The sequence below is a fragment of the Canis aureus genome, chromosome 32 (genome assembly GCF_053574225.1).
Source record: "Canis aureus isolate CA01 chromosome 32, VMU_Caureus_v.1.0, whole genome shotgun sequence".
Taxonomy (NCBI): Eukaryota; Metazoa; Chordata; class Mammalia; order Carnivora; family Canidae; genus Canis; species Canis aureus.
Window position 1 is genome coordinate 13008752 of NC_135642.1, and position 286096 is coordinate 13294847.

General features: G+C 42.4%; 7 protein-coding genes, 1 long non-coding RNA gene, 2 other non-coding genes and 1 pseudogene across 49 annotated transcripts; 6 read left to right on the forward strand and 5 right to left on the reverse strand.

Moving 5' to 3' along the window:
* Window positions 1-4388: 4388 nt before the first annotated feature.
* Window positions 4389-41073, reverse strand: EXD1 (exonuclease 3'-5' domain containing 1). 19 transcript variants are annotated; one of them, XM_077880675.1, is made up of 15 exons: window positions 40691-40852; window positions 40173-40333; window positions 39572-39668; window positions 32449-32517; window positions 31389-31554; window positions 31164-31293; window positions 29592-29649; window positions 29163-29284; window positions 25042-25100; window positions 19766-19852; window positions 16401-16505; window positions 16240-16320; window positions 12124-12267; window positions 11090-11281; window positions 4389-6093 (listed from the first exon to the last, which is right to left on the reverse strand). In XM_077880675.1, the coding sequence occupies exons 6-15, from the start codon at window positions 31222-31224 to the stop codon at window positions 5434-5436; spliced, it is 1569 nt and encodes a 522-aa protein (XP_077736801.1). In that variant the 5' UTR covers window positions 31225-31293; window positions 31389-31554; window positions 32449-32517; window positions 39572-39668; window positions 40173-40333; window positions 40691-40852; the 3' UTR covers window positions 4389-5433. The 19 variants fall into 19 exon arrangements, with proteins under 19 accessions (XP_077736801.1, XP_077736802.1, XP_077736797.1 ...); XM_077880676.1 differs by lacking the exon at window positions 40173-40333; XM_077880671.1 differs by lacking the exons at window positions 31164-31293; window positions 31389-31554 and having other exon boundaries at window positions 39572-39757; window positions 40251-40333.
* LOC144303675 (U4 spliceosomal RNA) lies at window positions 30080-30148 on the forward strand (annotated as a pseudogene).
* Window positions 41023-88998, forward strand: CHP1 (calcineurin like EF-hand protein 1). Of its 2 annotated transcripts, XM_077880704.1 has the most exons (8): window positions 41023-41207; window positions 41576-41677; window positions 51074-51146; window positions 65156-65236; window positions 69693-69820; window positions 81202-81263; window positions 86683-86805; window positions 86972-88998. In XM_077880704.1, the coding sequence occupies exons 2-8, from the start codon at window positions 41611-41613 to the stop codon at window positions 87023-87025; spliced, it is 588 nt and encodes a 195-aa protein (XP_077736830.1). In that variant the 5' UTR covers window positions 41023-41207; window positions 41576-41610; the 3' UTR covers window positions 87026-88998. The 2 variants fall into 2 exon arrangements, with proteins under 2 accessions (XP_077736830.1, XP_077736829.1); XM_077880703.1 differs by lacking the exon at window positions 41023-41207 and having other exon boundaries at window positions 41286-41677.
* On the forward strand, window positions 83964-84070 carry LOC144303700 (U6 spliceosomal RNA). Its single transcript, XR_013370678.1, has one exon. It is a non-coding gene; the product is annotated as a U6 spliceosomal RNA (small nuclear RNA).
* Window positions 88038-92671, reverse strand: LOC144303042 (uncharacterized). The gene is made up of 3 exons (XR_013370083.1): window positions 92111-92671; window positions 90980-91128; window positions 88038-89499 (listed from the first exon to the last, which is right to left on the reverse strand). It is a non-coding gene; the product is annotated as an uncharacterized LOC144303042 (long non-coding RNA).
* Window positions 92672-95084: 2413 nt separating this feature from the next.
* On the forward strand, window positions 95085-172508 carry NUSAP1 (nucleolar and spindle associated protein 1). Of its 12 annotated transcripts, XM_077880688.1 has the most exons (14): window positions 95085-95244; window positions 97723-97803; window positions 132213-132265; window positions 139532-139600; window positions 147715-147846; window positions 148937-149096; window positions 150728-150859; window positions 153519-153620; window positions 157118-157227; window positions 161775-161962; window positions 164012-164169; window positions 166529-166645; window positions 169974-170082; window positions 171256-172508. In XM_077880688.1, exons 3-14 carry the CDS (start codon window positions 132245-132247, stop codon window positions 171347-171349), a joined length of 1392 nt encoding a protein of 463 aa, XP_077736814.1. In that variant the 5' UTR covers window positions 95085-95244; window positions 97723-97803; window positions 132213-132244; the 3' UTR covers window positions 171350-172508. The 12 variants fall into 12 exon arrangements, 8 of the variants coding, with proteins under 8 accessions (XP_077736814.1, XP_077736811.1, XP_077736812.1 ...); XM_077880691.1 differs by lacking the exons at window positions 95085-95244; window positions 97723-97803; window positions 132213-132265 and adding exons at window positions 133517-133747; window positions 137886-138029; XM_077880685.1 differs by lacking the exons at window positions 95085-95244; window positions 97723-97803; window positions 132213-132265 and adding an exon at window positions 133497-133747 and having other exon boundaries at window positions 148940-149096.
* OIP5 (Opa interacting protein 5) lies at window positions 111885-133380 on the reverse strand. Of its 8 annotated transcripts, none has more exons than XM_077880700.1 (6): window positions 132960-133380; window positions 132643-132709; window positions 129240-129272; window positions 127976-128093; window positions 123562-123643; window positions 111885-117266 (listed from the first exon to the last, which is right to left on the reverse strand). In XM_077880700.1, the coding sequence occupies exons 1-5, from the start codon at window positions 133279-133281 to the stop codon at window positions 123605-123607; spliced, it is 579 nt and encodes a 192-aa protein (XP_077736826.1). In that variant the 5' UTR covers window positions 133282-133380; the 3' UTR covers window positions 111885-117266; window positions 123562-123604. The 8 variants fall into 8 exon arrangements, with proteins under 8 accessions (XP_077736826.1, XP_077736821.1, XP_077736823.1 ...); XM_077880695.1 differs by having other exon boundaries at window positions 127971-128093; window positions 132960-133356; XM_077880699.1 differs by lacking the exon at window positions 111885-117266 and adding an exon at window positions 117302-117664 and having other exon boundaries at window positions 132960-133358.
* LOC144303687 (U6 spliceosomal RNA) lies at window positions 162533-162639 on the reverse strand. The gene has a single exon (XR_013370667.1). It is a non-coding gene; the product is annotated as a U6 spliceosomal RNA (small nuclear RNA).
* Window positions 172509-173507: 999 nt separating the features above from the next.
* NDUFAF1 (NADH:ubiquinone oxidoreductase complex assembly factor 1) lies at window positions 173508-189452 on the reverse strand. Of its 3 annotated transcripts, none has more exons than XM_077880692.1 (5): window positions 189297-189452; window positions 185679-186327; window positions 181475-181660; window positions 174257-174331; window positions 173508-173734 (listed from the first exon to the last, which is right to left on the reverse strand). In XM_077880692.1, exons 2-5 carry the CDS (start codon window positions 186252-186254, stop codon window positions 173585-173587), a joined length of 987 nt encoding a protein of 328 aa, XP_077736818.1. In that variant the 5' UTR covers window positions 186255-186327; window positions 189297-189452; the 3' UTR covers window positions 173508-173584. The 3 variants fall into 3 exon arrangements, with proteins under 3 accessions (XP_077736818.1, XP_077736819.1, XP_077736820.1); XM_077880693.1 differs by having other exon boundaries at window positions 189177-189333; XM_077880694.1 differs by lacking the exon at window positions 189297-189452 and adding an exon at window positions 188971-189124.
* A 15572-nt stretch (window positions 189453-205024) lies between these two features.
* RTF1 (RTF1 homolog, Paf1/RNA polymerase II complex component) lies at window positions 205025-261675 on the forward strand. Its single transcript, XM_077880705.1, has 18 exons — window positions 205025-205238; window positions 220573-220683; window positions 235202-235349; window positions 236354-236558; window positions 244504-244618; window positions 245339-245450; window positions 251742-251877; window positions 252589-252766; window positions 253716-253798; window positions 255167-255254; window positions 255348-255455; window positions 256042-256119; window positions 256727-256848; window positions 257028-257085; window positions 257695-257772; window positions 258242-258337; window positions 259144-259255; window positions 259540-261675. Exons 1-18 carry the CDS (start codon window positions 205032-205034, stop codon window positions 259644-259646), a joined length of 2142 nt encoding a protein of 713 aa, XP_077736831.1. The 5' UTR covers window positions 205025-205031; the 3' UTR covers window positions 259647-261675.
* A 7503-nt stretch (window positions 261676-269178) lies between these two features.
* On the forward strand, window positions 269179-278134 carry ITPKA (inositol-trisphosphate 3-kinase A). Its single transcript, XM_077880706.1, has 7 exons — window positions 269179-269739; window positions 276065-276161; window positions 276233-276449; window positions 276584-276788; window positions 277020-277121; window positions 277364-277435; window positions 277546-278134. Exons 1-7 carry the CDS (start codon window positions 269251-269253, stop codon window positions 277747-277749), a joined length of 1386 nt encoding a protein of 461 aa, XP_077736832.1. The 5' UTR covers window positions 269179-269250; the 3' UTR covers window positions 277750-278134.
* The last annotated feature ends 7962 nt before the right edge of the window (window positions 278135-286096 follow it).

The following is a 286096-nucleotide window of genomic DNA, read 5'->3' on the forward strand; positions in this document are numbered from 1 at the left end:
GTACTATTATTCACAATAGCCTAAACATGGAAACAACCCCAATGTCCATTGACAGATGAATTGATAAGCAAAATGATACTCACCTATAGTGGAATAAGATTTAGCTTCAAAAAAAAAAAGAAAAGAAAAGAAAATTTTAACATATGCTACAACATAGATGAAACTTGAGGACATTATGTTAAGTGAAATAAGCCAGTCACAAAAAACAAATATGTGCTATCTAAAACAGTAAAAATCACAGAGTCAGAAAGTAGATGGTGGGTGCTGGGGACTGAGAGGAAGGGATAGTTATTGTTTAATGGCTACAGAGTTTCAGTTTTGCAAGATGAAAAGAATTCTAGAAATTGATGGTAGTCATAGTTCTACAATATGAATGTACTTAACATCAATCCTCTGAACGTGTAAAATGAACAAGATGGAAAATTGTATATGTATTTTGCCACATTTTTTAAAATTAGGGGGGAAATGCCCTATTACTAACATCACACTTACAAAGTTGAAAGCCTGAATGTTGTTCTCATATGATGTAGAACAAAGAAAGAATATCCGATTTCACTACTTCAGCATATACTATAGTTATTAACTAGGTGAAATAAGGAAAGAAAAATAAAAGCTATAACCTAGATTAGAAATTTAAAAAGCAAGGGATGCCTGGATGGCTCAGCAGTTGAGCATCTGCCTTTGGCTCAGGGCATGATTCCAGGTCCCGGGATTGAGTCCTGCTTTGCACTTCCTGCAGGGAGCCTGCTTCTCTCTCTGTGTCTCTGCCTCTCTCTCTCTCTCTGTCTTTCATGAATAAATCAGTACAATCTTAAAAAAAAAAAGAAATTTAAAAAGCAAAATTATATTTTTTAAAGACTTTTTTATTCAGGAGCACCTGGGTGGCTCAGTTGGTTTAAGCATCTGCTTGCGGCTTCAGGCTCTCCTTCTGCTCCTTCCCATCCCCTGCTCATGCTCTCACTGCTCTCTTTCTCTCAAAAAAATAAATAAAATCTTTTAAAAACACAAAGATACATTTAATCATGAATCTATAGACTTTGGTTTTATTTTAGGGTTCCTATGGTTTAAATACTTTACCTACAATAATTGTCCTTACTTAGAGATCAGGGACACTTACTGGGTTTCAAACATCCCCAATATTTATGTTCTTATTAATCATCTTAAATGTTCAATGCAGGTACGTTATAAAATATGACAAGAAATCTTTCACATGTATAAATGAAGAAGTTAGAATTTTGAAAGTCAAAAGTATACCATGCCTCTCAAGAAAAAAATCTAATGCTTTCAATGGTACATCATTACTACAAAAATTGGAGGTGGCAATGTAATTGGTTAACACTTTTGGAAAGTAACAAGAGCTTTAAAAAATTTTTTGTAATAATGAAAACAAGAAAATCTCTATGACCTGCTGTTTCTATTTCTGCCAATTTCACTCTTAACAATGATTTAAAATATGGAAAAAGCTTTGAGATAGCTTTGAAAAAGCATGAAATAGGAAATGGAAACAAGCTGAATGTACCACAATATAGTTAAATAAACCATTAGCATTCTCTTAAAAGTATTATGCAATCATTGGTGGCACAGTCAGTCAAGCAGCCAGCTTTTGGTTTCAGCCTCATGTTGGGGCTCTGCACTCAGCAGGGAGTCTGCTGGAGATTTTCTCTATCTCTCTCTCTCTCAAGCAATAAATAAATTTTTAAAAATACTATGCAATCATTAAAATTCTTTACAAAGGTTGTGCAACAGCATAGGAAGACATAAGGTATAATATATTCATATATGTATGATTACAATGATGGGGGGGGAACCTATGCATAAACACTGGAATTCACAAAAATGTTATCTGCTTTTTCTGTTAGAGAAATAAGAGTAAATTTTTTCTTATTTTCCTGTATTTTCTAAATTCTATTTAATAGTATATACAAACTTAAAAATTAAACACCTGGGCATCCTGGGTGGCTCAGTGGTTTAAGGCCGCCTTCGGCCCGGGGCGTGATCCTAGAGACACAGGATCGAGTCTCATGTCAGATTCCCTGCATGGAGCCTGCTTCTCCCTCTGCCTGTGTTTCTGCCTTTCTCTCTCTGTGTCTGTCATAAATAAATAAATAAAATCTTAAAAAAAAAAAATTAAACACCTACTAAAAACGTGCTAGGATAATGAAATAGAAAAATATGTGGTATAAAAAGCACAGCAAGTGTATTTACATTACAATATGACTGTCAAGTGTGTGTGTGGATGGGGAGAGGTAGAGAGGAGAGAAGTGAAAAGGAGGGAGAGAGAGATGGAGAGAGAGAGAGAAAAGCCAAATACTAGGAAGGGTCATATAATGTGAAATGATAGTTATTTTTTTCTCTTTATTCTCTAAACATCCTGTATTTATTTGTTACTATTATAATAAATGCCTTTTTGAGAAGTATACCTTGCTAATCACCCCAAGGCCCTCTACTTTGCCCTAGGCCTCATCTTATCTCAGCTTGCTACTGGGACGTGCCTTGTGTCAAAACAATGAGAGGTCTATAGGGCTTTAAAACTCTATTGTGTCAAAAAATTAAAAATAACACTAATAAAATAAAATTCTATTGTGTCTTATTAGGATTTATCAAGCCCACAGCTAGAATGGAGGCAAAGCTGCTGCAGTGACTTTTCATCATATAGTTGAAAGAATATTGAATGGAAACAAAAAACAACACTGGTTGTATTCTCTGCATTTTTGTCCAAGGAAATCATTTAACTCTATTTCCTAATTCCCAAAGTAAAAGGGTCAGATTACTTGTAATAAGCTCTAATTATAGGTCATGTACATAAAGGTGATATCAGAAAAGTCAGACCCGGGATCCCTGGGTGGCGCAGCGGTTTGGCGCCTGCCTTTGGCCCGGGGCATGATCCTGGAGACCCGGGATCGAATCCCACGTCGGGCTCCTGGTGCATGGAGCCTGCTTCTCCCTCTGCCTGTGTCTCTGCCTCTCTGTCTCCCTCTGTGTGACTATCATGAATAAATAAATAAAATTTAAAAAAAAAAAAAAAAAAAGAAAAGTCAGACCTGAGTAGAAGAAATGCATGAAATTAGTGTAGGCTGAAACAAAACCCCAAGAGTTTGGGAAACCACGTAATGTGGCTTATCAACACTCAAGAAAAATACAAAGAACTCGGTGGTGGGTTGGGACAAGAACCTCGCATTTCCCAAAATTCTGGGCAAAATTTATTATTTATTTATTTATTTATTTATTTATTTATTTATTTATTTATTTTTATTGTATTTGCTTATTCATGAGAGACACAGAGAGAGGCAGAGACACAGGCAGAGGGAGAAGCAGGCTCCATGCAGGGAGCCCAATGTGGGACTCCATCCTGGGACTCCAGGATCATGCCCTGGGCCAAAGGCAGGCCCTGAACTGCTGAGCCACCCAGGATCCCCTGGGCAAAATTTAAACAAGAAGTCTGAGTAATGGCACATAGCATTAGCAGCAAGGCTTGACCAATTTTTTTACTCTACTTAAAACAGAACTTCATGGTAGGAGCTAGGTGTACACATGAAGTTTAAGTTGGCTCTCCAGGCTAGAATGAAAATATGGAGAACAGTGCTGCCCCAGGTACATGAATGTTTCACTGAGAAAATACTGTGATGAAACCCAAAAGGTTCATTTAGTTCTGGGAGTCAAAGTACCTCTCAACTAACACTGTCCAATAGAACTTTCTCAAACGATGGAATTGTTCTTGAACTCACAACTGCAAGATCAAGACCTGAGCTGAGATCAGGAGTTAGTCATTTAAGCAATTGAGCCACCCAGGCACCCCGGTTCTTCTTAAATTTAGCCAAACATACCTAATGAAGCAAGAATTCTTCTTTTGAATATGAAGTATATTTTGTTTTTCTTTATAGCCTTTATGGATATATGTTGCGTGTGGTAATTTAATGATTCCATAAGAAGTTAAATCAATTCTAGGAATTTTACAAGAATTCATGCCCTTTCCAGAGTAAACCTGGATTAACCACATTCTGGGCTCAACCTGAAGATGTATTCACCCAAGATGAACCAGAAACAAACAACCTTGGCCTCAAGCAACCTTCTAGACTAAGGACAAAGTGAAACACTGCAAGTGCAGGGATGAGCTGACGGCTCTTAGACCTGCCTATATCTTTAGTTTAGACTAGATCTGGGTTCTGGAGTTTGGAAGCGCACAGCCATTCGTTCAGTGGCACTCCGATTCGGCACATGCAGACAAGGATGTTCCTAATTGTAGATTGTCCCAAAGTTTCCTATAAGCACAATAGAGTTCTATATAAGAGTCAACTTACAGATTTTTAAAACCAAACTCTAGACCTAGAAATCCAGACATATGCCAATTTATTCCTACTGTGACCCAATGAAAAAAAGAGATAACCCAATGACACAACAGGTTTATTGGTTATTGTACACAAATGAATGTAAGCAACTTGCAAGTATTCACTATAAAAAGGGCTCAGTGCCTTCTTTCACTTAAGAAAGTATACCAAACTGGGGCACCTGGCTGGCTTAGTCAGTAGAGAATGCAACTCTTGAGGGTTTTAAGTTCAATCCCCACACTGGGTGTGGAACCTAGATAAAATTAAAAAAAAAAAAAAAAAGTATACCAACTCCAGGAAAATAAAGGGGAATCAAACTTCAAGTTTACATAACAGACATACTCAAAAAAAGCCCCTGCTTTGTTACAAAAATGGACAAAATCTTCTAGAAGTAAATGGAATCAAAAGAAATTAAAACTGGGATATTGATTCCTATAATAACATTGACTAGTGTTTGTCTATGACATAAGACAGACATTAAAAATTCAAAAAAAGGATTTTTCTCAGCTTTTTTGAGGCATAATTGATAAATTAAAGTTAGTATTTTAAGAAAGAAAAAAGTACTGGTAAAGTTATCAGGTACCAATTTTTTTAAACTTATTGATACAAGTTTTACCAACCCCCTTCAAATAAAAAAATACAACAGAAGTTTAAAAGTCAGGGTCTCCTGGCTGTCTCAGTCAGGAGAGCATGTAACTCTTGAACTTGGGGTTGTGAATTCGAGCCCCACTTTGGGCATAGAGCTTACATTTAAAAAAAAAAAAAAGTTTAAAAGTATAGATTCTTCCAGAGACTAAACCCAAGATTTTTCCCCTTCTCAAATCCTCTAAACCGAAATTATGATAAATTATTCGCTGTGACCACTGAGAACATTTCTGCACAGTGACATAATCAAAAATTTTTCTTCTCCCATTATTTAACTTATTCATTCCCTCCTAATAAAATTCTAGGCATATAAGCAAGAAGATATAATTTTCCCTGAAGCCTTCATTCCTTTGAGACTGAGGCAAAAATAAATTTACAACATGAAAAACTGAAGCACTGAGGAAGGCCCTATTGGCAGAGGAAATGAGCCATGTTCACGGTCTCAAGAATAAATTGCACATCTCTAAGATAAATGTGGAGACAGATTTATCCAAGAATCGGTTTTCTCCAAGGCTGGACAGGGAGGAAGTGTGGGAAGCACAGCTTTTCTAAAAGGATGAAAGGTGTCACTTGGAGATACTTCGGTTTCCTGAGGAAGGGAAGGAGACACTGAAACATCTTGTTTTGTGCAATTTAGATTTTCCTGGTTTTCCACCATCAGTAACTGTGCTATCTCCTCTTTCAAAGATAAACTTGTCCGAAACTCCTGTTTGAGGATCTTACTGTGTTCTTTTTGCGTTATTATTCCCTCTTCCTCTGGCACCTCTGACTCAGGGCAAATGAGTTTGTTGATACAATCCTCACTGGCTTCTTCCTTCATGGGAGGTAGATGCTGAGGTTCTGTCAAAGCTTGTTTATTTTTAGATTCTTCTTTCAGCAAATTTACATCCTGATGAGATGTAAAACCTGGCGTTTCATCTAGCATAGAGTTTTTACAAAGTAAGGAAATCCTTTCATTCCCCCCTTTCCCTCCTGTCTCTGTCACCAATTTCTTTGGATGTAGCACTGTCCTTATTAGGAGTCCCTGTGCATTCATACTGTATTCTTTTGCAGCTCTCTCTCTGCGCTGCTTCTGGAAGTCCTTGAGTTGAAGCAGTTCTTCAGGAAGCTCCATACATGTAGGCTAAGAAAAAAAAAAAGAAAGAAAATAAGTGTATTATAAGTAAACTTCTGAATATGGTCCTTAAAATCACTTCTACTATACTTAACCAGAATTTGGTGAGGATCAATTCAAATGTGCTCTTATGGCTCCCTCTAGCGTATTCAATTATAGTAGTACTATTTTTTGATCAAGTTAAATATTTTGAATCTACAGTTTGTGTGTGTGTTGTGCATTATGTGTTATGCATGTGTGTGTGTATGTATAAAGATTATACAATGAAAAGTGTCCCTTCCAACCTGTTCCCAGTTGCCTTAGTGAGTACATCTTCTAAAAAGCAGTTTCTTACATAGCCTCCCAAAGATAGTCTGTGCATCTGTGATCATGTTTGTGTACATCTGTTACTAAATGTTTATATTTTCATTGCATTGCATTTTTCAATTTTAGTTTTCTTCCAACCTTTTATTTTTATGACTCTTTCTAAAAATTATTTTACACAAATGGTAACACAGTCTTATATATTCTTCTGCATCTTGATTTTTTAAACTAAAAATTAGTCTTGGAGATTTTTCCACATTAGTATTTTTAAGAGCTATATGGATATGCCATAATTTATTTAACCAAATCCATCTGGATATTTTGTTATTTCCAGTAGCCTGTCATTACATAATATTATAGTAAAGAATATGTTAAGAAAATGTCCTGTTACATGAGGCAAATAATTTTTCCCAGGTTGCTTTGACTTTCATCATAGTATTTTCACCAAAGGAAAACTTCAAAGTCAAATTTGTTAATCTTTTATGAGTTAGAGTATTCCTGCATTGCAAAGGCATTCCCTCATAAAATTCAATAGCAAAAAAAGCAAATAGTAATCCAATTTAAAAATGAACATAGGATTTGAATAGACATTTTTCTAAAGAAGACATTCAAATGGCTAATAGGTATATTTTTTTTAATTTTTATTTATTTATGATAGTCACAGAGAGAGAGAGAGAGGCAGAGACACAGGCAGAGGGAGAAGCAGGCTCCATGCACCGGGAGCCTGACGTGGGATTCAATCCCGGGTCTCCAGGATTGCGCCCTGGGCCAAAGGCAGCCGCTAAACCGCTGCGCCACCCAGGGATCCCTAATACGTATATTAAAAAGTGCTTGACATCACTAATCATCAGGGAAATGCAAATCTAAAACACAATGAGGAGATGGTATCATATACCTATATGTGAAATTATTTTTTTAAAAAAAGCTTATTTCATAGAAGAAGAATAGAGGTTGCCAGCAGCTGGAAGGAGGGGAGAAAGGGGGAGATGTAGGTAGAAGAGTACAAGCTTTCAATTACAAGAAAAACAAATTATTAAAAAAAAATAAATTCTAAGTACTGCATGTTTACCACAATAATTCAGTATTATATACTTGAAAATTGCTAAGAGAAGATCTTCAGCATTTTCAGCACACACACCAAGTTAATTATGTGAAGTGATGGATATGTTAATTAGCTTAGTCTTGATAATCATTCCACGATGTATATATATATCAAATTATCACAATGTATACTTTATATAAAATTAATTTTATCAATTATTCTTCAGTGAATTGGAAGGGGGAGAAAAGCATTTTTTTTTTTAGAAAAGCATTTCTTTTCTTTAAATATTTTTTAAGGGATCCCTGGGTGGCGCAGCGGTTTGGCGCCTGTCTTTGGCCCAGGGCGCGATCCTGGAGACCCAGGATCGAATCCCACATCAGGCTCCCGGTGCATGGAGCCTGCTTCTCCCTTATTTATTTATTTATGATAGTCACAGAGATAGAGGCAGAGACACAGGCAGAGGGAGAAGCAGGCTCCATGCACCAGGAGCCCGACGTGGGATTCGATCCCGGGCTTCCAGGATCGCGCCCTGGGCCAAAGGCAGATGCCAAACCGCTGCGCCACCCAGGGATCCCTAGAAAAGCATTTCTACTGTGAAATAATTTTCTCTTTTTTTTTAAGATTTTATTTATTTATTCATGAGAAACACAGAGAGAGAGAGAAAGGCAGAGACACAGGCAGAGGGAGAAGCAGGCTCCTTGCAGGGAGCCCGACGTGGGACTCAATCCTGGGACTCCAGGATCACGCCCCTGGCCGAAGGCGGCGCTAAACTGCTGAGCCATCCGGGCTGCCCGAAATAATTTTCTTTTGTTTTTTGTTTTTTTTTAAAGAATTTTATAATCCTATTGTTTACATAAATACTTGATCCGAGGGGTATTTTTTGGTAATCCAACTCTGACTCTCCTCCCCTACAATGGTTAGTCAATTACTTTTTTTTTTTTTTAATTTTTATTTATTTATGAGAGTCACACAGAGAGAGAGAGGGAGGCAGAGACATAGGCAGAGGGAGAAGCAGGCTCCATGCACCAGGAGCCCGACGTGGGATTCGATCCCCGGTCTCCAGAATCGCGCCCGGGCCAAAAGCAGGCGCTAAACCACTGCGCCACCCAGGGATCCCGTTAGTCAATTACTTAAAGCCATTTATTGATTATCTTTTTCTCATTAGTTGGAAATTCCACTTTTATCCCAACCATACTGGTAGATATCTTTTTTTTTTAAGATTTTTATTCATTTATTTGAGAGAAGGCACATGTGAGAAAGAGCATGAGCAGGGGAGAGGGGCAGAGAGACAGAGAGAGAGGAAAAAGCAGGCTCCCTTGCTCAGCAGGAAACCCAATGAAGGCTAGATCCCAGGACCCTGGAATCATGACCTGAGCCTAAGTCAGACGCTTAACTGACTGAACCACCCAGGCGCCCCTATATTGGCAGATATATATTCTATCTATTGCTGGGTTCTCTACTATGATCAATTGATCTGCCTATACATGTACCAGTCACAAACCACTGTTTTGTTTTTAACTAATCTCTGCACCCAACATGGGCTTCAAACTTACATCCCTGAGATCAAAAGTTGCAGGCTCTACCATGCTCTATCTGAGCCATGCAGGTGCCCCCACAAATGATTTTTATTTAATGTAGAGTTATAGGACTTAATATCTAACAGGACTATTCTTATTTATATGTATTTACCTTTATAAACACTATAATCACAATTTGCCAAAATAATGCTGGTGTTAATATTTTTTTGGAATAGAGGTAAATTCAGGAGTCAGTTTGGGAGTAATGGATAGCTAAAAATGCTTAGTGTTCTCATTCATTTAAGTCTGCTTTTGTTCCATTCAGTAATATTTTATTTATTTTATTATTTTTTAAAGATTTTATTTATTTATGAGAGACATTGAGAGAGGCAGAGACACAGGCAGGCAGAGGGAGAAGCAGGCTCCATGCAGGGAGCCTGATGTGGGACTCGATCCCCGGTCTCCAGGATCACACCCTGGGCTGAAGGCAGGCTCTAAACCATTGAGCCACCCAGGGATCCCCATTCAGTAATATTTTAATGTTTTCTTTATATTTCACATTTCTTGTAAAATTTATTTCTAGGTAATCTATCTTTTTGTTACAATTATAAATAGATGTTTTCTCCCATTATATTATCTTGCTGTGTATATGGATGCAGGAAAACTATCAATTTTGATGTTATATTTGTACTCATTTTACTAAATTGTTATTTTGTAGTAATCTTTTTCCTTTGCTTTTCTACAGTTTTCAGCTGTATCATAGGCAAGTCATAATTCTGATTCCTCCTATTCATTTTTTTATAGTTTGTCTTTTCTTTCTCTTCAAATTTCATTGGCTAATTGCTTCAAAAAAGGTTTAAGTGGTAGTAGTCACAATTTTTATATTTTCTTGACACTAATGGGAATGCTTTTAGTGTTCCCAAACATTATGTAGACTTCTTATTTGAGATATGTTTTACATGTATTCCAACTTTAATCAGTAATGTATATAAAATATTATCTAATTTTTTCAGCATTAAACAGTAAAAGCAAAATATAAAAAGTTACAAAATTCCTTAGTTTTACAACAATAAATGAAAGACATTTAAATTCTCCAGTCGAACAAGATATGCAAGGATTTTTATATTGCTCTTTTCTTGTTAAAACAGTGAGAGCAAAATACAGAAAGGTTACATTTTTCTTTCAGCATATATGAGATTATCATAAGACTTTCTTTGTTCTAGGAAAATGGAGAATTTCCTAACACTTTATCATAATTGCAAGTAGAAACCAATAACACATTAGAAGTATAATATACTTAAGTAGGGATCACATAAAAACTGCTATTATTTTATTTAGGATTTTGCTTCAGTATTCCTAAGTAAGAATGGCTAGTAACAGCAGACTACAAACTTTTTTGTTTGTTTTTAAAAGATTTTATCTTTAAGCAATCTCTATGCCCAACTCAGGGCTCAAACTCAAAACCCTAAGACCAAGATTCACACGCTCCACCGACTGGGTCAGCCAGGTGTCCCCAGATTGCAACCCTTTTATGTAAGGGGCCAAATAGTAAATATTTATAGCCAAATGGTCTCTGTTGCATACACTGTTTTTTTTTTTTAAGATTTTATTTATTTATTCATGACAGAGAGAGAGAGAGGCAGAGGGAAAAGTAGGCTCCATGCAGGGAGCCGGACATGGAACTCGTCTCAGGTCTCCAGGATCACACCCTGGGCTGAAGGCGGCGCTAAACTGCTGGGCCACAGGGGCTGCCCCACTTTCGTTTTTTTTTAAACAATCCTTTAAAACCATGAAGACCATTCTTGCCTTATAAGCTGTACAAAAGCAGACTATGGGCCAGATGTGGCCTTAGGGCAATAGTTTGCCAACTCCAGGTCTATAGTTCTGCTACTTTGTGCTGGCTTCTTAGAAATTAGTAATGAAATCTTCAATTTACCTATTCTTTGACAGAATGTAACTTAATATTGTGAAAAAGTACTCAAGGAGATTAAGTAAGCCCAAGCTATAGTCCTTTCAAATATTTATTACCAAGTCTGCCTCATGATTTGCTGTAGCTACAAAGAGGGAGTATCCACTGTGCCACCATGAGGAATGGGACGGGAATAGAAGTTCTAAAAACATAGTCACAGAGAGCCACACCTACCTCTGTGCTTCCCAGGAGATCTGCAGACCCTTCTCGGTAGGTGTTTAGGTACCCGTCCACAAGGGCGGTTAGATCAGACATCATATCATCCAGGAGTACCAAACGAAGGGGTAGTAGGTAGGTAGCTTCTAGAGCCAAAATTTTCAGCAAAGAGGGTGAAAGAGGTCGTGTGAACCACACTTCTGGATTTTCCTAGAGACACCAAAACAATTTTATTTGAATAATAAGCAAACTTTAAATAACTGTTAAAGGGTTAACTTAAAACATTACTGTCATTTTCTTCAATGACAGTATATTTTTGAAAATACACACACACACTCCTAATGTATGTATACAGTGAATATGTATGTGTGAGAGGGAAAAGATGGGGTGGCAGGGGAGGGATGGAGAGAGAGATCAATCCATCGATCGATCAATCAAGGCTTCTCATTCAAAAATGAAGACAGAAGACTTGATTATAGGACCAAAACTGTAGTCAATATGGTCATGATCTAAGTGTGCAGGTGAGGCTATTAGAGCTAAGGAAAATTTATCTTACTTTGGGAGAAATAATTGGGATGAAAAGGTGTTGTTTTTTTTTTTTAAGATTTTGTTTATTTATTCATTAGACACACAGAGAGGGGGCAGAGACACAGGTCGAGGGAGAAGCAGGCTCCCTGCAAGAAGCCTGATGTGGGACTCAATCCTGGATCCTGGGATCACCCTCTGGGTCAGAGGCAGACATTCAAGCATTGAGCCACCTGGGCATCCCAGGATGAAAACTTTTTGTTCCATCACCTTAATCCACATTTCCAACAAAATCCTCCCCTGAAGGATTGCAAATTTATTTCAGAGTATTTTCTCATAACCAACAAATCTGAATCCTTGCTTTTATTCACTTGAGATCACAAACTTCCCATTTGAAATAGCTAAGATTTTGGCAATGCCCATAAGCTTACATAGCAGCTGTCATTTGTCTATATAATACACTGATGATCCTGCTCACAAAACACTTAGAAAAATCAGTGTCATGTGGGACACATTTTAATACTCACCTGAATCAATTTCTGTCTCTCTTCCAGAAAGGAGAGATATTTAGGGGCCATCTTAAGGTGTCTGATTAAACTCTCCTTTAAAGAACTGATGCAGTTTGGAAGAAAGCCACCTGTTTCCATGGAAAATTGAAGGACATCTGCTACCTGTGACATAAAAAACAAAACAAAATCCTGTCTCTAGAATATATAGAAAGCTACGTCATGGCAGAAATATTTAGATTTATATATATTTAGAAAATGTCTTTAGACATTCCTAAATATTTAGAAATTTAGATACTTTAAATTTTTAAATTTTATTTATTTTTAATATTTTATTGATTTATTCATGAGGAACACAGAGAGAGAGATAGAGACACAGACAGAGGGAGAAGGCGGCTCCCTGTAGGGAGCCTGATGCAGGACTCCATCCCAGGACCCTGGGATCACAACCTGAGCAAAAGGCAGAGATGCTCAACCACTGAACTGCCCAGGTGTGCCTAGATATATTTTTAGAAAAATGTCTTAAATACCATTTTCCCCAAAGCCCCATATGATAGAAAATGCCGTCAAAAAAACTGTTCAGTCAACTTATTCTGAAAAATAAGGGAAGAAGTAAAAAAGAAAAGGCTCACTCAATTTTAATGTATCCTAGTCTCTTTTCTTTTTCACTTCTTTTGTTTGCCTGCCTTATGGTTATCTATTACTCTTTGGTGCCTTTAGGCAATGGGGAAAGGAAGATAAATTTCAAGAATTATTTGTATTACTTATCAGCAACTTTGGCAAAATGTTGCTAAGGAAAGCTAATAAAATTAAGAATTGGAGGGGCATCAGGCTGGCTTAGTTGGTAGAACATGTAACTCTTGATCTCACGGTTATGAGTCTGAGCCCCATGTTAGGTGAAGAGATGACTTAAAAATAGTAAAATCTTGGGGCGTTTGGGTGGCTCAGCTGGTTAAGCATCTGCCTTCAGCTCAGGTCATGACCCCAGGACCCTGGAATGGAGCCCCACATCTGGCTACCTACTCAGTGAGGAGTCTGCCTCTCCCTCTCCGTCTGCCCCTCCCCCCTGCTTATCAGTGTACACTGTCTCTCAAACAAATCTTTTTTAAAAAATCTTTTAGGGATCCTTGGGTGGCTCAGTGGTTTAGCACCTGCCTTCAGCCTGGGGTGTGATCCTGGAGTCCCGGGATCGAGTCCCACATCAGGCTCTCTGCATGGTGCCTGCTTCTCTGCCTGTGTCTCTGTCTCTCTCTCTCTGTGTGTGTGTCTCTTATGAATAAATAAATAAAAAATCTTTTAAAAAATTAAGAATTGAACTAATTATTTATCTATGTGTTGTAGGCTAAATAATGGCCCCCAGAGACATCCACATCCTAATCCCTGGAACTTGTCAATGTTATTTTATATGGTAAAACAGACTTTGCAGGAGTGATTTTTTTAAAAACTTTTTTAAAATATTTTTTATTTATTTATGGTAGTCACAGAGAGAGAGAGAGAGGCAGAGACATAGGCAGAGGGAGAAGCAGGCTCCATGCACCAGGAGCCCGACGTGGGATTCGATCCCGGGTCTCCAGGATCGCGCCCTGGGCCAAAGGCAGGCGCTAAACCGCTGCGCCACCCAGGGATCCCAGGAGTGATTTTTTTTTTAAGATTTTATTTATTCATGAGAGACACAGAGAGAGAGAGGCAGAGACACAAGCAGGCTCCATGCAGGGAGCCTGACGTGGGACTCGATCCCAGATCTCCAGGATCACACCCCGGGCTGAAGGCACACTAAACCACTGAGCCACCCAGGCTGCCCATGCAGGAGTGATTAAGCTAAGACTCCTGAGATAGGAATATTATCTTGAATTATCTAGGTGGGTCCTAAATGTATAAGAGGGAGGCACAGGGAGATTTGACTACAGTCACTGGAGGTGATGAGGTGATAGAAGCACAGACTGCAGTGGTGTATTTTGAAGATGGCAGAAACCACAAGCCAAAGAACACAGGTGTCAGCTGAAAAGGCAGAGAAACAGACTCCTCTTAGAGCCTTCAAAAGTTATCATCCCTAATGATAACCTGACGTTAGCTTAGTGAAAATGATTTCAGACTACTGACCTCCAGAACTGTTAAAAGTATATTTCTGTTATTTTAAGCTACTAAATTTGTGGTAATTTGTACAATATCAACAGGAAGCTAATGCACTGTGTTAAAGGGAAAAAAACTGGAAAAATTCTGAATTACTGCTTCTTGTACTATGGAAATCTGAAAAGTAAGTATGGAAAGATTTGTCAATATCTTCATATGGGGTCTCATCAAGAAGCCTAATGGCCTCAGGGGAACAATAAGCAATTCTCTTACATTTTGGTATAAGCTAGAAATAATCTCTATATAGTGAAAGATCCTGAAAGAAGGCCCAAGGAAAATGTAAAGAAGAGAAGTGGCGTAAAGTTCATTGTGGGCAGATACATAAAGAGCAAACTGGATGGGGCAGCCTGGGTGGCTCAATGGTTTAGCACCGCCTTCAGCCCAGGGCCTGATCCTGGAAACCTGGGATCCAGTCCCATGTCGGGCTCCCTGCATGGAGCCTGCTTCTCCCTCTGCCTGTGTCTCTGCCCCCCACCCCCTGTCTCTCATGAATAAATAAATAAAATCTTAAAAAACAAAAAAGAGCAAACTGGAACCATATTTAACAACATAAAATTGAGCCTTTAGGAATTTCCAGGGAACACCAGCTCAGTGGTTGAGCGTCTGCCTTTGGCTCAGGGCCTGATCCCAGGGTCCGAGGATCGAGTCCCACATCAGGCTCCCTCAGAGGGAGCCTGCTTCTCCCTCTTCCTGTGTCTCTGCCTCTCTCTCTGTGACTCTCATGAATAAATTATACAAAAAAAATTTTTTTAAAGGAATTTCTGCTAAAAAATAATTGGCTATAGATGTAGAGATTACTTAAAAAAATAAATAACTGGCTAACTCATTATTTTAACCCCTCTCCAAGGGATCTAGACTTAGATATTCAACATGTCCCTTTGACAAGCATTAAACCTAGAAGACTAGAAGAACATAACAGATATAATGAGATATAAAGATATAATGAGAACTAGTGGTTTTACTATTCTCACAGCCAAACTAGAAACTCACATCAAGTCTAAGAGCTAGCTAGTATTGAATAAGGATTTCTCATTACCCTAGAATTCTTTAGGGCAGAGAAAATCATACATAATCAGACTATTTTGACCAAAATAGGCTTTTGGGGCATATCTAATTCAATCTGCCACTAGCAGCTAGCAAACTAGTCATTAGCCCTAAGTGATACATATGAGCTAAAGGCACAGATGGGACTGTTCACCTCACAGTGTCTCATCTAGGACTTCTGAATGACCCCCCCAAATGTTTTGAGTTTCTGAATGCTAGAGAGTATGGAGCATGCGTCTTCTTCTTCTTCTTTTTTAATTTTTGAAATATTTATTTATTTAGTAATCTCTACACCCGGCATGGGATTTGAACTCATGACCTTGAGATCAAGAGTTTCAAGCACACAAACACACACACACACACACACACACACACACACAAAAGAGTGGCAAGCTCTACTGACTGAGCCAGCCAGGTACCTGAGAGCTTGTTTCTTATTTGACAAATTCTAGAGCAAAATGAGGGGGAAAATCCTAAATATTTTTTATTCTTTAATGATTTATTTATCTTAAAGAGAGAGAGAGAGAGAGCACACAAGCAGGAGGAGGGGCAGAGGGAGAGGTAAATAAGCAGATTCCTCTCAGAGTGGGGAGCTTGACATAGGGCTCCATCCCATGACTCCAAGACCATGACCCAAGCCGAAATTTTTTTAAATTTTTTTTCCAAGCCAAAATTAAGAGTCAGATGCTCAACTGACTAAACTAACTTTTCTGTAGTGCTTTTATTAAAAAGCTTTTATTTAAAAAGCTTTTTAATTGTAGAGCTTTATTTAAAAAGCTTTTTAATTGTAGATCTTTTATTAAAAAGCTCATCAAATGTTCTTACCTATTGAACAGACATCTTACATGAAGAAAAAAGCAAGAATGAGGGACACACAAAAAGATTCAATCACTTATCAGATAAGGCCTATTTTCTATAAGAGCTATAAATGCTGGACTAAATCAATGGTTTCCATGCATGTACCTGTGTGTCAAAGACATTATTCAGCAAAATTCCATACTGATGAGAGAGGCAATCAGAAAGCCAACGACAATCATGGATAACCTAAGGAATCAGAAGAAAGAAAGAGTAATTAGAACCTGGTTGCTAATCTTACTAGCAGGGGAATCAGTTTACACACTCACCTTCAAAATTCTCTTGTCTTCTAATACCATCTGAAGTCCATTGTTGAAAGCACGACTTCCCAGAAGGAAAATGTCAAATAAGTAAACTCGGCTATTTGTGGCCACCTATAATAGACCATCCAGACATACATATTATAGGAAGAAAAGAACTAAGGAAGAAGATATGAGGATCAAGAAAGATATATGATAAAATATTTAACATCCTCACTTTTATTTTTTTTTTTTTAAATTTTTATTTATTTATGATAGTCACAGAGAGAGAGAGAGAGGCGCAGAGACACAGGCAGAGGGAGAAGCAGGCTCAATGCACCGGGAGCCCGATGTGGGACTCGATCCCGGGTCTCCAGGATCACGCCCTGGGCCAAAGGCAGGCGCCAAACCTCTGCGCCACCCAGGGATCCCACATCCTCACTTTTAAAGAAAACAATAGTCATTCAGTGATTCTTAGGGAAAACAAGTTTAAATCTTAAGAAACTATCATTTGTGATCTTTAGACAGAGAGCGAGCATGAGCCGGGAGAGGGAAAAAGACAATCTCAAACAGACTCTGCACTGCCAAGAGTGGAGCCCACCATGGGGCTCAATTCCACGACCCCAAGATCATGACCTGAGCTGAAATCAAGAGTCAGACCCTTGGGATGCCTGGGTGGCTCAGCAGTTGAGTGTCTGCCTTCACCTCAGGGCGTGATCCCCGGGCTCCAGGATTGAGTTCTGCATCAGGCTTCCGCAAGGAGCCTGATTTTCCCTCTGCTTATGTCTCTACCCCGCCCCTCCCTGTGTCTCTCACGAATAAATAAATAAAATCTTCAAAAAAAAAAAAAAAAAAAAAAAGAGTCAGGCACTTAATCAACTGAGCCACCTGGGCAGCCCTCATTGTGACTTTTCAAGAGTACAGAAATAGACAAGCTGGTGGATTTAGCCTTTGCTTTTTTACAGTCCCAAATTTAATGTTTGACATTTCACCCTCAGCATTTTAATACACCAAGGATCTACGGGGAATTAATAGCATTTCATTGTTATTAACACAAAATGCTATTTCTCAGAGTCTCATAGTATGCATGGTTGTGTTAGGTGTTACATAAAATCACTCAAAAGAGAAGATTCCTGCTCTCTAGCAATTTTAAATAGACAACAAATAAGTTGGCACAAGTGGTAGGATGTGAAACACTGTTTTTAAGACGATTTTATACAATTTTACGAGTTTTAGATTGTTTCTGATCATGAAGTTCACAAAGACGATACTATACCTGGATAATCTACTGAGTCAGAGAACGAAGGCAAAGAGACATCCAAATTGGTCTAGAGAACCAGAGACATGGCAGTCTAATGCCATATTTGTCATTTTAGGAGCTAAGTGTTGGTATAGCTAAAATTGGCAGTCCTACCTGATATCCATTTTCAGAACTTTCATATTGTTTGCTAGAATAGAACACCTAAAATAGTCACTTCTTTCTTTTTCTTTACCTCCTTAATTATAAAAACTGAATAGACACATTATAAAAGTTTGAAAAATAATTATCTGCTAGACTGAAAACTCTGTGAGAAGAGAGATTACACTGGATTCACCACTGTACATGCATCAACTAGAACAGAACTGGGGCGATGAATGGCTTAGACATTTCTTCAGCAAGCCAATACACGCCATACAACACTCCCTTCCATTTTTCATATGCAAATAATGTATATGGCTCTGATAATGTGCATTTCAATCTATATCCTGCTTTTTTCTACTCATAACTCTGCAAACATTTTTCTGCATTGCACTTGTCATTAATTTTTGGCAGCTGTATAAAGTCTATCAAATCTACAGTAATTTCCATTTGTTAACTACCTCAGTGGTTTCTGATTCTTCACCATAAAATGATGCCAAGATGACTAGGTTCTCACATAATTTTTTCATATATTTTTAAAGATTTTATTTATTTATTCATGAGATACACACAGAGAGAGAGAGAGAGAGGCAGAGACACAGGCAGAGGGAGAATCAGGGTCCATGTAGGGAACCTGACGCGGGACCTGATTCTGGGTCTCCAGGATCATGCTCTGGACCGAAGGCGGCGCTAAACCACTGATCCACCTGGGCTGCCCAATTTTTTTCATATTTTGAATGATTTAGTGTAGATACCTTGATCGATGTAACCCTGAGAAGTGGGCAAATTGCCAATCCTAATAAACTTTATTCTCTCAGTAGGTGGAGGTAGGTCCTGACTCAAATAATGGAAAACACTGGTGGAGGATTCAGCCTGCTTTTTTGGCCCACCTTAAAACTGATACTGCTGAGTTTGATCCAAAGGTGGCTGTCTATCCTACAGCTAGTCAAGGCTCACCACAAACTTCTTTCGACACAATGGGGACCCTCACCTGACATCTCCCAGGTCCAGGAAAATGAAAATGTGACAGAACCCTGCTATGGAATGCTACCAACCAGAAGGAAAGATAAAAATTCTTCATTAAAAAAACCTCAAAACTTCACACATCTTTTCTTAAAAACGATTTTATTTTGAGGATGCCCAGTAGTTGGTAGAGCGTGCAACTCTTGTTCTCAGGGTTGTGAGTTCAAGCTCCACGTTGGTGTAGAGATTACTTTAAAACATTAAATTAGGGGATCCCTGGGTGGCTCAGTGGTTTAGCACCTGCCTTTGGCTCAGGGCATGGTCCTGGAGTCCCGGGATCAAGTCCCACATCAGGCTGCCTACATGTAGCCTGCTTCTTCCTCTGCCTGTGTCTTTACCTGTCTCTCTGTGTCTCTCATGAATAAATAAAATATTTTTTAAATTTTTAATTAAATCAAATTAAAGGTTTTATTTTTAAGTAATCTCTATACCCAACATGGGACTTGAACTCACAAACCCAAGATCAAGAATTGCACACTCCACTGATTGAGCCAACCAGCCACCCCTGAAATTTTCCATATATCTAAGGAGAGAGAAAAGAGCCGGGGAAGAAGACCTCAAGCAGAGCCTGTGAGACAGCAATGATGATTATTTTTTTTAAGATTTATTTATTCATGATAGACATAGAGAGAGAGAGAGAGACAGGCAGAGACACAGGAGGAGGGAGAAGCAGGCTCCATGCCAGGAGCCTGACGTGCGACTCAATCCCAGGACTCCAGGCTCGCACCCTGGGCCAAAGGCAGGCACCAAACCACTGAGCCACCCAGGGATCCCAGCAATGATGATTATAAAAGTGAAATTATGAAGAGACAGAAGCTCTTTGCTTTTGAAAAGGATAAACTCAGAAGAGTGAAAGACATTCCAAATAAATTATAGGATAGCGACACTGAGGTGACATAAAGAAGACCATTAAGATCAATTTGTCAGTGAAGCCACAATTATTTCAAAATAAAAAGTTGAAAATATCTTTTACCTGAAGCCAACATAGTTTCCCATGACGACACACATTAGCACCTTCTGCTGCCACACTCAGGACACTCTGCTTCTTGATGTGGAGCATCTGGTGAGAAAGAAGAAAATCTCCAGAGAATAAATATTGCTACCATGATATCATGAATGGCACAAGTAAAATGGCTAGTGATTAACAAAGTGGATAATATTTTTTAAACTTGCAAAATTTGACTAATCCAAAACACAAGTCACCTTCTTTTACACATGCACACACAGCACATTGTTTCTAATCCTTTTAGTTTTTACAAAATTATAGCACAACTGGAACATAAATAATTCATATCCTAAATGCTAATACGAGTTGAAAAACTCACTTTTTAAATTTTTTTAAAATTTTATCTATTTATTAATAAGACACACAGGGAGAAAGAAAGGCAGAGACACAGGCAGAGGGAGAAGCAGGCTCCAGGCAGGGAGCCCAACATGGGACTGGATCCTGGGTCTCCAGAATCAGGCCCTGGACTGAAGGCGGTGCTAAACCGCTGAGCCACCCAGGCTGCCCTCAGAAACCTTTTGTTACCACTAATGCTACAGCAAAAGATTTCTATGTCTATGACCAGATTCCTCAAGCAAAAAACAATGCCCTAACACAGGGAAATTTACTATAACTGAAGGGAACTCACACAGTGGCTGAGTCTCACAGTGTACAGTGTTCAAAATGAGAGGAACAAGAACTCAAGAGGTCCCTTAAAGTCTTAGATTCATCAAGTTACTCAAAATTGATATAGCAATATTCCAGGAACACATGCTGATCTTTTGATTATCTATAATTGTATCCTATTTCAAAACATTATACAATTCTAAAATCCTTAACCCATAAACTATGAAAATATCTACATGATACAAGATTCTCCCCACTTTACAGGTAGGTAAATTACTCAAGAACAGAAGGGCATGGTGACTTTCACTAGCATGCTATCTTCCTTTAGTCAGCACAGAGTGCTTCTACATTGAGTATTTTCTATCAATTATGAAAAAGGGGGGCTGAATTTCAGTTCTACCCCCAAAGAACAGCAAGAAGTCTGCAAAACTAGGAACAAAAGCTGTATTTCTCTATTGACAAGAATTTCCAACTACCTCTTCAAATTTCCAGTCTTTTTCTAAAGATTTATTTATTCATGAGAGAGAAAGAAAGAGAGAGAGGCAGAGACATAGGCAGAGGTAGAAGCAAGGTTCCCGCAGGGAGCCCAATGTGGGACTTGATCCTGTAAGCCAAAGGCAGACGCTCCACCGCTGAGCCACCCAGGCATCCCTCAAATTTCCAGTCTTTTATTTTTTAAGATTTTATTTATTTATTCATAGAGATGCAGTGAGAGAGAGAGCGAGAGGCAGAGACACAGGCAGAGGGAAAAGCAGGCTCCATGCAGAGAGCCTGGCGTGGGACTCGATCCAGGGTATCCAGATCACGCCCTGGGCTGCAGGCGGCGCTAAACCGCTGCGCCACCGGGGCTGCCCCAAATTTCCAGTCTTATCTCATTTTTTGTTGTTGTCATCGGACCCCCTTTTTTTTAAGATTTTATTTATTTATTCATGAGAGAGGCAGAGGGAGAAGCAGGCTCCCCCTGAGGATCCCCATGCAGTACTCCATCCCAGGACCCTGGGATCATGACCTGAGCCATAGGCAGATGCTCAACCATTGAGCCACTCAGGTGTCCCATCATTGGACCTTTTATTTTTTTTAATTTAATTTTATTATTTTTAAAAATATTTTCTTTATTTATTCACGAGACACACAAAGAGAGAGAGGCAGAGGGAGAAGCAGGCTCCATGCAGGGAGCCCGATGTGGGACTCAATCCTGGGTCTCCAGGATCACACCCTGGGCTGCAGGTGGCGCTAAACCGCTGAGCCACCGGGGCTGCCCCTCATTGGACCCTTTAAAGAATGTGTTGATATATAAAAAATTCTTACAACTCAATTTAGAAATGGGCAAAGGTAGCACTTGGGTGGCTCAGTTAGTCAAGCGTCCAACTCTTGATCTCAGCTCAGGTCTTAATCACAGTATCATGAATTCAAGCCCCATGTTGGGCTCCAATGCTGGGTGTGGAGCCTTCTTAAAAGGGGGGAGGGGCGGCAAAGAAGGGGAACTTGGCTGGTTCATTTGGTAAAGCATGGGACTCTTGATATCAGGGTTGTGAGTTTAAGGCCCGCATTGTGAATGGAGCTTACTTTTAAAAATAGGCAAAGGGGCAGCACCGGTGGCTCAGCGGTTTAGCGCCGTCTTCAGCCCAGGGTGTGATCCCGGAGACCCAGGATTGAGTCCCACATCGGGCTCCCTGCATGGAGCCTGCTTCTCCCTCTGCCTGTGTCTGTGCCTCTCTCTCAATTTCTGTGTCTCTGAATAAATAAGTAAAATCTTTTAAAAATGAAAATAAAAATGGGTAAAGGAATAGACATTTCTCCAAAGAAGATAAACACCCAACAAACACATGAAAAATTCTCAACATTATTAGGCATCAGGGAAATGTAAATCAAAATCACAATGAGATAGCATTTCGCACCACTAAGATGGCTATAATCAGAATGACAGATAACAACAAATGTTAATAATAATGTGGAGAAATCAGAATCTTCATATTCTGCTGGTGGGAATATGAAATAATGTAGCAGCTTTGGAAAACAATGGCCAATTCTCAAAATGTTAAACATAGAGTTATTATACTTGTACATGAATGTTCATAGCAGCATTATTCATAATGGCCAAAACTAGAAAGAACCCAAATGGTGAAAGGATAAATGAAATATGATATATACATATAAAGGAATGTTATTTGGCAACAAAATTGAGTGAAATACTAATACATGCTGTAACACAGATCAACATGCTAAGCAAAAGCAGCCAGTCACAAATGACCATATATTGTATAATCCTATTTATATGAGATGTTCTAGGGGTGCTAGTCAGTCGTCAGTTAAGCGTCTGATTCTTGGTTTCAGCTCAGGTCAAGATCTCAGGGTAGTGAGGTAGAGCTCCTATTGGGCTTTGCAGTCTGCATGGAGTCCTCTTAAGATTCTCTCTCCCTTGCCTTCTGCTCTTTTCCCCCCAACCCCCTGCCCTACTTGCATGTTTGTGCTCTGTAAATAAAAATAATATATGTAATGTTCTAAACAGACAAATCAATAGAGGCAAAAAATAGATTTTTGGCTGCCAAGGGCTGGGGGGACTAGGGAGGCATGGAGGTAACAGCTTCGAAGCATAGAGTTTGTCAGTATGAAAAATATTCTAGGGACATCTGGCTGGCTAGTCAGTAGAGCGTGTGATTCTTGATCTCAGGGTTGTGAGATCAAGCTCCACATTAGGTGTAGAGATTACTTAAATCTTTTTTAAAATGTTCTAAAATTCATTATGATGTACAACTCGTGAATATGCTAAAATCCAGTGAACTATATACATTTTAAATCAGTCAATTTAATGGTATATGAACTATATCTCAATTAAGTGGTTAAAAGAAAAAAGAATCTGTGGAAAGCTAATTCTTCCTTTAAAAAAAATGCATCTGGGATCCCTGGGTGGCGCAGCGGTTTGGCGCCTGCCTTTGGCCCAGGGCGCGATCCTGGAGACCCGGGATCGAATCCCACGTCAGGCTCCCGGTGCATGGAGCCTGCTTCTCCCTCTGTCTGTGTCTCTGCCTCTCTCTCTCTCTGTGACTATCATAAATAAAAATTAAAAAAAAAAAATGCATCTGTTTACACAAGCATAAGCTGGCAACAAAACAGGAAGCTTTTAAAAAAAAACAAAAAAAAAACAAAAAAAAGAAACAGGAAGCTTAATGACTCCCCTGAAGTCTGTCTGTGAACTGTATGCTAGGCTCAATAGTTACTGTCATCTCTGAAATTAATAAATGATTATAGAGAAATTGCCTAAGCAGAACATGTAGAATGGATTTTTAAAAACATAAGTAAAAAAGTTTCTCTAAAAATTGCCAATGGCTCTCCATCCTACTCAATCAAACTAAAAATCCTTACCATGTCTAGTAAACCCTGCTTGATTTGCCTCCTGACTCTTTCCATTTCCTACCACTCTTCTTCACTGTGGTGCTGCCTCCCTGCTATTCCTCCACATAGATTAAGTGTGTTTCAGTCTCAGGGCCTTTGCACTTGCTAATCATGCTTTTTAAAGGTCTTTACCTAAATATCCACAGAGCTAGCTTCCTTACTTCTTTCAGATGTCTGTTCCAATATCACCTCTTCACAGAGGTTTTCTCTGTCCACCTTATATAAAATAGGAACTCCGTATTACTCTACTCTTCAAACCACACTTTATTTTTCTTCACAGTGCTTATCAGGAGCTGATAATTGTTTATTTTCTTGCATTGAAATGTAAACTCCTAGGACACCTGGGTGGTTCAGCTGTTGAGCATCTGCCTTTGGCTCAGGGCATGATCCTGGGGTCCTGGGAAGGAGTACCACATAGGGCTCCTCACAGGGAGCCTGCTTCTCCCTCTGCCTGTGTCTGCCTCTCTTTCTTTCTCTCATGAATAAATTAAAAAATAAGATTAGGTGCAATGTATAATAGGACACAACTTTTAAAAAAGATTTTATTTATTAATTTTATTTATTTATTTATTTTTTATTGGGAAGCCCGATATGGGACTCGATCCTGGGACTGAGCCAAAGGCAGACACTTAACTGCTGAGCCACCCAGGTGTCTCAATAGGACACAAGTTTTAAAAATTGGGAATAAATACTTCATAAGAGAGTACATCATATTATCAACAAAAGTATGAAAAGACATTCAGTGTCATTAGTCATGTCTGCCTCTCTCTGTATGTCTCTCATGAACAAATAAAATCTTTTTAAAAATTAAAAATACAAAACAAAAAAAAAACAAAAAAACAAAAAAAAAACAAACAAAAAAATAAAAATAAAAATTAAAAATAAAAGTAAACTCTTTAGGGTGCCTAGCTGGCTCAATCAGAAAAGCATGCAACTCTTGATCTCGGGGTTGTGGGCTCAATCCCCACCCTGGGTGTAGTGATTACTTAAATAAATCAATCAATCAATCAATCAATCAATCTTGAAAAAGAAATGAATGTAAACTCCTTGATAGTTAACTTTGTCTTTACTATTACTTTATTCCAGACCTCAAAATAATGCCTGACCTTTAGCAGGCACTCAGATATTTTGTTGAATTTATTAGGGAAAACATCAATGATCTCATAATAAGAGAAAAATTCATGAGACAGAAACATGATACCCATATGCAGACAACACTCAGAATGATTAAGGGCAATACTTACTGCAGCACCAAACTTCTGCTGGAACTGATCAATGACTGTGTATGTCACCTCCTCTTCCTCTGCAGAAGAATGATGGTAATAGATATATTTGTCTTCTTTGGCCTCTCATTCACTTTAGCCATCCTCATAAACACCTCCTGTATTGTAACTCAAAGGTCTAATGTTATTCATTATCACCTGCATTATCTCAACGCACAGTGAACACTCTAGCATCCTGTTTCCCAAATGAGAATAAACAAAAGCCTCACCAGTGAAAATCTTATGAATACAACTATTTAATCATTTCCTGTGAACATCCAGTAATGTTTCCCTCCTCGTAGATTTACATCTTAAATATTTTAAGACATGTACTTTTTAAAAACATGTTCGTAATAAAAAATAATGGTTTAAAATAAAATTAGGCCTGGAGATGGGCCATAATCCACACGTCTGGAATTCTCTGGGTCCTTAATTATGTTTTAAAATCGTTTATTTAGGGATGCCTCAGTGGCGCAGAGATTGGGCGTCTACGCCTTTGGCTTGGGTCATGATCCTGGGGTCCTGGGATCAAGTCACGAATCGGGCTCCCCTCAAGGAGCCTGCTTCTCCCTCTGCCATGAATAAATAAATGTGTCTCTCATGAATAAATAAATAAAATCTTTTTGAAAATAAGTAAAAATAAAATCATTTATTTAAAAGGTTAGAGGTATAGCATAACATTTTTTCTTCATCTCCAACCTCTAAAACGTTGGAGTGGCAAAAGACAGTCTGCACACCTCTTTCTCTATCCACACTCACTCTCTTGGTGATTTCATCTAGTCTCAAGGCTGTAAATATCATTTATCAGCTAACTTTTGCATTTCTATCTCCATCTCAGACCTTTCTCCTACTCTCTAGTCTGACATTCAAACTTAGGTGGACCTAAACTCTTAATCATCTTCCCAAAACCTATTCTGTCCAGAACTGTTCCCATGTCAGCTGAATAGCAATCCATACTTCAGGCTACTCAGACTGAAGCCCCTGAAGTCACCCTTGATTCTCCTCTTTCACTCAAAACCACATTAATATACCAGTACACTGTGTTGGCTACACCTCAACATACATCCAGAATCCCACCACTTTTTACCAACATATGGCTACCACGAGAGTCCAAGCCACCATATCAACTTGCCTTAAAATTATTTCAATAGTCTAACAAGCATTCATGCTTTTACCTTCGTCCTCCTCTCAATATCCATATAATATCTAGAGTAACTTTGTTAAAACAGAAGTCAGATCATGTTGTTCTTCTGCTCAAAACTATCCAATAGGAAGTAGAAGTATTGTTTTTTAAGATTTTATTTATTTATTCATGAGAGACAGAGAGAGAGAGAGAGAGAGAGAGAGAGAGAGAGGCAGAGACATAGGCAGAGGGAGAAGCAGGCTCCATGCAGGGAGCCTGATGTGGGACTCAATCCCGGGTCTCCAGGATCACACCCTGGGGCGAAGGCAGCACTAAACAGCTGAGCCACCTGGGCTGCCTGGAAGTAGAAGTATTTTTAAAAATGCTATTTATAATAGCATAAAATATGAAATAGGGATAAACACAGCAAAAGATTTATAAGACTTATATGCCAAGAACTACAAAATGCTGTTGAGAAATTTAAGATCTCATGGAGGGATATATTGGGTTGGGATATTCAATATAGTTAAGAGACCAATATTCCCTAAATTGATCTATCAATTCATTGTGATTCCAGTAAAAACTCCAGTGGGTTTTTTTTTTTTTTATAGACATTGGCATTCTGATTCTAAAATTCATAGGGGAATGCAAAGAGCACAGAATAGCCAAAAAACTCTGAAAAAGAACAAAGTTGGAGAACTAACATTACCAGATTTAAGCTCTATCATCAAACAACAGTAAACAAAACAGTCTAAAAAAACGAACAAAACCCAGTAAACAGTCTAGGGTTGGTGTAAAAAGATCACTATAACAGAGTATAGTGTCCAGAAATGAACCTACACATACATAGACAACTAATTTTTGACAAAGGTGCAAAAGTAATTGAATGGAGAAAATACAGTCAACAAAGGATGCTGGAACAATTGGCTATCCATATGCAAAAAGAAAGAAGGACAGACAGAGACACATACTTGGGGGCACCTGGGTGGCCCAGTCAGTTAAGTGGTTAAGCGTCTGCCTTTGGCTCAGGTCATGATCTCAGGGTCCTGGGATGGAGCCACAAGTTGGGTTCACTGCTCAGTGGGGAGTCTGCTTCTCTCTCTACTTCTCCCCACTGCTTGTGCTCTCTTTCTCTCAAATAAAAAAAGAAAATCTTAAAAATATATATATGTAAAGAAATTTGTTGATCTATATTTCACATCATGTATAAAAATGAACTAAAAATGGATTCCAGGCCTGAAGGTAGGCTAAAACCATGAAGCCTCTAGAAGAAAACATAGGAGAAAATCTTTGTGACTGAGTCAGGAAAAAATTTTGTAGATAGGATATCAAAAGCACAATTCATAAAAGAAAAAAAGTGGATAAACTGCACTTTTTCAAAATTAAAAATGTCTGCTCTTTGAGAGATAATTTAGAATAAAAAGACAAACCAAAAAAAAATTTAAAAAAGACAAATTGCAGACTTGAAGAAATATTTGTAAAGCATGTATGTGAGAAAAGATTTATGTCCAGGATATATAAAGAACTCTCAACACTGAATAATAACAGTCCAACAAGAAGATGCACAAAAGATATAAACAGACAATTCACCAAAGATATTCAGCTAGTAAATAAGAAAAGATCTTTAATATACTTAGTCATTAGAGAAATGATAAAACCAAAAATCTTCCAATGGTTTCTCTTCTGACTTCAGAGTAGAAGCTTGAGTCCCTACAATGATCTACAATGTTCTCCATGAAATGCCTGTCCCACTTCATCTCCAATTGCTTCTCTCCTTGCTCCAGCTACACCAATCACTCTGATCTCGCTGTTCCTTCAAGATCCTAACATGTTCCTATCTCAGGGCCTTTATATTCCTTCTTTTTTCTGCCTAAAAAACATTTCCGGGATCCCTGGGTGGCTCGGCGGTTTAGCACCTGCCTTTGGCCCAGGGCGTGATCCTGGAGTCCCCGGATAGAGTCCCACATTGGGCTCACTCTGTGGAGCCTGCTTCTCCCTCTGCCTGTGTCTCTGCCTCTCTCTCTCTTTCTCCCTCTGCCTGTGTCTCTGCCTCTCTCTCTCTCTCCATCTCTCATGAATAAATAAATAAATAAAATCTTTAAAAAAAATTTCCTGGGGCATCTGGGTGCCTTAGTTGGTTAAGCATTTGCCTTCGGCTTGGGTCATGATCCAAAGGTCCTGGGATTGAGTCCTGCATGAGGAACCTTGCTCAGTGGGAAGCCTGCTTCTCCTTCTCCCTCTGCCTGCTGTGCTCCTCTCTGTCAAATAAATAAATCTTGAAAAAAAAAAAAAAAAAGCAACCACAAACATTTCTCAGATATCCATACAACTCAATCCCTTATTTCCTTCAGGCCTTTGCTCAAATGTTCTCATTTTTGTGAGGTCTATCCTTAACACCCTAAAATTATAAAACCACTCTTTTCACACGCTTCTTTTTTCTCCTTAGCATTTGGCAGTAACATACTGTATGTTATGCTCCTTTTCTTATTTAGTGTCTGTTTCTTGCACCAGAGCTCAATGAAGGCAGGGCAGAGATACCACACTTTGGTATCCTCAATGTCTGGCATGTAGTTTACCCTTGTAACCTCAATTATTAAATAAATAAATGGGGGATCCTCGGGTGGCTCAGCGGTTTAGCGCCTGCCTTTGGCCCAGGGTGTGATCCTGGAGACCTGGGATCGAGTCCCACGTCAGGCTCCCAGCATGGAGCTTGCTTCTCCCTCTGCCTGTGTCTCTGCCTCTCTCTCTCTCTGTCTATCATAAATAAATAAATCTTTAAAAAAATAAAATAAAATAAAATAAAATAAAATAAAATAAAATAAAAATAAATAAATCACAATATTTTGTCTTAATTCAGAGCCTAGAAACAATGGCCTAGCTGAGGATTCCATATAGAACCTTAAGTTGGAGTTATGCCAACTCTCAAGGGTTCTGTACCACAATAAAAAGAACTCAGACAATTCAGAGCCCCAGTACTTACCTGATGGGCTGTATTTGAGGTCATTCCGCAGGGTGGTGGCTGGTGCCTCAGAGCCAAGAGAAAGAGGCTCACATATGTTTAGGTCTTCATCTTTATCCATCCTGGTTCTTTCTGTATTTACACTATGCTTACAAAAAAACAACACTCTGATGAACTTGTTCTTTGTTGTTGATGTGTACACAGATTTTGCCACATATCAATGGTAAGGAATCTGGACCTCCATTTCATAGAGGACTCACTCATCCACTGTTTTTACATTGATTTGAAGATACCATCTAAAGATGGAAGAAAACATCCACCTATTTCTTCTCATTTCTATTACCTCAGGCCATTTGAGGAATTACATAGCTAATGAATTAGTGTTAAGTCTTTCTACCCTAATGTGTACATTTGGGTAAAATCATAATTAAGAAAATTATTTCACTATACCTGACAGAAGATGTCTTTTCTCTCATTGCACCTTGTTCCACTTCATCCAGTAGTTCCACTGTAAAACAACCAAATGGCTTCCAACAGAGTTTCCAATCTGAAAGCAATTAACCACTTCCCTGTCTCCTTATACTCACAGTCTGATGACTAGGTACCACAAGTAATAATTGGAAATGAAATGTTAGCCCACAGAGGCCTTCATTGGCCAGGAATAAATAGAGCAGAGGAGCCTATCCAAAGTCCTGAAGACATCTAATACTATATTCCTACCTAGCTTCTTTGGTCATTCAGCAGGATAAGAAAGCTCTTAACAGGGCACCTTTGTCATCATGCAGATTTGTTCAAGAGATATATTTTCTTTCCTATTCGTTCCCACTATAATGCATCTTCCCTCCCACTGTGTAGTGTTTGGGGATTTTCTCTCAGACCATTCACAAATCTGTCCCTTTCACTCTCACAGGCTGGTGTACTAACAATTCAGTGACATGAATTTTGTACAGTGGCAGTGTCGTAGCCAATGAGATTTATCTGAGGCGTGATTATTGCTAATTGAAACAGTTCAGTGACATGAAAGGCAATTAAAGCTAGACTAGAAATCACAAAAGAAATATGAAATATTCCACAGATTCTGAAAAATTTTATTTTTAACCTAACAGTGCAGGGAATGTAGGATAATATTGTATACCATTGATTCTAAGGTGCACATTTTAAACAGCTCCAAAATCAGATATGATTTACAGTTAAGTACATGACAATTTAATTGGCAGCTACGTTTTCTTTCTTGAGATGCGAAAATAATGAACTTTATAATTAATGGCATTTTAAAGTCAGTTAAGTATACTTAGGTACTATTCAGAGAGGATCCACTCAGGGCCCACTATGTTTCAAATGTTTCTTTCCCCTGTGCTATCTGGGTGTTGTTGAGTCTGGGGCAGAGAAAGTGAAAGTCACTAAAAATACTGACTAGTCAATTATTTTTCATTTTATTTTTTAAATTTATTTTTATTTCAAGGTTTTATTTAAATTTCAGTTAGTATTATTCATTTTAATAATTTTTATTCAAAGTGCTTTTCAGGAAGAGGGGGAAAAAGTATCAATCTAGGGCTGACTGAACCACAGGGAAAAGAAGGAGAAGCCTGTTCTTTGAACTTAAAAATTATGAACAAAAGCCAAGTCTTGAGAAAGAATTTAGGAAGAGATGAAATCCATGTGTACAGTTCACAAAGCTGGTCAACAGGCTCTGCTTAAGTTAGGGAGATGGTAGTAGTGATGTGATTCCTTTTTTTTTAAAAGTAGTGATTCCTTTGCTTCTCTTTACAAACCCATTCACAGCCTACCTTTGTTCAGTCCAGAGCTCTGATGCAGTGCAGAGGCTAACAGTTAAAATACAGTAAGAATTCAACTATGGGGCACCTGGCTAGCTTAGCTGGTAGAGCATGCAACTCTTGATCTTGGGGTTTCAAGTTCAAGCCCTATGTTATGTATAGAGATCACTTAAAAATAAATTCTTAAAAAAAAAAAAAAAGAATCCTACTACTGGGCAGCCCGGGTGGCTCAACGGTTTAGCGCCACCTTCAGCCCACGGCGTGATCCTGGAGACCCGGAATCGAGTCCCACATCGGGCTCCCTGCATGGAGCCTGCTTCTCCCTCTGCCAGTGTCTCTGCCTTTCTCTCTCTGTGTCTCTCATGAATAAATAAAACCTTAAAAAAAAAAAAAAGAATCCTACTACTACTACCACCCTCAGAGCCATTATAAAAAGGTGTTCAAGGGATAGAGAGTGTTTATAGTAGCATACTCAGTCAGAAAGGAACGGTAGGTGGCTAAAACTGTGTGTCTTGAAGTAGGTCTGGAGGGACAGTCATTATTTTGGTGAATTTTCATTTCTCTCTTAATTCTACTTATCTCATAAAACAAAGTAATCTTTCAAGCAGCAGTAGTCTCTGGTCTACAGGAGTCCTTTCCTGTAGGTAAGAAATGAATAGGTCTTTAAGGTCCCAGATCTCTTGTTCTCCTCACTCCTCCATCCCAGACTGATCTTTACTCCTTCTTGGAGGGCTTTCTGCTTTTGAATTCTTGAAAATAAGAACAGTTCTTGCTTCCCTTTTCTTTTATCCTAATTGGCTTATCTGCAGCAACTGACCAGAAGAGCTTCCATATTTACTCCTTTTGGCAAACAGTTAGACCTACTCTTGCTAAATGGCTTTTGCTGGCAGAAATAAAGAACAGAGCTATGTCTTGCAATTCCAAAATCCAAAACTCTCTGAAAACTAAAAATTGTCTGTAACTCTTTTGGCAGCAAAACCTAACTGACATACTATTTATGGTCCTAGTTTATTCCATTTAGAATGATTATCTGCACATTTCCCTGTAGAAATGTTTTATTACAGAGTGCTTCCCAAACCTGCTTGAGATGTTACATAATATAAAGAGTATATAGTGTTGTTTTCCAAAAATCCAGGTTTCTGAATTCTGAAACATTTGGACTCCAGGGTTTTATATAAGGGGCTGTGAATATACTTTGACTCTGTAGTGTTAAATTCAATTGCTGAGCAAGACAATTCCTTTCTGTTCAGATTCTTAACTGCCCACTGGTTGAGTGTCTAGTAACGGGCACCCGCAGTTCTCACATTGTAAACCCTAGATGATTAAAACTCTTTATGACATTCTGTTCATATTACACACCAAAAAAATTAAGATAAAGGTCAATTCGCCAATACCCACTGTAAGAGTTCATCAATGCAATATTAAAGGCAATACAGCATCTCAGTTTTTCAAAAACTGGAATGAAGCAGAGCAGTGGGTTTACTACTACTACAAATCCCAATATCCACAGTCAGGAAACACGCAGCTCTCACCGTTCACAATCTCGTACCCAAAAAACATCTTTACTCCTGGAACGCTCCGACCAGTCTCTACATTCTTCACTGTTATAGAAAATGATTCATTTAGTTAGTAAAAATCATAAGAAAATAATGCCTCTCAAAAATGCCATATCTAGGGGCACCACGGTGGCACAGTTGGCTTAGTGTCTGACTCTTGATTTTGGCTCAGGTCAGGTTATCGGGGTCCTGGGACTGAGCCCTGCATTTGTCTCTGCACTCAGTGCACAGTCTGTTTGAGGATTCTCTCCCTTCCCCTCTTCCTTTGTCCCTCCATCCACTCATTCTCTCTAAAATAAATAAATACATCTTTTTAAAAAAGTGTCATACCTGAGTTTTACAAAAATCTCCAAATTATTTTCCCCAAGAAATGAAGAGTTAATAATAGGCTACAAAGCTATAGCCTTGAAACAAGTAGGACAGAGAATAGAGGGAACCTTAGAATGGTCCAAGAACGTAAAGGGCAGCAGCAGGATGGTGAACTTAAATTCTTCCGAGAACATCTTAGGGACACTTTGGTGGCTCAGTTGATTAAGCGTCTGACTTCAGCTCAGGTCAGGATCTCAGGACCCGACCGAGTTGGGTTCCCTGCTCAGCAGAGAGCCTACTTCTCGCTCTGCCCCTCTCCACTGCCATGTTCTCACTCGCTTGCTCTCTCTTAAAAGAATAAGTAAAAAATATTAAAAAAAAAGAATATTCTAAGGCCTTGATGCTAAGAACTATTTATTATATTTTTTAAAGATTTTTAATTTATTTATTAGAGTGAGAGACAGACAGACAGACACAGGCAGAAGGAGAAGCAGGCTCCATGCTGGGAGCCTGACAAGGGACTCCCGGGTCTCCAGGATCACACCCTGCGCTGAAGGCGGTGCTAAACGGCTAAGCCACCGGAGCTGCCCTATTTATTATATTTCTATTGATTTTTACCACACCTAATTTCAGATAAAATTTTAAGGCAGCTGACTACTTCTAGAGTCCATACCCTGTTTCATGCCATGCTACTTGCTAGAAAATATGGTCAAGGACAATAATCTAACTCCTGGCCCAAATATAGGGCTACTACTGTGAGCATGTAAGAGTTACAAGAAGTTTAAATGTCATAACTACAGTATGGTATCATTTCTCTAGATTTAAGTGCTCCCAGTGGCTGTATATTTCTATATTGTGCAGCAATCCAAAATAATAGTTTCACCCTCACTATTCCACTGAAAGTCTTTTTACTGAGGTTAAAAATCACAACTATTTTTCAAATCAAAAAAAAAAAAAGTTTCTAAGTCTTATCACCCTTGGCTCCCATGTATCTTTTGGCAAATACTGTTCTCTCCCTTTCTTTTTTGGCATATCGGACACACTTCAAATTTAGTTCTTTTCCTACTAATTTCCTAGAGCTACCATACTGAGCACCAACTCAGAGCTGGCACCATGCTAATTATTTGCCCACATTTAATTCTCCAGTAGTATAACGAGAGAGGCATTTCATTATCTCTGATAGGGAGGAATCTGAGACTCAGAAAGGTTGAATAAGTTGCTCAAGTTCACATTGCTAATAAAAGACAGAGTTAGGATTCAAACCCAGGCCTCACGTGTTTTAATACACAACTCTGAACCAATGTCATATTGTCTCTCTTATTTGCTCTTTCCTGTCTCTTCAACTGCCTCCACCACCTCTGACATCCTGATTTCCTATATGTGTATATACATATATTTAAATATAAATAATCCCTACTTATATTAAAGAAATCTCTACCTAACATGGAGCTCAAACTCACAATCCTGAAATCAAGAGTCACATGCTCTTTGGACTGAGCCAGCCAGGTGCCCTGAACATCCAGTTTCTACAGCACAGATTATTTCTCAGAGCTCCACTCACATTTCCAACTAACAGCCGACTTGCTGTAAGATCTCAAACTGAAATCATTATCTTCTCCCAGTAACCAACAAATTTCTTTACATTTCTTTTTTTTTTTAATTTTTTTTTTTAATTTTCATTTATTTATGATAGTCACAGAGAGAGAGAGAGAGAGGCAGAGACACAGGCAGAGGGAGAAGCAGGCTCCATGCACCGGGAGCCTGATGTGGGATTCGATCCCGGGTCTCCAGGATCGCGCCCTGGGCCAAAGGCAGGTGCCAAACCACTGCGCCACCCAGGGATCCCTCCTCTTTACATTTCTATCAATTAATAACCGTACTATATACCTAATCTTCTGAGTCAGAAATGTAGTAGTCATTTTCCATTGATATTTATTTATTTATTTGAGAGAGACAGTGCACATACGGGGCTAGGGAGGTGCAGAGGGAGAGAGAGAATCTTAAGCAGGCTCTACCCTCAGTGCAGAACACACATGGGGCTCCATCTCATGACCCGAGTCAAAGTCAAGTCAGATGCTTACCTGACTGAGCCACCCAGGAACCCTTCCATTGCTCTTTAATTATCTAATTTTTTAAATAAATTTATTTTTTATTGGTGTTCAATTTGCCAAGATATAGAATAACACCCAGTGCTCATCCCAAGTGCCCCCCTCAGTGCCTGTCACCCAGTCATCCCCACCCCCGCCCATCTCCCCTTCCACCACCCCTACCTAATTCGTTTCCCAGAGGTAGGAGTCTCTCATGTTCTGTCTCCCTTTCTGATATTTCCCACTCATTTTTTCTTTCCCCTTTATTCCCTTTCACTATTTTTATATTCCCCAAATGAATGAGACCATATGTTTGTCCTTCTCTGATTGACTTATTTCTCTCAGCATATTGATTACCAGTTACTTATCCCATCTCTTATGTATTTCTAAAATTTGAAAAAATAATAAAATCTGTCTTCTCTTTTCCATTCCTTGCTGAGCCTTAGCTCTGACCCCCATCATGTTTCCTTTTTTTAAGATTTTATTTATTCATAGAGACAGAGAGACAGAGAGAGAGAGAGAGAGAGAGGCAGAGAGAGAAGCAGGCTCCATGCAGGGAGCCCAACGCGAGACTCAATCCCGGTTCTCCAGGATCATGTCCTGGGCTGCAGGCGGCACTAAACCACTGCACCACCGGGGCTGCCCTCATATTTCCTTTATTGGATCTGTTGATTGTCAAGATCTGTCTATGTTCTTTCCCTCTAGTTTCTCTCTACTAGAGTCCTTCCTTCACATAGCTGTCATAGTGAAAATACTCCCTGCTTTGTTCAAATAGTACATAAAATTAGTAAACAAGTGTAAAGAAATATGTTCAACTTCCTTAGGAATATTTTCTTAACATGCCAAGATGAAACACCACTTTCTACCTATAAAACTAGCAAAAACTTAGGAAATATAAACATCACCATTTTTTAAAAAATCCAATCTTAGATTTACTGTATTTCACTCATACATTACTAGTAGTAAAGTAAAAAGACACAATCCTTTTGAAAAACTATTTGGAAATATGCGTCAAAATATTTAAAGTAGGGGCACCTGGGTGGCTCAGTCGGTTGGGAGTCTTCCTCTGGCTTGGGTCGTAATCCCAGGGTCCTGGGATCATGTCCTGTGTCAGGCTCCTCTCTCAGGAGGGAGTCTGCTTGTCCCTCTCCTCTGCCCTTCTGCCTGCTTGCTATCTCTTTCTTACTCTCTTTTTTTTTTTTTAATTTTTTTTTTTAAACTTTTATTTATGATAGGCACACAGTGAGAGAGAGAGAGGCAGAGACACAGGCAGAGGGAGAAGCAGGCTCCATGCACTGGGAGCCTGACGTGGGATTCGATCCCAGATATCCAGGACCGCGCCCTGGGCCAAAGGCAGGCGCCAAACCGTTGCGCCACCCAGGGATCCCTCTTACTCTCTTTCAAAAAAATTAAATAAAATCTTGAAAAAATATATTTCAAGTATCTGTAATTTTTACCTAATAATTTCAGTTATAGGAACTACTATGAAAATAATTACAAATTATAAGTATTATATTGTATTTTATATTTTGTAAAAATGTATAATTACATAATAGACAAAAATTTTATTTTATAATTATAAAATATAATAAATATTTTTATTTTAAGATTTTATTCATTCATTTGAGAGAGAGAGCATGAGCATAGGAAGGGGCAGAGGGAGAGGGAGAGGCAGACTCCTCACTGAGCAGGGAGCCCAATGTAGGACTCCATCCCAGGACTCTGGGATCATGACCTGAGCTGAAGGCAGACATTTAACTGACTGAGCCCCAAGAGACCCCTATAATAAATATTTTTATTTACTTATTATTATTATTTTTAATATTTTTAAGTCTTTAAAGCTTTTTGCTTTAAAATGTTTAGCTAATAGGGGTCCCTGGGTGGCTCAGTCAGTTAAATGTCCTTCTCTTGACGTCAGCTCAGGTCATGATTTTAGGGTCCTGAGATAGAGCCCCATCTCAGCTGTGCACTGAGTATGGAACCTGCTTAAGATACTCTCTCTCCCTTTTCCCTCCTGCTCGCATGCACACTCTCTCTAAAAAAAGAAAAAAAAGGGATGCCTGGGTGGCTCAGAGGTTGAGCATCTGCCTTCAGCCCAGGGCATGATCTTGGAGTCCTGGGATCGAGTCCCACATCAGGCTCCCTGCATGGAGCCTGCTTCTCCCTCTGCCTGTGTCTCTGCCTCTCTCTCTCTCTGTCTTTCATGAATAAATAAAATCTTTAAAAAAAGAAAAAAAGAAAAAAGAAAAAAATTTAAATAAAAGTTTAGCCATTAGGGACACCTGCGTGGCTCAGTGGTTGAAGTGTCTGCCTTCGGCTCAGGGCATGATCCTGGAGTCCCAGGATCTAGTACCACATCGGGCTCCCTGCATGGAGCCTGCTTCTCCCTCTGCCTGTCTTTGCCTCCCTCTGTGCGTCTCTCATGAATGGATAAATATTTTTTAAAAATATTTCATTTAGACTGAATGCTTTGTTGAACAAGCATGTAGCATATCTTAATTGTTGTCAACTCAATGCCATTCTTTCAGGCTGGCAACGAGCGTAATCTCTCCACAGACAGTGGTGGCTTCCTGGATCTCCAGGGCATCTCTTGAAGAGGACGGTCTCATCTGGGAGAACACCTCCCTACCCCTTTTCCTCCCATATGTAACTTCTACCAGCCATCACATGATCTTGAGGTTTGCATGTAGACAGTAGAGCAGAAAGATGAAGAATCTTGGATCTCTGCCAACTCTGGGAAGACCCACAGAAGCCTTGGGAGGGCTGCCTTCCTTTATATAAGAGAATAAACTCCTGCTTTGTTTAAGCTGTTTGACATAGGTTTCCAGCAGCTGAACAGGGTTCCTAACAAACATAGCATTAAAAATTTCAGGTAACAAGCTCAAAAACTTAGATGCCTCCCACTTAAAAATCCTTCAAATTGTGGGGCGTCTTGCTGGCTTGGTCAGTAGAGCAAGCAACTCGATCACACAGTCATGAGTTCAGGCTAGAGCCTATTAAAAAATAAAAATCCTTCAAACTGTTCCTCATGGCTTTCAGAAGCATCCAAATACTATATGTTAAGGCCTTCCGATCAGTCCCATACCTCCTTCTCCAGCCTTAAGTCTCACTATATCCCCATACAGAAATTTACTTACATTTTCTGAATGAACCAAGTTTTCATATCTCTACATATTTTGTACATGTTGCTACGTCTGTGAAAAACTATGGTTCTCCAGCTGAGCATCAGCAGCACCAGGAAACTTGTTAGAAATGTAGATTCTTGGGCCCCACCCCAGACCTTAAGAATCAGAAACTCGGGCAGCCCCGGTGGCGCAGCAGTTTAGCGCTGCCTGCAGCCCAGGGTGTGATCCTGGAGACCCGGGGTGGAGTCCCACGTCAGGCTCTCTGCATGGAGCCTGCTTCTCCCTCTGCCTGTGTCTCTGCCTCTCTCTGTGTCTCTATGAATAAATAAAATCTTAAAAAAAAAAAAAAAAGAATCAGAAACTCCTGGAGGGTGGCCCAGTATTCTGTGATTTTAACAAGTCCCCCAGGTGATTCTCATATACAGATAAAGTTTAAGAACCACTGGCTTCCTTCCCTCTTTTTCCCACCCAGTTAAATCTTACCCGTTTGGGATACATTCCCCACTAGCCTAACCGTACCACTCCCAGAACTAAATTAACTGAATCGTTGTGTTTCCATAGCATCTTGTGCATCTCTATATTAGAAAGGATATTACACTGCATTATACATCTCTACTTCCTCATCTGTTTCCTTACTAGACTAAGTTTTTTAAGGACAAGGACTATGTTATTCTTATCTATATCCCTGGTATCTATCACAGTGCCTGTGATACAAAACTACCAATAAATGATTACCGAATGAATTAATATTGTAAAAATTTGGTATAGTCCCACACTGGTTCACAAAGGTCTATTTTAACTTATAACAGTAACACCAATCTCTCAAATGCCATTTATACATGTTTCAATTGTGAACTTAAAACTTAATGCCAGGAAAAAAAAAAAAAATTTAATGCCAGGTAAACAACTACCCTAGCCGGGTCAATATTCTAGCTGAATAAAAATTGTATATTGGAGCTTAAAAGTGAGTACATGTAGGAAGTAGGAGAGTGGTACACCCAGGGGTGCATGGAAACTCTGAGCCCCCACAGACTTTGCCCTATGCATCTCTTCCACTTGGCTGTTCCTGTGTAGCATCCCTTACCATGAACAGAACTGAAGCTGGTAGGTGTAACTATGAGGATAATACATGATTAGAGGTGGTAAAACCTACAAGACACCTGGTTCCTCCTGGCATCTATGAGCCACTGCACTATTCCTCAGCAGCCAATCTCTGGACTTCCTTTTGCATGACAAAAATTAATCCCTTACTGTCTGAATTTGTCTGTTGAAGCCAAAATTCTCTCTAGTAGAGTGGTTATTTTTAACTTCAAGATGCATACGGTAAGAAAAGTACCCAATGAAAAAGAATCCATACATTGAAAATTTCCACTGTCATGATAATAAAAGTATGTGAGGACAAGCCCACAGATGCAACCATTTTTTCTGTTAGGGGAAAATAAACATTCTATTCTTCCTCCTACCTTTTCCCTGAAATAGGAATGCCTCCCTACCACTTGCTAATGAAGCCCCAGAGCCATCATCCAAATTTAACTACTAATTTCTTAAAAGGGAGAAGATAATAACAAGTAAAGAGACCTTTCTTCAGGACAACAATCTTGTTAGGGTCCACATGCTGGAGTACTCCCTCAAAGATGCCACAAACCAACGTGAGTTTCACCCTTCTCCACAAAATCTGATTGAGGAAATGGTAGTCACTGCTGGGATCCATGCTATTTGATTCCAAAAGCAGTCTTCAAATAATCTTCTTTAAGTAACCAAACACTTGAAAATAAAAGAGGTCTATGATTTAAACAATATTTTTGGGAAACGAGGCTATTTTCCCTTTCCCCATGCCTGGAAGGGACAAGAAAAAGAAAAATATGAGAATAATTCAGTTTTGCTCATCTTTTTAGAACGATAAAGAGAAAAGGACCATTGCAAGCACCAATTCTGATTTACACATGGGAAACTGAAAGCCCATAAGACTTCAGGCACCCTATGTTTGGGTTGTCTTTAAAATGGGGTAATACTACCTTTCATTTAGAACAAGCAGGACATTTCAGAGGTTCTTAAATGGTCATACGTATATCCTAACACGAACCCAAATAAATAAAGGAAGGAAGGAAAGAAACTAAAATAATTTAAAAACTATCGTTGGCAAAATATCTGCCAATACATGCGGCCACAAGCTGCTCACCCAGAAATATCTGGGATCTAAGTTCTTCTGGCCTCTTGTACGTTAACAACATTTCCAGAGTTTGACACTGTTACCAACCAAAGCATAGGTGACTTAGAATTATCACAACGTGTGCATGAGCAATCTGGCTGCCAATTGAGCGCATCTGAAGGGAGAGGACACTAGATAGACAAGAAGAGCAGGTCAGTCATGAAAACAACTCAGTGAGACTAGAACCTTGGCCTTAGGCAAAGCTTAAGAGTAGTTGAGGGACTAAATTACAGTGGTCAGAATTTGGTTCTTCCGTATCTCAAATCGGTTATGCACAAAGCAACCCACGAAGGGTGGGGGATGGGGAGGGGGAGGGGGAGGGGTGGAAAGGCACTATGAAGCCACAGGAAAACAACTTCACCGGAGAGGGTTAAATTAGTTAACGAATGGCTTAAACATTTTCAAGAAAACAAAAATATAAAAATAAAATGCAAAAGTCCTCATTTTTAGGGCAAAATAAGAAACTTCAAATAGACGGCGGGCCATACGCTAGGAATTGAATCTCGTCCACCGTTATTTTTTTTCCCCCGAAGGAAGTTGGGAAATCTTGTCTCAATTTCAGCCAAATGGTGCCTTCCTCGAGCTTCAGTACTGCTGTTAAGGAAGAACTCTCGGGAGTTCGAAGCCGGCGTTGACGGTTATCAAACGACACAGCTGGGAAAAAACGAAGAAGTACACCCCCCCCCCCCCCGAAAGCCCCCACGCAGACGCGGACGCCAGCAGGGCGGAACCCGAGGTCCCGGCTGTTCCCGGACGAGCCAATCGGCGCGCGGCCAGGACGCCGGCTCCCGAGCGCCCCCAGCGGCAGGAGGCGGGAGGACCTCCAGAGAAAAGGAGGAGGTGGAACTCCCAGCATGCAGTTCCCAAGAGACACACCCTAGAGTCGCCCCAAGAGACGTTTGGTCTATTTTTATAGTTTCTCTCTGCAATCCCTGCCACCTGGGGGTGGCGCTTCCAGGTTTAGAGTTCTGTGAGAAACGGGTTGGCTACTTTGTCGGCAAGCCGGTTAGTTCATTGTAAAACTGTGGGTCGAAGGCGTTGCCCTTTTAATTGCGGTCGCTAGAGCCAGAGTGGCATTGCCTTTTTAAGGCCGGTGACATCACGCTTCCGGGGGCGTGGCCCGTCCTTAGGAATACCCGGCCCTGCGCTGGGCTGATTCATTCGGGGGCTGGTGCTGGAAGCGTCGACGTCGGCTCCTGGGCCGGGCGCAGCCTCACTCCTTATTGGCTGGTTCTCGGGGACCGCCCTCTCCCCCTCTTGCCACCCCTGGGTTCCCTCCCGGGTCCGCAGTAGAAATACTGCCCTCTCGCTTCTTGACCCCTGGGCCTTTCTCCCTCCCTCTTCCCTCCCTCCCGCTGCCGTCGTTGCTTCAGGAGCCCCTGCTCCCTCAGGAGCTCCCGCTTCGGTGATGGGTTCTCGGGCTTCCACGTTACTGCGGGACGAAGAGCTCGAGGAGATCAAGAAGGAGACTGGCTGTGAGTTCGGGTAGGGGGTGGGAAAGCGGCCGGGCGCTTCTGGCTGGCCTCAGAACCGAGGGTGGCTGTCGTTGAGGTCCGGAGCTGAGGTGCCTGGAGGTTACCGGGTACTGATCAGCCTCCAGCCCAGGAGCTTCGTGGCCGAGGGCTGGAGGACCTCTTCTTACGGCTGTTCGGAGCGGGGGGCTCAAAGGCTTCCCCTCTAAGGCAGGGGTCGCGATCACCCTTAGAGCACAGGCACCGCTCTTTTCTCTTCCCCCTGTTCATGAAAGTCCCCTAACTCCTTTCTTTTATCTTTCCTCGCACCAACCTCGAATTCAAGAGCTCCGGATGGATCCTATAGAAAACATAATATGTTCCTGTGACGTTTTGGGGCAAGCACTTAAAATCACTGTCAACTGTGGGAAATCACAAATAAATTCTTAATGCAACTGGAAAAATAAGTCTAGAAAGCAAGATCGTATAGTAAGGCTTTGGAAGACGTGACCTGGTGACAGGAGACTTTAAAGAATGAGGAGTCTGAGACTGTGAGATTTCTTTCATTCTGAACCTGTGGAGGAAAAAAAAAAAAAAAGCAGATACTGTGACTACCAGATTTTTGTTTGTTTCTTTTACTTACACTGAGGATGCTTGCTGTCCTAATTTCAGATATATTGATTTCTACTATGCTGGTGTACTTTATGCAGTCGCTATGGAAATTGGATGTGTTCCAAAATCTCAGTGCGAATTTGTACTAGGAACTGATTTTTTTATAGTCCAGTCTCTTCCTCATTAACCTGAACATAGGGGCAGCAGGGCTTTGGGAATTCAGAAGCTCTGTGTAACATCACCACACAATTTTGTATAATGCATACAGTATTTTCTCAGTAATCCATCATGACTCTTGTATTTTACTTGGGTTATGTAAGTGTCTGAGCTGTCGCTTCACGGTAACTTGTCTTTAATAATGAGATGACCGGTAAGTAACTCAGTGGCCCAAATGCAGGTAATGTTGAAGGGTCCTGGGGGAACTACAGAATTACACAGGCACTGGTGACCTGAGAGAAATTGAATGCTGTCCTGTGCTTTCTGACAAATTCAACTTTCCAGAATCTTCAATTTGGAAGGGATGTTATCTAGCCCCCAACCTTGTGGGATTGGCTTACTGCTTTCAGCATCCCCCCCCCCCCCCCAACACACACACATGGCAGGTAGCCTCTTCATAAATATCTTTAAGGATTATGAGCACACCACCTACTGGTTTCAGATGAATGACAAAAAGCAGTGAGCTGCTTATGATGTGTAATAGTTGTTTGGCCTCTTCACCTTATGGTCATTTGATGATTCATTGACTCCAAGAGGTAGAAGTATAGTCCGTTTGGATTCAGCAAGCATTTTATTAAATTTTGTGGCCATGACCTCTGGCCACACTTGTAAATATAAGAGTTGCTTTAGGTCTAAAGTGACACCAGAGTTGAAGTATTCATACTTAAAATAAAAAGTCACAAAATGAGGAAGTGTAAGCCTTAGTGAAGATGGGAAAAACCTATTTTTGCGTCAAGATGAAGGGAGCACTAATCCCATTTGGACTTATTTACATTTGACAAAATAGAAAAACCCTAGACTCTATAGGACTGGAGTTATTTTACTGTGTGGCTCTTACTCCTGGAAGAACTGTTTTCCTAGTTGCCAAAAAGTGAATCAAAGGAGAATCTGAGGGAGATTATCAGCCGCAACCAGTGCCAATGTACGTTGAGCCAGAAAGCCTAATAAAAAAAGTAGTTACTGAATTTTTGCATTGTCTATATTTAGTACTATGCTAGGTGCTCAAAGCAGATGGTGACAAGAGATGCCCACAAGAGTTAGGATTAGCATTACGATGTAAGGTAGCTGAAATTGTGTGCCACCCACTTTCAGAACTCAAGAAAGACTGAGTCTGTGGGCTGGTCTTGGAGAAGACAGAAATTGGACCCTTATACGTGCATGAATGAATTCGATTTAAATAAATTAATCTAGGACATTTTGGGTGACTTCCAGGAGCATTCTCCTCTAGCCTGCTACAGTCATTCCTCTGCCCTGGGAGTTGAGCCATCAGTTTATCCAGTTGGTGTCCATGAGCAGAGTTGATTTTTTTTTTTTTAATTTTTAAAATTTTTATTTATTTATGATAGCCACAGAGAGAAAGAGAGAGAGGCAGAGACATAGGCAGAGGGAGAAGCAGGCTCCATGCACCGGGAGCCCGATGTGGGATTCGATCCTGGGTCTCCAGGATCGCGCCCTGGGCCAAAGGCAGGCGCCAAACCGCTGCGCCACTCAGGGATCCCCAGAATTGATTTTTAAAACAGTAATTTTAACATGATCCAAAAGGCTTAGAAAACTAAAAACAAGATACCTGAGGGTGAGGTGGAGGAGTGGAATTTGTCCAGTTTTCATATGCTTCTGGTTTCGTTAAGAGTTTAGGGGACTATCAGAAACATTTCCAGTTAAAAACAAGTAATAAGACCTTTCACCACTCCCTTTGCCAGTAAGAGAACGTGGCATAATTGAGCAAAACCGACTTTATATTCAATATGAAAGCTTTGCATTGGAATTGATGATTATATTTAAACATCTTTTCCAGGCAGTCTTAACGTTGATTAGAATTCATGCATGACTGGTTTAGCCGGTATTTGAAATGTAATCTCTTAAGTGTTTGGCAAACTCATTCTAGGTAAGAATTACCTGTAAGCCTCAGTTTCATCATCTATAAATGGGAATAATAATAGTACCTACTTTCCAGGATTCTTATGAGGATTAAATAAGAGAAATTATGTGAACTACTTAGAATAGTGCTTGATATTTAAGTACCAGGTGTCAGCTATTATTTTGAACCATAGATGATAATCATCTTATTGGGAAAATATTTGTATGTGCTAGTTATAAAACTGTCTAGGCCTATATAAGTGGAGAGGTTACAGCATTTATGCTTTTCTTATTTTCAGGGACCATTGGACTAGAAATAAGTCATTTTCCCAGCTCTAGAAATAAAACATTTAAAGGAATGGAAATCTTGATGTTGCTAACAGTTTAAAAAACATTATCTAGGGGGATCCCTGGGTGGCTCAGCGGTTTTGCGCCAGCCTTTGGCCCAGGGCGCAATTCTGGAGTCCAGGGATCGAGTCCCGCGTGGGGCTCCTGGCATGGAGCCTGCTTCTCCCTCTCCCTCTGCCGGTGTCTCTGCCTCTCTCTCTCTCTCTCTCTCTCTCTCTTTATCATGAATAAATAAAAATAAATTTAAAAAAATCTAAAAAAAAATCTGAAACTTTTTTTTTTTTAAAGATTTTATTTATTCATGAGAGACAGAGAGAGAGAGAGAGAGAGGCAGAGACACAGGCAGAGGGAGAAGGGGCTGAAGGTGGTGCTAAACCCCTGAGCCACTCAGGCTGCCTTAAAACATTTTTAATTAAAACAAATTTTTTTTGAGAGATTGCCATTGTGTGGGGGGAGGGGCAGAGAGAGAGAGAGAAAATCTTTAGTAGTCTCCACACCCAGTTTGGAGCCCTATGCAGAGCTTAATCTCACAACCCTGAGATCCCCAGGGATCCTCAGCTCAGGTCCCCATTCATTTAATTTTAGTCTCTAGTTCTGGTATGTGTCATGTGGTATGGGGACAAAGTTGAACAGATTTTGGAAGTAAGTTTTAGGGCATGATCCCGGAGACCTGGGATCCAATCGAGTCCCACGTCAGGAGCCTGCTTCTCCCTCTGCCTGTGTCTTTACCTCTCTCTCTCATGAATAAATAAACAAAATCTTAAAAAAAAAAAAAAAAAAAAAAGGAAGTTTTAGGGTCGCCTGGGTGGCTCAGTGGTTGAGCATTTGCCCTAAGCTCAGGTCATGATCCTGGGGTCCTGGGATCAAGTCTTGCATCAGGCTCCCCACAGGGAACTTGCTTCTCCCTCTGTCTATGTTTCTGCGTCTCTCTCTGTGTCTCTCATGAATAAAAAATAAAATCTTATTTTAAAAAAAAGGAAGTAGATTTTATAGCGAGGTTTTGTTTGAGAAGGTAAAGTAATGATAGACCTAACTAATGTGGGTTTTTCTGTAGTTTCAACAAAAAGCATAAGTCTGGCAAAGGCAATTGCTTGAGAATAATTTACTGGACTAAAATGTACAAGGAAGTTCAACTTCAGGCTACTACAGTCTCAAAATGCAAGACCCCTTCATGGCCCTTGCCTGTCAAGCCATGTTGCCCAAAGGTGCTATCTTCTGGCTCCTATTGAAATGGAAATGCACATATAACTAATACCTTTAGTTTGGGGTTAAGTGATTTGTAAAGCTGTGTGTGTTTCCTGCCCACCTTACCATGATGAAAAACTTCAAATATACAGAAAAGTTAAAGTAGTAAAATGAATATCCATATACATTCCACCTCAATTCAACAATTAACATTTTGATTTACCTACATAGTTAAGTATATATAGCTTTAACTGTATATTTGCTTTATTTATTTACATACACACACACACACATACTTATATGTGTATTTTTTGGTGAACTGTTTGAAAGGCAGATAACAACTCTTCACCTTTAAATATTTCTTTAGGGATCCCTGGGTGGCGCAGCGGTTTGGCGCCAGCCTTTGGCCCAGGGCGCGATCCTGGAGACCCGGGATCGACTCCCACGTCGGGCTCCCGGTGCATGGAGCCTGCTTCTCCCTCTGCCTATGTCTCTGCCTCTCTCTCTCTCTGTGTGTGACTATCATAAATAAATAAAAAATTAAAAAAAAATAAAATAAATAAATAAATATTTCTTTATGTGGGATGCCTGGGTGGCTTAGTGGTTGCGCAGCTGCCTTTGGCTCTGGTGTGGTCCCCTGGTCCTGAGGTCCTGGGATTGAGTCCTACATCGGGCTCCCTGCATGGAGCCTGCTTCTCTCTCTGCGTATGTCTCTGCCTCTCTCTCTCTCTCTCTCTCTCTGTGTCTCTCATGAATAAATAAATAAATAAATAAATAAATAAATAATAAAATATTTTTTAAAGGTATATATTTCTTCATGTATCCTGAGAATAGGAATTTTTTCTCTACATAACCTCAGTACTGTATCACACCTAAGAAAATTGGCAATAATTTAAAAATATTATCTACCATTTAGTCCATATTCAGATTTCCCCAATTATAAGAAAGTGATTTGTTGTTACATTGTTTTAATGTCTTTTTAAAATATTTTATTTATTCATGAGAGACACAGAGGAGGCAGAGACACAGGCAGAGGGAGAAGAGAAGCTGGCTCCACACAAGGAGCCCGATGTGGGACCTAATCCTGGACCCCAGGATCACACCCTGAGCCAAAGGTAGATGCTCAACTGCTGAGCCACCCAGGCTTCCCTTTCTTACTCCCTTTTCATTTTATTTTTCTCTCTGTCACTCCTGCCTAGTGCTTGCTACTTTTCTAAAATGCCTTCCTCTTCTGAGCATGAGGTAGTGATAATAGATTTGTAGTCAAATTGGGAGGATCTTTCAAGTAATCTTTCAACAGTATAAAATAATTATGTGCCCATTAGGGGAGAAAAATATAGCTTGATTCAAGACATGACCATGTGCAAAGTCAAGAGACTTCCTTTGAGTTACTGAGAATTGGTGCAGGTTTAGGGCGCCTTCCTGTTAGCGTCTTGCCGTCTGGTGAGAATAGTTTACTGGAAACTTGTCCTGCCTTTTATGGCAGGTCCGATGCTTTTCTGCTCCTTGAAGTTGCTCTGAGCTCTGTACCTTGGAGATTGCTTTTTATTCTCTGTCATGGTGAATTTAGCATGTAAATTGAAGCTTGCTTTCCTCCTCCTCCTCTTTCTTTCTTCTTATTAAACATTAGTTCTGAAGTTTAGGACATAGATTGACATTTGACCATATTAAGTTTTAAAAGCGGACATTTGATTGTACATTTTTTTTTAAAGATTTTTATTTACTTATTTGAGAGAGAGAGAGGGCACAAGCAAAGGGGAGGAGCAAAGGGAGAAGCAGACTCCCTGCTGAGCTGGGACTCCCACCGGAGGCTCAGTCCCAGGACTCTGAGATCATGACCTGAGCCAAAGGCAGAGGCTTAACCTACTGAGACATCCAGGCACCCCTGCCCTGGTTGTACATTTCTCCACTGATTTCCATGTAACCCCCTTCTAGAAGATCACAGGTTTTATCATTCACAAAAATTTGTGAAGCATTCCACATATTTTTTAAACTATTTATTTGATTGTTTGATTGTTTATTTATTTCAGAAAGAGAGTGCACATGTGAGGAAAGAGGGGCAGAGGGAGAGAATCTTCAAGCAGGATACCCCTCCACCCCCCAGCATGGAGTGCTTTGCAGGGTTCTGTCCCACAGCCTATGAGATCATGACCTGAGCTAAAAGCAAGAGTCGGATACTGAACTGACAAAGCCACCCAGGCGCCCCAAGCATTCCATATTTTTAAGGAAACCAGCCATAAGCTAACCTTTTTTCTGAAATCTGGAATGTAATACCATACCAGCACTTAGTAAGGAAATTTTCAGAATCATACTTAAATAGGTTTCAATGTCTAGTTCTTTGAGATGATTTAGATTAGAAAGATATCTGATGGTTCGTTTGTTAGTTAAAGGGGTTGGACTAAATGACCACATTCCAGCCAGTTTTAAAATTGTTATCGATAGCTATACATACTTATATATACACATACTGAATTTCTAGAAGAAATTACAAAAAAACTGATAATAGTGTTTGCTTCTGGCAAGGGAAACTGGGGGATTTGGTTGTTAAAGAGACTTCATTTTGTACACTCTTGTACTATTTGCATATTTACTACGTGTATGGATTATTTTCTCAAATTAAAAAAAAGGCACCAGCCTGACTCAATCCATAGAGCTTGTGACTCTTACAGGGCTGTGAGTTTGAGCTCCATGTTGGGTATAGAGATTACTTAAAAATAAAATCTTAAAAAAAACCCCAAACAAATTAGTATAAAAAGAAATACAATTGAATGTTTTCCTTATTAGAAGGAATCTGAAAAATACAGTAGTCTAAGTACTAAAAACTGATCCAGGGGTGGTTGGGTGGCTCAGTTAGTTGGACATCTACCTTTGACTCTGGTCGTGGTCCCAGCATCCTGGGATTGAGCTCTGCATGGGTCCCCTCACCCCCTCAGCAGGGAGCCTGCTTCTCCCACTCTCTCTCCCTGCCTCTTCCCCATGTTCTCTTTTGATGTCAAATAAATAAATAAATAAATAAATAAAATCTTAAAAAAAAAAACAAAACTTATCCAGTGGACTAAATATTCTGCCATTATTAAGAAGTACTCCAAAGCAATATAGAAAAATAATGAGTGAATAAATGAAAAACTATTCCAAGTATGGAAAGTATACAAGTGACTGATATTAGATGGTACATAAAGAAATGAAAACAGTGGTATTGAGATTGTGAACAAATTTTGTTTTTCAAAAAATCTTTTGGGAAAGTTAGTCATTCTTTAACTGACTTATTTTTGTTAAACTAAAGAGAACTTCTGTTCTAGAGCAGTCTTTGAGGCCAGAGGCCACAGCCAGGGTAAACAGGTCAGGTTCCTGAAGAAAATGTCTGTAGCTGCCAGTCAGGAGAAAGGTGGAGATTAGTTAGTGCAGCAGTAAAACTGTACCTCCAGGCTCAGAGTGTAAGGATGATGATGATAATGGCTAATCTGGAGTTCTTACATTGTACTAGACATTTTGCCAAGCCCTTTCCTCTCCTGGACTGATGTAGTTCTCTCCACAGCCCCTTTTGCTCACCCCTAAGTAGGCGGTGGTGTCATGAATGGGATCAATCTGTTACCTGACCCTTACCAGAGAGCTTGGCCGGGCAGTAGGTCCACTCGGTGCCTGGCACCTGCTGGCTCCTTGCTGGCTGGGATTGATTCTTCTCTGCTGTGTTTGGAGAGCTAGTACCCAACAGCCCAGCTTGGAATGAAATCTGATGCTGAAGAATTCACTGCTGCGCCTAGTGTGTCCTCTCGTCGTAGCTCTAGGCCATTCACTTCCTGCTTCTCCCGCTGTGCCCCGGTTTACTTTGTCCCATTGTTCCTAAAGCTGCCAGTAGGTTTTGTTGAACTGGGGGAGGAGGGCTACTATCAGAATGCTTTTAGCCACCCCCTTAAACCCCTAAAGGCACAGTGGAGGACAAAGTCCACACTTAACACACCCTTTTTGGCTCTTGTCTTTTCTTTTTTGATAATTCTCCTTTTTCTTCCCTCCTAGTTCCCATCAGCCAAGAAACTAAACTGTTCCGCAGAAATTCTTTTTTTGTATTTTCAAATTCTTACTGTGTATCTGCGCTTCTTGCCTCATTTTAATGGCCAGCTTGTGCTTGAGTTAAAAAATGAGGAAAAAAAGCTTCCTTGTAGATATCATCTGATGATAACCTGATCTTTTTACAGATTGCCTAATTTGCTTTCTGGGAGCTCATTCCTTTACTGGGAGCTTAGTGGAGCTCATGTAATTACAGAAAAGAGGCTGACATGACCCTGTGATCTTTTACCTAAATGTCAGTTCCTAAGGAAGGAGAAAGCCATGATGGTTGGTACAGGAGCAAACCAGATTATAAAAATAGAATCTGCCTGAAGGGCATCTGGCTGGCTCAGTTGGTAGGGCTTGCAACTCAAGATCTCAGGGTTGTGAGTTCAAGCTCTACCATGAGTGTAGAGATTCTTTAAAAATAAAATCTTTGAAAAAATAAAATAAAATAAAAATAGAATCTGCCCCAGTCTTTAAGTGTCGTCAACCAGCCTGATATTGCCAGCCTGAAACAGCAAACTAATTGGTATGTTTTTAATCAAAGCATCCATTTTCAGAGCTTCCAAGTCAAGTGAAAAGGTCAAAAAAATAAAAGGTGAAAGTTTCACAATTTCCTTTTAAACTAAATTCGGCTTTGTTAATCTTAGCCACTTGACATTTTAAGTGGCTAAATCCTAATGAAAAGCCTAGACTTCATTCCTGAATTTTGAGTGCTTTCAATTTATTTTCTAACTTCTTTCTTCTTTAGCTTTTTAATTTCTTTTTTTTTTTTTTTAAGATTTTATTTATTTATTCATGAGAATATACAGAGAGGAGAGAGAGGCAGAGACACAGGCAGAGACACAGGCAGAGGGAGAAGCAGGCTCCATGCAGGGAGCCTGATGTAGGACTCAATCCTGGGTCTCCAGGATCACGCCCTGAGCCATAGGCGGTGCTAAACCGCTGAGCCACCAGGGCTGCCCCAGCTTTTTAATTTCTGTTTTGAAACTCTAGAAAGGAGTTAGACTTGAGATATCTCCCCATTTTATTCTCTCTGAAGTGTATGGTGGTGTGCTGGGACCAGAAAGGTAGTTGACTTCTGAAGGGCCATGCTTGAGTTCAGTTTGAGTGGAGGGTGACTTCTCCCAATGGGACTAATTTTGTGTTCTTTAGTTTCCCACAGTCAGATCACCCGCCTCTACAGCCGGTTCACCAGCCTGGACAAAGGAGAGAACGGGACTCTCAGGTAGGAAGTTCCCATCTTTTTTCTGGGCCAATGTCTGACCAGGTGCCTTTATCCCCAGGGTAGAGGTGATAGGCATCTAGAGCACAGAGAGCAGGAACCATTTCTCTTCCCTGTCTTTGAGCATCATGGATTCAGAAGGAAATTCAGTTAAGCAGAAGAATGACATTACATTTATCACTAAGTGTCTTCTGCCTTACTCTTAACTCTATTTGGTGGGACGCCCGGGTGGCTCAGCGGTTGAGCATCCGCCTTTGGCCCAGGTCGTAATCCTGGAGTCCCGGGATCAAATCCCATATCGGGCTCCTTGCATGGAGCCTGCTTCTCCCTCTGCCTGTGTCTCTATTTCTCTGCCTCTCTTTCTCTGTCTCTCATGAATAAATAAATAAAATCTTAAAAAAAACAAAACAAAACAAAAACTCTCCTTGGTTTGGGAGTGGTCATTGTTCTGGTCCTGGGAACATCCTTTTGAGAATTTCAGCTCTCTCTGCTTGAGTTTTCCCATGACCTTTCATCAAACATGTTAGCTTTCAGAAGATTGGCTCATAAATAGCAATCCAAGGTGGTCTAGATTGTTTCACCCTCTCCTCTCATTTCCAAATCCAGCCCCATAATCCTAAGGTACACCACTCTGTATATATTAATGTTAGATAAGATATTGAGTGTTTTTGTCTAGAGCAGTGGTTCTCAACTGAGAGCTCTTTTGCCCCTAGGCAACAAAATGCCTGGAGATGTTTTTGATTGTCATGACTGAGGTGTGATGTTGATGTCTGGTATGTAGAAGCCAGGAATGCAGCTAAAAGTCTTAGACAGGACAGCCCCCTGTCCCCCTGCCCACAACAAAGAATTATTCTTCTCTAAATATCAAACATGCCAAAGTTAAGACACTCTGGTCTAGAGTTAATTACATGATTTCAGAGTAATGTGATATTGTTCCACTTCATATTTGACTTATTATAGTCCAATGAAATTTCTCCTTACCATTACCTCCCACCCAAATCTCAGTAGCAAGCTCAGCTTTGACTAATCTAGAATGAAGCTATTAGCTTTTCTAATGGCTGGCAGGAAGCAAGAAGTAGTTTAGGAATTCTTTGGAAGACTTCTAGCACAGTTGTGGGATGTGGTATAAAGGGGGAAGGAATATAGTTGCTAAGCCTTTGTACATACTCCTCAGGCAGAATTGCTAGAGAATGCTGGTAAATCCATAGGGCCAAAAAGAAAAAAAAAAAAATCCATAGGGCCGTGTTTGTGCAGGGCAAAATTTGCTATCACTGGAAGCTGGGATGGACTCAAACTATGCTGTATAGTCATTAATGTCAACAACTATGAATGCCTACCATGTGCAAAGACCACACTGGGCGCTTTTTCTTCTTTTTTTATATTGAGGCAAATACACATAATATAAAATTTACCATTTTAAAGTATGCAATTCATTGGCATTAAGTGCATTCATATTGTTGTATAACCATTACTACTGTCTAGATCCAGAACCTTTTCATCACTCCAGATGGAAACCTTGTACCCAATAAGCAGTCATTTCTAATTCAGGGGCAACCACTAGTCTACTTTTCTTCTCTCTCTGCACATTTCATGTAAAATGGAATCATACAGGGCAGCCCTGGTGGCTCAGTGGTTTAGCACTGCCTTTAGCCCAGGGCGTGATCCTGGAGGGCCAGGATCGCGTCCCATGTCGGGCTCCCTGCGTGGAGCCTGTTTCTCCCTCTGCCTGTGTCTCTGCCTCTCTCTCTCGCTCTATATCTCTAATGAATAAATAAATAAAATCTTAAAAAAAAAATGGAATCATACAGTAAGTGGCCTTCTGTGACTGGCTTCTCTCATTTAACATGGTGTTTTTCGAGATTCTTCAACAATATAGCATGTATCAGTACTTCATTCCTTTTTATGGCTGAATAATATTCCATTGTATGTCTATACTGCATTTTGCTTATCTGTTGATAAGTTGATGGTCATTTGAGTGTTTTACACTTTTTGACTATTATAGTGTTTCTATGTACATTTTTATATGGACATTTGTTTTTTTTTTTTTAAGATTATTTTATTTATTTATTCATGAGTGGCACAGAAAGAGAGGCAGAGACACACAGGCAGAGGGAGGAAAAGCAGGCTCCATGCAAGGAGCCTGATGTGGGACTCGATTCCTGGAATCTAGGATCACGCCCTGAGCCAAAGGCAGACGCTCAACCACTGAGCCACACAGGCGTCCTGTGTGGATATACGTTTTAATTCTCATTCAACTTATACTAAGGAGTAGTATTGTGGGCCATATGGTAATTTTATGCTGAATTTATTGAAGAACACCAAATTGTTTTCCTCAGAGGCTGCACTGATTTACATTCCCACCTTCAATGAATGTATTGAGGGTTCAAACTTCTCCACATCTTCACCAACACTTACTGTCTTTTATTTTTTTATTATTTTTTTTCCTTACTGTCTTTTAATGCTAACTATCTTGGTAGGTATGAATGGTAAATCATTGTGGTTTTGATTTGTGTTTCCCTGCTGGCTATTAATATTGAGCATCTTCTCATGCTTAACCATTTGTATGTCTTCTTTGGAGAAATGCCTATTCAAGTCCTTTCCCTATTTTTTATTTGGTTTGTTTTTTTGTTGTTGAGTGCTGAGTTCTTCCTATATTCTAGATACTAGATCCTTATGAAATATGAGATTTGCGAATACTTTCTCCTATTCTGTGGATTATCTTTTCAATCCCTTTGTAGTATTCTTTTTTTTTTAATTTTTATTTATTTATGATAGTCACACAGAGAGAGAGAGAGAGAGAGAGAGAGAGAGGCAGAGACATAGGCAGAGGGAGAAGCAGGCTTCATGCACCGGGAGCCCGACGTGGGATTCGATCCCGGGTCTCCAGGATCGCGCCCTGGGCCAAAGGCAGGCGCTAAACCGCTGCGCCACCCAGGGATCCCTGTAGTATTCTTTGAAGCACAAAAGTTTTAAATTTTGATGAAGTCTAATTTATCTAATTTCTCTTTTGGTCTGTGTGCTTTTTGATGTCATATCTAAGAAACCATTGCCAAATCCAAGGTCCTGAAGATTATGCCTATATTTTCTTCTAAGAGTTGTATAGTTTTAGCTCTTCTATTTAGGTCGTTGACACATTTAATAAAATATATAATAACATTATATAATACATGTTACATATAAATTTTACATATATATGTAAAATATATGTATATATTCAAACATTTTTTTGCATGTGGATATCTACCGGTCCTAGTACCATTTGTTGAAGGGACTATGTAATTTTGCACTTGAAAAAATAAATCAGAAGTGCCTGGGTAGCTCAGGCTGCATCTGACTCTTAATTTCAGGTCATGATCTCATGGTCATAGGATCAAGCCCCACGTTGGTCTCCAGCCTTAGTGGGAAGTCTGCTTGTGCCTTTCCCTCTGCTTCTCCCCCCACTCGTGCGCGCTCTCTCTCTCTCTCTTAAATAAATAAGTAAAATCCTAACCAAAAAAAGAAAAAGAAAAAAAAAATGAACCAGACTAGAAATATTTTTTTAAGATTTTATTTTTAAGGGAACCCTGGGTGGCGCAGTGGCTTGGCGCCTTTCTTTGGCCCAGGGCGCGATCCTGGAGACCCAGGATCGAATCCCACGTCGGGCTCCCGGTGCATGGAGCCTGCTTCTCCCTCTGCCTGTGTCTCTGCCTCTCTCTCTCTCTCTCTCTGTGACTATCATAAATAAATAAAAATTTTAAAAAAAAGATTTTATTTTTAAGTAATCCATGCACCTAGTATGAGGCTCAAACTCATAACCCCAAGGTCAAGAGTTGCATGCTCTAAGGACTGAGAGAGCCAGGGGTCCCGAAGGTCTTTTTTTTTTTTTAAGTTCTAATACTTGAGTAATTTGCTAGAGTTTGGGATTACATCTCCCTCATAAATTCAGATTTAACCACTGAGTAAAGATATAGAATTCACATTCATTTTTTTTTTTTTTTTTTTTTTTAAGATTTTATTTATTCATTTGAGAGAGATTGAGAGAGCAGGGGAGGGACGGAGAGAGGGGGAGAAGAATCTGAAACATACTCCGCACTGAACACAGAACCTGACTCAGGGCTCTATCCCACGACTCAAGACCATGACCTGAGCCAAAACCAAGAGTCAGATGCTCAACCAACTGAGTCTTCCAGACACCCCCATTTTGAGTCCTTCTCTTTGTGGAAACTGAAAGATATGTAAATGTGTGTGTCTGTTTTATCACTTTCAATTATTTGCTAGAAAACAATGGAAAGACTCTTACAAAGGGAGCTCTTAGAATGAAAACTTTGCAGGTGTCAGCTAGTATTTATTTGTTCATTAAAATCTAGCTAAGATTTGCTCAATTCCTAAAATACCATTTCATACTCTATGGAAAGCCAGTGAGTGGGCTAATTCATTCATTTGATATGTATTTATTGACTGGATGTGCTAGGCACTGTTCTCAATGCTTGTTTCTATGCATTCTTGGTTGGGGAAGAGGTGATAGAAAGCGATGACATAATTTTTTATTTCATAGTTACCTTGATCTAACTAATTTTTTGTGCTCAGCTTTACAAAGCACTAGTTCTTAAATTTGTGCTTTGATCTCCATGTGGTGTGGATTCAAATATGGGAGAAGCCACAAGTCACCTTGAGTAGAAGAAGAAATTATCTCATTATACTACCTAGTAAACAACTAACACATTATACGTAAATCATTTTTACATATCAGGGGTTTCACTCTGGCTTTGCTTCCTGACAATAGCCATCTCTACCTCTGGCCATCTGTTAAATTGTCCTATCCCCTTCCTCAGCCACATCTCTTCTACTCCCTCCAGCCTTAGAGAATCCCTGTGTCACTCTAAAGTCTATAGTATGTGTGATATAGCTCTTTCTAGCCTTATCTGCCAAACCCAGCTCAAGTCCTTTCTTGACCTTTCTAGAACCTATCAGGGTGCTTAGCCAAATGCAAGTGACCAGTCTTTTGTTATCTGGAACAGGCCCAGGTTTTCTTCAGATGGCTTTTAGCAGAAATATTTTCCTTTCTACATTTTCTTCACTTTCCTGATGCTCCATGTCTGTGACCAGAAGCCAAATTCTAGAGAGCAAAAGGCTGTACCATATACTATTCGTAGCATACTTATATTCCTTTTTAATGTTAGTCCCAGTGGGAACATAAAGCAGAAACTATCCAAGGCTTTGGTTAGACATGGAGCTTCTCCAAAATGCTTTCAGAAATTTCCCCCAAAGCAGGATGCCTGGGTGGCTCAGCGGTTGAGCATCTACCTTTGGCTCAGGGTATCCCAGAGTCCTGGGATTGAGTCCCACATCGGGCTTCCTGCATGGAGCCTGCTTCTCCCCTTGCCTATGTCTCTGCCTCTCTCTCTCTCTCTGTGTCTCTCATGAATAAATAAATAAAATCTTTAAAAAAAAAATTTGCCCCAAAGTATATTTTATAGAACACTAGTTTCTTGGTCTACCAATAGGTATTGTATAAAAAGAAGAAAAAAATTATCAGGCAGCCCAGGTGGCTCAGCAGTTTAGCACTGCCTTCAGCCCAGGGTGTGATCCTGGAGACCCGGGATCAAGTCTCACGTCGGGCTCCCTGCATGGAGCCTGCTTCTCCCTCTGCCTGTGTCTCTGCCTCTCGCGCTCTCTCTCTCTGTGTCTCTCATGAATAAATAAATAAAATCTTTAAAAAAAAAAAAAAGAAAAAATTATCAACTAAACTTTATGCAAAGTTTGGTAAGCAAGGTTTAACAGGCTTCTTCTTTTACGGGATTTCCTGGCATCTTTAATATGCTCAAGTGAATTGGGCCCCTTCAAGAAGGGAATTTTTTTTGTTTGTTTTGTTTTTTTAAAGATTTTTAAATTTATTCATGAGAGACACAGAAAGAGAGGCAGAGACACAGACAGAGGGAGGAGAAACAGGCTCCATGCATGGCACCCAATGTGGGACCAGACCCTGGGAATCTGGAATCAGGCCCTGAGCCAGACAGACACTCAACCACTGAGCCACCCAGGCATCCCAAGAAGGGAGTATTGTAAACAGTATTTGCCAGTGATTTGCAGTTTACCTATAGACTCTCTTTTTACATGTATCATCTTTCAGATTGGTATTTCATAAAATATAAAAATATACTATAACCTCACAAATCCTTCAAATGCTGTTATTTTGGGTAACGTGTTTCTACCACTGCTGTTGAAATTGATCTTGATATGGCATCTGTCCTATAAAGGGTCTTGCAGTAATCCTTTGTAGGTCAGGTCAAATGAGAATCTGGTCAGCATCTGAATACAAAGATAATTTCATTAGTTAGAATATCTTTTGTACTGGGGCACCTTGGGTGGCTCATTCAGTTAGGTGTCTGCCTTTGGCTCAGGTCTTGATCGCAGGTTCCTTGGGATCAAGCCCCATGCACGTCACCTCTCAGCGAGGTCTGCTTCTCCCTCTCCGTCTGTGTCCCCCAAACCCCCATGCTGGCTCTTGAGGTTTGTGTGTTCTCTCTCAAATAAATAAGATCTTTAAAAGAAAAACTACCTTCTGTACTGATCTAATGTATGATGTTGGAAGTCAGCATCATGATTACCCATGGTGGAGGGTAGCAGTTAGAGACAAAAGGAGCGTGAAGGAGGTGTTTGGGGACAGATCATAATCTGTTTCTTGATTTGGGTACTGGTTATAATCTTAACTTGGTTGAAATTCATCATGCCATATACTTGTGATTTGTACTCTTTTCTATGTCTCTGTTATACTTCAGTAAAAGTTTACTTTTAAAAAATTCCCCTTTTGAAAAAAAAATTCCCTTTTTGAGCAATTTTAATATTGACTCTGTCAGATAATACTTTTTCTCAAATTTTACCATGATGAAAAATGTTTCTGGATATTAAATCATGCAGGTTAAATTGCCTACAGGGGATAGTGCAAACCAACTAAACTCTGCAAGTAAGTTATTATTGAAAATTGCTAGTTGGCTATATTGTTACATATCACTTAAGAAAGGATTACCTATAAATTTCAGGAGCTTGTGTCCTGAATGATAGCCATTTATTTCCTCAAACACTGAGTGCTGCTTTAAAAAAAAAAAATTTTTTTTAACACTGAGTGCTTTTGAGTTTCACTTTCTTGTTAGTTTATCCAGAGGACAGATGATTTCAGTGTCCTGCACGATCACTTGCTTTGTTCACACTTGTATCAGTCATATCAGAACGAAGTTTCACAGATGAGAACTGTTATGCCAGTCTAATTCTCACCTTATAATAGATAATCTTTTTTTTTCCTTTGCCAGTCTAATTCTCACCTTATAATAGATAATCTTTTTTTTTCCTCTCTGAAACATTCAAAGAATCTCCTTTTGATGTTTTGAAACCTCACAAAAATGTACCTTTTTGTGGGTTATTTTTCATTATTCATTGCTCAGTGTTAGATGAATCTTCTCACTCTAAAAATTTGTCCTTTAGGGGCACCCGGGTGGCTCAGTTGGTTGAGTGTGTCTGCTTTTGGCCCGGGTTGTGATCCTGGAGTCCTGAGATCAAGCTCCACATCGAGCCCCTGCATCATCGGCTCCCTGCTCAGCAAGGAACCTGCTTCTTGCTCTCCTTCAGCCTGCTGCTCTGCCAACATATGTGCTCACTTGCTCGCTTGCTCTCTCTCTCTTTCTCTCTCTCTGACCAAATAAATGAATAAAAAATCTTAAAAATATGTCCTTTAGCTGGGAAGTTTTCTTCTGTTATTTCTTTTATTATTTTCTCTTCCTTTTTTGATTTTTATGGCATATCTATTGGCTAGTTATTGGACCACAAGACAGCTTTTCACTCATAATTCCTGACTGTTTGACTTTTTCCTTTGCTTTCTGGAAGAAATCCTTGAATTTTTTTTTTTCGGTCCTTTTGACGAACTTTCTTATTAGTCCACAGTCTTATTTTTAACTTCTAAGAACCTTTCTTGTTCTCTGATCTCTGTTCTGCCATAGTAGCTTATTTTTGCTTTATAGATGCAAAAATCTATCAAGTGTCTATTGAATTACTTATTAGAATCTTTCAAAACTTTCTTGTGTTCCCTGAATTATCATTATCTCCATTTGTCTCGATCCTACTCTTTATTTTTTTTATTTTTTATTTTTTTTAAAGATTTTATATTATTTATTCATAGAGACAGAGAGAGAGAGAGAGAGAGGCAGAGACACAGGCAGAGGGAGAAGCAGGCACCACACAGAGAGCCCGACATGGGACTCAATTCCCGGTCTCCAGGATCACGCCCAGGGCTGCAAGCGGCGCTAAACCGCTGCGCCACCGGGGCTGCCCCATCCTACTCTTTAGTGGTATTAATTTTCCCAAAAGATCTAGTGAGCTTTGGTTGTCCATTCATATTTATGAAAACACCTGCATGGACTACTGTAGAAAACTGGCATAGATTTGTTTGTGGTTGGTTTCTCCACAGGTCTTTCCTGGATAGAAGGGCTGACTTCAAGCCCTCTATTCTCTGAGCAGGGCTAGTAAGTTGGTAGACTTCCCTTTAGGGTATGTCGTCAAGGAGGAAAGGAACAGATTTATGATATTCTTTCCCCAAATAAAAGGACTGTTCTTTGGAGGCCACCTCCCGTATTTGGTTGCTGCCCTGTCCAGGTAGGTCTTCCCATTTCTTTCCGAAACACTTCTCCACTTTTTGCCTTGGGACAGATGATTTTATATTCTTAGGATAGCAGCAGGCAGCTGGCCTGTTCTTTAAAAATTCCTTTAATTAATTATTCTGAATGCTTATTCCCTTACCTGGCACCTTAGTGTGGTACCTTGTTGAAATTCTGCAAGGAGAATGGTTGTTAACTCTGCCGCAGCCTTTTCATGGGCCCTCTACTAGAGTGACCTAATTGTCACTGTATTTGCATTTATTTTCTGACTTCCAGAATTTGTCACAATCCGTTGTTTACTAGCACACTCCTTCCACCCTGGTTGTTTATGTCAGGGATATATTCCCATTTGTATGTTTCTGCTGACATTTCAGGGGGTTTTAGAGAATGAGAGAATGTAAATGTGTACATGCCCACTGCCACTGTGTTCAACCAAAAAAATCACATACAGCCTTGCAGATTAGCCAGTCTGACCCTGGAATGCTAAAACAACTAGCAAAGACTGGATTTGGCACCTTTTGACATTTTACATTAAAACAATCCAATCAAGACAACAAAATTCTATTTTTAATTAATTAATTTTAAAAAGACTTTTATTCATGAGAGACAGAGAGAGAGGCAGAGACACAGGCAGAGAGAGAAGCAGGCTCCATGCAGGGAGCCCGATGTGGGACTTGATCCTGGGACTCCGGGATCATGCCCTGAGCCAAAGGCAGATGCTCAACCGCTGAACCTCCCAGGCATCCCACAAGTAATAGACTTTAATATCCTCATTATGTATATGTCATCTCACCATCGGCCCAGGTCCTGAAATATAAAGTTAGCTGTGAGACTGATTTTTCCAAGAGAAGGAACCTCCACATAGTGAAGATCAGCATAGAGGGCTGGCGCTTCTGGTTACTAAAGGTCTCTCAAACATTTCTGTGCCTATGAAGGTCTGGAAAACCACTCTTCATGGGGAATTTCTTATCCACAAATAATTCTGTTAAATGTGATTCTGTTCTCAGACTTCCCTACTTCCAGTTAAAATATCTTTTCTTTTAAGATTTTATTTATTTATTCATGAGAGACACAGAGAGAGGCAGAGGCAGAGGGAGAAGCAGGCTCCATGCGGGGAGCCTGATGTGGGACTTGATCCTGGCACTCTGGGATCACTCCCTGAGCTGAAGGCAGATGCTCAACTGCTGAACCACCCAGGCACCCCTAAAATATCTTAAGATATCTTTGAGGGGAATAAATATCTTTTATTTTTTATTTATTTTTATTTTATTTTAATTTTAATTTTTTTATTTTTTATTTTTGGGTCAGTGCCCGTGGAATAAATATCTTTGAGGAAGATTTTCCTAAGTATGCTATAAGGTAGAATATAATATTGACATGCTCTTTTATGAGTGCACATTTTGAACAAATCTTACTTGTGTAAGGGCTGCTTGGAGTATATATTTTTCTCTATTAAGTTAGTAGACAAATTTAAGAAGCTTAGTTTTAGAAAAATTGCCCAGATGATATCCATTCTACTATAGAACAATTAATAATAATAAACTGTGTATTGTTTAGGAGTTTACAAGGATTGTTTTATACTGTTTATTTATTTACTTCATTCATTCATTCATTCATTCATTCATTTATTCATTCATTCATAAGAGACATAGAGAGAGAGGCAGAGACATAGGCAGATTGAGAGAAGCAGGCTCCCTGCGGGGATGAAGACCTGAGCCAAAGGCAGACGCTCAACCGCTGAGCCACCCAGGTGCCCCTGTACTCTTTCATTTTAAGTTTGATACCATCAACAGTATTCCTCTTGGTCTTATAGAACTGCATTGTATATACAATCTAAATTGCAAGAGTAGAGTTTTGTGGGGTTTTTTTAAGTGTTAAAGGACAGGTTTAGGTCTTACTGACGTTGGAATTTCAAGACTGGATCCCTTTTAAGACTGAAGTTCAGGCTAGGTTATACACTCACCACCTGATACTAGACTAGACCCAGTATTTAAACTGTGCCTTTTCCTCAGCTAAAATTACTCCAGCTTGTTAGACATTAAGCTGAAGTATGTGGCTTTGCAATTCAAATGATCCTTAATCTTCATTTAAAAGAAAGTAGTCATTGTTTCTTAACCTCTGTCAAAGAAGAGGAACCATTTTTGGTGATAATGTGGACTTTGTATTACTGGAATGTATTATGTAATAAGAGCTTAGTACATGTTTGTTGAATTAAATAATCAGGACTTGAGTAATTATCTTTTATCATCTTAAGCAATGGCTTCTTCTGATTCATTCACTGATGTAAACATTACCCTAAGTGATCAAGGAAGATTAGAATCTAGAGTTATTTCAGAGCTTTGTACTCAGTCCCGTAGGTCAGTTTCTACCTACGTGTCACTACCGGATGTGCTGGAGATGAGCTTCTTGAATTAATTCAGGACCATCTAAATGTCAAACCATTCTAAGAGAAACAGAGTATTAATATTAAAGGCTTCTGGATAAAAATAGGAACAATTTCATTAGCATTTATTAATTTTTTTAAAGATTTTATTTATTTATTCATGAGAGACACAGCGAGAAAGAGAGGCAGAGACACAGGCAGAGGGAGAAGCAGGCTCCATGCAGGGAGCCTGATGCGGGACTGATCCCGGGACTCCAGGATCAAGGTCTGGGCCAAAGGCAGGTGCTGAACCACTAAGCCACCCAGGGATCCCCTTCATTAGCATTTAGTACAAAGGGGACAGAGAAATAAATGTTCTCTCTTCTGTTAGTAAAGGTCTTGAAGGCAAGAATCGGGTTTATTTGAATTTTATTTTTATTTTTCTCCTTTTTTCTTTTTTGTCTGGAAATAATTTCAAATTTAAAGAAAAATTCCAAGAAGAATACAAAGAAAGTCCACATACCTGAAATCCAGATTTACCAATTGTTAATATTTTGCCACATACTTCAGTGTGACATTGTTGTGTCAAAGTCAAGAAATTTAGCGTTTTGGGCAGCCCTGGTGGCCCAGCATTTGGTGCCGCCTTCAGCCTGGGGTGTGATCCTGGAGACCCAAGATCGAGTCCCATGTTGGGCTTCCTGCACGGAGCCTGTCTGTCTCTCTTTCTTTCTCTCTGTCATGAATAAATAAATAAAATCTTAAAAAAAAAATTTAGCATTTTGATATAGTACTATTATATAATCCCATATTCTGTACGGCCTGTTTTTATAGTACTATTATATAATCCCATATTCTGTACGGCCTATTCTGTTTTTACCTCTTGGCTCAGTAATGTCCTTTGTAGCAATGTTTTTCCTAGTCTAGATTGTGCATTGAGTTTGGTTTTGTATGTCTCTTTAGCCCCATTTGATCTGAAACAATCCTCTGCCTTTCTATGCCCTTCATGACATTCATTTTTTTGAGGAATACAGCACAGATATGTAATAGCTTTATATTCTTGGCACAAAATATCAACTAAGATGTTTTTAGAAAATACTTACTGAACATTTTTGGGAGAGTACCTTTGAGGAAGTTTAATATGGGAAAGAAGTATGTGCGTGTGTGTCTGTCTGGTTTTAAAGATTTATTTATTAAGGTGTATGGGTGGCTCAGTTGGCTGAGAATCTGCCTTTGCCTCAGGTCATAATCCCAGGGCCCTGGGATCTAGCGGAGGAGTCAAGCTCCCTGCACAGTGGGGATTATAAAATAAAACAAAAAATAAAAATTTTCTTTGGGCAGCCCTGGTGGCTAAGTGGTTTAGTGCCACCTTCAGCCCAGGGCCTGATCCTGGAGACCTGGGATCAAGTCCCATGTTGGGCTCCCTGCATGGAGCCTGCTTCTCCCTCTGCCTGTGTCTCTGCCTCTCTTTCTCGCTATGTCTCTCATGAATAAATAAATAAAATCTTAAAAAAAAAAAGATTTTATTTATATGAGAGAGAGAGAGCATGCATGAGCAAAGGAGGAGCAGAGGGAGAGAATTTCAAACGGACTCCCCACTAAGTGCAGAATCTGATGCAGCTGGATCCCATGACCCCGGGATCATGACCTGAAGTCGGATACTTAACCAACTAAGCCACCCAGGCACCCCAAGAAGAGTGGTTTGGGGGTTTTTTATTTTATTTATTAAGATTTTAAAAAAATTATTTATTTGTGAGAGAGGCAGAGACATAGGCTTAGGGAGAAGTAGAGGGAGAAGCAGGCTCCCTGTAGGGAGCCCGATGCAGGACCCTGGGATCATGCCCTGAGCCAAAGGCAGACGCTCAACCACTGAGCCACCCAGATGCCCCAAGATTTTATTTTTAAGTAATCTCTACACCCAACATAGGGCTCAAACTCATAACCCTAAGATCAAGAGTCACACTCTACTGACTGAGATAGCCAGGTGCCTCAGAAGTGTGTTTTTTATTTTTATTTTTTAGAAAAAAGAACATGTCCTTTGACTTAAATTTAGATTTATTTTTTTTTTGTATTTTTTATTTTTTAATTTTTATTTATTCATGATAGGCACACAGTGAGAGAGAGAGAGGCAGAGACACAGTCAGAGGGAGAAGCAGGCTCCATGCACCGGGAGCCTGACGTGGGATTTGATCCCGGATCTCCAGGATCGCGCCCTGGGCCAAAGGCAGGCGCCAAACCGCTGCGCCACCCAGGGATCCCTAAATTTAGATTTAAACCATAGTTCTGCCACTTACTAGCTTCTGTACTTTATCTCACTCTCAGTTTCCTCAACTCAAAGGGTACAGATAAAATGTTGGCTTGAAGAAATTAGATAATGTGTATAAACAGAGTGCCACGTGATGTGTATACAGTGAATGGCAGCTAATAATATTCATTTCAGCATAACTTACAAGTTGAGAGAGGATGACTGCTCTTGCAAGGTTCCAGGCTTAAATACTTCTCTAGCTCTGAGTCTGTAGAAGACAATGGAGAAAAAGCCAGATTCAGAGCATGGAAATATGGAAATTGTCACACTTTATTATTTCCTTGGACATTGCCTAAGAATTCCTTGGAATTCATAGTTGTTGTAGGTCTTACAGGGGTACAGGATATTTGCTAACCATACATAAGCTCTGTGGTTTGCATTGCTGTTCACTCTCAAAACTTAATAACTAAGTACAAAATGGTAATGTTCAAGGAATGATTTACAGGGACTGCTCAGTATTTGCTTGTCAGTTGTTTTATTGAAGTAACTTGTGTGCCGAATTCCCTGGAATGTAGCATAGTCAAATCTGGCTTCTTCCACTCCTGAGTTGGTACAAGAAACACTTGGCACCTACTAAAGTGCTATTCTTTGCAGTTATTTGGTGTAATTTGCCACAGAAGTAAATTCCATGAGGTAATATTCTTGCTAGGTTGTACTCTTGCATGACTGAATGAGTACATGCTAAGGGCCAGTATTTTTTTAACTCAAGGTGATTTTTTGGCAGCCGGGAAGATTTCCAGCGAATTCCGGAACTTGCCATCAACCCACTGGGGGACCGGATCATTAATGCCTTCTTTCCAGAGGGGTGAGTCTGTGAGTTGTTGGCTTCCTTTCTTTTTTTTTTTTTTTTTTTTTTTTTTTTGTTGTTGTTGTTGGCTTCCTTTCTGAGGCAAGTCTGGAATAATGTCATTGGTTGGGTTATTTTAGATCATGATCCTACTGATTATATTGAGCATTCTTAACTTGATCATATATAGAATATCTCTTCAAATAGGTATATGAGCCTATTTTCAAAATTTTGTCCTTTTTTTTTTTTTTTTAAGATTTTATTTATTTATTCATGAGAGACACAGAGAGAGAAAGGCAGAAGAGACACAGGCAGGGGAAGAAGCAGGCTCCATGCAGGGAGCCCGACATAGAACTCGATCCTGGTCTCCAGGATCACGCCCTGGTCTGAAGGCGGCGCTAAACCGCTGAGCCACCTGGGCTGCCCTCAAAATTCTGTCCTTAATCTCTGTTTACCCTTATGTAAAACAAAAAATGTTTTAAACTTTTATTTGGAAATAATTTCAAATTTCTAGAAAAGTTGCTAAAACTTGAAAATAATAGAAAGAACTCCTGTATGTCTTTTACCCAGACACATCTATTGTTATATCATTAACATTTTGCCTCAATGGCTTATGTTGTCTGTCTCTCTATTCAAGTCAATGAAAATATAGTCAAGTCACATACATAATTATAAATTTTCTAGTACCCACATAAAAGTAAAAAATAAACAAGTTAAATTAACTTTGTTAATATATATTTTATTTATCCAATATATTTAAAATATCATTTAATATATAATCAATATTTTGGGACACCGGGTGGCTCAGAGGTTGAGTGGCTGCGTTTGGCTCAGGGTGTGATCCTGGGACCGAGTCCCACATCGGGCTTTGTGCATGGAGCCTGCTTCTCTCACTGCCTATTTCTCTGCCTCTCTCTGTGTCTCTCATGAGTAAATAAATGTTAAAATATATATATATAATTAATATTTTAAATTACTAATACATTACTTTTTTTAACATAAAGTCTTTGAGATCTTTTTTGTTTTTTAAGATTTTTATTTGTTTATTCATGAGAGACAGAGAGAGAGAGAGAGAGAGAGAGAGGAGAGGCAGAGACACAAGCAGAGGGAGAGGCAGGCTCCATGCAGGGAACCTGATGTGGGACTTGATCCTGGGACTCCAGAATCATGTCCTGAGTCAAAGGCAGGGGCTAGGGATCCCTGGGTGGCGCAGCGGTTTGGCGCCTGCCTTTGGCCCAGGGCGCGGTCCTGGAGACCCGGGATCGAATCCCACATCAGGCTCCTGGTGCATGGAGCCTGCTTCTCCCTCTGCCTATGTCTCTGCCTCTCTCTCTCTCACTCTCTCTCTCTCTCTGTGACTATCATAAAAAAAAAAAAAAAAAAGGCAGGGGCTAAACTGCTGAGCCACCCAGGTGTCCCAGAGAATTTTTTTTTTTTAAGATTTTATTTATTTATTTGCGAGAGATAGCATGAACAGAGGGGAGTGGCAGGCAGAGGGTAAGGAGGGAGAAACAGGCTCCCCACTGAGCAGGGAGCTTAACATGGGGCTCCATCCTAGAACCCTGGGATCATGACCTGAGCTGAAGGCAGACGCTCAACCCACTGAGCCAACAAGGCATCCCGATATCAATCATATTCCAATTTTAATCTCCTTTATGTCATTTTCCTCTCATCCAGTATAGGATCCAGTCTGGGTCAGTTGTCATGTCTCTTTGGCTTCCTTGAATGTGGAACATTTCCACAACCTTTATTTTTCTTTTACAATATTGGCTAAGGATACAGTCCTCTCTACCACACACACAAGTTTGTTGAATAGATTTGGATTTGTGTAATGTAGAACTAAGCTTTTTTTTTTTAAACTTATTTATTTATTCATGAGAGACATATATATATAGAGAGAGGCAGAGACACAGGAGGAGGGAGAAGCAGGCTCCACGCCGGGAACCCGACGCGGGACTCAATCCCGGGACCCCAGGACCACGCCCCAGGCCAAAGGCAGGCACCAAACCGCCGAGCCACCCAGGGATCCCCTGATATGTTTCAGTACCTAATACACTGACTTCAGAGTACTGAGTAAATATTTATTGATTTGATTAGGTACCTTTTTCTGAATAAAGCTTATCATATTATATTAAGTAATCTCTTTAACAACTTCTTCCTGGTTCCTCAAGACTTATCTGTATGACCCAAAGGACTTTAAAAAGTTCAGTGGTTGCCAATTTTTTAATAATGACACTAAGTGTCAGTGAGGATATTATCAGATAAAATGGAGAGGAAATTTAAGAACTCTGAACTGAGAACAAAGGAATTTGCAAATTGAAAAGTTGGGCATTCAGTAAAGCTGAGTGACAGAGCAAGAAGAGTAGCAGCAGCTAGTTTATGTGAAGACAGGAATCGAATCAAACTGACACTTGCTGTCTTCGCATTCATGTTGACCATGAGGAATCTCTTGCCCATCTTCATTTTTCTCTCCATAAACTACCCTGTTTGTTTCAGGTGTGTTTTTTTTTTTTTTTAAATATTTATTTATTTATGTATGATATTCACAGAGAGAGAGAGAGAGGCAGAGACACAGGCAGAGGGAGAAGCAGGCTCCATGCACCGGGAGCCTGATATGGGATTCAATCCCGGGTCTCCAGGATCGCGCCCTGGGCCAAAGGCAGGCGCTAAACCGCTGCGCCACCCAGGGATCCCTCAGGTGTGGTTTTTATGCTGAATTCTTGAGTTTTTTTCTACTTCCTCCTTAGCCCATGCAGAGCATTGACCCTGTCCAGAGATAACTTTCACAACTATGGTTTGTGTCCAAACCTTTTGCAATGAAAAGTAAACCCAGTAGAGTCTTTTTGCCAACATTTTTTTCCGAGTTCCATAGTAACCATTGGTTATTAGAAAAAGCAAACGTGGGAAGCTTTTTGATTACAGTATCGCTTGCTGTCCTGTGCAATGTTCTGCTAAGGACACTAGGCAAGTGTACATGAGGAAGCCCACACAGGGCTGCACCACTAAACTCTTAGCAAGCTGCCCTTCTGCTCCCTGCTGTAATAAGATACAGATAGTCCATTTCTGGGTTTTTTGTTTCTTTAAAGTTGTGCAAGTGGAATTTTTTAAAATGAGATTTGAAAGTGAAGTATTGGCATTTTGTTCCCTTTTACTCAGAGATGTATATCAGTAATATTTGTACTCATTAATACGTTGTTCTGGCATATGACTTAAATCTCATTCCACATTATTCCTTAGACCTACTGCTACATTAGCAATATAGCTAACTTGAGAAACTAACAGTCATTCCTTTGAGTACAGTGGGCTCATGACCTAGCTTTTGAACTCTACCCTTAGAAAGTCTGATCTGTGTGTCTGCCTGGCATTTAAGAGACCTGACATACCTCAACTATTCAGTGAGGCAAGGAAAAACTGGGATTTACTTTTAGGCCACATGAACCAGGCAACCTATTCTTTCCACGACTGCTATAAATAAAGAACTATGTCATGTGGGATATTCTTTTTTAATACTAAAGAATGTTGTTCATTCAAGTTTTAGAATTATTTCTCATAGGTTTACTGATTGTGGCATGGTAGAAAGATTTCCTCAAAAAAAAAAAAAGAAAAAAAAAATGAAAGATTTCCTCTAGTCTTAAATACCAGAAAAGCTTTCTACATAAGTCTTCTAAACATTATGATCATGAGAAATAGGAAAAAGATCTATCCAACTACGAGGGGATAATAAAATCATAAGAAACACAATTATTTTGCAGACATTTAAAATATTTCAAAGTGTTTATATTGATTGGAGACATGCTTAAAAGTTTTAAAAAGCAGGATAGAAAATTGTATATGCAGTATATTCACAGTTATCCAAAAAGCTTAGAAAAATAAATGGAAAAAATATGTTAACAATAATTGTAATTGATAGAGCTAAGAGTGTTATTTTTCTAGTTCCCCTAAATTTCCAAAAATGTATTTATTGCTTTTATAACAAACTATTTATTTTAAAAGCTGCATTTCCATAGGATACTTTGACCTTAACATATCACTAGGCGTATGTGACTGCAGGGGAAACATGATTGGTGGCTGAGGCTGAGGAGTCATTGGGTTGAAATAGCTAATTTAATGCTCCCTGTAGAGTTTGAAGCAGTGAATTCAAGTCCTGGCTTGGCTGTAATGTACCTGGTGCTATTTTGAAATCCTTTTTGGGAAAAGAGCTATAAGGAACTTTAGTAGGTGACTGTGTTGAGTTCTGTTAACCTCTCTAAGTCTGGTTAATCATTTATAATGTGGGAAAAATAATACCTGCCCCACAAGGTTGGGGTGACACTTAACAAAGGTATTTTATGAGCCCTGAAGAATCATGCATATGGGGAAAGATCTCATTAAATGGACTTTCAGGCCACTCTAGCTAAAACTGTTGCCCGTATATTATTGAGTTAAGAATCACCCCGATTGAGATGGTGTTCTTTTTATTCTGTTTCCCAATCAGAGAGGACCAGGTAAACTTCCGTGGATTCATGAGAACTTTGGCTCATTTTCGACCCATTGAGGATAATGAAAAAAGCAAAGATGTGAATGGACCAGAGCCACTCAATAGCCGAAGCAACAAACTGCACTGTAAGGAGATAAAGTTTTCTGGCTTAAAATATTTGCTTTCATTCCTTACAAATCATTTATTTACTCATTCCTTCATTGAGCGAGCTTTTACAAGAGCATAGTGATGAAGAGCTCAAGACTGTGGAATTACACTGACTGGGTTTGATTTCCAGCTCTGCCTCTTTTTGGTCATGTGACTTGGGGCAGATTATTTAAAATATTTGGGCCTTGGTTTCCTCTTCTGTAAAATGGGAAGTTAAGGGGTTTCACATAAGGATGTTGTGATGATTAAATTAGTTAAAATATGTCGAATACTTGAAATAGTGCCCAGGAGTAAGAACTTAGCAGCTAATATTATCTTTAAAATTCAGAGAATGCTTACCATGCACCAAGCAGTGTAGTGAGTCCTAGAGCAACAACAGTGAATAAGACCTAGCACCATCACAAGGAAGAATGGCCGTGCTCAGCCTATTTTAGAATTTGATGGATACTGGATAGGAGTTAAGTAGGAGTAGACAGCTGGCTTAGTGCAATATTTAACTTTTGTCCCCCTGCCTCTTGCCTCCTTTCCTTGGCTATGAGATTGCTCAATCCCTTACAACACTTTTCCAGAAATTGAAATTGAACTTCTCTTTTCATTCAACACAAGTTAAAATGGAAATGTATTACATTGATTGAACCCAGGCTTCTCTTACAAGAGTGCACAGTGATGTACAGAGAGATCTTTGAAGCCACAGAATAAATGGGACCCATCAAGTTGTTATTGGATGACTTAAAGAAAAATAAAAAGCTGTTTGTTTTTTTTTAAGATTGTATTTATTTATTTGTGAGAGACACAGAGAAGCAGAGACATAAGCAGAGGGAGAAGCAGGCTCCTTGCAGGGAGCCCGATGTGGGACTCAATCCCCAGACCCAGATGCCCCAAGACTTAAACTTTTAACTTGGGCCACATCCTCAGATTTCCCTGGCTATGGGGCTATGACTTTACTCCTCTCTTGATATTTTAGGTAAAGAGTTTCAGCGCAGAAATAAGTTTTGTTATATAGGACAGGGAAGATTTTTGAACCAAAACAGTAAAATATTGCTCTTCTTTACCACAATATCAGATACCTTAATGAAGAGCAGAAAGCTAAGTACAAAGAAAATAACGTAGAAGAAAATAGAACTCTGATAAATAGTTCTCAAATGTATTGAATACTTTATGTTAATGGATTCTAATTTCTTCTTTCAAGACTAAATACCATTTGATACAGTCTGAGTCTCAATGTTTTCAGAGTTTCAGCATATGTTTAGTACATGTTTGCCTGATTCTGACATTAGCATAATAGAAATTTTCTTATTCATTATTGTCAGACCAGGAATTTAATAATTGAAAAAGCCAGCTATAACATAGAATCACAGAAGAGGATATATGGTTTAACATTTTATTTTACCTTAAAATATTTAAGAACACATTCACTGTACAATCTTTTGTACAGTGTGGGACTAAGAGTTTTTTTGGTTTATTTTCATAAAAGTCTGCTGATGGGAGTCATGTGATGTTTTTGAATAGAGCACATCTATAATGTCTAAGATTTCTGGTTACAGTTTCTTTTAAGTGGAAAAAGAGCTTAAAGATACTTGTAAAGCATTCCAAAAATAGAATTTTTCTGTTGTTTACATTTTTCCTCCATCTCTTAAACTTGTTCTGCCATATTTATGTTAACACATTTTTTCCAGTAACTTAATTTTGAGTCTTTCAGGAGTAATTTGTCTAATTTTTTTAAAAAAATTATTTATTCATGAAAGACACACAGAGAAAGAGGCAGAGAGAAAAACAGGCTCCATGCAGGGAGCCCAATGTGGGACTTGATCCCGGGACTCCAGGATCACGCCGTGGGCCAAAGGCAAGTGCTCAACTGCTGAGCCACCCAGGTGTCCCTAATTTGTCTAATTTTCACAGAAACAATAACTTTTCACATACATGTTTTGCTTTTTATTAATTATATAGTTTTTTTTTTTTTTAAAGTACAAATAGCACAGTTTTAGGGCAGTGTATACACTTGGCTCTTGGTCAGCATACAACTCAGCTGGTAGAGTAGACTCAGGTGTTGCCTATTAGTTACAAGTTGTGTGCCATCACATCATTTGGAATGATTTGCAAATCACGAAGGGAGAGAATCCGTGAATCAAGTGAGTTGGTTAAGGAGAAGACAGTAAAGAGACATTCTGTGCTCTTATGAAAGCGTAGAATGAAACTATGCTTGCTTTTCTAATCCAGGATTAAAGAAGACTTTAAAGGTCATTAGACCTAACACATACCTATTACCTGAATTCCCTGCCTAGCATGGGCTCTACTTTTTTTAAGTCATGAATTCCTTTGGCAGTCTGTTGAATCATACTGACCCCATCTCAGAATGTTTTTGAAAGCATAAAATCAAATGCATAGGACTATGAAGAAAACCAATTATATTGAAATTCAATTGACAAAAAAATTAAGGCAACTTTGTGACAGAGTAGAAGTGCTTCTTTGTGATTGATTGATTGATTGATTGATTGGAGAGACAGAATGCAGGCACACTTGCATCCTCCAGTATGGGGAGGGGCAGAGAGAGAGGGAGAGAATCTCCAAGCAAACTCCCTGTTGAGCATAGAGCCCATTCTGGGGTCCTATCTCAGGACCCCAAGATCATGACCTGAGCCAAAATCAAGAGTTGAGAGTTTAAGGGACTGAGCTCCCCCTACCCAGGTACCCCAGAAAGAAGATCTTTTTTTTAAAGATTTCAATTATTTATTTTAGAGATAGAGAGATGGGGGATGTGCAAGCAGGAGGAGGAGCCCCGTGGAGCTGAAGTGGGGCTTGATCCCCCAACCCTGAGATCATGACCTGAGCCAAAATCAAGAGTCAGATGCTTAGGATGCCTGGGTGGCTCAGCAGTTGAGCAGCTGCCTTTGGCCCAGGGCTTGGTCCCAGAGTCCCAGGATCGAGTCTCACATCAGGCTCCCTGCATGGAGCCTGCTTCTTCCTCTGCCTGTGTCTCTACCTCTCTCTGTGTCTCTCATGAATAAATAAATTAAATCTTAAAAAAAAAAAAAGATGATGAACAGTAATTATTAGGGTAATGCAAATGAAGACTACCTTATACTTGTTATGATGGCTATTATCAAAAATAAACAAAAATAACACAAAATAACAGGAATTGTTAAGGATCTAGAGAAATTGGGGGTACTTGGGTGGCTCAGTCAGTTTTGTCTTCCTTCTCCCTCTCCCTTTGTGATCTTTCTCACTCTCTCTCAAATAAATATATAAAAATCTTTTAAAAAGATGTAGAGAAATTGGAACCCTTGTGCATTGTTGGTGGAAATGTAAAGTGGTATAACCCTGTGGAAAACAGTGCCGTGGTTCCTCAAAAAACTAAAAATGGGGGCTCCCTGGGTGGCTCAGTGATTGAGCACCACCTACCTGCCTTTGGCCCAGGGCGCGATCCTGGAGTCCTGGGATCCAGTCCCACGTCGGGCTCCCGGCATGGAGCCTGCTTCTCCCTCCTCCTGTGTCTCTGCCTCTCTCTCTCTCTCTCTCTATCATAAATAAATAAATAAGTAAATCTTTAAAAAAAAAACTAAAAATGGAACTACCATATAATTCAGACTTCCACTTCTGGTTATGTATCCAGAAGAATTGAGAGCAAGGTCTTGAAGAGATGTGGCTATAGCCACATTCTTAGCAGCGTTATTCACAATAGCTAAAAGAGAAAGCAATTCCTTATCCATCCATAAATGAGTGGATAAGCAAAACTGTGCTATATACATAGAATTGAATATTATTCAGACTTAAAAAGGAAGGAAATTTCAATAATCCACAACACAGATGAACCTTGAGATCATGATTCCAGTCACAAAAAGACAAATAGTGTATGAGTCCACTGATATGGGTACTTAGAGGTAGTCAAAATCAACAAAATATATAATGATGATTGCTGAGGATAGGGGAAGGAGAGAATGGGGAGTAATTTAATAGGTATAGAGTCAGTTTTGCAAGATGAAGTGAGTTATGGGATGGATGATGGTACAATAACATCAATGTGTATTTTACCCCAATAGAAAAAAAAGAAAAACTAGTAGGTAAAACAAATTGGACCCCTTGTGGTTTTTTAAAAATTTCTGCATTATAGACCTTTCAAATTACCAAACAGTTAAGAAAAAAATTCTACTTCTTCAGCTTTGTATTCCCATGTCTTGATCCAGATATTTTATGCAATATATGGATTAGAGTCCTTTCTTTGTAATTTGTTTCCTTTATAAATTGCTGTGGCCTGTGTGCCTTAATTCACACTGACCTTGAAGAAAATATTCCAAACAGATTTGGTAGTTACTTGGTATATCTGTTAGGATATACCTTTAGCTGACTCATCTGGATTCAACAATAAGAAAGTATATTATCTCACTTTACAAATCAGGTGAGACAGGGACGCCAGGGTGGCTCAGTGACTGTCTGCCTTTGGCCCCGGGCGTGACCCTGGGATCTGGGCGAGTCCCGCATCAGGCTCCTTGCCAGGGAGACTGCTTGTCCCTCAGTCTATGTCTCTGCCTCTCTTTATGTGTCTCTTATGAATGAATAAAATCTTTAAAAACAAACAAACACAAATCAGGTGAGGCAGATGTCAGAGTTTATTGTGTTTGTTTCTATTGCTCTGCTCTGCCATCCTTATGATCTGCTTCATCCAAAGGCATGGCTCCTTGTGGTCACATGATGGCTTTCATCAGCAACTAGGCTGTATGTTTCCCTGTTCACATCTAATGGGAGAGAGATAGCTGTGGATGAGAGTCTGTTTAGGAAGGAAGGAAGGCACAGAATGACACAGAACTGGCAAACTTTGTTTCTTTTCCTTCCTTACTTCTTCCTTCCTGCCTTCTTATTTTTTTTAAGTAGGCTCCATGCCCAATATGGGGCTTGAACTCATAATCCAGAGATCAAGAGTTGCATATTCTACCAACTGAGCTAGCCAGGTGACCCTAGAAATGGCAAACTTCAGAATAAGATAAAATAAAAGCAAAGTACTGTGAAGGTTATACATAGTTTTTCCATTACTTTAGTCTTGAATTTCAGACCAACTTCACAGGAAGCTGAAAACCAATTAGAATTCTCATGCACTCTATCTGTTGGGATCATGTTCATGTGATTAGATCAGTGAAACCAAAGCCATGGAGGAGTCTTGTGTCTCTACTTCTGTTTGTATATCGGTTTTCTCTGAATTTCCCACTGAGCTAAAGAACCAAGCAAGATGGCACCTCTTGGTGTAAACTAAGAGCAATTGAACATTGTATATCTAGCAACATATTTGCCATTAAGACACATTTACCTTCCACATTTACCTACTTAAAAATATGAGTTTCTAGAACCAAATTTGATTATGATCCATCTTTTACATAGAGTAGGAACTCTGACAGCACATTCGGTTCTATTTCTTTTTTTATGCTCCTGTGAAAGAATGTCAAGGACAACCACCAAGGCTTAACTGTACCTATGTAGGCACAGGCCCAAGCACACATAGCACTACTGATCTGTTTGTCCTTAAGGAATTGTTCCGAATTGCTCTCCTTTTCAGATCAGTGAGGTTATGTCTTACATGAAAGGTACAACCCACCTTACAGTGGTCCAGGGTATGTGTGGTAAGTAAGGGAGAGATCTATAAGCTTCCCTGTTGATATTCTAATTGTCTTAGATGATTGAAGTTTTGTAGGTTTTTTAAAAAGATGTTTAATTTATTTATTTGAGAGAGTGAGAGCATGAGCAGGGGGGCGTAGACTCTACTGAGCAGGAAACTACATTCAGGGCCCAATCCCATGACTGTAGGACCATGACCTGAGCCGAAGGCTGATGCTTCACTAGATGACCACCAAGGCACCCCTGAAGTTTTTTACAACACATAATGAATGATGTGGGAAATAAGGAGTCTGCATGAAGCTCTTATATTTGAATGATGAGGAAATATTGTAAAGTGGAGTTAGGGAGAGTAGCCAAGAAGAAACCGTGAGCAGTATATTTGCGATAGCTAAAAGGTGGAAGCAACCCAAATGTCCATTGAAAGATGAAAGGAGGGGCGCCTGGGTGGCTTAGGTGGTTAAGCATCTGCCTTCAGCTCAGGTCATGATCCCAGGGTCCTGGGATCAAGCCCTGCATCAGCTCCCTGCTCAGAGGGGAGTCTGCTTCTCCGTCTCCCTCTGCCCATCCCCTCACCACCTTGTTCATGCTTGCTCTGTCACTCTCTCAAATAAATAAATAAAATCTTTAAAAAAAAAAAAAGAAAGATGAAAGGATACAAAAAGTGTGTTACGTACAGACAGTGAGACCTTATTTGGTCTCAAAAAAGGAGATTCTGCCACATGCTGCATGGGGATGAACCTACTCAGGCTTAAAAAAAAAAACAAGCTAGACAAAAGGATAGATATTGTTTGATTCTTTTTTTTTTAAGATTTTATTTATTCATGAGAGACACATAGAGGCAGAGACCTAGGCAGAGGGAGAAGCAGGCTCCATGCAGGGAGCCCGACGTGGGACTCGATCCCAGAACTCCAGGATCACGCCCTGGGCTGAAGGCGGTGCTAAACTGCTGAGCCACCTGGTCTGCCCCTGTTTGATTCTTCTTATATGAGGTTCCTAGAGTAGCATAAATTCACAGAAAGTTGTCAGAGACTAGAGATGGGGGAAAATGGGGAGTTCTTGTTTAATGGGTCAGAGTTTCATGGGGAAGATGAAAAAGTTCTGGAGATGGGTGGTGGTGGTGGTGGTGTTTACACAACAATGTGAAAGTACTTTAACTGTACATTGTAAAAGAGTCAAAATGGTAAATTTTAGGTATATTTTACCACAGTTTTTTTTTTTTTTTTTTTTTAAAGAAGAATCAGTGTCTAAAAGGTAAAGATTTGACTGAGATCATTCACTGGTCTTTCATTAAGCAAATGTTTGAGCAACTCCTCCTGTATGCCAGGCACTAATTTAGTCCTATGATACAATGATTCATAAATCAGATAAGATCTTTGCTTTCAGAGAGCTTACGATCTAATAAGGGAGACAGACCACATGGAAAAATAGAGATGGGGTGCCTGGTTGGCTTAATTAAGTGTCCAACTCTTGATCTCAGCTCAGGTCTAGATCTCGGGGTCATGAGTTCAAGCCTTGTGTTGGGCCCCACTCTGGGCATGGAGCCTACTTTAAAAAAAAAGAAGAAGAAAAAAGATGAAGAAACAACGTTCATGATCATGGCAAGGTCTGTGAAGGAAACGAATAAGGTGAGATGAGAAAGTGATAGGGAATGCCGCTGCATTAGAAGGATTCATGAGTGAAAGCCTCTCTGAGCTAAACAGAGCAGAACATGAGAAGAACAGAAGAGAGGTCTAGGCACAGGGAACAATGGGGGTAAATGAATACTTGGAATGTTCAGAGAACAAAGCATTACCAAGAAAGTAGTGAGTGGTTTCAAAGGAGGATAAAGAGGTAATGGGAGGTAGATGACATTTATTGAACTCTTACTGTGTGCCCAGCACTGTTTCAAGTGTCTTTCATGTATCAACTCATTAGTCCTCACAACCTTATGTGGTGGATTCTGTTATCCTCATTTTGATTACACCTTTTGGGTGTATGAGGCATGAAGAGGTCAAATAATTTGATCACGTTTCCATAGGTAGTAACTCTCAGAGCCAGAATTCAGCAGAGCCAGAGTCTTAAGCCATATCGCTTTGACATCAGTGTCAGGAGCTCAGAGGAGTGGTCTAAGCTGGAGTTGCACATTTGGGAATCGTGAGCACCAGAAAGCATTTAAAGCAAGAAGACAGCTCTGGATTAGGAGAGTCCAAATCATAGGACCAAAGAATGGGGAGATAAAAGAGAGATGAGAAGAGGAAAGACAGAAATGTTAACAAATGGCTCAGTCGTTTGAGCATTTGTTATCTTGGCGAAAATGTCATTGCTGGTTTAGGGCCAGAACTGCCTGATAGGAATCCAAGTCAGTTAAGAAACAACAACTAATGCTGTGGTTTTTTTCTCAAAGGTCCTATCAGGTAATCTCTGCATTTACGTCTCTGCCAATGTCTTCCTCTGCTCAGGCTGCTGTAACAGAACACCATAGACTGAGTGACTTAAACAACAGACATTTCTCACATTTCTGGAGACTGGAAGTCTGAGAACAGGTTGCCAGCACAGTCAGGTTCTTCGTGGGGGTCTTCCTGCTTTACCCAGAGGAGCCCCCCTTTCCTTGCTGTATCCTCACATGGGGAGGGAGGTAGAAACAGCAAAGAAGAGAGATTTCCTGTTTCTAGTTTTAATAAGGGCATTAATTCCATCATGAAGGCCACATCCTCATGACCTGATCAAACCCTAATTATCTCCCAAAGGCCTCACCCCTTAATAGCATCACAGTGGGGATTCAGAGTTCCAACATAAGAATTTTGGGAGGATACAAACATTTAGTCCTTGGCAGCTGAGTTTTAAGAACTAGCAGTTAAGGGAGCACCTGGATGGCTCAGTCAGTTAAGCACCTGACTCTTGATTTCAGTTTAGGCCATGATCTCAGGGTCCTGAGATTGAGCCCCATGTCAGGCTCTGCTCTCAGTGAAGAGTCTGCTTGAGATTCTCTCCCTTTGCCCTTCTTCCTGCTCCCACATTTGCGCGTTCTCTCTCTCTCTCTCTCAAATAAATAAATAAATCTAAAAAAAATTTAGGGCAGCCTGGGTGGCTCAGTGGTTTAGCGCCACCTTCAACCCAGGGCCTGATCCTGGAGACCCGGGTCCCACATCAGGCTCCCTGCATGGAGTCTGCTTCTCCCTCTGCCTATGTCTCTGCCTCTCTCTCTCTCTCTGTGTCTCTCATGAATAAATAAATAAAATCTTAAAAAAAAAATTAGCAGTTCAGGCTTCTGTAAGTACCTTGACAGAAGGGATATGTATATAACAGCTGATTAAAAAATTCAGAAACCGGAACGCCTGGCTAGCTCAGTTGGTAGAGCATGCTACTCTTGATCTTGAGGTCATGAGTTCAAGTCCCACATTAGGTGTGATTACTTTTTTTTTTTTTTTTTTTTTTTTTTTATTTATTTATGATAGTCACACACACAGAGAGAGAGAGGCAGAGACACAGGCAGAGAGAGAAGCAGGCTCCATGCACCGGGAGCCCGACGTGGGATTCGATCCCGGGTCTCCAGGATCGTGCCCTGGGCCAAAGGCAGGCGCTAAACCGCTGTGCCACCCAGGGATCCCTGATTACTTTTTAAAAAATAAAATAGTTTAAAAAAAAATTCAGAAACAGTTATTTGTGGGTTACATAGCAAACAGATTTGCATTCTAAAATCATCCTTAAGAGTGTTTAGTAGATAACACATTTTATGTATTTTAAACTTAAAAACATATACGGGTATGTGTGTGTCTGTTCACTCTGGGGAATATATTAAACACAAATTCCGGGGATCCCTGGGTGGCTCAGCGGTTTCGCGCCTGCCTTTGGCCCTGGGCATGATCCCGGAGTTCCGGGATTGAGTCCCACGTCGGGCTCCCGGCATGGAGCCTGCTTCTCCCTCTGCCTGTGCCTCTGCCTCTTTCTCTCTCTCTAGGTCTATCATAAATAAATCTTAAAAAAAAAAAATAAAAAAATAAACACATATTCTTTAGGAATACTAATGATCCTGGTCTTTTTTTTTTTTTTTTTTTTTTGAGATTTTTATTTATTCATGAGAGACACAGAGAGAGAGGCAGAGAACACAGGTAGAGGGTGAAGCAGGCTCCATACAGGAAAGCCCGAGTGGGACTTGATCCAGGTCTCCAGGATCATGCCCTGGGCTGAAGGCCGCGCTAAACCGCTAAGCCACCCAGGCTGCCCCTGGTCTTCTTTTCTTTGCAATCTAAACCTCCTAAGCATGTAAATTCTCAAATTTGATAAAGTTAACTAACCAAATTAAAGAAAACAAGCATTAGAGAAAGTCTCCCAGTAATTCCCTCCTCTAGAATTTTTTTGAAATTTATTTATTTAAGTAATCTATATCCAGTGTGGGGCTTGAAGTTACAAATGCAAGATCGAGAGTTGCGTGCTATACGGACTGAGTCAGCTAGGTGCCCTTCCCCCTCTAGAATTCTGATATGTATCTCACAGCAAAGAAGTTAAATTTTTCTAAAATTTTTACTTCCAATTTTTAGTGGACTCCTTTTTTGGCAAGGATAGGAGGTGGAGGGGGGATGATGTTTAAACACTGAGATGTTCATCCATGTTCTAATGCCTTTGGGCCTAGTGTGAGCTCTACCTAGGATGCCACCCAATAGAAGATTTATCTTTTCAGAACATGTTCAAATGTTACTTGAACCAGAAAGGCATAACTGCCACACACTCTTCACATGGTAGCTCTTTAGCAACATGGCACTGTCTGAATGATTTTTGCTTTTCTGAATTCTTTCATATATCCTAGTTTCTAGAAGACTTACATATTATTAAAGAGAGAGAAACATGATAAGTCCAGGAGACCATCAAATTCTTAGCATTTTTATTTGAAACTGAAGTTCTTTATTTTCAGGGCTCCAAGTTATTTGAAACTTGGCACAAATTTGCCAAAGTGGCCATTTTCCAAGAGCAGTATTTTGTATAGTCAGCAGCTCCTTTGCTTCCATGGCTCCTATTCTTGCCTCCCTCTGAACGGTATGAAATAGACTTGATGGGTTTGGTGAGATGACCTCGTGTTATAGAACCACTTACAGGGACATCTGGGTGGCTCAGCAGTTGGGAGTCTGCCTTTGGTTCAGGGCATGATCCCAGGATCCAGGATCGTGTCCCACATCCGGCTCCCTACGGGAAGCCTGCTTCCCTCTGCCAGGTCTCTGCCTCTCTCTGTGTGTCTCTCATCAGTAAATAAATAAATCTTAAAAAAAAAAAAAAATAGAACCACTTACAGATTTGTAAGTGTAAACATTCTAAGGTAAGAAAAAGTACATTTAATTTTTTCTTTTTATTAAGCTTTCTAATTTGCCTTAAGAGGGGTTGTATTGGGATCCCTGGGTGGCGCAGCGGTTTGGTGCCTGCCTTTGGCCCAGGCCGCGATCCTGGAGACCCGGGATCGAATCCCACGTCGGGCTCCCGGTGCATGGAGCCTGCTTCTCCCTCTGCCTATGTCTCTGCCTCTCTCTCTCTCTCTGTGTGACTATCATAAATAAATAAAAAATTTTTTAAAAAGGGGTTGTATTTTATCAAGGTTAAGATGCCATCAGTTATGAGATACATTTCAATTTCTTAAATGTCATAATGTCTTTAAAAGATCCAGAAGTCATGTCAGTTGTTCTTGAAAAACTATTTGTTGTCAGTTTTCTGTCTGGTGTCTTTACATATTTACTTCCTTGAGAAAGGGCAAAACACTACTAATTTCCAGTAACTTCTCGTTTTCCCCTACCAGTTGCTTTTCGACTCTATGACTTGGATAAAGATGACAAGATTTCCCGTGATGAACTGTTACAGGTAGGTGGGAGAGCTGCCATGCACGTGTACAACTTGTTTGGGCTCTGCTTGCTTGTTCTTTTGAGCGGGAATTGTTCTTTCAGTAAGCATTTATTTAACACATGCTGGTGCACAGTCCAGTGAAATGGCTGGAAACGTGAAATGGCTCATTGAGTTCTCCAAGCGAGATGTCTTTGCTATTTAAAAGCCAACTAAATGTCTCTTAGGTGCTGACTGGCAGAGCTAAACTATGCGAGATGGTCTAATTCAGATAGTTCAACTATTGCTTTATCAAGCTTATTGATGTCCAGGTAATTCTGGTGATAGTTAGGTAAATGCTTCTGTCCTGTCTGTCCCTGGGCTTGACATAAGAGTCAAGGAATTGTTGCCAGGCTGATGTACGCTGAGCCGACTGCTCACTGTCCTTTGTTGCTCTTGTCCTCCCACTAGCAGTGACTAGCATTTCATCCTCTTAGCATTGACCTCCTCTTCCCTTCTCCACTTCCTTTCTTCCTTTTCCTTTTCTTTTTTTTTTTTTTTTTAAATTTTTATTTATTTATGATAGTCACAGAGAGAAAGAGGCAGAGACACAGGCAGAGGGAGAAGCAGGCTCCATGCACCGGGAGCCGGACGTGGGATTCGATCCCGGGTCTCCAGGATCGCGCCCTGGGCTAAAGGCAGGCGCCAAACCGCTGTGCCACCCAGGGATCCCTCCTTTTCCTTTTCTTTCCATTCCTTTTCTTTCTTTTCTTCTCTCCCCCACTTTCTCTTTTTTTTTTCTTTTCTTTAATATTTATGAGTCTGGAGGACCCTAGGAAGCTAATACATTCAGGAATTTCCTGGGGAGATTTCTCTATTTCAAGATACAACTAAAAAGTAAAGTGGGTTCCACTCACCCCAAAGGAAATCTGAATTCATTCAGTGTTTTGAGGAGTCTCCCAAGCTGAGGATTACTTGGCCAGATTAAGGACCAGCCTAAAGTATTCCTGTATTTCTGTGTCTGAGCAAAATTCAAAACAGTCTGCAGGTCAGTGCTAGTGTTCTTTGCTTTTTTTGTTGTTGTTGTTCTTTGCTTTTGAGTTGGGGATATCTTTTTCTTCACTGAGAAGAAATACTTTATTGAAAATTGCTATATATGGGCTAAATTCTGAGGGAAAAAGACAGAGGTAGTCCCTCTATAGTTGAATGTTTTCATCCGCTGGCCCAAATCTGGCTGCCAGAAAGATTTTTTGGAGTGGTAGATTGATTTTTGTTAGGATTTTAAAAAGCCAGAGGCAAAAAAAAAAAAAAAAGAGGCAAGGAGTAGAGAGATCATATATATGGCCAGAGTGCCAGTCAGTGCCATTAGAGTGTTCCTCAGGCTCAAAATGACTTTAGGACAAATATGTTCGTGGACTATCATGTCAAAGAGCTAGTTTTATCCTAGCAGAAAGAGGATATGAAGATCTTACCAACGTGAGAAGAAAACAGTTTCACCTTCACTGCCATGTCTCAAATATTTGGAGATATACAGTTCTTAACTATTCAGTGGATGTTTAAAAGTTCATGGTGAGTTTATCCTAAGGGAAGGTTAAGTGGCTATTCCTAGTGTGATTTTTAAATAAAAAGCCCTGGGGATTTGGGGGGATTTGGGGGGATGCTTGATATGTACATTATTCTTGATTGTGGTAGTGGTTTTATGTGTGTCTACATATGTCAAAACGTGACAGATTGCACATTTTAAATATGTATAGTTTATTGTATGTATCAATTATGCTGCAATAGATGATAGTTGCTCTACTCTATGAGGCTAGCGTAACTTTGATGTGAAAACCTTGTAAAGACTGCATAAGGACATTACAGTGCAATTTCTTTCATTCACATAGATGTAAAAATGCTAAACAAAATACTGATACATTAAGTCCAGCAGTTATACAAAGGATGCTGGACTTTAGCCAAAGTGGGTTTATTTCAGGAATTCAAAGTTGCTTTAAAATTAGAAAATCAAGGACCCCTGGGTAGCTCAGCAATTGAGCTTCTGTCTTTGACTCAGGTCATGGTCCCAGGGTCCTGGGATCAAGTCCCGTATCAGGCTCCCCACAGGGACCCTGCTTCTCCCTCTGCCTACATCTTTGCCTCTCTCTCTGTGTCTCTCATGAATAAATAAAATCTTTTTAAAAAAATAAAATTAGAAAATCAATCAATATATTTTGCCACATTAACAGATTAAAGTAGAAAAATTGAGTTGTCTTTTCCACAGAATAAAAGCATTAGATAAAATTCATCATCCATTCATGGTTTTTTTTTTTTAAGATTTATTTATTTATGATACACACAAAGAAAGAGGCAGAGACATAAGCAGAGGGAGAAGCAGGCCCTGTGCAGGAAGCCCGGTGTGGGACTTGATCCCAGGACCCAGGGTTCATGCCCCGAGCCAAAGGGAGACGCTCAACCACTGAGCCACCTAGACATCGGCCTCCATTCATGATTTTTTAAAAAGATTTATTTATTTATTTATTTATTTATTTATTTATTTATTTATTTATTTATGAGAGAGAGAGAGAGAGAGAGAGGCAGAGACACAGACACAGGAGGAGGGAGAAGCAGGCTCCATGCCGGGAGCCCGACATGGGACTCGATCCTGGGACTCCAGGATCGCACCCTGGGCCAAAGGCAGGCGCTAAACCGCTGAGCCACCCAGGGATCCCCTCCATTCATGATTTTTAAAAAATGTCTTAGCAAGTACTCGCTTCGGCAACATATAGAGTACAATTAGAATGATGTAGAGAACATTAACGTGGCCCCTACACAAAGATGACACTCAAATTTGTGAAGCATTCCATATTTCTTAAAAAAAAAAGAAAATCTTAGAAAAACAGATAGAAGGGAGCTTTCTTACACTGATGTAAGGAATATACAACAAACCTTACCAGATATTAGCAAGTGTTATGACAGGGGTGCCTTGCTCAGTCAGTTGAGCATCCAACTCTTGATTTCATCTTAGGTCATGATCTTGGGTTTGTGGGATCAAGCCCCATGTCTGGCTCTGTGCTCATCAGGAAGTCTGCTCAGCATTCTCTGCCTCTCCCTCTGCTCATTCTCTCTCTCTCTCTCTTTTTCTCTAATAAATAAATAAATCTTAAAAAAAAAAAGTAGTAATAATAGAAATCCTATTTGCTAATGAATTTCCAACTAGAACCCTGAATGGCTCTGGAATACTGACTGGGTGCAGAGGCCTGGCAGACAGTGAGAACCACTGGTTACTATGACCTGGATCAAGCCACTTCTAGGCCCTATTGTCCTCATTAACAGATTGAATGAGTGATTCTTCAGACAACACCATTCCTCTCCCCACAGGGCACACATGCTCAATACAGTTCTCTAATTGTAAAAATAAAACTCTTCAGAGAATAATTGGACTGAGACCTGAAGAAGCTGCTATTTGAAGATGGACTTGTCTAGTCAGCCATACACAATCAGAAGATGGCAAATGGCTTGGCTGTTCATTATTTTTGCCAAGACTGCCTTTTTAAGATTTTTTTTTTTGTTTTGAGAGAAAGAGGGAAAAAGAGAGCTTGTGAACTTGTGTGTGAATGGGGGAGGGGCAGAAGGTGAGAAAGAGAAATCGTCAAGCAGACTCTCTGCTGAGCACAGAGCCCAAGGCAGGGCTCCATCTCAGGGCCATGAAATCATGACCAGAGCCAAAACCACGAGTCAGACACTTAACTGACTGTGCCACCCGGGTGCCCCAAGTTGCCTCCTTATTGATCTTTCAATTTGTCTATCTTTGTACCTCCAAATGTAAAACTTCCAATTTTCAAGAATCATTTTGTGAGGGGCACCTGGGTAGCTCAGTGGTTGAGCATCTGCCTTTGGCTCAGGTTGTGATCCCGGGATTGAGTCTGGCATCAGGCTCCCTGCAGGGAGCCTGCTTCTCCTTTCCCTGACTCTCTCTCTCTCTCTCTCTCTCTCTCTTTCTCATGAAATAAATAAAATCTTAAAAAAATATTTTGTGAAAAGAAAAACCAGTATTGATGCAAATTAGTATTTCAGCTTTTTTTCTTTTCAGAAAATCCTGTAATTACTTTTCAAAAATCTGTGTCATGAGATTGGAAAGGATGTAAAGGAGTGAGGAAGAGGAGGCCTATGAACAGCTGGGCCAGAAAGTCTTTCTTTCAATGGGAAAGCTTAGCTCTTACCTCTGAAGCCAGAGGTGACTGACTACAGTGATGGAAGGCATCACAAAAGCACCCTGTCCCCCATTTCATACTAAGAGGTCGTACCACTACAGTTGCTTATTTTGTTTAAAGTAGCAATTTTCTGGGGATCCCTGGGTGGCGCAGCGGTTTAGCGCCTGCCTTTGGCCCAGGGCACGATCCTGGAGACCCGGGATCGAATCCCACGTCGGGCTCCCAGTGCATGGAGCCTGCTTCTCCCTCTGCCTGTGTCTCTGCCTCTCTCTCTCTCACTGTGTGCCTATCATAAATAAATAAAAATTTAAAAAAATATTTTTTAAAAAAGTAGCAATTTTCCTTTTTTTTTTTTCTTTCTTACTCTTATTTATTTATTCATGAAAGACACACAGAGAGAGGCAGAGACAGAGGCAGAGGGAGAAATAGGCTCCATGCAGGGAACCTGACATGGGACTCGATTCCAGGTCTCCAGGATCACACCTGGGCTGAAGGTGGCGCTAAACCGCTGAGCCACCTGGGCTGCCCTAAAGTAGCAATTTTCAAAGTTATGTTTATAGCCTAAAGATGTTAGGTGAATTGGGGGGAGGGGTTCATTGTTATGTTTGGAGCAAATTTGGTGAAACAGTGTTCAATCTTCTTTACTACAGCCCTTTAAATGTGCTTGTTATTTTTCTAAAAAGAAGGGTTTCATATTTAACTCTTCAAAGATCTTTATGTTTCTTGGATATACTTTAGGGATAGCTGGGTAAATGTGCTGCTTCAAAGAGGAGTGCATTCATGTGGGATTCCTAGAAAGCCCTACCAAACTGACTTAAACCAATAAGAACTAGCTTGCCTCATGCAACAAGAAATCTGGGGCTAGATTATCTTGATTGATACAGAACCTACGTGATGTCCAGGAACATGCTTCTGTATTCTTGCTCTGGTGTGCGTAACACAGAGGACTTTCACCTCACAGTCCCAGAATGGCTGCTATACCACCAAAGCATCGTCTCTATATTCCAGACAGAAAGAATGGGAAGAGAAAATCCAAAGGACTCACCCCCCAGTGAAGCTTTGCCTTCCTATCCAGTGACCTTGCCAGAGACTTCTGCTTATATCATTGTCTAGAATGGCTTAGATGAGAAGACAAGCGTTCCCACTCTGGCTGTCATATTTGAGGACAAATCAAAAGAAAAGAGGGTGGGAGTGGGCTTTTTCTTTTATCTTAGTAAAAGAGTCCCCCTGGCCCCCAAATCTCCTGTAACTCTTGGTTTTTGGTCCTCTAGGTGCTACGTATGATGGTCGGAGTAAATATCTCAGATGAGCAGCTAGGCAGCATTGCAGACAGGACCATCCAGGAGGCTGATCAGGATGGAGACAGCGCCATATCTTTCACAGAATTTGTTAAGGTCAGTCAGTCACCTCTTGGTTTGAAAATATGAAGAAGTTTGAAAATTCTGCAGAGAATTTTCAGGAGGGAGGCAGAAAAACATTGAGATAAGAATTTGAGACGGTATCTCCTGTTTTGACCTTCATCACCAAAATTGTGTTTTTCATCCCCCCCTCCCCCTCCAGGTTTTGGAGAAAGTAGACGTAGAACAGAAAATGAGCATCCGATTTCTTCACTGAAGGACTGAGACCAAACTGTTCCCTGCTTTCTAGTATTTAAGAACTGGAACTTGAGGGTCCTCCTATCCACTAGCCCCATCTCCACCCCATCATTCCCCTTCTTCCAAAGTACTACTGCTGTTGCATGACAACCCCAAATATGTTCTGTCAACACAAACCTGCCTTTGGTGTATAAACAGGGCATTACAGAATGGTACACCAGTCTATTTCTGTTCAGTATCAGTCACCAGTTATCTCCATTTCTCAGTATCTCCCCTGGTTCGCTGCTGAAGGCCACATGTCCATCCAGTCTGAGAAAGTGAGAGAAGGAATCCATGCCAAGAACCAACCAGCAAAGCTCTTTCACTGGATGTAGACTACAGCCATGCTCCCTTCCCTCCAGCCGGGCTTTGGCATGCTCCTTCATCCTTTTTATATGTCCTTTGCTTCTTCTCTTTCACCCAACATACCATTCTCTTAGTTCTTCAGTCTCCCTGCTTTTTATTAAGCTCTAGTCACTCTGTTCTACTTGGCACCCGAAGCTATACCTGTTAAATGTATTTCTGACTAGGCATGATAGTGCAGTTGTCTGGCGGTTTTTGTCTACCTTTATTCTTAAATGGGTCTCTGGGATGTTGCCTCTCCAGGAGCTTTTCTGTAACCAACATTTCTCTTAGAAGAAAGATCATAAAAAAAAAAAAGAAGAAGAAGAAGAAGAAGAAAGATCATCTCTCGGTCCCCTGCACTCTGCTCTGTCATCAAAAGGCTGTTGGTTGAAAATGTTCTTGTTGAAAGGTGGTGGCCTTGGTGAGAGGTGTAGAGCCAAGACTTCTAGGTGACTTGCCCAGGTCACTCTAACTCTGGCCTCTGATTCTCAACATACATAACACATGGCTACTCTTGTTAGTATAGTGTTGACTCCAGAAAATGGCCATATGCCTGCAGGTTTGCTTAGTTTTGTGATACCATCACCACCAGACTAGCTGCCCTGACAATATGCTTAGGGCTTTTTTCATGGCTTTTTGAAGGAGCCTGTGTACTTTAAAAGCCTGGTGTATCCCTACTTCTGCAGCATGGTTTATGCCTCAGTGTTACGTGCCCTGGTACGTTTTTCACTTCACATTTCCAAATAGAATGAGCAGTGTTAATGGAAGTGCCTAATTTATCCCAGTCCAAGAGATTTAAAGATTGTCCTCCGTGTCTTGAAGTTTTGCACAAAATTCTCAATAAATTTTACACCTGGCAAATGTTAATGCTGGAAGCCATAGTCAGCTCCTAAAAGAGGTCCAAAGCATTGAATGTATTATTATCATAATCTGCCTGGTTACATTGACCTCCTAGCTCCTCTTGTAAACCGCTAGTAATCTATTAGAAGCAAGGAGTCTGGCACCAGTGGCACAACCTGAGGTGGCAACACAGACCTTTCTTTGCCACACCAACTTCTTTGCCTATCCAACTTAGTATAGACCTCAGTGAATTAAGCTGCTGTCATCTGTCTTTGGGAGTCTCTTCGCCTATATATCTGCTCTTGGCTGATTTTCTCTGACTCATTGCTTGCTTGCTTGCTTGCTTGCTTGCTTGGTTGTTTCCTTGCTTTGGAAGGCTATCCAAGATGTATACACACTACTTTAGGAAGGGAATTGCTTAAAAATAACAAGACACTGCAAAAGGGATTGGGAAGAATTGGAATCAGGAGTGACCAGGCTGGATGACTCAAGTATAAATGACTGAGAAATTCTTGATGAAGTATTAGTCTGACTTTGTCATCAAGTGATGTAATGTAGGAAATGCATAAAAGGGAATAACTTTCTGACACTGATCTGTTAGAGAGGTACTTCAGAGACTCCTGGACTTTTGCATATTTAAAGTTCCTAAGATATGGCTTTTTCCTCCTTTTGGCTGTATAGCAAACTGTTTTAATCCACAGTTGTGCCTTATTGTTCCATTTAAATTGTATTCTTTGATCCATCAATAAATACTTGTGGTTAAAATAACTTGGGTCAATTTTGTCTATGCGTTTTATAAGAATTTTATATAACTCAGTCCACTTCAAGTTTGAAATCCCAAACCGTGTTTCCCTTACTCAGGTTTATGTCTGTGCTATCAAATGCATGTTTGCTCTGTTGCTGCCTGGACATATGATGTATTCACCTAGGGACCAGCACTATGTGCTCTGGAGTGTGCTCTCAAGTGTTACCTTGGCCACTTCCCACTCCAGGTAGGATTCCATTTTTGTTCTTGACTCTCTGCCTTTTTAAATACAGAAAAGGACTAAAAGTGGGATATATGTTTACTGCTTGTTATTAAGTCATCCACTTCTTCATGCATTTGCAGCCTCAATGACGTATTATACCCAGCTATTATTACATGGCTTTTCACATCTTCGAGTCTCAATGACTCTTGGAGTCTGTGTGGCTCAGTTGGTTAAGCATCTGCTCTTGATGTCAGGTTCAAGTTCGGCCCCGAGTTGGGCTCCATGCGCAGCATGGAGTCTACTTAAGAAAAAAAAAAAAAAGACTCAGTGACTGCTTAGTCTGGAGGGTACGAATCTCTTAAGGTTTAGTGGCATGCCACAGGACTCAAAGCAATAATAATAGCTGGAATCACCTATACAAATTCTATCACAATACCCTCTTTTTCCCATCTATCTGCCTCAAAACTCCATTCCAAATGGCTTGCACAGTGGTTAAGCTATGTTTCACTTTGAGTCTAATGTTAGGATTCAGTCAAGGAGGAAACTAGATGAAATGACCAAGCAGTCCATTTTGGAAAAAACAGTATTACTGACCATGGCCAAAGGAACAGCAGTCTTGTGACTAAAGCAGAACATAATCAGGCACCTGGGTGGCTCAGTGGTTGAGTGTCTGTCTTTGGTTCAGGTCGTGATCCCAGGGTCCTGGGATCAAGTCCTGCATCAGGCTCCCCATAGGGAACCTGCTTCTCCCTCTGCCTATGTCTCTGCCTCTTTCTCTATGTCTCTCATGAATAAATAAATCTTTTTAAAATAAAAAAGTAGAACATAATGCTGTAAAAATGTGAGATGCCTGGGTGGCTCAGTGGTTGAGCATCTGCCTTGGCTCAGGGCATGATCCCGGAATCCAGGATTGGGTCCCATGTTGGGCTCCCTGCGAGGAGCCTACTTCTCCCTCTGCCTGTGTCTCTGCCTCTCTCTGTGTCTCATGAATAAACCTTTTAAAAATAATACTGTAAAAATGTTATAAAAACATTACAGCATTAAATAGTTTGAAGAAAATTCACGTAACCAGCTTGATTTCTCTTGTTCCTTTCTGGTCTATCCATGCATTACATATTTGAACATAAAAGGAACATAACACAAAGATTATATCAGTTTTTAAAAACTAACATATTTCCCTATGTGATCTGTTTTTCCTACTTTGTATTAATGTTTACATAATATTTTACTAAATTGATATAGTATTTAAGTATTACTCTGTTTATTGTTTCCAATTTTATGTTATAAATAATGATACAGGGGGACGCCTGGGTGGCTCAGTGGTTGAGTGTCTGTCTTTAGCTCAGGGCATGATCCCGGGGTCCTGGGATCGAGTCCTGCATTGGGCTCCCTGCGGGGAGCCTGCTTCTCCCTCAGCCTATGTCTCTGTGTTTCTCATGAATGAATGAATGAATGAATAAAATCTTTAAAAAAATAATGATACAGTGAATACCTTTCTGCACATAACTTTTTTCTTTGAAAAGATTTTACAGGAGTGGGATTATGGGATTACTAGGTCAAGTTTTGGTCATATGGCATATCAAGTTTTGATATGCCTCCAAAGAAATGAATGTCAAACTGCCATAAGTAATTGAATTACCTTTTTACCTTCAGTGTATTTTTTCAGAATATTCTTTACTGTCATCTATTTTTTTTTCAAATTGTTTTTAGAATCCTGTTATCAAGTTTTGTGTTTAAAATACTTACTAGGAAAAAATAAATAAATAAAATAAAATACTTACCAGGGGATGCCTGGGTGGCTCAGCAGTTAAGCGTCTGCCTTTGGCTCAGGGCATGATCCTGGGGTCCTGGGATTTAGTCGTCCCACATTGGGCTCCCTGAAGGGAGCCTGCTTCTCCTGCCTGTGTCTCTGCGTCTCTCTGTTGTGTCTCTCATGAATAAACAAATAAAATCTTTTATTTTTTTTTTTATTTTTTTTTTATTTATGATAGTCACAGAGAGAGAGAGAGAGAGAGAGAGAGAGGCAGAGACACAGGGAGAAGCAGGCTCCATGCACCGGGAGCCTGATATGGGATTCGATCCCGGGTCTCCAGGATCGCGCCCTAGGCCAAAGGCAGGCGCCAAACCGCTGCGCCACCTAGGGATCCCCAAATAAAATCTTTTAAAAAAATAATAAAATCTTACTAGAATAGGGGCACCTGAGTGGATCAGTGGTTGAGCCTCTGTGTCTTCTGCTCAGGTCATGATCCTGGGTTTCTAGGATCGAGACCCGGATCCATCTCCCCACAGGGAGCCTGCTTCTCCCTCTGCCTATGTCTCTGCCTCTCGCTCTGTGTCTCTTATGAATAAATAAAATCTTTTTAAAAGTTGGCTAGAATATGGCACACCTGGGTGTCTCAGTTAAGTGACCAACTCTTGATTTGGCTCAGGTCATGATCTCAGGGTCATGAGATCAAACCCTGCGGCTGGCTCTGCCCCTCCCCCACTCTATTGCATCTTCTAAAAATAAATAACCTTTAGAAATAAAAGTTATTAGAATTGATCATGTTGATTAGGACTTAGAGCAAGCATTCATTGCAAAGATGCCTCAGAGAAGACTCCAGGGACTCCTGGGACTCCAGGATCATGCCCTGAGCCAAAGGCAGACAGACTATCTTTACGTTTGGTTTCTTACACTACAAACCATGTATTTATCCTGTTTCCCAAACACTAAGAGTAGAATTGCTTGGAAGGAAGTCATCTGGACTGAAATTCCCTAAATTCACATTATTTTGGCTTAGCTTTGAGTCAAATGATTCAAATTAAAGATAGCTGGTATTTTCTAATACAAATCTCTTTAACATCTAGTTTAGTAGAAACTTAAGCTTAAAGACTTTCTTTTCCTCTGTACCAAGGAGTGATAGGAGATTTACCTGTAAGTTTGTGAAATACTGCAGGCCACTTCTTCCCAGCTCTGGGATGGAGCAGACAGTAATGAGCCTCATGTCTTTTAAGATGGAATAAGTAACTAGGCTGACATCTTTACCTGAGGTATAAGCTGATCAAGGACTTGGTCTTGAGATGCCAAGACTCAGTTGTTCTTTTTTTCTCTATACTCTTCAGTCTTCAACATACTAGATTCTGATCTCTTGTCAAAACTAGAAAGACCGTGGAGAGATAGCATTGACACTTTACACCACCTTTTACAATCTATTTAAGAACTGAACCAGGGACACCTGGGTGGCTCAGCTGTAGAGCATGTCTGCCTTTGGTTCAGGGCGTGACCCTAGGTTCAAGGGTTCAAGGTCAAGCCCCATGTTAAGCTCCCTGCTCAGTGGGGAGCCTCCTTCTCTCACACCCTCTCTTTGTCTCTCATGAATTTTTAAAGATTTTATTTATTCATGAGAGACAGAGGAAGAAGCAGGCTCCATGCAGGGAGCCAGATGGTAGGACTCGATCCCGGGACTCCAGGATCATGCCCTGAGCCGAAGGCAGACAGATGCTCAACCACGGAGCCACCCAGACGTCCCAATAAATAAAATCTTAAAAAAAAATAACAAAACTGAACCAGGTAGATGAATTGTTTTGTTCCTGTACCTGAATGTGGCTGCAGAAATAAAAATTAATCCAAAAAGTTCTCTTGGCTGCTATAATAGATATCAGGCACCATTTTAAACATTTAGTTTTATTCACAGAAAATCTCTTACTCCCTAAAACACACAATCTCTTTAGAAACAATTTTTTTTTAAAGATTTTATTTATTCATGAGAGACACAGAGAGAAAGAGAGAGAGAGAGGCAGACACAGGCAGAGGGAGAAGCAGGCTCCACACAGGGAGCCTGACATGGGACCCCAATATTACACCCTGGGCCGAAGGCAGGCGCCAAACCACCAAGCCACCCAGGGATCCCTTAAGATTTTATTTTTAAGTAATGTCTATACCCAATGTATGACTTGAACCTGAAGCCCCAAAATCAAGAGTAATATGCTTTACCAATAAGCCAGCCAGGACCCCCTCTTAGAAACTTTTTTTTTTTTTAGAGGTGAGGGTAGGAGCAGAGGAAGAAGGAGAAAGAGAATCTTAAACTAGGCTCCACACCCAGCATGGGGCCCAATGTGGGGTGCAGTGTCACAACCCTGAGATCATGACCTGAGTCGAAATCAAGAGTCAGATACTTAAACTGAGCCATCCAGGCAACCCAGAATTTTTTTTTTTAAAGATTTTATTTCCTTATTCATGGGAGACAGAGAGAGAGAGAGAGAGAGGCAAAGACATAGGCAGAGGGAGAAGCAGGCTCCATACAAGGAGCCTGATATGGGACTCGATACAGGGACTTTGGGATCACGCCCTGGGCTGAAGACAGGCTCAACTGCTGAGCCACCTGGGTGTCCCTCTCCCAGTATGTTTTATATTTTTGGTGTATATATCTTGAATTTGTTTTATTAAATTTTTCTAAGTATTGTATTCTTTTTTTGTATTCTTTTTTGATGCTATTGTGAATGCAGTTGTTAATTTCATTTTTTGTTAGTGTAGAGAAATTGTTGATTTCTGTATACTTAGCTTGTATTCTGCAACCTCATTTAACCTAGAAATACCAGTACTTTTGTTTTTGCTCTGTGTGCTCGCACGCATGCTCTTTATGGTTTTCAACAGAGGATCATATCACCCACCTGCAAATAAAGGCAGTTTTGTTTCTTCCAGTCTTGATGCCTTTTGTTTGCCTTTTTGCATTGGCTACACCCTCCAGTACAATGTTGAACAGAGGTGAAGGAAGCCTCTGTCCTTGCTTGGTTTCTGATCTTAAAGGGACAATATGAAGTCTCAGTATTGAGTATGGTGTTTGTTTAAGTAGGTTACATGCCCAAAGCTAAGCTTGATCTCAGAAGTCTGGGATCAAGAATAGCATGCTCTTCTGACTGAGCTAGCCAGGCACCCGCATTTTAACTGAAGATTTTCCCTTAGTTGCCCTTTATCATTAATCTCTGTAAAAATAAGACTCCTTGGCTTCATCCGAGGAGTTTGGGAATTGGATCTTAGGAATCCGTACTTCTAGGAAGCAGCCTATTTAACAGCCTTAGTGGTGTTTGAGGACTTAACATCTCTTACCTGAAAGCCGCCTGTGGCACCTTGTAATAGCAACTTTTAATTACCCTTCCTGCCTCTCCTGGAACAACCCATATAGAAAGGATCTCAAGAGCCCTACAGCTAAGTGTAAGAAGCAACAAAACTGTCAGTTATAACGGTTTGGCATTTGGCAGAAGAATCTTCAAAGAATTTGTTCTGTACTGACCAGAGCTGGAAACAGCGGTCTGACGTTTGGACCCTTTACGAGTGGAAATGAGTCAGAATCAGATGCAAGCCGGAGCTATTAAATTGTCTGCATAGGTGTGGTATTATGCCCAGGATTAAAAGCTCCCGGTCGGAGAATGAAATTATTAGCAGTACAGTTGAACCTAACCATGGCTTAAAATTGTCATGCGACCTGGCAGTCCGGGTGGCTCAGAGGTTTAGCGCCGGCGTCGGCCCAGGTCGTGGTCCTGGAGACAAGAGATCGAGTCCCACGTCGGGCTTCCTGCATGGAGCCTGCTTCTCCCTCTGCCTGTGTCTCTGCCTCTCTGTATCTCTCATGAATAAATAAATGAAATTTAAAAAAAAAATTGTCATGCGACCTAGCCAGACTACCTTTTCCGAAGTGATACAGCTTCTACGCGGAAATAATTTTACATTTCTAACAAGTGAGCTACAAAAACGTTTTCCCCGGTTACCTTAGCCCTGGGACCCAATCCGACAAAAAAAAAAAAAAAAAAGGCTCCAAGAGTGGTGTCAGCAGTACTGACTGACGTACTTAACCAGCCTACAGAGGGAAGAGAGTGCGCTTGCGCAAGTCCTTATCCAATCAGGACCCGGCGGCAGTGGCGGGGGCGGGGTTTGTTGAAACGGACGCCGCAGGGTTGGAGGACACGGAAAAGAGCGAAGATGGCGGAGTGAGACGTTCCGCTGCCAGCCGGCCGTTGGGCCGGGGGCGATAAAGCCCCCGGACGGTGCAGAGCTTCTGGTGGGTTTGAGGTAAGCGGAGAGAATCGGCGACGGGGAAGCAGCAGGAGGTGGCGCGGCCCAGCCTGGCCGGGGAACCGGAGCGCGCGGAGCCTGCCTGCAGCCGGCGCGGGCCTCGGCCTGGCGCGGGTTTCCTTCGGCGCTGCCTCGGGGCGGCGGTACAAGCCTTCCGGGGTGTGTCGCACCAACGCCTCATCCTCTACCCGCCGCTGCCCTTCTCGGTGCTTTTTTGGCTGCCTTTGTGCTTTGGGCTTGTTCCCAGGTGATTGCACCCACGCAGGTGTCTATCTGCCGGTCGCTGCGTCGTCCAGCGGTTTATCTTTTGAAGAATTCCTTTATTTTATTGATTTTTTTTAAAAAAAATATTCCTCGCCCCACGGCTTCGTGCCCACTGTTTTGCCTGAGTCTCCGATATCAGTCGAGTTCTGTTGGGGCCCTAATTTGTGTCCCCGGTCCATTGACCTTGAGATTCGATGTACCAGGTTCTCCCCCGGGATTTGTGTGTATCGTTCACATTCTCTTGCTACCTATCCATTCGTTACCACTCCCACCCTTCAAACTTTTGAGATCCGAGCAAGCATCTTTGTCCTTCTATGACCTGGTAATTGCTTAATGGCGCATGCATCTCGACTGACTCTAGGTCCCAAGAGAATTCACTGTTGTTTTCCAGAATTAAAGGAGCCAGTGTTCAATTTTTATTTATAATTTATAGAGATAATGAGAAAGAGTTTGGGGAAGAATGTAATTTGTGTAATGTGGGGTTGCAAAGTATAATACTGTCATTTGGGGCAGCCCCGGTGGCTCAGCTGTTTAGCGCCGCCTTCGGCCCAGGGCGTGAACCTCGAGACCGGGGATCGAGTCCCACGTCGGGTTCCCTGCGTGGAGCCTGCTTCTCCTGCCTATGCCTCTGCCTTTCTCTCTCTCTCTCTCTCTCTCTCTCTCTCTCTCTCGAATAAATATTTAAAAAATTACTGTCAGTCCTTTGTATTCGGTTCTTGTTTATTGGGTTTCTTTTTGTAATTTGGGTTTTTATAACCCCTCATTCGTTCCTTCAGTTAAATTCTTGGAAAGTTTCCTGTTACTAGGTTTCTGAATTGGTGAAGCCTATTTAAAATTGGCATGTTAGGGGATCCCTGGGTGGCTCAGCGGTTTTGCGCCTGCCTTTGGCCCAGGGCGCGCGATCCTGGAGTCCCGGGATCGAGTCCCGCGTCGGGCTCCCGGCATGGAGCCTGCTTCTCCCTCTGCCTGTGTCTCTGCCTCTCTCTCTCTCTCTCTCTCTATGTCTATCATAAATAAATAAATAAATCTTAAAAAAAAATAAAATTGGCATGTTAAAAAAAATAAAAAATAAAATTGGCATGTTAGTTGGATCCAGTTTGATTGATATGTCATAATAGGAATGAATGTTTCTGTATGCTCTTTGCTGGTCCTTGATTTAGCCACACTGGAAATACTTTGTAAAGAAATAGCTTCCTGGGATCCCTGGGTGGCGCAGCGGTTTGGCGCCTGCCTTTGGCCCAGGGCGCGATCCTGGAGACCCGGGATCGAATCCCACATCGGGCTCCCGGTGCATGGAGCCTGCTTCTTCCTCTGCCTATGTCTCTGCCTCTCTCTCTCTCTCTCTCTCTCTGTGACTATCATAAATAAATTAAAAAAATTTTTTTAAATAATAAAAAAAAAAAAGAAATAGCTTCCTTATAAATAAGACCTTTCACTGGCTTTTGTCAGTTTTTTTTTATTTTTTCAATTTCATCTAGCAGAAGAGAGATACACCAGGCAGAGGAAAGGAACAGAACGTTATTCTTTCCTATATTATAACGGGTGTGGTCATCTATATTGAAGCAAAGGTCTTTTGTGAGAAAAAGGACCACAGCATCAGATTCTTAGTGGGAACCACTGATTCAAGAGCTTTGACATCTTTATTAAATTAGTTCCAGTGTAGGTAAAGAGTAACTTCTGACTAGTCCTTTTTTTTTTTTTTAAGCTTTTATTTATTTATTCATGAGAGACACAAGGAGAGAGAGACAGAGACATAGAAGGAGAAGCAGGCTCCATGCAAGGAGCTCAATGTGGGACTCAATCCCTGGACCCCAGAATCATGTCCTGAGCCGAAGGTGGACGCTCAACCACTGAGCCACCCAGGCATCCCTCTGACTATTCGTCTGAATGTTGTTTTTTTTTTTTCTTTTGGAAAGATTTATTTACTCGTTTTAGAGAAGGAGAGAGCCAGAGAGAGCATGAGTGGGGGGAGGAGCAGAGGGAATGAATCCAGCAGGCACACATATATACACACACACAGCTGAGGTTGGAGCCCTACCTGGGGCTAGATTCCAAGATCCATGATATCATGACCTGAGCGGAAACCAAGAGTTGGACCCTCAAACAACTGAGCCACCCAGGTGACCCATGGTGATGTTTTTTCAAATAGCTTGGTTTATTTGAATAGTTTTACACAGAAGCATATAATGTTTATATTTTTCCTTATCACAGGAAGAACATTTTCTTTGGCTTCCAGGTGCTTTGGTATTCATCTTGAGAAGAAAACAAAATTCTGAACTCAGGATTCGGCAAGTGAGTAATAATAGTAATAATAGTGGCTAATGCTTCCAGATACTGTTTAAGCAGCTTGAAAAATAGCTAGAAAATGAATATCAAAAATGACTAGAAATTATTTACATTTAAGCTAAATCTTATATTTTCAGTAAAGGCAACATATCAAGTATAAAAAAGAAAAGAAAAACTTGATCATTTGCCCAAACCAGTAATTTTTATTGGATAAAGAAAAGGGTACAGATTTAATTAAATTGGAGATCAACTGATAAAATATAAATGTTACTAGGGAAATTTCTTTTTATTATTTTTTTTCTTAAAGATTTTATTTATTCATGAGAGACACAGAGAGAAGGCAGAGACATAGGCAGAAGGAGAAGCAGACTCCTCTCAGGGAGCCTGATGTGGAACTCAATCCCGGAACTCAGGGATTGCACCTAAGCCAAAGGCAGACGCTCAACTGCTGAGCCACCCAGGTGTCCCACTAGGGAAATTTTAGAATATGTTCACTTGTTGGAATTATAGATAAATATTGATATTTTAATCTTTAATTTCTAAAGTAAAGTATGCCTTTACTATTACTAGATGTGAGTCTATTCTATGCCAAATGTCGCTGTTTTCCAAATTTACCACAGATTTAAGTATGTTCTTTTGCTCAAAGAGCAAGCGGTGATACATGCTTTTATAACTGATAATAACCTTGTCTGTAAAATCGGGTTCATACTTACTATATTAGTTTCCTAGGGCTGCCATAACAAACTGGGTGACTTAGAACAACGGAAATAAATTGATATGGTCTCACAGCTTTGGAGATAAAACATCCAAAATCAAGGTGTTGGCAGGGCTATAGTCCCTTTGAAGGTACGAGGGAAGGATGTGTTTCAGGCTCTTTTTCTAACTTTTGATGGTTCGTTCCTTGGCTTGTGGCAGCATGACTCTAGTCTTCACATGGCATTCTCCCTGTGTATATGTCTGTGTCCTAAGTTCTCTCTTTTATGAGGACACTAGTCAGGTTAGGGGCCCACTCTGCTCCAGAATGACCTCATTTTAACTATACCTGTAATGACTATTTCCGAATAAGGTCACATTTTGAGGTACTAGGGATTAGGACTTCAATTTGTGAATTTGTGGAGGACACAGTTCAATTTATAAGATCTACTTAGTCATGTACATTGATTGTATTACTTGGAAATCATTCAATGTACAGCAGCTTTATGGATTAAAATATTGTATATCACTTAAAAGGTACTTAAGAACACTCAAAATCATAAAGACAGTAAGTAGGATGGTTGTTGTCAGGGGCTTCAAGAACGTGAAATTGGGAATTATTATTTAATGGGGGAGTTTCAGTTTTGCAAATGAAGAAAGTTCTGGAAGTGGAAGGTGGTGATGCTTGCACAACAATTTGAATGTACTTAATACCACTGAACTGAATACTTAAAAAGGGTGAAGATGGGGCAACCCTGGTGGCTCAGCAGTTTAGGGCCACCTTCAGCCCTGGGTGTGATCCTGGAGACTGGGGATCCTGTCACACGTCAGGCTCCCTGCATGGGCAGCCTGCTTCTCCCTCTACCTGTGTCTCTGCCTCTCTCTCTCTGTGTCTCTCATGAATAAATAAATAAAATCTTAAAGGGGGGGTGAAGGTGATAAATTTTAAATTATGTGTATTTTACCACAATAAAAACAAATTGAAAAATAAGTAATTAGAAAATTCCAGCTATACAGATAGTCCCTGACACCCCTTAACAATTTTTTTGCCTTTAAGGAAAAAAATTTTTTTAAAGATTTTATTTATTTATTCATGAGAGAGAGAGGCAGAGACACAGGCAGAGGGAGAAGTAGGCTCCATGCAGGCTCCTAATGTGGGACTGGATCCCGGGTATCCCGGATCACGCCCTGGGCTGAAGGCGGCGCTAAACCGCTGAGCCACCCGAGACCACCCTAAGGAAAAAAAATTTTTTTTAAAGATTTTATTAAAAGAAGATTTTATTTATTTACTTGAGAGAGAGAACACATGCAGGGAGAGGGGCAAAGGGAGAGGGACTCGATTCCAGGACCCTGGTATCATGACCTGAGCTGAAGGCAGAAGCTTAACCAACTGAGTCACTGGGCACCCCAACAGTTTTTTGCCTTTTCGGTGGTGTAAAGTGGTATATATTCAGTGGAAATCATACTTCAGTTTTTAAATTTTGACCTATTCCCTGGGTAGCAATATGTAGTATAATGCTTTTATGGTGCTGGGCACTGGCAGCAAGCCATAGCTGCAAGTCAACCATGTGCTCCATGAGGGTAAACAGGCAGTACACATATAATGGTTGTGTTACTCACTTTTAGTACAGTATTCAATAAATTCTATGAGATATTCAATAATTTATTTTCACATAAGCTTTGGGTTAGATAAATATGCCCAACAGCAGGCTAATAAAAGTTTTCTGAGCACATTTAAGGTAGGCTAGGCTAAGCTATGAGGTTTGGTAAGTTAGGTGTGTTGAATGCATTTTTGACTTAGGATATTTTCAACATAGGATGGGTTTATCAGATCATAAGGAAGATCTGTATTACAATATTAAGAAAAGGAATAAAAACTGTTAGGACAACTTTAGGTGATAGAGTACCATATGACTTCACAGCAGAGGCTTTGTTACTTGAATTTAGAGACTTAATTAAATCAAGTTAGATAGGGGGCGCCTGGGTGGTGCAAGTTGGTTAAGTGTCCAACTCTTGGTTTCAGTTTCAGCTCCTGTCTTGATCTCAGGGTTGTGAGATTGAGCCCCACCCATGTTAGGCTCTGTGCTGATTGGGATTTTCTCTCTCCCTCTCCCTTTGTCTTCTCAAACTTGTGTGTGTGCCATGCCCACACATTCACCCTCTCTCTCTCTCTCAAATAAATAATTTTTTTAAAGATTTATTTATTAATGAGAGACACACAGAGAGAAAGGCAGAGACACTGGCAGAGGGAGAAGCAGGCTTTTTGCGGGGAGCCCCATATGAGACTCGATCCTGGACTCTGGGATCACACCCTGAGCCAAAGGCAGATGCTCAACCACTGAGCCACGCAGGTACCCCAGGTACCTTTAATACTGATAGCTTTAATAATGATATGGAATGATCACTAATATACATTGAAGGGAAAAGCAAGGTACAGAACAAGGTGTATAGTGTACTTTAATTTGTAGGGAGAAAATAAATCTACTTACACAGATATTACATAACCTTAGAATATCTAAAAGGATATGGAAGAAACATTGTATATCCGCTTGTACCTTTTCTTATTATGTGCTTTTGTTACCTATTCAAATAAATAATTTAAAATTTTCAAAGAATAGAAGCACTATTGAGTGCTTGGCTTAATGTTGATTGGCTGAGAAGTTAAATTTTTGCTCAGGCAGTGATTTTACATTAGGAGAGTCTATCTATTTCTGGGGGCAGAAACTGCCCAGGAGGCCTAGTAGTATTTTAATGAAGCACTTAAAAACTTAACTGGAATGATAAGGATATCCACTGTGTTTTGTAAAATGTGTTCTGTATTTATATAGCAAAGTAAGAAAGAATTTTTATTTTTTAATGGAGTACTTAACTCCCATGATAGATCGTTCTTCCTGTCCTTAAAGGAAGCAGTGTATTAGTTATCTAATGGTACATAACAGATTACCTAAAATTAAAACAACAGTGAACATGTATTATCTCTCACAGTTTATGTGGGTCTGGCTTGGTTCTCTTCTAAGGTTGCAGTCAAGATATTGGCTGGGGTGGCAGTACTTAATTCCATGGTGGTTCATTACCATGGTTGATGTATTCATGCTGGTGGTAGAAAGCCCTTGTTCCATTGTCAGCCTCTTCCAACGCTGCTTGAATGTCTTCCTGATAACAGCATCTGTCTGGCTTCTCCCAGAATAAGCAGCACAAGAGAACAGTGCTAAAGTCACAGTCCCATCTATGACTGTCTCAGAAGTCATTCATCATTTCTTCCTCCTTCAAGTGGTCACTATTTTCACACCAATTAGCATACTGCAATAGTGTTCTGACACTAATCATCCAGAGTTGATGCAGACCCCACAAGTCAATGCACAGGTCCCAGCAAGATTGCCCTCACTTTAATATATGGAGGTTTTGCTGTTTTTGTTTTTTTAAGTAGGTTCAATACCCTTGAACTCATGACCTTGAGATTAAGAGTCACGTGCTCTACAGACTGAGCCAGTCAGGTGCCCCAAGACTGCTCTCACTGTAGAAGATAGGCACACTTAGGAGGATTCCCAGGCCACCTGCACTTCTGATCAATTAGCTGCAAATTCAGGGGTTGTCAGAACCGGATTTTAGTTTCTTTGGTTTTATCTATTTTTCTGTTCTCTTATTTATCTCTGCTCTGATGTTTATTTTTTCCTTCCTTCTTGCTAGCTTTGGGCTTAGTTTATTCTTTCTCTAGTTCCTAAGATTTATTATTATTATCATTATTATTATTGAAAGATTTTATTTATTTATTCATGAGAGACACAGAGAGAGGCAGAGACACAGGCAAAGGGAGGAGAAGCAGGCTTCCATGCCCGATGTGGGATTCAATCCAGCAACTCTGGAGGCAAAGGCAGATGCTCAACTGCTGAGCCACCCAGGCATCCTCGTTCCTAAGGTTTAAAGTTAGGTTGCTGGTTTGAGGTCTTTTTTTAATGTAAGCATTTATAGCTGTAATTTTCCCTCTTAGCACTGGTTTCACTACATCCCATAAGTTCTGGTTTTGTGTTGTTTTCATATATCTCAAGGTATTTTCTAATTTCCCCTGTCATTTCTTCTTTGACCTATTAATTATTTAAGTCTCTGTTATTGGGCAGCCTGAGTGGCTCAGAGGTTTAGCGCCGCCTTCAGCCCAGGTCGTGATCCTAGAGACCCGGGATCGAGTCTCACGTCTGGCTCCCTGCATGGAGCCTGCTTCTCCCTCTGCCTGTGTCTCTGCCTCTCTCTCTCTGTGTGTCTCATGAATAAATAAATAAAATCTTTAAAAAAAAAAAAAAGACTCTGTTACTTAATTTCTACTTGCTCATTACTGTAAATTCCAAGGATTTAGAAAAGGTGCTCTTCTTTGGTGCTTGTTTGGTTTAGATAGAATTATTTTAGGGCAGCCCTGGTGGCTCAGTGGTTTAGCACCGCCTTCGGCCCACGTTGGGCTCCCTGCATGGAGCCTGCTTCTCCCTCTGCCTGTGTCTGTGCCCCCCCCCCCCCAGTGTGTTTCTCATGAATAAATAAATAAAATAAAAATAAAAGGGCCTGCTATCTTTAAAGAAAAATAGATTTATCATTTTAACACTTTTAAATGTACAGTTGTATGGCATTAAGTATGTTAAGTATATTCATATTGTTGTGCAACCATCACTACCTATTTCCAGAATTTATTAATCATCCCAAACAGAAATTCATTAATCCAGTAACTCCCCCTCCACTGTCCTACCAGCTCCTAGTAACCTCTTCTTTGTCTATTTTAGGTACTTCATGTATATGGAATTATACAGTATTTGTCCTTGTTTGTCTGATTTATTTTGTAAACAATTGTAGGGTTTTTAAAATTTTTTTTTTAAAGATTTATTTATTTACTTATTCATGATAGACACAGAGAAAAAGAGAGAGAGAGGCAGAGACACAGGAGGAGGGAGAAGCAGGCTCCATGCCAGGAGCCCTCAATCCCGGGACTCCAGGATCGCGTCCTGGGCCAAAGGCAGGCGCTAAACCGCTGAGCCACACAGGGATCCCTGGGTTTTTAAATTTTTTTTAAGATTTTATTTATTTATTCATGAAAGACACAGAGGAAGAGACATAGGCAGAGGGAGAAGCAGGCCCCCTGCAGGGAGCATGATGTGGGACTCATTGGATCCCAGAACTCCCAGAACTCCATGATCATTCCCTGAGCCAGTGCTCAACCGCTGAGCCACCCAGGTGTCCCAATATTTGCAGTTTTAAAAATGTTTTGTTTAGCAATGAACTGCTAATGTTTTTACATGTTTATATTTGTGACCATGGTATAGTACACACTATTTTACTTGTGAGTATATCTTACCAAAAAAAAAAAAAAACTTTGATTTTTTTTTTTTAAGTTTTATTTACTTACGTAATCTCTACACCCAACATGATACTAGAATTCACAACTCTGAGATCGAGAATCATATGCTCTTTTAACTGAACCAGCCAGGCACCCCTATTTTACAAGATTTTTCCTGTTGGTCTTATGTTGTTGAAGGTAATTCAAAGTAAGATGATATACATGGTTTTGAGTATAAATATTTACATCAGATTTGGAGTACAACTGCTTTTAAATACAGATGTTCTGTGTAGAATCATTTTATGGCTATAAAAACTTGGAGTACATTATTTGCATAATAGAAAATGGACATGTGTACCTTTTTTTTAGAAGGAAAGCATGCAAGGGGGAGTGGGAGGAGGAGGAAGGAGCAGAGGAAGAGAGAGAGAGACTCCTAAGCGGACTGCACAACCAGCGTGGAGCCCAACATAAGGCTTCATTTTAATGACCCTGAGATCATGACTGAGCGAAATCAAGAGTCAGATGTCCTAACCAATTGATCCACCTAAGTAAGCATCCTTAGATATGAATATCTCTTATTCTATAACACAAGCTTTTATATAAATATAACTTTTGTATTGTACTTAAATATTTTTTTCTGACTATTGCTGCTGTTTTGATGACAGTACTGAATTTGGTGTTATGGTTGGACATTTTCTTGTAGACAATGTGTAATCTAAAATATAATTTTGTGTGTTTTTAAATATCATTCTTAAAAGTAAGCTCATGCAGAACTACCTGTCTTAACCTTGCTATTTTAAATTTATTTTGTATTTCCAGGGATTCTCTGTTGTCTCCTGGAGTAGGTAGTCCTCCTTTTATCCAGCCACTTTCCCTATTCTTGAAATGTGGATCTCTCTTCTCTACACATTTTTACCTCCATGATTTGGATCAGAAAAGGCTGCTTTTCTTTTTGTTCCACTTCTCAGATTCAACCTTGAGAAGCTCTTCTAGGATGCAATTGTCTTGCTCAGTTCTCCAAGAAGAAAGAAGCAACTGACCTGCTTGTTCTGCTTTTTTGCCTAATTATAAAGAAATTATTTTGGAAGCTGAAGCTGATGTTAAATTTGAAACCGGTGCTTTTAGATGTTGGTGTTTGTGAATTCTTTACCTTTTGTTCCAAACAAGAAGACTAAATAAATAGCAAGTATGGATGACATCAGGTTTTGTTTTTTTTTTTTTTAATGTCTTCTAGTTTCAGCTACTGTCATAAGCACAGTTGAGTCTGCAAGGAGTAAATTCCAAATGTGCGTTCTAATATGAAATGAAAGAGATGGTTAAAAACTACAGATATTAAATATCTAAATCTTGACTCATCCTGTGAAGTACATTTGCTGGAAAAGAACAAAGGTCCAATTTTGCATTAAAACCTTTGATGTGACAAAGAAGCATAAAGACAAGATAATGTGAGGTTAACAGAATCTCTGTAAAATACACATCTTTACATGTGTAAATCTGCATTTTGGACAAGAAGAGGGATTTTTCTCCTAGAGAAGGAAGTTGTTGTTGGCTTCTATCTCAGAAGTCTTTGGACATTTTAAAATGATTTTTCATTTTCCTAAGGAAGGATCACATTGTACATTTGCTAACTCTATGAATGCATGCTTGGGTTTACTGAAAGGTTGGAAAAGGGAAACAAAACAGCTAGTTTCAAGTCCAGTTGGAACCCTGTTCACCTCCCTCAGATGAGAGAGGCTGCTATATTGCAAATAACTTCATTCTTTTTTTGGACTCTTACATGTACTTGATACTTGGTTTTCCATGCTGCGAAGGCAGGAACAAATGTGGCTTAAGTGGTTTTTCTGTCCAGAAAATATGGCAGATCCTCTAGTATGACCTGCCTTCAACTTTGGGCATGGAAGAAGGGGAGGGGAGTTTCCAGTGAAAAAGAAACAAAAATGCCTTATGCAGCTCGATCTGACTTCATGGCATTTTATATTCTGTAGCTCCAGTTTTCTAAAAACTAACGTTTTTCATTTGACCCAAGATGGGTACTTGGATGTTTGGTTTATTTTTCCAAGTGAGGTGTAATGTTAGACTATAAAGGCTGGGACTCAGGTAACTTTCCCCAGTTGGAACTGAACTTTCTCATCAAAGAGTGGACTTCATTCGCAATGTTCCCAAATTTGTAGTTGATTTAGAAGAAATTCAGGGTCTAGAAAAAAACCTCGAACAAGAAAAATAGTTCAATAAAATGTGGATTTTCTTTCTTCCCCTTAAAACCTACACCATGTGATGAACAGACTATAGTGTAAAGCTATTCTTGCTTCCAAATCAACAGAGGACCAGAGTATATGCATTGTCAGTTCTTTACATAAAAGGAAAGAAACTTTGAGTCTTTGTGAGAATGAATTTGAAACTTCTTAGGTGTAATTAAGAACAAATTATCTTAGATCATATCTGTGATTTAGGGAATTTGCCTAGGGTCATACATGATGTGATGCTAAAAACTTAGGGCAGATTTACCAAAATTTAGAAGTGATAAAAATAGCCCAAAATGGAAATTGTTGAGCACTCTTAATGATTGGTTAAATTGGTCAACCTATTTGAATGGACATAAAGCTTTTTAGTAAAATAATTATATAATATAGATATAATTGCCTTTGAGGGCAAATACTGAGTCATAAAGCATAGAAGTAACTGGATAAAGGTAACTTAAATTTTTCTCTAAGTAACTTCTCTGCCAACTTCCTGATACTTTCTTTTACTGTTTTAGAATTTGTTAAAGATAGAAAGGAACATGAGTCCTATTGGTAGGTTGAGAATTTATATTCTCAATTGTCTTTTACCCATCTTCCTCATATCCCTTTTGCAGTGTTTTTGGGTAGGATCATTTGGCAGGGAATAGGGACTTCATACTGTCAGTACCAGTGAAACCATCTCTGGCCCATTTGTTTGAATATGTATCAGACTCATCTTCTCCAGTTGCTTTTTATTTTTTATTTCATAGCTATAATAACCACTGTTGAATTCTCTCATTGAAGTTGTTCTTTGTATCTTTAATGGCTGTCACCAGATAGTATCTAACAAAATGTGTATACGCCAGGGTGTACTAACCCAGTGTTTACTTAATACGCCTACATTTTTCCCCCTCGTCTATTCTGTCCCCTTCTTGATGAGAAAAGCTATAATTTTAGGCAGGACTACACCTCAATCAGTAGCTGTGCCTACTTCCTTCTCTTTGCTCATCTATGTCAGCTGGCAGTTTTTCTTTTAAAAAGTTAAATAAAAACGGGATATGTGCAATAGAAATATATATATGTATATTTTAATACTTGTGGACAAATGTTACAAGTTGTTTAAGAACAACAAAATCACCAATGTCTTCCATTTTGAGATGTGTATAGTTTTGTAAGCATTAGTGCTTGGTAGCATATTGTAGTGCCATGTTAGGGATTAGTTAGTGCATGAGCCTAGTAATAATTTAAACTTCAGGATGAATTATTGATAATAACCAATAGTGTAAAATGAGTGGAAATTGAGACTTTTTCTTTTTTCATAAATATCTGAATCGTTATACTCTCCCTGGGGAAAGGAGATTAAGGCCAAAAAGACTCATTTATGAATAGAACTGTAGGATCACAGTGTGAGATATTGTGTTTGAGGATAAGCTTTCTCTGAGGTAGCTGGAAACCAGCTGCCTTCGTGTCTTATGAAACCTCAAATCGAAATGAGGCCCCATTTCATGATTCTGCTTGCTCTCTTAGTTTGAATTATTGTTTTTATGCTATTTTCACATTGTGTGTCTTGTAGGTTTATCATTTAATACACTCCTTTTGCATCAAGAAATTATTTTTTATTTTGCATGTCTTAATGAGATGCTATGTTAGTCTAGTCGAGTATTATTTTTCTATCCGCAGACCATTTATGTTTCCTATTTGCAGCATGCTAATTGTTAAGGAAGAACACTGATCAGTAGTTCTGTGTACTATATTAATTTGTCACAGGCTTTTCCTGTTTCATGATCTGAATTGTGTGTTGATGGGATTCCAGACCTTTTCACGAGAATTGGAATGTAGCTAGATGGAGCCGATGCAGGTTATTATGTAATAACTATCTATTTTGCTTGGTTATAGTAAGCCACTTCAGCGCTCACTTTTTTCTGTGTAGACATAAAAGTTGTTTTGTTCTGAAAGCATAAGATAGCTTTCTGTGGAAAAGAAATTCCTACCTCTAAAAGCTGCCTTGAGAACTTGAAACGGGCAGTTTTCTGAGGTGATTTTTAAATCTCAGTATTAGGAGAGTTCAGGATTTATTGAAAGAGATTGTATAGTTACTATGATATGAAATGCAAAACTAATGTGGTATGTCTCCTGTACAGAAGCAAGCTTAAACAAATAGACTCTGCAGCAGCAGATATCCAGGGACCCAGGTTTAGATTTTTCATAGTGTACTTAAAGTAGTTGTACTCTTGGCTCAAGTAGTTTAGTGCCTGGGAGAATCCATTTCCAAAAAGCATTTAAACATTTAAAAAAATACCTCTGAAAAGATAATGAATGCAAGATAGCACAGTATATAGGAAAAGATATTTCCTATTGCAAAAAATAAATAAAAGCCATAAAATAATTTTCAAGAGGTAGAATTTTAGTAGCAATAACAGTTTTGCATATATAGTACATTGTATTAGCAAAGTTGTACAGTAGAATAAATATTACTACTTGAGTTTGGTGAAGCTCTCTGATGTGACCAACAGAGTTGCACAAAAGGAAGAAGATGTTTTAGGCAAAGAACATAAAAGGTACTTTTAAAACTGAATGTATGTGAATATATCATTGTGTGAGAAATAGCAACTTTTGTGTAAGTTTAAAGGTTAGATACCCTATTTGTTTCCTATAGCAGAAGGTTAGAGCCATTGAATGAAATTTTTCTAGTGGTTAACCTGGAAACAAATGTACTCCTACTGATATAGCCCCACTGAAGCTATCATGTGGGGATTTTGCTTATGATACTCTTTTCAGCAATAGGCATTTACAGAGTAGCACACTCTGTCACCTTTTCTTTTCTCCTTTAGTTTTTTTTTTTTTTTTTTTTTTTCTGGGTGCATTTTAAAAAGTTTGTTGTGTGTGTATGTTTGGGTTGAAAACAAACCAAGAACTTGAATAGCTGGCTTTTCCTTATGCCTGTGGTTAGTTTAGGGGAGTTAGAATTTAAAGATGTAAAGCAAAGGATTGAAGGGAATAGCCAAAGACAGTATGTTGATTTTTTTTAAACCTTGCCTCATGTAGCTATGCTGAGGATTTTGGTCTCTGACTCTGTATTTTAATAAGAGCCCAGCAAACTAGTTTCTTGATCTGAGGAATCACACACCTCACATCAGGATGTAGTAGTAGAATGGAAGCTGACTTCTTGCTCCCTTTTACCTTGTGTTCATTTTGGCCATTTAGCACCTTGAAGGTCCCTGAAAAGATTGGGTCTATATTCCCTTGTTTTTCAAGGGTAAAAACTAAAAATGGTGTGGATTTAAGAAAATAGTGCCTCTTGAATAGTTAATTCTTATATGTCAGCTCCAGAGGATAGGGAGAAGGCTATGAAATTGATTATAGCTCCTCTTTAAATGTCCTACGCCATCAGTTGGTGTTAGAGACATTGGAATAACCAAGCAATATTCAGTCATCTGCAAGATCATGAGGACACTGCTGTGTATTATAGTGATGTCAACAATTTAGTTACTTAAAACAAAGACTACCCTTAACAGCCACGTTAACAGTTGTAAATGTTAAAATGTGCTACAAGTTTTTGTAGTCTCTAAGTACGTGGTTATTATTTTTCAATGTTGTTGTCTCATGTTTACTTTTTGTGTACCTGTGATATGCAAAAGATGAAGAGACCCTTGGCCTCCAGGAGTTTACATTCTCATGGTGCTGCTGGTGCAAGCAAATTACTTCTAGTTTATTCAGAACATTGCCTGGCTATTAACCATATGCTATGTGGAAGAATCCCTTGGCCAATAGTTTTCAAAAGCAGAAGTCTATGCGAAATTTCAGGGCATTGATTTTGAGTTTACATTATATTAGCTGTGCTGTTCATAAACTCCTTTTCCCCGGGGGCTGTGCAGATAAAGGTCATTAATGTGAATCACAAACCATTCTGCCTAAGAGCATCTTCACCATCCCTGTGCCACCTATGCTCTTCTATGCTATAGCTGTCAATAAATGGCCAAGAAAACTTACTGCTCCAAAACGCTGTACATCTCTCAATTTTCTCTTTCCCAGAGTTTTTACATCACTTTCTACCCAAAAGGGCCAGGATTTGCAATTAAGCCTTTTGGTACTGATTTTAACCTCTTTATGTGTGACTTTTGTACCTCTATTCTGAAGCAGCATTGTGATATGGAGCACCTGCCCTGCCTGCATTTCTAAGCAATCACTTTATTAACCAACATTTTCAGTTGAAACTTTGCATGTATACTTGTTATTTACCCTAATTCCTCTGAATCAAGGGGTCTTTTCTGCATGTTTATTAAAACTGGGTCTGAATGCAAGCAATAGTGGCAGGCCCAGACGTCTTGATTTTAGAGTACTAATATTCTAATGCATGATTGAAAATGTCCAGTGTTATGTGGTGACTAGTAGATACATACACATATACATACATATATATACATATGTATATATGTGTATACATATATATGTATGTATGTACATACGTATATACATATATATGTATATATACACGTTTATTAATGAAGCAATAGAGACTTAAACCAATAGCCTGAATTTACTGTTTGGATTATTAGTTTTCATTTTCTAATTAAAGATTATCTTAACTTCCATTGAAATGGGAGCTAGAAGATAAAAGGGGCAACCACAAGACATTCAAACTGTCAGGAATAGAGAACATGACAGTGCTCACCCTCTAACCTCTTGCCTGGTTCCCTTATTCCCCTAGCATGTTTAAAAACAAAACAAAGGCACAAACTAAGCATGTTGAATAAATAAATAAGCTGCTATGGCTATAATAATCAGAAAGGTGCAGAGTTTCAGAAGAGGTAGGAAAGTAGGGAATTACCAGTGAAGAGTATATAAAATAAGTATGGGGTTTGTCTGATAAAATTTATGTGGCTTGTTTGGATCTCTTAAAACTAGTGTCTTGGAAATGAATGGAAACAATATGGACATTATTTCTGATATTCCAGGATTTTCAGATAACCAGCCAACTCTTCTGGATGGTACTGGTACTGACCAGCCATAAAGTTCGTTCCCCGCAGCAAAGGAGACTGCATTATTTTGTGGAAACTGCTAAAAATACAAGTCTAGTTTGGATTCTCTTTTGTTACTGTATCATATAAATGTTTTGTGTTTTTAAATCTTATAGCCAGGGCTTTATCCATGGTATTTTGCTCAGACTGTGTAATTTGTTGCCTAAAGCTTTTAATGCCAGGTAAACAGAAGCAGGTTTTCCCATTTTGAAAAAAATGCCATTTATTTTACTTGATGAAGAAAATAGATCAGTTTATTGTAGTAGCTTAAAATTTTTGAGAAGATTCCTGACTTTGAAATAACCCTTTTAAGTACAAATGATCATGACAAATAGTGTACAAATGGAATTCCTACATGAGTGGCCTATACAGAAGAGAATTCAGAGTTAGACTAGATGATTCTCACTAGGCCCCTCCCAGGTTTTATGTTACATGATTGAAAAATAATTTTTTTTTGAGAGACACAAACAAAGGCAGAGGGAGAAGCAGGCTCCCCACGGGGAGCCTGATGAGGGACTTGATGCCAGAACTCCGGGATCACACCCTGAGCCACCCAGGCGTCCCGAAAAATAAATTTTTAAAAGTCATTTTAACTTGTTTTCTTTGCTGTAGGATTTCACTCCAAACACCTTTGGGATTGTTTTAAGTGTAAATGGTAACTTTCCAGTAGTTCAGAACTGAAGTAGACTTCCAGTCATTGCAGTGTTAGACTCCACTTAAGTACAGGAAGTAAAATACTATATCTCATATGTACATTTTCTCTGCCACGTACTGATTACATCCGCCAACTAATGAAACCAGTAAAGATAGAATAAGAGTTTCTCTCTGTTCCCATTATTCCACAAAAGCATATAGTTTAAATACCAAACAAACATCACAGATTTCTCTAGGAATTTTTACTTCTCAACCTCCTTTAAAATCAAAAGAATTATAAGATTACTGACAATTTTCAAAAGGTTTTATCTCCTTTGGTGATAGTTTGCCATGCCATTAATTTTCCTCTTTCCAGGGGTAAGAATGGTATTCTGAGTAATACATTATCACCAGTCCTTAACAGTGATAGTCTTGGCACTTACCTTAAAACCACCCATCGAGGGGGAAAAAAAAAAAAAAAAAAACACCCATCACTTACAGAGTCACAGTGTGATTCACCTGTTTTTATTTATTGTCCTATAAGTACAGTTGTTGCTGTTTGTACTTGCTGTTCTGCATTTTTTCACTGCACCATTGGTATATAATGTTAAAAAGAATTTCATTGAATGTTTATAAGTATTACAAAAGGCAGCTTTTTAATCTATGCATCCTTGGGATTTCAGAAATTTTATTCTTTGATGTAAAAGGGGACTGCTGTACAAGTTGGAAACTCTGCACCTGTGTGTGTGTGTATATATATACATACATATATATATATATATTTTTTTTTTTTTTTTTGGCAATAAAGCAGCATGGGCTGAGAATGCACTGAAACTTCACTGTGTTACTCATTACTTGGATTGGGTAATTTCTAATCATGCAGTAAGTTACTGAGATGGGAAGAGCCAAGGCAGAGACCTGGACTGAGGTAGGCTCCAGATAGCAGAAAAGACCAAAGATTTGGGTGTTGATACCAAGTTGTAGCAGTTTCTGCTATAGTCCAAGGAAACTGGCAGCCATCTGAACAAAGAGGCATTCCATTTAAACTTAGGTATTCCCACCTTTAGAGCCAACCTTATGCTAGGTAATTAGCAAAATGTTTAGTTTCTGGTAAGGAAATAGCTAAGTACAGTAATAGTACTAATAAAACCACTGCAGGGAATCCTTCCTATCTGAAATATATAAAGCATTTTAAATGCTTTTACATTGAATATTTAAATATTAGCTAAATTAATTAAAGAGGCTTATTAACACGGAGATCCTTGGGTGGTAGCATGTGTGGCTGAGTCAGTTAAGCATCTGACACTTGATTTCAGCTCAGGTCTTGATCTCAGGGTTGTGAGTAAGCTCCACTCTGGGGGTGGAACCTACTTAAAAAAAAAAAGTTCCTTTTTGATTCAGGGGAAAGTTATGTCAAGTTTAAAGTAAGAAAGTAGACCTTAAAAAAAAAAAAAAAAAGCAGATCTTATAAACTTCCTTGGGATTGGCTATCCTCAAATGGAGAAGAACCTAAGCTACGTCATTTTTGTGGTATAATCACTAATCTAATAGTTCTCCCTGTGATTTATGACCATTCATTTAGCACACACTGATATACTCCAATCCCAGGTACTGTGCTAGATGTTAGGGTTACAAAAATGGAGATAGTCTTTACTGTTAACTCAGGAGCTTAAAAGTTTACAACTCAGGAGGAATTTCAATATGCAGTTTTATTCTTATGACTACAGAATTTTGAAAATACTGTATTCAACATATACAATGCTAAATGGTATCACATTGGAGCAAAGTAGACAGTATCTTAATATAAATCATTGATGTTTGTTAGACTTTCATAGGAACTTTTTTTGTTTTTAAGATTTTATTTATTCGTGGGAGACAGAGAGGCAGGCTCCATGCAGGGGGCCCGATGTGGGACTCAACCCCAGCACACCAGGATCACACCCTGGGTATGAAAGCAAGCACTCCACCGTTGAGCCACCCAGGCGTCCCTCATAGGAACTCTTATACCACCCAAAGACTCCTTTAAAAGGGGAATTAAAAAGCCAACCATTTATAATATCAGTGTAACATTTATGGGAGACATAAAATCAAGACTGTAAATGCACATACATGCCTTTGACTTTCCCACTTTAGGACTCACTCTTACAGAAATACCAGTACAGATTTGCAAAGATAGGTACAAGGGTCCAATACAAGAATGGTTAGGTTTGGATACATTCACATCACTGAATCATACAGGTCTTAAATAAAATAGTTTGTATATGGGCTGGTGTGGAAAGTTGTGATATTTATTGTGTGAAAAGCAGAATACTGTGAAAGATAAAGCTTTGTTTTATGTCTAATACATGAACATCCACATGCATAGAAGATATTGAGCACCTAGTATGTGCTAAGCACTGCTGTAATTACATTAGATGTATTTCTTAATTTATTGAATCTTCACTACAGCCCTAGCTATTTTTTAAAGATTTAAGTAATCCCTACAGTCATTGTGGGGGCTGGAGATCAAGAGTCACATGGTCTTCTGAGCCAACCAGGCACCCCTGGCTTTTTTTTTTTTTTCTTTTAAACAGAATAAGCCTGAATTTCTCAAAAAAGCTTCATTTTTTAAAAAAGATTTATTCATGAGAGACACAGAGGCAGAGACAAAGGCAGAGGGAGAAGCAGGCTCCATGGAGGGAGCCTGACATGGGACTCAATCCCAAGTCTCCAGAATCTGGCCCTGGGCTGAAGGCAGCGCTAAACCGCTGAGCCACAGCTTGGGCTGCCCCACAGCTTGGGCTGCCCCAAATTCAGTTTTTAATTTAGCTTTCTGACGCTGTGCTTGTGCTTTCAACACTTTCACAATGATTTTCTGCTCCTCAATAAGGAAAGCATACTTGATCCCATCATGAACACATACATGGAACCGCCACCCTAGGCCCTGCCGACACATTTTCTCATTGTAGAGAACCTAATAAGAATTGCAGGTCTCACAGCATGTACTTCTTAAAGTCGGCCTAGGCACATGCTACATGTGAATTTGGGGGCTTTCCCAATCTTCCTGGTATAAAGGTAAACGATTCTATCACCAGGGTGATTCTATCACCAGCCTAGTTTTGTTGGAGGCTGTATTGTAGGACAGCCTTTGATAGTATGTCAAATGCTGGGACCATTCTGAATGCCTGTGGATGCCGTCCTCCCCAAAAGGAAAAAACCAACCCTAGTTTTTTGTTTTGTTTTTTAAGATTTTATTTATTTGACAGAGCCAGAAAGCAAAGCAAGAAGCCTGATGCAATGTAGGGCTCGATCCCAGGACCCTGAAGTCATGACCTGAAGGGAGATGCTTAACCAACTGAGCCACCCAGGCACCCCAAAACCAGCCCTAGTTTTAATCCCTATTTTACAAGAAGTGTTGAAGTAAATTCTTCGTGTTCATGGCTAATAAGATCCAAAACACGTGAATAGAAATAATTTGGCTCTAGAGCTTCCCAGCATGCTATCCTATGCCTCTCAAAGATGGAAAGGGAAGTGTACTTTGCACCCTTTATTTTCTATTTATATCTGCAATTTTTTTTTCTAGAGTAAGCATTACTGTAATTTGTATTTAGGGGGAAAATATCTAAAGCCAGCCAGCTTAATTTGATGTTAAGTTTAAACATTTACTTTTTTTTTTTTTTTTTAAGATTTGAGAGAGAGCATGCCAGAGAAAGCATGAGCAGCGGGGAGAGGGAAAAGCAGGTTCCCAGCTGAGCAGGGAGCCGGAGATGGGGCTCAATCCCAGGACCCTGAGATCATGACCTGAGCCAAAGGCACATGTCAAGCATGTAATTTTCTATTGAACTTTCTGCCAAATCAGCAAGTCCAGAGATTACGAAAAATAGCTACATAAGAACATACCCACACACAAAAAAATCCCAGGATGATTTAATATAGTATTGATTTATTAGGTCCATTCTTTAGAAAATACGAGTTTTTCTAGTACTTGTTTCTTTTTAAGATTTTATTTATTTATTTATTCATGATAGACACAGAAACAGAGACATAGGCAGAGGGAGAAGCAGGCTCCCTATAGGGATCCCGATGCAGGACTCAATCCCAGGACCCTGAGATCACCTGAGTCGAAGGGAGACACTTAACCACTGAGCCACTCAGGTTCCCTCTGGTACTATTTGTTGCCAAAGATTTCACCCTTATTTATGGAATCAAATTTTGCAACTCAAAAGCATAGAGCAAATCAGAATTTTCTTGTTTAAAATATTTCTAAAGGGAAATGGCTTTATGCAATATAAAGTAGAAAGAATGGAAAGAACTTTAAAAATGGCTGCCAGCTACATCTGAACCAAGTCAACTTTTCTAGACACCACCACTTGGCTGTTTCTTATCTGGATTGGGCTCTTGCCAGCCCCTCAGTAGTCTGCTTGCTTTTCTGCCCCTATAAACCCCTTCTCCACAAGACAACCATAGCAAGGTTCTACAAAAGTGAAACCAAGGCTTCCATTGTTCTTGGGATAAAAACAAACATCCAGGGGGCATCTGAATGGCTCAGCAGAGGAGCATCTGCCTTCAGCTCAGGGTGTGATCTGGGGGGTCCCAGATGGAGTCCTGCATCCAGCTCCACATAGGGAGCCTGCTTCTCCCTCTGCCTGTCTCTGTGTCTCTCATGAATAAATCAATAAAATCTTAAGCAACAACATCATCCAATAAGTCCTTGTACCCTCTGGTTTCTGGCCACTAGTTCACCTCCTGCAGGCCTTCTTTTAAGGGCCTCTCCACAGGTCCCCCTCCATTCCCTAATTAACTCCTAGTCTTTCAGACCACTGCTGAAATCCCACTTCCTCAGAGCAGCCTTTCCAACCCCAGGGGTCCGGTAGCTGCTTCATGTGCTGGTAGCTCTAGGTCTCTTTTCTTCAAAACCTTTACTATAGTAATAATTTCACATGTATTCATGTGGTTGTTTGAACGTCCACCTCTAATGAGATTAAAAGCTCTGTGCAGGTAGAGAGTGGCTCTTTTTGCTTACCTTTTATCCCCAAAGTTAGTAGACTTTTATTAAATGAATAATATGACAAGGTACTGAGTGTAAGTGGTATATAAAGCAAAATATGAAAAACAGCATTTTGGTGAATGTTTTATCATTTCTCTCATTATTACCTGGGTAGGCTCAGTTTAGAAATGAAAAGAGAAAGATAAATTGTATATTTTCCAGTTAACTTACTGAATATTACCTACAGAGTATGTTTGTACGTATATTGCATGTAAGAAAAAAAATGTTTTCTATCTTCGTCATCACAACTGCTCCATGTAGGAATAAAGTAGTCAACATGAAATACAACTCTGTTTTCATAACAGCCGTATATCTTTATGTCAGACCATTTGCAGGACACTGCCTCTTAACCTACATTTGCAGTAAAATATGTATTCAGAAACAAACATTTATGAAATTGATAAGCTAAAATAAGTTCTTAAGGCAAATAGCTATGAAACCTGGGTAGGGGTTTCCTTTGTTTCTCATTTTCTAGACAAAGCTTCACAAATCATTTGGAAAATCAGCCTCAAGGTGAGAATAGAGTTCACATCTCTTCTTAGCCAATCTTTCTTCCTTGAGAACTCCTGTTGATGAAGACAGCAATAAGACCTGAACCTAGTTAAGCTTTATTTTTTTAAAATTTATTTATTTATGACAGTCACACACACACACACACACACACACACACAGAGAGAGAGAGAGAGAGAGAGAGAAAGAGAGAGAGAGAGAGAGGCAGAGACACAGGCAGAGGGAGAAGCAGGCTCCATGCACTGGGAGCCCGACGTGGGATTCGATCCCAGGTCTCCAGGATCGCGCCCTGAGCCAAAGGCAGGTGCCAAACCACTGCACCAACCAGGGATCCCCCTAGTTAAGCTTTAATCCTGGATCAGTTTTCTGGCTTGGGCTGGTCAGGAGTTCTTTCCTTCAGAATCTTCATCAGTGAATATAAACGAGTATGTGTTAACATTATCTTCTCTTTCAGCTGGGAAGAAAAATAAATCGGTATCAGGGCATCTTGAGCTTAATACTTATTTTGATGATTTTAGAAGCCACTTCAAATTTAAACCAGTGGTTGATAGCTGGTAATGTCTCAACACATTACATAAATATGCTTGTCCTATTTCTTTCTTTCTTTTTTAGATTTTATTTATTAGAGAGAGAGAGAGAGAGGCAGAAACACAGGCAGAGGGAGAAGCAGGCTCCATGCAGGGAGCCCGACCTGGGACTCAATCCCTGGTCTCCAGGATCACGCCCTGGGCTGAAGGGGGCACTAAACCGCTAAGCCACCAGGACTGCCCTATTTCTGAAAGAACTTTATGCAACAAACCTCAAGTGCCCAGTAAGATCCTCAGATACAAAGTTTCATGTGAAAAAAGACCAGCCACTGCTGAGCATCACTGCTTCTCCTCCTCCCTCCTTCCTACCCCTTATCGCCAGGTTTAAGTGCCAAATATTGGGAAGGTAGGAAGACAAGAAGAAGGTGGGGTAAGAAAGCTTGTGGAGAAGAACCTCAACTACTCTTCCTCTCCTTTTCTAGGGGCAAGAATCTAACTTTTTTTTTCTTTGTTCACAGTAACAAATGCCTGTCTTCAAAAGTAGCCCTGGTTGTTGGGTTAGGAACTTGTGTTTGTGGTAATTAGGTTATTTTTGACAAGTTCTTTCACCTAAGAATAGCTATATCAGGAACCAAACTTAATGGTATTATTCAGCTTAGTAAATAAAGTTATCATGGAATACAGAATTATGGATAACAACCTTCTGTTGGGGATCCCTGGGTGGCGCAGCGGTTTGGCGCCTGCCTTTGGCCCAGGGCGCGATCCTGGAGACCCGGGATTGAATCCCACATCAGGCTCCCGGTGCATGGAGCCTGCTTCTCCCTCTGCCTGTGTCTCTGCCTCTCTCTTTCTCTCTCTGTGACTATCATAAATAAATAAATAAATAAATAAATAAATAAATAAATAAATAAATAAATAAAATAAAAAAAAACAAAAAAAAACAACCTTCTGTTGAAGACAGGTTAACAACACCATCAACAATAAACCATAATTTGAACATAATTTGCACCATTCATAAAATCTGCTTTATATTATCATTTAAGACACAAGAATAATCCATATTCATTAGGAAATGCTGCTTAGGGACGCTTGAGTGGCTCAGCAGTTGAGCTTCTGCCTTTGGTTCAGGGCATGATCCTCGAGTTCTGGGATTGAGTCCCACACCAGGCTCCCAGCATTGAGCCTGCATCTCTCTCTGCCTAAGTCTCTGCCTCTCTGTCTCTCATGAATAAATAAATAAAATCTTAAAAAAAAAAATGCTGCTTAAATTAAAAAAGTAACTCTAGAGCCTCCCCTCCCCCCCCTTTTTAAGATTTTATTTATTTATTCATCAGAGACACAGACAGAGAGAGAGAGGCAGAGACAGTCAGAGGGAGAAGCCAGCTCCAAGCAGGGAGCCCAATGTGGAACTCGATACTGGGACCCCGGGACCACACCCTGAACCAAAGGCAGACGCTCAACTGCTGAGCCACCCTGGCATCCCTAGAGCCTCCCAGTCTAATTGCAGTACCATTGGATGTGGTGAATCATTTCTCTGTTGCCTTCAAGATTGTTTACTCTCCTCATTTTTACTATGATGTATTGGGGTATTATCTCTTCTGTGTTTATCCTATAAGTCCTTTGTGGACTTATTGAGGTTTTGGATATGTAAATTCAGGTTTTTCATCAAATTTGGGGTTTTTTCTACTATTATTTCTTTGAATATCTTTTCTACTTCTCTGTACTCCTTTTGGTATTTATTCTCTTTACCAAAAAATGTTTAGGTATGCCTGATGGTGTCCAAGAGGTCTCTTCAGTTCACTTTCCTGCATTTTTTTTTCCCTTCAGTCTCATCAATTTGTCTTCAATTTGCTGATTCTTTCTTTGGGCAGCTCAAATCTGTTCTTGGGCCCCTCTAGTGAGTTTGTAATTTTAGTTATTGTACCTTTTTTTGTTGTTGTTATTGTGCTTTTCAACTCCAGGATTTCCAACCTTTTTTTTTCTTTTTTTTTTTTTATAATTTCTAACTCTGTGGATATCCTGTATTTGATGAGATATTGTCATCATACCTTCCTTGACTTCTTTAAGCAGTTTCCTTTCGTTTTTTGGACATTTATAGTGGCTGCTTCAAAGGCTTTGTCTGCTAAGTCTAACATCTGGGCACTTTCCTAGGCAGCTTTAGATGCCTGCTTTTTATCCTATTTATAAGTTATACTTTCTTCTTTGAGTGTTTTCTCGTTTTTTTTTGTTGTTGTTGTTGTTGCAAACTGGACATCTTTTTTTTTTTTAGGTTTTTTTTTTTTTTTTTTTAGATTTTTTTCAGTAATCTCCACACCCAACATGGGGCTCGAGCTCACAAGCCAGAGATCAACAGTCACACACTCCACCAACTGAGCCAGCCAAGGTGCCCCACAAACTGGACATTTTAAGTAATATAGCCAACTGTGGATACTAAACACCCACTCTTCATCTTCTTATTGTCTTTATCTGTTTTCGTGAGCTGGCTAGACTATTTCACTGCTATCTACTTCCCCCACCGTAGGAGACCATGCTGCCAGTCCACAGAAAACAAAGCCTTGGGCAGGTGCGGTCACCTAGAGGACAGTGGGTTCAGCAAGCTGTCTTTCAATGTTGCCTTGGTCAATGTCAGGCTGTCAGCCTCTGCTGGCATCATACCCGAGCCTTCCCTAGTTCCTGGGCTGATTGCTCTCCAGGTTTTGACAATGCCCTGGGACATAAATTGTTCATCAGTCTAATCCAATTAAATTCAGGCCCCACCTTTGTAGGTTAGTCTTTTAAAAGACTGGTAGCCAGTCTTTTTGTTGTTGTTCTGATCCCAGGGGGGCTCTTCTTAGCTGTGTATTCTCTGATTCTGTCTGGTAAACTTCTAACTAATCTATGGTTTAGCTTGTTGCTCTCATAGAACTACCAGCTTCCTCTTAATTGCTTACCTCAAAATGTCCGTTTTGGGCTGTACTCTTAGACTTGAATGTCCCCAAGCTTTGTTTCAAATAAAGTCAGTTCCCTTGAGTGGTAGGGGAGGGGGACACTTTGGAGTTCTGTTTTTACAATCTGCCTCTTAGCCCAGCTCCTCCCAACCTAGGGGCCAGTGTCTCTTGGAATGACACCCTTACTTTACAAGCAGAGTGCTGGGTATAGATGCCACTTGTCATCTTCTTGGCTTACCTCGGCCAGTGTGAGACCTCTGCTCTACATGCAAGCTGGGGCAAGAGTGAATGGGTTCCTAATACTTAGCTTGCTGTGCCTTTGATAGAACCTGTACCTACAAATGGCCTTTTTTTTTTTTTTTTTTTTTTTATGATAGTCACAGAGAGAGAGAGAGAGGCAGAGACATAGGCAGAGGGAGAAGCAGGCTCCATGCACCGGGAGCCCGATGTGGGATTCGATCCCGGGTCTCCAGGATCGCGCCCTGCAAATGGCCATTTTTGACTGGAATAGAGCTTTTTTTTTTTTTTTTTTTTTTTTGGAATAGAGCTTTTGATGAGAATTACTGATGCCTGCCACTCCTGGAAGATATCACAGCCCTCAACTGAGAGCTATGGCAAAAGGGATCCCTGTGTTCTTGGCTACAGCAGCCCAGATAGAGCCTCCTGCCCTCTCTCTAAGGTAGAGAGGTATGAGAGGGAGTGAGCAGGCTGTGGCACAAATACCACAGGCTTTCACTGTTCTTACTGAGGTTAAATGTGTTCTTTTTTTTTTTTTTAAAGATTTTATTTATTTATTCATGAGAGACACACACACAGAGAGAGAGAGAGAGAGAGAGAGAGAGAGAGAGAGAGAGGCAGAGACACAGAGGGAGAAGCAGGCTCGATGTGGGATCGATGTGGGACTCGATCCCAGACCCCAGAATCACACCCTGGGCTGAAGGCGGCGCTAAACTGCTGAGCTACCTGGGCTGCCCTAAATATATTTTCTAAAGTAAGTATCTCTTCATTTGCTTTATTCCTTGAAGAACATTTCCTACAGACTTAAAATGGTTGGGTTTTTTTGTAATTTTATTCAGTTATGGCAGTTTTGCTGGGGGTGGGGGAAGGAGGTCCATGGAGCTCCTCTGGCTGCCATTCCAGAAGTTATCTCCCACAGGAGTGAAAAGTTACTGACCCCCCTCATCAACTTTGTTGCTTAGAGCAAAGGTTAGCTAACTGTGACTGCCCATTTATATCAAGTTTTGCTGCAACACAGCCACACCCACTTGTTTATAATACTGTCTGTGGCTGCTTCTGCACTGCAATGGTACAGTTGAGCACTTGAGAATGGTCACAAAGCTTAAAATATTTGTCATCTGGTCGTTTATAGAAAAAGTTGCCAACACCTTGCTTAGAGCATGGTTTCATAAGCTTAGTTAGCTATGCAAAACAACACCCTCAAAAATCACTCTTTCCTTGTCCTAAAAGATTCTTAAACTTTAAAAAAAAACAAAAACAAAAAACACCACTGGTTACAAAATGTATAATTAGCAAGGAGTAATATATTAACAATACTAAAAACAAAATGAACGATAAATTCTCAGGTTGGTCTTCTGAGCTTAAGTTATAGCCAAATTTCCACTCAAAATGCATCAGTAAGCTACCGAAACAAAGTTGCTTTTTTCAACTTCAAAACCATCAACAGCTAGAAAACTCATGGGTGACGGGCACTGGGTGTTATTCTTTATGTTAGTAAATTGAACACCAATAAAAAATAAATTAAAAAAAAAAAAAAAAAAAGAATTCCTAATGATTGTTTCACCACTCTTTCCTGAGACATCTACACAAGAAGTGCTGTGGAAAGGACAGATCTGGGGCACCAAGTTGGCTCCTTTGGAGGAGCCTGTGACTCCTGATTTGGGGTTATAAATTCAAGCCCCATGTTGGGTGCCAACTATTTAAAAATAAAATCTTTAGGGGCACCTGGGTGGCTCAGTGGTTGAGCATCTGCCTTTGGCTCAGGTCGTGATCCCAGGATCCTGGGATCAAGTACCATTTCTAGCTCCCCGCAAGGAGTCTGCTCCCTTCTGCCTATGTCTCTCTGCCTCTCTCTCTCCGTGTCTCTCATGAATAAATATATAAAATCTTTTTTTTTAATTTAAAAGTAAAAATAAAATCTTTAAAAAAGAGAGAGAGAGAGAGAGAGAAAGGACAGATCTATGAAAGGTGCAATATCCATTCCCAGCAGAGGAGAGTAGTATAGGAAATACAGGATCTAAGCAGCTTTCTTCCTCCTCCTGAATTGGACCTTACAATATTTGGTTTTGTGTCACAAATTCAATAAGAAATGCCAAACCAGGTATAAAGGATTATTGGAGTATTATACCATGTCATCACCACCAAATTCACTGGAATAAACTGCCAGGAGTTGTCTATACAGGCATACCTCATTTTATTGTGCTTTGCTTCATCACAAAGATCCATGTTTTTTATAAGCTGAAGGTTTGTGGCAACCTTGTGGGAGAAAGTCTATTGGCATCGTTTTTCCAACAGCATTTGCTCACTTCATGGCTCTGTCACATTTTGGCAACTCTCAGAATATTTCAAACTTTTCAATATTATTATATTTATAAGAGTGATCACTAATCAACAATTACAACTTCCTGAAAGCTCAGATAATGGTCAGCATTTTTAGCAATGAAGTATTTTTTAATTAAGGTATGTACATTATTTTAGACACTTAAGTAGACTACAGTATAGTGTAAACATAACTTTTATATATGGTGGGAAACCAAAATAATAATTTGACTTGTTTTTATTATGGTATTTGTTTTATTGAAGTGGTCTGGAACTGAACCCACAATATCTCTGAGGTATGCCTATATTAAAGGAAACATACAATCACCATGAAATTTTACCTCTGTAACCTTTTCTGGTAGAGACAAGTTGTCAATATCCATCTCAGATGCATTTACTATGGCTTTTGTTTTTAAGAGATAGCTGGATAGAAAATATACAGAGAAAATATTAGTATCAGTTAAGATGATCAATGAACCAAACTTGTCCTCTAAAGCAATGTCAGGCAAAGACAACCTTCTTACAGATTTGTTTCAACATTTGTATTGCATTTTGTAGGAAAAACAAATTCTCAGTTAAGAAATCATTAGAGACCGTCTCATCTTACCCCTTGCCAGCCGGGAATACATAAGACAAAATTATCCCACAACAAACTAAACACAAAAACAAGGGTCCTATGAATAACTAAACTGTATAGCAGTTAGAAGAAAAGTAATCATATGGTAACAAACACTGTTGTTTGCCTACCCAGTAGCCATTCCTAACTTCTTTCTTGCAACAGAACCCAGATTTTGTTTAGGACAGGAGTATGCTCAATCCCAGGAGATGACTCATAACTATTTTAAACCAAGTGTGGCAATCTTATTCCCTCCTGACACATATCTGCTTTCCTACCTTAAGGCAATCATGTTACATAGTTCTGGCCAATAATAAGGACATTTCTGATGATAAAATAGAGACCATTCCCTGTGTTTCCACTTCCCATATCCGCTTCCTTCTGGTTGGAGATGCTATTGTCCATGGATGCAATGCTTATGATTGCAGCAGCAGCCAAGAGAAAAAGGCCAAGAGAACCAGAGATGCTGATCCAGAGCCCAAATGTGGCTGAGCCACTAGAAGACTCCTGGAGCGGCCAATCACTCCACCCCTTACTTATTGAAGCCACTGTCAGTAAGGTTTTCTTCTTCTTCTTTTTAAAGGTTTTATTTATTCATGAGACACACAGATAGAGGCAGAGACACAGGCAGGGAGAGAAACAGGCTCCATGCAGGGCGCCAGACGTGGGACTCGATCCTGGGACTCCAGGATCACGCCCTAGGCCAAAGGCAGGTGCTAAATCGCTGAGCCACCCAGAGATTCCCAAGAAACTCTTAATCATAGGTAACAAACTAAGGGTTGCTGGAGAGGAGGGGAGTGGGGGGATGGGGTACCCAGCCACCCAGGTGTCCCAGGTTTTCTTTTACCAGCAAACAAATTCATTCTGATTAACAAAGATAGATTATCTTCCCAGACTCATGCTATACTTTCCTAATTGCTACTTAATCAAAAAGAATATACGAACCTTAGGGTCTCAACTCCTCATTTTTAAAGATTAAGAAATTACTTAAAATCCTATTATACTTTAAAAATGTACATTAAAAATTTTTTTTTGTTATGAAAAACTTAACTTCCCTAAGCAAAAATTCAATTACAGCTCAGCTGGAACAAGTACTTAGAACTGTTTTTAAAGAGGATTTGAGGGCAGCCCGGATGGCTCAGCAGTTTAGCGCCGACTTCAGCCCAGGGCATGATCCTGGAGTCCTGAGATCGAGTCCTGCATTGGGCTCCCTGCATGGAGCCTGCTTCACCCTCTGCTGGTGTCTCTGTCTCTGTCTCTCTCTCTCTCCTTCTCTCTCTCTGTTTCTCATGAATAAATAAAATCTTAAAAAAAATAAAGAGGATTTGAGGTTACTAATAACACACATTTAGAAATACTTTTCCCTAATAAGACAAAATCAGAGAGGGAGAGAAACCATAAGAAACTTTTTTTTTTTTTAAGATTTTATTTATTTATTCATGAAAGACACAGAGGAGAGAGAGGCAGAGACACAGGCAGAGGGAGAAGCAGGCTCCGTACAGGGAGCCCAACGTGGGACTCGATCCTAGGACTCCAGGATCACACCCTGGGCCAAAGGCAGGCACTAAACCACTAAGCCAGCCAGGGATTCCCCTCTTTTTTTTTTTTTTTTTTTAAGGATTTTATTTATTTATTCATGAAAGACACAGAGAGAGGCAGAGACACAGGCAGAGGGAGAAGCAGGCTCCATGCAGGGCGCCAGACATGGGACTCGATCCTAGGACTCCAGGATCACGCCCTAGGCCAAAGGCAGGTGCTAAATCGCTGAGCCACCCAGAGATTCCCAAGAAACTCTTAATCATAGGTAACAAACTAAGGGTTGCTGGAGAAGAGGGGAGTTGGGGGATGGGGTAACTGGGTGATGGATGCAACTGATGAACCACTAAATTCTACCCCTGAAACCAATAATACATTTTGTTAATTGAATTTAAATTAAAAATAAACTTTATATTTCAAAAACAAAAAATATTTTTCCCCTCTTTAAACTTAATTCTAGAAATTATTTAAGAAAAAATTAGAAATTAATAAATTATCAATCCCATTCAAGTATATTTCCTGTTGAAAATCTGCAGTGAAAGAAAAAACTGCAGTGAAGAACAAAGTGTATACCTAATACACTTTGAACAACCTTATGAATAAAAAAGACCATTGTTATTTATGGGTTTTATTATTTAGTCATATATAGCTCAGCTAGAAACACTGATCTAAGCACATTAGAGAAAATGTTTAATGAAACAAAAATGAGCTTTGGAGTTAAGACACAGATGAAAATCTTAGCTCTCCACCTGAGTCCCAGTTTTCTCATATAAAGGACTTAGTGAGGGATGCCTGGGTGGCTCAGCGGTTGGGTACCTGCCTTTGGCTCAGGTTGTGGTCGTGGGATCCAGGATCGAGTCCCACATCGGGCTCCCTGCATGGAGCCTGCTTCTTCTCTGCCTGTGTCTCTTCCCCTCTCTCTGTCTGTGTCTCTCATGAATAAATAAATAAAATCTTAAAAAAAAAAAAAAAAAAAAAGGACTCAGTGAGGTAAGAATAATGCTTGGCACAAACTAGCTCATCAATCCCTGTTTTTGTTTTTTTTTGGTTTAATGGTCAAGTAAAAACTATGATAGATGTTTCAGTTTGTTATAAAAAAGAAAAAAGCTGGGGATCCATGGGTGGCTTAGCGGTTTAGCGCCTGCCTTAGGCCCAGGGTGTGATCCTGAAGTCCTGGGATCGAGTCCCACATCGGGCTCCCTGCATGGAGCCTGCTTCTCCCTCTGCCTGTGTCTCTGCCCCTCTCTCTCTGTGTGTGGCTCTAATGAATAAATAAATAAAATCTTTAAAATATAAAAAAATAAAAAACAAAAAAGCTCAAGTGACAGGAAGATAAAGATCCAAAGTACTACATAAGAAGGAACAAGTAGAGTACATTATTTTTCTATTAGGCCACGTCATTATTTTTTACTTTTTTGGGGTATCTATCTGCTTTATTCTTTTCTGCAGACAAGATTTCACTGCATCTACATGCATAATACAGAAAATAGCTACCTTAAACCTAGAGCTTTCATTTCCCAACTTCAGCACCAGTACCATCTACAAGTGACCAGTGTCTCTGGGTCCTTATTTCAAACCTAGAGTAGAAAGCCTAACTGGCTTAGCTTAGGTCAAGTATTCATTCTTGATCCCATCACCTGAGAGTAGTATCACACATGATAAAAAACATGGCCACAAGGTCCCACTCTATGGGGAAAAAAAATAGGGGCTGGGCACAAGCCCAGTAAGTATCTATTACAATATTATTTTGCAAAAACCTACGTTCCAGAAATTTCTGTAACAAAAGAACACCCTCCCATTTATCCCATGGTATGCTTATTAAAACATCTAAGACATCTAAAATGAGCATAATGTCATGAACTATATTTTGGCCCAACTGACCTTCTTTTTGAGTAATAGTGCCTTGCTGTAGCACTTTTTTGGTACAAGTATTCTACCTTTTCTAGAAGCTCTTTTAAAATGTATTGAGGGCAGCCCAGGTGGCTCAGCGGTTTAGTGCCACCTTCAGCTCAGAGCCTGATCCTGGAGACCTGGGATCGAGTCCCATGTCAGGGAACCTGCTTCTCCCTCTGCCTGTGTCTCTGTCTCTGTCTCTCTCTCTCTCTCTGTGTCTCTCATGAATAAATAAAAATCTTTAAAAAAAATATTCTTATAAATGAATGAATGAATGAATGAATGAAGGGACGCCTGGGTGGCTCAGCAGTTTAGCGCCTGCCTTAGGCCCAGGGTGTGATCCTGGAGTCCCGGGATCGAGTCCTACGTCAGGCTCCCTGCATGGAGCCTGCTTCTCCCTCTGCCTGTGTCTCTGCCTCTCTCTCTCTCTCTCTGTGTGTATCCCATGAATAAATAAATAAAATCTTTAAAAAATAAAAATAAAATGTATTTGATAGGGATGCCTGGGTGGCTCAGCGGTTGAGAGTTTGCCTTCGGCTCAGGGTATAAACCTGGGGTCTGGGATCAGAGTCCCACATTGGGCTCCTTGTGTGGAGTTTGCTTTTCCCTCTGCCTATGTCTCTGCCTCTCTCACTCTCTCCCTGTCTCTCGTGCATAGATATTTTTAAAAAATGTATTTGATAAAGAATATCTAAGTCTACTCACCATACCATTTCATCACTGGAAAGGCAAAAGTGACCTCTCAAGGCAGCCAGAGCAGCATGGGTAGAATACAAATGGAAACCAATGGGAACACCACAGGAATTACAGAATAAAAGGTTGTAAGTGCTGGAATGAAAAACAGAATGTGGGTATGAAAATCAGAGAAGAAATATAAAATAACCAGTCTCTGAAACCAGTTCCCCTAAAAACTGCGCTTTAATAGGACTGAAACCGAAGAAATGGGATCATATTCAAGAAAGGTTAACTCAGCCTTCAATATAATTACATCCTAGATTCTTAGGGATGTCCAACTGTCACTTATAGTATAATCCACATTTGAAAAGCAGAAAAAGAGCTAACTAATCATATTAACATTTAAACATATAAAACTACACATGGGGCAGCCCCGGTGGCGCAGCGGTTTAGCGCCGCCTGCAGCCGAGGGCATGATCCTGGAGTCCCGGGATCGAGTCCCACGTCAGGCTCTCTGCATGGAGCCTGCTTCTCCCTCTGCCTGTGTCTCTGTCTCTCTCTCTCTCTGCATCTCTATCAATAAATAAATAAATAAAATTTAAAAAAATAAATAAATAAATAAAACTACACATGACCATATAAATTAGCTACCATTAAACCACTTTCTAAATTGAGAAAAATAATCAAGTTGGAGTTTACTAAACAATTTATTGGGCAGCCCCAGTGGCCTAGTGGTTTAGCGCCACCTCCAGCCCGGGGTGTGATTCTAGAGACTGGGGATCAAGTCCCACATCAGGCTCCCTGCATGGAGCCTGCTTCTCCCTCTGCCTGTGTCTCCGCCTCTCTCTCTCTCTCTCTCTGTGTCTGTCATGAATAAATAAATAAATAACCTTTTAAAAAAATTTATTAATAGAACACAAATCAGAATTTTTCTCTTGCATATGTAAAAAAAAAAAAAATCCAGACAAAATGCCAAAAGAGAAAAAAGAAAAGAAATCCTATTACTCTAGCATGTCATCTATTTCCTTTCCTTTTTTTTTTTTTTTTAAACATTTTATTTATTTATTCATGAGAGACACACAGAGAGAGAGAGAGGCAGAGACACAGGCAGAGGGAGAAGCAGGCTCCATGCAGGGAGCCTGACATGGGACTCGATCCCAGGGCTCCAGGATCAGGCCGAGGGCTGCACTAAACCACTGAGCCATCTGGGCTGCCCAATTTCCTTTTCTTTTATCTGAAAGATACTGGATGAGGAAATAGGTAATGATTCTAGTTACACCACTTGGGTAAGTCACTCACCATATTTGCTGGTACATAAGACATATCCAAATACTGCAGAGAAATATTTTAAGAAAAAATTAACTATGTTTCATCAGGCATGTACTGAAAACTATATGTATGTATGTATGTATTCATTCATTCATTCTCTGTCCCCAATATGGGGTTCAAACTCATGACCCTGAGATCAAGAATTGCATGCTCTTCCAACTGAGTCAGCCAGGCACCCTCTGAAAACAATTTTGAAGTGGTTTGGTAAGGGAGAAAATTATTTGTATAAATATAATACACTATACAGAAAAACTGCACTAACAGTATAAAAATCACATGACTATAAAGAAAAATATTTCTTGTCAATGGATATAAAAAAAACCCCAAGCAACACAACATCTCAAATTCATTGGTAAATTAAGTCCTATTCCACACATGTAGAACTGTATTTTTGTGAATATGGTAACCAAAAAGCAAGCCATGAAATAAAGTTGCATTAATTTGAATGAATTCCTATGTAGGAATAATGGTATCAGACAAAGCACAGTACCTACAGAAAAATGTCTGATAGATACTAATATATGGCACAGGGCAAAATGTGAAAAAAAATTCCAAAATTCTGCTTATGTGTACAATATAAAATATTTCAATGAATATTAGTCTAATGGGTCACAATTCCTTCAAAAATGAAGATTTGCATTACCACACCAGGTAAAGAACTATGACTAGCTGAGTGTTTGCTAAAGGCATAAGGCATAAGGCATACAGATGGGTAGTGGAAGAAGGTAGTTATAAATATCAGCTCTGACCAGGTGACCGGTTACAGAAATGAGGACTGTAACTGTCATGAGTATTTCTTCCTTGCTTTGTTATGAGTAGGTCTGTGTGTCGGTTTATCTCTGTTCTTCACTTATTCCCTTACTATATAAATAAGATCATACTTTGTATCATACTATATCATTCTATTTAAGTATTATTGATTTTAGGGACACCTGGGTAGCTCAGCAGTTGAGCATCTGCCTTCAGCTCAGACGTGATCCCAGCTCCGGGGATCAAAATCGAGTCCCACATCGGGCTCCCTGCAAGGAGCCCACTCCTCCCTCTGCCTATGTCTCTGCCCCTCTCTCTGTCTTTCATAAATAATAAAATCTTTAAAAAAAATGTTTAAGTACTATTGATTTTGTATCACAGTATTTAAGTTATGAGAGATCAAGGAGAAATGTAAACATTACTTAAGGACTTTATTTCCTTTTCCAGAGAAGGGGTTAGTGTGTTTTCAGTTGTATGTAGGATAGTTGTAACATGTTAGACAGAATTATGACTTTGTTATTGTCTTTTTTTTAAGACTTTATTATTTATTTATTTATTTTATTTTATTTATTTATTCACGAGACACACACACACACACACACACACACACACACACAGAGGTAGAGACACAGGCAGAGGGAGAAGCAGGCTCCATGCAGGGAGCCTGATGTGGAACTCGATCCCAGGTCTCCAGAATCAGGCCCTGGGCCGAATGCGGCACCAAACCACTGAGCCACCTGGGCTGCCCTTGTTATTGTCTTTATTTGGAGATTAAGTTATAATTTTAGGAGATACATGTGGGTGCCAGGTTAACAAGTGATGGTTACATTTTATGTGTCCACTTGACTAGGCCACATGGTACCCACTCTGAATGTGTGAGTGTTTTTGAATGAGATTAATATTTGAATCAGTACACTAAGGAAAGCAGAATTTCCCCATTTGAGTGACCTTCATCTAATTAACTGAAGGTCTGAATAGAACAAAAAAGGTGAGAGGAAGGGGAAACTCCTCTTGACTAATTGCTTTAAGTTAAGCCATTTTTTACTCCCTGCCTTTGAACTTGAACTGAAATGTAGGCTCTTCTCTGGTCTAGAGCCTTCTGGCTTTTGGATTGGAACTTACAATTTTGGCTCTCCCACAGACTTGGACCAGGTCTAAACAACTGACTCTTCTGTGTTTCCAGCTTACCAAATACAGCTCTTGGGACTTCTCACCCTCCATAATCACTTGAACCATTTCCTGATAATACATCTCTTCCTGCCAAATCCCATGGCTCTCCTAATTCTAAAAGTACACAAACACATGAGAATTTCCCTCCAGTGTTTTACAAACTATCTAGATTAGTACCGTCCAACAGAGACATAATGAGAGCCACATAAGTAATTTAAAATTTTCTATTAGTCTTGTTAACAAATTCAAAAGCAACAGGTGAAATTAGTTTTCATACATTTTAGACTACCCAATATATCAAAAATATCATTTCACCATATAAATATTTATTTTATTATTTTTTTTTAAGATTTTATTTATTCATGAGAGACAGAGCGAGAGGCAGAGACACAGGCAGAGGGAGAAGCAGGCTCCATGCAGGGAGCCCAATGTAGGACTGGATCCCAGGACTCCAGGATCATGCCCTGAGCCAAAGGCAGGCGCTTTAATCACTGAGCCACCCAGGCGTCCCATAAATATTTTTAAACTGTTATTTTTTTGTATCAAGTTTCAAAATCCAGTGTGTATTTTGCACTCACAGTATTTCTCAATTCAGGATGGCCATATTTTAAGTGTTCAACAGCTATATGTGGCTAATGGTTACAGTATTTGACAGCATGTGTCTACATGCATTATCCTATTCTACGAAAGATATTTGGAGAGCTCCTGCGTCTGGCCCCAAATGACCCAATTCCAAGCAAGCCACCACTCTTTTTCACCCAATACCCTTTGGGTGGAAAGAGGACACTCTGGCATGGATACTAAGTAAAGCAACTAAAAATTCCTGTAACTTATTTAACCCTAAAACTGAACAGAACTGTGGTCAGAATGTTCTGCTGTTAAGCCAACACTCAAAATTGAGGAGCCTTGTAATACTATATTCATTGAATATTTTATGGTCACTTGGAGATCAAAGCACAGACTAAATGCAAAGTTTACCGGCAGTATTCAAGTACATAACATTCAACTTGTGTTCTTCCCCAGGTTCCCTGGATCCCAAAAGAATTAGTCCTACCATGGCTTATTACAAACTCCAGGTAAAATGCAAATTTAAAAGTCCTAGTTATTTCAAGTTGTATTTTATAGTGATTCTCACTACACAGCAAAAGGTACTTTTCTCCCTTTGCCCATACTAGACACATTCTTAGCCTTACTTCATTTGCACAAGCCACTAGAGATGTGGCCCTCAGAAAGATCTTAAAATCTACACACAAACACAACCTTTCCATTTCATTAATACATCAAGTTCCTACAAAGTCTCAAACAGGTAAAAGAAACATCCTTCAAACAGAGTAAGGACTGAATAAAGTTTTCCTCTAGCGCAAATAAGAACTATTTTCCCCTTCTACATGTCGGTTCTAGGCTCCTCAGTCTTACTGAGGGACTAGAAACCAATCGAGATCTCAGTACATACCTGCCTTTGAGCAAACCTTCAATGCCAACTAGGAAGGGAGCGTCCAAAACCACGTTATTTGTGACTCCTAAGAAGACAAACAGGGGTCAGATGGAGTACCTGTGAAGCCTTGAAAGGGAAAACCTACCAGCTACAGGTAGACTCATCGTGGCCACAAAAATCATGAAAAGTTGCCACCACCCCTGCCAGGCAATGGGGTTAATTTCCTTCCAAATCTTCACCCTGGTTTTCACCACCCGCTCTGGACCATCCCGTGAGAGAGAGGGAACCCCCGCTCTGGCCCTCCTCCACCTCCCTCAGGCTCCGCCCCCACTCACTGGAGAAGACCACGGCCCCGAGGGACCGCGACAGGTCCCAGGCGAGGTGCACAGAGTCAGCGAGCACGGCGTGGCACTGTGCGCATTGGAACACGGCGCACCTCTCGGGCTGCAGCCACGACGGCAGCCGCGGGCCGGACGGCAGCTTCTCCGCACCTAGGCCCGCGGGGCCAAGCGGCGAGGACCCGTTCACTACCTGCGTGTCCCACTCCATAGAAGTCGTACAAGAAGATTCGTCAGTTGTCTTCTTAGCGCCGTCACAAAAGTCACCCCGCGGCAGCTTTGCAGATGGCAAACGGTGCCGCCGCGGCCGAGCGGCCATTTTCCCGCAGCCCGCGCCTCCGCTTCAAACACGCACCTGGCCCCGCCCAAGCACAATTCCTGCATCCTCATTGGACGTCGTGAGCCCGGCGCTCCGCCCCGCCCCACTGCCTGGACACGCCCTTCGGCGCCCAAGCGTTGTTGGGGGGTGGGGGAAACTGGCGGCTGATGGGTGGAGCATCGTTGTTTCTATTGGTCAGCGCCAGGAAACCCCGCCTTCACGGCATTTTTAACCAATAGCAGTGCAGTATTTTCAATTTAAACTCTCTATAAAGCTCGGTTTGGCCAACGCTCTCCGTGGCGCCCGAGTTTTGAACTGCTTTGCTGTGTGTGGGGTACCCGTCCTCTGCGTGGTCGCCTGGATGCAGCTCGCCATGGCCATACCCTCCCTTGAGGAGCTTGACTCCTTCAAGTACAGCGACCTGCAGAACTTGGCCAAGAGTCTCGGCCTCCGGGCTAACCTGAGGGTACGAAGCGGGTAACGCGCGGGGCATTAAGGGCGGCCTCTGGGAGACCTGGTGGGAAAGGACTGAACGGGAGCCCGCTCCGCCCCGGGCGGACGGAGCTAGCTGTCCCTCCAACTACGCAAAACGGAGAGGAGGCCATAGTATCCGCCTTATTTTGAGGCTGACTTTTCTGGGGGATCACATAGGCCTTGACTTAAAAAAGGTTTGTTTGGTTTGGCTTTATTAGAAGTACTCCGGAGTTAATCTAGGAAATGCAGGCTCAGGGATGCTGTGTCTAATTCAGGTTGTTAGGCGGTCGCGGAAATCATTGTCTTGGCTTTTGGAAAAATCGGAACAGCAACAATTCTGTGAATTGTAAATGAGCCCCAAACCCCTTAATACTCAATTGGAGGACCTGGAGGAAAGGATGACTTTTTTAGAGGACCACCGCGTGGAGAAGTTTTTATAACGCAGCCCTGACCTAGAATTGATCGTTATTTTGTTATTACCATTGTGCTAGTGTTCTGTTTCAGAACTGGTAAGGCCTTTGACTCCGACGCTGCAAAACGTTGAGGGGAAAATGTGGGGATGCAATTTGGAATTGGGGCCTATATGTTCTTTTTTTTTTTTTTTTTTCTGGGGCCTATATGTTCTTTAGTGGAGTTTTCCCACAGAATACTTACGGGTACTCTGGAGGTGTGCTCTGCAGGGCGTGGTATGTACACTGCGTAATGCCTAAATCAGGCATTACAAATGTTTTTAAGAGATTTTAAAAAAACTAATCAGTGCCCAGGTACCTGTTAGGGCTTATGGTAAAGGAGTGTCTTTGGAGGTAAGATTTTATTTATTCATGAGAGTCGCAGAGACCTAGGCAGAGAGAGAAGCAGGCTCCCTGTGGGGAGCCTGATGCGGGACTGGATCCCAGGACCCCCATCACCACCTGAGCCAAAGGCGGACGGTCAAGCACTGAGCTACCCAGCTGCTCCTGAGCTGTAGTTTTTTTTAATGGCATCCCCAATACTACTTCATAAACAAAGCCTTAATTCCTTTTTTTTTTTTTAATTTTTATTTATTTATGATAGTCACACACACAGAGGGAGAGAGAGGCAGAGACACAGGCAGAGGGAGAAGCAGGCTCCATGCAGGGAGCCTGATGTGGAACTCGATCCTGGGTCTCCAGGATCACGCCCTGGGCTGAAGGTGGCGCTAAACCGCTGAGCCACCCGGGCTGCCCCACTATATGCTTTTAAAGCAGTTTAATTTCAGGTACTCTCTTTGAGCACTTGTAGGCTTTCTCCTTGCACTCTGGTTGTGTATCGTGTTATCCTCTCCACTAAAAGTTAAGTTCCTTGAACAAGAATCTTATCCATGCTCCTTGGAAGGTCTTTACAACACTAAGGCAGTATATCTTATATAGGAGATGCTGAATAATTATTTTCAGCTTGTTGGCAGTGCTAGAATAATGCTCCAGACAGTGGCAAGAGAGTTACAGTGGAGGCTTCCTAAATTCAGAGCTCTGGATTACATGAAGGCCTCAATTACCGTTTGGGTTTCTGAAGAGTTACCGCAAGTAAGATCTTTTTCTTTTCTTTTTTTTAAAAAAGATTTTATTTATTTATTCATGAGAGACACAGGGAGAGAGAGAGGGGCAGAGACACAGGCAGAGGGAGAAGCAGGCTCCATGCAGGGAGCTTGACGCGGGGCTCGATCCCGGGTCTCCAGGATCACACCCTGGGCTGAAGGCGGCGCTAAACCGCTGAGATCTGCCCGTGAGATCTTTTTCTAAAAGTCCCTCTTGTAGTTCTCTTCAGGTACCTGATCTGGGTTAGCCGATTATCACCTGTTTTCATAGAGTGGAATAGTAAAATATTTCTGGTCACTATAGACCCCATTGCCTATCTAGCACACAGTACCTGGCACACAGTGGGTGTTAATAAATACTTATTGAGAGGTACTATTTCCCATGGTTGACCATATAAGGCATTATTATAAGCAACTATATAGAAAGACCCGTTTGAGACAATTGAAGAAAATTAAACTTGGACTAGTTATCAAATTAAGGTATATTTAATTTTGTTAGGTATAATAAGGTACTGTGGTTATGTCCCTCTCCTTCCCCCCCCTAACCAGCTGACCCTGCCTGTAGAAAATCCCCTAACCTTGTTGAATGGATTCAAATTTATGACCATAAATTGTAAAATGGGCATTTGATTCTCCTATGCTTCCTTGGTAGTCATTAACCTTCCTGTTTTTGAGGACAATTATTTACTATCTTCTCACCTCAAATTGGCTCCCTTTCCCCTTGATGACTTTTCCTCATAGTTTATGGAAAAATGGATACAGTCAGCTGAGCATTTGCACATCTTTCCACCATCAAACCCTCAGGCCATCCCATACCTGTCCCCTTGTACTCTACCTTTGCCTAAAGGCAGCCTTGCTGTTTGTGCTGGGGATCCTTGTTCCCACCTCTAGGGCTACATACCTGCAATTAGCTCCTCTCCCACATCAGTTTCTCCCATTCAGCTGCATGCAATCAGGCCTTAATAGCCTTTAAGAAAAATAAAAATAAAAACCTTTTCCCTGACCATTTGTCTTTCATTTACTGCTCAATTTCTTTTTTCTTTTCTACTGAAATTGCTCTTACCTAATTATTTTAGGTGCCTCACACCTAAAATAAAATCCAGACTCCTGCCAATGTAATGTGAGAAACTTTGTTTGCTCCTGATTTGGAGGGAAATTTTTAAAAAAGAAAACAGTTAAAATTTGACACAATTGAGGAAATTTGATTTGGGGCTACATATCAGAGGATATTAGGAAATTAATATTTTTCCTAGGTATGATAACACATTAGAGGTTATATAGGAGAACAGCCCCTTATTTTTAGGAGGTGTGGCTGATGTATTTAGTGGGAAAATATCGTGATGACTGGAACTTATTTTCAAAGAGATTGGCAAGAAATACATATTATATACATGAGGCAAATATGAGACCATATTAGTGATTGCTGAATCTAGGTGTGGAGGACAAGAGTGTTTATTGTACTGTTTCAGTTTTTCTGTGGACTTGACGTTTTTGTAATAAAAAGTTATTAGGAAGAAACTCACATGTTGTTGTGGCCTGTACCCCTCTACTTGACCCAGCCTCTGGTTCCTTCTGGCCTCTCTGCTCTGGTTCACCCCAGTGTTCACCATGCTCACGACACTGGCTTCTTTCTGTCCTTCAGTTCACCAGCCCACCTCAGGGCTTGATGTGCCCTCTAATGGAATGCTCTCCCCACATCTTCACCTGCTGCTTGTTCACATTTCCACTTAAAAGTCACCACATCTGAGAGGCCTTTCCTGACTCTTCTAACTCAGGTAGCAACCCAACCCAGTCCCCAGTTTAATTTTCTGGTAGCACCTGATGTCATATCCCTTATTTTTAGCTCATTTCATTAATAGGCTGTTTCCCCAGTAGCCCACCCCTGGAAGTTCCTAGAGAGTGGAAACCTTGTCTCTCTGGTTCATCACTGCCTCTGCGTTGCCTGGAACAGTATGCAGCATGATAAATGCTTGTTGAAGGGGATGAGGGAGTAGTGCTGATACTAACACCTGTACCTCCTCCTCAGCTCTCTTGAGCATCACCCCATAATATTTAACCTGTTAACATGCCCTGATTTGGCCCTGCCACAGGTACCTTGTTTCATCATTGTCACATATTTGATGAGGTTTTGTGTTATTTTAAGAAAGTGTTCTGGAAACTGTACAATGGAGAGCCTGTGATTAATAATACTGTATGGTATACGTAATGTGCAAAGATAGGTCTTATGCAAAGTGTTCTTTTTTATTTATTTATGATAGTCTCACAGAGAGAGAGAGAGGCAGAGACATAGGCAGAGGGAGAAGCAGGCTCCATGCACCGGGAGCCCGACGTGGGATTCGATCCCGAGTCTCCAGGATCGCGCCCTGGGCCAAAGGCAGGCGCTAAACCGCTGCGCCACCCAGGGATCCCTACAAAGTGTTCTTAAAACCAGAAAAAAACAAAACCCAAAGAGAGCAGAAGGAAACTATTGGTGACAAAGAAGCTTATGATTGTAATAATGGTTTTGCAGGTATACATTTACTTTCAAACACGTGAAATTGTATGTATTAAATATCTATAGCTTTTTATATGTCAACAGATGAAGTAGTTGGGGAAAAAATTATTGAAGAACCAAGAATAGCTGAATTCTGCCCTGCCAATCACCCCTTTCACAGAGAAGATCCCAAGAGAGATTCAAGGAACAACAGCAAATAGGAAATAAGCACCACTTTATTACGAGCTGGTATGGTGCCTGAGAACTTGATGTAGGGCATACTGGTAAACTGGCTGGGGGATGTGCTTCACACCTGTCCCCTAAAGCCCAAACCAAATTTGGATCTCTGCCCCTCTCCTGGACACATGGCCTGTAATAAATGGTATGAGATGTGGTGGCTGGACCCACATTGCAAAGAAAATATCTGGTTCTCAGCTGCATGGCTGAGTGGAAGAGGAGGAAAAGACAACCCAACCAATATGCTTGACTTTTTAAAAGCACAAGAAAATATAATCAATCAGATTAGTATATCTCTTTCAGAAAGGGAAGGTTTCTTGTGGTAGGAAGAGAAACTAGGGGTCCCTTTGCTCCAGGGACCTGTAACCATCCTCCTCCCAAGCCTGTCTGTGTTTGGCATTCCCCATCTGAGAGACCCCCAGCATGTTCCATCAGGTGTCCAAGCCAGAAACCTGGGTGTAATAAAGTCTCATTACTCCTCAACCCCTATGTTCATACTGATTTTACTTCCTTTTTTTTTTTTTTTTAAATTTTTTTTTAATTTTTTAATTTATGATAGAGAGAGAGAGAGGCAGAGACACAGGCAGAGGGAGAAGCAGGCTCCATGCACCGGGAGCCCGACGTGGGATTCGATCCTGGGTCTCCAGGACCGTGCCCCGGGCCAAAGGCAGGCGCCAAACCTCTGCGCCACCCAGGGATCCCCTGATTTTACTTCCTAAAAAGGTTTCTAATATGTCCATAATTGCCTTAGCCCAGGCTCCAGCTCAGGCCACGGTCCTTTCTGGTTTCCTTATAACAGCCTCCCAGCTGCTCTCCTGACTTCTGTCTTTCTGCCATCAAATGCATCTGGCACATTGTACAGCTAGAGTACTGCAAAATTGGTCCCCCTGCTGCACTGCTATAGACTCTTCAGACACTGCCTTTTGCTCTGAGGGTTCCTACTCTCACAGGCTTACAAGGCCTGGCAGGATTGGCCCCCGCCCCCTTTTACAGTGTCTTCTCTCCCTTTCCCTTAACCATTCCATGTTCCAGCCACACTGAACTTGAGTTCCCCAATCTCCACCCTCCTTCTTGCCTTCCCGTGCCATATCTTTACCTCGTCCCTCTGGCCACTGCTGTCGTGTTCATCCTTCAGACCTCAGCAACTACAGACATTGTGCCTTCATCTTAGAACTGGCATGTCCAGTTACCTGATGACGTCTATCCCGCCAGCCCAGACCTTGGCAGCTGAGCCTATCTGTGTTCCTGCACCACAGTCTGGGCCTCCTCATACTGTCTCTCAGCTCTCAGTCGTCATGGCTCTTTCCCTGCCTGACTTCCCCATTTGCCTGTGAAATCTGTGTGGGGCCAGTTCTGTCTTGGTCGTCCCTCTGTTCCCAGAGCCTGCCCAGAGGACACTGGAGGAATATAAGAACAGGAAAATAATTATCCTCAAAAACAGGAAAGTTAATAATGTATCTGTTTTGGTTACTTGATTTCTGGCCCTACTGATACAGTCTTTAACTCTCCTGCAGGCAGACAAGTTGTTAAAAGCCTTGAAAGCCTACCTTAAAGACGAAGCAAAAAAAGAAAATGAGAGTCAGGTAAGTAAGATTTTTTTTTTTAAATCACCTATTACTACAGCAACTATATTTAAATAATGAGTGGTAAAGACAACTAGTGTAAAAAAAATAAAAAATAAAAAAAGACAACTAGTGAAACTCAAGACATGCTGTTTATCCCCAAAGAGATCATTATTGGTAATAAATCCTTTCATAATAACTATTTGTTATAGAGCAACTGCCTAGTAGTGAGTAACGTGTTGAATAAGATGTTCTCATAAAAATGCAAAGGCTAATTAATTACTAGTTGCCAAACATTACAAGAGCTAGCTTGGTGTGAGCAAGGAAGGAACAGGATTTGAAGCCCAAAAATCCAGGTTAAGTAGCTGTTGTCATTTCTTTTTATGTGATCTTGGAAAACTCAAATGCCTTAATGCTTAGTTTCCTATTGTTTAAAATGGACACAACATCTGCTTTGCTAAATTGAATGTTAAGAAAAATCAAATGGAAAAAAAAAAAAGAAATCAAATGATATAGGGCCTGTGAAAGTGGCTTGTGGTGAACTGTAAACCAGAATAATAGGGGAGGAAGTTGTCATCACTGCCTCAGACCGAAGGTTTTTGACAGGCCTGACGTATTCCGTGGGTGCAGTGTTAGGGCCAGGATTCTAAACTTAAAATAGAGGAAAATCCAGAAAGATCTTAAGCCCTAGGCTTTGAAAAGCATCCATTATCTATCTGGAAATGAAGGTAAAGATAAACATGAATTAAAAATCTAGCCAATGGCCTCCCTCATCCCCCTCCCTGTCTTTACTACTTCTATAACCATATTCCAAGTTATAAACATTTAAAATTATTAATACTCAGATTTGTTTTGGGTCATCTGGGTAGTTCAGTTGGTTATGCATCCAACTTTTGATCTCAGCTCAGGTCTTGATCTCAGGGTCATGTGTTCAAGCCCCGCATTGGGCTTCATGCTGGGTATGGAGTCTACTTATAAAATATACATAAATTTTTTAAAATGTAAGGCAAAATTTATTTTGGTTCCAGGTTTAATTAACCTAAAATAACAAAAAAGGATTAATTTTGAATTCTAGCTTTAAGAATTTACATCAACTAGATCTCAATCTGTCTATATATAGAGAAATATATATATATATATATATATAATTCTTTTAATAAGGATACATGATTAGAGCCATTTGAAATCAAGATTTTAGTTTGGATGGTAGTTAATAGACTAAAATTAGTGTATTTCGAATTCATCTTAAAGGCCATTTTTTTTTTTTTTAAGATTTTATTTATTTATTCATGAGAGACACAGAGAATGATAGGCAGAGACACAGGCAGAGGGAGAAGCAGGCTCCCCAAAAGGAGCCCGATGCAGGACTAAATCCTGGATCCCAGCATCATGCCCTGAGCCGAAGGCAGACACCCAAATGCTGAGCCACCCAGGCATCCCAGGGCTGTTCCATTTTGAAAAAATGAAAAATAAAAGCATGATGATAGTCCAAATTCAGTCAGATAAAGAGTTCCTAAGTGTTGAATCTATCAACAGTGAGCTTAGGGCACCTGGATGGTGAAACCTGTTAAGCGGCTGCCTTCAGCTCAGATCATGATCCTAGGGTCCTGGGATCAAGCACCATATCAGGTTCCCTCCTCAGCCTGGGGTCTGCTTTTCCCTCTCCCTCTCTACGCCATCCTACCTCCCCTCATCCCACACCCCACTTGTGCGCTCTCGCTTGCAAGTTCTCTTTCTCTCAAAAAACATCTTAAATAAATCTTTAGGCTGACTTATTTTTAGGGAAAACATGTACATAAGCAGTTACAGGAGGCGGGGTGGAGAGCAAGAAAGAATTCTCAGCAGACTCCCCACTGATCAGAGAGCTGGTGGCATGGCTCAATCTCAGGACCCCCAAGATCATGACCAGAGCTGAAATCAGGAGCCACCATTCAAAGGACTGAACCACCCACACACCCCTCAATAATGAGCTTAGATTGGTAGGAAGACCTGACACAGAGTTTATTAATCTAAGGCTACAGAAGGAGTCAACACAGTCCAAGTACATAGCAAAGAGATCATTGATGTTGCCAAGAATTGACAGATGTGCAAACTTCCAGACTTCTACATCTGAGTGAGTGGGACATCGTATCTTATGGAATCTTTGTTCTTGCACTGTAGGTCAGCCTTAGTTATATGAGTTGGAGTAGTTTTGTATGTGGGTCAGTCTGGCTGTGTGCCAAGGACTCCCTTGCTCTAACCAGGTGGGCCTTGTCAGAATTGGAGTTAGACAAGTCTATTAGAGGAACATCATGGTGCATTAAGGATTGAACACCACCTCGTTGATCTGGGTCAGCCTCCCACACATCAGTGTGTTTAAGATGCATGGGATTAAAACAAGCGATCTCCAGGGTTGTGCTAACAGACTTGTCCTGCACTCTGCTAATATGGAGTCCCTGCAGGAAGGCTAAATAAGTACTTTATTTTATTTTTTCTTAAAGATTTTTATTTATTTATTAGACAGAGGGAGAAGCAGGGCTCCATGCAGGGAGCTCGACATGGGACTCGATCCTGGGACTCCAGGATCACGCCCCAGGCTAAAGATGGCGCTAAACCGCTAAGCCACCGAGGCTGCCCTAAATAAGTACTTTGAAAGTGTCTCTCGGGACCCCTGGGTGGTGCAGCGGTTTGGCGCCTGCCTTTGGCCCAGGGCGCAATCCTGGAGACTCGGGATCGAATCCCACGTCGGGCTCCCGGTGCATGGAGCCTGCTTCTCCCTCTGCCTATGTCTCTGCGCCTCTCTCTCTCTCTCTCTGTGTGACTATCATAAATAAAAATTAAAATTAAAAAAAAATAAAATAAAAGTGTCTCTATATTCCAACAATACCTGTAACCCAAAGATGTCACTTCTATAGTGGAAGCAGTTTTTTTCTTCCATATGGCTATCCAGGGAGTTGGGAAGTGGGATCCAGATAGCATCTTTCTACTCTCATGTATCCCACCTTTGAATTTGTTTACCTGTTTTCACCTTTCATTTGCTGACCTTCTTTGGGGTGAATTGACGGGTACATCTAGATGTCCTTTACCACCCTTGTCTCCTTGTTCCTTAGCTCCTGTAACTTTTTTTTTTTTATGTGGGACTCAATCCCAGGACCCTGGGATCACTACCTGAGCTGAAGGCAGACCCTCAATCACTGAGCCACTCAGGTGCCCTAAGCTCCTGTAACTTTCCTTGCCAGTCTTCATCCTGGACTTTATATCACTTAGAACTATTTCACTTCTGTAACATACAGAAGTCTAAATATGCCATTCTCTAAGCCTCCTTATTGACTTCCAACACATACATTTTATATTTATATTGTGGTTCTCATTGCAGGATATATGAGAGAATCATTTGGGGAGCTTTTTACAAATGGTTATATATATATAGGCCTTATCAAGCCCCAAGCCAACTAAATCAGCTCTCAGAGGATGGGGTCTAGGCACCACAGTGCAATGAAGTGAAAAATCAGTATACAAAGCACTCTACCCACCACTTCCATGTGAGAGTGCCAGGTGTCAATACTGTTTAAAATACTGGAAGGTTTCTCTGTAAGGAATTTCAATACTATCAAGCTAAGGCCTGTCTTCTGGCATTCAAGGATTCCCTTGCATAACAGCCTCCTCCTCACCTAAGGACCTTAGTAGATCTGACCCCACCAGATAAGGCCCTCCCACACATCCAAGCCCCTAAGGAGGTTTTTCTTGTTTTGAAATAGGGTAGACAGCCAACAGCAAACATTTGAGGGGAAGCCTGCAGTGTGAGAGAGCTTAAGATAAATAAAAAGATGACCCTAAAGGAGACCCAGATGACTCAGAAAACAAAAGCTTTAAAAAAAAAGCCTCAAGAACTTTAATGATTTATAAACTGGAATCAAGCTACACAGACAAGGCACAGATGATTCAATTAAGGTTATATAACAAGCTATTAATGTTAACGACTTGAGAATAGATGATAGACATTGAGCAAGAAAAGACAAGAGGTAAAAAAGTAGAAGGATTCTGTATTTGGATCTTACAGGATGTTTTATGTAGCTGTGGGACGAGATTTAAAGTTTTCAGAGTCTTTAAAGCAGCAAAGGTAGCTAATAGAGTGAAGTGGTGTGGTGCTCTCAGGAAGAAGATGGGAGAGGAGACTGGGACCAGTGAGCTAAGCTGTAGCCCATGATAGGCACTACAAATGGCTACTGCAAATACAAATGAGTGCCCCCCCCCGCCCCCCCAACAAACTGCACGTGCTGCATAAGCAACCACCTGCAGCGAAGCCCTGGAAATGGGAGGCCAGGGCAGAGGCAGCGGCTTTCCATTATAATCTCTTCAGTACTTCATAATTTTTTTTAGCCACATGTGTATAATATTAGTCTATTTCAAAAAATTAAAATTCATGTATAAAAACAAAAACACCAAAAGCAAACCAAGCCTCGCCTATTTTTTTTCCCTAGTGCTTCCATAGTTTTTTTACATTTAAGTCTTTTACCCATCCAGATTGCATTTTGGTGTGGACAAAAAAGGATCAAGGTTCATTTCCCTCCCCCCACCAAAAAGATAAAAAGCATAGTTTTCTCTGCATCAAATGTTGAATCATGAATCTAGTCTTCCCCCATTAATATGAAGGACAACTGTTATCAAACGATGAGTTCTTATATAAATAAGTCTGTGTGGGATATTCTGGTACTTGTACCATACTGTTCTGATAATGTAGCTCTTTTAGTGTATGGTTGTACAGGTGTCAGTCTCACTAACTCCCTTATTTTGGCTTTGGATGAGTTAGACTCCAAGCCTCAGTTTCCCCTTCTGTGAACTGAGAATAAGGTTAGTACCTATCTCATAGTCTTTGAGGAATAAATGAGATAACTCATGTGAATGTGTACCCCAATATTACAAGGTGTGATGTTAGTTGTAATTATTAGAGCACGGTGTCTATTCAAAAAAATTAATGCTAATTTGCTTATTTACTCACACTAAGAAAACTTTGAATGCTTTCTTAGCCTAATTTTTAAGCTGGGGTTGTTTTGGTTTTTTTTTAATTCATTTTTATTTTTATTTTCTTGGTCTTCATTTCAATTGTTTACATTTTTGCAAAAGCACCAGAGAACACCAAGGTTACTTTCAAAATGCTGGGCAGTTTTGTTTTGTGTGAAACTAATTATAGTTCTTGTTTCTATTGTTTTTATTTTTTTATTTTTTTTTCTATTGTTTTTAAAAGGCGTTCTTCTGAAAATGGTGTTCAGCATACTTTAGGCAAATGTCCCTGTCCTTCTGTAGGAGAGCACTACTGACCCATCTGGTTTGATTCACAGTTCTTAACAGTGCTTCTTCCTGAGACGTCAACAAGAAATGCGCATCAGGTGTTCTTGTAAAGACCCAAACCTCCAAAAAAAAAAAAAAAAAATCTGCTTCATCTCTTGGGATTTGATTTTTTTTGAAATTAGACACCCTCTGGACTAAATTTAAATAGGAAAAAAAAGTTCAGATTCTATGAATCTAGATTTATCTGGTGTACACCCCTTAGTGGCCAGGAGGACACAATTTTCACAGCACAGCCAAGATATTCCAGCAGGGTCTGAGTGAATGAGGCTGTGAGGTCTTGCCAAACAACAGAAAGCTAATCCTGTCTTTGAGCAGTTAGGGCTACTGAAACCTGTTGGGGGAAGTTTGCAATCCCTCCCTCCACAGTCTTTAATATGTAGGTTGTATTAAATATCACTCCCCAGTCCTGCCTTCACTACAGGAAAAAAGTTATGCTACTAATTATATTCAACTCTTCCTTTCTAAAAACCCTGAAACCACATGACATTACAGACTTAATTGCAAAGTACATGAGCTGCTAATATCTATTGGTAGCATATAAACAGTATATATAGCTAGTATCTATTATAAATTCTCTATGTAACATTCAGTTCTGAATAAATAAATAAACACAACTGTATTAGCAGGTTGGGATCTGAATATATTTAAATAATTACCAGGAGGCAGAGACTCTTTATGCCTACCAAAATAGCCATGTTTTCTTTTTTTTGCTTAAATTAGTGGAACCCATATATTTAGCCTAGACTATAGCTGCTTAACCAAAAGACTACATTTCTCAGGCTCTCTTGCCTGTGAGGTTGTGTGACTAAGGCCTGGCCAATGAAATATAGGAAGTGTTGAGTGAGACTTCCCCGAAGTCTCCTTAAAAGGAAAAAAAGGGCTACATCCTCCTAATGATAGGGGAATAAAGCCTGGGATTTGGATGACTTGGTCAGGTACCCCGATGGTCGGCCTCCAGACTTCTGTGCAAGAAAGAATGAAACTTCTATCTTGTTTAAACTACTGATATTTTAGGATTTGAATTGCATGCCACTATATTAAAATCTAAGAAATGCACAAAAATCTTCACATCCTGCTGTACTGTGGTAGCCCTGTCCTAAGTGTTTCTCTCCATCCTACTTATGATCTTTTTGGTGAACTTGGTCTCCCTGGAGCCTCCGTTTTCCCCTGTCACATTTAGTCACATACTCCCCTGGTTTCCAGGGACCGGTAACATCTTCAAACTCCTGAACTTAAAACTGAGCTCCTTGTCCCAGATCAATGGTTATTTTAGGGCAGGAAATGAGAATTCATCCATGGATAGACAGCTTTGGCATAAATTGCTTTTCTGTTCCCTGCCCTCCTGGAACCACTGAGATGGTAGAACAGAACAGTGGGGCTACAATTTTCCAGAACTGAAAGAGGTAGGGGGCTAATTTAAAGCAAGAATCTTCTGCAATTGGAAGACAACATATAGGCTACTGAGATGAGAGAAGGACATAAGTTTTTGGAAGTTTAGACAGTGGAAGTTTCTACTTCCTGGGTGGGGTCCTTGTTGGAGAGATTGCCTAGAATATTGTCCGATTTAAGCAACCCTACAATGCTGTAGGGAGAACAGCCCTCCAGACCTAGCTTGCTGCAGAGCCAACATAGAAGCCTTTCTCCATGTCCCGGGCAGCTTGCCACCATGCTCCCCTGGACCATAAGAGCTGGACCACAGCGGCATAGAGGCCCAGGGAAGAGGCCATGGCCATGATGAGCACTGGATAGAAGAGAATGAGGCAAGGGCAACATGAGATCTTGTGCCAGAAGGTCCTCTCCTCGTTATACACAAGGAAGATGTTGTACCAGGTGATCGTGCCATAGTAGAAAGAGACAACAACAAAAATAAATAAATAGATAAGAAAGGAAAGAAAGAAAGACAACAAAAGAGAGAATAAAGACCACAGGCAGACCGACCAGCGTCCAGAGGACCAAACAGGGCCCACGGTCTCCTCCCATTTGGCAGGCCTTTATGTCTTCAGGTGTTATCTCCCTTGATGACCCTTGAGGCTTGGTCAATTCTTGCAGCTCCTTCTCTGTCAGTGTGACGTGGATGTCCACCATCTGGCCCTTTTTCTTTCCTCGTATGATGGTGCCAGTTAATGTGACATAGCAACTGTCCACGGGCATGTTCCATATGTCATCATCCGTAGGATAGTCTAGAAAATCATCTGCCTCCTCTTCATCAGGCTGGTCTCCACCTTCTAGTTCCCCAGGCTCCTCCAGTTTCTCATTTTCTGACCAGGAGATGATGATAGATTTTGGGCGGGACTCTTTCCTGCAACCCATTGTGGATTCCCCATCCAGGGCCAGGGCAGCAGCCACGGCCTTCCTGAGAGAGCCCTGTTGGGGGGCTTGGGAGCTGGCCCTGGCCTTCTACTCATCCAGCTCTTCCATCTTAGTCCTCAGGTCTAGTTATTCCGTGGGAGGTGTCTGACTTGCTTGAGCAAACTCACGATTCACACATCAGAGCTTCTTCCTGGATGGGGCTATGCATGCCAGGGACAAAGTCTGGCACAGGACCCAGACCAAGTCAAGCAAGCAGCCACCACCGGGGAGCCGCCATCCACTGGGAGGATGCGAACCTGCCACTAAGCTGGGATTGTTAAATGAGATTGCTTCTTCTCAAACCCTCTAAAATTCTTCTTCAGGCCTATAATTTAGTACAAGACAGTTTTAAAATTACCTTTTGTAAAATACGGTTTATATTTAGTTTAAATTCTGATTCTTCCTGCACATTATAACTCTAAAAATAGGACATGGAAGATTAATGTCTTTCTTTTTAGAATGGAACTCAAACTTCTGCATCCTCCTGGGATGAGACTGAGATGCAGATGAGCAGCCAGGAACAAGCTAAGAGGGAGCCGGTTGGCCACATCACCAAAACAAGGAGAAGGTGCAAGAACCCTGACTCCCAGGTGAATGGACGTGTACCAATCTTGACCACCACCTGTGCCAAAATTGGTATATTCTTAGGAAACTTTCGATCTGAATTTCTTTGGTATCAAATGGTTGTAAACTGTGTGCTCCATGAAAGCACAGACCCGAGGCCACACTGGTCATCCTCACACCCTGGGTGCTAACTCTTGGAAACACTCACTAAGGATTAAGCACAAGTTCAATATTGGTCAAATAAATATGAAAATGAATTAAACACTCACTTAAGTAAGGGATAATAAGAAGGAAAGAGAAACCAGTATCAGTAAGGTTTTTTTTTTTCTTTTCAACCTGGCCTTTGATCTAGTGCTCACTCTTCATTGGTCATTCAGCAGAATGGTCATAGGATTAGCCAGGCACTTCCCTCATTACTACTTTTTTAATTCAGGAGAGGCAGAGACATAGGCAGAGGGAGAAGCAGGCTGCATGCAGGGAGCCCCATGTGGGACTCGATCCGAGGACGCGGGATCACAACCTGAGCCGAAGGCAGATACTAAACCACTGAGCCACCCAGGTGTCCACCACCCCTCCAGTTACTTTGAGAGGACTCTGATTTTATTCTTTTTTATCCTCTCATCCAAATGTAACTTTACAAAACACAGTCCTAATTTTTTTTTAAAGATTTTATTTATTCATGAGAGAGACAGAGAGAGAGAGGCAGACACACAGGCAGAGGCAGAAGCAGGCTCCATCCAGGGAGCCTGATGTGGGACTTGTCTCCCTCCCAGGTCTCCAGGATCACACCCTGGGCTGAAGGCAACGCTAAACCACTGAGTCACGTGGGCTGCCCCCTGCCCCCCCGTTTTTTTAAGATTCACAGTCCTAATTTTTATTTTCTAGTTCCCTATAATCCATTGGCTGTTAGACTATCCATTTAGACTGATAATTTCTCATCTCTCAGAGAGCTGTTTTGCCATTTATGCTTTTCAGTGGTCCTAGTATGTCCTATTCCCAAATCTGCCACTCAGAAATCTACTTCTCCTACTTCCTTTAGCCCCTTGTCAATTTGGGTGCTTATCTTTGGAAGGCAGTGGTGACTTTTTATCATTTATTCCCTTTTAACATTTGTAGCAGGATCATTCAGAGATAAAAATAAGTGATCACACTGACTTCCAGGATCCAGAGAAGCAGGAAAACCAGGATCTCAGAACTGTTGGAGAAGTTCCTTCACCACTAGATGAGAACCAAGGAGAGGAGAATGCAGTTTCCACAGGAAAAAGAAGAATAAATGGTATGCCAAATAAGTAAAAACAAAACCCTGATATTCCTAGGGGACCCATGTGTGTTCATTTCCTAGGACTACCATAACAAACGAGAAGCTTTTTCTTGAAGTCCTATTACTGTTTCTTACACTTAATATTTCAACATACAGGGATCCCTGGGTGGCGCAGCGGTTTAGCGCCTGCCTGCCTTTGACCTAGGGCGCGATCCTGGAGACCGGGGATCGAATCCCACGTCGGGGTCCTGGTGCATGGAGCCTGCTTCTCCCTCTGCCTGTGTCTCTGCCTCTCTCTCTCTCTCTCTCTCTCTCTTTCTCTCTCTATCATAAATAAATGAAAATTTAAAAAGTGAGAGTCATAACAGTTTAAAAAAAAAATTTCAACATACCTTTCTGAGGAACACAGTTCAACCCATAACACCATGCTTTAGAACTCCTAAGTGTTCTGCGATGAAAGCGAAAGTTTAAACCAGATACAGTAGACCATCAAGTCATCTTTAGTACTGTTGTGGATAAAAACAGAGTAAGATTGGCAGCTGGAAAGTTCAGGGAAGTTGATCTCTAGTCTGACAAAATGAGGGCTCTGCTCATCACCATTAGCTCTTTCTGGCCTACTCCAGACCCAGATACCCAAAGCTGATGGTCTTCTCAACAAAGACCGTTAAAAGGGGGCTGCAAAGTCTACCTTCCCAGTAGAGTTGCCTCTTTTATTATGATAAACGTATACTTAGTCTCTAACTTTCTAAAAACTTATCCCCTAAAGTTTATCAACTAAAAGTTTGTTTCAATGAGACCAGAAAACTTCAGTTCCCCCAGACCTAACAGGATTTGACGCTTTATGATTTCGTTCCTTGGGAACCCTGTCAACTCCCACAGTGTCTCTGTGTCCATTTTTCCCCAGCAACCGTGTCTGCGCACCTGAGGCAGAGCCTGAGGGGTGGAGATGACCCACTTCCATGGCCACCGTGCAGTTATTGCACAGAATTTCTAATGCTGAGCCTTCCCTTCTTCCCTAGAATTTTGAATGTCTTACTAAATATAGAAAGTTACCAGAGGTAGAGTGTCTGATACTGAGCCTGCAAGCCTTCAATTTTTAATAAACACCCTGGGGAATTTTGATGCATATTCCTCATAAGCCCATTTTAAACTCATGATTTACAGCAAGATAGAAATGACAAAGAGTCAGAAGTGGCGGTGGAAATACTGGTATCTGCTATTCCGCCAATTGTCTTGTCAGGGAGACTTAGCTGCAGGGCCCGGGTTCAAGGGCATGGAGAAACAAGCATGGACATGTTAAGTTCATGTAATGAAACACAGGCTGTTTGAAGAGCAAAAAATAGGATCACATCGTTTCTGGTGAGAGGTCTTTTTTAAACTTATTTTGACATAATTTCAGACTTAAAGTTGCAAGAATAGTACCAAGTGTTGCTATGTTCTTGATGTCTGAAATGTTAATGTTTTTGCCACATTTACTTTGGCCCTTCTCTATTTATATTTATATACATATATGCATCCATACAGGTATTGTATACGTTTTGTTCCCTGAGAGTAAGTTGCAGAAATGTGCCCCTTAACCCTAAATACTTCAGTGTTTGTTTTTGTTTTGTTTTACAATTTTATTTATTTATTCATGGGAAGTACAGAGAGAGAAAGGCGGAGATACAGGCAGAGGGAGAAGCAGGCTTCCTGCAAGGAGCCCAATGTGGGACTCGATTCCGGAACCCTGGGATCACCTCCTGCGCCGAAGGCAGACACTCAACCGCTGAGCCATCCAGGTGCCCCTCAGTGTTTGTTTCTTAAAACAAAGTATGTTAGGGTCAGCTGCATGGCTGGCTCAGTTGGTAGAGCATGCAACTCTTGATCTCCGGGTTGAGAGTTCAAGCTCAATGTGGGACGTAGAGCTTAAAATAAAACAAACAAAAATAGACCCACAAGACTTTTTGTTTGTTTGTTTTTAAGAGTTTATTTATTTATTCATGAGAGACACAGGCAGGAGAGGCAGACTCCCCGCAGGGAGCCCCATGTGGGACTTGATCCCGATCCCGGTGCCCCAAGACCACTCCCTGAGCCAAAGGTGACACTCAACCGCTAAGCCACCCAGGCGTCCCAACCCACAAGACTTTCTCACAAATATATGGGATACAGAATACAAAATCTCATTGGTATGGATTCATATTCCACATTGCAACTAACCTTTAAGAAACTACCACTTGTCAAGTGGTACTTAACATAGTATCAGAAGAATATGCAGTTACTTGAAAAGGCTTAGCATTACAGTACTCTCCCTCAACTACCTGTTTGTAGCAAGATTTGTTTTCATCTATACTTCTATATCATAACATACTGTATGCAGAAGCAAATAACAGAATCCAGCTATCAGACATTAAGTAAATTGTGAAAATATCTCCTCACTATTTTTGTTTTAAACATCTTAGCCATTTTTCATAAATTTATTAAACATACAAGAACATTGTTTTTTAGTATATCAGATTTTTTTAATGTTTTGATTGTAATATCTAATGGCCCATACTGATAAATAGAATGTAAACAAAAATGGGGGGAGGGTCCTCCATAATTTTTAAGAATATGAGACTAGAAGTGTGAGAATTGCTAAATGGTTCTATATATGACCTTATTTAGGTTTCATGATTTATTCTAGTCATGGCCATTAAAGCAAAGGAAAATCTTGGCACTTGGATTTCATCCTGCTGTCTCTTTAGTCTACTATAGCCTGGAGTAGTTTACTCTAACTTCAGTCTTCCTTTGTCTTTGAGGATGTTTCCCTTTCTGTGTGTGTGTGTTTGTTTGTTTTAAGATTTTTATTTATTTATTCATAGAGACAGAGAGAGAGGCAGAGACACAGGCAGAGGGAGAAGCAGGCCCCATGCAGAGAGCCTGACATGGGACTGGATCCAGGGTCTCCAGGATCACACCCTGGCCTGCAGGCGGCGCTAAACCGCTGCGCCACTGGGGCTGCCCTGTGTGTGTGTTTTTTGTTTGTTTGTTTTTTGTTTAGACCTTTACATTTTTTAACACAGGCCAGTTTTAGGGGTGTCTCTGCCTTGGTTTGTCTAATATGTGCTGAGGGTTAGATTTAGATCATGCACTTTTGGCAGAAATTCCACAGAGTGATTGTCAGTCATTGCCTCCAGAAGGCACAAGTCGTGGCTTGTTAGCAGCTTATCACTCTGCTGAGTTGCTTCTTTGTGAAGTTGTTTTTTTCTCAATTTTCTATTCCATTCCAAATACCCTGTTTTGCATGAAACTTTACCTTTCTGGTTTTAGAGCCAAGGTCTAAGCAGAAGCTCCAGCCCTTCCTGCTCTATCCAGTTATTCTTTTATGTTTTATGGATGCATTGGGAAACCTTCAGTATGAATGACATCTTTATAAGTAATATTTCTTGAAAACCCACTTGGATTTTTTTTTTAAGATTTTATTTATTTATTCATAGAGACAGAGAATGAGAGGCAGAGACACAGGCAAAGGGAGAAGCAGGCTCCATGCAGAGAGCCCGACGTGGGACTCGATCCAGGGTCTCCAGGATCACACCCTGGGCTGCAGGCAGCGCTAAACCGCTGCACCACCGGGGCTGCCCTTAAAGATTTTTATTTATTTATTTATTTATTTGAGAGAGTGAGAGAGAGCATGAGCAGGGAGAAGACTGAGAAGCAGGCTCCCTGCCAAGCAGGGAGGCTGATGTGGGGCTTGATGCCAGGACCCTGGGATCATGACCTGAACTGAAGGCAGACATCTAACTGACTAAACCACCCAGGTACTGCACCCACTTTGATATTTTTAAGTAAATTGCCTCAAGTTGAAAAAGATACCAAAATATGGTTGTGAGGAAGAATAGCCAATACATAACACCATGATTTTAGCTGGATTTAAAGAATAAAAACAAGTATGGAAGTGGAGGACCTGAGGAAATATGCCAAAATGCTAATAGTAAGGATGTTTCTTAGGTTGGTGGCATTGTGGAATCTTTTTTTTTTTTTTTTTAAGATTTTATTTTTAAATAATCTCTCTCCCTAACTTGGGTCTCAGATCAAGAGTCACATGCTCTACCATTTGAAAAAGTGTTCTTCCATTTCTCGTATATTTACGTAACTTCTAGACAGGAAGCATAAAATTTCTGCCTACTTGAAGCATATGATCTATGTGGTGATACTGTAACTCATTCTTTGTGCTCATTTTTTCTATCACCTTGGCAGACTCCATCACATGAAAATGCCCTCATGTTAACTTCTAGACCTTCTTTTTTTAAGTTTTATTTCAGTCATCTCTACACCCACTGTGGAACTTGAACTCATGACCCTGAGACGAAGAGTTGTATACTCCGACTGAACCAGCTGGGCACCCCCAACTTCTATATGTTTCTTAATAGGGAGAACTTGTTGCAAAATCTTTGATTAGTTCTGTATCTTTGGATTCAGGTAATGAAGATTCAAAGGTACCTGCAGAAAGAAAGAAGCATCTCTACGCAGATGGGTTTTCCAAACCTGGAAAAAGTAAAAGAACTATAAGTGCTACTCCAAGTAAGTTTTACACACAAACAAAAAAATAGTTGGCTGCTTAAGCTAATGCCAAATAGGCCGTGCACAAGAATAGCTAAAAGCTTGAATGCACTAACTGGGCCTTGCATCTTCATTCTCTCACTAGCTCTGAGACCACGGGCATCTTATCCTCAATCAGCCTGCTTCCTCAGTTTACAGTGGGAGTGGGTATACTACCTATTTCATTAGGTCGATACAGACATACCTGATGTTGCACCTTCAGTTCCAGATCACTGCAATAAAGCGATTACTGCAGAAAAGTCAGTCAAATGAATTTGTTTCCTCAGTGCATGTGAAAGTTGTGTTTGACACCATGCTGTAAGTCTGTTAAGTGTGTGATTTTGTTCAAAAAACAATGCACATATCTTAATTAAAAAGTAAGTTATTAAATAAATAAATAAATAAATAAATAAATAAATAATAGTAAGTAATTGCTATAAAATGCTCCCCATCTGAGCTTTCAGCAGAGTGGTCCTCCTTTTTTTTTTTTTTTTTTTAAGATTTTATTTATTTATTCATAGAGACACACACAGAGAGAGAGAGGCAGAGACACAGGCAGAGGGAGAAGCAGGCTCCATGCAGGGAGCCCAGTGTGGGACTCGATCCCAGGTCTCCAGGATCACGCCCCAGGCTGCAGGCAGCACTAAGCCGCTGCGCCACTGGGGCTGCCCCAGAGTGGTCCTCCTTTTGCTGGCCAACGGTCTTGCTTCAGTGTTGATGGCTGCTGAGTGATGTGTGGTGGTTGCTGAACGTTGGGGTGGCTATGGCAATTTCTGAGAATAAGACAATGGTGAAGTTTGCCACCATAGTTGACTTCCTTTCACAAATGATTTCTCTGTAGCATGCAGTGCTGTTTGATAGCATTTTACCTGCGGTAGAATTTCTTTCAAAACTGGAGGCCATCCTCTCAAACCCTGCCACTGCCTTATCAAGTATAAGTTTATAGAATATTCTAAAACCTTCATTGTCATTTCAGTAATCTTCACAGCATCATCACAAGGAGTAGATACCATCTCAAGAAACTACTTTCTTTGCTTATCCATAAGAAGCAACACTTCAAAAAATAAAATAAAAAATAAAATTAAAAAAAAAAAAAGAAGCAACACTTCATCCACTACAGTTTGATCATTTGGTCAAATGCATCTTGTAACAGAAGGCTGTCTCCTCTACATTAAAAATCTATTAATATAGTATCCACCTTCATTAATGATCTTAGCTAGATCTTCTGGATAACTTCTTGCTGCTTCTCTATCAGCACTTGCTGCTTCACTTTGTACTTTTATGTCATGGACTGTACATTAACCAACCTCTGCTAGATTCCAACTTTTCTTTTGTGGCTTCCTTAAGTCCTTCAGCCTTCACAGAATTAAAGAGCATTAGGGCCTTGCTATGGATTAGGCTTTGGCTTATGGGAATACAGTGGCTGATTTGATCTTTACACAGAACATTCAGACTTCCTTCATTTCAACAATAAGGCTAGTTTGCTTTCTTACCATTCGGGTGTTTTCTGGAGTAGCATTTTAATCTCTTTCGTGAACCTTTCCTTTGCATTTACAACTTAGGCTGAAAACTAGGGGACCAGTTAGCTATCTTGGCTTTTGGCATGCCTTCCTTGCTAAGCTTAATCATTTCTAGCTTTTGATTTAAAGTGAGAGATATGCAACTCTTCATTTCACCTGAAGACTTAGAGGCAGGCTACTGTAAGAGAAGTCAGAATGTACCACATTTATTAAGTTTGCCATCTTATATGGGCACTGCCTGTGGTGCTCCAAAGTAATTACAATATCAGTGACCATAGAGCACCATAGCAAATATATGACCACAGCGAAAAAGTTTGAAATATTGAACTAATTACCAAAATGTGATAGAGATATGAAGTGAGCCAATGCGGTAGGAAAGATGGTGCTTGACAATGCTGCAGGAAACCTTCAGTTTGTAAAAACGAAAGACAAAAACACCCAGTATCTCAAAGTGCAATAAAACAAGGTATTCTTAAAAAAAAAAAAAAAAAAAAAAAAGCCAAGGTATTCTTGTATATAGAGACTATTTTTCAACTTCTGATTACCTAACATAGCAACTAGCACATGGCAGGTGTTCAGTAAATATCCGAGAATGAATGTCTATAAAGTATTTGGAATGATGTCCACCTTGTAGGGTTTTTTTCTTAATTTTTTTTTAAGTACTCTCTACTCTCAACATGGGAACTCATGACCTAGAAATCAAGTCCCATTCTCTACTGACTAAGCCAACCAGGCACCCTTAATTTTTTTTTTCAATAATAAGTTTAAGATTCCATATTTTCTTTTAAAGATTGTATTTATTCATGAGAGACCCAGAGAGAGAGCAGCAGAGACAAAGAGGGAGAAGCACGTTCCCTGCAGGGACCCCAATGTGGGACTTAATACCAGGACTCCAGGATCAAGCCGAAGGCAGGTACTCAACTGCTGAGTCACTCAGGCATCTCGAGATTCCATATTTAAATATGTAATTTATTGTCCTCTATTGCCTGGCACATACAATGTTAAGTGTTGTATGTTTATAGTACTTAAAGTGCTGCTCAGCATATATTAGAAATGCAAATACTTAATATTTAGAATTTTTTTTATTAAAAATTTTTTAAGTGTTGTGTTTGTTTTCTTGTATGTGTGTTTATGTGTTTGTTTTAGATAATCTCTACATCAGGGCAGCCTGGGTGGCTCAGCAGTTTAGCGCCGCCTTCAGCCCAGGGCGTGATCCTGGAGCCCTGGGATCAAGTCCCACGTCGAGCTCCCTGCATGGAGCCTGCTTCTCCCTCTGCCTGTGTCTCTGCCTCTCTCTATGTCTCTCATGAATAAATAAAATATTTTTTAAAAAAAGATAATCTCTACATCCAACATTGGCTTAAACCCACAACCCCAAGATCAAGAGTCACACACTCCTCTGACAAGCTAGGCACCCCCAGTATATTCTTAATCAGAATAGCACAGAGCAGGGGTCAGCAAATTGCTGATCACCTTGGTCTATCTTCCAGCCCTTAAGCTAGGAATGGCCTTTATAGTTTTAAAGGATTGTATTAAAGAGATGTGGCTACAAAAGCTAAATAAAATATTTACTGTCTGACCCTTTACAAAAAAGGTTTGCCAATCCTTGTTATAAAGCTTTCTAAACATTAAAATATGTCAAATTTATGATTAGGTAAAGGCCATTTGATTAATTGGTGAGGGGAGAGGACAAATCTGTAATTGTTCTGTGGACTAAACCAAGTTGTCAGTGGGGAAATGGACAGTGGAGACATGGTGTTTGATAGTTGATAAGATGAATACTCTGTCCCTGAGTTTCCAAAAGCTAAAAGATTTGAAATTATATTTTTAGCAAAGATGATGTTGAAGTTGAATATCAGGGATGCAGAGAAGAGAATAAGTATTAACAGAAAGACAAAAGGAAGGTGAGTAAATGTATTTGTCTTATTATTAATTGTCATATTTTGGGGAACATTCTAGACTTTAAGAAGCTTCATGAGGCTCGTTTTAAGGAAATGGAGTCCATTGATCAATATATTGAAAGGAAAAAGAAACATTTCGAAGAACACAACTCATTTAATGAACTGAAGGTATGCTGATAAAATTTTTTCTTTTTTCAAAGATTTGAGAGTGTGCCCTCAAGTAGGAAGGGCAGAGGGAGAAAGCATCCCAAGCAAGCTCAGTGCTAAGCTTGCTGATCTGAAGACCCTGAGATCACTACCTAAGCTGAAACCAAGAGTCAGATGTTCAATTAACTGCCACCCAGGCACCCCTAGAATTATGTTTTCAATGGGACTGAACTCTCTGATTTTAATACCTTAGCTAATACAGCCAGCTTTTTATTACTCTTCCAGTGGAATGGATTTGAGTTTAATTTATCTTTATTATCTGAAATTGCTTCCCCCCCACCATAAGAATTTTCAGAACCATCGAAATAAAATCAGGAGTCCTCGCTATAAAGAACTAACTCCAAAGTGCCAATAAGTTCTGTTTTCAACATTCACACATTGTGTTTATTACTTTTGTTGAGGATGGACTGATTTATGGGTGAAGCCATCTTCTTTTCCTGGTCTCTCACCTAAAGGAAAAAGGAATGAATTGTAGTGGCTAACTTAGAGGCTTCCTGATAACTGAACTCCTGGGACCCTTCAGTCTAGGTTCTGCTCTACTCAAGGTCCCTTCAAGTAAGAAAAAGTGATGAAGTCAACCCTGACGTTGAATTAGCAGAGCAGTGAGTTGATAACATCCTTATGTTATGTTACATGGTATCTAGTGTTAAAGAGGTGCCACATAGAAGACTGGGTAACATTTACTCCAGAATTTAATACATATAGCTTGCTTATTTCTCAAAAAGAATTGGAGGCGGGCAGCTCTGGTGGCTCAGCGGTTTGGCTCCGCCTGCAGCCTGGGGTATGATCCTGGAGACCAGGGATCGAGTCCCGCTTCGGGCTCCCTTCATGGAGCCTGCTTCTCCCTCTCCCTCTGCCTGTGTCTCTGCCTCTCTCTCTCTGTGTCTATGAATAAATAAATAAAATCTTAAAAAAAAAAAAAAAGAAGAAGAAGAAGAAGAATTGGAGGCAAGTCTGTGGTATTACAACACAAAACAGTATAAAGTTGATTTGAAAGAGGCAGAACATGACCACTGTTAGCAGGGACAGTATCTGCTACATCAGTCAGTTGAGTTTTAGGTTTTCTGATACAAACACCAGTACAAAACCACACTAGGTAATAAGTTTTAAATAATTTTTTTAAAGAAACATACACTATAAACTTCTTAAAGGCTGAATCTAGAGTAATAACATTCATTTTAACTCTTTTTTTTATTTTTTATTTTTTTAATTTTTATTTATTTATGATAGTCACAGAGAGAGAGAGAGGCAGAGACACAGGCAGAGGGAGAAGCAGGCTCCATGCACCGGGAGCCCGATGTGGGATTCGATCCTGGGTCTCCAGGATCGCGCCCTGGGCCAAAGGCAGGCGCCAAACCGCTGCACCACCCAGGGATCCCTCATTTTAACTCTTTATAAACATAGCAACTATGTCTGCTAACATAGTTGAAGACACCATTTATGAACTAGCTAACAGCAACAAAGCCAAGCCATGGCATTTGAATGCCTCCATTCCTGCATACTAATCCAACAGCATGGATGGAAAATCAGAGAAGAGACACTCAGTGTGCCCATAGTAATACTCTGTTAATATCAGTAAGGGCTAGGTATCACTGTATTGGCAGTGGAATACCTAGACAAGTGGCCCATGCTGAGGATTTACATAAAGTGGACCTATAGTTTCTTTTCTTTTTTCTTTTCTTTTCTTTTCTTTTCTTTTCTTTTCTTTTCTTTTCTTTTCTTCTTTTCTTTTCTTCTTTTCTTTTCTTTTCTTTTCTTTTCTTTTCTTTTCTTTTTTTTTTCTTTCTTTTTTGTATAAGAATGAACTAGCAGCAAATATGCCTGAAGCAGGGCCACTCATTTTCCTTACCATGAAACTGAGTCTGCTTAAATATCTGATAGTCAAGTTTTCTACTAATACAGGTGTTAGTTTCCCAGGAAAAAAATTAGGACAGAATAAGTGTCTCAACCATAAACTTGAGTTTATAAATCCTGGAGATATGTTAAATAAATGAGTAGATTATCTTATTTTTTTACCGATACCCCACCTGAATGAGCTTAGTTCTAAAATCTGAACCTGACTCCCCACTGTTTAAGGAATAGATCTATCAGATAGGTTATTGGGTATTATCTATTTGAAAACTGGAAAATAAAAAATTACAGTGACTTCACCATAGCTTATAGGAAGCTTTTCTTGACAGTTGACATATTTCAGGATTGGTCGTTGGATAATATTGGATAATAAAGAGATCTTAGAATAATCCTGGCTTTGACCTGTCTCTTTGATTTTCATGATTAGAGCTGGCAGATCTATTTGATTTAGTTGCCAAATGGCCCTCTACAAACATCAGAAACATAGTGCCCCAAGATGCCTGATTATTTTGTCAATGGTAGGAATGATGAATTTTTTTAGATCTTTAATATGATATGAAAAAAAATACAATTAGCATTTCTTTGCTTATTCTAGGTTTATATGTTATAATTGGCTGGGATCTTTTTGTGAAATTTTTTTTCTTAATTTTTACCCATCTATTAACCATTTATATTAATGCTATCCTATATTACAAAAACTTTCCTACAATCTATCTTTTAACCATGTTAATGGTGTCTTTTATCTTGTGAAAGGTTTTTTCTTAAATTTATCCGATTTTTCCTTTTAAGGGTCTGAGGTTTCTTTTGTCATACCCTACCTGTTCTAAGATCATAAAAATAAGCTCTTACATTTATTTTTCCTGCTTTTATTATTTCCCCCTATAATTTTTTTGGGGGGGGTACATGGTATGATTGAGCTCTTTGCTTTGTTAGGATTGAACAGGAATTTTTTTTTAACAGGATTTTTATTACTAAAAGAAATTGGTTACATACGTTACTGACAAAATGAGTTAGTACTACTAGAATCAACGGTTTAATACTCAACCTGAAAAAAAGTCAAATAGTTAAGGGCTAGTAGACTCATTCCTGCATCGTAAGTAGCTTAAAACAAAGATGCAGAGTTGATGGTCCTGACACCAAGTGAACTGTGAAGAGAGACAGCATGGAAAGTGGGAATCTTGGAGGAGAGACAGGAGGAGGCATAAGAAGTGTGATTAAATAGAACAGTATGCTTAATACTTCTAACCTAACGCCCCCCCCCTAGTATCCATGTGCATTTACTAAATAGTAATTCTTACCCTTGTGGTTTAACTTTGTGTCACATTAGAATCTCTTCTGCTTGTACGTTGAGAAGCTGACATTCTTCTCTGAGTGCTTGTATTTCCTAGGACATAACCAGAATTTGTCAATGTCAGTAGACGCACCACGGTTGTTAGTTAGCAGAGTTGTATTATATTTCTTCTGCTTGCAAAAGCTGAAACCAGTGACAGGAAGACATTGTTATTCTTGTGCCCGGACAGTATATAAAAAATGATAACCTTAGTGGACCCTCTCCAGTCGTTTAATTTTTTTTTTTAAGATTTTATTTATTTATTCATGAGAGACACAGAGGGAGAGAGGCAGAGACACAGGCAGAGGGAGAAGCAGGCTCCATGCAGGCAGCCCGATGTGGGACTCGATCCCAGGACTCCAAGATAATGCCCCGGGCTGAAGGCAGGGCTAAACCGCTGAGCCACCCAGGGATCCCCCTCCAGTCATTTCAAAGGGAGAGTTCCTTCCCTCCCTATTTCTTTTGTTTTGTTTTGTTTTGTTTTTAAAAACTTTAAGAAGTCATTGCGGGGGTCATGAGGATAAGAGTGGAATTATTTGTAGAATCCATGTGCTATTTATGTAATAAGTGGTTCTTTGAGTTTGTATTTAATAAACTGCTAATCACATTCTCATGTGTCTGTTCAGCCACATTCCTTAGTCAGAAAATCTCTGGGTTGTTTTTTGTTTTTTTTTGTTTTGTTTTTTTTTAAGACTTTATTTATTGGGGATCCCTGGGTGGCGCAGCGGTTTGGCACCTGCCTTTGGCCCAGGGCGCGATCCTGGAGACCCGGGATCGAGTCCCACATCAGGCTCCCGGTGCATGGAGCCTGCTTCTCCCTCTGCCTGTGTCTCTGCCTCTCTCTCTCTCTCTCTGTGACTATCATAAATAAATAAAAAAAATTAAAAAAAAAAAAAAGACTTTATTTATTCATGAGACAGGCAGAGAGAGAGGCAGAGACCTAGGCAGAGGAAGAAGCAGACTCCCTGCAGGGAGCCCAATCTGGGATTTGATCCCAGGACCCTGGGATCACGCCCTGAGCCGAGGGCAGATGCTCAACTGCTGAGCCACCCAGGCGTCCCAATCCCTGGGTTCATGGCAACTAGGAGAGGCTTTTTATAACCCATGACTCAGCACAACCAAAAGTTACTCATAACTTGGTCACCATACCAATATAGGTGCTAGGAACTGCACAGCCCACCCGGCAGGTAGGAATAGGATGAGGCTGTGAGAAGGAAAGATAACAGGTGCGGTTAAAAATGGGGATGGAACAAGGAGATGAATGGGGGCACTCTGAGGACAGTGCTAAGAAGCCAAACTTGAACATGGTTCCTGTGTCTTTCTGCAGAAGCAGCCGGTCACCAAAGAAGTGGTGGTGACTCCAGTTCCTCTCCGGGGAAGGCTCCCTGAGGCTCGAACTCCCTCCAGCCAGCGCCACTCACAGGGCCAGCCCCTGGGCCCTACAGGCCAGAGCACCTTGTGTGGGAAGGGGTCTGCCAAGCGTTCCATTCTATCAGCAACTAAGATGAACGTCAGGTAAGAACTCCGAAATGTAATCAAGTACAAGGACCATTTCAAAGTTTTAATGCTTCTTGTGCATTTCAGGTGGATGACATCAAATATGTTTCTATGTTGATGAAAAAGAAGGCAAAAGAGGATCAGAATGGAGAGAAAATCAGATGGTTTTTATAACCTAATATTTTTTCTTTAAACTTGTATTGGATTTTCTTATCGAATATCTCTAAGCTCACATTTGGCTTAAATAAAGTATACATGGATATTCATTTTATTTGTTTAATGTATGCCTGTAAAGATATGTAAAGAGAAATTTTCCCATTGACTTAAATGTAAAGTTGAAGCTAAATTCCTGCAGAAAATTTCTCGATGCAATGAACTTAGTTAACTCATCCTAAAGTGGAAGTGTTGTAACCCAGTGGGTACTGCAGTATCCTAGCTATCCTATGCCCCACTGATCCCTCGATTTTTTTTTTTTTTTTTTGCTTGTACCTTGTCCAATAGCAGGGTAGCCCCCAATTATAACTATCCCAGAGATGAAGATCTTCAGGCCCCCTTTCTTTAATACAGAAATTTTATTCTCTCCTTTTTTTTTTTTTTTTTTTTTTTAAGATTTTGTGTGTCGTCCTTGCACAGGGGCAATGCTTATCTTCTCTGTATGATTCCAATTTTAGAATATGTGCTGCCGAAGCAAGCACTTTAAGATTTTATTTATTAGAGAGAGAGTATGAGCACAAATAGTGGGAGAGGCAGACTCCCACTGAGCAGGACCTGAGTGGAAGGCAGACGCTTAACTAACTGAGCCACCCAGGCACCCCTCTTTTTTTTTTTTTTCTTTAAAGCTTTTTTTTTTTTTTTTTTAAAGCTTTTATTTTTAAGTAATCTCCACACCCACTGTGGGGCTCAGACCTACAACTCCAAGATCAAGAGTTGCATGCTTACCAACTGAGCTAGCCAGGTGCTCCTAATCTCCTTTTCTTAAGTGCATTTGCAGCATCTAATAGTGAGGTGCCTGGTAACACTTGCCCAACACATTCAATTATCTGACATAGTTTTTAGAGCTTAAAAATGACCTTAAGTTTGGAATCCTATTTATTGAGCTAGAATTGAGTATGAGGTGCCTCTACTTGGCAGTTCTGATTGTATTTAATAGTATTTAAGAACACCATGGTTGGGGCAAGTCCTTGCTCCACTGCAGTGTACAGAACAGCCTGGCCTTCATGGCACCTCTCCTAACATGCAGTTGTCTTAACTGGGTTGTAGAATATTTCATAATAATTTTGGGTGTTGATTCAGGATTACCACCACATTTTCGTTACAAGTCTAGAAGTTCTCTTCTGTTAACCTCACAGCCACACCATGTAGATTTGTCCTTCCTGACTTTCACTGACTCTAAGACACCATCAGCTGGATAATCACCATTATTTTATGAACCACTGAGAAGAATCACTGCCAACTATGATGTGTTTGTTACTAATTACAGAACACATCTCAATTTCACACATTAAAATTCAGAAAAACTATGCATCTTAATCAATGAGATAAACTTATGGCAATTTGCTAGGAGAATGGGCTTATGGACTTTTTTGTTTTTTAAGATTTTATTCATGGCAGAGACTTAGGCAGAGGGAGAGGTAGGCTCCCTGTGGAGAGTCCATTGTGGGACTGATCACAGGACCCTGGGATTATGCCCCGAGCCAAAGCAGATGCTCAACCACTGGGCCACCCAGGCATCCCCTTATGGACCATTTAAATGAATGACCATCTACTAGGAAGACATAAAGTCTATTCCCATCACTTCCTGGGCATAGCAGTCTCCTGTTCCCTCTGATAAGCCGTCACCAGAAGAGAAAGAGGGGAGTGCTCAGAGTACCTCCTAAACTGTAATTTGAGCCCCACAGTCTTGTCCTATCATTGGCCAAGGCAAGGAGAGCAGAGAAGACAAAACCATATTTTACAAATAAAGTGTTGTAAAATGTTTATTCTGCAAAAGTGGTTTATTCACGTAAGCTTGCTACAAGTTACTCATGACACAAGCACTCATGTTTGGTACTCTACTGTCCTGTTTAGGTTTTCAGCTGCTACCAAAGATAATGAACATAAGCGTTCACTGACCAAGACTCCAGCCAGAAAGTCTCCACATGTGACCGTATGTGGGAGTACCCCAAAAGGCCAGGCTGTGCTCGGGACATGCAAGTTAAAGACCGCAAAGGGGAATTCTGCTTCTGGTAAAACAAAACAACCCTGGTTCATCTTTAAGCCATGTAACTTCCTGAAATTATTAAGTGTATTTGTTTACTTAAAGCCTCTTTCCATAACTATAAAATCAAAAGCAAAAAGTTCGCCATAGCATATTTTTCATTTTATATTGGTGAGGAAAATGCCAGAGACCTGAACAAAAAAACTGGTATCTGGGCAGCCCGGGTGGCTCAGCAGTTTAGTGCCACCTTCAGCCCAGGGTGTGATCCTGGAGACCCGAGATCGAGTCCCACGTCAGGCTCCCTGCATGGAGCCTGCTTCTCCCTCTGCCTGTGTCTGCCCCTGCCCCCTGTGTTTCTCATGAATGAAAAAAAAGTCTTAAAAAAAAAAAAAAAAAAAAACCTGGTGTCTGCCTGATGACTCCATCTTGTCTATGAGGAGTCCTAAGATGGTGACTCTCCCTGAAGAGCATTCAGCCCCTTCAGGACTCCGGGATTAGATGGAGGATCACAATATTCATTACAGCCTCTGATTGGTCCTCCAAGACTATGAAGCTAATAGGATCCCAGAGTTTGTGGAATGAATGCTACGCTATAGACTGTGTACACCAGAATAAGCCATATGGATACTCTTCTACATACAGTCTACTTAATCATCACCTACAATGACCAGGTGGGCTTTCAAAAGAATACTGCAGTAGCAGTACAAATTTTAAATAAAAATAAAAACCAGCAGATTGAGGCCTATATTAGTACTGAGTAGGTCAAAATCCTTGAGAGTCCTATTGAAACCATCAAGCAAGAGCCTTGATCACATAGAAAGGCTCTCCAGTTTTCCTGAGACTACAGCAATCCAGCAGGAGCTTCAGACCAGAGGAGAGTACAGTGTCAATAATAATGAGTGTGAGGCTCTATGAGGGTTTCTTCATACCTTAAAGATAGAAGAGACTGACAGCCCACATTTTAAGCAAGGCCAGAGGTGGTGGAAACAGTAAATTTATGCGATTCTTCCTCTAAATGAGCTCTTTCATTCCCACCCTAACCTTTAATCTTAACAATACCAGCAAGCAAACATTCCATGTAACATTCTGTATCTCCCTACAGTATGGGAAGAAAGGGGCCTGGGCAGAAAACAGTGCTAAAAGTGGAGTGGACTTGCCTAAGATAGGACTGTTATTTTACAGAGAGCTGGGGTCACTGGGTAGCAGCCACTTACCTCGTAATGAGAAAGGACTCACAAATGCTCACAGAGGACTTGAGGCAGAAACTAAATGTTTACCATATTCCGACTTTTTTCCTTGTGGTAATTCAGAGGTGTGCCCAGTTAGGATGGGATAGTTTTTTTCCCCAATTATCAGATAAGAACTTTATGTAAAGGAAACCAATTGTATGATTTTTTTTCCACCATGATTTGCTTTCATTCACTCAGCATAATGTTTGAAGAATCATCCATATTGACAAATGAGCTATAAAATGTATTCATTTTCATTGATATGGATATATTTCAATTTATACATTTTAATGCTTATTGACCATGTGGATATTTCCAACTTTTATTATTATACTGTTATGACCATTCTTAACTATGTCTCCTGTACACATGTAAGAGCTTCTCTAGACCTAGGATGAGCTGGCGTGTGTAGTAGGGTTGCAGTTACTCTACAGGTTGAATTGTACTTATTTAAACTTGGCGTTATAGACAGCCCCAGTGTTCCCCTCCCTACTGGCACCTGATAGCAACGCAATGGGATTGCTTAAGCACAAGGGTTTTGTGCTTTTCTGATTTAACTGAGGGGTCCTAGGTCTTGGTTACTTCTTCATATATACATGCAAGTGCTAACATTCAACAATAGTCTGTGATGGGAAAGAATTACAAAATAGGCCCAATATATGATGCCCAACTGTAGCAAAAATTTGGCTTTACTTGAATCCTACCATCCTGGTCTATTAACTTTAAATATGTGAATTTTTGTACCATAAATAACTGCTTTTATTAAATAACAACCAGAGCCACATATCTTTTCATCTGTATCTGGTTAGGTTCCTTGCAGGCTTTGTATCTGTATGAATGAAAATGTTACTAATATATTTTTAAAGGGTAAATAATATCAGGGACACAGCCTAAAAATTTACCCAGTCGATTATTTAAACAGGATTTTCAACTCCCAGCTGATTCCTAAGGAAAAAACCTAATATTGATACTGTTTGGAGAGCTCACAAGAGAAGCAAGTCTTGGTGGTTAGATTTCCTTGGTTATTCTTTTCTTCTTTTTAACCCTACATGGTTGAGACTGTCCATATAGATGATATATTTAAGACTGAGAAGTGGTACTTCTTTTTTTTTTTTTCTTCCTAATTAAGCCCTGGGGTTTTGTTCCTTGGTTTTATAGTTGTTACCCCATTCAAATTGACAACTGAGACAGCACAGACTCCAGTCTCCAACAAGAAACCGGTGTTTGATCTCAAAGCAAGTCTGTCTCGTCCCCTCAACTATGAGCCACACAAAGGTACGTGCCAATGTTCTTAGAAAGCCGTGCCAAAGACTTAGGATTAAATAGTTCTACATCTCAGGATGTGAAAGACTCTAGTGCCTCAGTGGAAAGCCATACTGAATCACCTAGAATTTCTTCCCCCGGCTCCACAGGACCCATAATTTAAAAAACTATCCACTAAGCAAATACTAAATAATGATTCACTTACATTTCTGTTAATCAAAGACCTAACTTCTAATCAGTGTTATAGCAAAGAAATAATAGGCAAAATCAAGAAATTTGGAAATTGGCCTATGGGCAAATTAATGTTTTCTTTACAACTTTCAAAGGATCCCAGGCTGGAATCCACCCAGTCCAACAACCTGGGAATTTATTGGTCATATAAATGCCCATATAAATTGGGCATGTATTAAAGTATCTGTATATCCAGCTAAAATACCAATACTAAAAAAAATAATGATAAAATAAAATACCAATACTAAAAAAAAATTTTTTTAAAACAACCAATATGGGCAGCCTGGGTGGCTCAGCAGTTTAGCGCCGCCTTTGGTGGAGATCCAGGAGACCCAGGATCAAGTCCCACATCAGGCTCCCTGCATGGAGCCTGCCTGTGCCTCTGCCACCCCCCCGCCCCTCTCTCTGTGTATGTGTGTGTGTCTCATGAATAAATAAATAAGATCTTTTAAAAAAAAATCTTAAAAAAAAAACCCAATACTTCAGGTGGTTTTTTTGTGATTCTAGAATTACTTTAAAACAAGATGATTTCCCATAAATCCTATTCTTCTAACAGTGTTTATCTTTAAATTACATTAATGAAACAAATATAATGAAAAATCTTATTTTGAAGTAAGAATCAATTGTAGGGGATCCCTGGGTGGCGCAGCGGTTTAGCGCCTGCCTTTGGCCCAGGGCGCGATCCTGGAGACCCGGGATCGAATCCCATGTCGGGCTCCCAGTGCATGGAGCCTGCTTCTCCCTCTGCCTGTGTCTCTGCCTCTCTCTCTCTCTCTCTCTTTCTGTGACTATCATTTAAAAAAAAAAAAAAAAAATCAATTGTAGTACAAAAACAAAACTTCTTTCTTCACACACCACACTGCCCCCTCTGCCCGGTTTTCCTATACATGGCCCTGGCACATATTACTAAGTTGTCAGGGAGAAACCTGGGCGTCATCTGGCTCCTTCTCTCAGACCCCATACCTAGTCCATCAGTTAGTCCTTTCAGCTCTACCTCTGAAATAGATCTTTGTTTGTTTTTTTTAAGATTTTATTTATTCGGGATCCCTGGGTGGCTCAGCAGTTTAGTGCCTGCCTTCAGCCCAGGGTGTGATCCTGGAGTCCTGGGATCGAGTCCCACATCGGGCTCCCTGCATGGAGCCTGCTTCTCCCTCTGCCTGTGTCTCTGCCTCCCTCTCTGTGTCTCTCATGAATAAATAAAATCTTTTTTTTTTTTTTTAAGATTTTATTTATTTATTCATGAGAGACATACAGAGAGAAGCAGACACAGGCAGAGGGAGAAGCAGGCTTCATGCAGGAAGCCTGACATGGGACTCGATTCCAGGATCACATCCTGGCGCTAAACCACTGAGCCAGCAGGGCTGCCCCCCTAGAAAAGTTCTTGCCCATACCAGGTGCTCAGAAAATATTTGGGGAATGATTCTTGTCACAACTAACTTCTAATAGAAAATCTGGCTGAGAGCTTCATCTGTACTGCTTATTATTTTTATACCTTAGACAAGTCATTTAGTGTCTTAAGGAAAAGAAAACAAATATTACATCAGTAGTGTGAAAGTCCTTTTTATAAAATGGGAAACTGCAAATAATCTTTGGCACTCAAAGATAGCTCATAGGGGCAGTCCGGGTGGCTCAGCGGTTTGGCGCCACCTTCGGCCCAGGGCGTGATCCTGGGGACCCGTGATTGAGTCCCGCATCAGGCTCCCTGCCTGGAGCCTGCTTCTCTCTCTGCCTGTGTCTCTGCCTCTCTCTCTGGGTCTCTCATGAATAAATAAAAATCTTAAAAAAAAAAAAAAAAAAAAGCTCATAAACTAAACAAAAGCAATATGTAAACATCTGGAAATTTGGTCCCAGGTCTAAAGCTAATAAAATCCACTTATTCCATTCCAAATACATTTTACTAGGGAACAGTAATAACAAATTGCTCAGATGAAATCCTTTAATATTAAATACCTAGAAACCTTGAGGGATGCCTGGGTGGCTCAGTAGTTGAGCATCTGCCTTTGGCTCAGGTCATGATGCTGGGGTCCTGGGGTCAAGTCCCATATCGGAATCCCCTCAGGGAGCCTGCTTCTCCCTCTGCCTATGTCTTTACCCCTCTCCGTGTGTCTCATGAATAAGTAAATAGAATCTTTAAAGAATAAGTAAATAATAAACAACTTTGGGATAAACTACTTGGTTGTAATGACTTTCTTTTAATGTGCTATGTAATTGGATTTAGTATTAAGATTTTTTTAATAGCATTTAAACTATGAGTTGGGGATCCCTGGGTGACTCAGCGGTTTGGCGCCTGCCTTTGGCCCAGGGCGCAATCCTGGAGTCCCAGGATCGAGTCCCATGTCGGGCTCCCTGCATGGAGACGGCTTCACCCTCTGCCTGTGTCTCTGCCTGTGTCTCTGCCTCTCTCTCTCTCTCTCTCTCTCTCTCATGAATAAATAAATAAAATAAATCTTTAAAAAATAAAAATAGGGGATCCCTGGGTGGCGCAGCGGTTTGGCGCCTGCCTTTGGCCCAGGGCGCGACCTGGAGACCCAGGATCGAATCCCACATCGGGCTCCCGGTGCATGGAGCCTGCTTCTCCCTCTGCCTGTGTCTCTGCCTCTCTCTCTCTCTCTGATGACTATCATAAAATAAATAAAATTTAAAAAAAATAAAAAATAAAAAATAAAAATAAAAATAAAAAAATAAAAAATAAAAATAAAACTGAGTTTCCAAGGATTAAAAAGTAAAACACACATGGCGCCTGGGTGGCTCAGTTGGTTAAGCGTCCGACTCAATTCAGGACAAGATATCAGGTCGTGAGATTGAGTCTTGCATCTGGCTCTGGGCTCAGCACCATGTGATTAAGATTCTCCCTTTCCTTCTGCCCAACCAGCCTGTGTATGCATGTATGTTCTGTCTCTTAATAAATCTTTTTTAAAAAGCTTTATTTTTAGGGGAAAAAAGTATAACTTACATCATTTATATTTGTGGACTATGAAATTAAAACTAATACAATTATACTGGCAAATGTCTATAAAGTATAAATATTGGTAACAAGCAAATAACCTCAAATGAGTAAAATTGGGAATATAAATAGAAAAATCTTAAATCTTTGTCTCTCCTAAACTAGGCAAACTGAAACCATGGGGTCAACCTAAAGAAAATAGTTCTGTCAAGCAACATGCCAACAGAGTTAGCTTCCACAAGAAAACTTATAAACAACCTCCTCTCCAGACTCGGTGAGTATATAATTAACCAGTTCTATAGTTCTTTTAATTTTAAAAGACTATATTTAAAAGCAAAGCCTCTGAAGTACAGAGAGTTTCAGTAATAGTGGTGTTTAAGAAAAAGGGAGTCATGGGGAAAAAAAAACGGGGGGGAGTCATGGAATCATATCTAGAACTTCATAAAGGTACATGTGCCTAGGCCCCACCGCAGTGGTTTCTAATTCAGCAATTGGGAGGTGGGGTCCAACAGCTGTACAGTTTCCAAAGCTCTATAGGTGATTCAGGAGGGAACCCTGTTCTCACATGACCTACCATCCCAGTGTATCTGGCTATCCCTCCAGACACCAATCCAAGTGCCTAGATGTAAATTCGTCACTCCCAGGGAAATCAGGCTTCAAGGCCCTACCCCAGAAGAAATCCCCAGCTGATCCTTAGAGGCTTCCTTCTGCATGTGAAAACCAAGTTAAAGCCAGAGCTTTCTGTGGGGTGTAGCTGGTCCTGATCGAGTTGATTCCCAGCATAAACCCATCCTAATACAGGATTACCCATCATTTGACTTCCCTGTATCCAGCTGCCACCAAGACATTCAGTAACTATATTTGCCATTAAGATTGTTAACATAGGGTTGCTTGGCTGGCTCAGTCAGAAGAACATGCAACTCTTGTTCTTGGGGCTGAGTTCAAGCCCCACATTGGGTACAGAAACCTTGATGAATTGTTTTTAAGTTTTATTCAATATAATCCTAGCCCCCCCAAACCCCTCCTACCAATCCCTAATCCCTTCCAGAAAAATACAGTGGCTTAAGTCAGCAGAACCTGGTTCTAATTCTAGCACTTCCACTAGACTACATGATTTTGAGCCTGACCTTTGACTTCCAAAGGAGAGATTTCTCATTTAAAACAAATTAAGGTACTGAGGTGCCTTTTGTTCCAGTTCCATGCTTAATTTTAGAATGCTGCATTAACATAAAAAGGGAAATACCAGTTTGTAGCCCTGTAACACAAGTGACTTACAGGTGTGGCTTCCACAGACAGCCCACTAGCTAGAGCACAGTGTTCTGTAAGAATATTTTATACAAGTATCTGGATTTCAGTTTAAGCTTGGACATTAGTCTGATGACAGGTGCTTTAAAGCAGACTCTTATGGAGCTTCACTAGAGCCTAATGAGTACCTGTACCTCTTTAGGGAAGAACAACGGAAGCAACATGAACAAAGACGAAAGGAGAAGAAAGCAAAGGTTTTGGGAGCTCGAAGAGGCCTCATTATGGCTGAAGATTAATTTTTTAGCATCCTGTAAATATTACTTCATTCTGAACCCTTTCTTTAATGTAAATATTTTTCTGTCTTCTTCACTTGAGTCAAGACTTCTTTCTGCTGTTTGTTGTTCACTATCTATGTAGTGTTGGGAGTTCTTCACAGGCTGCATCTCTGAAAAGACCTTATTAACCTTAACGCTAAGATTCTTTGAAATGGTTTTTTCCTAAGTGTACAATTCAGTTTTCTGAGACTCATCCTATATATAACCTTGACTTAGATTTTTAATGTCTAGTTTCCTCTGCTGACAGAACTGGAATCCTCTTCTAGACAGAAGCATTGACCTGATGGTAGGTAATTCTACAAGCCTTAGAACTTGACCAATAAAAATCTGAGAAGGCCACCTCTTCCTCCTCTAGAGAACCACATAGTCTTACTGAAATGGGGAGCCATACACATCGGTACTGGCATATTCTGTGTGACGTGGTTTATTACCTATGCAGGTCTGTTCAGATCACCCGATGTAATCGCCATCTATCACTCAATATATTCTTAAAAACTCCATAGCTCATTGTAGCCTTACTTATTTAAAAATACCCGGGCCTATATTGAAACCTGAGGGTTGCCGCTTCAAGGGTCAGTATACTCTGTCAGTTAGATCTTGTTTTATGGGAAAGACCAAAGTTGTGCAGCATCACAGCCATGTTTGTTGCCCCTAAGTGGAGCTTCTGGGCTTTGTACTGATGAAGATTTTCATAAATGTTTTCTCATGATGGTAGATTCTTTGCAAATAAATTGACTTCCAGATTGAGTTGAGCAGCTAAGACTAACACCAGTTGACTTGTACTCTCCGTGCATCCTGTCCTACTTCTCACACGAAGAATAAATGAGCATATCGTCCTCTGGTATTTTTCACAGCACGTATCCGACTCTTATTCTTAGATCTATGAGCTCACAGAACATTGGCCTACTCCTGGGTGCTGAATAAATTCATATTTTGCGGGATCCCTGGGTGGCGCAGCGGTTTGGCGCCTGCCTTGGGCCCAGGGTGCGATCCTGGAGACCCGGGATCGAATCCCACGTCGGGCTCCCGGTGCATGGAGCCTGCTTCTCCCTCTGCCTGTGTCTCTGCCTCTCTCTCTGTGTGACTATCATAAATAAATAAAATTTTTTTAAAAAATTCATATTTTGCTATTAGGCAGAGTTCAGATCAATTAAATCACTGTCAAATTGCTGCTGTCAAACTCACTTTGGGAAACAGGTTTTTAAAGTTAAATATGTCTACCACATTACCCAGCAAAGGCATGGGTCACACTGAAGCACAAGCAGCACATGACCTCCTACTCCTAGGTATTTCCCAAGGGAAATAGAAGCACGTGTCCACATAAGAACTTGTACACAGATATTTACAGGAGCATTATAGCCAAAAAATGGAGAAAATCCAGCTGTCCATTAATAGATTAAAAATGATGCACAGGGCAGCCCGGGTGGCTCAGCGGTTTAGTGCCACCTTCAGCCCAGGGCGTGATCGAGTCCCATGTCGGGCTCCCTGCTTATCCCTCTGCCTGTGTCTGTGCCTCTCTCTCTGGGTCTCTCATGAATAAAATAATACTAATGTTACAGCATGGATGAATCTCACAGACATTATGCTAAGTGAAAAGAAGCCAGACATAAAAGATCACATGACTATTTATAGGACATATCCAGAGAAACTAAACCTATGGAGAAAGTAGATCAGTAGATATCCGGGGCTGGAGGTGGTGGGAGTTAAGAGTGCCTGCAAAGGGGCATTAACGTTGCTTCTAGGCCAGATAGAAATTTTCTAATATTGTGGTAAAAACTGACAATTCTTTGAGTACCAGAAAATCACTGAATTGTATAGCAACCTTTAGCAATCTCCTTTCCTCAAATGGTGGATTAGAAAACACAAACCTACAAGGAATAGAGTAGGGAAAATGGTATCAATTGTCCTCTTCATGACTACCTGCTGTGGCAACATCTGTGTGTGTAGGAAGTGTTGCTAACAGGAATAATTTTAACCCAAAAACAGTTCTTTACATTATACCTTCACATCAGGGCTTGGATTAAGTTACAGTTTAGAACCTAGTTTCATGCTGTGTCTTCTTCCATGTGGCCCTTTGGCAATAGCATTTAGCTTTGTCTCAAGGAATACATACCAGTCGTTGGTTGGAAGATACTTTATTTTGTCCATATCATCATAGATAATACTACTTAATTTGATAGTATAAAATTACCATCTTTATTTAAAAAGTCTTGGATTAAGCTCTGGAGAATTTTCATAGGCGAATTCTTCTGTGTGGGCTGGATCAGTAAACACTCCAATAAAATCTATTTCCAGGAAGAATGGACCATCTACTTTATCAGCCAGGGTGAATCCAATAGAAGAGATCTATATTTAAAACAAACTAATTAAACTCTCATACACTGATACTGTTCTAAGTTTTCAAGTTCTATGAGGTGATTAATAGAATTGGGTCTTTACACTATCAGCCCTTAGCATATATACCCTGTTGTCATATGCTGTAGCAAATCATAAGAGGAAGTGCAGGGCTGATTTTCTACTTCCTCTTCCCTTTCTTTAAAGTAGTGCCACTTAAGACTGGTGAGGACAGCATGGATGCCTAATGGAGGTTCCTTGAAGCCCTCCTGAACTGGAATACTGTTCTGATTTTGAAGCTAAAATAAAATGTAGGCAGCCTGAAAGGATGACCATACTGCAAGTCCTCCAAGATGGGGGTTTGGCTCACAGAATAGGTCTGAGTCAACCTCTGTGTGGGAATAACAGGTGTGGCCTTGATAAGCATTTTCATCTTTCATTTGCCAGCCCTCAAAAATGGACTGAAATCATCCTCAAAGGAGTTCTAGTTCACTAACGATAACAGTTCTGAGTGAAAGTACAGGAAAATGTTACCTTGTCAAGCAAAAGCTGGTATTGGGCATCCCGAATTCTTCCTTGATTAGAGTAGAAAAATTTGGAGAAAGGAATCTGAAAAAAGAAACCATTTACTTCAGAGCTAAAATGTAAGCAAATGAGGCATTTATATGGAATTGCAATGATAAGTTTAACATTTTAATTCTAACAATTCTAATACATGGCATTATGACAAGTGGCTAGTCATTTGGGTCATAGATACAATTTTTTTTTACAATTTTTTTAATGAAATAATAGAAGAAAAAAGATGAAAGCCTTTCTAAGCCAGAAGTCCCAAAGGAAAATACAGTACAATTCAACCTTCCAACAGCAAAAACAAAGGATAAATTAGGGAAAAAATATTTGCAACATTTATGGATAAAAAACTAGTATCCTAAACACAACCTTTCATAGATAAGATTTAACAACCAATGGAGGGGAATCCCTGGGTGGTGCAGCAGTTTAGCGCCTGCCTTTGGCCCAGGGCGCGATCCTGGAGATCCGGGATTGAATCCCACGTCAGGCTCCCGGTGCATGGAACCTGCTTCTCCCTCTGCCTCTCCCTCTCTATCATAAATAAATAAAAATTAAAAAAAAAAAAAACCACCAATGGAAAACATGAGAAAAGGGAGAAACGGACACTTGTATACGACAGATAGGTGTGCAAATGGTACAACTCTTAAGAGAGTGGCCAGCAACTGGGAGACAAGTCTAAGATGGCCCTAAGATTTCTACCTTCTCTGTCCACACACCTTCCAGGTATTCACGCTAACCTCTTATGCTGAGAAGGGACTGTGTAAAGTCAAGTCCCAAAGCACCTGACCTTGATAGAGGGAAAATTATCCTCTGTAGGCCTGACTTAATCAGGTGAGCCCACAGAAGGACTGGCAAAAGATGATAAAAGTATCTCCCTGGGAGAGATTCTTTACTGTTGGCTCTGAAGACAGAGGAAGTGAAATGGCAAGGATTGCATGCAGTTTCTAGGAGCTAAGAGTGGCACTGACAACCAGTACAGAAACCAAGATGTTAGTCCTACAATCATAGGAACTGAATTGGGCCAATAACCAGAATGAACTTGTAAGTGGATTCTTCCCTAGAGCCTCCAGAAAGGAATACAGCCCAGGCAACACCCTGATTTCAGCCTTCTAAGGACCTGAGCATTGGATGCAGCCATACTAAGTCGCAAATCATGACCTATTGAACTGTGAGCTATGGGGCAGCCCTGGTGGCTCAGCTCTTTAGTGCCGCCCTCAGCCCAGGGCCTGATCTTGGATACCCAAGTCCCACGTCAGGCTCCCTGCAAGGAGCCTGCTTCTCCCTCCGCCTGTGTCTCTGCCTGACTCTGTTTCTCTGATGAATAAGTGAATAAAATCTTTAAAAAAAACAAAACAAAACTGTGAGGTATTAAACGTGGGCCATGGGCAGTCCTGGGGGCGCAGCGGTTCAGCGCCGCCTGCAGCCCAGGGTGTGATCCTGGAGACCCTGGATCGAGTCCCGCATCGGGCTCTCTGCATGGAGCCTGCTTCTCCCTCTGCCTGTGTCTCTGCCTCTCTCTCTGTGTCTCTATGAATAAAAATCTTTAAAAAAAAAAAAAAAAAAGTGGGCCATGTGAAGCTAAGTTTATGTTAATGTTTTACATGGAAAACTAATGGCAATATTAAGCAAATCTTGAAATGCTGTAACTTTGACCTACCAATTTCACTTTTTTTTTTTTTAGGAATTTATGTTACAGATAAACTCTCCCAAATACATAAAGATGTAGCTTTCTCTAATTAAAAAAAAAAAAAAAAAAAAAAAAGGAAAAATTAGGGGAACGATTAAGTTGTGGTGCATCCATACAACTGACACTATGCAGCTATTTTCTTAATGCAGATCTACACAGGATACAGTGGGAAGACCTCTCTACAATGTATTAATAAAGATCTAGACAGAATCCACAGTATAAACACAAGTTTTAAAAACACCAAAAAAAAAAAAAAGAAAAAAACCTAATAAACTTCTAGCAATCTGTAACAACTCAGTGTCTGTTAAAAGAGAAATCAACTACAGGATTTCCATATAATAAAAAATACCAAACAAAACAATAAAAAATGGAGAATTCCACAGTAATACGGAAGCTCTCTAGGATTTAAATTTTATTTTACTTATTTTTTAGAGGGGTGGAGGGCAAAGGGAGAGAGGGAATTCTATGAAGGCTCCTTACCCAGCTAGACTCAATCTCATGACCCTGAGATCATGACCTGAGCCAGAATGAAGAGTAAGGCACTTAACTGAGCCACATAGGCACCCCTAGGATTTAAACTTTAAAAATAATAAGCACAGGGCAGCCCCGGTGGCACAGCGGTTTAGCGCCGCCTGCAGCCCAGGGCGTGATCCTGGGGACCCAGGATCGAGTCCCACATCAGGCTCTGCATGGTGCCTGCTTCTCCCTCTGCCTGTGTCTCTGCCTTTCTCTCTCTGTGTCTCTATGAGTAAATAAATAAAATCTTTAAAAATAATAAGCACAGAAGATGCACACAGCATGCTATTTTTATTTTTGAGTGAAACAAAAATTAAAATAAGATTATGTACTCACATTTGCTTTATGTGCATAACGAAACTGCCAAGTTACACAAGAAACTACTCAAAGTGGCTACCAATAGAGCGTGGGCAGGAAAAGGGTAGACAGGGACATGAGTGGGAGTGAGACTTCTCACTATACATCACTTTAAATTTTGATTTTTGAACCAAAAAGAATGAATTTTAATATTTTATTTATTTATTTATGAGAGACACACACACACAGAGAGGCAGAGATACAGGCAGAGGGAGAAGCAGGCTCCATGCAGGAAGCCTGACATGGGACTCGATCCCAGGTCTCCAGGATCAGGTCCTGGGCTGAAGGTGGCGCTAAACCTCTGAGCCACCCAGGCTGCCCAAAAAAGGAATTTTTAAAAAAATGTGTTCAGGTTATCACCAAAAGCACCTGTTGACATAAAAACTCAATTCAAAACTGATTCCAGGGGATCCCTGGGTGGCTCAGTGGTTTGGCGCCTGCCTTTGGCCCAGGGCGCGATCCTGGAGACCCGGGATCGAATCCCACGTCGGGCTCCCGGTGCATGGAGCCTGCTTCTCCCTCTGCCTATGTCTCTGCCTCTCTCTCTCTCTCTCTCTCTCTCTGTGTGACTATCATAAATAAATAAAAATTAAAAAAAAAAATAAAAGATTCCAACCCACCACTATGCAAAGATCACACTGTTTACACAACAGCTTTATTTTATTTTTAAGATTTTATTTATCTATTCATGAGAGACCCAGAGAGAGGAGAGAGAGGCACAGACACAGGCAGAGGGAGAAGCAGGCTCCATGTGGAGAGCCTGACGCGGCACTCGATCCCGGGTCTCGAGAATCACACCCTGGGCCAAAGGCAGGCGCTAAACTGCTGAGCCACCCAGGGATCCCCTCAATACACAACAGCTTTAGATGCAGTCATATCCAGGGGCGCCTGGGTGGCTCAGTTAAGCACTGGACTCTTGGTTTCCACTCAGGTCACAATCTCAGGGTGGTGAGAGTGAGTGCTGTGCTGAGCCCCGAGTCGGAGTTGGACACGGACACCGTGTCAGGCTACCTGCTCAACATCAAATTTACTTGAGATTCTCGCTTCCTCTACCCCTACCCCTCATGCTCACTTGCTCTGAATAAATCTAAATAAGTTGATAAATCAATAATAAATAAATATGGTCACATCCTATCTCACCTGCTCCCTTGATTCCTGTCAAACAAACCTGGAGGAGATTCCTCCCCCCATCAACTTCTCATTTTGCATCCTATGTTGGCATTTCATCTACCTCATTATTCAAAACATTTTGGAAATAGAATCAAGGCTACCAGCTTGCCATTCAAGGAGCATGTGTCACATCCCGCACTATCCCCTCAAACTAATCTCTTCTTGTCTTTGACGTGTAATTCTATAAGACCACTGTCTACACCAAGGGAAATGGATTTTTTTTTTAGCTGGAGAATAAAGCTAAGAAAGAACATTAAATCTTACATTAAAAGAAAAGGATGAGGGCAGCCCCGGTGGCTCAGCAGATTAGCGCCACCTTCAGTCCAGGGCGTGATCCTGGAGACCCGAGATGGAGTCCCACATCGGGCTTCCTGCATGGAGCCTGCTTCTCCCTCTGCCTGTGTCTCTGCCCCCACCTCTCTCTGTGTGTGTCTCATGAATAAATAAAATCTTTAAAAAAAAAAAAAAAAAAGGATGACCAGTTGCTCTCTACAAGTGACAGTAAACTATATAATTTTCCCATAATTTTCCTATTTTCTATAATTAAATAGTTGAGCATCTTGCTCCTACAGGAGAATTATTACTACACAATTATTCAGGGAGAAGTGAAAAGCAGTTAGTAACATTTAATTAAAAACTTCTTGGGGTACCTGGGTGGCTCAGTCAGTTAAATGTCTGCCTTTGACTTAGGTCATGATCTCAGGGTCCTGGGATCAAGCCCCACTTTGGACTCCCTGCTGAGCAGGGAGTCTGCTTCTCCATCTCCTTTTGCCCCTTCCCACTACTCATGCATACTCTCTCAAATAAATAAAATCCTTTAAAAAAATAAAAATCTCATGACTACACTTGTGGTGTTGACCACTGAGTAATGTATATAAATGCTGAATCACTATTCTGTATATCTGACACTAATGTAACATTGAACCTCAATAATACTTCAATTAGAGAAAAATCTCTTCCCCAACACTTTCCCTCAATAATTTAAAGAGCTGTTCCAAACAGCTATTCTTTCCAAAGATTAAGATTATATGTATTTTCAGGGAAGAAATTGTTAACTATTAATGGTAATAATACTACAGAATAATTTGACTCTGTGCAAAGCCCTTAAAAATGTACATATAATTTATTTTAGGAATGTTATTTGTAAGAATATCTCCTAAGAAAATAGGGATATTTACTTCAGAATTTGGTACAACACGGATGCCTGGGTGGCTTGGTGGTTGAGCGCCTCCCTTCTGCCCAGGGCATGATCCTGGAGTCCCACATCAGACTTCCTGCATGGAGCCTGCTTCTCTCTCTGCCTGTGTCTCTGTTTCTCTGTCTCTTTCTCATGAATAAATACATCTTTAAAAAAAAAAAAAAATTGGTACAACAGTGAAAAACTCTGAAAATAATTTAAATGTACAATAATAGAGGATGAACTAAGTAAATTCTGGTCTACTTATATAGTAAAATAAAGTGATGTAAAAATAGGGTCGCCTGAGTGGCTCTGTTGGTTAAGCATCTGCCTTCAGCTCACGTCACCATCCCAGGGTCCTGGGATCGAGTCCTGCACCGGGCTTCTTCCAGGGAGCCTGCTTCTGCCTCTGCCTAGGTCTCTGCCCTTCTCTGTGTCTCTGATGAATAAATAAATAAAATCTTAGTAAAAAAAAAAAAAAAAAAAGTATAAACAAAAATATTAAGGTACACACCAGAAGTATTTTGCCTCTGAGTGGTGGTATTACATTTGTTTCCTTTTTGCTGTTTTTCAAATTTTCTATATGAAATCCCTGTTTTCGTAATTTAGTATATATATTATTTATATACAAGTGTTACATAATAATTTTTTATGTATCGTTATTACTGCAGAAATCTGTATCCAGTACTTATTGCCTATTATATGCTAGGCACTGTTGCAGGTGCAGGGCAAATAGCCACAAACAATACAGACAAGATCCTTGCTCTCAGAATTTACAGAATCTATGCTCCAGTGACAATAAACAAAGGGAAAAGTTAAGGAACAAAATAATTTTACCTAGTAAGTCGTTTCATGAAAAAAATTAAAAAGAGGGGCGCCTGGGTGGTTTAGTCGGTTTAGGTGTCCAGTTCTTGATTTCAGCTCAGGTCATGATCTCAGAGTCATAAATCAAGCCCCCGTCAGGCTCCCCGCTCAGTGAGGAGGCTGCTAGAAATATATTCTCTCTCTTCCCCCTGCCCTCCCCCTCCTCTCTTAAATAAATAAGTCTTAAAAAAAAGAAACAGGGTAATGTTACTCAAAGTGACTGGGTTAGAGGGTGTAACTCTAGCTACAGGGGTCAGGCTTCTCTGAGGTAAATTTTGAGCTGAGGGGTGAGTGACAGGAAAGAGGAGAGGAAGCAGGTGAAGATACGAGCACACAACACCAGCAGATACAACACGAAGCACAAAGGCTCTGAGATGGAGGTGAGCTTGTTAGGTATGACACACAGAAAAGGGGCCAGTATGGAGGAGGGAGGGAGGCGGGGAGACGGAGGATAAAGACAGAGGTCGGATACTGTAGTCCCAGCAGGCCGTGTTGAGGAGTTTGGGCTCTATTCTACTTGTAAGGGGAAGCCACTGGAGGGTTTTAAGCATGTGAGTGCTGTAATCTGCACTATGCATTAGATCATCTCTGACTGCTGTATAGAGAGTGGATTTTAGGAGGCAAGAGAACAAAGGAAGTCAATAAAGGAGCCGCTGTAGTAATCCAAAGGCCTGGACTAGGGTGACAGTGGGAGAGACAGCCAGAAATGGTCAGACTCTGGGTGTATTTCAGAAGTATAGGTGACAGGATTTGTTAACAGGCTATTTGTGGGATGAGGGAGAAGGGATCCAGAATGACCCACAGGTTTAACTATAAGCAAAATGGGGACTTTCCTTTGATCTTCTGGATTAAAAACCTTCATTAGGCAGAAAAAAAGAATGGGCAGTTGAAATTCATTTCCTGAATTTCTACTTATTTTCCTCCAGGTTTTATATATATATATATATATATATATAAAATATATATATTTTAACTTCTCAAAGCTTCTTCTCACAAAGTATTATATTACCAAGAAGTAAATTAAAATTTCATGATTGTAAAATATCAAGTATTTATTGCTCTTAAGGGAGCTTTTCTACTAGGCTAGGAGTACTAGCTTAGTAGAGTTGCCTGGAAGAGGGGATACGGCAGAAACTTAAACATCTATTTCGCCCAGAGCAGAGATGTACCCGTGACTTAGCATGGACCAGGCCACAGCCTTATCAAAAGTATTTACTGGTTAGGAAACTAACATTTATATTAAGGAAAGAAAAACTCAATTATATAAATCTCACCCCTAAGTCATCTTCCTTCTTTCCCTTTCCACACCTTCCAAGAGGGATTAATAAGGAAAACAAAGGAACCAAACTACAGAATAACCATGATCTCAGAAGACTTCATTTTCATTCACAGTAAAGACTTGTGCTGTTACCTTGACCTCCTGCCAGTAGGGACCCCCACGGGTGAACATGAAGTAACTGTACATCTGATTCTTCCTTTGCACTATATCCGTGTCCTCTCGGATATTCACCATCCAAGGCCGACCATCTCCACGTACACGGAGATACAGAGTGTTGAACTGGGACCAATCATAAGCCCTCTTTCTCTCAAAAGGGCCCTAAGGTACAGAAAGGAAAATTAATTTCATCTCATTTTCCACTATTAGCAAAATGTGAGTCAACATCTTTTTGCAGCATCAAAAGGATCCACTACGCATTTTTCTGTCTTTTTGGCTTTCTACCACCATAAGAAGGCAGATATATCTGGTGACTCTTATTTTAATACAAAATACTGACACAGGGATCCCTGGGTGGCGCAGCGGTTTGGCGCCTGCCTTTGGCCCAGGGCGCGATCCTGGAGACCCGGGATCAAATCCCACGTTGGGCTCCCGGTGCATGGAACCTGCTTCTCCCTCTGCCTGTGTCTCTGCCTCTCTCTCTCTCTGTGAGACTATCATAAATAAATAAAAATTAAAAAAAAAAAAAAAAAAAACCAAAATACTGACACAGTTTTATGTTTCTAAGGTAATGTTCAAGACATGATTGGCCCAGGACAGTATTGATGTGTGGCAGGCACTCACTTGTATCAATGAATGAAAATGAATTATTATATATACCTTTTTTCCCCCCATCCTATGAAACATGAGTGCGCATGACAGCTGCCTTCCCAGAAATCAGAAAACTATGAAAGAGCTCAAGTTTTAAAACTGCTATTTTAGGGGCACCTGGGTGGCTCAACCAGTTAAGTGTCTGCCTTCAGCTCAGGTCATGATCCCAGGGTCCTAGGATCGAGCCCCAAGTTGGGCTCCCTACTCAGCAGGAGCGTCCCCTTCTCTCCCTCCTTCTGCCCCTCCCCCTGTGCACTCTCTCACTCTCTCTCACAAATAAAATCTTAAAAAAAAAAAAAAAAAAAAAAAAAAAAAAAAAAAAACTAGGGGATCCCTGGGTGGCTCAGCAGTTTGGCGCGTGCCTTTGGCCCAGGGCGCGATCCTGGAGTCCCGGGATTGAGTCCCGGGATTGAGTCCCGGGATTGAGTCCCGGGATTGAGTCCCGCGTAGGGCTCCTTCTGCCCCCCCCCCCCCTCTCTCTAGGTCTATCATGAATGAATGAATGAATAAATAAATAAATAAATAAATCTTTAAAAAAAAAAAAACCCTGCTATTTTATAATACCCACTGAAAACTTACCTTAAGCACTGTACAGGCATAATTTCATCTTCACAGCCCTATGAGATACATACTTTCATTGTGCTCCATCTTACAGATGAAGAAACTGAGCACTCAACTAGGCAGTGGTAGATCCAGTGCCATTTAACTCCAAAATCTGTATTTTTTTTTCCAGAGACACATACACACATACACAAACACACACACACACACACACACACAAAGGGAGACAGAGGCAGAGGAGACACAGGCAGAGGGAGAAGCGGGCCCCATGCAGAGAGCCTGATGTGGGACTCGATCCCGGGTCTCCAGGATCACGCCCTGGGCTGCAGGCGGCGCTAAGCCACTGTGCCACTGGGGCTGCCCCAAAATTTGTATTCTTAACAACTACCTATACTGTCTCAGGAGAAGTGAATTGTAGTATTAATTAACAAAGGTGTTTGTTTATACCAATCGCAAAAATAATCTGATTTCAAGAATACTCACATATGAACTATTATTTACTAGCTGTCTTTTTAAATTTTTTTTTTTAAAGAGAGAAAGTCTGCACACACCGTACATGTGAGTGGGAGGGGAGGGAAGAAGAGGAAAGGGGGACGGAGGAAGACAGGCCAACTTCACCCTTATAATCTGAGACGAAACCAAGAGTCCACTGCTCTACCAACTGAGCCACCTAGGTGCCTCAACTAGCTGTATAACCTTAGTCAAGTTACTAAATCTCCCAAAGCCTCAGTTTCCTCATCTGTAAAATAAGGATGACCATACCTTAGAGGATAGTTGTGAGGAATTAAAGGGATGTATATACGTAAATGTATATGAAGTAGCACAAGGACTGGCAGGGCACACTTAATAAATTTTATCACCTATTTGCAATACCCCCCAGGTGTATCTAGCTATAGAAGTATTTTCTACTGTGGAATGACCAATCCATTCTGTGGATTTCAGGTACTGAAACACAAACACACACACCCTTTGTACGCATAGGTCTCTGAAAGAACACATACCTTTCTTTCTCATCTGGAAGGAGGGAGCCTAAGACCATCCCTATCATTTGCCTTTCTCTGTAAAGCACAATGCCCAAGCAAATACCCCAGGGCTGTGGCCGAGGCCAGGCATGGAAGCTTGTCCAGGCAGCCCTGGAACAACACCTCAACAGCAAATTTGCAAAAAGCCGTAAGTTGATGATGAGACAAAGAAGCCAATCTAAGTAACTGTGGAAAACTGCTCTGATTAGAAACTATAAGGCTAAAGACAAAGAAACTATATATAAACACTATATTCTGGTTGGTAAAATGGTTTCTCACAGAGTTATGGGCTAAAAGTTCTGAAACTGCTTCCTACATACACTGGGGATGAATCAATAGGTAAAATGATGGCAAGTGATGGGAGACAGATTTCTCACTATCAGAGAAGAAAATTATAGATAAGAGGGAGAAGCCCAGAATGAACCACATGGTACTACTGGATTAGAGTTCGAGCACAGTATAAACTCATATTTAGTTTACTACAGATATAGAAATAATTACAGACATGTTTCCAAAGGGTTGGTACACATCCCTGTATTTCCTGCTGAGGCCACTGAGAGGTCCTGGAAGTAATGTCAACCCAGTAGCAACAAACAAACCAGTGCCTAGATCTCCAAAAAGAAGAATCAGGGCTTTTTCAAGAAATGGCTAATTCTATGGAATTTTCTACAGAAAATACAAGATGTGCTTAGAGCATATCTTGTAGTGCAAGAAAGTACTAAAAAACAAACAAACAAACAAAAAAATGGAGGCATGTCAAAGGGACAAAAGCCAACCTGAAAGAGCTGCCAATTGCCAAAGCTGGAAGAATCTGAACAAAATAAAAAACATAGTATTGGATTATAACCAGACTTTTGAGTCCATACAAAATGACTGCCTAACTAAATAAAAAATGTGGGAGAAAAAAATTTTCCTCTTTGAAGAATCCCAAATAATTTATGTAAATTCCACCCTTTCACAAGATACAACTTAAACCCATGCCCTACCCCATGCCTTGAATGTAGGATGCACTTACTGACTTGCTTCTACAGAACAAAGTATGAAAAGAAGGGGAAATAGTAACTTAACAATGGAGTACCCTGGCAAACACTATCTTGGCCAGGTGATCATGGCGAACACATTCGTGTTAAGTCATGTTGGTAGCATGTACCCAATAGGAGTGATGAGAAGGGTATTTCAACTCTGTGGTATTCTATCTAAAAGCCCAGAAACCCAGTCTTACAGGGAGAAAAACATCAGAAAATCCCAAATTGAGGGTCAGTCCACAAAATACCAGACTAGAATTTCTCAATCCTCATGAAAAATAAAGAAAGACTAAAAAGCTATCACAGACCAGGAGACTAAGGAGCCTAAGGAAACATGACAACTGGATGTAATGTGGTGTCCCAGATGGGCTTAAGCAGAAAAACTAGTGAAATCCAAATAGTGTCTGGAATTAAGAGGAATGCGCCAATGTTGGTTTCTCAGTTGTGACAAATGTATTACATCAATGTAAGGTGGCAAGAGTTGGAGAAGATGAATGAGGGGCATATGGAACTTTCTGTACTATCTGTACAATTCTTCTGTAAAACTAAAACTATCCTAAAATAAAAAGTTTACTTAAAAAAAAAAAAAAAAAAAGCAACAGGCTGAACCTACATCTGCTCTAAGGAACCTCTGGCCATCACAGGGTGTGTGGCCTACTAGGGAAATCTCCCCAAATCAACTGTTTAAATGTCTGACTTCTCAGGGCTCCTCAAACATAAGAACGGCCCCATTCTGGTTCTCAGGAACCACTTCCCCCTTATGCTTCTGCTTTACACATGTGCCCAGTAGTTACTTAACCCCATTCACAAATGACCTGCCAGGTGTGTTGATTTACAGAAACAAAACCCATATGCTACGGTTCATGCTACAATGAAATTCACCCCAGTTCACTAGAAAACAGGCTCTGGGGCTTCACTTACCCTTGGAATCCTGGATATCATTGCACAGTACCCACTGCGGCCACTTTCCCCGTCCTTAGGTGCCTCAGAGCTCAGAGTCCCATAGAGCAATGCACTCTGATTATTCCTGCCCATTTTCAGGAACACTTCACTTCTGCCTCCAATAGTCTTATCAGAAGTCACCATCCACTTATCTAAATCTTCTTTTCCTCGGAACTGCCAGACAACCTTGGCTTGTTCCAACAAGACCTCATGCAGAGGGCGGCCTTCGGGGCCTATCCAATGATTCACAATATCATCCTTCAAACGCCTAAACTGGTCCTTTATTTCATCTTTAATTGCTTTATCAAAACTAACTAAAGGCTTCTCCTCAGGAGAGGTTATATCCAAAGCAGCTTCTCTCTGGTGATGTCCCTGCAAATCTCCTTCAGAATTCCTCTGAGAGGAGGTTTTGCCAGGAGCAGCTACAGGCTTCTGAAGACTACTAGAACAATAGTCTACAAAATGAGTACCCAAAAATGGACATGAGGCAACATTTGGCTTTGGGCATTTTCTGAAAATATAAGTACCATTCAGAAATTTGAGAACCAAAGCCATGGTACGATAAAGTCCAAATGTAAATTTCTCCCTGGGCTATAATGGAAAGAAGCTTCTAACACCACAATTGCACCTAGAACAGAAAAGACATTGAACAGTTACCATGGTAGCAATGAATGCATCACAATTTCAAATGCAACACAGATTGCGTTGTGAAATTCAGCAACTTATTTTCTAATTCTGTAAACATTTACCCAGAGCCTATTATGAGCAGAATATTGTTTGTGCTGTACGTGAAGCATCCCACTGCCTTGTGAAAAAACACCAACAGGCAAAAAAACAAAGACCCCCTTCACAGAGTTAATTATTGACCCCAAAATAATTCAGTTATGCACTTCATAAGGTTGTGTCAATCTTAAAGCAAATTTTGACGCTGGATTTTTTTTTTTTTAAGATTTTCTTTGAGAGAGAGACAGACAGACAGACAGACAGCATGAACAGAGGGGAGAGGGAGAAGCAGGCTTGGCAGGGAGCCTGATGCAGGACTTGACTCCAGGACCCAGGGATCATGACCTTAGCTGAAGGCAGATGCTTAACCAAGTGAGCCACGCAGGCACCCCTGATGCTGGATTTTTAAAGAAATCAGTGATTCCTAAAATAGAATATTCAACTAATTCGCTCCAGATCTAAGCTGACAACACTTTAGGACTTCATCTATAAAAAGAGGGACTAGAAAAAAAAAAAAAAAGAGGAACTAGACTGTGTATTGTATGTGGAGTCAGAAAACGTGCCCACTTATTAGGTTATAAGTATATTGAATACTGGCAATTTCAGACTGCTAAACCTAGTCAAGCTCTTTATCCTCAGGTAAAGCTACTGATCTTCTGAAGTCTCCATTTCCTTGGGGGTAAGGCTCTGTTAACAACTCCTCTACCTACCTTAAAGGATTCTTCTGAAGATCAGATGGAATGACAGCTCTAAGAGCATTCTCTGATCAAGTCTGATAAAATCCCCATGATTCTTCATGTTTAACAAGCTGCTAGTCCAAGATCCACAAAGATAGAACCTAAACAACATTAACACTAATACCACATTTAAATACTATTTTGATTATCTTCAAACCACCTGACATGTATTATCTCATAAGACAAGACAACAGGTGAAGTGACTTGCCTAAGCTCACAATACTAATCACTATGGAGGCTAGAACTAGAACCCTAGCCTGAAGTCCTTCTACTACATGCTCCTGCTTCTACACGTAAAATATCAGAAATATAAATTCTATAGCTCTAATAAAATAACAACTTTGGCTAAATAGTCATCTTTCCTACTTACTCCATCTACCCCTAAAAGGAATAAAATATGCAATGTCAAGTTCTCTGTCTTCCTCCTGTCTTGGCCCAAAGACCAGGAGAGAAGAAATACAAAAATTCACCCACTAGTCAGAACATGGCACTAAATGACTAACTAAAGAGGACACTGAAAACAAAAACAGAAAGCCTTGGGATCCCTGGGTGGCGCAGCGGTTTGGCGCCTGCCTTTGGCCCAGGGCGCAATCCTGGAGACCCGGGATCGAATCCCACATCCGGCTCCCAGTGCGTGGAGCCTGCTTCTCCCTCTGCCTATGTCTCTGCCTCTCTCTCTCTCTCTGTGACTATCATAAATAAATAAAAATTAAAAAAAAAAATGGCACCCAGACCACTAAACTACAACACAAAGGTGGTCAACCTTCTAGAATGCCTCTGCTCCCTCACTCCCCACATTAGATCACCACTCTCTTTTCTCAACTACTGTACTCCGGGCTTGCAGCCACCACCCCTACAACAGGTTTCTTGCTCAGCCAGAGTCTCCTCCTCCTCTCTCCTCCCCCATCCCTGATTCCATGCTCATTTTAATAAAATCTTAAAAAAAAAAAAAAAATATGGGTGCCTGGGTGGCTCAGTTGGTTAAGCATCTGTCTTGGGCTCAAATCATGATCTCGAGGTCCTGGGATCAAGCACCATATCAAGCACCCTGCTCAGCAGGGTGTCTGTTTCTCCCTCTCCTCTGCTTCTCCCCCCTTGTATTTTCTGCTCTCTCAAATAAAACATCTAAAAAAAAAACAAAGAAGAAGAAGCAGGGAGAGGATACCTGGGTGGCTCAGCGGTTTAGTGCTTGCCTTCAGCCCAGGCCGTGTTCCTGGAGTCCCGGGATGGAGTTCCACATCCGGCTCCCTGCACGGAGCCTGCTTCTCCCTCTGTCTCTCATGAATAAAATCTTTTAAAAAAATAAAGGAATTTGGTAAACAATAATCCCATAAAACGGAATTTGTACAATCATAAAAAAAGATTCTCATGAGGGCAGCCTGGGTGGCTCGGCGGTTTGGCGCTGCCTTCGGCCCAGGGTGTGATCTTGGAGTCGCAGAATCGAGTCCCACGTCGGGCTCCCTGCATGGAGCCTGCTTCTCCCTCTGCCTGTCTCTCTCCCTCTCTGTGTGTCTCTCATGAATAAATAAAATCTTGTAAAAAAAAAAAAAATCTTAAAAAAAAAAAGGATTCTCGTGAGCCCCATTTGTAGGCTACACTACTACGTGGCAAATAAGGAATCAAAATTGCATATATACTAATATTACAAGCATCAAAGTGTACCAAAAAAAGATGTAAGGGAGAAAAAAGCTTAAAGTCGTGTATATAGAATGATGGGATTATGAGTAATATATTCAGAGTATTTCCCAAGCCCTCGGTAGAGCTGTTACTTCTCTAATACTCAACAAATATAATAGGTTTCGTAGTTTTACCAATAACCATAAAGTAAAACGCGGGGCCGAGGTTGGCCAAGTCTGACCGCAACGTAACCCGGAGCGAAGAGCGCAGCCTCCGTCGAGGTTGCACGAGCAGGGCCTACGAGGCGCCCACAAGGCTCGAAGTACAGCTCGCCGGCGCCTCCCAGCAGCCGTGGGAGAGGCGATCAGGGGCAAGGAACAGGGGTCCAAGGATACATCACCGGAGGTCACACAGCTCTAAGAGGCAAAACCGGCTCCCGGCCCCGGTGTTTGACTCCCGGTTCGACTCGGGGGAGCGGCCCGGGCGGTCTGCCGCGGCGAGGCGACCCCTTGGCCCTCACCTGCTGGGGCTGTGCTGCCCCCGAGACCCCGCGCGCCCACAGCCGGACTCCGCCGCCGGCGCCCCCCACTGGCTTCCTCCCGGTCCTCCACTTTCCCCGGCCGGGTGCGCCACGTTCCTCGTGCAGGTCCATCTGCTTTTCCAGTCCGGCCGAACCAGGCCTTACGGCTCTAGCGTTCCGCCGACATACAGGCGGGAGAAGCGTAACAAGGTTCCCAGAGTCCGGCGAATTGAGGCTTTTGCGACGCCGGTGGCAAAAGCCTCGGCTACGACCCCTTCCAGATGGTTTCTGCTCTGAGCAAGCGGGAGGGAGAATTTAGATGAAGCTTTTCTCCTCTTTCTGCATCCCTTCCTCAGGCTGCAAACTCCACCTCGCATGTTTCAAATAGGACCTCGATGCTGCTAACGTCCTTGGGACCTCGGGCTCCAGGGTCCCCGCGGGCCGCCGCTCCCCGCAACCGCCTCAGAGGACCCGACCCCCTGGAGCGGCCCCCCGCAACCCCGCCCAGCGGGGCCGCCCACCGGCAGGCCCTCTGCGGCATCTTACGCACACCTCTGTTTAAGCACCTTCAACACCGGATCTGAAGTGTTCATTCGCTTCTCACTCCCTCTGCCACGCGGTGAGCTTCTCGCGTCCAGAACCGCGCTGTTCCCTCGTAAGAGTAGGAATTAAGCTCTCAGCTACCATGTGAATGAATTGCAGCCCCTGGCAGCTAACTCCCTTCTTCTCCAGGGTTCGGAAAGACACTGGCATTTCCAAGTTTCTCCACCACTTGTTTCCATGCCACCACCTCTTCTTTCTTGAAATTCTGCCTTTGACTTTTCTGGACCCTACACTTGCCCGGTTCTCTTTCTTACCGTCTCCAGCCTTCTCCCAGCTGCCTCCTCCACTGACTCTCTTCCTACGACCTGAAATGTGGGTTGTCTCCAAAGCCCAGATTGTGCCTTCCTCTTTTCTTGTTTCAAATATGAGTTATATACAATTTTATCTCCTTCCCTAAATCCCAGCATATATTTCCAACCTTTCTTGATAGCAGTTCCAGCTGAGGGATACAGCACTGGCATCTCAAATGCTCTATATCTAAAACTGAATGTATCACATTTACCTGCACTAACTCCTCTTATAGTCCCTGTTTCTGTAAATGCCCACATCCTTCTAAACTGGAAATCCTTGCCTTAAAACCTTTTTTTTTTCCAAAGAAGGTATACTTATTCTTAAGATCTTATTTGAGAGAATGAGGGGAGGGGACAGAGGGAGAAGCAGACTGAGCTCCCCAGAGCCCCCCCCCCCTCTTAAAACCTTTTCTTAAACCTCTTCTCACAGACCCTAAATGCTACTGAGTTCTGTTGTCTGAGCTTTCACTCCTTCCCTCCAAACCCAGTAATACCTCCATAGCTATTGCCCTTATACAAACTGACATTCAATCTATTGATTGCCCTCCTCTGGACACAACAGTGTGTCTATTTCCACTCGTGAGCTGGCTGGTAATACTGTGAAGGAAAATTATTTGAAGCAAGAGAAAATAAAATCAAGGTGCAGAGAGAAACAGTAATGGGAGATAAAAGAAGTCTCATGCAGCATTTATATTGCCAGTTTCAGTTGTTTCTGAGGCTCAGCTGCTTCTATTATCTTTCTATGGGTTGGCCATTTAGCCTTTCCCTAATTTCTAAGCACCAATAAATTCATTTTACCTAAATTAATCTGAGTTGGGTTTCTACCACTTGCAACCAATAAGTCCTAATTGATAAATTGACTACACCTGTTCTGAATACACCTTAAATCCCATTTTCCTTTAAAATTTTCCCTACTGAGGGCACGTGGGTGGCTCAAGTGTTGAGCGTCTGCCTTTGGCTTAGGTCGTGATCCCAGGGTCCTGGGATGGAGTCCACATGGGGCTCCCGGCAGGGAGCCTGCTTCTCCCTCTGCCTATGTCTTTGCCTCTACGTGTGTTTATGAATAAATATTTTATTCCTTTATTCATGAGTCACACACAGAGAGAGGCATAGACACAGACAAAGGGAGAAGCAGGCTCCTTGCAAGAAGCCCGATGAGGGACTGGATCCCCGGACCCAGGACCATGCCCTGAACAGAAGACAGATGCTCAACCGCTGAGCCCCCCAATGTCCCAATTAATAAAATCTTTTTTTTAATATTTTATTTATTCATGAGAGACAGAGAGAGAGGCAGAGACACAGGCAGAGGGAGAAGCAGGCTCCATGCAGGGAGCCCAATGTGGGACTCAATCCTAGGACCCTGGGATCAGGCCCTGAGTCAAAGGCAAGACGCTCAACCACTGAGCCACCTAGGCGTCCCCCAATGAATAAAATCTTTAAAAATTTTCCCTGATGGGTTCATTTCATAATGATTGCTGTCCTTCTGAAACCCTATAATAGTTATGCTTTATATTGGGACACCGGCATTTAATTGTGTTCAAATGAAAACTAGATTATAAACATGCCTAGGGATCCCTAGGTGGCCCAGCGGTTGAGCGTCTGCCTTTGGCCCAGGGCATGATCCTAGGGTCCCAGGGTCGAGTCCTGCATCGGGCTCTCTGCACGGAGTCTGCTTCTCCCTCTGCCTGTGTCTCTCGTGAATAAATAAATAAAATCTTTAAGAAATAATACTTTTTAAAAATAAAAATAAATAAATAAAATAAACATTCCTAAACTGCTCATTCATTCCTTTATGTGTACAAGCCTTTTCTCTTGACCAGGAGGGTAAAAACTTTGAAAGTAGTAATTTTGTCATATACTTTAAAATATATATCCTCTACAGTAATCTGCACAATTTTAGACCAGTGGATACTGCCTCAAGAGGCCAAACAAAAGACAAATATCATGAAAATCTTCAGGAAAGGCTGTGGTGACACAGGTCAGCAAAGAATATTTCAATATGATTCGAAATATGATTCAAGAGTTGCATCTCTCTGTGGAGTCTAATCAAGCTTAAGGTAAGGGCATAATCTAGGGAGAGGAGATGAAGTATTTCAGAAAGGGATATTACCTCATGGGAGTTTGGGGTCATGGTGGTATCGCTACAGATCCATGATTGGCTCTCTGCTTTGCTAGTCCAGGAACTTAATTGTATCTGTTTACTCAGATTTTTTTAAGAAAAAAAAAAGCAAGTTCATAGGAGGAGAAATAACAAGCCAGAATGTCTGTTTATTCATCTACAACAAAGAATAAGGCCAATTTGAGAGCCATCTACCCAGGACAGTCCCTCCTGATGGGGAAGCCAGACTATTAGGTGAGGAGGGTCACATATTTAGAAAGAGCTGATAGTGGTCAGGCAGATTTTCCATTAAACAAAATAATTCTATCTTCTTTTGGAGCTATTTCTATCTGCAGCATGAAGACCAAGCTTTTTGTGGTGCCACTTTAAGAAATTTCTGAACACACACAAGAAAGAAAGAAAGAAAGAAAGAAAGAAAGAAAGAAAGAAAGAAAGAAAGAAAGAAAGAAAGAAAAAAGAAAAGAAAGAAAAAGAAATTTGTGAACACAGACATGCTTTTTTTCTTATCCTCTTTTAAAAGATTTTATTTATTTACTTGAGAGAGAGGAGAGGAGAGTGCATGAGCTGTGCACAAGTGGGAAGGGAGGGTCCGAGGGAGAGGAAGAAGCAGACTACCCTCACCCTGAGATCAGGACCTGAACCAAAGGCAGGCGCTTAACTGACTGAGCCACCCAGGCACCCCAGGCATGTTCTTTTTGTATGGCTTTTGTCTTAGTTGACTTTCAGGTAGGGAACCCCAATCCATCCCCCACCAATATGTGAGCATGACAGTCACTTTACACCAAGGCTATTCTACTCACTCTCCTTTACAATCACAGTCACAAGCCTGACTTGGATTTGGGAAAAAGCTGCTGCATCTACCGTACCATCACAAATTTCTTCAACCTGAACTGCTTTTGGCTTAACCTCCCTTACTAGGGTACAAGAATTGGACAGACTTAATAGTTCCAATTTCTGATTGGCATTTCCAGGCCTGATCTTCATTAAGTTTGTATGCTTTTTTAATTGTGATGAAATCTACATTAAATTGACCATTTTAATCATTTTTAAGTATGTAGCAACAGCACTAAATCAATTTACACTGTTGTGTAATCATCACCAACATCCATCTCCAGAACTTTTTGATCTCCCCAAACTGAAACTCTGTACCCATTAAACATTAACTCTCCATTCCCCACTCTCTCTCATCCCTGGCAACCATCATTTTGTCTATATGAATTTGACTACTCTAGGTACTTCATAAAAGTAGAATCATATAATATTTGTTCTTTCGTGTCTGACTTATTTCACTTAGTGTAATATATTCAAGGTTCAACCATACTGTAGCATGTATCAGAATTCCCTTCCTTTTCTGCGGTGCCTCGGTGGCTCAGTGGGTTAAGCATCAGCCTTCAGCCCAGGTCCTGGGATCAAGCCCCACACTGGGTTCCCCACTCCGTGGGGAGTCTACTTGTCACTCTCCCTCTGCCCCCACTTGCCCACTTGTGCATCCTCTCTCAAATAAATAAATAAAATCTTTTTAAAAAGTAATTTAAAAAGAATTCCCAAAAATAAAAAATAAAATAAAAAATAAAAAGAATTCCCTGCCTTTTCAAGGCTGAATGATATTCCATTGAATATATTTACCACATTTTATCTATTCATTACTTTTTAAAAATGTATTTATTATATAGAGAGAGGGGGCAGGGAAATAGGGAGAGAAAATCAAGCAGACCCCTTGGTGAGCCTGGAGCCTGGTGCAGGACTTGAACCCACAATCCTGAGATCATTACATGAGCTAAAACCAAGAATCGGATTCTATCTACTGCACCATCTAGGTGTCCCTATCTATTCATTATTGATGGCAACTTGGCTTATTTCCACCTTTTGCACATTGTGATTAATGTTGCTATGAACGTGAGTGTACAAATTACCTATTCAAATCTCTGCTTTCACTTCTTTTGGTTACTAAACCCATATGGTAATTCTATATTTAATATTTGAAGAATCAGGGTCACCTGGCTGGCTCCGTAAGTAGAGCATGCAACTCTTGATCTCAGGGTCATTAATTCAAGTGGACACACTTTTAAAAAATTGAGAAATTACTCTATTGTCTTCTATAGTGGCTGCACCATCTTACATTCTCACCAGCAATGCACAAGATTTTGATTTTCTCTACCTCTTCAACACACTTGTTATTTTCTGTTTGTTTTTATATAAGAGCTATCATGAAGTGTATGAAGCGGTATCTCATTGTGGTTCTGATTTGCATTTCCCTATTCATTAACTGTTTAAGTATAGGAAACCCCATGTGTATTCATTAGCAGTAGGGAAGGTGAGGCTGAAGGAAGGGAAACTGATCGAATCAAAAAGGAAGGACACGGGGATCCCTGGATGGCTCAGCGATTTAGCACCGCCTTCAGCCCAGAGTGTGATCCTGGAGTCCCAGGATCGAGTTCTGAGTCAGGCTCCCTGCATGGAGCCTGCTTCTCCCTCTGCCTGTGTCTCTGCCTCTCTCTGTGTGTGTCTATCATGATTAAATAAATAAAATCTTTAAAAAAATAAAGAAGGACATGAGAACAGCAGACAAAAAAGAGGGTGGAGGTATTATGGGAGGGAAATAAAGACAAAGGGTTGAGGGAAATGATTATTTAGTTTAACCCAGCCAGGTCTGTGCCTTCTTTTTTAGCTTCCCTGGAGCTCCTAGGTAGTGGGCTTCACCAGAGCTTAAATGTAATTTTGTTCATAAGAAAACTGAAACCCACCCTAATTAGAAATGGAAACAAGAGAGAACAGTTTATCTATTTGTAGACACAGGGCAGCCAAATGCCAAGAAATGATTATATGACAAAAGAACAAAGTGAAGCAGATCAAGAACTGGCCACTACAAAAAGAAGCTCCCTTACTCAAAGTGAAATGCACCTTAAAAGCATCATTTGGAAACCCAGAACCAGAGGACACTGAAGCTGCCACTTATCAGGACATGAATGAGTGAAGCCCTGCAGTCACCTACATTGCAGAGAAAAAAAAAGAAGCAGAGGAGTTGTCCATCCCTGGGCAACCTTAGTAGGTTTCGGGACCTTGATGTAGTTTCCAGTTAACGTTAAATGAGATAACATGTTTAGCATAATGTTTGGCATAATCCTTGGCATTTTTTTCTAACTGTTCAAAAAAAGCTAGATATTATTGTTGAACTCTGAGACAGTGCTCAGCAAGTACATATTCTAGTACGGGGCATGGCATCAAACAAATAATGGCAGCACAGCATGAAGGGAATTATGGTAGAGGCAGGTACCATGCACAGGAGTGGCCCAAAGAAGGATGTAATGAACACTGATGGGCCAGACATTGAACTTAACATTTTGGGGGCATTTTCCCTTTTAATCCTCACAATGACCCTGTGAGGTAGCTACTAATATTATACCTATTCCACAGGTACCTATTTCACAGTTTACTTTTACCTTAAGTAAACTGAGTCTTAGAGATATTAAGTAACTTGCTGCTTGGATGCCTGTGACAGCTGGTGAAGTGGTGGAGCCTGGGATTCAAACCACATCTGCCACTCTCCACAGTACATGCTCCTTATCCGCTACTCTCTATCATTATTTGCTCACCTTGAGGAGAAGTTCTAGAGGAAGCACAGGATCTGAGTAGTGAAGGATAAGGTGTTTAAAAGGCAGATGAGCAGAGGAAAATCAATCCAGGGAAGGAAGCATGCATGCCCCAAATCATGGAGTTATGCAACACACATTCTATCTGGAGAAATTCTGTTTGACAGAATGGTGACAATTTCTATGGACCAAATTTACACACAGAGTCAAGCCTGGATCCCAGATATTTACTCTATCATGTCTCTTGGCCTTACCACAATCTTGCGAGGCAGATACTATTTCCCTCTTTCACCTCTGAGGAGAGTGAAGCTTAGAGAGGTTAGGTGACCTGACTACGTTCACAGAAGCAGGGAGGTAGTAGAACTGGGCCCTGAATGCACATTTGCTAACTCTATGCACTCCTTTGGACTGCAGGGTGTGGTGAGGACAGAGAGAGAAGGAAGCGATAGAGCAGTTTCTCAACAAGTTTTTTACTGGGACCCACAGCAAGAAATGAAATGTATTATGACCAAGTCATATAATTATTAATATATTATTATGTATTAAGAGAAAGTAGAATTTCTAGTGTTCAGCAACATACCGTTTTCCATCCCTCCAGGCATATTGGAGGATACTTCTCTGCCTCCTTCTTTTAGGCAGTCATCCAACTAGTTCTGGCCAATGAGTCATGAGCAAAAGTGACATCAGTTTCAGGCCAAAGCATTTCATTTCAGTTTCAAGACCATCCAACGTTCTCTTCCCCTGCTGCAGTTATTGCGAAAGCATATACTGAGATGGCTGCACCACAACATTGAAACACCCTGCATCACTAATCCAACAAAAAGAGGACAGTGACCCTAGAGTATCTGTGGATCCACAGTGAAAAGAAGCTTTGCTGTTCTTCTTACTAGAGTTCAATAACCACTCTATTAGCTCGTAAACAAGAATGGTATGTTGTAAAAAAAAAAAAAAAAAAAAAAAGAATGGTGTGTTGTTTACCTTTGTTTCCTTGGCACCTGGCTCAGTGCCTGACAAAGAGCAGTGCACAACAGAATGTTTGACACCTGAATGTATAAGTCAGGGAATCCTGGGCAGCCTGGATGGCTCAGTGGTTTAGCGCCGCCTTCAGCCCAGGGCGTGATCCTGGAGACCCGGGATCGAGTCCCACATCGGGCTCCCTGCATGGAGCCTGCTTCTCCCTCTGCCTGTGTCTCTGCCTCTCTCTCTCTGTGTCTCTCACGAATAAATAAATAAAATCTTAAAAAAAAAAAAAGTCAAGGGGGATCCCTGGGTGGCTTAGCGGTTTGGTGCCTGCGTTTGGCCCAGGGCACGATCCTGGGGTCCCGGGATCGAGTCCCGCATAGGGCTCCTGGCATGGAGCCTGCTTCTCCCTCTGCCTGTGTCTCTGCCTCTCTCTCTCTCTCTATGTCTATCATGAATAAATAAATCTTAAAAAAAAAAAGTCAGGGAACCCTGTGTTGCTAAATAAGCCATGAGTTTGGCTTTTGACAAAGTAAAAATTTTAATTATAGAATTCATTTGTATTGGTGTTTCTGAACATGTTATAATCAGTTTTGATATAGGTCTCATCTAGAGTAATGAATAATTAATCATACCTTAAAAAGTCGGCAAATCATTAACCTATAAAAATAATTTTATTTATAGATTTATTTATTATTTATGATAGACATAGAGAGGCAGAGACACAGGAGGAGGGAGAAGCCGGCTCCATGCCAGGAGCCTGACGCAGGACTCGATCCCGGGACTCCAGGATCGCGCCCTGGGCCAAAGGCAGGCACTAAACCACTGAGCCACCCAGGGATCCCCTATAAAAATAATTTTAAAGATATAAGGCTATTGGGGTACCTGGGTGGCTTAGCTGGCTAAGTGTCTGACTCTTGGTTGTGGCTCAGGTCATCAGCTCGGGGTCATGAGATCAAGCCCTGCATCTGGCTCTGTGCTTAAGTTGAAGTCTGGTTGAGATTCTCTCTCCCTCTGCCTCTATCTCTCCCCCTGCTCACTCTCACTCTTTCTCTCTCAAAATAAAGAAAATCTAAAAAATAAGATATAAAGTCATCCTTATGGAAACATCCTGTTCACTCCCTGACATTCTGACATCTTTCTTGAGGTGTTTTTATTTTTTTCATTTTTTTTTTAGTATGGAGGACGATTCAGAGTATGTACATATCAAATATAGACAGCATCTGTTATGTGTGCTAAGAACAAAAGGTTATGAATCATGCAGCTAAACTGAGAGAGGCCAGAGGGCTGACTTCATACCATCTTAAAATCAGTTCTCACTTAGCAGAGGGAACACTCAAATGCAAGGAAACCCAGGTTTCATTGGACATGCACAACTTAATCATGCCCACAGGCTGTTGGTTGTAGACATTACCCTGTAGTCTCACACAGCATTTTCTCAAACCCCCTTGTGCCCCCTGGGCCTGGCCATCAAGCCAATCTAACACTGCTGGGAGAGGTTACTAATACTTGTTGCACAACTTGTTTTTGGATGTGTTTACCAACATATCCCAAAAAGGTCTGGAACAACATATACCAAATTGGTCCAGAAGTTATTCTTGGGGAATGAATTTGGGAGAGAAGGGGTATTAGGGTGAGAGCCTCCTTTTTGGAAGGAAATACTTCTCTGTGTTTGGGTTTGTTATGTACAGTGGGCATATGTTAGTTTTGTACTTCAAAATATCAATTTAAAAGGGCCTGGGAGTAATTGAAACATCCCTCACATTCTCCCCCAACTCTTTAAATTATACTTTATTCAAGAGGACAGAACCTAGAAACATGTGAGGTACTCATTGGCATCCAAACCACACTTGCTGAATGAATAAAGAGGGAGCCTAGAGGAGACATCAAAAGTAACGTTGGCCTTAAACTCTGCCCTCAACACAGCAGAAGCTGACCTTCTTCCTTTCCTTTTGATTTCATCTTTTCCCCCTTTTCCCCTCCTCTTTTTCCTCTTCTCCATCTTCTTCCTCTTAAAACAACAACAACAACAACACGAAACAATAACAACAAGAACAGCAGAATGCAGCAAAGGAGTTTTACCATGCTACCCTCTAAGTAGTAATACAGAAACACAGAAGTACATGAGATTAGTGGGTAGCAAAATATGATTTCAGACACACAATGGGGAATTAAGGGATGATTTTAGGAAAAGTAGAGTCATCCATCCAAGGCAGAGAAGTAAGAGACAGAGGAGAAAAAGGAAGAAACCAGGCAAGAAAAGCATGGTATTATGCAAAGGGGAATACTGAACTCAGAGTCTCCCCAGGCTGCCACCTCTTTTCTCTCCTCAAAGTCTGGTTGCTCAGTCTGTCATCAAGAATTAATCAGACTCTGGTGAGCCAGTTCCTACTAACCAAAGACAGAATGGTTTAGAAGATTGACTAACAACCTACCATGAGAAGTATGTTTGCCAAGAATACTTGTGTCAGACAAGCAATACAGCCTCTTCCCACATAGGTAAGGCTTCTTAGATTAGGGGGCTGCTTGGAGAACAGGGGCTTCATGCAGACAGATTTGGAACCTGTGGAGTGACATTTCCTCCCAACTGTAGAACTCTGGAATGTCACTTGTGGACTCCCAGGATGATGGACAGAACATGGCAGCTGCTCAGGGTCTCTCTCTTCTGCAACTCTGGAAATGCACTAGAAAACTCTCCCTTGGGGCGCCTGAGTGGCTCATCTGGTTAAGCATCTGACTCTTGATTTTGGTTCAGGTCATGATCTCAGGGTCATGAGATCTGGCTCCTTGTCAGGCCTGTGTCAGGCTCCATACTCAGGAGTCTGCTTCTTTCCTTCACCTTCTCCCTGTGCCCTTTCCCTGCTCGAGGGCGCAGGTGTGTGTGTGCTCTCTGTCTCTCTAGTCAATCAAGTAAGATTCTTAAAAAAAGAAAAGAAAACTCTCCCTTGCCTAGCCCCCCTTCTGGCTACTGTGTTTATATCTCCCTACCCCATCTCGACCATATTTATGATCTTGCTCCTCTACCTGTTTTACACTAAAGTTATTTCCAGTGTGCTGGTTCCTGATTGCTTTAGGTAAGCAGGCTGTAGTTACTTATCTACCAGACCAAGGAGAAGCAAAGATTTACTGACAGCAGTTAAGAACACCACCCTAGGGATCCCTGGGTGGCGCAGTGGTTTGGCGCCTGCCTTTGGCCCAGGGCGCGATCCTGGAGACCCAGGATTGAATCCCACGTTGGGCTCCCGGTGTGTGGAAGCTCCTTCTCCCTCTGCCTGTGTCTCTGCCCCTCTCTCTGTGGGACTATCATAAATAAATTTAAAAAAAAAAAAAAAAAAAAAGAGCACCACCCTAGAGTCAGACATGTTCCATTACTTATTATGTAGCTTTGCGAACCTCTCTGTGTCTCAGTGTCTAGAAGGACACAGAGATGTGACATCCAGTAAGGAGGGACTTACTGGCCCAGCTGATGGCTTTTAGCTTTCAAATACTTCATCCGGTTAAGCTACAGAGAGATCCTGTACTCAAGATCATGGGCTTCCCACATGGCTAACATCTGCTTAATGATTGAGGCTGGGTGATAAGAGTCTGGCCATTTCAGTTCAGTGTGGGACAACTGACTATCTGTTTTGGCTTCAGATTATCCATATAATTAGTTGACACTGTTGTCAGGTACACACTGCAGCTCAACTTCTCCCACTTTTCCCTCCTTCTATGGTTGTCAATTCCCAAGGATACTCCCTAATAAATATCCTGCACGCTAAATTCCATCTTAGAGTCTGCTTCTCAGAGAACCCAACCTAAAATGATCAGTGCTAGGAGTGATCTGAGAAAGCAGGTAATAAAATGTTGTTTATTTTTTAAGATATTTAATTTATATATTCATGAAAGACACAGAGAGAGGGGCAGGGTCCCTAAAATGATGTTTAGAAGCAGGGTCACTTGGGATGCCTGGGTGGCTCAGTGGTTGAGTGTCTGCCTTCAGCTCAGAGTGTGATCCCAGGGTCCAGGGGTTGGGTCCCACATTGGGCTCCCTGCATGGAGCCTGCTTCTCCCTCTGCCTGTGTCTCTGCCTCTCTCTGTGTGAATAAATAAATAAATAAAATCTTTTTAAAAAGAGAGAAGCAGAGTCACTTAACACACAGCTGGAAATGAAGATCTGGTGGTCCAATTGCTAAATATTTTATCATTGGTGACTAGGGATGGTATGCTGACAGAAGGGAATGTACTAGCTGGTGAGATGTACCAGATAAAATATGGGGGCCATAGTAACCATAAGAATAGTGAAACTGGGGACACCTGGGTGGCTCAGTTAGTTAAGTGGCTGCCTTCGGCTCAGAACGTGACCCTAGGGTCCTGGGATGGAGCCTGGCATCAAGCTCCCCGTCCAGTGGGAAACCTGCTTCTCCTTCTATCTACTTGTGCTCTCTCTCAGTCTGTGTCAAATAAATAAATAAAATCTTAAAAAAAAAAATAGTGCAATCAGGTGACTATGACTGAAAGCCAAGTGATGCCAGAAGGCCTCCTTAATGGCATGTGAAGTTTTCATCCCCGATAGTGGGAGGGCAGGGAAAGTTGAAGCCCAGGATCATCACCAGAATAGTCTAAGATCCAATCATGTTAAACTCCCAAGCAAGGCAAGCTGGCTAAAGACCCTAGTTGGGAAATAATGGGAATATAACATCTGGGATGGAGATATCTGATGGGTGCCCCCAAAGATCTTGAACTCCCAAATTCCCCTGAACCATTTGTATATGCAGAAATGGCCCATCATCCAATGCTTCCCTCTAGACAAGGTGAAAGACTAAATCCTGTAAAACTGCATGTACCCTTCTCAGAATCTGCTTTTACCTCCCTCCTGGATACTAGGCTGATAATCAGGCTTAAAACACTACATAACCCAGTAGGGGACATATTGGGCCATATAAGGGAGGGACTCATTAAGGGATCATCTCCCAAAGGAGCTACAAGAACTAGCCACACATAAAGTGGCAGGAACTGGGAGACTAGCAAGGGACTGGATTCTGCAAGTGCTTGATCAAGAGGACCTGACCATAAAATTGGATTAGGGAGAGTTTATTGATTTAGAAGCATTCTCCTGAGATACAGCATTTATCACTCTACCAAGGACCCAGGAAATGGTGCAAATTTGCTCCCAGGATGGCCCTTAAAAGCATGGAAGATGACAACCCACTTGAAGTGTAAAAAAAAGTCAGAATTGCCAAGATGGATAGTATGAGAACAGATTTTTATTTTATTTTTATTATTTTTTTAAATTTTTATTTATCCATGATAGTCACACAGAGAGAGAGAGAGAGGCAGAGACACAGGCAGAGGGAGAAGCAGGCTCCATGCACCGGGAGCCTGACGTGGGATTCGATCCTGGGTCTCCAGGATCGCGCCCTGGGCCAAAGGGCAGGCGCTAAACCGCTGTGCCACCCAGGGATCCCGAGAACAGATTTTTAAACTCAGGGAAACACAATGAAGTAGATGTACTGTAGGAAGGCTGGAAATCCCACCGAATGATTATGATCCATGGAAAGATCAAGAGGATGCTCCATTTACCAAGGCCATAGGGAATGAGATGGTAAATAAGTGCCCCAGCGTCACTGAGATTTAACTGCATACGAAAAATACAGGCCTGGACTGACAGTAAGGGAGACTGTTACAAAACTAGGCTCACAACAGTAATGGCGTGATAGAACTTGAAACAAGAGGCCAGATGGCAGCACTTAACTACTAGAAGCAAGGTAGATACAATTATTATAATAGCAGAAAGGGTGGAATGACAGTCAGGGAGGCCTGAACCTCCAAGACTTATGGAGATGCTTAACAGAATATAGCAGAATATATATATATATATATATATATATATAGCAGAATATAGCATCTCCAAGGGCCAACAGGCCTAATCCTCAATTTTCAATCAGAAGAAATCAAGGTTGGGTGATTAAGGGGGTGAGGGCAGTTCCCCCAATAAAAAGTGACATCATTTGCCCACTTTTGGATCTAAGCTAGTTTTCAGAACCTGAACTCATTAATTAAGAGTCGAGGGATCCCTGGGTGGCACAGAGGTTTGGCGCCTGCCTTTGGCCCGGGGCGTGATCCTGGAGACCCAGGATCGAATCCCACGTCAGGCTCCCGGTGCATGGAGCCTGCTTCTCCCTCTGCCTATGTCTTTGCCTCTCTCTCTCTCTGTGTGACTATCATAAATAAAAAAAAAATAAATAAATAAATAAAGAGTCGAGTGTTGTATGCAAATGATGAATCACTGAATTCTGTTTTTTTTTTTTAAGATTTTATTTATTTATTAGAGAGAGAGAGGGAGAGAGGCAGAGACACAGGCAGAGGGAGAAACAGGCTCCACGCAGGGAGCCCGACGTGGGACTCCATCCCCGGTCTCCAGGATCCCGCCCTGGGCTAAAGGCGATGCTAAACCACTGAGCCACCCGGGCTGCCCTGAATTCTATCTCTGAAACTAATATATAGTACATGTTAATAAAATTGAATTTAAATTTATTTTAAAGATTTTATTTTTTTAAAGATTTTATTTATTTATTCATGAGAGACAGAGAGAGAGAGAGAGAGACAGAGGCAGAGACACAGGCAGAGAGAAGCAGGCTCCATGCAGGGAACCCAATGTGGGACTCGATCCCAGGTCTCCAGGATCACGCCCTGGGCTGAAGGCAGGCGCTAAACCACTGAGCCACCTGGGCTGCCCTATTTTTAAGATTTTATTTATTTATTCATAAGAGATACAGAGAGAGAGGCAGGGACACAAGCAGAGGGAGAAGCAAGCTCCATGCAGGGAGCCCGATGTGGGACTAGATCCTGGGACTTCAGGATCACACCCTGGGCAGAAGGCAGGCGCTAAGCCGCTGAGCCACCCAGAGATCCCCTTCTTTATTTTTTTAAAATAATTTCTCTGCCCAACATGGGGCTCAAACTCATGATCCTGATCAAGATCAAGAGTCGTATACACTACCAATTGGGTTACCCAGGGGCCTCTGAAGTCCCTTTTAGTCAACTGACCTCACTAGTCAAAAAACTGAACTTTTTGGGATGCCTGGTGGCTCAGTGGTTGAGAGTCTGCCTTTGGGTCAGGGCATTATCCCGGGGTGCTGGGATGGAGTCCCCCAACCGGCTCCCTGCAAGGAGCCTGCTTCTCCCTCTGCCTATATCTCTGCCTTTCTTTCTCTCATGAATAAATAAAATAAAATCTTTTTTAAAAAACTGAACTTATTTCTTTTACACTTGTGTTTCTTATTGTGATAAAGGGCCCCTCACCACCACCTTCCCAAGCCAGGATCTAAGCATCATTTGTGTTTGGGACCTTGCCTTACCCCCTCTTCCAACTAATATTCATGTCCTGGGAATTCTTCCTTACAAATCATCCAGAATCCATCCACATCTCTCCATTTGCACTGCCTCTTCATTGGTTTGGGGCACCATCATCTCTTGCCATGATGACACCAACAGCCTAACTTCCCTTCTAATTTATTCGCCACACTGCGCCCAGAGTGATCTTTCTAATAATGTCGTTCTTCCGTTTAAAATCTTTCGATATTGAAGTTCAACCTAATGAATATAGCCTAGTAGGCACTAAAGGATGTGGCCGATGCGTCCCTACACACACACCACATTCTCTGTTCCATAAACTTCCAGTTCCCTGAACCCAATTTTTTCCCCCAATTATCTACGGGTCTTTCTTTGCCCACGCGGTTCTCTGCTTGGAACACCTTTCTTGAAATCTGCTCTTCTTTTGGGTAACTCGGATGCATCCTCAAGGTGGAACCTTGCACAACCCAGGTAGGCAGGCTTCATTCTGGACGGGTGCCCTCTGCGTGGTCCAGCCAACTTGTGTCTTCCAGGCGGCCAGGCCCTGAAGTCGCCCTAGACACTCCAGCAGTTGAAAGGCTTGCCAGAGTGGACCCAGATGCTTGCAGCACCAGTCCACGATAGGTACGTAGCACACCAAGCTTCGGCCCCGCAGAAGCGACACACCCAGCTTCCAGAGGCCCGCGCAGGGTATGCGACCGCGGTCGGCTGTCCGGAACCCAACCTTGTCGGGCCCGCCTCCCACGCTGCGTCGGGGGTGGGGCAGGGCGGGGCGCCGGGCGCCGGCGAACGGCGTGCGACGAGCGGGGGGCGGGGCCAGGGGCGGAGCGGAGCGCGCATGCGCGGTCGCCTTTGTGTGGGTCGAGCGGCGGCGGCGGCGGCGGCGGCGGCGGCGGTGGCGGTCCCACTGGCAGGCGGGCAAGAGGGGAGTCCGGGCGGCGTCCGGCGTGGGAGCCGGGGGACCACCATGGTGAAGAAGCGGAAAGGCCGCGTCGTGATCGACTCGGACACGGAGGACAGCGGCAGCGATGAGAACCTGGATCAGGTGAGGGCAGGCCGCGAACGCGCGGGCCGGCGGAGCGAGAGGGCTGAGCCCGGGCCACCGGAGCCTGGAGCCGGCCGGGCCCAGGGCCTCCTGGCCCGAGCTCCTGGCCCGCCCCGCACCCTGACCTCCGCTGCCACCTCGTTCTTGTCCTCCCCGCAGCGCCCGGGGTCCTTGGAGTCCGGCCGGGGCCTGGAGACGGAGCCCCGAGGACTTGGCGCCTTGGGCGGGGAGGCGGGGCAGGGACCAGGCTGGTGGGCCTCGGGCTTGGGGGACCAGCGGGGTCCGTGATCTGCTCGGGTCAGATCGGAGCGGCGGGCTGCAGGCCTGGAGATCCGGGCCCAGAGAGATAGGAAGTATCGTCCGCCAACCCGGGAGGCTGGGAGATTTTGGAGGAGGTGCAAGGGTGAGTGTGGGGTGGTGGGGGCGGGGGGCGAGATGATGCAGGCTCTGGAAGATGAAGTTTTTCAGACGAGAGATGTGGACCTGGAGGAGAGGCACCCTTAAACAGTTCTAGGGAACCTCTGTCGTGCTTAATGAGAAAAACTTAAGCTTTGGGCACAAATCTATTTGGCAGCGAGGGTCGTTTGTGGTTGAGAAGGGTCCCCGTTGAGATGTCAAACCAAAGAAAACTTGAGAGGAGAAAAGAGGCCCGTTGAGATGTCAAACCAAAGAAAACTTGAGAGGAGGAAAGAGGGCAGAAGTGGAGAAATACATAGGACGGCTTGGAAGGACTAGGATTGAGGCCTCTTGGCTCTTTTCATGCAGCATCCCAGAATGCTTTCTTACTTGAAGATTGTGCAGGAACCTTTGAAAGTAACTTTTGGTCTCACTGTCTTGGGGTTGAACTGTTGTTATACTCTAGAAAATATTGTAGGGAGGAAGCTGTCCTTTACAACAACGCTCTAGTGATACTAGATTTAAAGAGAGCCCCCCCCCCCCCGCGTGTTTTGTGAACAAATAATAAAAAGAAAGAATATGCTAGAGGTAGTAGCTTTATAAGTTAAATAGAGAGTACTGAACTTAGAATCTGAAATTTTGAGTTCTAGGCTGGCTGTGCTGTTTTTCTAGCTATGTATCTTTTTGTCTGTAACCTTAAAATTTAGATACATTAGCCTTGAGTATCTAATTGGACTATTACAAGGATCAAGTGTTTGTAAGAATTAATATTGGTACAAGCACTTGCAAACCGAGGCTTTTGTGTAAATGGCTGCTTCTTTGTATTAGGCCACAGGTCTCAGGACTAAAGTATTAGAGCTTAAAAGGAGTGGACTTTAAGGAGGAGGGACTGGAAGTGTGTTGAAGAAAAGAGGACTGTTTTGAAAATGGTGGTATGGGAAAATAGTGGAACTTTATCAAAGGGAGAAAATCTTGTTTGGGGATAGGAATTAAAAGTTGAAAATGTTCTGGCTGAAAGGCTCTTGAAATTTACAAAACTATAAAAAATCCATTCTTGGCTGGAAAAGTTTGGTTGATAATTTTAGACTGGCATTTGGGAGGATTAGATTTTTTTTTTTTAATCCAGAAATGTAGGTATTTGCAGTGAAAACATCAGCTACCATTTACATAGTGCTTGGGGTGAGCCAGTCCCCTCAATCAGTGCTTTATTTACCTTGTCAAGTTTTCAAATTATGGTGGAATTGGTATTATTTTTCTCCATTTTATATATGAGGAAGATGGAGATTGAAGAAGTCATTTACCTAGATTAACACAATTTGTTAGTGGTAGAGTTGAAATTTGAACTCCACATCTGCACGATTGTAAGGCACATACTCTTCACTATACCAACTTAATCTATTAGTCTTTTAACTTTTTATAGTGCAAAATGAGAAAGATATTTAATGGTCATTTTCCATGTTGCTAGAATTCATATTTGTAAAGTACTTTGAATAATTTGGAGGGAATTGTTACATCAATTAAAGAGATTATATGGGAGCTTCCTTGGTAAAGCACTCTGAGACCTCTGTTCCTGTGATGAATAAAGTTTTTTTCCACAAAATTCTAACAAATGAAATGAGTTCAGAGTTTTCTTTTTGTGGTAGAGAGGTTTTACCTGATCCACAATGAGCTCTTCCAGAGTGGACACTGGAAGGGGTTGCAACTTAAACCCAGCTCTGTTTATGAAAAGAAATTAGCATAAAATTTGTAAGTAATACCTAATTTAACAGCAATTTCAACTTTCTCCTCTTCAACTACACTTATTGGCATTCTTTTTTTTTTTTTTTTTTTTTTTTTTAAGATTTTATTTATTCATGAGAGAGAGAGAGAGAGAGAGGCAGACATACAGGCAGAGGGAGAAGCAGGCTCCATGCAGGGAGCCCGACGTGGGACTCGATCCCGGGACTCCAGGATCACGCCCTGGGCCTAAGGCAGGCACTAAACCTCTGAGCCACCCAAGGATCCCCACTTATTGGCATTCTTATATCAGATGGGAACCAGATCAAAATTCCCTTTCCCTGCATATCCTAACAGAGGTACCTTTGCCTTCTATCTGTTTAGTGTTGCGCTAGGCTCTCAGAGGAATCAGTCTGCCCTCTAGAACTTTTCACCAGAGACCTTTAGCAGAAGTTCAAAATCAGGCTGGTTTGGGGGTCTTTGGAATCCTCAGAACAAAATTAATGCATTTGGGCCTTTCTAAACAAGATGTCTTTGGCTGCTCCACCTAGTTTTGGGTCTTCATTAGGGGTATAGCGTCATATTTGCTGTCTAGTGTAAGGTCCTTGTGGAAAAGACAAAACCATAACAAATCTAAGTGTCTAGTGTGAGAGTGAAGCAGTTAGAAAGGAGGTCTTTTGTTCCTGGGTTTTCCAGAAGGGATTCTAAGCCATTATGCTAGAAATATTTCCAACTTAGTTCTTGCTGAAGGTGAGGCAGGTAAGCCTACTATACTGATTCTTCCTGGTGGTGGGAGGAGGACCACCTGTGTCAGAAACTCTCTCGGTTGCTTATTGAAAATGGGATCCCTGGGTGGCTCAGCGGTTTAGCGCCCGCCTTTGGCCCAGGGCATGATCCTGGAGTCCCGGGATCGAGTCCCGCGTTGGGCTCCTGCATGGAGCCTACTTCTCTCTCTGCCTGTGTCTCTGCCTTCTCTCTCTGTATCTCTCATGAATAAATAAATAAAATTTTTTAAAAAATGTACTTTGCGGGGGCTCCCCGACCTACTGAATCAGACTCAGGAGATAGAGCCCTGGACTCTGCGTTTTTACCAGGTAGGGTCTAGGTACTTATTTATCTTAATGATCGAGACCATATTCTGTGTGCAAGGTAATCTTTTTTTTTTTTTTTTTTGCAAGTTAATCTTTTTAGTAAGATACTCTAGTTGGGGAGAGAAATAGCCTCCCGACCCAGCTTATAGTGTGTGCACAATGGAAGAAACTTGACGGACGTATTTGAGGTAGCAGAGCTGTTGGCTGTACTGAATCTCTGAAGCTATTTGAATTGTTGGGATGCTTTTTTATTGAGGCCTATTTCCTTTTTTCCTTTCTTCATCATGGGAAGAGATGTGTAGGAACTGAATCAAAGTAGTTTAAAATTGCTTTAACTGGGGCAGCCCCGGTGGCGCAGCGGTTTAGCACCGCCTGCGGCCCAGGGCGTGATACTGGAGACCCTGGATCGAGTCCCACGTCGGGTTCCCTGCGTGGAGCCTGCTTCTCCCTCTGCCTGTGTCTCTGCCTCTCATTCTCTCTCTGTGTTTCTATGAATAAATAAATAAAATCTTTAAAAAAAATAAAATAAAATTGCTTTAACTTTTAAAAACTCAGACCTTTGAGAATTTGAAGGATTTCTTTTAAAATGTGGCCCGATAGTGACCTTATTTTTTTTATGTTGGGCACACCTTTTCTTCAACATTTTTTAAATGATTTATTTATTTGAGAGAAAAAGAGCATGCAAGCAAGCGAGTGAGCACCCTTGAGTGGGAGGGACAGAGGGTAAAGGAGAGAGAATCTCAAGCAGATTCTGCACTCAGCATGGAACTGGAAGCAGGGCTCCATCTCACAACCCTGAGATCATACCCTCAGCTGAAACCAAGAGTCACATGCTTAACCCACTGCACCACCTGGGTGCCTCATCTTCAGCATTTTAAAGTTGCAAATCCTGAAGATACTTGCTTTTGGCACCTCTTGGAAAAGAGTTTGAAGCAAACCTAGGGTTTTTTTGTTTTTGTTTTGTTTTGTTTTTTTACTCTATCACGTACTTATTTGGAAATAATGAATGTCACTTTTTGTGGAATAATATTTATGCTGTGGGTCTTATAAAATGAAAACCATCCAAGATAATAAAGGAATAAGAGTTCTCTATTCAGATCAGTATAACTCAGTATTTCTGAAAACTTTGTCTTTCTCAAGAAAAACAATGAGCTACTTGCATACTGGAATGCTTTATTTCATAATTTCCTTTCTTATTTAAAATGGTGATGTTAAAAAAATAAAATAAAATAAAATGGTGATGTTGCTGTGTCCTCTTCTCTGCTCGTGATACTTGTAGCAATAATTAAATTTGTGTTTGAAAAAATAGGCCCCTAAGTATTTTCTGGGAGTTATTTTTAGATATTAATGTAAAAAATATCATTGTTATAAAGTATCCTTCCATAAACCTTCCCCATAAAAGTTGGAAATTTAAAAGTTGTGCCTCTTTTATGTTAGAGCAGAATTTCATAGAAGTCTAAGATGAAAAACTTGTGAGAAGTGTCAAGTGTTAACCTGTGAAGTTTTAATTTGTGTCATGTTGCAATCCAGCTTGATGTAACTCATTTGCTAATTTCACTTACCTTTTCTGTGCAGGGGAGATTGAGTCCCCTGGGAGCTTTAGCGAAGAGGCTTTTAGGAAAAATTCAAAACCCATCTTTGAGCACCAGATCTATTGGTGTACTTATTGCTCCCTTTCTGAACTGTAAGTTCCCCAAGGGCAGAGATTGTTTATCTTGCAACAAATGTGTTAGACAGTATTAGGCACTGAGGCTATTGAGTGAACAAAATGGAAGCAGTTTCCACCTTCAAGAAGCTTAGAGGAGACAGAGGGGGTGGTGAGTGTGGGGTAAGCTTTGCTCAGGGTCTTTTCCTCACAGTTTGACTAGAGGCTATAAGGGAAGAGCAAGGATACTGTGAGAGTGTGACAAGTGATGCTATACTACGGTGAAGGGAGTAACACTTAAACAGAGTTGGAATATGTGTTAAGGAAAAGATTAGGGTAAACAGTAGAGGCATGTTGAGTGTTCATGGCTGAAGGACTAGCATGCACAAAAGCATTGAGACAGGAAGGACCTAGCACCCTAATGAAACTGAAAGAAACACACAGTGACTGGAATTTAATGGGTTGAAGAGAGAGAAGGTACAAATGAAGCTGTAGTAGTCCCTGTTTGGACCCTTTGAAGATGAGAAAGTCAGTTTAGTGAATAACAACCAGCATTAAAAATGAAAATGAAATTGAATCAAATAGAAAACATCAAGGGCGCGTGGCTGGCTCTGTTGGTAGAGCATGTGACTCTTGATCTTGGGATTGTAAGTTCGAGCCCCATGTTGAATGTAGCATTTACTTCATTCATTCATTCATTCATTCATTTATTTTTGTAGCATTTACTTTAAAAAAATAAAATCTTAAAAAAGAAAGAAATCAATCATGTATCAGTCTTAGTAAAAAGGATTATTGTAAAAAAAGAATTATTGTTATTACCGGTATTTTGTAAAAATACTGGCTCATGAGATATAATTGATCTTACTCTGCGCTGGGGTTAAAAAGTTCTAAAGTTATTTGTAGGGCCATGTCGGTAATGTTAAAGGGCTTGATTCTGAGGGTAATGAGAAACCACTGAAGGATTTTAAGCTAGAAAAGGCTTCAGGTTTGTCTTTTAAAAAGTTTGCCTAGGTTGTCAGGTGGAGAGTAGCTTGGAGAAAGGGACACCAGTTAAGTGGTAGAAAGAGGAGTCCAGGTGAGAGATGGTAGAAAGCATTAAGTTCCACTAGAATGGAAGCTCCAGGAAGGCAAAGCTGTTTGTTCACTATAGTATCCCTGCACCTAAGACAGTGGCTGGTATGCGGCAGGTACCCTGTCAATGTTTGCTGAATGAATGCCTGACTTGGAGTGGTACAGTGCTTACAGAGGCAACAGGAAGTAGATTTGATTGGACATAATATTCAGAATAAAATGAGAGAGGACTTGATGATTGATTGGATGTTGAGAGTGAGGAAGAGGAAGTCCTAGCATGAGATGGGGGAACCTAGGGGAAGATTAGGTATAAAGGTGAAGAGCATGAATTCCCTCATGGATGTGGAGTTGAAAGTTGTTTGTAATGAGAAGGGGCACCTGAGTGGCTCAGGGTCCTGGGATGGAGCCTCACATTGGCTCCCTGCTCAGTGGAGAGTCTGCTTCTCCTTCTCCCTCTAACACTCCCCCTGCCTGTGTGCCTGTGCACACGCTCTCTTTCAAATAAATAAATGAAGCCTTTAAAAATAAAAAAAAAAAGTTGTCTTTGAGTTAATCTAAGTGGAGATGTCAAATAGGTAGTTGAAAATAATGCCTGCCTAGGGCACCTGGGTGACCTGGCTTTGGCTCAGGTCATGGTCTCAGGGTTCTGAGATTGAGCCCTGCATTGGGCTCCACTGTCAGTGTGGCATCTTCTTGTCCCTCTCCCTCTGCTCCTCCTCCTGGCTCACTCTTGCTTGCACACTCTCTCTTTCTCTCTGGAATAAATACATAGAATCTTAGAAAAAGAAGGGCCACGTGGATGGCTTAGTTTACTAAGCATCTGCCTTCTGCTCAGGTCCTGGGAGCAGGGAGCCTCCTTCTCTCTCTCCTGTTCCCCCCGATGGTATGTGTGCATGTTCTCTCTCTCTCTCTGTCAAATAAATAAAATCTTTAAAGAAAGGAAATAGGGATCCCTGGGTGGCGCAGTGGTTTAGCGCCTGCCTTTGGCTCAGGGCGGGATCCTGGAGACCTGGGATCGAATCCCACGTCGGGCTCCCGATGCATGGAGCCTGCTTCTCCCTCTGCCTGTGTCTCTGCCTCTCTCTCTCTCTCTCTCTCTGTGACTATCATAAATAAATAAATTAATTAATTAAAAAAAAAAAAAGAAAGGAAATAATGCCTACCTGATGCAGAGTAAGCACTTAATAAATCTTTGTTGAATATGCAAATGCTACTTGGCATATCCATGGTGGAAAGTTTTCTGACTTTTCTGGTTACAGCAGGATTACTCAGAGATACGAGACTGTCAGTTTGGGAGTTCTTAAGTTCTTTTTTTTTTTTAATCTATTTTTTTAAATTTTTATTTATTCATGATAGTCTCAGAGGAGAGAGAGAGAGAGAGGCAGAGACACAGGCAGAGGGAGAAGCAGGCTCCGTGCACCGGGAGCCCGATGTGGGATTCGATCCCGGGTCTCCAGGATCGCGCCCTGGGCCAAAGGCAGGCGCCAAACCGCTGCGCCACCCAGGGATCCCAGTTCTTAAGTTCTTATTCCAACTCCTCTACTGTAATACTGATATCCCTTCTTTAAGGGGTAGAAGAAATGTGCATTAGTTAAAAAGTATATTAGAAAAGGGAACTAGGGATCCCTGGGTGGCGCAGCGGTTTGGCGCCTGCCTTTGGCCCAGGGCGCGATCCTGGAGACCCGGGATCGAATCCCACATCGGGCTCCCGGTGCACGGAGCCTGCTTCTCCCTCTGCCTGTGTCTCTGCCTCTCTCTCTCTCTCTCCTCTGTGACTATCATGAATAAATAAATAAAATCTTTAATTAAAAAAAAAAAAAGAAAGAAAGAAAAGGGAACTAAGGGGATCCCTGGGTGGCGCAGCAGTTTGGCGCCTGCCTTTGGCCCAGGGCGCGATCCTGGAGACCCGGGATCGAATCCCACGTCGGCTCCCGGTGCATGGAGCCTGCTTCTCCCTCTGCCTATGTCTCTGCCTCTCTCTCTCTCTCTCTGTATGACTATCATAAATAAATTTAAAAAATGTAAAAAAAAAAAAAAAAGAAAAGGGAACTAAGTAAAAACCAGTAACAATAGTAGAATTTAAAAAAAAAATCATGTGCCTTTTGTTTTTGAATGGGTTGGAAAATGATTTTGTCAATTTTATAACTGTGGGCATTTATACAACTCAGTTTAACTACAATTATAATTATTTGGGAATCATGTGAAATATAAAGGATTGTTATACTGCCACTTTGGAATTAACTCAGAATGGTTTGGGCAGCCCGGGTGGCTCAGCAGTTTAGCGCTGCCTTTAGCCCGGGGTGTGATCCTGGAGACCCAGGATCCCTCTGCCTGTGTCTCTGCCTCTGTCTCTCTCTCCCTCTGTGTCTCTCATTAATAAATAAATAAAATCTTAAAAAAATAAAATAAAAAATAAAAAGTTTTTAAAAACTCAGAATGGTTTTTGTATATATGTTGTTTTATTTTTCTTTCAATAAAAATAGTAGAGGGGCACCTGGGTGGTTCAGTTGGTTAAGCATCTGACTCTTGATTTCCGTTCAGGTCATGATCCCAGGGTCCTGGGACTCAGCAGGGAGTCGCCTCCTATCCTTCACTCCTCCCTCCCCGCTCCCGTTTGTGCAATCTCTGTCTCAAATTAATAAATCTTTTCAAAAACATGATAAAAATAATAGATGCTTGTTTAAAATAGTTCCAACGGGGATCCCTGGGTGGCGCAGTGGTTTAGCGCCTGCCTTTGACCCAGGGCGGGATCCTAGAGACCCGGGATCGAATCCCACGTCGGGCTCCGGGCATGGAGCCTGCTTCTCCCTCTGCCTGTGTCTCTGCCTCTCTCTCTCTCCCCCTGTGTGACTATCATAAATAAAAAAAAATTTAAAAAATAAAATAAAATAAAATAGTTCCAACAAAACAAATACCATTCTGTCCCAAAAAACATACACATAATGGCTCCATTCCTTACATCTGAAAGGTAACCAAGTATCCACCATTGAAATCCTGTTCCTCTGCCTATAGTTTTGATATGAAAGAATCATATCATATCATATAATTTTCTGGAAGGGTGGGGAAGGAGGGAGAGAGAGAGAGAGAGAAAGAGATGGGGAAGAGCAGAGGGAGAGAGAATTTTAAGCAGGCTCCACGCCCAGTGCAGAGCCAGACTTGGAGCTCCATCTCACAACCCTGAGATCATGACCTAAGCCCAAATCAAGAGTCAGACACTTAACTGACTGAATCATCCAGGTGCCCCCACATCTCAGATTTAAACCTGTGTGGGGACGTGTGGGTAGCTCAGCAGTTGAGCGTTTGCCTTTGGCTCAGGGTGTGATCCCGGAGTTCTGGGATTGAGTCCCACATCGGGCTCCCTGCATGGAGCTTGCTTCTCCCTCTGCCTATGTCTCTGCCTCTGTGTGTGTGTCTCTCAGGAATGAATGAATGAATGAATGAATAACCAACCCGTGTGAATTACTCCTCTTTCTTCACTATCTCTCTAGTCCTCCCTCTCTCTGTCCTGTGGCTACTTCCCCGGTCCAGGTCACCATTCCCTCTGATGACACTGCTCTGGATTCCTTATGACTCCTTCCTGCACTCCCACCCTGGCCCCTCTGTCAGAGTGCTCTTTAAAAAAAACCCTCTGGGAGTGGTTACTCCCCTTAAAACCATTTGATGGCTTCCCTTTGCCTTCAAATAAGACACTTGCTCCTGATCCTGCTTTATAAACTCTGGAATGATCTGGTCTCTTCTTACCTCTAAACAGCCTTACTTTGTTCTCCCCCTTGCCCTCTAAGCTCCAGTCACACGGTTCTCCTTCAGTTCTTTGACCAGGCCAAGCTGTTGCCATCTTCAGGGCCTTAGCTATTCCACCTGGAGATCTCTGCCCAGAGAACTGCACCTCTCTTTTCTCCTTCATCCAAATGCAGTTGCCTCAGAGTAGCCTCCGTGGATCACCCTATCACAGATATGTTCCTCATTCACTTGGTTCACTTCCTTCTTAGCACTTATCATGAGATATAACAAGTTTTGTGTTATTGTCTCCCTCACTCATTTTTTAAACTCAAGGTCAATGACTGTCTCCTTTTTTCATGAGTGTCTACCCATGGCTTGGTGGTACATAATAGGTGCCGGTAGTAGGGCCATCTGTCCCAGTTTGCCTGGAACTGAGGAGTTTCTAGAATTCAGGACATTCAGGTGCTAGAACCAGGACAGTCCTGAGCAAACCAAGATGTTTGGTCATGCTAGCTGGTAATAATTATTTACAGTAGTTATATTTGTGGAATGAATAAGGGGAAAAGAGCTCAGCATGCTAATTAGCCATAAAAACCTCCGAGGCCTATCCATATGGGCTTTTAGTCTCATTTCTGGGGTATAGAATATGTATCCCACTTTCATGTGATCACGGGAGGTTTGATTTAAGAGATGAGATTTAATTTTCTTTAAGTAAGTAGGAGGGAGCTAGGTTGCCTTATTGCCAATTGATCCTGATATAACCTCACAAAAAGTACACTGTGAATGATGGTGTAGGGGAATTAAATCTTAAGGTTTATGAGTCTTCATGTATTGATGGGATTAGAATTCTAATCTTAACCAGAATAATACTGTTTTAACAAACATTACCTTGGTGTAGTTAGGCTTGCTTTATTTTAGGGTCTCAGTTTTGACAGTCTAGTTTAATGTTAAATATGGCTTTTAAACAATGTTAATGAAACTGCTCTAGAAGACAGATGTGGTGTCCTACACAGCCATACCTTTAGTATATTGGGCATTGGCCTTAATTTAAGCAGATCTTTAGTTCAGCTTAAATTTGATATACCATGCTGGCACCCCCAACTGCCATTCCCTTAGACAAACACCAAGAAAAATAGGGAAGGTTTTCACTGGATGAGTTGAAATATAGGGACAGTGATGAGAGAGCATCACTGGACACGCAGAAACGTCTCAGCAAGCATGGTACTGTTGAATTGTACTGGCAGGAGAGAGCTGCAGGTGGACCTATACCCTGTGCACAGATCACATTCATTCATTCATTTATTTTTAAGGATTTTATTTATTCATGAGAGATAGAAGCAGAGACACAGGCAGAGGGAGAAGCAAGCTCCATGCAGGGAGCCTGATGTGGGACTCAATCCTAGGACTCCAGGATCACACCCTGGGCCGAAGGCAGGCACTAAACCACTGAGCCACCCAGAGATCCCCATACAGATCAGTTTTATTTTATTTTTTTATTTTTTATTTTTTATTATTATTATTTTTTATGATAGTCACACAGAGAGAGAGAGGCAGAGACATAGGCAGAGGGAGAAGCAGGCTCCATGCACCGGGAGCCCAACGTGGGATTCGATCCCGGGTCTCCAGGATCGTGCCCTGGGCCAAAGGCAGGAGCCAAACTGCTGCGCCACCCAGGGATCCCCAGATCAGTTTTAGATTGGCTTTTTCAAGTCCTGGTTGTTGGATCAGTCACCCCTACAGATAGTAGCTCTCTTCACATATGCCTGTTGAAAAGACCTTTCTGTTGCACATTGGTCTATTTGGCTGTACTTACGAGCCCTCGGTAGCCTAGGGGACTTAACTATAAAGAGTAATTTGCCATATGTTCCCCCAGTAATTTCCTGTACAATTCTTAACTTGTATATTTCACATTGTTAAGAATGTCTTTGCTGTCACCACACTATTGTTAATATGGTATTTATGTCATAGGAGAAGAAGGACTATGTCTATCAGATGCAGTTGTTTGTGGATGAAGGAGAGACATTTGTTAGGTTTTTAGTATGGAGTGGAACTTTATCAGGAAGGGAGTATTAACATTTTAACACTTTAGTTACAGTAATTTTTTTTTTTTTTTTTTTTAGTTACAGTAATTTTTAATGATTGTCTACCACTTGTTAATGTTCCAGGGCAGGATTTGATGGATAGGTTTCCAAATCCCAGTTGATAATGAGTTGGTGTTAAAACAGATTTCTAGTGCATTTGTGAATCTCAAAGGGTCAGGAAAGAGATCACTTAACAGAAATCTTTCTAAACTTTATAAATTTGCATTAAGGTAATTCAGGGGGAAAGATAATAGTAAAGGCCATATGCCAATTACCAGCAATCCCACTTTTAGGTATTTACCCAAGTGAAATAAAAACTTACACTTAGCTCAGTTGGTTAAGCATCTGACTCTTGATTTTAGCTCAGGTCATGATCTAAGAGTCCTGGGATCGAGCCCCACATTGGGCTCCACCCTTAGCAAGGAGTCTGCTTGAGGATTTTCTCTCCTCCTCCCTCTGGCACCACCCCTCACCCACCTGCTTGCACTATCTCACATGCACAATCTAAAATCTTTTTCTTTTTTTAAAATTTTATTTATTTATATGAGAGAGAGGGAAAGGGTGAAGCCGACTCCCCACCGAGGAGACACTTAACCAAGACACCCAGGTGCCCCTAAAATAAATCTTAAAAAACAACAACTTACATGCACACAAAAACCTGTATATGAACATGTAATTGCTCCCAAATGGAAACCCAAGTATTTTGCAACTGGTAAATAAAGTGTGATACATCCACACAATGGAATACTACTTAACAATAAAAAGGAACAAGCTGCTAATATGTGCTACAACATGGATGAATCTCAAATGCATTATGCTAAGTAAAAAAGCCAATCTCAAAGGTTACATACTATACAGTTCTATTTATATGTTATTCTGTAATAAGCAGATCTATCTATAGGGACATAAAACAGGTCTATGGTTGTCAGAGGATGGAGGGAGGGATATAAAGAGCACTAACTTCCTGGAAGTTAGCCTGAAGCTCATAAGAACACCCTTTTTTTGTATCACAACGGTAACTCCTATTAACCAAATGCAAATTACAGCAATATTTGTGGGGATGATGGAACTATCCTATATCTTAATTGTGGAAAGAGTTAAACTCTATGTATTTGTCAAATTCTTAGGATTTATACATAAGAAAAAATAAAATGCACTAAATTATACCTCAAGGTGTGTTTTTTTTTTTTTCACAAATTTATTTTTTAAAGATTTCATTTCTCACGGGAACCCTGGGTGGCGCAGCGGTTTAGCGCCTGCCTTTGGCCCAGGACGCGATCCTGGAGACCCGGGATCGAATCCCACGTCGGGCTCCCGGTGCATGGAGCCTGCTTCTCCCTCTGCCTATGCCTCTCTGCCTCTCTCTCTCTCTGTGTGTGACTATCATAAATAAATAAAAAAAAAAGAAAAAAGAAAAAAGATTTCATTTCTCAGAGCATGCGTACATGAGTAAGGGGAGGGGCAGAGGGAGAGAGACAAGCAGACTCCCCACTGAGTGCAGAGCCCAATGTAGGGCTCAATCCCAGGGCCTGAGATCCTGACCTGAGTTAAAGTCAGATGCTGAACTGACTGAGCCATCCAGCTGCACCTGTTTTTTGGTTTTGTTTTTAAAGATTTTATTTTATTTTTTTTTAATATTTTTTTTCTTTATTTATTTATGATAGTCACACACAGAGAGAGAGACAGGCAGAGACACAGGCAGAGGGAGAAGCAGGCTCCATGCACCGGGAGCCCGACATGGGATTCGATCCCGGGTCTCCAGGATCGCACCCTGGGCCAAAGGCAGGCACCAAACCACTGCGCCACCCAGGGATACCCAAAGATTTTATTTTTAAGTAATCTCTATTCCCAACGTGGGGCTCAAACTCACATCCCAAGATCAAGAGATGTGCTCCACTGACTAAGCCAGTCAGGTGCCCCCTAAAGTTTTTAAAAGACAGTAAACACACACTTATTGCTGTAATTTGCATTTTGTCTATACGAGTTAATATTTTACAGTGAAAAAGTAGATGTTCTTATGATCTTCAGCCTTTTCAGGAAGTTGGTATGGTAGCTCTCATCAGTGCAATGAGAAGAGTAACATTTCATGACTGCTTATGAAGGAGAAGAGTGGGTCAGCTGTTAATCTGAGAAGGTCATATTCTCATTCTGGCCAGTCTATTCCTAAAATAGAAACTGGAAGAAGAAAACAGATACTTTGTAGGCAGTCTATTATTTTAAAATCCATCTTGGCACTTGACCTTTAATTGTAGAACACCATCATCATCAAGAAATAATACTACTAGTATTTATTAGTAGTAGTTTTCTCTTTTTTGGCAGAAGGGAAACATGTTTTAGACTGATAAACCATGACTGAATTTTGAGCTAGGGTTCTATCTGCCCTGACTTGAATCCTGGCTCTGTCATGTACTAGCTGTGTTACCCTGAGTAAATTTTTAACCTCTCCTGCTGCTTAATTTATCTTCAAATAGGGATGATGACAATACATACTTTAAGATTGTCATGAAGAGGGCAGCCCTGGTGGCGCAGCGGTTTAGCACCACCTGCAGCCAGGGTGTGATCCTGTAGACCCGGGATCGAGTCCCGCATCGGGCTCCCTGCCATGGAGCCTGCTTCTCCCTTTGCCTGTGTCTCTGCCTCTTTCTGTGTGTCTCTATGAATGAATAAATAAAATCTTTTTTTTTTAAAAAAAAGATTGTCATGAAGATTAAATATTAGATATTTAGAAAAGTACCTGGTGCTTAGTAAGTACAGAATAATTTTGGTTTGGTAATGATACTACAGAGAGCAAGAACCAGAGAAATTTCCTTTTGTTGCATTTTTGAGTTACTGGACTAAGTTGATAAGAAATAACAGAAGAGGGCAGCCCTGGTGGCTTAGAGGTTTGGCGCCGCCTTCGGCCCAGGGTGTGATCCTGGAGACCCAGAATTGAGTCCCATGTTGGGCTCCCTGCATGGAGCCTGCTTCTCCCTCTGCCTGTGTCTCTGCTTCCCTCTCTGTGTCTCTCATGAATAAATAAATAAAATCTTAAAAAAAAAAAAATAAGTAACAGAAGAGAGGAACCATGTGAGAGCAAATTCTGGTTCTAGCCATAACTCTTAGTGGTACATCCCTCCCACTGTAATCTGTCATAAATCACCAGGAAAAAAAAATCTTGTAGTTTGTCAGCTTATTCAGAACAATCCCACAAATGCCAATTTTTTCCATGAATTACAATAAGAGGATGCTTGGAATATTAGTTAGACTTGTAAAAACAGTAAACAAATTACCTTTAAAAACATGGGTCTCATATCAGTTTCTAAGATTCAGTACTCCTGTAGCTGGAAATAGTGGAAATAGTGACAATTTGGGAGTAGCCTGCAGTTCACTTTTATAGTCATTTTTCCATTTCAGACATACATTTCCCATTAAGAAGAAAGGGACAGATTTTGAAAACATTTCTTTAGTGCTTAGGAATACTGGCAGTGTATCTGTGTGATAAAAGTCCCCGTGATGACGATTTTCAGTTGAAAGCACAGAGGTAGAAGAGACCTAGGTAAGGTGGGCATTTTGCTATACTTGAATGTTTTTTTCTTTGTTGAGCAAAACTCATGTGTCTGCTTCTGCCCTGTTAGGAGCTCTTGTCTCTGGCAAAGCGGAAGCGGAGTGACTCTGAGGAGAAGGAGCCGCCTGTGAGTCAGCCTGCAGCCTCCTCAGACTCTGAGACGTCCAACAGTGATGACGAGGTGGGTGTGGATGGGCTTGGCCCCAGGGACTGAGCAGTATTCGACGGTCCTGAGTTGGTGACTCCTGACAGCTTCTTTTCCTTAAACTGAGATGTTTCTGCCTAAGATCTACCAGAACTTCTTAGGGAAATAGAATTGTGTACGGAAAGCTCTTGAATTGTCACGTTTCGATGTGTGGTTAGTTACCTAGTGGGCCCCTCTGCAGGGCACTTGTGACTATTGTTTAGTTGCTTGTTTCCAGCCCTGTTGCAAAAGCAGAGGCACAACCTCTTAGCCTTCATCTCTGTTTTATTGGGGTTTTTTTTTCATTGTTTTTATTCCACTTTCATGTTAGAAAAGAAATCCTGGAGGCCTTTAAGTGGCTCAGTCCTTTAGGCAGCAGACTCTTCATTTTGGCTCAGGTCATGATCTTAGGGCTGTGATTGAGCTCCCCCAGCTCTGAGCATGGAGCCTGCTTAGGATTCTCCCTCTGCCCTTTCCTCATTGTGCATGCACTCATTCTCTCCCTCTCTCAAAAAAAAAAACAAAAAAAAAAACAAAAAAAAAAGGAAAAGGAAATTCTGTCAAGAATGCCATATATTGGGGCACCTGGCTGGCTCAGTCAGTTGAGTGTCTGACTCTTGGTTGCAGCTCAGGTCATGATCTCAGGGTTGTGAGATCGAGCCTCTTATCAGGTTCTGCATGCAGTAAGGAGTCTACTTGAAGATTCTCTCCCTCTGCTCCTCCCCCAACTTGCACATGAGGACTCTCTCAAATAAATAAATCTTTAAAAGAGAGAGAGGGCAGCCCAGGGCCTGATCCTGGAGACCCGGGATCGAGTCCTACGTCGGACTCCCTGCGTGGAGCATGCTTCTCCCTCTGCCTGTGTCTCTGCCTCTCTCTCTCTCTCTCTCTCTCATGAATAAATAAACAAAATCTTTTTTAAAAATAAAAAAATAAGAGAGAGAGAGAGTTAATACCATATGTTGGGGTGCCTGGCTGACTCAGTCAGTGGAGCATGTAACTCTTGATGTTAGGGTCCTCAGTTGAAGCCCCACATTGGGTATAGCTTAAAAAGTAAACAAAATATTTTTTAATTAATTAATTTATTTATTTTAAAGATTTATCTATTTATTTATTTATTTTAAAGATTTTTTTATTTTATTTTATTTTATTTTATTTTTTTTTATGATAGGCATAGAGAGAAAGAGAGGCAGAGATACAGGAGGAGGGAGAAGCAGGCTCCATGCCGGGAACCTGACGTGGGACTCGATCCGGGGACTCCAGGATTGCGCCCTGGGCCAAAGGCAGGCGCCAAACCACTGAGCCACCCAGGGATCCCCTAAATAAAATATTTTTAAAAAGGAATGCCTGGGTGGCTCAATGGTTTAGCATCAGCCTTCGGTCAGGGCGTGATCCCAGAGTCCTGGGATTGAGTCTCACATCGGGCTCCCTGCATGGAGCCTGCTTCTCCCTCTGCCTATGTCTCTGTCTCTGTCTGTCTGTCTGTCTCTCTCTCTCATGAATAAATGAAAAAATCTTTTTAAAAAATTAAAAAAAAAAAGAATGCCAAATGTTAGTGGGAAATATCTTAGCAAGACAAGAAGCTTTCTTTGGATAGATTGAATCAGCACCTTCAGAGTGGTAGTGGTAACTTTTAAGGAGGAAAATTCAGCTGTTTGTTTAAACCAAAGTGACTTTTCCAAACTGCTCACCACCAAACAAAACCCTGAAAGATCTAGAACCTTAGTGGAAGAGGGAATGAGGGAAAGGGCTTGAAGCCCTCCTACATGTTCCTCATTTGATTTAAAATACTTTTTTTCCTTTTAGTAATTTCCTAAAGAGAGGCTAGATACCACCGTTCTGTTGTATCTCATAGCCTGCAGTTGGGACGGGTGTGTGTGTATGTGTGTGTTTCGGAGCCCAGCATGGGGCTTGAACTCACAACCCTGAGATCAAGACCTGAGCTGAGATTGAGTTGGATGCTCAAGCGACTAAACCACTCAGGCACCCCTAGGTAAATATTTTTTTAACAGTATACTTATTTTGCTTTAAAGTTCCACTAAAGTCAAAAGTGTTTTTATTATAATGAAGTTTAATTAACAGCTAAAACAGTATTTACCAGTGCCCACATATGCAAATTAGGAATGATTGCATTCTGATTGACTGTAGTGAAGTTTTTAATCGTAAGTAATTCAATAGGCCTGAAATTGCTTTCCACAGCAAGAGGTAGTGAACATAGGAGTTTTTTTCTTTTGTTTTGTTTATTTTTAATATACTATATTAACTAACTAGAGGAACCGTAATTCCTCTCAAACTGATAAAATGACTCAATCTGTTAGAAAAGTAGTGGGCTCAATGAAGTAATAGTTTGCTTTTTTGTTTTTCTTTTAAAAAAATGCATAGACAGGGCAGCCCGGGTGGCTCAGTGGTTTAGCGCCGCTTTCCGCCCAGGGCGTGATCCTGGAGACCCGGGATCAAGTCCCATGTCGGGCTCCCTGCATGGAGCCTGTTTCTCCCTCTGCCTGTGTCTCTGCCTCTCTCTCTTTCTGTCTCTCATGAATAATAAATAAATAAAATATTTTTTATTTATTTTTATTTTTTATTTTTATTTTTATTTTTTTTAATTTTTTAAATTTATTTATGATAGTCACAGAGAGAGAGAGGCGCAGAGACATAGGCAGAGGGAGAAGCAGGCTCCATGCACCGGGAGCCCGATGTGGGATTCGATCCCGGATCTCCGGGATCACGCCCTGGGCCAAAGGCAGGCGCCAAACCGCTGCGCCACCCAGGGATCCCTAAAATATTTTTTAAAAAATGCATAGACAATATGGGAAAATCTTGAAGTAATTCCTTTCCCCACTATTCCTACACGAACTACTTTTATTTTTCATGTTTCCAAAGTTGGCTTCTGTGGGTTCCTTTGAAGTATTTGGTTCTCCATATTCCTGTTATTAGATCGGAGTCCTGGGTATACAGTTACTATAGGGATTCCCTTTATTATTTTTAGCTCCTTCTACCAGAAGGGCAGAGTATGTGTCAACCTAGTATTAGAGGAGTCCAAAACTTGTACCAGTGGAGATCCAGTTCTAAAAGCTTCTATGGCTTATGATTCCCTTTGTCACTCATAGCTACTTAACCAAGTCTAAATGTCCTCATCTTAGAATGCTACCCAACTGCTTATGTGCTTCTTAGAGAATAAGCTAACACATAAGCTGCACCCTGCTCAGTGGGGATGAGACTTGGAGTAACTTCCCCCCACAAGGTTCTTAGCTCTTACTGCTGCCTCTGGGTCCCAGGTCCACCTGCTACGTAGAGTTCTACTCCAGCCGCCTTCTCCCCACCTCCTGTTGGAATAGCAGCCTCTACAACATGGTTATTCTGAAAGGTGCCTCCTTGGTTTGCATTATCATATCAGTCTTTGGCCTAGGCTACTAGCTTAGCACAGATCACCTCAAAGCTCAGGTATTTCATTATTTTGGACAGTTAAGCAGACTGTCCAAAAAGATTTAAATTTTTTTTAAAACCCTGAAAACTACTGGAGAACTCAGTGGTATAACATGAACTCAGATTTATGGCTGCCTTAAAGATATTCTAAGGATCGAGTCCCACATTGGGCTCCCTGCATGGAGCCTGCTTCTCCCTCTGCCTATGTCTCTGCCTCTCTCTGTGTCTCTCATGAATAAATAAATAAAATCTTAAAAAAAAAAAAAGAACTGAGTTAGAAGGCTAATGGGTAGTTTGTTAGAAGGAGAGAGACGCTCTGAGTTCAGAGCCAGAAGGTATCTAGCTAATTGATCAGGGGCAGGTGAAGAAGAGAGAGAAAAGATATTTCCTATGCAGAAAAAAGTGGGCACGTTGGACATAAAGCGTAAGGTTTAGGGAGGGAGGGAATGGTGGATATTTCATGTGTAGTATCTTTGCAGGGAGGAAAACCTAAATTTAATGAAAGAAAATATACTTGTGTATTATTATTCGTGAAGAGATTATTCTCAATGATATCTTGGGGGCACATGTAAAAATAAGATGCAGGACTCTTTCTGTAAGGTTTACATTGACCAAGCTTGGGAAATTGGAAAGCACATCTCAATAGTAGGTCTTTGTGCCATGGTGTGGCATTTTGGTGCTATCCCTTCCTGTCCCTGAAAGCATTTGATAGGAAAAGCATCACTAGGAGTGCATATAGGAGTGGCAGGGAGGAAAAATGAGGAGAGAGCTAGCTATTGCTCATTCACAAGATAGGGGGGTAAAAATGACCCAAACAAAAATGTCCATTTGTTAGGAAGAACAGAGTCTTAAACCAAGTGTTTCAGAATCCTTTTTTTTTTTTTTTTTTTTAAGATTTTTATTTATTTTAGAGCAAGTAAATAGGGGGAAAGGGCAAAGGGGAGAGAGAGGGAGAGAGAGAATCTCAGGCAGACTCCCCACCGAGTCCAGAGCCCTACATGGGGCTCGATCTCAGGACTCCAAGATCTTAACCTGAGCCAAAAACAAGAGTTGGACGCCTAACCAACTGAGCTACCCAGGCACCCTCAGAATCCTTCTTAAAAACCTGGTGGGTCTAGGAGCCTGGCTGGTTCAGTTGGTAGAGCATGTGACTCTTGATCTCAGGGTTGTGAATTTGAGCCCCACATTAGGTGTAGAGATAACCTAAAAATAAAAAAATCTTTAAAAAAAAAAAAAACCTCATGGAGCAGCCCGGGTGGCTCAGCGGTTTAACGCCACCTTCAGCCCAGGGCATGATTCTGGAGACCCGGGATCAAGTCCCACGTCAGGCTCCCTTCATGGAGCCTGCTTCTCCCTCTGCTTGTGTCTCTGCTTGTGTCTCTGTCTCTCTTTCTCTCTGTCTCTCTCAAGAATAAATAAATAAATAAAATCTTAAAAAAAAAAAAAACAGGGTATATCTCAAAGAAACAGCTATGCTGAATAAGAAGAAAACCCCAATTTCCTTACTTGTTACTAGTAAAAATCACATTGAAAAAAACAAGAAAACCCTTTTTTTATTGTTCAAAATCAAATAAAACTGCCTTAGACAAAGTAAGGAAACTCCTGAATTATCTGATACCCTCTGCCTAAGCAAGAGTTATTTTTAAAAGTTTCCTGTATGGTCTTGTTTTCAGCATTTTTGATAAATAAAAGCAGTTGGCCCAGCCCTGTAGTTCAGTACTTGTCACACCTGTTTTTTCTTCCCTAGAACTTCTCCCTTTCTTTCTGGAGGCAATTATGCCCCCACTGCCTCTTTGAAGACTTTGCTCTTCTCTTGCTTTTCCCCCATTTCATTTGCTCTACTTTCTTTCTGAAGCTGCTTCTTTCTCTTTTTTTTCTTATCTGATCTTTCAGATTCTCTCACTTGGATCTAGTTGCACTCCTATTCCCACTCTGTTATCGCTTACTGGTTCCAGTATTTTTATTAATAGAACATTTTGAAAATGGGGCAGCCCCGGTGGCACAGCAGTTTAGCGCCGCCTGCAGCCCAGGGCGTGATCCTGGAGACCCGGGATCGAGTCCCACGTCGGGCTCCCTGCGTGGAGCCCGCTTCTCCCCCTGCCTGTGTCTCTGCCTGTCTCTCTCTCTCTCCCTGAATGAATAAATAAATAAATCTTAAAAAAAAAAAGAACATTTTGAAAATGGTACAACTTTTCCTTATAAATTCATTTAATAACAACTTCTCTGGGAAGTCAACCTAGATATCCAAGAGCATTTTGTGATTGCTTTACCATACAGATAATACCTAATTAGCACAAGCTCTCAAGAAAGGCCTTCCCTGCTAAGCTAGTATTTCCCTGTGTGTATATTGGTTTAGTGGAGTTTTCATACACACTATACCTCTGGAACAAGATGTTCCACTTAGATGAATTACCCTAGTACTGAAACTAAGTCTTTAAAAATCTAGAAAATCACTATACTTGAAATTTTTTGATACGTATTATTATATATAGTTTTTCTTGCTGATTTAGTCATGATTATGAATGGCAGTTGCTTATATTGTGAAATAAGGACTTCCAGAATGTGTGGTAGTGCATTTTACATCTTTTCTTTCTCCTCTGTGAATGTAGGTAAGGAGTGGCTATTGTTCTCCTCTTTAAAATTAAAAAAAAAAAAATTTAATTTATTTCTTTGACAGAGAATGAGAAAGAGCACAAGCAGGCAGAGGGAAAGAGAGAAGCAGGCTTCCCACTGATCAGAGAGCCCAACTTGGGGCTTGTTCCTAGGACCCTGGTATCATGACCTGAGCCAAAGGTAGATGCTTAACCGACTGAGCTCTCAGGCACCCCTCTTCTCCTCTTTTGGTAGTCTCTCTACTCTCAGCTTCCTGCATCTGATCTGTGCTGGGGTCAGGAACCCAGGTGACCCGCTGTAGTTTAAGTCTGAATGCTCTGCTTTATATTTATGTGTGTATGTATGTGTGTATGTATGTATGTCACAGAGACAGAGAGAGAGAGAGGCAGAGACACAGGCAGAGGGAGAAGCAGGCTCCATGTACCGGGAGCCTGATGTGGGATTCGATCCTGGGTCTCCAGGATCGCGCCCTGGGCCAAAGGCAGGCGCTAAACCGCTGCGCCACCCAGGGATCCCCTGAATGCTCTGCTTTAGTACTTGATTTTAGCAACAGCTATGTGGATTCCTTACAAGCCTTTTTTTTTTTTTTCTTTACATACTTCTTGGCTCTTGGCTATGTAGATAACAGACAGTAGCACTTGATTTACCTAGACACTATAAAATCTCATCATAAAAATTTGGAAAAATGGGGGCACCTTGGTGGCTCAGTGGTTGAGTGTCAGCCTTTCACTCAGGTTGTGATCCCAGGTTCCTGGGATTGAGTCCCGCATCAGGCTCATGTCGAGAAGCTTATTTCTGCCTCTGCCTATGTTTCTGACTCTCTCTCTCTGTCTCTCATGAATAAATAAATAAAATCTTAAAAAAAAAAAAAAAGAATTTAGAAAAATGAAGTGATTTTCATGGACCACTTGTTCAAACTTGTTTATATTCTGTTATTTCCACCAAGCAGTGGAATGGAGGTACTGATTATCTTTTACATTTTTTTGTATGACTGCTGTTTCACTTTTGTTTTTTCTCCATAACTAGGCTATAAGTTTTTGTGACTGAGTGTAGGGATTCTGTGTGTTTTCCAATTAAACATATGGGATGGGGTAACCCAGGTGGCCCAGTAGTGTAGCGCTGCCTTCAGCCCAGGCATTGAGTCCCACGTCGGGCTCCCTGCATGGAGCCTGCTTCTCCCTCTGCCTGTGTCTCTGCCTCGCACTCTCTATGTGTTTCTCATTAATAAATAAGTAAAATTAAAAAAAAAACATATGGGATGTCTTAGAATACAGTAGTATCGTTTGTACTTTGATTAGTTACACAGTAGAAGGTAAAAGAAAGCTTTAAGTTGGGATCCCTGGGTGGCGCAGTGGTTTGGCGCCTGCCTTTGGCCCAGGGCGTGATCCTGGAGACCCGGGATCGAATCCCACATCGGACTTCCGGTGCATGGAGCCTGCTTCTCCCTCTGCCTATGTCTCTGCCTCTCTCTTTCTCTCTCTGTGACTATCATAAATAAATAAAAATTTAAAAAAAAAAAAAAAGAAAGCTTTAAGTTATCCTTCATATTCTTCATACCTTTCATACTCTTTAATATTCTGTTAAATTGCATTTATTCTTTAACTCTGCTGATCCTTCTCTACCTTCAGGAAAAAAACAAAACACCAAAATCAGGAACCATGTCTTCCCCCACACACCTCTTTGCTGGTCCCCGTCAAGGTCTAGAATAATGACTACAGAATCTTTTTGATAGTTGCTTTGACTTAGTATTCCACTCAGTTCATGAAGAATCCTACAACTTTAAAAATCCAAGAGGTCAGGGCAACTGGGTGGCCCAATGGGTTAAGCGTCTGCCTTTGGCTCGGGTCATGATCTTGGGGTCAAGCTCTCTGCCTCTCCCCCCAGCTTGTTCTCTCTCTCTCTCTCTCTCTCTCTCTCTCTCTCTATCTCAAATCAGTCAATCAATCAATCAATCCAAGGATTCATAGAGATCATCTGGACTCCCCTTTTTCAGATATTAAAACAGGCTTAAAGAGTTCCTTTTCCTATCATAAAATAGTATCCTACCTTTATATAGAATTTCATGGTTTCTGATGTGGTCTCTGTACTTCTCTTATTCTCTCTCCTTTGAGTCTCAAACTACCCTGATAGGTAGTCAAGGTAATATTACTATTCCTACTGTACAGATAAGGAAACACTCTCAGGTTAAGGGCTTGGGATGTATTCCAGTTCTTTTAACCCCTAAGTCTAGTGTGGTTTATCACTAACCCAGCTGTTCTTGAACCCTACTTAACTCGATGTATTTCATTTTACTTGTAAATTCATTTCAGAGTAACTGCCCTGCTGTGGATTCTATTCTGGATCCTGAGACCTAGAATATGATCTTCCTTGCCCATTAGACATAACCTCTATGAAATCTTGAAGTTTCTTTGCTTTTCTGCCTCAAGATGTTCAAAATCCTGCATCTCAATGCTACCCAAGTCCAAAACAACCACTTGCCACCCCATGTTCCTGATCTGTCAGCTGAGTGCCAGTAAGGTCATCTGCTTCCCAGAGTAGGACCTGCTTACCCCACCCCCACACATTCAAGCTGGCACAGGGTTGTATAGTACTAACCCTCCTTGTATCATTAGATAATGCTGCCCATTATAGTATCTGTTACATCAGTGAGAGTCAAAGTGCTGATCTCTTTTAATTTAGTAGTTAAGAGCACTTCTTTCCAGTCTCTGTTTGAGGTTTTCCGGACTACTTGTATACATGATGCTTCCCTGGTGATATGTGTGGGCCTGCCTCCACGTAGAAGGCCCAGGAGAGCAGGTAGTCATGTGTATGACAGTCCTGATGGGCAGCACATCCTTGGCGTCTCCCAGATTATTTTTGAACAGCTCTCACTGGGGGATACTCTGGCCTCTGTACTCAGATGCTCATCAGCAGGCGCTTATCTTCTCATTCTCACCTTCTGTATGGTACTTTTTAGGGCACTTTCAAGGTCACAGCAGAGCCTGCCTTTCAGTAGAGTCACAGTTCCCAAAACAATTTTAAGATGCTGGGTCAGGGGCACCTGGGGGGCTCAGTCAGTTAAGCATCCAACTCTTGGTTTCAACTCAGGTCAGGATCATATGGGTTGGCAGATCGAGCCCTACCTCTCAGGCTCCATACTCAGCGGGGCGTCTGCTTGAGGTACTCGCCCTCTGCCCCTCCCCCCATTTGTGAGTGCATGTGTGCTCATGCCCCCCCTTCTCTCTCTTTCTCTCTGTAAAATAAATCTTAAAAAAAAATGGGGCACCTGGGTGGCTCAGTGGTTGAGTTGTCTGCCTTTGGTTCAGGTCATGCTCCTGGGGTCCTGGGATTGAGTCCCACATCGAGCTTCCCACAAGGAGCCTGCTTTTCCCTCTGCCTATGTTTCTACCTCTCTCTGTGTCTCTTACGAATAAATAAATAAAAACTTTTAAAAAATAAAAATTAAATGCCAGGTCACTTCCTGTTACTCTCTGCTGGATGAGGAAAGCCTAAGAGCATCCCTTTAATTCTGTCCTTTACAAAAAAAAAAAAAAAAAAATCCTGTCCTTTACTCTTCAGACTCCATTTACTACCACACTCTGGCAATGAAAGAAGGATTTGTATACCTCTGTCTTAGGGTCAACAGAATAAGACTTTTGAATAAGACTTTTTCAGGGACAGGGAAACAACCTCTGAGCTCTGTAACTAGATTAAGGTATTTCTGTATTGATGTTGTCTGCCATAAGCTTTGACCCTGTCCCTTGTGATTTATCAGAGACTGTCATCTTGGGAGAAGAGATGTTGAGCAAATATTTCAAATAGGTGCTTAGACCAAAAGCATTCAAGAACTTGTAGTTTGGGGCAGCCTGGGTGGCTTAGCGGTTTAGCGCCACCTTCGGCCCAGAGCATGATCGTGAAGACTCGGGATCAAGTCCCACGTCGGGCTCCCTTCATGGAGCCTGCTTCTCCCTCTGCCTGTGTCTCTGCCTCTCTCTCTCTCTCTCTCTCCCCCTCTCTCCCTCTCTCCCCCCGTCTCTCATGAATAAATAAATACAATCTTTAAAAAAATGGGGGGACCAGTCTCATTATTATTTATGTATTACTATTTAATGTAGAGAAAGACACTCAAATGAGTTCTAGTAATCTTCCAAAGATTTTTTTTTCCCCCTGGAGAATAGACACAGGCAGAGGGAGAAGCAGGCTCCATGCAGGGAGCCCGATGCGGTACTCGATCCTGGGACTCCAGGACCACGCCCTGGGCCAAAGGCAGACACTAAACTGCTGAGCCACCCAGGGATCCCCTGGTCCCCAAATTTTAAGTGATTGTATATCTTTGGGTGGTAAAATACAAGTAATTTTTTTTTAAGGTTTATTTACTTTAGAGAGAGAGAGCATGAGCAGAAGTGGCAGAGGGAGAGGAAGAGAGAATTTCAAATAGACTATGTGCTGAGCATGGAAACCATTAGGGGGTTTGATCTCACAACCCTGAGATCACCACCTGAGCCAAAACCAAGAGTCTGAGGCTTAACCAACTGCACCACCCAGGTGCCCCCAAATGATTTTTTTTTAACTTTAAAAGTATTTTCCTATGTCTTCAAAGCTTCATATAAAGAGCATATATTGTTTTTAAAATTAGATGTTAAATTTAAATAAAGGTTTATCAAAAATAAGATACTTTTTTAGAAAGTAAATATACAAACGGCTTAAAACAGCTTCTCGGTACTAAAAGCCATATTTGGGCAGCCCCGGTGGCTCAGCGGTTTAGCGCCACCTGCAGCCCAAGGTGTGATCCTGGAGCCTCGGGATCGAGTCCCACGTCGGGCTTCCTGCATGGAGCCTGCTTCTCCCTCTGCCTGTGTCTCTGCATCTCTCTCTCTCTGTGTGTCTATCATGAATAAATAAATAAAATCTTTAAAAAATAAAAGCCATATTCATAAGAATATGTATTTTTATTTTTTTAATATTTATTCATTTTTATTTTAGAGCACAAGCCAGGGAAGGGGTAGAGGGAGAGAGAGAGAGAGAATCTCTAGTAGACTCCTCACTGAGCAAGGAGCCGATTGGAGCCCACTGTAGGGCTCAATCTCACAACCCTGAGATGATGACATGAGACCAAATCAAGTCAGTCCCTTAACTGACTGAGCCACCCATGTGTCCCAAGAATTTAGTATTTTTTAAAATAAAGTCACATATGGGGGAGGGGGGGAGAGCGGGGAATAAAAAAAAAAAAAGTGAAGTCACATACATTATTATAATTCCCCCAAAACCCTGTCACATATAAGTGAAGCTGGTTGTTTACAGGGGCATGACAGACTCTATTGAGTCCGGGTCATGGAAGATGAGGTCACTTTATTGTCTCATTTCTTTTGAGATTGTTGGAAGGAAAAAAATGAGAGTCCATTCCCACACTCAGATTTAACCAGGAAAACCCTTTTTAAGTCAAAACATTTTATTTTCTTCTATTTTTACTGTTATCTTTCCTCCTTTTACCCCAAGGGATAAACATCATAGACTACACATGAGTGATAGTTGCTAAGCTCAAGCAGTGGCAGATTGAAGCAGATAGAGGATAGAAGGATAAAGTGCTTCCTGACACCTCCTGAATTCAAATCACTTGTGGGACTTGATTTGATATTTGTCTTTTTTGCTCTCGTGAACACAGTTTTTCTTCTTCTAGGGAGTTCAGAATTGGCTCTGTTGCACATGATAAACATAAATCTGTAGACAGAAATAGACCTAGCCACTCTTAACACACATGTGACACTGGTAGCTTGACCTTTACCCTCTTGGCCTCTTCACATTCCCATTGGTAGAAGTACAAAGGGCCAAGAAGACACCTGTTTGGAAGAGGTTTAATAACCAGCCAATAAATATTGACTCCTTATTATGTTTGTAGTTGTGCTGTTTCTTATAACCAAAGCCAGTGCAAAAGGTGTTTTATACATTATTGCCTGTGGAAATATGTGTATTGTCAGCACAGGAAGTTGATACATTTTAGCTCAGTTGACAAAGAAATTGAACCTTTTGGCCTCTTTTGGATTTTTTCAAACTAACCTAAAAATTACCTTCCTTGAGTGATTAAAGTTTGATATGGTTGAAAAGTAGGCTTTAGAGGAGAAGCATTGGGATTCCTAAATAATGATCTAGGTGTTGAAATGTTTAGTTTGAGAGGTAAATTCACTTATAAAAAAAAAAGTTACTATTCACTCATTTAATATATCATTCTAAAACATGTGACCTTTTTTTTTTTTTCCACTTTTCCCTTCTTCCTGACTCTTAAGTACAAAAATAAGTGGCAATTAAAATAACCAAGGGTTCGGGCAGCCCAGGTAGCTCAGCGGTTTAGCGCCGCCTTTGGCCCAGGGCGTGATCCTGGAGACCTGGGATCAGGTCCCCCATCGGTCTCCCTGCATGGAGCCTGCTTCTCTCTCTGCCTGTGTCTGCGTTCCTCTCTCTCTCTCTCATGAATAAATATATAAAATCTTAAAAAACACACACACACACACACACACAGGAAAAATAACTAAGGGTGCCTGGGTGGCTTAGTCAGTTAAGGAGTTAAGTGTCTGCCTTGGGCTCAGGTCAGGATCCCCAGGGTCCTGGAATGGAGCTCAGCAGGGAGTCTGCTTATCTCCCTTCTCTCTGTCCCTTCTGCTTACACATGCACACGCTGTGCATTCTCTCTTTCTCTCTCTCAAATAAATCTTTTTTAAAAATAAAGTAAATTAAAATGTGAAAAGGACTTTAATCCTTTGATTTTTCAATATTTTATTCTGGCAGACCCTTAAGGGCTCTTAAGAATAGCTCATAAGGAACATTTCTAAGATGAAAACCCTGCCAGAGCTATTCCTCTACCACCCTCAAAACCCTCCAAAATAAGTTTACTTCTGATCTTAACTATTGAGGTAGGAAATTAATTTATGATCACATTATACAAGAAGCAAAGACTTTGTATTTTTGTTAAATAGTAGATGTAGAAAGTTTCTGTTAATACCAGATCTATAATTCAATGTGATGCTGAAAAAATGAAGATGATTTTTTTGTAGTACATAAAATAAAGCTCCCAAGTAAGGTATGTAATAAAGCTCCCAAGTAATGTATGTAATGTATTTTTCACCTAAAATCAAGTATTTTTCACCTAAAATCATTCTCCTAAAATTGATGAGTTAAAATATCAAAGGAGGTGTGGTTCATAACCAAATAGAATTTAACAGCCTTTCCCCCCCCCCAAAGATTTGTTTATTTATTTGAGGAGGAGGAGGAGAAGGGGCAGAAGAAGAGGGGGAGAGAGTCTTAAGCAGACTCCGTGTTGAGTGTGGAGCACAACACTGCGCTTGATCTCACGACCCTGAGATTGTGACCAGAACTGAAACCAAGAGTCAGATACTGCCCCATGAAGATACTGCCCATGCAGGCACCCCATTATAACCAAATAGTTTTTGTGAATTTTTAAAACAATCATATATAGTCTTTCATTTTTATAATTAAAGTGCTTGATAGAGACAATGTTACTGGCCTTGAGGTGACTATGTATTGCCTGCCTATTATTTGTTAACCCAAATTGCAAGCTCCTTATGTTTAGACATAGTATCTCCTGTTCATGATCCAATTTAAACATTATATTGTAGTGTTAAATATGCAGGTTAAAAAAAGAAAGAGGGTAGCCCGGGTGGCTTAGCGGTTTGGCGCCACCTTCGGCCCAGGGTGTGACCCTGGAGACCCAGGATTGAGTCCCACGTTGGGCTCCCTGCGTGGAGCCTGCTTCTCCCTCTGCCTGTGTCTGTGCCTCTCTCTCTCTTTCTCTGTGTGTCCCTCATGAATAAATAAATAAAATCTTGAAGAAAAAAAGAAGAGAGATACACGTGTATATCTATTTAATAATCTTGTTTACACTCTGCTTCCATGCAGTTGGTACCAGTGCTACCATCCATGCCAGGAATTGACCTTCATCCTTCTCCCCCTATGCTTTCTACAGTTTTCTCCTGCTACCAAGCTTTATTCCCTGCCTTCCTGGGACCCACCCCAAAACTAAACTGTCTTCTGTGTGATGAAATCCAGATACACCAACCCCTAGCAATTACTGCCCTCTCTGCCCCCAGGAAACATTAGAAGCTGTGTTCTGTACCAACTGAGTTAATTAGCTCAGTTGATTTGCCATAAGGTTCATATGTTTTTCCATTGTGATGAAAAGTACATTATTTAAATTTTATGTTGATTATATCCATTATCTATTTACTGTCTCTAAGAAATTGCAAACTGAAAGGAAGTTTTTTTGTTTTTGTTTTTGTTTTTTTTGTTTTGTTTTGTTTTTAAGTTAGGAAGTTTTAACCAAGGTTTCAAAAATCCATATCTTTCTTCATATAAAGTATTTTTATTTTGGTTTGAAAGCAGTAAAGACTCATAATCATTTTGATGAATATCAGGGACTCAACTCTTGACTTTTCCAGCTTTTCCCAATAAAATCCCTGTTTCAGTTTTCTTTCTTCTTTTCTCCTTGTAGTGGACATTTGGGAGCAATAAAAATAAGAAGAAAGGAAAGGCCAGAAAAATAGAGAAGAAAGGAACCATGAAGAAACAAGCCAACAAAACTGCCTCCTCAGGCAGTTCGGATAAAGACAGTTCTGCTGAGAGCTCAGCCCCTGAGGAAGGTGAGCCCAGTGGCCCAGACCTGGGGTGAACTCCCATTCTTGTCAGGTTGAAGCTACAGAGTCAGAGATGGTGGTGAGGTGGGCATGGGCCTGAATTACAGCATGGCCTCTATCTTTATTGCAGTGGTCCATAACCTTTTCAGTGGTCATGGGTCCTTTGAGAATCTAAATGAAGCAAGAAAAATATATAATTCCAAAGGGCTAGTGAGGCCCCTGGAGCCCATCCATGAAGAGTCCCTGCATTAGAGCCTCAACTCACTTTACCCTTTCTCTTGGTTACTTATGCATGGTCTGGCTGAGGAGGAAAATCCTCAAAACAGATACACAACTCAGTAAAATATATATATATATATATATTCTTATTTTGAAATCGGCTCCAGAATTTTTGCTAACACTAAGATAAAATTGGACTTGTTCCAGGACTAGAATGATAAACTTAACATATCTTTTAAGAAATAACATTTATGTACAAACTGGCCTTTATAGAATTGGCCAAACCTGGTTTTAAGCACGTCTGTGAATGTTAGCTCAAACTGAATCAAGCAGAGTTCTTACTAAATTGCTAGTTTAACTTAATACTCATTTGTAATGTATACTGCCTTTTCCATCACCCTTTATCCTGTAAGGATCCAGTTTCCTTGAGAATTCACCAGTCGTTGTAATGACTCATTAAAACATTGAATTTTTTAAATGTCAACTAATAAGTATACAAGAAATGTTTGAAAATCACCATTTTTTAACCATTATGGTAATAATTAATTTACTTAACAATTATGAGTCTTAGGAGTGCCTCGATGGCTCATTTGGTTGAGCATCTGATTCTTGATCTCAGCTCAGATCTTGATCTCAGGGTTGTGAGTTCAGGCCCTGCATTGGGCATAGAGCTTAGTTTAATAAGGTGGGGGGAGGGGCATAGGGGTAATGATTATCAATCCTGTAGGGTCATCTCTATGGCTTCAGTCTTCTGTAGCATAGCCTAATCTTGTGTTTGGGCCTTGTTGTAGGTGAAGTATCAGATTCTGACAGCAACAGCTCCTCCTCCAGTTCAGATTCAGATTCTTCCTCAGAAGATGAAGAATTCCATGATGGCTATGGAGAAGACCTCATGGGTGATGAGGAAGACAGGGCCCGTCTGGAGCAGATGACAGAGAAAGAAAGAGAGCAAGAACTGTTCAACCGCATAGAAAAGAGGGAGGTGTTGAAAAAAAGGTAAGGTTGTAATTCCTTAATAAAAATCACATTTGGAGCCCTGTCTTCCCAGAATTCAAAACCTAGAACTTCTAATAGTTTCTGAGGTATCTGACTATTCTTCCAGCATGGTGGTTTTTTTTTTTTTTTTTTTAACTCAAATATTAAATTGCCTTTTAAAAAAAGGGGTGGGGGACATCCCTGGGTGGCTCAGCGGTCTAGCGCCGCCTTCAGCCCAGGGCATGATCCTGGAGACTGGGGATCGAGTCCCACATCAGGCCCCCTGCATGGAGCCTGCTTCTCCCTCTGCCTGTGTCTCTGCCTCTCTCTCTCTCTCTCTCTCTCTCTCCCCCCCCCCCTCTTCCTCTCTCTGTCTCTCATGAATAAATAATAAAATAAAATCTTAAAAAAAAGATTTTATTTATTTGAGAGACAGAGAGAGAGAGAGAGAGCACATAAGCAGGAGCAGAGGGAGAGGAAGAAGCAGACTCTTCTGCTGAGCAGGGAGCCCAACATAAGGCTCAATCCCAGGATCCAGGGATCATGACCCAAACCAAAGGCAGATGCTCAACCAACTGAGCCACCCAGGTGCCCCTTAAATTGTCTTTTTTTTAAGATTTTATTTATTCATGAGAATACACACACACACACACACACACACACACAGGCAGAGACACAGGCAGAGGGAGAAGCAGGCTCCATGCAGGGAGCCCGACATGGGATTCGATCCCGGGTCTCCAGGATTATGCCCTGGGCCAAAGGCGACGCTAAACCACTGAGCCACCTGGGCTGCCCTTAAATTGTCTTTTTTTTTTTTAAAGATTTATTTATTTACTCATGAGAGACACACTCTGAGAGAGAAAGAGAGGCAAAGACACAGGCAGAGGGAGAAGCAGGCTCCTAACAGAGAGCCCAGTGCGGGATTCGATCCCGAATCTCGGGATCATGACCTGAGCTGAAGGCAGGCGCCCAAAGGCTGCGCCACCCAGGCATCCCCTTAAATTGTCTTTTGATAGTCAAAATCTACTTCAGTATTTCCTGAATTACTTTTGCCATATTTAAATGGCCAAAATTTTTCCTTATAACAGAATTTCAGAGTAAAAATAAATATATTTTCTGTTTCTAGAAATAAGAGTCCTCAGAACTAGGAGCCTTTTCTACCTACCTAATACCATGAAAGAAAAATAGAATTTTCTCTGACTGCAGTTAGTTGCATTTCATCTGGGGAACCTGTTTGTTCCTTTTGGAGACCGTATTAAGTATGTAGTAAGTTACCCTGGACAAGAATATTTAGCTTTCAGTCAGCAGCAACTAGTAAACATTTGTTTTGATTATAAATACTTTTAAGGTTACCTGTGTTGGAACAAACAGGACTGAAGAAACTGTGCTGGTGTTGCCTGGTGGTTAGAGATGGCTTAAAATTTGTATTTCTGGACTGTGGTGAGCTAATGAGATTCTTGTATAAGGCCAGTAGGGCCCTATGATAAAATCCCAGAGTAGCTAGAGAATAATGGGTGGCTCATATCAGACTTGGGTTTTATTGTTTTCACCTCATACTAATGAGACAGTTGGCTGAGTCAGTGACTTTTTTCAGTGACTAGAGAAATGTTTACAGGGATGATAACTTAAAACAGAAGTTCAGAGCCATTCACGGAAAATTGATACTTTTTTGTAGTTCATTTGTTTAGCTGTAAGGCAGCACATTATAGTAACTCAGAAACTTTTTCCTATTCACTTAATAAAAGTCTTTATAGGAGCTCCTTGGTGGCTGAGTCAGTTAAGCATGGACTCTTGAGCTCAGTTTGGGTCTTGATCTCAGAGTGTTGAGTTCAAGCCCTGTATTGGGCTCCATACTGGGTGTGGAGCCAATCAATCAATAAATAAAAAATCTTTATATGGATCTCATTTAATAATTTTATTGAGATATATTTTGTATACAATAATCCACCTGTTTAAAGTGTACAATTCAGTGGCCATTATATATTCACAAAGCTGTTTCTCACAATTTCAAAACATTTTTATCACCCTTGGAAAGAAATCCTGTATCACTACTAGTCATTTCTCTCTTTCCTCTCAAGCCTCCCAGCCCTAGGCAACCACTAATCTAGTTTCTGTCCCTACAGATTTGCCTATTTCTGGACATCTTGTATAAATGGAATCATACAACATGTAGTCTTTTGTGATTGGCTTCTTTCACTTGGCATATTTTTTGAAGTTCATCCACATAGCATATCAGTACTTCGTTCCTTTTTATGGCTCAATAATATTTCTTTGTATGTATATACCATATTTTGTTTATCCATTCATCTGTTGATTGACATTTGGGTTGTTTCCACCTTTTGCTACTGTGTATATTGCTACTATGAACATTCATATACAAATATGTGTTTGAGTATCTATTTTCAGTTCCTTTGGATATAGATCTAAGAGTGGAATTGCTGGGTCATTTGATAATTTTATGTTTAATTTTTGAGAAACCATCAAACTGTCATTCACAGCAGCTGCATGATTTGCTTATCTACCAGCAGTATAGATATCTCCACATCCTTGCCAACACCTCTTATTTTCCCCTCATTTTGATAATATCTACCCTGGTTACGTAAAGTAGTATTTCATTGTGGTCTTTATTTTTATTTTCCTATTGCTAATGATGATAAGCATCTTATGATATCTTTGTTGGCCATTTATCTATCTTTGAAGAAACGTCTGTTCAAGTCCTTAACCCATTTCTTAACTGGTTTTTTTTTTGCTGTTGTGTGGTAAGAGTTCTTTGTATAGTCTCCTTTTTTTTAAAGATTTTATTTATTTATTCATGAGAAAGAGAGAGGCAGAGACACAGGCAGAGGGAGAAGCAGGCTCCATGCAGGGAGCCCAACATGGGACTCGATCCTGGGACTCCAGGATCATGCCCTGGGCTGAAGGCAGCACTAAACTGCTGAGCCACCCAGGCTGTCCTATAGTCTGCTTATCAGACCCTTATATAAATGACTTACAAATATTTTCTCCAGTTCTGTGGGTTTTATTTTTTTCACTCTCTTGCTAGTATTGTTTGGTACACAAAAACATTTAATTTTGATGAAGTACAATTTATTTTTTTCCTTTCTTGTTGAAACTTTTAATGTCATATCTAAGAATATTGCCAAATTCAAAGTCATGAAGATTTACCCCTATGTTTTCTTGTAAGAGTCTTATAGTTTTAGATCACTGGTCTATTTTGAGATCATTTCCATTTATCTCTGTGTCTGTCTAACACAGTTTTGTTAACAGTAGTTTTGTAGTCAGTTCTTGGAAAGTGCAAGTCCTCCAATTTTTTTTTTCAAGATTGTTTTGGCTATATGGGGCCTGTTACATTTCCATATGAATTGTAGTATCAGCTTTCCCTGCAAAAGCAAAAGAAGCAGTTGGGATTTTTATAGAAATTGTGTTGAATCTGTGGATCAAATTTGGGAGCGTTGCCACCTTAACAATATTAAGTCTTTCAATCTATGAACTATCTTTCTACTTATTTAGATACTCTTTAATATCTTTAAATACTGTTTTACAGTTTTGGGTGTAAAAGGCTAGCACCTGTAAATTTATTCCTAAATATTTTATTCTTTTCGTACTATTACAAATTGATGTTTTCTTTGTTTCATTTTCAGATTGCTCATTGTAAGTATATAGAAATACAATTAATTGTTGTATATTGATCCTGTCCCCTCCAACCCTGGTGAGCTCATTTATTAGTTTTAATAGCTTTTAGTAGATTCTTTCAGATTTTCTATATGTAGGGCAGCCTGGGTGGCTAAGTGGTTTAGCACCACCTTCTGCCCAGGGTGTGATCCTGGAGACTCTGGATCAAGTCCCACGTCGGGCTCCCTACGTGGAGCCTGCTTCTCCCTCTGCCTGTGTCTCTGCCTCCCTCTCTCTCTCTTTGTGTCTCATGAATAAATAAATAAAATCTTTAAAAATACATATTTTCTATACATAAGATCATGTGAGCTACAAAAAAAGATAAATTTTACTGGTTCCTTTCTATTTTTTAAAGGCATTCAGTGTTTCATCAAGTATTATGTTAGCTATGGTTTAATTTGTTTTGTTTGTTTTTTAAAGATTTATTTATTTATTTATTCATGAGAGAGAGAGAGAGAGAGAGAGAGGCAGAAACACAGGCAGAGGAAGAAGCAGGCTCCATGCCGGTAGCCTGACATGGGACTCGATCCGGGGTCTCCAGGATTGCGCCATGGGCCAAAGGCAGGCGCTAAACCGCTGAGCCACCCAGGGATCCCCCAGCTATGGTTTTTTCATAGATAACCTTTTATCTATTTGAGGAAGTTCTTTTCTATTCTTAGTTTTTTGAGAGTTTTTATTTTTTTATTTTTTAAATTTATTCATTTATGAAAGACAGAGAGAGAGACAGGCAGACACAGGTAGAGGGAGAAGCAGGCTCCATGCAGGGAGCCCAATGTGGGACCTCATCTCAGGTCTCCAGGATCACGCCCTGAGCCAAAGGCAGGCGCCAAACTGCTGATCCACCCCGGGATCCCCCAGTTTTTTGAGAGTTTTTATCAAGATACGTGTTGGATTTTGTCAAATGCTTGTTCTGGGTCTGTTGAGATAGTCATGGTATTTTTGTACTTTATTAATAAAAGGTATATTACAGTGATTGACTTTCTTACGTTGAGCCAACCTTGCATATCTGAGATAAATTCTATACTTGGTCATAGTATATCATACTTTTTATAAGTTGCTGGACTTAATTTGCTACTATTTTGCTGAGTTTTATGTCAGTATTCATGAGATATTGACCTATACTTCTCTTGTAATGTTATTGTCTGGTTTGGTATCAGGATAAAAATAGACTCATAGGGGATCCCTTGGTGGCGCAGCGGTTTAGCACCTGCCTTTGGCCCAGGGCGTGATCCTGGAGACCCAGGATCGAATCCCACGTCGGGCTTCCGGTGCATGGAGCCTGCCTCTCCCTCTGCCTATGTCTCTGCCTCTCTCTCTCTCTCTGTGTGTGACTATCATAAATAAATAAAAATTAAAAAATAATTTAAAAAAATAGACTCATAGAATGATTTGAGAAGTGTTTCTTCTCTTTTTTGAAAGAATTTGGGAAGAATTGATGTTCTTTTTTTTTTATTTTTTTTTCAATTTTTATTTATTTATGATAGTCACACACACACAGAGAGAGAGAGAGAGAGAGAGGCAGAGACACAGGCAGAGGGAGAAGCAGGCTCCATGCACCGGGAGCCCGATGTGGGATTCGATCCCGGCTCTCCAGGATCGTGCCCTGGGCCAAAGGCAGGCGCCAAACTGCTGCGCCACCCAGGGATCCCTGATGTTCTTTTTTGAATGTTTAGGAGAATTTTCCAGGGAAGCCATGTGGGCATAAGCTTTTCTTTTGGGGAAGTTTTAAAGTTACTATTTCAGTGTCTTATTACAGGTCTATCTAGATTTTTCTCTTTTTTCTTGAGTCAGCTTTGGTGGTTTGTGGCTTTTTTTTTTTTTTTTTTAAGATTTTATTTAAAATGAGAGACGCAGAGGGAGAGAGGCACAGACACAGGCAGAGGGAGAAGCAGGCTCCATGAAGGGAGCCCGACATGGGACTTGATACTGGGACTCCAGGATCACACCCTGGGCTGAAGGCAGCGCTAAACCGCTGAGCCACCCGGGCTGCCCGGTTTGTGGCTTTCTAGAGATTTTTCCCATTCTGTCCAAATTACCTAGTTTGTTGCCATATAGTTGTTCATAGTGTTCCCTTATGATATATTTTTTATTTCTGTAAGGTTGATAGTGATGTCTCTTCTTTCATACCTGATTTTAGTAATTTGAATGTTCTATCATTTTTTTCTTGGCCAATTTAGACAGAGGTTTGTCAATTTTGTTGATCTTTCTGAAGAAGCAACTTCTGGTTCCATTGATGATTGTTTTCCTATTCCATGTTTTCATTAATTCCTGCTCTAATTTTTATTAATTCTTTTTTTTTTTTTTCCTGCTTGCTTTACATTTAGTTTTCCACTCTGTTCAGGTAGAGGTAAAGTTACTGGTTTGAAATATTTTTTTTAAAATAAGCTCTGTGTCCGGCATGGGATTCGAACTCACAATCCCAAGATCAAGAGTCCCATGCTCTACCAAACTCAACCAGCCGGTCAGCAACCCCTATCTTCTTTTTTTTAATATAGGCATTTAGAGCTATATATTTCCCTCTTGGCACTGCCTTAACTACATCCTATAAGTTTTATTATGTTGTGTGTGTATTTTCAGTCCTCAAATTGTTTTCTAATTTCCCTTATGATTTTTTTAAATTTTTATTTATTTATGAGAGAGAGAGAGAGAGAGAGAGGCAGAGACACAGGCAGAGGGAAAAGCAGGCTTCATGCACCGGGAGCCCGATGTGGGACTCGATCCCGGGACTCCAGGATTGCGCCCTGGGCCAAAGGCAGGCGCCAAACCGCTGCGCCACCCAGGGATCCCCTCCCTTATGATTTTTCTTTGACCCATTAGTTATTTAGGAATATGTTGTTATGTGTGGTGGGTTGTTGTTGTTGTTGTTGTTTTAAAGATTTTATTTATTTATTCATGAGAGACATAGAGAAGTAGAGACATAAAGGGAGAAGCAGGCTCCATGCAGGAAGCCCAATATGGGACTCAATCCCAGAACTCCAGGATCACACCCAGAGCCAAAGGCAGATGCTCAATCGCTGAGACACCCAGATGTCCCTAGATTGCATTTGTTGAAGAGAATAGTGTATTCACTACATATTTATTCATTATGTTTGCTGGTGTGGAGTTTGGGGAAGAGGACAGGCATTTTTCCTCATGAAGAAAGATGGAGAGTGATTTTTTGTTGTTTTTATTTTTGTTTTAAGATTTTATTTTTAAGTAATCTCTATACCCAGTGTGGCGCTTGAACTCAGAACCTGGAGATCAGGAATTACATGCTTCACCAACTGAGCCAGCCAAGCATCCCAAGAGTGGTGTTTTTAAGATACAGTGTTTGTCCTGACCACCTTAAAAAGGTGACAGTGGGGGCATCTGGGTGGTGAAACTCTTGGTTTCGACTTAGGTCGTGATCTCAGGGTTGTGAGATTGAGACCCAAGTTGGCTCCAACCTCGGTGTGGAGTCCACTTGGGATTCTCTCTCCCTCTGCCCCAATCCCCTGCTCTCTCTCTGTCTCTCTAAAATAAATAAATCTCGGGACACCTGGGTAGCTCAGTGGTTAAGCGTCTGGCTTCAGTTCAGGGCGTAATACTGGAGTCCCGGGATCGAGTCCCACATCGGGCTCCCTGCTTCTCCCTCTGCCTATGTCTCTGCCTCTCTCTCTCTCTCTGTCTCTTATGAATAAATAAATAAAATCTTTAAAATAAATAAATAAATCTTTTTAAAAAAGTGTGCCAGTGGCTGTCTGTGGTTTCATTCTGTATCTAATGGAACATCATTGCAGTTAATTCAGAAATCATCTATTTTCTTGTTATGTGAAGGTTGAAGAAGAGCTGTGTGTTAACCAACAGGATACACCAATATCCAGAATGTTTTCTCATTTTAAGTCTGTTCCAACTTAATGCTTTCAAGTATTTTTGATGTACTTATGTTCAATATTTTTAATATTTTTATAAGGTACATTGGAGTTTCAGGCAGCTCAGGTGGCTCAGCGGTTTAGCACTGCCTTTGGCCCAGGGTGTGATCCTGGAGACGCGGGATCGAGTCCCACGTCAGGCTCCCTGCATGGAGCCTACTTCTCCCTCTGCCTGTGTCTCTGCCTCTCTTTCTGTCTCTGTCTCGCATGAATAAATAAAGTAAATCTTAAAAAAAAAAAAAAAAAAGGTACGTTGGAGTTTCTTGCAGGAAACCAAGATGTTTAACTCCTCCCCCTTGCTTTTCCCCCCCCCCACTTACTTCCTTTATCCTATCTAATAGAAATTAGTTTTTGTAAATACTTCATTGCCACCTAAAAACCAAAAAAAAATATCTTTTAACCAGATTTGAAATCAGGAAAAAACTAAAAACAGCCAAAAAGAAAGAAAAGAAAGAAAAGAAGAAAAAGCAAGAAGAGGAGCAGGAAAAGAAAAAGCTGACACAGATTCAAGAATCTCAGGTAGGAAATTCAGTGATCCTTGTTATCAAAAAAAAAAATAAACCTCAATTTTGAGTGTGTGTGTTTATGTAAAAGATTTAATTTTTTTTATAAAAAGATAGTTTTATATTAATCAACCTAGTTCAGTTAGTACAAGACATGCTGTCTTTATCTTGCAGGTTCATTAACCTCTGTTCATAACATTTCACCATTAGCCAGGCTGTTTAATTCCTTAGAAATTCTTCACTCAAATCTGCTTTTAAAAAAACAGCTCAAAAAAAAAAAAAAAAAAAAAAAAACAGCTCACTGGTGTGTGAGCATTCCTTAAGGGAAAGTTGATAAATATCCTGTCCCAGGTAGCTGGATTGGTTATGAGGTTTATTCAGGTGTGTGTCATCCTGGACTCGGTCATAAATGTACCTGCAAAAATTAGTCATCTCTGCATTCATCACACAAGGCTTGTTGAAAATATCAACAAATATTAGCCATGTCTAGGGTGTCTTCCAGAAAGTGTTTATTCCTGTAATTCTTAGGATTTCTGTTTATTAGGCAGGTAAGAGCAGGGGCTGGCTTTATGCTATCCTCTTTGTCCACTAGAGGATGCTCTCTTCCCTTAAACAAGTTTCCATTTTTGTACCCCACAAAGATTCACACTGGAAAACTGAATTGATTGTTAGGTATAGAGAATGTTGTCATTGGCAGTTATTGAAAAGAGCCATCCTACATATTTTTCCTTCCCAGGTAACATCCCACAACAAGGAACGGCGTTCCAAACGGGATGAGAAACTAGATAAGAAATCTCAAGCCATGGAGGAGCTAAAAGCAGAGCGAGAAAAACGGAAGAACAGAACAGGTCAGTGGGGAAAATGTAGTATCTACTTTGTGTCTGTGATTATAGGATTTGACTTTCTGATGCCCATTTATGTTTTCCCCCCTTTTATCAGCTTTTTTTTTTTTTTTTAAGCTCTTGATTATGGGAAATTTCAAACACATACAGAGAATGGTATAATGAACCTCCATGAACCCATCATTGAGCCTCAACAATCAACTCATAACCAATCTTGTTAAATCTGTATTCCCCTCTTTGATCGGGTTATTTTGACATAAATTACAGCATCTTTGTATTTTAACCATAAATATTTCCATATTTGTCTTTAAAAGATAAGGACTCTTGTTTTAAACATAACTACAATATTATTATCACATCTAAAAAATCATAACAGTAATTTTCTTAAGATTATCAAATATCTACTCAGTGTTCAAATTTCTCTAGTTGTTATGTAATTAAACTATGCTAATTTGGTTTTTGAATCAAGGTCTTAAAAATATCCACACATTGTGATTTGTCAGTATGTCCCTGAAGTTACTTTATCTGTATAGGGTTTCCTATTGATCTCTTTTTCCCTCTTGCAGCTTATTTTGAAGAAAGTAGGTCATTCATCCTATAGTTTCTCAGATACTGAGTGCATCCTATTGGAGATGTTGAATGTGTTTCTGTAGACTCTTGAATCTCCTGCAATTAGTCAGATACTAGGTACATCCCATTGGAAGTGTTAAATGTGTTGCTCTAGTCTCTTGAATTTCTTATAATTTGTAGTTAGAACTAGAGAATTAAATAAATTCGCTTTGTCTTCTGTTTTGGCTTTTGTTTGGAGGAGAAGGCTAAGTTGTAGATGATGGTATTACTTCCATCAGGAGACACATATCTGTGGCTCTCATTTTGTGATATTATTAGCTCTGTCACTTAGCTTTTACCACAATAATGTGAACTAAAAGACTGCTCCAGGGGCACCTGGGTGGCTCAGTTGTTGAACATCTGCCTTTGCATTATCCCAGGGTTCTAGGATTAAGTCCCACCACATTGGGCTCCCCACAAGGAGCCTTCTTCTCCCTCTGCCTATGTCTCTTCTCTCTGCATCTCTCATGAATAAATAAATAAATAAATTCTTAAAAAAAAAAGACTGCTACAAACTGAAATATTCACTTGTTCCTGCTCATACATCTGCTGTTCAGCAGAGGGTTGCCTCATATTCAAATTAGCTGGGATTGTCTCCAGGCTGCAGATTGGGACCAGGTCTGTTACACCTATCACTCACCCTCCTCAGACCAGTATACCTAGGGCACATTCCTCTCATGATGATGGCAGAATGTAATAGTGGCAAGCAGAACCATAAGATGCCTCTTGAGGCCCAGACTTGACATTGGCAGAAACAGTGTCAGGTCTGTGCATATTCCATTGGCTAAAGCAAATCACGTGACAAGCCCATCATAAATAGCTGGGAAGACTACCAAGTCACATAGCAAAGGGTGTGGATACAGAGAAGGATGAAGAATTGGATAATAGTAAAAAGTTCTATCCCAGCAGTCATTGATAATCATTACCTAGATCATTTAATGCATTATGAGTTGCAAAATGGTGATATTCTAATCTTTCTTCATTTATTATCCTGTCTACTTTTATAAAGAGAAACTTCTCATCAGCTATTAAGTTATCAGGTATACTTTGTATAAGAAAGGCAGAGTAAATGCTGGATTTTTTTTTCCTTTTATATACTAATTTTCAAAAGAATGAGTTAGTACCTTAGCTTCCAAATGTGTTTTAAGATTTTATTTGTTTGAGAGCATGTGAGAGAGAAAGCACAAGTTGGAGGGTAGGGATAAGCAGACTCCTGCTGAGCAGGGAGCCTGACGTGGGGCTTGATCCCAGGACCCTGAGATTATGACCTGAGCTGAAGACAGACACTTAACTGACTGAGCCACCCAGGCGCCTCTGTTCGCTTATCTTGAATATCTTTGTGAACTTAAGGATTTAAACATCCTTCTGTGTATTTTAATCCATTGCAGTTATTATTGACTCTCAAATTGTCCCATCTTCAATTACTGGTAGCCTAAGTCCTTTTGATGTGAGACTCCAGCAATCCTCAGTAGCTTCCTTGCTTTCTGAACTTGGAATTAGCCATTTCTCTAAGGAGTCTTTTCATTGAAAACTGTTATTAAAGTCTAAACATAAGGAGGGCTCATGCTACTGTGTTGGCTATTAGTTCTAAGCCTTCCAGTACACAAAGCTAGGATTTTTTTTAATTTTATCCTTAGGAGCTTCATATTGATAAGTCCATTTCAGAATCAGAATGCAAAGATTTTTGAGCTAAAACAAAGACAACATGCTGCTTACTCATTTAAAGTGTATAAGGCGGGGATCCCTGGGTGGCTCAGCGGTTTAGTGCCTGCCTTTGGCCCAGGGCACGATCCTGGAGTCCCGGGATCGAGTCCCATGTCGGGCTTCCTGCATGGGGCCTGCTTCTCCTTCCTCTTGTGTCTCTGCCTCTCTCTCTCTCTCTTTCTCTCTATCACGAATAAATAAATAAATAAATCTTTAAAAAAATGAAGTGTATAAGGCAGTGGCTTTTAGTATATTCACAAAGCTGTGAGATAAAACAATAAATCTGGAATGTTGCATTAGTCCAGAAAGAAACTCATATCCCTTAGCCATCACCACCCCTCAGATCTATCCTTCACCAGTCTTAGGCAACCTCTAATTGACTTTCTATCTCTATAGAATTGCCTGTTTGGACATTTCATATAATTGGAATCATATAATATATAATCTTTTTTTCTTAGCATAATATTTCCTAGATTTATTCATGTTGCAATGTATATCAGTTCATTAATGGATATACATATTTTGTTTATCCATTCACCAGCTGATAAACATTCAGGTTATTTCTACTTTTTGACCATTATAGATAATGCTGCTGTGAGCATTTGTGTATAAGTTGTTGGGTAGACATATGTTTTCATTTCTCTTGAGTATTTACTTAGGAGTGAAATTGTTGAAGCATATGGTAGCTCCATGTTTGACCTTTTGAGAAACTGCCAGGCTGTTTCAAAAGAGGCTTTACCATTTTGCATTCCCACCAGCAAAATATAAAGTTCCACTTTTTCCACATCTTTACCAAGACTTATTGTCTTTCTGATTATAGCCATCTTAGTGAGTATGAAGTGGTATTTCATTATCGTTTTGATTTGTATTTTCCTAATGATTAGTAGTGTTGAGCCTCTTGTCATGTGCTTAGTGACAATTAGGGTATCTTTCTTTGGCGAAATGTCTCTTCAAGTCTTTTGCCCATTTTTTAAACAAATTCTTTGTTTTCTGTTGGATTGTAAGTTCTTCAAATATTTTGAGTATTAATCCCTCATCAGATATGTGATTTGTAAATATTTTCTTCCATTCTATAGATTCCTTTTCACTCTTGATAGTATCCTTTTGGTGCATAAAAGTTTTTAATTTTGATGAAGTGCAATTTACCTTAATTATTTTTCTTTTTTTGGGATGCGTGGGTGGCTCAGCAGTTGAGCATCTGCCTTTGGCTCAGGCATGATCCCAGGTCTGGGGATCAAGTCCCGCATCAGGCTTCCTGTGAGCAGCCCCACTTCTCCCTCTGTTTGTGTCTCTGCCTCTCTCTCTGTGTCTCTCATGAATAAATAATTAAAATCTATTTTAAAAAATACTTTTCTTTTTTTTTGCTTCTGTTTTTGGTGTCATATCCAAGAAATCATTGCCAAATCCAGGGTCATGAAGCATTTCCACTATGTTTTCTTCTAAGAGTGTTATATTTTAGGACGCCTGGCTGGCTCAGTGGTTTAGCGCCTTCCCTCGACCCAGTGTGTGATCCTGGAGATCCAGGATCGAGTCCCGCGTCGGTCTCCCTGCATGGAGCCTGCTTCTCCCTCTGCCTGTGTCTCTGCCCCTCTCTCTCTCTCTCTCTCTCTCTCTCTGTGTCTCTCATGAGTGAATAAATAAAACCTTTAAAAAAAAAAATAAGTCTTATATTTTTAGCTCTTACATTTAGGTCTTTGTTTTTTTAGTTTTGTTGGTTTGGTTTGGTTTTTAGAGAGGGAAGGTGGGGAGAGGCAGAGGGAAAGAGAAAATCCTTAGTTGGAGCCCTATGATCTCAGAACCCTGAGATCATGACCTGAGCCAAAATCAAGAGTTGGACACTTAACCAACTGAGCCACCCAGGTACCCCACAGTTAGGTCTTTGATTCATAAATTAGAATAAGGGTCTAACTTTTTTTTCCCCACATGATATATCCAGTTTTCCTGGCACCACTTTTGAAAAGACTATCATTTCGCCCATTAGTGGTCTTGACACTCTTGCTGAAAATCATCTGACCATATATGCAAGGGTTTCTTTCTGGGCTTTCTGTTTCATTGATACATGTATCTATGTTTTGAATGACTATATTTTAAAGTCCCTTGTTACAGTTCCTATTGTGTGATTGTGCCATTAGTTGAATACTTTATTTCATTTTTCTTGTGATATATAGAGGTGACTTTTTATTATTATTTTGTTTCACGATTATATGAAATAATGAGGTTCCAGGGGTGCCTGGCTAGCTCAGTCCGGAGAGCATGCAACTCTTGATCTCAGGGTTGTGAGTTCAAGCCCCACATTGGGTATAGAGCTTACTTAAATATATATATTTAATAGACTAGACTACCTACACTGTTTTTGTAAATAGAATTTTATTGGAAAGAAGCAGTGCCCTTTTGTTTCATAATTGTCTGTAGCTGCTTTTTATCTCCAGCAGCAAAATTGGGTAGTTGAAATGGTAACATCAAGCACAAGCCTAAAATATTTACTGACTGCCTCTCTAAGAAACATTTTCTAACTCAGGATATAATATATTAGCTCATTCCTTTTTTTTTAATAAAAATTTTATGTATGTATTTATTAGAGTGGGAGGGAGAAGGAGAGAGAATCTGAAGCAGACTCTCACTGAGTACAGAGCCCAACGCAGGGCTCTATCCCATAACTGTGAGATCATGACCTGAGTCAAAAATCAAAACCAGGGATACGTGGTTGGATCAGTGGTTGAGCATCTGCCTTTAGCTCAGGTCATGATCCCAGGGTCCTGGGATCAAGTCCCACATAGGGTGCCCCACGAGGAGCCTGCTTCTCCCTCTGCCTGTGTCTCTGCCTCTCTCTGTGTGTCTCTCATGAATAAATAAATAAAATCTTTTAAAAAAAAATCAAAATCAGGAGTTGGACACTCAAGTGACTGCACCACCCAGGTGCCCCTCATTCCTTTTCTGTAGCTGCAGAGTAGTCTGTTTGGTGGGTGTACTAGAGGTGATTCAGCCACTCCCCTGTGCAAACATTTGAGTTGTTTTCAGTCTCTGTTATTACAAATAGTACCTTAAATTGAAAATAAAGTTTTTCTCTGAGACCTTCTGAAGATACCACAAAATTTTTGTCCATCTTTCTTGCCTGTCTTTAGGCATCTTGAGTATAATAAAGAAAACTCTCAGTAGAGTTGTTGACCCTTTCTGCCCACTTAGCAATAAACTTCCAGCCTTTTTTTTTTTAAAGATTTTATTTATTTATTCATGAGAGACAGAGAGAGGCACAGAAACAGGCAGAAGCAGGCTCCATGCAGGGATCCCGACATGGGACTTGATCCCAGGCCTCCAGGATCACACCCTGGGCTGAAGGGGGTGCTAAACCGCTGAGCCACCCGGGCTGCCTGGCCCTTTTTTTTTTTTGGTATATTGAAGCTTGACTTTTTTTTTTTTTTTTTAAGATTTTATTTATTTATTCATGAGAGACACACACAGAGAGAAGCAGAGACACAGGCAGAGGGAGAAGTAGGCCCCATACAGGGAGCCGGATGTGGGACTCGATCCTGGGACTCCAGGATCACTCCCTGGGCTGAAGGCAGGTGCCAAACCGCTGAGCCACCCAGGGATCCCCATTGACTTTTTTTTTTAATTTTCTTATTTATTTGAGAGAGAGAGAATATGCGTGAGAGGAAGGGCAGAGGGAGAAGCAGACGCCCACACTGAACTGGGAGCCCAAATTGGAGCTTGATCCCAGGACCCTGAGGTCATGACCAGAGCCAAAGGCAGACACTTAATTGACTCAGACACCCAGGCACCCTGAAGCTTGACATTTGGTGCCTAGATGTTTTTAACTCTGGTTTAACTGGGTCCTGTATGTAGCCCAAGTAATCACAGTGCAATCTAGAGAGGATGGGGCTGTCTGTTAAGTCCCTTCCCATATCCCAGTTCTTTTTCAAGGATGAAAGATGTTTCTGTTTCTTATTAAGATAATGTGGGTAAACGTTCCCCTTTATTTTTTAGCTGAACTCCTTGCTAAAAAACAGCCATTAAAAACCAGTGAGGTGTACTCCGATGATGAGGAAGAGGAAGAGGATGACAAGTCCAGTGAAAAGTCAGACCGCTCATCCCGAACATCGTCATCTGATGAAGAAGAGGAGTAAGCTGTGTATATTTTGGTCTAGTAGTCAGAATAAGTGGGCTCTTTGGGGAGAAACTTAGTGTAGTTTTCAAAATGTTCTTGTTTGGATGGTGAACTTTGATTTGGTTCAGTACCCTGAATTGCAGAGCTGAGTTCCCCAACACATCAGCCCAAACATATGCTCCTACCTTTGGCTCCCAGCCTCCACTCCTGGACATTTTGTCCAGGCCTGGCAGGTAAAAACTGACTTTGTGTCACCCTCAGACTGGCCTGGAGCTTCCATTAGTTTTCTTATTCTGATAGGTTATCTAGAATGACAGCTTCATTGAAGACAGTTCATACTACTGGTTAAGAGCAGGATGCTGTTACCACTTCTGTGGCTTCATTTCTTTCTCCTATGGTTAATCATGTGTAGTTTGGTTGAGTTAAGTTTTAAGAACTTGGTAGTATTTATGTATCTTGATCTGATGTGTTTTTTTTCCCAGAAAGACAGAGAGCACATGCAGGGGGAGGGCGGCGGGTGAGGAGAGGAGAAACAGAAGGAGAAAGAGAATCTTAAACAGGCTCCATGCCCAGCATGGAGCCCAACATGGGGCTCTATCTTACAACCCTGAAATCATGACCTGAGCTGAAATCAAGAGTCAGACACTTAACAGACTGAGCCATCCAGGCACCCCTTGATCTGTTTTTATGAGGAACACTTTTCCCATTGCCCTTTATTCCTCACAGGAAAGAAGAGATCCCTCCCAAATCACAACCAGTCTCCTTACCCGAGGAATTGAATCGGGTTCGATTATCACGGCATAAGCTAGAGCGTTGGTGTCACATGCCCTTCTTTGCTAAAACGGTCACAGGATGTTTTGTACGGATTGGCATTGGAAACCACAACAGCAAACCAGTTTACCGGGTTGGTGTTTCTTTCCATGGACAATTGTCCATGTTTTAAATATAATGATTCTCAACTGGGAGTAGGAACTGCTGAATAAGTCTGTCACTTTTCTGCTACTATTAGATGGGAAAATAGACTCTAATTGAAATGCCTGTAGAATAATGACACCGAGGTAACCAGAGATCATGCATGACCTGCTGCCAGAGACTCTTTGGAGCCCAGTGGAGGGGGCTTGGACATACAATAACTTTCTTTATTTTCCTTTCATATAAAAGCGAGAAGGGAGACATTTAGGGAGTATTCATTGGGAGTTACATAATCTGGAAGCTTTTTCGTTCATTTGAAAAATAAATGAAAATTTTCCATGTTACATAGTAAGTGACTTCTAAAACAGAATTACATTGAGGTTTAAAAACAAACACAAAAACACGAAGAACCACCCTCCAACTTAAAGGAGGTTGTTTTGTGAGTTCTGGGACTGCTTCTATGATCTGGATGGCTGGAACATAGCCACTAAGGTTTTTTTTTTTTCCTTTCTGTTTTTGTTTGGTTTAGCGTGGGGTGTATGGTTTTAGGTGTTTATCTCCTTCTGTGAGGACCAGCAGCCATTCTGTGTCCCAGAAAGCTTGACAGAAACTGACCTCCATGGTCTTCGTATTTGGTTGATAAAACTGACCTCTGAAATCCCAAGTATGTCCACATAGTAAGGTAGAATGTAAGTGGGAGGAGAAGCTCCTAACGGGCCCACCAGGCTAACTGCCTCCTCTCCTGGCGCTTGCGCACTCTGCGTGCAGGACTTCTGGTGCTTGGCCATCTGGGTTCTAAACCTGAGGAGGGTGCCCAGAATACCTGGCAGCTGTGGGGTCCTCTCAGTGCAGGGTCACTTGTCCATAGTAGGTTGGTAGAGCCAAAGAGAAGGTGGTGTGGAGAGCTCTGAAAGAGTCTGTTTTTCTGTCCTTTCATATAGGTGGCTGAGATCACAGGTGTTGTGGAAACCGCTAAAGTTTACCAGCTTGGTGGCACCAGAACAAACAAAGGGCTACAGCTACGGTAGGGGAGGTGCCATTGTGGCAGCTTCTGCTTCTGCTGTGCACAGGCACTACCTGTTGGGGCTGCCATGCTCACCCAGTATGATGTTTCAGTGAATTTCTGTTGTTCCCCAAGGGTACTTGGAGGGAAGCTTATTCTGCCCTTGCCTGTAGGGAAAGGTAGGGTATCTCTGTCTGTCACACGGGAAATCCAGGACAAGAAATGGTAGGACATAGAGTAGGAAAAAGGCGGGTTGTGAGCTCCCCCCTTGTCCAGATCCCTGCAGGCAATTCCTTGGTGACTATGGTCAGGTGGCCTGCTTCTGGTCCTGGCTCTGTCACTAACTAACCTGGTCTTTGACGAGTCGAGTCAAGTCACCTTTCAGGACTTAGTTTCCTTTCAGTCACATGATACTGAGTGCCTGCTATATGCCACGGTTCTGGGCATCAGGATAGAGGCAGAAATATAGTAGGCACATGCAAATCCCTGCCCTCGTGGAGCCTGAAAATTCTAGAGACCCTGTATCAAAAGGAACAGAAGTAGTTTACCAGGATCATTGCAAATAGCAGCTAATAGATTCAGCTGTCCCATGGCCTAATTTAGTCTCTGTGGTCTCCATTCCCTTCTCCTGTCCCCACCATCTTTCCAGGGCTGCTTTAAAAGAGCCAGTTGAGATAGGCAGTGACCATGACATGCAGAGAATGACTATCCCTAGGAGAATGGCACTGACTCACCTAACTTCACCAGCATAGGGGTCAGTCAGAAGGCAATGTGCCTTCTCTCTAGGGAATGGTGTTTCCTTGCCATTCAGAGAGCTACATAATATTTTATATTATCGATGCCTGTTGACTATGACAGATTTTATTGTAAATGGACTTTTGAAGTACTGGCCAAGTCCAGTTTTTCCCCCAGTGCCAGCTATGATTCTTTTATCCTGGCTGCCTGTTAGAACAGCCTGGGAGGTATTGTTTATTTAATTTCATTGCCTGGCTCTTACTCCCAGAGATTCTGATTCAGTTGAACTAGAGTGGTGCTTTGACATTAGAATTTTCACAGATCTTCCTAGGTGATTTAATTTTTTTTTTATTTATTTATGATAGTCATACAGAGAGAGAGAGAAAGAGGCAGAGACATAGGCAGAGGGAGAAGCAGGCTCCATGCACCGGGAGCCTGACGTGGGACTCGATCCCGGGTCTCCAGGATCGCGCCCTGGGCCAAAGGCAGGCACCAAACCGCTGCACCACCCAGGGATCCCCTTTCTAGGTGATTTTAAAGGGCAGCCAGGATTGAGAACCACAAAGATAGGTGGTTCATAGTCTGGTTGGATTGCTTTGCTGTTACTGCAGGTAACATACCCATTCTTGGAGTTGCTGTCTCTTTTTTGTGTAGGCATGGCAACGACCAACGAGTATTCCGTCTAGAGTTTGTCTCAAACCAGGAATTCACCGAAAGCGAATTCATGAAATGGAAAGAAGCGGTAAGTGGGTAGATAACACCTGGCAGTTCATGAAAACCCTGAGAAAGTCTCCAGAATCTCTTACTAATAACCTTTTATTATGTTTTGGTCTAGATGTTCTCTGCTGGCATGCAGTTGCCCACTCTCGATGAAATCAATAAAAAGGAATTGTCTATTAAAGAAGCTCTTAATTATAAATTCAATGATCAGGACATTGAAGAGGTAAGAAACCTGGTACCCCAGAGACTAGAGGTTCAGTAAGAACTAGTATTAGAGAAAGAGAACATCATGACTTTCTTTTCTTTCCCTGTATCTTGACATTTTTAGTTGTGCTACTATTGCATAAGGATGGGAGAATATTGATGTTACTACCTGCTTTATTGTTCATCCAGATTTTCTCTCTATTTTCATTTGAAGTCATAGAGTAAAGAAGTGTATTTGGAGTTCAGGGATCTGTATTCTGCTAGGCTTGGTCCTTCAAGAGTTTCCTTTCTCCAAAACATTTTGGTAAAATTCTTTGATCTCTGTTCTCTTGGACAGTGGCTAGCCTTACAGTACCAGGTCCTTGGGCTGCTGCTGTTTATTGGTGCATGTTCCTTCAGACTGTCCCAGAAGAATCTCCGTGACCCTGGAAACAGCATAGTATCCCTTGGAATGAACTCGCTCTCTCTCTTTCTGGGGCATGACACTGCTGTAGGAAGAGCCAGCCCCCTTTTAACTAGCTGCTTGCCTCCAAATGGGCTCACTTAGCCTGTCTACAGAAATAGTTTAGGAATACCTCACTGCTGGTATCTCCTCTCTGGTACAGATTGTAAAAGAGAAAGAAAGGTTCAGGAAAGCTCCACCCAACTATGCTATGAAGAAGACTCAGCTGCTAAAGGAAAAGGTGAGGACTTGCATGTGAGCCCCCTTCCTTGTCTTGTAAGATGTGGAAATCAGACTTGTTCATTCTCTGCTCGGTTAGTGGTGACTGGATCGGGCTCCAGCATAAGCAACATGGTGCTTTCTTGGCCCCTGGGCAGCATCCCTTGGCCATTTTCCTTTCTATAAATTGAAACTGATCGTGTCCATTCCATTCTCGTTACTTCCTAGTCCCTTTAGTTTTATGTCTAATAAGCCAGAACTCAGGGTCCTCTCAACACTAGGTCTGAACAAATGATATTGCCAAGCCCAACTGAGGTGGGGACTTTCCATTCTTCACATCAGGATAGGGTTGAGCCTTGTTAGGGTGAGTGAGCCCCAAGAGACCTGGATTCTAAGATTAATACTACAAATTGCTGCTGCCAGAGGCCCAGGGCCAGTTAGCTATATGGCAAGGTGTTAAGTGCTGTAATAAGAATTATACTTTGCATTTGTATAGTTTGTTTTCAATGTTCTTTTGTATTTCCTGTCATTTGTTTGTCACATGCGCTGTCTTGCCTGGGCTGGAAGTAAGGGGTCACTTGATACAGAGCCCATCATAGCCAACAACTCACATATGTCTCTATGTGCAGGCCATGGCTGAGGACCTGGGGGATCAGGACAAGGCCAAACAGATCCAAGACCAGCTGAATGAGCTGGAGGAGCGAGCAGAGGCCCTGGACCGTCAGCGGACCAAAAACATATCTGCTATCAGGTGTGTTACAGAGCCTGTTTCGGTTGGGCTCCTACTCTGGACCCACAGACCTTGCCACAGTTATCAGCCGAGCCTGTGGCCTTACACATGTGCTGGCTCCGTCTGGCTCCAGGGTCAGAGCTGAGTGGTTCCCTTCCTCCTACCACAGCCCATTGACTCACCCTTTTACTCACCCACAGTTACATCAACCAGCGGAACCGGGAGTGGAACATTGTGGAGTCTGAGAAGGCCCTTGTGGTGAGTAAGACAACTTGATTTGGATCACTGAAAACAATTTTAATTAATAAAATGATACGAGGGGTGCCTGGGTAGCTCAATCATGATCCCGAGGTCCTGGGATTGAGCCTAGCATCGGGCTCCCTTCTGCTCAGCAGGGAGCCTGCTTCTGCCCCTCCCCACTGCTCATGCTCCTTCTGTCTCTCAAATAAATAAATACATTCTTTAAAAATAATAATAAAATGATACAAAATCTTCTATATACCTTGCTCCAGTTTATTTTTTTTTACTTACTGAATAACATGTACACTTCGCCTCCGCATGCTATGGGCACACATATATCCATGGGATGTACTGATTGATAATGAAAAGCAACAGTCTTCTGCCCTTCTCACCCTTCCTGCCCCTTAGCTTCTACTCCACAGGTGTTCATCTTTAGGGACTTCTAGTTTTGTTCTTTCAGGTGTTGTCCCCATATCTGCTCTGCTGTTCTTGAAGGGAAGAGGATAATAGACTTTTGACTTTTTTTTTTTTTTTAGCCCTTGCAAGGACTGTTATTTATATGTAAGCTTAGGATAAACGAAAGGTGAGGAAAAGGAGACAGTTCTGTATGTATGCTCTCCGTTTCAGGCTGAAAGTCACAACATGAAAAACCAACAGATGGATCCCTTTACCAGGCGGCAGTGCAAACCTACCATCGTTTCTAATGTGAGTGCCTAAAGAGGACATTTTTAGTCAGGACCTAGATTCTAGGACATAAAATGAATTCCATTAGGAGATTAATAAGGAAGTTAAAAATAATGTTGTCTTAGTGGGATTTGCTTACCTCAAACTCTTGGGTCTGGCTACCTCCTTTTTTAAATCTTGCTATAGGACACAGGTAGCGAAAACCTGGCATGGATTTGTAGAAACCTACGGCCTAACCCCTCCTGTGTCAGGGTGGGTTTACCAATGCAGCAAGACATTAGGAACATGTAGGCTGAGCCACCTAGGACCAGGCTGGCCTGGGCTTCAAAGATTTTATTGCCTCTCTTTGCTGCCTTGAAGAAAACCCCACTGAGCTGCTGATGGGTCCACCGTGGTGCTTGTGATGTTAGTGGTAGTCGATGGGAAAGAATCTGGCATAGCACTGTGTGAGTGTTAAATAATCTCTAAAATAACTCAATTTCTCTCTCAGTCCAGAGACCCAGCTGTTCAGGCTGCCATCTTGGCCCAGCTGAATGCAAAATATGGTTCTGGAGTGTTACCAGATGCTCCAAAGGAAATGACCAAGGCAAGTGCAGTACTGCCCCGTGGCCTGCAGAGCAAGGCTACTGGCCCAGACACTTGGCCTAGGTTAGGCCTGATTGTTCCCACGTGGAGGAACTAGCATCCCACTTGCAGCCCTTTCTCCATCCTGATTTTTTACAATTGTAATAAACAGCTACTGAGTTTTAGTCAGCCACCTAAATGCTAAGCCCAGCACCACTATTAAACTAAGGCCTTGATTGCAGCTTTAGGCAACTGACATCTAGCCCTCTGATCCACATTTTCTCGTGTGTAAAATGGGGATAATACTCTATCCTGCTGCTTCACAGGATGATTAGGAGAAGCTGATGACACATAAGGGTCAGATGTTTGTAAAGGTGAAAAGCTCTTTGAAAACTAAAATGTTAAACAGAGAAACTGCCCATTTAGAAGCAGAGTTCTTTGGGTTTTTTTTTTGTTTGTTGGGGTGGGGGGGTTGTGTGTGTGTGTGTGTGTGTGTGTGTGTGTGTGTGTGTGTAAGTTAGGTCTTTTCCTGTGGAGCCCAAACTATCCCAGGAATTTCTGAAATCTTGGGTCAGAAGGTAGCTTATTGTCCTGACCCCCTCCTCAGCCCCCCACACTATAGACACGAGCCTTCCCTTTCCTCTTTTAGGCTTCAGAAAAGAAACCTTATGGCCTCTCCTGTCTTCCCTCTGAGAGAATCAGAAAAAGGGCCTTAGGAAAGAGATCTGATGAACTTGAGCAAGAGCTTTTTTTTCCATTAGTGCTGCTGCTTCTTGAAGTCCACTTGCATTCATACTTCTATAATTAGCTTTTCTCTTCACATTGCAGGGTCAGGGCAAGGATAAGGATTTGAATTCTAAGTCAGCCAGTGACCTCTCAGAAGATTTGTTCAAAGTACATGATTTTGATGTGAAGATTGATTTACAAGTTCCCAGCTCAGGTAGGTGAAGGTGTGGGGGTGTGCTGATGGCTAAGGACCAGAGGGCACCATGGCTGCCTCAGCCAGCAGGGGGCCCCGTTGTTAGGAAGAAGTGCCTTGACGTGCCTTAGGGAAGAAGTGCCAGTGTCTGATTCTCAGTATTTACAGAGACTGGAGTAAGCTGGGGCACAGGTGTATTTTGGGAGGAGTAGGGACAGGCAGGCAAGCAACCAGAAGGGGTGAAACGCAAGATGAAGAAGGCTTTGTAGGCTCCTTAGATGCTGATTTCCTCTTCTTTCCCACAGAGTCAAAGGCTTTGGCCATCACCTCCAAGGCTCCACCAGCCAAAGATGGGGCTCCAAGGAGATCTCTAAACTTGGAAGACTACAAAAAACGACGAGGGCTTATTTGAGCGCACCCAGCCTGCTGCTTCTGACCCTGCATGCCCCATCACAGTGTCCTCTTTTCCTTTGATTTGCCCTCTTTGGGCTGGAGCAGCAGTAGAACTGGGAAGAGACTCTAAACTGCCAGTCATCTGTAATATAAACCATTTGCTGTATAGACCTCCCTTGTCTGCACCATCTCCCACCACCCCCCAGGCCTCTCACCCGGTGTGGGCCTGGGCTCTCTTGGGCTTTATCCATGTCTTTAGATTTGTGTTTGCCTTTTTTTTTTTCTCTTTTTGTTTTTTTTTTTTTAAACCAGCACAGTTCATTGGCCACTCTGCACACATTCAGTATTAGCGTGGAGCTGGGATTCTTGCTGGAGCCCCTGGTGGCGACAGCAGCAGCACTAGGCAGCCACCTCCATGGGCTGCCTTGGACCCAACCATTGAACATTTGGCACCGGACCCTCGTGGAGAGAGTGGGGACTGGGCACCTGCAGTCCTCCTTCCTCTCTCCTCATCTTCCTCTTCTTCCCATCTCTGCAGAAGAGAGGTTTTCAAATCCAATTTAGTTTCCAAAAAGTGTACATTTGTGGGGAGGGAGGGGGGGGCTATTTGAGCGAGCGAGTGTGTGTGTGCGTGCGTGTGTGTGTGTGTCTGTGAGTGTGGATTTTTTTATCATTTTTTTAAAATGCAGTACTCTTTGTATCAGTCTGTCATGGGTCTGTAGCTGTTTCAGATTTTTTTTCAGCTGTACTCGAGCATCTGAAACTGCAAGAAAGAAACTCATTAAATGTGATTCTTCTTACTAAACAGGCCTGACTGCTGTAGCTGTGTGACATCTCCTCCCACACACACCCCCCACCTCAGAGAAGGCACCCTAGTTTGGCCCCTGCCCTGTAGGCTGTGTCCCGGCAGGTGGGAGGGAAGCCCACAGCCAGGTACCCAGATAGGGCAGTGCAGGTGTCTTGCTCAACCCATGGGTACAGCCCACAGCTTCTTGGCTGAACATAGTGTGTCTTTTCCCCGCCCCCATGTACTTGTCTCTTCCTAGTGATTCTGTTTTTGCTGTTTCAGAAAGAATAATATTTTGTTTTGTTTTTAAGAGAAAGTATTCAACGTGAATGTGGAGAGAACGAACACAAAAAGATTTAGGTTGCAGATGTTACAAGCATGTGCAGTTTTGTGTGTGTATACATATATATATGGTAAGCATATATATTGTGCAGCTAGGGTGAAGCCAGCAAAGAAGTGTGTATGTCTTTATGAAATGTTTGAAAAGAGATAAGCTGACTGCTTGATAATCATTCTCAGGTGTAAAGCTCCAAGTGTAAATAAAAGTGGCATTTAACAAATCTTTTCAGAACAAAGTACAGCTGACTATATATACCAAGAACTAAGCTAAAGAAACAGCTGAGAGCCGCTGAGTCCCACAAGAGGGAGAGGAACTTACAAGCTTTGCTTTGTGCTTCTTCACCCTACTTTTCTGTAAGGAAGTGGGATGATGGGAAATCATGGACTTAAGTTGTATTTAAACGTAAAAATGAACTTGGTGACTCTTCTGGGTTTAGTAGAGCCTCGGTGTTGCTTTAACTTAGTTTACACTTTTTTATTTAAAAAAAAAAGCAGCAATGGATGGTTTTTTTTTAAAGTATTGTGACTGTAAAATTGGTGAACTGTGACTGTAACATAGCTCTGTGGTAGCTGTGACGCAGTTCAGTTGGGCAAAGGTGGGCAATGGACTCATTAAAATCATATATACTTGAATAGTCCATTGACCGAAACCCTTTATAGACTGTTGTGTAAATGTGGAATCACAGACTGCTAAACATTGCTCGGACTCCGGCAGAGTCCTGGAAGCTGCTGGGACCTCTCCTATCATGACGAACCTGGACTGTTTTTTCTTTCTGGTTTTAAAAGACATGAAATTATAGAATCCATATAATTTGCTGGAGTCATTCTGATCCACCATGTAGATCTGTATTTAGTATCATTTGGATTTGGAGAAGTGTCGATTACATTATGGCTGTGTAATAAAATTTTTATTAAAACTGCATCACACTGTAGCCACTTTGCCACTACCTCCCCACATGCAGCTACTGGAACTTTCTTCTGAGACACCAACACACAGCAAGGAGAAAAGCCAACCAACTTATCACCTGAGTAGTCTCCTTCCTTGGTGATTGGAGTCAGGACTGAGAACTTGTCTCCAATCTCAACTGAGGCAGAGCCTCTGACTCGAGATCTTGATTGACCAGGCATAAAACATTGGCTTTGTCTCCCTCCTGCCCCCAACCTCCCCCAGCTGGGTTTCATGGCAGTTCACGGTATTTCTGATGCTGGGGAGCTGCTCCCATTGCTCCTTGCTCCACACGTTCTCCCTTCCATGTGGTTTCAGTGTTGAAGGGTGTGGCACCTAAGGCTGTTTTATATATTTTTCACTTCCTTCCAAGAAGCAAAAAGGCCAATGTCCATAAGCCTAGCTCATGATGTATAGGTCTGTTTGTCTGTCTTGCTTCTGACAGGTGCAGGGCAAGTCTACTGCCTACAACTTCCCTTCAAAGAGAATGCTTTTGTTTTGTTTCTGTGAAGTCCTGACCTGTCACTGAAACTGTACAGATATTTGTAAATAAACTTTATACCCTATTTTAACAAGGGGATCAGATTTAGTCCAAGGATTGCATCCTGAGTGGCAACTCTCAAAGTCATGTTTTCAAAGTCCCCGAGAGCCTCTCTTTTGCTTGGTTTCCCTTCTTCCCCTTCTCTTAGTCTGATACCCCCAAAAGTGAAAGTGGCTGCTTTGGAGTCTTCAGCAACCTGGTTCCCCAGAAGCATCTCTGGTATGGTAGCTGTCTAGAGCCAGGGAGCCCTCCTAGTTGGCCTGGTCTACTTCCTACCTTGGAAGATACCAACAAGCTTTAATCTGGTAGGACCCTGACAACACTGCCTAACCTCAGTGAAAGGCTGGTGCTTCCAGCTTTCAGTTGACCTAGGCACACTTCCTTTACTGTTCTGTTTCTGGCCTGCTGTGAGTGTGAACGGGGGATCTAGGGACCAGAGGCTATGGGGTAAAATCCTTTCCTCAATCTCCCAAACTAGGGAAATCTTTAAGGGCTCCCGAACCCCACTCACTGTGGATATATCTCAAACCTTTCTATATTTTAGGAAGCAAAATCCGGGATCATCTACTCCTCTTTAGAGATGGGAGGGTGGGAGGTGACATAGCCCAGTCCAAGCCTACCTTTGGTGTTGGAAGAGATGGGCCCCTGGGGTTCACCCAGTACCCAGTGAAGTTTTCTCCAACTCCTTAACACTCCCCTCACCTCACTGCTGGGAACAGTGGGCTCCCTAGGCCCTAGAGAGCAGGGATTCTGAGCAGAGAACAGGCTTATCCGTCCATCTCCCAAGATCCAGTGCCAAGGGGCAACTACACCTGGGGACAGGAAAAAAAAAAAAAACTGCCATAGGCAGAGGGATGCAGAGGGGAGAGAGGTACAGAGTCAGTCAACTTAATCTTAGGGCCTTGCTGTGGGAGGACTTCTCCTTGGTGGCAGTGTCAGGCAATTCTTGGGAGCCAACAAACCATCAACCCCTAGCATGGAGTTTTGTGTGACATCACTGCTTCCTGGGGACCTCGGAGTTCCCTTGAGGAGGAAAGTGTTGGGCTGGAGGACCTTATGGGGCATCCTGCCTTCTCTGCAAGGTTGCCCAGGCCAGCCCCAGTCCTGGCTGAGCAGAACCTGGAGGTGGTTTCCTGGCCCTGATTAGGGGCTTAGCTACTGTGGCATAGGCACATCTAGGAATTCCAGAAGGTGCTCTGGACCTAGGGGAGAGCCAAGAGCCATAAGGCACCACAGGCTCAGTGTAGGGTTCACATCCCAGTTCTGCTGCTTACTTCCTAGGGCTGAGCTACTTAACTCCTCTGAGCCACAAATTTCCCATCTTTAACATAGGATCCTGTTAAAGATTAAGTGTACCTTTCCCCAGAAGGGGTTCAATAAATGCTGTTGTTAGAGCAGAGGCTGCTGGGTTTGGGAGGAGAGACTGCAGGGGCAGAGTGGCAGGGGTCGGGATGGAGTGGGCAGCAAGTCAAGGGGGGTGGTGCAGGGAGACCAGTCGGAGTGGGGCAGCGTGGCTACCAGAAGCTGGAGCACTCAGCTCAGAAATTCCTGGCAGCCTCCACCTCTGGGGCTAAGAGACTCTGCTTCGAGGTTGAGATTCTGATGGGTGGGCACTGGGGCTGGCCTGGGGAAAGCCCAGAGGAGCAGAGCTGCTTTCTAGCCTGCCCTTGCAGCTCCTCTCTCCAGACCAGGCAATCTGAAAGTGGCTCGGAAGGCCACCCCACCTCACCACTGCCTCAGCAGGCTCAGAAAAATCGTGAGGCTCCACCTACCCACCACCACTACCAAGAGTAATTAAAACATAAATCTGTACCAAACCGGAAAATATGTGTAAAGAAGACTAACAAAATGTTCTGATCCTTCCCACGATGACTTATCTTGATACCTTCTTTAAAATACCAAATTATCATAAGGCACCTGGATGGCTCAGTCAGTTAAGCAGCCAACTCTTAATCTTGGCTGAGGTTTTGATCTCAGGGTGGTGAGTTCTAGCCCCATGGAGCCTACTTTAAAAAAAAAAAATTTTTTTTTTAGTTGTCAGTGACCCCATTTTGCAAAGTGCGTGTGGTCGGCATCTTGCTCAGCCCAGACACATTCACCTCTCACCAGGAATGCACTGGTCTGTCTCCAACAATTTTCCCTGCTTTCTCCTCACCCTTCAGCGCTGAGCCCAAAGGTCACCTCCTCCGGAAGCCTTCCTGGATCTCCCCTCCCACTCCAATTTGGGAGCACCTTCTGGCCCTCCCTAGCGCCGTAGTGAGCTACGCTGCACTGTTAGGAGCCTCCACCCTCAGCCTGGAAGCTACGTGGGTCTGGCGCGTATCCCCAGCACCCAGCGCCCCCGGATCTTAGCTAATGTCCCATAAATGTGGTGGAGGGAAGGGGGGTGGCAAGCGGATGTCCAGCGGCGGCGCCGGTTCTGGGGCATTCGATCCCACGCGTCCCTACCATCCTGTCCCCGACCGCCGCGCCCGCGGGCCTGAGACCCAGGCTGCCGGTCCGGTCCGGTCCGCTGGGTAAGACCCGGAACGGCGAGGAGCGCGGCTGCGGCACATGCAAGCGGCCCCTCCGCCCGGCCCGTGCGCCGTGGGACCCCCGACGCGCCACCAGCCTCGGCCTCCGCTCGCCAGCTCGGCCCCGCCGCCCGCACGCGCGCCCCCGGGCGTGGACCCCGGCGGCCGGCGCGGCCCGGCGACCTCCCGGACCCGGGAGCAGGCCCGCAGCCCGCAAGCCCCGGCGGCCGGCGCGGAGGAGGAGCCGGCAGCAGCTCCGGGGGCGCCTGGTCTCGCCCCGCCACCGGATGCTCTGTGGCCTCGGTGGCCGGGCACCCGGGGTGGAAATCGGGCCGCCAGGGATGTCGCCAGTGGAACCAGGGGGTCACCTACGCCACCCGGAGGTGCCCTGGCGCCCCCCACGGGGGCGGAGGCCGATGGGCACCCCGGGCGTTCTCCGCGCAGTCCCCTCCACGGCAGCCGCGTCCCTGACCTCAGACCTCGGGCCCCTCGGCCTCCACGTGGCCACTGGGAGAGCTCCTGCGGGTTCTCGGAGTCCTGGAGAGCGGCCGAACCACGGGGACAGTCTCCTGGGAGGGATGGGAAACCTTGTTTTTGAAGTGTGTCAGGAGCGAAACTGTTCTTACTGCGCATACACAGGCCTGGTGACACATTTCGTTGGTTTTAAACCAGAGTGATTCAGATGGTGAAGGGTCAGCAAAAACACTGCTGGATTCCCTAGCCCTGCTCGAAGATCCTAGCAAATGCAGAATATTCATGAGGTGAGACACTGCGTGCGAAGGCGGGGCAAGGAAGAGGGTCGGGTCGTCAGGTGAAAACAGCCTTCACTGCTCTACCCAGGAGGCGGGAAGGAAACCTTCCATTCTTTCCCAGCGTCAAGGTGCCATCCGGCCCGCTCTGGCCAGCACTCCAGGGCCCTCTCTAGTGCGCTCTGGGCAGAGAAGGGCCTCAGACTGACGGGCCTAGGGGTGGCTGGGACCCATGCACCGCAGAAAGGCCAAGTCTCACTGACAGTCCATTTAGCATGGGGCCTGGGGCCTGTTTTCTGGTTGAGTCCTTTCTGGTTTCCTTTCTCCAGAAGACAATGTGAAGTGATACACTGCCACTCCAAGTAAGGAAGGGAGCTCAATTATGGGAGCTACTCGGTTCCTGTATCCTTTTCACCTAGCACAATGCCTGGTTTGAGGAAGCTACTCAGGGGAATTTGCTCTGTGAATGAATAAATCACAAGTATTGTCACAAAACGTTGGAATCTTGCGGTCAGGTCAGAAAGTCCCTTGGAGGACACCAGGTCCCACAAAGAATGTCTCAGAGTGTTGACCAGAATGAGACCCTGGACCTCTTGGTCCAGAGGAAGATTTGCCACCACCCTGCCCCACCTCAAAACACATATACACACACACCATAGAGGCTCTGCTCTCTCTGGAGAAGCTTTCAAGTTCTCTCAAAGCAAAGGCTGTGTTCCATCCTTTTTTCCCCCTCCCTCCCTGCCTCTGGGTCTTGAGAAGAAGAAACTGTGCCTGGCAGGGGATTGTGAGCAAGTGATTTTACTCTTGCCCCTGGGGCCATTGGTGCTGCCCTGGTTGTGGAGGGAGCAGGGGCAGAGAAAAATGAGGCTGGCTAGGGAGTGATAGCAGGCCCCCAGAAGACCCTCACCTCACACACCCCATTTTCCAGGCCTCCCCTTTTCCCAGCTTTGGTGCCCAATGTTACCCTCCTAGGGAGGGATGGAGCTCCCAAGCCTGATAAATCCTGAAGGCCATGGAGAGGGAGGGGTGAAGATGCAGACACTCCAGGGAACAGGCCTCTGGGTTACAGGAGGATCCCCAAATTGAGATGCCACAGGAAGAAGAAAGATCAGTTTTCTCCTCGGACACGTGGACACATAGCTGGCCTTGTGGATAAGACAGAGGGACGCACATGGCCTATGTCAGATCAGCCACCTCATGACCATCAAAACCTTGAAACATTCCTCTATGCTCCTGGTTCCATTTTTGCAGCACCCAAAAGGCCATTCGTCCATCTATATGGTAGTTTTCTTTTCTTCACAGTGCTCTACGTGAAGCCATCCACTCACAGCCTCAAGCACTGTGGAAACTGAGGCACAAACAACAGGATTCCAGGATCTGAAAGGTCATTCCCGGCTCAACCGAAAGGACATGAGAGCCCTGACCTTGTCCCCAAATATGTGCCCTTCTGCCTTCTGCCTGTGGTAGGTGGAGGCAGACTCTACCTTCACTGGATAAGGAACTAGAGACCAAGAACTACAAGATGTTAATGAAAGAAAGTACGCATAGCCCAGGAATAGAACTCAGGGGACCTCGCCAAGACACTCTCTGACTTTTCCACCAACTAGCTCTGTTGCCTTGTGCAAAGGAAGACCTTCACCTCTGGGGGTTGAGCCATTTAACTCTTTGTTACTTCTGTATTTTGAGGAGACTAGGATGCATCTGAAGGCCCTTCCCACTCTAAAAGTCTACGAAGCTCTCATTTGAATGAGCTCTCATTTCAATACCCATCCCCAGGTTTGCCTCTACCTTTCCACTGAGGGATACCTGGGCAATATAGCAAAGAGCTCTTCTTTGGTTGCTGGCCATAGGACAAGAAGAAAAGTAATTGCCCCTGAGTTCTTTCTGGGCAGCCAGGACAGAGACCCAGCCCCAGCCTTGCTTGTGCTTCCAATGTTGCCTATACATTGACTGGCACACAAACACTGACAGGTGCACAAAACATGTTCCCTTCTTTCATCCCCTCTCCACCACCTTTTGGGGTCTGGCAGGTCCTTGCTGGCTCTCCCCACACAGGGTTTGCCCCCAGCTCTCTCCTGCCCTGAGGGCAGTGCCATTCATACCAAAGACCAGGGCAGCCCCCAAAGAGGGAGGGAGGTGAGTGCAGAAGGACTATCAAGCTCTAGAACACACACACACACACACACACACACACACACACACGCAGGCTCCCCAGACCTCTGTGCCCCAGGAGAGGTAGCCAGGAGATTTCCCAGGCTCTCCCCCCAGGACTTGAAATACCAATACTCAAACTCTTGTACTCCCTTCTTTCTTTCATTCTTGCATTCCTCCCTTGCCTCCACCCACCCTTCTACACCTTTACTTTCTTCATCAATTCCCCCAGGATCTTCGTGCTCTGCTGAAGCTTCCTGTTCTCTCTGAACCCTCCTTTTCTCTCCTCCTGGACCATCCTTGAATCTGGCTGAAGGGAGATAAGGAAAGTTTCTCCTTTTGGTCTTCATCAGCATCAGAGGCAATCCTTCCGGGGTCAGGGTCCACCCTGCCACAGGGCCCCCAACAGTCCTGAGGCACCCAACACCTGACGAGAGATTCTCCGCTGCGGCATTGGGGTGAAGACAAGAAATGTTGTGAAATACAAACTTCTACACTCAAAGCAGTCTTGCAGTTAGCTGACCACCAACTTGTGAAGTGGCTGATGACCCAGCACCAGGATGCCACTGAGGAGCACATCGCAGAGATGAAAGGTCTTACCAGCATCAGGGGGCTCTTCCTCCTGTGCCGCCACAGCTCTAAGGCAGGTGAAGATTTCCTAAATTTAAAAAGGGAGGAGACTGCCTAAGATCACATCTAGAGTGTGACGAACTTGAGATTGGCTCTTTCTACCACCCACACTAAAACTACTCTAATGTTTTATGGATTTTACATCTTTCGTTTTATTTTATTCTCATAGCAATCCTGCGAGGTGGCCAACCACCGTGCAGAGGAGAATCAGCAGTTCAAGGCGGTGAAATGACTTGCTCATGGTCACACAGCAGACCCCAAGCTCCGGGATTTCATAGGAAAAGGAGGAAGAGGGCTCAGGCCCTCCCCCCCCCCGCCCCCCCCGCCCCCCGCCAGCCAGGAGCCCTGGGAGGTTCCCGGGACTCCCCGGGACGCGCGGAGAGATCCGGGCCCCGCCCCCTGACCTTGCTGGGAAGTGGGGAGCTTGGAGGGGAGAAGCCTCAGGCGGTGCCCGGGACCGAGTCCTTGCGCGGCGCGCGGCCTGGGGCGAGGCTCCCTCAGGAAGCTGCAGGCCTTGCGTTCCGGGCCGAAGGGGCCCCGGGCGCGGAGGAAAGCCCGGAAACCTGGAAGCCTTGGCCCAGGAGGGCTGGCGCGCGGCGAGAAGCCGGGGGACTGGGTGCGAGAGCCAGAGCGGGACCAGCCGCGGGGCCGCAGGGCGCAGGGGCGGGGCGGCTCCTGCCGGCTCCTCGAGGGCGTGAGGTCCAGGCCCGGCTTTGGGTCCACGAGGTCTGGGCTCTCGGGGCCTCTGGAGGAGCAGCCGGGAGCTTCCCGGCCGGGCGAGGGCCCTCGGAGGCCCGCGCTTTCTCTGAAAGTGAAAGGAGTGGGCGGGGGGCGCGGCCGAGGCGGGGCCCAGGCGGGCAGGCGCGCAGGCTCCGCCTCGGGGCAGTCTCGCGCCGGGGGCGCCGAGCGCCTGCAGTCCTCGCCGCGCCGCGGGCTGGTGGGCTCCGCTGCGGCTCGCGCGCGGGAGATGACCCTGCCCGGGGGCCCGACGAGCATGGCGCGGCCGGGAGGCGCGGGACCCTGCAGCCCGGGGCTGGAGCGGGCCCCGCGCCGGAGTGTCGGGGAGCTGCGCCTGCTCTTCGAGGCGCGCTGCGCGGCGGTCGCCGCCGCCGCCGCCGCAGGGCAGCCCCGGGCCCGCGGGGCCAAGAGGCGCGGGGGACAGGTCCCCAACGGGCTGCCGCGGGCTACCCCTGCCCCGGTGATCCCGCAGCTGACTGTGACAGCCGAGGAGCCGGACGTGCCCCCGGCCAGCCCGGGGCCGCCGGAGCCGGAGGGCGGCTGGCTCCCGGCCGCGGGCTCCTCGCACCTGCAGCAGCCGCGCCGACTCTCCACCTCGTCGCTCTCCTCCACTGGCTCCTCGTCGCTGCCCGAGGACTCGGAGGACGATCTGCTGAGCGACAGCGAGAGCCGGAGCCGCGGCAACGTGCAGCTGGAAGCCAGCGAGGACGCGGGTCAGGTACGGGCCGCGGGGGCGGGGCCAGCGCGGGGCGCGGGGGCTGCGCGCGGGCGGAGGGTCTGGCGCTCGCCGCGGGGCCGGGGCGCGGGGGCCGCAGGGGGGCGCCGGCCCCCCCCCCCCCCCGCCTGGGCGGCTTTCGCCGGGCTTCCAGCGGCGGGTCGCGGCCCGGGCCCTAGGGCGTCTAAGACGAGAGCGAGGAGGAGTCTGCGACCGGCCGTGGGCCCCGGGTGGGGCGGGGGTGGAGATCGTGACTTGCTGGCCGCCAGGTGGGGCCGGAGGGATCCGAGGGGCTTGGAGTTGCCCCGCGAACTCGCGGAGACACCGGGGCGGGCGAGTCTCCCGCTCTCCCCGCCCCCTCTCCCGCGCGGAGGCCCCACCCCCGCCGTTGCCACGGTTTCCCTCTCCTGAGTGGGAGTGGAGCGGCGCTCCAGGCTCTGCTCGGGAGCCGCCGCCGTCTGCTCCCGGCGCCCGCACGAGGCGTGGACGCGGAGAAGGGAGGGGCTCGGGCCTGGGGGCTCGCGCGGGGAGCGCGATGCAGCCCTGCTCCCGGGCTACCGCTCCTAGTTCAAGCCGGGGGAAGGTAAACTGAGGTCGAAAGCGCTGGATCCCCCTGCTAGTTGCCGCCTCCGATAACCTGGCTGTTCCGGGGCCAGGTCTGACCCTCGGGTAACCCGGGTCAGAGTGCAGCGAAGTCATTCCCAGTTCCTGCCCCTTAGGGGTGTGCGGCGCCCGGGATGGCCATCTCGTCCCCTCTTATTAACCAAGGCCAAATATTCTACAGAACTACCCGCGGTCAATGCGAAGGAGTTGCTCTAGATCCACGTTATGCAAGTGTCCCTGGAGCGGAGGGAGAGGCGAAGGGCGCCCCGCAGGCTCTGGTAGCTCCGAGCCGGCCCGGAAGGGCGGTGGGTGCGGCGGACGCGTGCAGGGGCGGCCTGGGCGCGGTGCGGGAAGCCCAGAGGCGCGGCCTCCGCCTGCAGAACCTGGGCTTCGGCGCTGCTTCGGATTGGACGAGGCAGGGGAGACCCTGTAAGGACCTGCAACGATCTGTGACTCAGTTACCCGCTGACACATTACCCAAAGGACAGCATGACTTGTAAGGGACACGAGGGAAAAGGGGCTCATAGACCAGGCACACGCGCGCGCGCCTCTGCCGTCAGGTGTAGGGTGCGGGGAGGCCCTCCCTCCCCCGGGAGATTGGGGTACTCCCGACCCAGGATCGGCCCTCGTACAAGCCTGGCTCCTGCAGGGATGCGGGTGCCACCGAGGGATTCCCGAAGCGGTGGAACGCGGGGCAATGGGAGGACTCCGCCTCGCCCACCTCCTGCGAAGCGCGGAGCAGTAGTTCTGAGCGCGCTGGGGCCCGGGTCAGATGTCGACAGCCGAGAGGCGCGAGGCGAGCGCAGAACCAAGTGCGCCAGGAGGGCAGCCCCGGCTTCCCCGGCCGCCCACAGCCCGAGGAGCTGCCGCGGCCGAAGCCTGCCGGCAACGTAGGCGGCCCCGCTGGGTCGAGACTCCCGACACCGGTCGCAGCTGTGCCGCGGGCGTCTTCGGCCGGGCTCTCCCGCCCGGAGCTTCGCGGTCTTCCGGCGCGGCCAGGAGCCGGCGCAGAGGGCCGCTGCGGGCCCTTCCAGCGCCCCGGCGGCCGCTCCCAGGCCTTCCCAGCCCCCGCCCGCCGGGGCCTCCCCGAAGGCAAACAGCCACGGCGGCCGCAGATAAGCCGGTGGCTGTTGACAGAGGCGGCCTGCGTCGGCGTGGAGGGGCCGGCGCGGACTTTGCCTCGCCGCGTGCACAGCGCCCGCCCGGGCTGCCTCTAGGGCGTCCCCGGTCGGGAGAACGAGGATGCGCCGGCGAGAAGGGTCCTGCAGCGGCCCTCGGGAGCGCCCGACTGGACAGCCCCTTACGCCCGGGCCTGGATTCCTAACGGAATCTCTCAGAGCAGGAGGCGGCCCTGGAAGCGCTACCTTGCCTCTGCCTGGCACATACACGTGGCACGTGGTGTCTTGAGTGTGTCTTTGGTTCACTCCAGAGGGAGATGCTCCTTCTCCTAGGAGCACCGCACAGCCTGCCCAGAGCCCAGAGCTGGGCTTCCTCCAGGGTAGTTGGAACTGGGCAGCCTCCCTCCCTCCCTCCCGGGGCCCCTCTTCTGGTAGAGGAGGAAGTCATGGGCAGGAACACCCGGACGATCAGGAGAGGAGTTGGGGGCCTGTGCCCAAGAGCAGCTGGCATGACTGTATCTTGGGCCTTCCCTGCCTCTTAAAATAATTTTGGGGTGTTGCCTAGCAGAGGAGAGGTCGTTTGGCTCCTGTTCATTTGTTTCTCTTCTTTCAGTGCTCCAGGATAGGTAAGGAGACCTGGATGCCATCCTGTCCTGGACCCAGAACTCCCACACTTCACTTTTCACTAATTATAGAGCAGAATTTAGGTTAACAGACTTCCTTTTTAAAAAGCAAATGCCCCTGGGAGGGTGAAGTCGTGGGTCACTTATACCTTGGTGCAAATCATTTTATAAATTTAAACTGATTGCTCTCACCACCACCACCACCACCACCACCACCACCAGCACCACCAGCACCACACCACCACAGGGAGTGCTGGTTTGATAGGGCAATGGGAACGTGAGGAGGGGGCTGGGCTGGCAGAGTGTTTCAGCCAGAGGCTGAATGGTTAGAGGTAGGGAGTCAGGAAGTATAGGGACAAAGACCAAAAACCCAAGGTCCATTCTGGCAGAAGATACATTGAGTTTCTGATGTGATATAAGAAGCAGGAGTCCCCAGGGCTTCCAAATGGAGCTTGGACAAAGGAGGGTCTGAGGCTTCTTAGTGTCCAGCCAAGGCCTTCCCAGAGAGAGAGACAGAGAGAGAGAGAGAGAGAGAGAGAGAGAGAAAGAGATCCTCCCTGGTGTGAGGATCAGAAGGTGCCCCTTTGTGGCTTCCTCAAAGACTCTTTGATATAGTCAGCTCTTCTGGGGTTTTTGCCCCAAGATACCCAGCAAGACTTTGGCTGTGAGTTGGTTTCCCAGACTTCTGTGGAGGAATAGGTCAGGCCAGAATTTGGGACCTTGGCCCTCTTCCCAGCTAGCTTTCCTTCTCTGACATAACAAATCTGCTTTCTGATATCCATACAATAAAATCTTACCTGCTCAAAAATATCTTCCTTGCTGTTGTTCATATGCCAAAATCCCCACCCACCCACTGAAGAATGACTCTTCAGGAGCCTTTTTGGATACATGCATTTTTATCTGCATTATGTTCCCTGGAGGAGGTAGCTCCCTAAGATGGATGGTGGTTAGTTCATTGATACTTCCATAAACTTCTTCCATGTTTGACCATATCTATCACTGGCAGGGGAGCTAAATCCTGTTCTATCAAGCTCAGGAGGTGGCTAGGAGGGCTCAGATGAAGTTGCTGCTGCTCTGGGCTGAAATGATCCTCACAAAGTTGGAGTGAGGAGAGTAGGTGATGGGGCATTTTACCTCAGCTTGGAAGCAAGTCAATGCTGTGTTATTGTGCATCAATCAAGTGACAGTAGCCAGGACTGCAGGGACTAAATCCTCTCTTATTGGGCCCACTTCCCACCTTCCAGCTCCACTCACTGCTCCTTCAGAAAGGATAATGTAGCTCTCCCATCTCACCTCACCCAAGGCTGTCTCCCTCTTCCACTGGGGTGGCCACACAACTAGATATACCCTCTATGTCCCTTCTGGTCACAATGCCACCAAATTCTGCCACTAGGCCCCCAAAGCTGCCTGAAACCATACCATTAATCCCATTCCTTTGAATGAACGCAGAGGTGTCCAGCCAACAGAGAAGGGGCCCCCAAGCAGATCTCAGTGTTTCCCCAGAGAACAGACACACCACCCTGTGGCTGCAAATTGCTTCATGTTAAACAAAGCTAGTTTCGTTTCATTTTGTAGTTTGAGAGAAAGCACAAGCTGGGAGGGGCAGAAGGAGAAGGAGAAAGAGAATCCCAAGCAGGCTTCACGCTCAGCATAGAGCCCAGAAGCAGATGAAGGGCTGGATCTTATGACCCTGAGATCATGACCTGAGCTGAAATTAAGAGCCAGCGGCTTCTCCACTTCTCCAACTGAGCCACCCAGGCACCCCTTACAAAGCTCTTTCTCATGCAGGGTCCCATTTGACCCCCGAAGGGATTTGGTGTGGTAGCATGGATTTTGGAAACTGCTGGGTATTTGGAACCTGGGGAGGAGGTTGGGCTGGTAGAGAACTTTAGTCAGGGGCTGGGATGCTGGAGTCAGGGAGTGAGGGGATGTTAACATCTCTAAGCCTTGATTTCCTTCTGTAAAATGGCAATAATGCTGCCACCTCATGCACTTGATGTGCATGTGCGTGATTTGAAAATCATGAGTGGGAGAAGAGGGTATAAGATGATGCCACTGAATACACATGGCACATACATCTTCCTGGAATTTTACTTGAGGATTTGGAGGTGGGAGAGTTTTATAATAAAACTTGGATTTATTATGCAGCAGAATGCAAACCTTGTATGTATTTAAAGAGTAAAAAAGGGAGTTTTGAAAGAGATGTCATGCTTCCAGTGGGCTGCTTCTGGCTACACCCCCAGATCCCTGGGGGTTGGACATGTGATCACACCCTAGCGTGCCATGTAGGGACTTCAGTAGGAAAGCAGGAGCAGCACTTTCTGATGGAAGATGAGAAGCGCCTGGCAGGCAGTAGGCGGTCAGTAAATGGTGGCTCGTGTTATGGCAGCAGCTATATCTTCCCAGAGGAAACAGGCTCACACAGATCAAATTCTCACTTGGGATCACTCAGCTAAAAAGTGATGGAGCCACCTGATTCCAGTGCTCTGTCACTAACCCAAATCTCCTCCCCATGGAAAGGGCTATCTGGCCAGCAGCCTCCCCCCTTCCCCACTTAGGCCATTGCCTCAGTTCTCCCTCTCTCTCACAGAACTTCCTCTGATAGAGGCGGCTGGATTTCTGAGTTCTAGCCTTGTAACTCCTGCAACACATATGTAACTCCTCAGAGGCAAGCACCCCTGGAAGCAGGCAGCAGACACACAGCTTGGATGAGCAAACCTGAATACTTCAGAGGTTGGGCACAGGACTGATGAGATTTTTTTTTTAAGATTTTATTTATTTATTCATGAGAGATACACAGAGGGAGAGGCAGAGACACAGGCAGAGGGAGAAGCAGGCTCCATGCAGGGAGCCCAACATGGGACTCATCCGGGGGCCTCCAGGATCACACCCTGGGCTGCAGGCGGCGCTAAACCACTGTGCCACCAGGGCTGCCCAGGACTGAAGAGTTTTGAATGGGAAAGGGAAAGGTCCAGAGTATGAGATGCTCTCAGGATCTGGTGGAGGCCAGAAGCCAGGACTGTGAGGCAGGAGGTACGCCACAATCTACATTTCCCTCCCAGTTTCATCTGGGATGACAGGCTCTCAACTCTGCATCCCACTTTCAAAGCTCAGGTTTCTGGGTCTAGATCAAGAAGACCAAGGGTACCCCAGCCCTAGTCAACTGGTGAGGAGTGATATGGCATCCAGGAATAGCAAGAGGATGTTGGGGAGCCCTAAGTCATTCTTTTCCCAGGCCCTGCCAGGCTAGGCTCTCTGCCCAGTGCTTTTGCAAAGGTTTGTTTCCACGTCTGTCTCCCTAAATGAGAGTAACCTAATGGTTCAAAATGAATTAAACACTAATCCAGATTTGTCCAGCTTCCGCTTCATGCCAAGGAATGGGGTTCCGAGGTCAGAGGGGTGGGAGCTTGTCACACTCAGACCTCACTACTACTCATAACAACCCAGTCAGAGTGATTATTTCCCCATTTTACAGATGAAGAAACTGACACTCAGAGGCTTGTTTCTTGGGCCCCAGGATCTCCTTGAGGCATTGTTAGAAATGCAACTTTTAGATTCCACCCAGACCTACTCAGAATTTCCCTGAGGCAGACCTAAGTGTGCATTTTTTAACATGGGTGACCATCAGGTGATTCTCATGCTCAGGAAAGTTCTAAATCCTTGACAGAGCACTTTAGCAACCTGCCCACACAGCTGGGGTAGCAGAATGGGGTGCAAACCTGAGCCTTCTAACAGTACGGCCAGGGCTCTTTTCAGCACGATGGAGAAGCTGGGTATCTGTCATCATCTTGTGCCTGTCTCAGTGTCTCACACAGGCTCACAATAAACTTCCCTTGAGTGAGTGAGCGAGCGAGTGAGTGCACCTATCGTGGGGCCCTGGCTGCTGGTGGTGAGGTGGGGCAGGAGGAGACCCTAAGCCGGAAGAGGGAGGGCTTATGCATTGTCGAGACGCCAGCGTGCAGGCCGGGACCCTGTCGCTTTCAGAAAAGCCACTGGCAGAAGATCAGGACCATGGTGAATCTGCCGGTCATGAGCCCTTTCAAGAAGCGCTACGCCTGGGTGCAGCTGGCCGGGCACACGGGTGAGCACAGGGACGCGCGGTGGGGTCGGGCAGGAGGGGGCCGGGCGGCGCTAACTGCTGCGGGTCTGCAGGGAGCTTCAAGGCGGCGGGCACCAGCGGGCTGATCCTGAAGCGCAGCTCGGAGCCGGAGCGCTACTGCCTGGCGCGGCTCATGGCCGACGCGCTGCGCGGCTGCGTGCCCGCCTTCCACGGCGAGGTGGAGCGCGACGGCGAGAGCTACCTGCAGCTGCAGGACCTGCTCGACGGCTTCGACGGGCCCTGCGTCCTGGACTGCAAGATGGGCGTCAGGTACTCGTCCCCTGCAGGTCCGCGCGGGGGCGCGGGCGGGAATGGGCGCCCTCGCGGGTGCCCCCAGCCGCGCGCGATGGGCTCCGGGTTTGCGTCCTCTTACGCCCCGCCCCGCCGCTGCCCGCGCCCCGCAGGACTTACCTGGAGGAGGAGCTGACTAAAGCCCGCGAGCGGCCCAAGCTGCGGAAGGACATGTACAAGAAGATGCTGGCGGTGGACCCCGCGGCACCCACCGAGGAGGAGCACGCGCAGCGCGCCGTCACCAAGCCCCGCTACATGCAGTGGCGCGAAGGCATCAGCTCCAGCACCACGCTCGGCTTCCGCATCGAAGGCATCAAGGTGGGCCAGGCCCGCTTTGCTTTGCAGCGCCCTGGCCCTCCCTCTGCCCTAACCCCACCGCGCGGTGTCTGCCCTCCCTGTTGACCCCCACCACGAGGCACCGTGCGGCGGCCTTCCCTCAGCCCCCGGCAGCCGACGTCCTGGGAGGTACCGCTACTCTGGTCTGATCCCCTCCCCCCAAGCAGAGGAGAGACACGGGGACCCTGACTCCTCCTGTCCCACTTCCTTCAGAAAGCTGACGGCTCCTGCAGCACCGACTTCAAGACCACACGAAGCCGGGAGCAGGTGATTCGCGTCTTCGAGGAGTTTGTGCAAGGGGATGCAGAAGTGCTGGTGAGCGCCGGATCCTAGAACCCTGAGGTGTTGGGGAACCCGAAACCGAAGGTTGCCCCTTCGTCATCCGGTCAGGTGCCCTCGCCTGTGACTCCCATCGTAGCATTTATTGCACCTGGGGGCCTGTGTCTCCCTCACCACGGTATCTGCCAAGCCAAGCATGCGTCATGGCCCCTGATATTAACAGAGGCGCAATTAGTATGTAGTTAATCTGCCCTCCTCTCCTATCCTGCCCTCTCCAGAGGAGGTATCTGAACCGCCTGCTGCAGATCCGGGACACCCTGGAGGTCTCTGAGTTCTTTAGGAGGCACGAGGTAAGAGGGGTAGGCTCAGGTGCGGGCATTGTGATCTCTGAGGGCTAGGCAGTATAGGATGGGGGCTTCTCCAGGAAAGGGCTGTGGCCTGACCCTGTGCATTTCGGCAGGTGATTGGCAGCTCGCTACTCTTCGTGCATGATCACTGCCATCGCGCGGGTGTGTGGCTCATCGACTTCGGCAAGACCACGCCCCTCCCCGACGGCCAGACCCTGGACCACCGGCGGCCCTGGGAGGAGGGCAACCGCGAGGACGGCTATTTGCTGGGTCTGGACAATCTCATTAGCATCCTGGCCAGCCTGGCTGAGAGATGAGGCTGGGCCCCGGTTCTAACAGATGGACCTGCGGCTGCGTCCCCACCATGCATGCTGGCGGCAGAGACTGAAACCCCGCGGTGCGGGGTGGTTCACACGGTTCTGCAGGGCCAGGTGCCAACCACTATGGGACGCACTGCAAAAGCTGGGGGCTGTCCCCCATACAAGACCCAGATTTCTGAGAACCAATGGCACTAATTAACAGGGTGGGGGAGGGGTGGCTGGGACAATGGGCTCCTTCCTCAGCCCAGCTCTTTTGAGGGGGGCTGCGTATCTCTCTAGAGAGGCCAGATAATGAATTTTATTTCGCAGGCACTAGATCTATTGGTCTAACCTCCCACACTACAATGGACAGCCTTTCCCAATAAAACTCAAAGACACCAGCTTTGCTGACTCAGGCCTCATCTCCTTCCTCCTCTGGTCCCTTTCTCACTTCCCTGGCACCCTCATATCCACTCAGATCACTGGAGGGTATGAGAAGAGCTCTTTATTAGAGACATCTGAAGGGTTGGGGGCTGCCCAGAGGAAGGATGCAAGGATGCTCATGGGGGAAGGGGTAATCCAGAGAAGGCTTTCTGCAGGAGACAATTTCAACGTCTGGTCCCAAAGATCAAAGGCTGGGAGTGGCCAAGCTCTTCTCCAGGGAGCCTAAGCCGGTTTCCAGGACTGAGGGTCCAGTGGTGTCAGGTCAGCCCTGTAACAGGCCCAGACACGAAGTACAGAGGAGCGTGCTAGCTACCTAGAAGCCTGGGGATGAGTGTCGGGAGGAACCATTGCTACTGTCAGTGCCTGCTTTCAGTCCTCGCTTTCAGGGCCCTTGGGGCTCAAGAGCCATAGGGCAGATTCCTTTGGAATTTCCCCTGAGGTTGGAATTTGGATTTGAGGGTCTTGAGTCCAGTGCAAAGAAGGCTCCTGCCCCAGCTCTTTAAGCTCTCCAGATTCAGTTCCTGGGTCTGTCGGGATCTTAGGCCCTCCGAAGACCTGCTCCTCAGCCCAGAAGTCCCTTCCTGCTCCAGGGTGGGCCCAGATCCATGGGCAGGGCTGACTTCAGCACATCAGGGTCCTGTAATGGGGGGAGCAGGAGAGTAGGGGGACACAGCCCTGTTTTATGGCTGCTTTCCTGACCCTCAAGATCAAGATGGTCAAGGCAGGTCAGGGGGCACACCTGAATGCAATTTTGAAGATGCTCCAAGATGCCTTGAACTGGGGCAGAGTTCAAGCTGGTGCTGCCAACACTACATCACGGTATGGTACCTGGGGGAGAGGCAGGAGTTTGTCCTACCTGTGGCTGTGAAGGACCTTCCTCCCTGGACAACACTCCATACTCACACAAGTCCTGGACAGCCCCTGGGAGGGCCCATGCGTTTCCCTCCAACGATGAAGTACAGCATGTCCTGATTGGTCCACCCAGGGTAGGGCATGTAGCCTAATGAGATCTCATGGAGCAGCACCCCAAAAGACCTGCATCATGAGGGGAAAACTGAAGCCTATCAGGCACAACCTCCCCTTTCCCTCACATGAGGTGGCTCAAGGCCAGGGAGGGGGTTGGATGTGTTATCCCCAGGAGTCTGTCTTGGATGTGAAGATACCCTCCTCCAGAAAGGCCTCTGGGGGTATTCACTTAGCCAGCAGAGGTATCTCTCACACACACACACACACACACACACCCCGTAATAATTGGCTCTATAGGAGGGAGGAGGGGAGTGATGAGTTGCTCAAATGCTACCAGAGTGCTGGTAAACTCCCTTGGAGAGGTGGCCTTCCCCAGCTCCCTAGACACCACACCTGTAGATATCTCTTGCCATCCCAAAGTCGCCAGTCTTGGCCACTCAGCTGGGCCCAGTACAGCTCAGCAGGCAGTTCCTGGCAGCAATGTCTCTGCAGGCAAAAAAAAAAAATCACTGCCAGAACTCAGATGCTCTGGCCCTCATCTATTTCCATAAAGTTCTACAGAAGAGCTAGTCTTTTTTTTTTTTAAGATTTTATTTATTCATGAGAGACATAGAGAGAGAGGCAGAAACATAGAGGGAGAAGCAGGCTCCTTGTGGGGAGCCCGATGCGGGACTCAATCCCAGGATCCTGGGATCCTGACCTGAGCTGAAGGTAGATGCTCAACCACTGAGCCACCCAGGCGCCCCAGGAAGAGCTATTCCTTGGGGAGAGAGTTGGGCTGCTCCCCCACTCCCTCCTGGCCAGGATCACTCCCAACCTTTGGATGAAGTGATTTTCCTCCAGGTAGTGGCAACTCTGGGCTATATTTTGGGCCAGTTGGAACAGGTCCCAGATGGCCAGAGGTGATGGCTGGACTGGGGTAGGGCAGAGGGTGCATTTTAGCCCATGCTTGTTTGGGGACATGTGGACAGCGTCTTTATTTATATATTTAAGATTTTATTTATTTAATTGAGAGAGAGACACACACGAGAGAGAAAGAAGGAGAGAGAGTCCATGTGCACATGAGTGGGGGGAGGGGCAGAGGGAGAAGCAGACTCTCCAATGAGCAAGGAGCTCCACACAGGCTTGAACCCAGGACCCTGGGATCATGACCTGAGCCAAAGGCAGATGCTTCACTGACTGAGCCACCCAGGCACCCTGGACAGGGTCTTTAGATGGGCCAAGAGGGCTGGGAGAAGGGTCTTACCAAGTGTGGCTGGCTGTTAAGAAACTCTTCACGTCCCCTCCATCAACTGGAGCAGAATTAGGCGAAGGAGAGTCCTGAGGCTCAGCCCCACACAGCACACAATGTTCCTTTTTTTTTTTTTTAAGATTTTATTTATTTATTAGACACAGAGAAACAGAGACATAGAGGGAAAAGCTCCCTTGCAGGGAGCCCAATGTGGGACTTGATCCCAGGACCCCAGGATCACACCCTGAGCCAAACAGATGCTCAACCACTGAGCCACACAGGCGTCCCAGCACATGATGTTCTGATGGCTGAACTTGCTGAGGGAGAGGTGCACACATCCCAGTTGCCAGCAGGGAGGGAAACCAGGCTCTCGGTTCCACAAAACTAGAGACAGGCTCTACATCCCTCCACCTGCTACCTCTGAGTCCCAGGGTGAGAGTAGCTGGCCTGGCAGGCAGTTCTGCTTCCACCTTCCACCCCTGGCTGTGGCCTGGGTGCAGCTGATGATGAGGGCCTCCATGAGGAAATCCAGTTCATTCTGCTGAGAGCAGAGTTCTGGCAGGGTTTGGGGAGGAAAAGGGCTCCTGAGCTCCCCCAGACACTTCAGGGGAGTAGGTTGACCCTAGCTCCAGCAATTGGAAGTTCCACCTCTCTCACCTTGACAGTCACCAGCAAGGGGCTGGGGTCCCAGGGAAGGCCAGTTACCAGTCCCTCATAGACTTCTCCAAAGTCACCGTGGCCCAGGGCTCTGCAGGAAGACAGGTTGGAAAAGAGTGGGTGGCCAGGCCTGACAAAGGGTCCTAAGAGGGTCTAGTGCCTCTTTTACCTCCCTTGCCATCCCCTATATAAGCAGGTGGTCCTATCTGAGGACTCAGGCCTTTCCGCCTCCTGGCATCTCCCCAAGTACAAGCCCTACAGAGGCAATGTTGACTGGCACAGAAGCAGGGCAGAAGAGAGAGATGGTATGGGCTCAGGGTGGGGGTGGGGGTCTGTGACGAGGTTTTCCTTTTGTCCTTGCAGATGCCCTGGATAGAGGCAACTCTTGCTCCAAAGGAATCACAGGGTCCCTACCATCCCAGAATTGGGGATGACAGCTGGCCGAGCTGACCGTGGACAAGTTACTCTGCATTTTGGAACTTCTCTGATCTCTATCTCCTCCACACAGAGGTTTGGGGCCACAAGTGCTCTATGAACCATAATTCACCACAGCAGGGAATGGGGATGGGGATGGAAGTGGGAGGGATTCAGAGCACAGAGGTTCTCAGAAGGAGGGGGAGATGCCCATTAAGGTAAATGTTTTCCATGGGATTCCACAGCTGCTTAGAATCCCAGAGGAATTCACCACTGCTGTGCTGGAAGCAGGGGTCTTGAAATGAGCCATGTCTGTCCCTGGGACCCCACACAGCTCAGTGAAGAGGTGGGCAGCCTTGAATCAGCCATGCTGGCTGGATGCTCCTTACCCAGAATCAGTACCCCACACACCATAAGGAGGCTCAGTGTAGAGGTCACAATGACAGTCACCAACAGAACCAAAAGGCCTGGTTGGGTGGGCAGGGCTAGGGAGAAACAGACACCTCCAGTGGGAAGCTCCTCTCTATCCCCCTCCCCAGTTGTACCCCTGACTCAAGACTCAGCCCAAGTGTTAACTTCTCCTTGATGCTTTCCCCGCTTGTCCTAGATAAAAGCAACCTTTCCCTCCTGAGAACCCCTAAAACACTTTAAGCCTCCCATGGCAATTGCCACTTTAATAGATATCTATATCTAAACCTAGATACATATGTAGATAATAGGTAGGCAGAGATGATAGATAGGTATCATCCCTCCCATACTAGAACACTAGTCTACATGCTCCTTGAAGGTAGAGCATACACTGATGCATAACCAATCTCCCGCCCAGCACCCAGAATGGTGCCTGGCACACATCAGTCATCTTTCCCAGGATCCTATTGCTCCTCCCAGCCCCCAGCCCAAGGAGTCTAGACCTTGGACAAAGGCAGTACTTACCCATGCAAGTGATGTTATCTGCAGCTAGCTCCATGCCCTCTGGGCATAGGCATTTGACTAACCTCTGCCTGCCTCTGGCAGTCTTTTAAAAGGCAATGACTGAGCAGCCCTGGTGGCTTAGCGGTTTAGCACTGCTAGGCAGGATCCTGGAGTCCCAGGATAGAGACCCACGTTGGGCTCCCTGCATGGAGCCTGCTTCTCTCTCTGCCTGTGTCTCTGCCTCTCTCTTTCTCTCTCTGTCTCTAATAAATAGATAAAATCTTTAAATAAAAAAACAAGAGGCAATGACTATAGCTGAGGTGCAGTTGGATCTCCACTTCTCCATGGCTCTCGGTGACTATGAGTAAAAGAACTGATACTGCAGGGTGAGGATGGGAGACAGATCTACTTTTCAAGCTACCTGGTTAATTCTAGCCTTGGACTTTGGAACAATGAGCAGTACCAGGCATTTAAGGGGTGGAGGGAGGGCCTAGAAGACTTGTCGAGCCTGTATACTCCCTCTTCTGGGATCTTTGAGTTCGCAGGATTGAGCTTGAAAATTCATAGTAGGGAGATATTTGACAAGTGCCCCAGAATGCCCTCATTCTGGCATCACAACTGATAGCCTAGTTCTCTCGAGTATTCCTGTGCTGTGCAAGAACCAGATAGTTCACAGTATAGAGCTGGTGGCTCTGATGGGAGTGTGCTCAGGTATTGAGGAATAAGGCTAGGCCAGGCTGAAATGGCAGGTAGGGGTAGGGGTGGCTAATACCTGCCAGAGGCTGCAGGTAGGGTTCACTGCTGGGGTGTATGAAGGATATCTCATCTTCCCCATCAACCCATGTCATTCTCTGAGACATCGCCCCCTGGAAATTGAAAGTGATAGAAGGTTTGGCTACAAAATGGGAGGAGGAAGGGACACAGAGATGGGAAGCTAGCTTATGAGCAGTTGGGAAGCTGTTGTCTTCCAGTGTAAATCCCAGTACAGCCCTCTCTATACTAGCATTGCAATACAGCACTGCCAGCTCATAAGTGGGAGCCGGGAGCCAGGGAGGTGGGTGCAAAGTAATCAGCTGGAACCTGAAGGCCTGGCCCAGGCTGGCTGGACAACCTCCTTGTCTGCCTGAAATCCTCTGACTTCATGTCCTCAGCTATAAAATGGGAGAGGCCCAATCCACATGTCCCATTTTGTGATAATGGAAAAGATGTATATAAAGTACTTGTGAACAGTATGGCTCAGACAGACCCGAAGATTCTGTCTCTACACCAGTGATTTCCAAACTCTGGAGTGTATTAAAATCACCCAGAGGATTGATTAAAACAGATGGCTAGGAGTCTCCCCTAGACTTTCTGATTCAGTAGGTTTTAGAGGGACTGAGATTTCTCATTTCTAACTTCTTAGTGCTAATGCTACTGGTTCAGAAACCACTCTTTGAGAACTACTTATTTAAATCATCCCTGCCTGAAGCACCTAGGTGGCTCAGTCAGTTGGGTGTGCCGCTCTTGATTTCAGCTCAGGATCTAATCTCAGGGTCCTGAGATGGAGCCCCTTGTGGGTCCCCTAGTCAAGCCCACGTCTAGCTCCATTCTGAGCATGAAGCCTGCTTAAGATTCTCTCTCTGCCCCTCTGCATGCACCCTCTTTCTCTCAAAAAAATAAAAAGTAGTAAATAAACTATCCCTGCCTTTCTGCCTCTCTGCTTAGTTTGCTAACTCAGCCAGCTCTAAGTTCCTGGGATTGCTGTAGAGCAAGGAGACTTGTGATGAAAAAAGCCCTGGATTTAAATGAAAATCAAGGGAATCTTGTCTGCTTGTATGATTTGCAACTTACTTGATCTCTCTCTCCCTCTTTTTTAAAAAGATTTGAGAGAGCATGAGTGGGACTTGGAGAGAGGAAGAAAGCGAGAATCTTTTTTTTTTTTTAAGATTTTATTTATTTATTCATGAGAGACACACAGAGAGAGAGGCAGCGAGAGAAGGAGGCTCCGTGCAGGGAGCCCGACGTGGGACTCGATCCCGCGTCTCCAGGATCAGGCCCTGGACTGAAGCCGGCGCTAAACCGCTGAGCCACCGGGGCTGCCCCAAGTCTTAGGGTCTTAATTAGACTCCCCACTGAGCGTGGATCCCGAGGAGGGGCTCGATCTTATGATCCTGAGATCAGGACCTGAGCTGAGACTAAGAGTCAGGTACTTAACCCACTGAGCCGCCCGGGACCCCCTAGTCTTTTTTCTGAGAGCCGTTACCCGGCTCGCTTACTCGGCCTGCTCTGGGGCCCGGAGCAAAGGGGCTCCGCCGCTTCCCCCTCCCCTTCGGGCCTGTTCTAAGGCTGCAACGTCACTTCCCCCGGCAGCCGCCGGCGCCGCCGCCCCCGCCCCCGCCCCCGAGCCGCGGGCCTGGGCCACCGCGCGCCGGTCCCGCAGGGAGCGCCCGGCCGAGGAGACGCGGCCCGCGACGTCCAGCCGCCCGCTCCACCTCGGGGCGACAGCGGGCGGGCCGCGTGGCTGGGAGGCCTCACCCGCCGCCGCCCGCCGCCGCCAGCAGTGGCTGCAGCTCGCGGGCGCGCGGCCCGGGGCCAGCGGCGCGTCCAGGAGCTCGCGCCTGCCGTCGAGCGAGGACCGCACCGGCCGCGGCCCGAGGGACTGGGGACCCCGAGGCCCGTACCGGAGCCCACGCGGACCGCCGCCCCCGAGACGCCGTGGCCCCTCCGCCGCCCTGACTCCCCGCGGCTGCCGAGCGGCTCTCGGCTCCCCTGCGGGCGGCGCTGCGCCCTCCGCGAGGCCCGGGCCCCTCCTGCGGGGTTGAGCCGCCCCTTCTCCCCCGCTCCGCTTCCTCCGGGGCAGGCGCGTCTCCCTGCTGTCCCACTGGGATCAAGCGGCTCCCCGGGCCGAGGGGGAAGGCGGCGGGGACGAGGCCGCCGCGCCCGCCACGGGTGGTTCTTTTTTTTTTTTTTTAATTTTTTATTTATTTATGATAGTCACTCAGAGAGAGAGACAGAGAGAGGCAGAGACACAGGCAGAGGGAGAAGCAGGCTCCATGCACCGGGAGCCCGACGTGGGATTCGATCCCGGGTCTCCAGGATCGCGCCCTGGGCCAAAGGCAGGCGCCAAACCGCTGCGCCACCAGGGATCCCCCCACGGGTGGTTCTTGGCGCCTTTGCCCCCGCAGCTCCGCAAGCTCCGGGCGAGTCCCGGTCCCTCGACCTTCCGTCCTCAGGCCGCCCGGCTGACGCAGAGGCGGGTGACAAAAGTGGCTCCAGAATTTCCATCTGAGGGACTTAAGAGGCTGTAGTCGATTTTGAAAAGATGAGACTAGCTCTGTGCACCAGGAAATTCGATTTTACACTTATTTTAGGAGGGTAATGGAGATGAGGGGAGGCTCAAGCCACCCGTTGGCCGCCGCTGGCCAGGGGTTCTCCATTTGGAGGGAACAGGCTCGTAGGTAATCCAGCGCCCACCATTGCCTCCTTCCGGGACTCTGCTGGAAGAAGGGACAAAGCCACTAGGGCGCTCCGGGTCATGGGATACCCTACGACAAGGTGGCGTGCCCCAGGCCTTCGATCCCTGCCTTTAGCACCTCAGACTCCCAGGTCACCACCCACTCTCCCTGCTCCACAGTTACAGGTCCGGCCGTCGGGGCCCAGCACAACTGCAGGCCTTTCAGAGGCCCAGTGGCCGCACTGCCACCCCGCGCTGCCGCCTGGGTCTGCCTTGTTGCACGGTGTTTGTGTGGGTTGTTGTCGGCC

Excerpts from the sequence above, each read along its gene's own strand:
- EXD1 (XM_077880665.1), bottom strand. The coding sequence starts at position 41,058 with ATGCTGGGAGTTCCACCTCCTCCTTTTCTCTGGAGGTCCTCCCGCCTC. Across the intron at positions 25,101-29,162 it reads CCTCAAATACAGCCCATCAG|AGGAAGAGGAGGTGACATAC; the intron begins GTAAGTACTGGG and ends ATTCTTCTGCAG. Across the intron at positions 12,268-16,239 it reads ATAATGTCTTTGACACACAG|GTAGCAGATGTCCTTCAATT; the intron begins GTACATGCATGG and ends TTTATGTCACAG.
- CHP1 (XM_077880704.1), top strand. The coding sequence starts at position 41,611 with ATGGGTTCTCGGGCTTCCACGTTACTGCGGGACGAAGAGCTCGAGGAG. Across the intron at positions 41,678-51,073 it reads GATCAAGAAGGAGACTGGCT|TTTCCCACAGTCAGATCACC; the intron begins GTGAGTTCGGGT and ends TGTGTTCTTTAG. Across the intron at positions 65,237-69,692 it reads AATGCCTTCTTTCCAGAGGG|AGAGGACCAGGTAAACTTCC; the intron begins GTGAGTCTGTGA and ends TTTCCCAATCAG.
- OIP5 (XM_077880695.1), bottom strand. The coding sequence starts at position 133,281 with ATGGCCGCTCGGCCGCGGCGGCACCGTTTGCCATCTGCAAAGCTGCCG. Across the intron at positions 128,094-129,239 it reads CTTATGTACCAGCAAATATG|CACTTACAACCTTTTATTCT; the intron begins GTGAGTGACTTA and ends TTTTCATTCCAG. Across the intron at positions 117,267-123,561 it reads TACCAGAAAAGGTTACAGAG|GAGTTCTCAAGGAAGAAAGA; the intron begins GTAAAATTTCAT and ends CTTCATCAACAG.
- NUSAP1 (XM_077880684.1), top strand. The coding sequence starts at position 133,643 with ATGCAGCTCGCCATGGCCATACCCTCCCTTGAGGAGCTTGACTCCTTC. Across the intron at positions 153,621-157,117 it reads AACTATAAGTGCTACTCCAA|ACTTTAAGAAGCTTCATGAG; the intron begins GTAAGTTTTACA and ends GGAACATTCTAG. Across the intron at positions 161,963-164,011 it reads GCAACTAAGATGAACGTCAG|GTTTTCAGCTGCTACCAAAG; the intron begins GTAAGAACTCCG and ends TGTCCTGTTTAG.
- NDUFAF1 (XM_077880692.1), bottom strand. The coding sequence starts at position 186,254 with ATGGCTTTGGTTCTCAAATTTCTGAATGGTACTTATATTTTCAGAAAA. Across the intron at positions 174,332-181,474 it reads CCTACTGGCAGGAGGTCAAG|ATTCCTTTCTCCAAATTTTT; the intron begins GTAACAGCACAA and ends TTCTTTTTTCAG. Across the intron at positions 173,735-174,256 it reads ACCAGCTTTTGCTTGACAAG|ATCTCTTCTATTGGATTCAC; the intron begins GTAACATTTTCC and ends TTTTAAATATAG.
- RTF1 (XM_077880705.1), top strand. The coding sequence starts at position 205,032 with ATGCGCGGTCGCCTTTGTGTGGGTCGAGCGGCGGCGGCGGCGGCGGCG. Across the intron at positions 205,239-220,572 it reads GCGATGAGAACCTGGATCAG|GAGCTCTTGTCTCTGGCAAA; the intron begins GTGAGGGCAGGC and ends CTGCCCTGTTAG. Across the intron at positions 257,773-258,241 it reads AACCTACCATCGTTTCTAAT|TCCAGAGACCCAGCTGTTCA; the intron begins GTGAGTGCCTAA and ends TTTCTCTCTCAG.
- ITPKA (XM_077880706.1), top strand. The coding sequence starts at position 269,251 with ATGACCCTGCCCGGGGGCCCGACGAGCATGGCGCGGCCGGGAGGCGCG. Across the intron at positions 276,162-276,232 it reads GCAGCTGGCCGGGCACACGG|GGAGCTTCAAGGCGGCGGGC; the intron begins GTGAGCACAGGG and ends GCGGGTCTGCAG. Across the intron at positions 276,789-277,019 it reads TCCGCATCGAAGGCATCAAG|AAAGCTGACGGCTCCTGCAG; the intron begins GTGGGCCAGGCC and ends CACTTCCTTCAG.